Source organism: Oryzias latipes, chromosome 22 (assembly GCF_053564925.1).
Source record: "Oryzias latipes strain Hd-rR chromosome 22, Olatipes_Hd-rR_3.1".
NCBI lineage: Eukaryota > Metazoa > Chordata > Actinopteri > Beloniformes > Adrianichthyidae > Oryzias > Oryzias latipes.
The window spans coordinates 22,733,752-22,976,119 of NC_136258.1; the positions used below are offsets into that span (position 1 = coordinate 22,733,752).

Below are 242,368 nucleotides of genomic sequence, written 5' to 3' on the forward strand. Positions count from 1 at the left end.
TGACACTCTCCTGCCAACACTGGAGATTCTTATGTTTAATTTAGCTCTACCTGAAGGATGGCCTCTCCTGCATGACAGCTAGCATACCTGATGCTGTTGTACGAGTAAACACACTGAACCGGCATATTAAAAATAATATTTTTGGGCACAATGCATTTATCCTATTGGCAAGTAAGTGAAATATATTATTTATCACATGTCTGTCTCATGTCATGTCTCATTAGAGGCAATTAAAGATAAGACTTTCAGCCATTTTAGATAGCAAACAGGCCCCCACTGCTGCTGTCACATTGCCTAAATTCAAGGTCAGCCCCTCACAACCCAAACCTAACATTACCAGTGCAACAAAAATGGCGAGCAATATCGGAGCTATCCAGTCATACAGTTTTGAGCCAAATTTCAGCTCAGATGAGGAAAACAGATTCGTATTTGGATCTACGTATTTGTCTGCAAGTGGATGCCTCGGAATGGAGCAAAATTGTTGATTCACAACAATTTGAAGGAAGAAATGTTCGATTGGAATTCTAATCTTTATTTTCTTTAAATACATCAAGAGAAAAATTCCATAAAAACATGCTAAAAGCACAATTTGCATTGAAGTGGATCTATAAGGGATTGTGACTTTGTGGCTCTGTTAGCTCAGATAAAAAGAGTCAAGAGTGTCTCAAGGTGTGAGGCAGTTAAGACCAACGCACTTCCCAAAAACAGCTTCAAGCGCACACCCTCAAAGGAGATGGAGGTGGGTGTTTTTTCAAGGAAGGATGTTACAGTCCTCAGGAATGAAGGGAGCGCAGTGGGGGACAGCTTTGGGGAAAAGAGGGAAGCAGCAGGGGAAATGAGCTAAATGGGGTAAGCTGAGAGACTTTGAGAAAAACCGGGCATAGGTGGCAGAAAAATGGGGTGAGAGCAAGAGAGGACAAGCTACTACACAGGAAGGCAGAGCAAGGGGGAAAGGGGAGGGCCTTTTTGTGGATCATTGGCAGATAATGGGCTCATTAAGCCAAACGCAGCTTTAAAAGGCTTCGGCTCTCTAAACAAACAAAACAGGCGCTGAGGAGACGGACTTCAGGGCCCGACATGGAGAGAGATATAATGAGGCCCTCCGCCCTTGTCCTGCAGTGCAAAATAAAACTGGCTGCCTGCACAAATTCCAAAACGATCACCCAGCCTGCTTCAGCTCCAGTTGCCCTCACCCCCAAACAACTGAGCCTTTTCTAAATTGCTACTACACCATGTCTGCATGTTTGTTTCATCTTTCCTCTTGTTCGTGCACCACAGCACCTCTATATAGGTGCCACCTATGCTGAATCCTTATTACATACATCATTTTTCTAAATCCACGTAGAACATAAATGATTTCGAGTTACTCCTTCACTCACTATTATGTATGGACTGTAGCTAACTCAGTTGGAAATTAGAACTGCTAATAAAAAAGCAGATCTCAGATACAAACGATCTGATTGGATGCATGACTATGTATTGTGAGATTTGTAAAGGTAAACTTAATACATGTTATTTGGAGCATTTTACTGTCCCGAATATTATTTGGAAAATGTTCAAAGGGAGTTGCAATAGTACGGAAAAGTTGAGGGGATGCAGATACTAACGTTATTTATGCATAATGTTTTAAAGCAAATATTATAAAGATATGCAAAAGAGCCAGAACACCTCATGATCTCTAAGACTTCATTTAGAATTACCTTTGCAATAAAAATGACAACATTCACACACAAGGAATTTCACTTGTACATTTTTTTCTCAGCAAATCTGTGGAAATGAGCCTCAAACTTGATATCAACAAAGAGTGAAGCAAACTTTTTTAACATTTCCACCAATCAAAACAGCTCATGTACAGCTGGATGGCTCCATTGGCTGCATGTGGGCCTGCATGGGAAACCAGGGTTTGTTTTCCAGGCGGCACATTGAGCCTAATCCACTGGGAGGCCCAAATCTTTCTCCCTCTTTGCCAGTCCCCAGTCCGGATGAAATACAGGGTTGTGTCAGGAAGGGCATCTGGTGTAAAACTCTCTGCCAAATACCTGTGCAAATCAGTGAAAGCTGATTCGCTGTGGCGACACCTGAAAGGAAAGGTGAAGAACAACAAAACAGTTAATGTGCTTTCATGGAGCTGAACTATACAATTCTGTCTAAAGATCGGGGGCTTTAATACTTTATCTTTTGATTGACAAATAGATCCGTATGTGATTTGCCACACAAAAACCCTCAAGTTTTGCCATATCTTGGTTTGGACCCCAGTTGTTTGACAACTTCATATCTAAACGAAAGAACATGCACTCTGTTTTCTCTATTTTTTCCCGTTGTTAACCCAATCATCTCTTTTTTAAATGAAAGTATTGCCACACAAGAAAAGCAAGACAAAGTTGCTCCAAACTGCGCCGCACTGACCTCACTTTGTGCCTCTGTATTGAGACCGCCCGAATCAATAGCATTCCATTGTAAAAGAGATCAGGGGTTTAAGTTGAAGTAAATAAATTAATTTAAAAGCTTTGAAACTCTTTCGTGGCACAAAAAATACCATGTTGCAATGGTCTGGGCCAGTTCATAAAAATAAAGACTTTAAAGTAGTTGAAGGGTAATATGTTGCAGACCCAGTTTTGAGATCTCACAGGACAATCAGAAAAGGCAGCGACTTTCTGACATTGGGAAAATGTCGGGATGACCTCTGTTGTCGACTCTGTGTGACCACATCTGCTCTTTTACAGTGAGTGAGTGAATAATACTTAATTCTTATTTCAATGTTTTTAAAAGATGTTATTATTTGCTCGATTTTATTCATGATTTTTTGTATATTAAATGCTCGTCCTCCATGATGTTGTCATTTTCAGATGAAAAGATGGTTAAGAAAATGAGAAAAAAACAGTTTTACCTCTAAGAAGTTTGCTCGTCCTGTTAGTCTCAATGATCATGAATAAATGAGCAGCTTTGCACTGCAGCACAATCAAAATGGATTCCATGGTGCAAAAGTGCTCTGACTGTTCATAATCTGAAGTCCAACCCCTCTCAAGCTTTCAAGTCTGTGACCAGAGTCCAAACATGGTGGGCCTGGGACTCAACTCCTGGTATATATGGTTTCCAGCGTACTCAGAAGCCACTCTGTTGTATTTTTTAATATGTGGAGCAGAGAATGCAAAAGGTTTTCCATTATGCTGCATAAGCCTTAGTCACATGCACCTGTACAGGGGGTTGAGCCGTGCAGGTGCTACAGGTTTTTGGGTTGTACGGGCCTGTGAAGGATCATAGAGAGGAGCGGCTGCATCTACATAATTACTGGCCGCGTCGACTCGTGTTTAAGCAGCCACTTTCAATGTAAAGTCTATGCAAACGCACGTGCACCCTCATTTCAGGCTTTCGCGTTAAGAACTCTCGCATTCACGCGTCACTACGCAAGTTTTCATGTCCGGCCGTTTAACGTCTTGACTGCTAAATCATGGAAGTGCTGAACTTTGACCAATCAGGGACTTCATCTTCACTTCGCTCGCAAAATGCAGGACTGCTTGTGGTTCCTAGAATTAGTAAAAGTACGGTTGGAGGTAGAGCGTTTAGCCACCAAGCCCCTGTTTTATGGAATAAGCTCCCAGCTCATGTAAGAGAGGCCGATTCAGTTTCTACATTCAAAGTTAGACTGAAAACATTCCTCTTTGGACAGGCTTATTGCCAGACTAGTTAGTATTCAGAGATTATTTAACTTAATGTGAATGTGTTTAAATTAAACTTAATAACAATAACTATTTGTTTTAAAAGGCTGCTAGAAGTTGAAGCTGGGGTAACTATGGTGCTCTGGGGTTCTGTCCTCTTTTCTCATCTACTTCTACCCTTCCTCTCCTCTATTTTTGATCATTATCTATCATTTAGTTCTCCATGCCTCTGTTTGGTGCAGTGCAATTCATGTATTGTCCCTCTTTCCCTCTCCCCTCCTGGGGAGTGGGAGTGCTTCCAGACTCCAGTTGGCTCATCAGTGCTCCTGTTCTTGACCGTGTACCTCGCCTTTGCTCCCGCTCCGACGCCTGGCTGTGGATCCTGCCTCTGGCTCGTCTCTGCTCTGTTCCTGACCGAGTACCTCGCCTCTGCTCCCGCTCCTACACCTGGCTGTGGATCCTGCCTCTGGCTCGTCTCTGCTCTGTTCCTGACCGAGTACCTCGTCTCTGCTCCTGCTCCTACACCTGGCTGTGGTTCCTGTCTCAGGCTCGACTCGCGCCCCTGACTGTCCCCCCAACCACGGCTGGATGAAGCTTGTCTGCTGGACTTTATATATGTAGTCGTAGAATTAGATAAGTTAATTCTTCTCCCAGTTCTGGTAAATCGCCTGTCCGTCCTGGGGGAGGATCCCTCCTTCATGTGGGCACCCCTGAGGTTTCTTGGTTTTTTCCGGAATCCGTTTTTTTTGGGAGTTTTTCCTTACCGCGAAGGGGGGTCTAAGGGCAGGGATGCCAGTATAGCTTAGTCAGTTTGTTAGTTCATTTTAGTATTTTCCTATTGAACTCTTTGTATTCATGATCATTTTGAGTTTATGTTTTACTTCGAAGCCCATCGAGACGACTGTTGTTGTGATTTTGGGCTATACAAATAAAATTGAATTGAATTGAATTGAATTGAATTGGCTTGGATTTTGAATTGACGTGTGTGTTGCATCCTTTTCGGAACACTGAAGTACCAACCGTTGTAAACAGGATCATGAAGGAGAAATTAATTTAAACGGAATTCTACGACACCAAGTCTTTCATATATCGGAATAGAGCTGTGAAAGAAAAAATCTGGAGCAAGATTTGTGGGATTTGAACAGCTATATAAATTTTGCACTAATCTAAGTCTAATTTCCTCAGGATAGACTCAAGGAGTGAAGGGGAGTGATTGTGAACAGCACTAACACAGGGTTTGTGGGGCGGGGTAAAAAAAAAAAAGTCTCTACTACTTTACCCCAACTTACCCTAATGAGTTGTTAGGGTAAGTTGGGGGCTGTCACCCGCAGTATGCCCATAGAAAAAAACGTCCATGAACATTTTTAACCTCACCAAGTGATCTACGACCTTGATATTTCATGTGGGCCACCTGCATGACCTGCACAGGTTTGCCCATTTTTTACCCGCATACAGCCAGTTTCTACCAGTAAGGGCAGTTGTGACTAAGGCTTTATGCAACATTCTTCTTCCCAAAAACTAGTTCCAGACACATCCCCATCATTACTGGATCTCACACCCCACCTCCACAATCTGCCTTTCTTACTTACTGTAAAACTGCTTTGTTTGTTAACGAATGGCAAACATTTCGATTGACTCATGCATGAGTCTGATCCTTCTATGGAAAACACTTGGACTTGGTTCCCTTATAAAATGTGGTCTGCAATGTGACATTAGTTTTAGGGCCCAGCAGTGCAGCACTGACATCCTCCAATCCCACCACCGATAATGCAAAATAAAAGCCTCAAGTGATTAAAAAAAGGGCCTGGAGATATGTGAGCCGGAGTGTTTAATGCCTGTGGTAAAAGGGTGCTGCTCCAAAAATGAAGTCTGTGGGAAAACCTGAATTCCTATTAAGCAATTGGGATGCTTTTTTGCAGAAAGGAATGGACCTTTAGTTATGTTTACTCAGATGTAAAAAGGGAAAAAAACTGTTCTGGAATTACTTGAGGAAATAAAGTCCAACTAGGAAGTGTGGGACAACACATGGTTGCGGATAACTGCTAGATAACATGACTATAAGCTATGTCAGAGCAGCTGCCTTTAACTTCTTTGTAAACAACACGGGAAACATTAACAGAGGATGGTTATCCAGCCATTAAAGTTGCTTCAAGATTTACTGTGAGAAGATGTAGAAAAGCTGCTGTCTCGCTCCCCAGGAAACCCAAATATCTTCCTCTACCATTAAATAACATTAGCCTTTGTTTGCCTTTATTAATACCGATATATTACTCAGGGAAAAACAAGAGAGCATGACTTGGAGGTACAGAAGTGGGGATAAAATATGGAGGGATAGTAGGGGGCGCTGAGGTGATTTCTGTTCATCTCCAGCTGCTACACTGCTCATCATGCTGAGAACTAACATGAAACACACACGCTATGTTCTCCTCTCACACACATCTGACATCCATTAGGGATCCCGACAGAGGACCAAACCTCTGAAGGCCCTTGCGGTCCCTTCTCTCAGCTCCTCATAGAAAATAAAGGAACGGAGAAGATGAAAAAGATTCAAAGACAGAGATTTTGCTGATAACTAAAAACTGGTTCAAACTTGAACACTGTAGAGGTTTTTTTTTTTTCCTCTTCTGTGTGAGAACACAAACACTCCAACATGTGCGCATATTTTTTAAGTAAGCTCATACCACACAACGTCTTAAATATTCTTCATTTTCGGCAAACGGTATGACAAAAATGGGGGCGAAATTCTGTAACATGGAACAAAACATGATGAAATGGTTGAAGTTCTGAACATTTTTTGACTGAAAAAGAAAAGTTCGTATTTGCTTTAGCATATTTACATCTTCCTGAAGAATTGTTCACCATATAAAGTGGTATATTTGAACATTAGGAACATGCAAAACTGCACACGATTATTCAAAATGGCATGATTGGGTACCGTAGTGGCAGTTTTTAACATTCTGCAACATAACGGCACTTGAGAGTCACCAGGCCGGGCTGTAAAAACATTCCAAAGCTGTCTGTGGGATATGTCTATTCCCTGGGCAGTTTTTCCCACTCAGATAAGTCAACCTTGACAGTGTGAAGCATCATCTAAAAACACTGAGGACAGGCCAAACATGTGTAGGTCTCCATCCAGGCCTACTAAGGTCTTGGGGGCATAGTACTCACCTTGTAAATGAAAGCACAGAGAAATCTCACATATGGGTAATGTGTTAGGCACTATTATGTTTGTTTAATGGCTTTGAGGTAGCTAAAAAAAAAAGAGTACAAACTTTTTTAATACCAAGCTATTATAAATGGAGGATGATTTGTTTTTGCTCGTTTTCTTGAGGTAATGACTTAAAACTAACTTTTTTTTTCTGAAGAAAACATGGCTTTTCTCATCTTCTTTATTTGTATAAAATCTTAAAATAGGAAATGAAATGTGACACCTATATATAAGACAGCAATAGTTTCCCAGCTTCTTTAGCTCCTCCCACTTTTCTTTTGTTTACATACCGGACAGGATCCCATGTGGCCTGCCCCTGCCCACTTTTACTTAATAGCTGCATAGTTAAACAGAGGGATGAAGAAAAGGCTAATGCGAGGGAGAGGAAAAGCAAACCTCATCGATCTTCATGGCACTTTTCTTTCTTGCTATCTGTTTCAACAGCAAGTTCACTTTGTCCTGGAGGTGAAGCTGACAGGCTTTCCAACGGCTTAAATGCAAAATGTTGAAAGTCATCATCAGGAAGTCTGCCAGACGTTTGCAATGGGCTTGATGTCCAACGCTTGAAGAGTTGGATTCATCAAAAGTTTACTTTAGTGAAATAGTTCATGCAAACAGCCTTGTCTGTTATAGCAAAAATGATTAAAAATATAAAAATGTTGGGTGAACTTTTGACTGGTAGTTTCCCTAATCTTTTTGTGGATTTATAGAGTGACGGTAAAAGCAGCTTTAAGGCCGTTTCGAGCCTTTCCGAAGCTAAAGGACACACTGCAGACACACACTGACAGGGTGTGAAAATGGGAAAAATGAAAAATATGTTTCTTATTGGCATTTCTGCTAAGACCCTTCATGCTACGGTCCCCAACCCGGATAATATACAGGGTTGTGTCAGGAAGGGCATCCGGTGTAAAGGTCTCTGCCAAACCACCTGTGCGACTCACTGGAAGCTGATTCACTGTGGCGACACAACAACTTTTTAGCATTTCTACGGTTTTCTCACTGAGTGCATTTCCTGCAAATTAACTGGCTAAGTGATGAATCAGAGATCATTGATCTTTTTTTGTTGATAATTTGTTGGGCTTTTTTAAAATTTGCCCCCACAGTTTTCTATGTTGCAGCATAAATATTTGTAACGAATGCAGCCTGTAAAAAAAATGTTAAATGTGCAAAAAAGATTTCAAAAGCAAACAATACAGAAATGATCAGATCTAGCATATTTCAGTTAAATGTAATCTTGACAACCTGAAATGATTGGATGTCTAACAAAAATCCCTTTGGCGCGTTTGTCACCATTCCTGGTTCAGCAGCTGGTTGGATGCTGTGATGGACTCAGTGATGCTTTCCTTGTTTACTAATGGAATATGGCAAAAGCGTCTGCTGTGAACTATATGGGGTAGGGATGCAATAATTAACTTTCCCCGTGATTTGATTCAAACCTATATTTTCAGATCACAGTTTTGTTTCGGTTCAGTATATGATTTGTGAATTACCCAGCAACAACAAAAAAACTAAAAGTTGTGATAAACCTTTATTTCATTTGCCTATAAACAAGTTAAAATTAAGAAAAAAAATTATTATGTAATAAAACTACAAATCCTTCTTAAGTTTGGAAAAACACGTGTTTGAGTCTTTAAGCATAAACATACAGATATGCAGTAGGGATGCAACGATACACTTTCCAAGATTGGGTTTAATGGTTTAACATACGTTTCAGTTTTAAGCCGAGAACAGTGGCATCCCTGGTATGGAGCAACACCTTTTCCATCAAACTATGATTACAAGGAAACTTTAAAACATGTGAATAAGGAAAACCAATCAGAGTGTTAATTTTAGAAGCTGTGTCCCTGCTCTGTTTTTGGAAAAGGCATGTGGATTTTCCTTTAAGTAACATAATTGTGGATCTCATGCAGGTGAAAATATTTGTTGCGAATGGAGCCTTTGACGGGTTTTATGATGGTTGATTTGTGAGGAAAAGGCATGAACTGAATGTTTCATGACAAAGTTGTCTGTTTTGAACAAAATCATTTACATAGAAGGGAGTTTTAAACCTGAAACCATTTGTGGAAACACTTTTAAGGTTTTTACGAACTTATTTAAAATATAACAGTGAGACCTGATGGAAATTTCTTCTATTTACAGCAAAACTGTTGTTTTTTTTATGTATGTGGTATTAGAAGGTAACAAACTATATGTTTCTGTTCAAAAGTAAACAGAAGATTTGAAAATAGGCCTATAAAAACGTATAATTGAAATACCTGTCAGGACAAAAAGGTTTCATTCTTTGACACGCTCACATGTGATACAAACAGACAGGATGGCTGACACCAGGCAGCCCATCCCCAGGCAGACTCCAGTAAGGAGGGATCAGACTGGCGAACAGTAGGAGTCTGAATGACAATAGGTCTGGTAGCCCTGGAGGACATCGTTAAGGCAGTGGGATCCTTCAGCAACGGCCATGTGCCGGAGTCAACAGCTCCAATCACCCAACTGAAACCTGGAGCCCAGACATGTGGAGCCGCTGGCCTGATCTCAGCTGCAGCCAGCAGGGACTGGAGCTCCCCAGCCCAGACGCATAAGGGAGAGTCTTTTTTTTTTTCAGATTCCCCGTCAGATATGCCCCGAACCGTTCAGGTTACTTTTCTACACCTCGTCATCTGGGCTCTGCTGACCGTCCCCACCTAAAATCACCCCTGGGTGTGATTGGACGAGGACTTTTAGAAACAGGCAAAAACTACACATTACATCACGTGTTTACTTATCCAGGGTGGAGCTGGTGGTGAGTGGACAAGCATTCAGGTTTAAATGAGTTGTGACCAAAAGCAAAGGCCGGCATTTTGGCGACAAGGTTGCTTTAAACACCGAAAAGTGTAAAAGAGAAGAAAAGGGAAGGAGAACCAAAGCAAAGTCTTTTACCTAAGGTGCATGTGATTTGTTTCAGACAAACTTCTATGTTGATACTCAGAGAATTCCCAGATTTCTTGAGCATAATGCCGTAAAGTTTCCCAGTATACAATGTAAGCATGTTGAGATTATTTGCTATTAATGACAACAATTAGGGGCTCGCGCCTTTGGTGTGCTGCCAACTACTGTTTCAACCTTTTCCGTTCCTTGGAAGAGGAATTTCAGCTCCCTAAATTACTTCCTTGTTGTAACAAAGCAGTAAACACCCTCCAATCCTTTCTCAACTATCTGCGTATGATCAGCATCACTCCAGTAACTGCTAGTGACATGTGTCCCAGACTGCCCTTGTTGTGCATCCAACTACCCCACCTCTGCTAGGTGCTGAAGTTCACGGAGACCGAACAGAGAGGGCAATCCACAAATTGCTGCATTTACAGTGAGCGTGGGATTCTGGAGTTTCAACACAGGTTTGTTCGTTTTTCACTGAAATGGAGTAAAAAAAGAAAAGAAAAAAAAAACACACACACACAGAAGGCAAAGATAAAGGAACAGATGGGTGGATAGATTCTCACTAATTTATCCACCATCTCCCTGCAACCCTGGCCCGTCTGCTTTAGCAGCAATGGCCCGCGCGGAGACATCAAGCACATTCCAAGAGCCAGCCCAATTACGGGCAGATGAGGGGCAGTTCTCTTTGTTTAAGAACAAAGCCAGAAGTGTCACAACTGATCTTTGAAGAGAGCTCTCACGGCAGTCCCTCAGTGGAAGGGAGTGGAAGGGGGGAAGAGGTGACCAGCTGGTTATAAATATCTATATGGTTAGTTACTGTAAGGAAAAATTGCAGTTTGTTAGTCATTCACCCATCCAGGTGGTGGCTGCGAAACATCGAAGCACAGAGGCCAAGCTTCAAACCTGAATGCCAGAATAAAGCGATTTGGGGATTTGGAAAAGACACATTGATTTGGGACTTAAATGAAATATTTCGAACACTTTTATCTTCCTTTTCACTAAATGTCTTTGACATACAAATTCTACACATCTCCCCAAAAGGCTGTAGACAAAGTTAAAAAATGACTTTTGTTCCTTTTTGAGTCATTTCTAGATTTTTTTGACACTTTGACACAGTTAGACATCTTTCAAATTGATTACAGAGGTGCTTGTATACAATTTCACTGTTAAAAGTTAAAAACAATGTCTGTTTATTTTTCAACCTTTCCAAAAGGTAAGCAAAAAAACATTAAAACCCTCCGTTCCAGTTTGTGTGCTGCACGCATATTTTCTGTAAACACACATGTGCTAAAGTGATACAGCTTATAAAACCCAAAGTTCCTGCGGAAGACGCTGTTTTACCACCACATTGCAAGCCTGTAAGGGTTTCGAATTTGACACTAAAAAGACAGAGTTTGGGTGGGGTGACACTCTAATAATGCACATTGTACAAGTAGTTGTTGATGGGCAAAAGAATACAGCATGGGGCAACAAAGGGGTGGGACAAGCTTAAAGTTTAATTCCCCCTGTGCAGTAAATTAGGGCACTGCAGGATAATGTCTGTTTATTCCAAATACAGCTGCCTGGGCCTCTCTCCATCGCCTCTTCCCTCAGACAGCTCCCGAATCACCTGGTCCTCTGACATTCAGACAGGAATTGTTTCCTAGAATTGGAACTCCACTTGCTTCACAAATGCACAAACTCTCTACGTATGCATACAAAGAAACGAAATGTCAACTAACTTGAGACTGATGCTCCTTCAAACAGGTTCCAGAAAGCACTAAATTATTTTAAAAAAGACTCATTTACAGTGAATATTTACTCAAATGTTGATATCAAGGTGGACTGCTCCTGTTTTTGTGCACATTAGTGACTGAAAATTTCTACAACAATTTGATGTTGTCCATCCTGTTAAAGAGGAAAGCCAGTTGGCATATATGTGCGGTTCTAGAAATGGATAGGTATTTGCTGCTCTCTGGTGGTAATTTGGGATGTTGACTTCCCATCTAGATTATTGTAATTCCCTCCTCTTTAGTCTCCCTCAAAAAACCCTCAATAAGCTACAACTGGTCCAGAACTCAGCTGCCCGCATCATCTCCAGAACCCCCTCCTTCAGTCATATCACCCCGGTCCTCCATCAGCTGCACTGGCGTCCCATAATCTCTAGAATCAAATTCAAACTCCTCCTGTTTACCTTTAAGGCCCTCCATAACCTGGCTCCCCCTTATCTTTCTTGTTCTCTTCTGTCCTCCTCCTCTGTTCAGCTCTCTCTTCCTCCAGCCTGTCTCGTTAATGTGGGAAGCCAAACCTTCAGCTGCTCAGCTCCCGAACTCTGGAATTCCCTCCCTCCTGACCCCGTAACCTAGACTTTTCACAAACTTTCAAATCAAAACTCGAAACTCATCTGTTTATTTCTGCCTTTTCATCTTGATTCACTTTTGATTTTTTTGTCTATTTCTATTTATTGTGCTTTTAATGATTATTTTAGCCTTTGTTTTGTACATTGTCCTTGGGTTTCTTGAAAGGCACTTTTAAATAAAATTGGTTATTATTATTATTATTATTTGCATTTTTTATACAAACTTTAAATGGGGATTTTTAATGGGGATTTTTTTTAAAAACTCTCCATGAGATTTTTCATATTTTTATTCACAGCTGATTTTTGTAAATATAAGATCTGCAATATCAAAACATCCTGCTAAAGCTTACTTTTTGCATTGGTTGCAAGATATTTGGTGTAGTCAAATAAAACTAGATTAATAAAATACTATTCCAACTGTTATATATTGTGAATAGATACATAATCATGGTACAAAAATATTATTTCAACTGGGTAAAACAGGGAATTCACCAATTAACTGAATTTTCTATGTAGCTCACATAAACTATTTCTGTGGGTTTTTCTCCATCTAGCGTAAAAGATAAATACTGCAGTTTAGCTGAAGGATTTAACGTTCGTAAATTTTTGGACATGCGCGTTCACACATTTTTCACGTGATCTGTGCGTCAGCTGACACGCTGTATGTCTATGCGCTGGACATACGGATGCGAGGGGTTGCCAAGTTTGCAAATTTGAAGTAATTCTTTCTTATATTTTCTTGTGTAAAACCAAACTCCTTTTGAGTGAGTTTACAAAGTTTTATTTTGGCTACTTGTAAAATGTTTGTGTTCAAAACTATACGTTTTCTTTATTTTATCTTAAAAAGTTTGTGATTTAAAATGGAAACACTTATTCAGCTTTAAAAAGCTTTACTTACATTTAGGGTTAATAGTCATTTTAAGTAAATAAACATCAGTTAAAGCCTTAGATTTACACCAAAAAAACTCAACAGGAGGTAATTCATTTTTTTTCTATTTAAATGGTCTTATTATTGAAAGGGGAAAAAACTTAATGTACAGATTTTGTTTTCTTCTCCTATTTTTCTTGCCAGAATTGTTTAGTCCAGATTGACCAATATAGTACTTGGCATTATTTGGGTTATAAAAGTCAGATTAGTTGTATTTTGTGATGGATATGAATACTTTGTTCTATTTCAAGTTTGTTGGTTTTTTAAATAATAAACAAACAAGCTAAGTTTAAATTGTTGAATGGTTGTTTTCCTTGTCTTTTAAATTGTGTTTTAAGGCAGTCATGTTTTTAATCTCCTCGTTAGATTTTCTGGGATTTGTTCACATGACAACAAAAATCTGATTAACTTTTCAGCAGTGTTTGCATGCACTTCAAAGTTGTGCTAATTGAAAAACCCATGTTTTAGTTTTAGTAACTAAAAAGAAAAAGAAAACTGATCAGCAAGTGTGAACCGAGTCGCCGCTCGTAAAGCGTCGCATGTTTTAGAGGTGGTTTGTTTTCCCCGATTGCGCATGCTTGTTTCTGACACCAGATCTGGCAACACCTCAATACTACACGGTTGTCTCTATGCGAGATTTGTTTGTCAACGGACGGGCTGGAAATTCCACGGGGACCTGGGAGCCAATACAGTTTTGTGGTGACAGTTGTGCTACGTTTGTTAAACACGAGTAAAGGCAGTCGATAACTGTTGGGAATTTTGTCACGGGTTCATATTTACTATAGTAAACGAGAAGCGTTTCTTTTTTCCCCCTTAACGGCTTATGCTAGTGCGTTGTCCTTCGTCGTCCAGCCGGCTTCGTTAGCTTAGCTAGCTAGCTAGCTGCGTTGCGCCTATGGGGAGTGTTAAAAAGCGCGTCTACGCGAAGGTTGTTTGGTGCGTTTTACTGGAAAACACTGCTAATCATTACGCTAGGAATATGCATCGCAATCGAACCAGTGGCTACATTGAAGTAAAGTGACAGAAAGAGGCGATACTGTTTTACAAGTTATGAACAGTTTTAATATTAAGTACTCGTGTTTGAGGAAAGATAGCGAAAGTCCGGGAGTCAGTGCCGAGTCCAGCAACAACAACAAGAAGAAGTGGGCTCTGGGGGACGATGTCTTCTGTTGTCACGAGATGAGTTTTGTGGACGAATCGGTGCAGGCGGGGATGTCCTCGGTCCAGTCGGGGCTGGAGGGACACCTGCCGCTACTACACCGCGGCGCTCAGAGCGAGCTGCTGCTGGACCTAAACTCCCCGGAAGCCTACCTCGACGGCAGCCCTTTGGACTTCGCAGACCCCGACAGGAACAACGGCAGCCCCCAGTTCGAGAGAAGGAAGAGGTCCAGGTCCAACAGCTCCAGGCACAGGTTTAATGAAGTCGTCACCGAGCTAGTTCCCGAGGAGGTCCGGTGGTTCTACAAGGAGGACAAGAAGACGTGGAAGCCCTTTCTCGGACACGATTCTCTTAAAATGGAGCTTATGTTTCGGAAATACTGCGAACTGAACCCTTCTTGTTCTGCTGCTGTTCGTCGCAAAGTCAGCGGAGAGCGGCGGGAGAGCGGCAGCACAGGTCCGGAGAGTCCGGAACCGAACGGTGCCGCTGTCCCAGGAGAGACTGCGAGCTGCAGCGCACGTGAAGGCCGTGGTTCCTCTGATGAGAGGGACCCGGACGGCATTGAAATCAACGTAGAACCCGTCTGTGTTCGAGGAGGGCTGTATGAGGTTGACATCAAGGAGAAGGAATGTTTTCCTGTCTACTGGAAGCGTAAGTTTCGTCGCGGTCTATCCTGTCCCTCAGCATCCACCACAAATGCTCTCCTCATGCCATTCTTCCAATGATTGTGTTCATAAACTTTAGACATATTTCATGTTCTGCAGACAACATAAACAGAACTAATGAACAATCGGGTCAGGAAGTGCCCAGCACACATTTCCCCACCCAGCATCAATTCTAAAAACATGAACTAGTTACTTTTTTGATTGAGGAACCTGTTTTCATTTGCTTTCAGCAGCAGTTTTTTCTGTGTTTTTTTAGATTGACAGCTTAATTATTCATCCTGGTCTTGGGAGCAACACAAGAAGTTTGTGCATTGAACTCAGCTGATGTACTTTGAAGATAATTGAGTTTTTAGGTGTTTTTAACATGTTCTTGTTGCATTTTTCTCATGATGGAGGCCATATATTAAGAAAACTAACCCCAAATTTGCATTTCTGAGTACCTGTATTTCTTTTATCAAATTGTTGTGAATCAGGAGCAGACAAAAAAAAATGCTGTGATGAAGGCGCTACAATCGGCAGCCCACAAACTCCCTGCTCCGTTCCAGTCTGATGCATCCACATGCCGACAAATAGATCAATAGACGACTTTGTATTTGTATTTATTTATTTAAGGGACAATGCATACAACAAACGGTGTAGAGTGCTCTAAAAGTAGTGAGACACTCTGTAAATATGCAGGATTGTGGCCTAGGCTAATTTCCATCCTCTGTCCTGTTCTGACCATGGCCAGCCACCTAGAGACTATAGATAAAATAAAATGAGTAAAAGTATAAAAAAGTACATTAGTAACGTAAAATTGCATTAAATAAAATGACATAAAATTAACATAACTCAGATTACATTTAAAACAGTTTCAAATACATCGTTCCCCAAAGTATACATCAATAAAATCGCCAAAATCAGAACTATGACAACTGTGACCACTCCCCCCCCCCCCCCCCCAATGATCTATTTTAACAGTTTTCTGGCATTGTCCCTAAACTTAGCTGTGAGTGCAAGTTTGGTTCTCTCGCAGCCTTGATCTTAATTATTTTGAGAAAGATGGAAGTGTGGAGAGCTCTCGAATGATTTCTGGGATTGTGTTTCAGGATTGAGAGGCTAGAAAGGGGAAAACAGTCTGTCCAAAGCTACTTTTTCTGGAAGGAATAATGCAGTCCCCTCTTGAACTTGCTCTGGTGCCTCTGTTTTGTCTTTTTTTGACAAAGTCCTGAAGTGGGGGAGGAGGCAGACCGTGAAGGATTTTATAGACCAGAATGCAAATCTGCATGTTGAATCATTTTGTTGAAACTCAGTAGATTGTGTTTCCGAACTATTTTACAATTATGGTGGCTTTTAGGCTTTTTGTCCAAAGTTTTCCGAGCTTGTTTGTGAACAGTTTGTAGAGGATTCAGAATGGTTCTGCATGCTGATGCCCAGCTGGTCATACAGTAGGTCATTTATGATGCAATCATTGCATTATAGTACAGCTTAGCAGCTTCCAGAGGTAAGTTGTTTATTATGTGTCTAAAATTTGATCAATTTAATTTTTTCTCATCCAAGCGGACATCTGTAATAGCTCCAATACTGCTCGCCATTTTTTGTTGCCCTGCTAATGTTAGGTTGGGGTTGTAAGGGGCTGTAAGCTAGTGGTTGAGAGAAAGTTTAAACAAATGGATGATAGGATATGAAGGCATGCTTACTCTGCACCAACAGTCAAGTGCCCACAAGTCAGAGGCGGATTTCTAATGAACTCCTGCCACTCTGCAGAAACTATGTCCTAGAAAACAACAGTTTTTTTATTGTTGGTGCTGGCCAAAAACAGCTTATTCATAACTAAAAGACTGCTGAGAATGCTCATCAACATAGATCAAAAGATGATTGGAGTAGCTGCTTTACATTAAAAAAGTCATTTAGAGAATAAATACAACAGGAATGACTTAAAATTGCCTATAACAGTTTGAAAAAATGTATGTATTTTATAGGATGATGTTAATTTGTGTTGGCAAACAACATAAAACACAACTTTAAAAAAAAAGCCCAGTTCATCTTTTCCAAGCAGACATGAACCAGCGAGTTCTTATCACAGCTTCTCTACTGTCCCTGCCTAAACATTAAAGTGGGCCTCCTTATCTCTAGGGGAGTCTGCAGATGTTTTGGAGTGTTTTTTTCTTTCATATAGCTCATTCAGCAAAGTCAGAGCTCTGTCTTCAAAGTGTGACTAATTTAAGATTTAAAATTATACTCCTATTCAGTCCCATAGGAATGAAGTCAGAATGGTGTTAATGTAATTCTAGACTGTAATCAAACATGGCCCGGCACAGTTAAACACCAAAGTGTGATCCCCGTGGGTTGTCAGACTAATTTAGTCAGTTCATTGTATGTCACATGCAGCACACCCTGAAAATGAGTCAGTCTCTTCCAAGTCATTGTCTTGAAGTTGTTACTTACAATAAATCCCCCCAGAGTTGCATGCGGGTCTAAAAGGCACACACAGCTGTCCACAAGGTTTCCAGGAATATGTAGCTGACTGTAAAGTTCATCTTTAAACAGAACAAGACCATATTCCTGTGATGAGAGGCCAGTGGTTTATTGATGGGACGTGGCTCCCGCTGGAGGAGGAGGAGAGCGACCTGATTGAGGAAGAGCATCTGAACCATTTCCGAGGACAGCAGATGCAAGATACCATTGAGACGGATTTAGTGGTCAAAACAGTTGATAGCAAAGATGGTAAGTACCAAGTAAAGATGAGAGGAAAGTTGTTGAAATATTATGTTAACATAGAAAACTCCAAACTGTCCTTGGACAGCACATCTGTTTTCAAGGCAGAATTCTTGTTTTTATGGACTCTCTCCTTGCTTTAAGCTATGCACACACCAGCTATCTGATGCGCGTTTAAGAAACTCACCTTTAGCTCATTCTTGAATGCAACTGGACGAACAGGGAGGGACTTGCAAAACGATGCGTGAACGCAAGAGATTTGAACGCAGACGCCCCAAAACACACATGTACGCGTGTTTACCCAGACACTTCATTGGAAGTGGTCGCTTGATGGCATGTTGCTGAGCCCGGTGTGACCGTAGCTCAAGAGTTAAAACCCTTAATGATTCACTTGTGGCTGTTTATAAATGTCTCGATAAACAAACATAATAGTTTGGTAGAAAAAGCATCCAATACTGTTTTTTGTCAAAAATGTGTTTAAAACAAAAAAAAAACCCGCCTAAACAGTGACAGAAAAACTAAGCTATGAAACGAGCAGTGAGGGTCATAAAAGATGAATTCTGAGACCTTACTCCAGTTAGTGTCAGAACAGAGTAAGGAAAAATTGTCCGGTCCTTCCATTCATTTCTGTTCAGGGTTCACCGTGTCGTTCCTTCTGGGTAAAAAAGATGCATACCGTACATTCTGGCACGTCCCTTTCCTGACGGCTTTGCTTTAGGCCTCCTCTGATCTGCTGTCCTGTTAAAGCATCTTGTTCCACAAGAACCTCACAGGACAATAATGTGTGGGAGTTTCCCCAAGAAAATGCAGCACCTTTTAAATTCACTTACATTCAATTAGAATGATTGATGGCATTTGTTAAAACACTTTGTGTTGCAGGTAAATGTTTAGAACTGAAACAAAAAAGAAAAAAGAAATGATGTGCGTGTTCACACGGCGTACACAACTATCTAGGTCTTTGCACTTATGTTTCAGATCTCATCTGACACAATGCTTTTGAATTAAAAAAAGATGCTAAAACTACATTTTAAACTGTTATTCAAAAGACACCATAATGGAGCGAGCATACTAAAGTGGTCACAAGAGCTTCTCTTTATCAATATTTATATTTTATTTGTATCTTTTTGCTCTTTTTACTCAGATAAAACTAAACTCCTTCTGGAAATAATGCAGTGATTTGACATTCCAACATGACCAGTGAAAGATCTGAATGTAGCGAAAAGCACTCAGATTTTCATTAAGTGTCATGGAGTTGACAGATTTGCCTGCCCCTTTAATAGGCAAAACACAGACTGCTTCTGCTAAAGACAATGTACACTTTGCACTGAGAAAGTAAACCTCTTTTGAAGCATAATAATTGGACTCATTGTCATTTTATTCTGCTGTTGAAAAATTTAATCCTTTTTTAAGAAAAAAAAAAAATCTAACAAATAGAAGAAAAATATTGCTTCTTTCTATGCAGACTGTTTTCCACCTTTATATTTATCAGAGTCTTAGATTCCATTAATTCACTTTCTTTGGGCTGATGTTACAAACAGCCTCAACACAGGAGTACTTTATCTTGGAGCTAATAATAAGATGGTCTTAGAGTGGAGCTGAAGATAGCTTAAAGCACATTACTAAAGATAAATTGATTATAAAAAAGATATATGACAGCCTACATTACTCTGTGCATGCACTGTCTGGTTCTATTTTACCCTCTAATAGTCTTTTTTTCCCCCAGTGTTCCTCTGGGTGGAGCTGGCTATATAATAAGGAAGCACAGTGGTTCCATATTTTCTTAAAACCTGTTTTCCTAGTATGTTTGATTTAACGAACTGGGTTTGAAATTATGAAATGCTAAATGGAGTTTGCTACCTACTTAGAAGGTCCCAGGCACTTTACAGCCACCGTCCCATTCACCCACACACATTATATGCGGCTCCACTGTCTGACGCTGGCGCCAACCTATAACCACCAGGACCAGTGTGGGGTTCAGGGTTCAAGAACTTGCAATCTTCCAGGTCGAGGTCGGCCGCTCTTATTTCTGCACTACAGCCACCCCTAATAATGTATAATTAATATTAATACTTGAAATCCTCTCAGTGTCTATTGAATTTATTTAATAATCTTCTTTTAAAGCAACATTTTCAGGCAAAAAACTGCTTTTTTATGTCAATTTTAATGTAAGATTTCACAAATTAACTAATAAAGCTTGATAAAAGGGGGTAAAGCTTTGAATGTGTCAAGGAAGGTCCAGAAAGGAGTAAATGGGACTCATGTACTTCTAATTCAGCCACATTAATTGGAATACCACGTGACACTGTATGTAGGATGACTTGAAATAAAATGAAATAATCTGTAAATTGAATGTTATTGTCATCACTGGTTATTATGGTGTCATCTAATCCAGTTGCTGCAGCACCATGTGTTTTGATAAACGTTGGGTCTTTAAATCAGCTGTTTATTCTGATAAAGGGCTAATAATAACAGTTTTTCTTGTATTAGTGGAGAGCACAGGGTTTTGACCTTTTCACCTCAGTGAAGTGCACAAGAACCATAATCTACTCACCTGAAAGCACTTGTTTTATGGATCCATTAGCTTTATAATGTCCACATGAATATTATTAAAAGCTTTTTCCAGTAAACAGAATAGGAGTAAGCTGAGCGGCAGCATTTCCCCTCCTCCATCACCTTACTCTGCTTTTGCCTGGAAACACTGCTGACATTTGCAAGTCTGAACTCTGGTTATCAGAATCGCTGAGTTCAGTCTGACACCGGTAGATTTCTCTGTTTTGATGAACAAATCCCACTGATGTCAGCCTAGATTTATATACTTATATGTTGTTTATTTAATTTATATAGGCATTTTTTTAAAGTTACTTTTTTTATTAATTTTAGATAAAAAAATATATTAGTTTCAATTATTTCAATGCTAAAAAGCCATTATTGTATGAAGTTAATTTGCTTCAATAGATCTATTTGGTTCTTTCTAAGTGCTTTACATGAAAAACCAATGTAAAGTGTAGCCACCAGTCAGTATTCTCTCATTTCATTTTTTCATATATATTTTTATATTTTGAAGGCTCCATCAGCATAACGCAACACTGCTTTAGATATTTGTGGCTGTTTGGATGGGATCTGTCTTCGTATGTAGGCCACTCAGCAAAAATCGGTATCTGAAGGAAAACAGCAAAAGGTGCTGAACATTGGATCTAAAACATTTTTCATGTTTTCATTTCAAAACAATGTGTTATTTATAGTCTTAGAGGGCAATCCTGTTGAAATAGTTGAAGTCTTTGTGCAGTGCAGTCTTGTTGTTAACAGTAAGTTTTATCAATGATAATGTGACTCATGCCCATGGAGATTCTCATGATAGTGTGACTTTGTCATTGATAAGACACTCTTAATAATGAGAAGTTTATGTGATGTATTCAGATTTTTGGTCTTAACTTTAGATATATATATATATATTTTATCTCTGGGAGTGTCATGTTTTCCTTAAACATACATTTTTGGGTCAGTTGATTTTAAAATACCGGTATGTTAATATTTATTTTTATATTTGCCTAAACTGCTTTTTAAAAACTCTTGAAGGCTGAGGATATTTGACTGATTAACATTTTCTGTTTCAACAGCTCCAGGCAAGACCAAAATAATCTGCCGCCTACGTATTTCTTGACAAATCCAAATTTAAGATGTCTTAACTGTTTGCCAATGCAATGATAAACTGTCTATAATAAAAATATATAAATGTGAGCCATATCCAAACACAGTTTATAATGTGCTGTCCTTTTTAACAGTAACCTGGTAACAATGCTCCATGCTAGGCTAGCATGTTGTAGATCAATGTTTCCCAAACCCAGAGCTCAGGACTCTCTGACCTGCAGGTTTTTCTACGTTTCTCAGCACACACATGCTTGTGATCATGATCTGTTCCCTGCAGACTTTCCTTAAGACCTCAACAAGGCGTCTTTAAATACCCACTCCAATGAAAATGATGTTTTTAACATGTTCTTGTGGCTTTTTTCTGATAATGGAGGACATATATTAAGAATATTAACTCCAAATTTGCATTTCTGAGTATTTTGTTATTCAAATTGTTGTGAATCAGGAGCAGACAAAAATGTCGTTTGAAAAAGAGCTTATTTATGACGCAGAAAGGGGTCTGTCCCAAAACGGGGAGGGGAAGAGGAGATAGGGATGCTCAGTGCCAACACGGTCCCACCTAAAACTCAGAGACAAACTTCCAATAAACCACTACTTCTCTGAAGAAACTATGTACTAGAAAATGACAGTTTTATTCAATTTTGGCTATAAAATGCATAGTCATAATTGAAAGAGCACTGAAAAATGCTTTAAATAGATCAAAAGGTGATCTCTGAAACTAAGTAGGGTGACAAAACGACACGTACAAGCAGGCTGATGAGCCCTGAGGACGGGGTTTTGTAAACACTGTTCTAGATGATGTTTGTGTGAGTGACACTGGAATGATGGCCGTTACTCACTCTTTGTTGGTTGTTAGTTCTCTTCCACCTGCCCCCTTTCTACCTCCCTTTTCTGTTCAAATGGAGTGGATATCAGACGAGTGCTAAAACTAGATGTCACAAGCGCAAACGCTGCCAAGGTACTGTAAAATGCCAAGTTCCTGTTTACTTCTGCTTTAGTAGTTTTTCTAGATTTAACCCTCTCCTTTTAGATTATAGGTCTCTTGTGGTTCACATTTTTTATATCTTTTTTTACACTAGACCTAGGCTCAGTTAGAAATTCAGTGATTCAAATGGAAACCAAGCAGTTTTTTTTTCTTTTTCAGTTTTTCATTGTAGCTTTAACTGGGCCTAGTTGCTAGAACCCTCTTTTTGTGCTGTGATCCAGAATTTGGAACTGCTGTTGCTTGTTTCTGCTTCCTGGAATGGTGAGCACACAACATGGTTCCCCCCCAACAACAAGGACCATACCCCCCCCATAATGAAGCAGATTCTCAAGAAAAATCAAACCTGCTTTACTGCTTTTTTTTATTTTTCCATCCAGCTTGTTTATCAGCCACTATTTATCTCGTTTTTTTTGGAGTCAAAGTAACTTTAATGAACAGCAGCTCAACAGAGAGCTTTGAACATGGCTCTCCATTGAAAACCAGTTGATGAGCCCCACAGAAGAGTCTTTGTACTTTCACTATTACAGGCCTGAACATGTTGTGTGCATTCAATCCCTTTGGGTCTATTCTTTTATTTCTGGGGGTGTGAATAGAAAAGCTCCACAGCCTGTATGCTTATCCTCTAACATATCCAGGTGTCCATTAGGCTTCAATCCTTGGGCAGCAAGCAGACTTCAGAGACGATAAAGACCCTCAAACCTTTATTTTATCAAAGTACCTCATCCAGCAGCCTTGTAGGCTTTATTGCCAGAGACCGATGACAAAATCCTCATGGCGCGCCTTCAGTTGCCAAAACAGAAATTATCAGAAATTTTGCTCTCAAAATGAAACCACCGCAGCCCCAGGGTGCTGCCACAACCTGAAAGTCAATATTTAGCAAATTTTCCCAACAATAGAAAAACTAGTTAACTTAAATATGTGACCCATATACATGCAGACAATTATTACTCCAACCAATGAGAAGAAAATGTAAACACTAGTAGTGTCCATTGTGCTAATCTATGGTTGTTTTTTTAAAGTAAAAAGAGATGTTTTGCTGGTTTAAATAATCAAATTTGTGTTTTGTGAGGACAACGTTAAAGTTTCACCTCGTGGGAATTTCAAAAGACCCAGGAAATAATCTTTATGATTTAGGTTCTAAAAAGTCTGGACGAATTTGCAAAATTAAAACTCTACTATTCAGCCTTTATTGTTTAAGCTTTGAAACCCATAGATTGGTGCATTTTTCTAACAGCTTAGCTGTATTTTTAGGCTTTCATTACCAGTTTGAGTTCATTTCAAAGAGCTGTCACTGTCTGCAACACAAACCCCGTCATCTTAAAGCATTTCATCCAAATGATCTTGACTGAACAGGTTATTTTATGGGCAAGTGGCAGAGCAAAAAAAAAAAAAAAAGGCCAGTTCCTATTTATAACTCTTTGCTTTTTTGAGGTGTCCTATTGTTGTAAATCGGCTCTTACTTGGCTTAGTCATTAAGCAACATACTGAGGCAAAAACATTTACAAATGTTGGTCAGGAACTGCATTTATTTTTTATTTTTTATGCAGTCGTGCGAAATTCACTCAATCTGAGAGTTTTCCAAAAAGATGACGAGCAAGAGCTGAAATTTGCAATCTCACTGTTTTATGTTTAATTTCTGCAGATCAATGCCACAGTCTGCATTTGATTGAGCTATTTGAAGAAATGGGTCAAGATTAGCTATTTTTGTGCTCCTTTTTGCTATAGTAGCGATGTGTACTTATTATGTCTCCTTTTAATTTCTGCAGTGTCTCAGTGGATACAACTGATCTTTTCTCCTTGTCAGTGTCCCCTTGCCTTCCCTTCTCTCTGCCAAACTACCCTCCACTGAAACCATTTCACCTTTCATTTAGTTAAATACATTTCTCACTTCTCTTTCTCTGCCCTTCTGCAGCCATCCACAGTCTGAAGTTGAGCCGGACCCACGTGGATTGGCACAGCGTGGACGAAGTCTACCTCTACAGTGATGCTACCACCTCCAAAATTGCACGCACTGTCACCCAAAAACTGGGCTTCTCTAAAGGTCTAGAAATATATCTGTAGCTTTTTTTTTAAAGACTCGCACCACCATTCACACATTGTTTTTTTTTGTTTTACTACTTTCTAACTTTATTTAAAACATTTCTGAGACAGAAATTAAAGTTTTTAATGAGCATGTTTGAGTTTATAGTTATGTTTCTGTTTCTTGGTTACCCTTAACCCATTGTGCCCATCTACTGATTCAAAGTTAAATGAATATATCTGTAACTGCATTCAAAAAGTTTGATCATCTTCTTTTTATTACCCAGTGCTAGTTTCAAAAATCTTACATTTTTCTAAGCCTATGGATTTTTTGGGGTCACATAAAGTTCCCTTGTGTTGCCTCTATGCCATTCCTAGGTCTAAATTTGATAAAATAACCAAATTTTTTAATCAACAGATTGTTAGAAATATTATTACATAACAATAACGAATTTGATTAACAATAATATTCTAAATCTCTTGTCTAAGTATTGCTCTGTTAGAAAGTATAGCTCTGTTCTGCTCTGCGAGTTTGAGTCCTATTACTTGACATCCCCATGAACGGATTAAGTAAAGCTATGATTACAAGTGGTGCCAAACACTCTCAGGTCACAGTCTCAACGGGAGTCTCACCTGGCTTACCCACTGACCTGGTTAGACGGTACACTTTAGTAACCAAAAAGTTATTTTTAGTTTATTAAAGTTGTTTAGGGAAAGTTTGAGTTTTTTTAGCAGTTTGCATTAAAAAAAAACACCATAAAAAAGTTTCTTGGACTTTGTGTTTGTATTTCAGCATCAAGCAGCGGCACACGGCTCCATCGGGGTTACGTTGAAGAGGCCTCTCCAGAGGATAGACCCCCCCACACAACGCACATTGTCTTTGTGGTGCATGGGATTGGGCAAAAGATGGATCAGGGGCGCATTATTAAAAACACTGGAATGTGAGTTTCACTTCTTTAAAATGCTGTTTCATGTAAAATTTTGTTGTGTGTATAAACCTGGTGCTTAATCCCTATTGAATGCACAGGTCGGGTTTCAAGTTCAAAATGATCAAAATGAGCTTTCACCACTTTCTGTTTAAAATACATTATATTTAAATCCAGTGCAAAGATGTTCTTAACCAGCCAACAGAATAAATCTGTCATTTTCCTTTTGCTCCTGTGTTTTTCCTGCTTTTTCACTTCACAACTGTGTCCCAAGCAGAAATTCTTTTTACTGTCTTGTTCTCAGACCTGTTGGAAAAGTTTCTAATTAGGAAAACAATTTTCCTCCTTAAATAAGTTATTGTCATATATAGTATTTTCCCCTAATGGCAGGTATTCTGTATATATTATTCTGTGAAAGTGTTCTCCCATCTGCCCTTACTTGTATTTAAACTCAAGTGACAACCTATTGATAACCCATCAGGCGTAAAATGACATCGACCCACTTTTTCTTGTAATAACAAAAAGGGAAGCCTTTCCACGAGGAAAGGAGTTGTCTTTTAATTATGCCGTTTTCAGCCCAAACCAAAAAAACCTGTGTCGTTTTCTAGGACATAGTTTCTGCAGGGCAACAGTAGTTCATTAGAAATTCACCTGAGTTTTTGCAGGACCATTGACATGGAGTAAGCCTTCCCATCATCCCCTTGTTTATAAGCTCTCCCTCTAACTTACAGCCCCTCACACTCTCAACCTAACATTAGCAGTGCAACAAAAATGATAAGCAATATCAGAGCTATCCAGGCTTACAGTTTAGAGGAAAACAAGGTGTAGGTGGATCTATTTGACTACAAATGGATTCATTAGAATGGACAAGAGCAGGGAGTTTGTGGCCCTCCTATTGTAGTTTGTATGTAAACTAAAAGTGTTTTTCAACTGCATTTTTTCATCTCCTCCTGATTCACCACAATTGAAAAAAGAAATACTCAAAAATGCAATTTTACTCTTAATTTTCTTTATATATGTCCTCCATCACGAGAGAAAAAAGCTACAAGGACAAAGCTCCATTTCCTTGGAGTGGGTCTTGTTGTATTTCTAGACCCTGGTTTGTACACTGGAGTTAAGCTGGAAGTAGAACGGACCATTTCAAAACTGCTCCAAAGAGATGGTAGAATAAAATTCACCAGAATCTTTTAGAATTAAGAGTTCTTTTTACCTGACCCGGTGTCAGTTTTGCATAATGCTGTCAGACTTTGTCATTCGATAAAGAAACCTGATCCTTCACTCTAGAAAACGTCACCTCCGCTCTGGCGTCCGGTGGCACACCTTTACACCTTTGCGCCAACGCTTTGCATTGTTCTTGTATTTCATGGAAACTTCTTCCATGAAGATCTTTACCACTTATCCTGAGCTGATCTGAAGTTTAGAGCTCTGTAATGGTTGACTTTGGAAGAAGTTGGTGACTTTTGCGGTCTTCCACTTTATGACTGAGTTGTTGTCATTCTCAATCACTTCCCCTTGTTATAACACCACTGTGTACCATTGCAGTCAGTGCTGTTTACAGTAACTTAGCGATTCAGAACTATAAAAGCAAATGTTGTATAAGCCGTGACTAAAAACTGACCCTTGTTTGACGAAAGCTACCAAAAAGAAAGCCACATCAATGTGTTTCTGTCCCTCAAAGTGAGCACTTGGTTGTTGTAGCAGCTTTGACTGAGCAGGCAAAGTAGACCAAGTCAAACACATTAAGCTTGACTCTTCCTGTGGATTACACTCCACAAACTGAGCCAAGAGAAAAGATCAGCTTCACATGCCTGAGCTCTTCTATGTGATGTTAGAATTTGGTCCAGATAGTTTTTTGAGAGTCAATAAACGAAAATGGTTCAAGGTCTAGTTGCCTTGGAACCTACAATAATCAGAAGGTTTGGTTGCATTTACATGCCAAGGTTAATAGAACAAAACAAACATGACAGCTTTGAAAACCATATGATTACAACACTGAAAGCTTCCGCGTTGACGTTCTTCAGACAACATGAAACTGCTCTGTCTAAACATCCAGAGCAGGTGCCCCATACACAGAGCAGCTGAAAGCCTCCTTCTGTTTGCATTTACCCATCAATGTATACGCCTCCCTCTCTGTGCTTTTATTGTCCCTGCAAACTGGAAGAGCAACATTAAGCACTGCTAACACACACCCCTTTTTACGCACACGTAATAGGAGAAGCCGCATAGCTGAGCCGAATATGGATCGCTCTTTAATTGTTTTCGAAAAAGCACATACTGATCCAAAATGATATTTAAAAATATATGTATATTTTGGTGTAAAGTGGTGTGTATTTTATCCTTTCTTAAAGGTTGAGGGAAGGTGTAAGGAAGATGGAAGACAAGCACTTTTCAAAACACAAAGACGAGCATGTGGAATTCCTTCCTGTCGAGTGGCGTTCAAAACTCACTCTAGATGGAGGTTTGTTCATTTTATTTATTGTAATCAGATATGTATTGTATATACCTTTAGATATAATCAAAGGAACTAAACGATGTGGGTTGTCAGTGTTCTACATGTTTATTCTTTGACGTTGTTTTCATAGATACAGTAGAGTCGATCACACCAGACAAAGTCAGAGGACTGAGAGACCTCCTGAACAGCAGTGCCATGGATATTATGTACTACAACAGCCCTCTTTATCGGGACGAAGTGAGTTTACATTTTCCGAAGCTGTCATGAATCCGTCCGTCTCCATTTTCTGTTCAAAACCTCGTCGTGTTCTTCCCCCCAAGATCACCAAGGGCCTCACGCAGGAGCTGAACAGACTGTACTCACTCTTCTGCTCTCGGAACCCGGAGTTTGAGGAGAAGGGCGGCAAAGTGTCCATCGTGGCTCATTCCCTTGGCTGTGTCATCACCTATGACATCATCACAGGCTGGGATCCCGTGCGCTTCTGTCTGCAGGAGCATCGTGCAGTAGAGGAGGAGACGGATTTGCGGTGGATGTCCTACGAGGAGAAGCAGCTGTTGCAACAGCTGAAAAACACACGCAGTAGGTAGGAACTTGCTTGCATGCCGCGGGGACTTTCAGGTGTTACATTACTAGCTTGTTCAAGCCTTTTAACTTCAAAGGTATGCACATTTTTTTCACCCATAATTCAAAAGAATATTCCATTCTCAATTTGCAATTCAATATAAAAACTTAAAATTCAATCTTACATTTTAAAAATATTTTTTTAAATATAAGCTAATACACCGGTACAGTAATTGTATTTTAAGTTGTCATGGGTTTTTGGTACTGTAGTACCGTAGTTCTGTAGTTGCATGTCAATGTTGAATTTAGTCATGCACTTCAAAAATGCATTTAGCATTTTAACTTAAAATGTGTTGCATTGTAATTTGCCATGGTGTTTTGGTCAAAATTCAAGAGAAATTGTAAATTCAGAAGTAAAGGTCATTTATAGCCAGATTGTTTGACTGTGGATTTTGTTTTGCTTGATCTTTAAATGATCTATGATTTATCTTTACAGGTTATTAGACTTGGAGAATCAGCTTGTAGCTCTCGAGGCCTCGAGGCCTTCAGTCCCTCCAGCTCTCAAATTTAAGGTTAGATTATTCTTTTTGGTTTACGTTGCATGTAACTATCACAATGTTGTACTGCAAATAGTTAGCAAAAGTATTTTCCTGTTTGTAAAAAATGTTTGTCTTCTGTTGCCCAGTTCATTAACAAAGTGAAATCAATCTGACATGTGAATAAAAGAAGTTCTATGTACACAAAATTGTGACAATAAAGTTGAATGTGTTCTGTTTGTCTTCTGATTCTCTTCCTGAATAGGTGGAAAACTTTTTCTGTATGGGTTCTCCCTTGGCCGTGTTTTTGGCACTGAGAGGGATCCGTCCAGGCATCAGCTGCCATCAAGACCACATCTTACCCACCTCCATCTGCAGCCGGCTCTTCAATGTCTTCCACCCCACAGACCCTGTGGTCGGTGTCGCAGTTTTTCATTGACTTTGTTGGAAGGACAGTCATCATGTCTGTACTCATCATCAGCTTGCTCAAGTTTGAACTGTTGTGTTTAGGCATACAGGCTGGAGCCGCTCATCCTAAAGCATTACAGTAACATTGCACCTGTCCAGATACACTGGTAAAAACTTATTTTTTATAGTAATCTTGTTTTTTTTATCATGGTTTCATAGATATATTTATTTGGTTTGGGTTTTTTTAGGTCTAGTGCCACTAACCCTACACCCTATGATGAAATCCGGCCTTCATTCCTAAACCCTGTGAAGGATCCACCATCTGACACGGAGAGCATTCCCAGCCCAAGCACGTCTCCCGTCCTTCTCCGTAAGAACTATGGAGAGTCCATCACCAGCTTGGGAAAGGCGAGCATACTCGGTAAATTGTTATGACTAGAAAAACCTTGCTTTGTCTTTTTTGATGTGCCACAACAGATGATCTTGTACAAATCAGCTTGTACGTTGTAGGGACATCAAGTTCTTTTATTCTTTCATGTACATACACAAGATTTTTTTTTAAATTTTTGTCAGACAAATGATAAATGTTAAAGATATAGTTCACAATGACATGTTTTTAAAACCGAACATAAATCTGAGACAGATTTTTGGTTCACCAAAAGATATTTAAAGAATACAGAGTAAGCCTTGTGGAAATGCGTATGCTGGAGAAACTGGATTAACATTCAACTCAAGAAAAAGGTAGCAGAATGTGAGAATGAAACAACAAGAAGACACCAAATCAAAGCAGAAGAAGCAGAGCAATGGAAACCTCATGTTAGGGATATTAAATATTTGCAAAATAACCAATCACAACACGGACAGGGACTGAAGTAGAGGAGGTCAGAGGGCAAACGTGCCGTCTTTTCTCCATGGACCACAACCAGACGGATGGGCCGCGGTCACTCAGACTCGACAGTGTCTCAAGGGCCACGCCCAACAGTGACACGTTAACCAAAACTTTCTGAGGAAGACTGTAGAACAGTGTTCAAAACATGTCAAAGTAAACATCTTTTCCTCTCCATTTGGATGACAAGAAGAAAAAAAAATCTGCGTAAAGTACCTTGATTTGAAGAATAAATGCTGCTCTCTTCCTCTTATCCCCTAGTATTGAGTCAACAGTGCCATCAAGTGGCGTAAGGACTCCTCCCTATGAGCATGTTTTGAAAATACTTAAATATGATCTAACTTGCTATAAAGATTTAACTGTTTTCTGCTGTGACTCTGTTTTTAATTCACCTGCCTCTGATTTTTTCCCCCCTAATCTTCCCGTAATCTTCACGCGCAGGAGCTGCAAGTATAGGGAAGGGCATCGGCGGAATCCTCTTTTCCCGTTTTTCCCGCTCCAACAGCCAGCCTTCGGTGTCTTTAGGACTTGAGGGAGGGCCAAACTGTGAGGAAGAGGAGCAAAGTCGCACTGAAAGCCAATCAGCTTATGGCCTCTCCACTATGATTCGACCCATGTCCCCTACCGCTGACACATCATGTGAGTTTATTCGCTCATCCATCCGTACCTTATCACTTGAGTCTGAATCAAGTGTTGATCTTCCTTCTAGAGACCATCTGGATGATATTAATGTGCATGAATTGATCCTTCTGTCTTGCAGTGGAGCTGGAGAGACGGATTGATTTTGAACTCCGGGAGGGTTTGGTGGAGAGCCGCTACTGGTCAACAGTGACCTCACATACAGGCTACTGGTGCTCACACGATATTGCACTCTTTTTGTTGACCTTTATATATAAGCAGAAGTCAACAATCTCTGCCCCGTTAGAAGACACTCCAGAGTCGGACTGAGGCCGAACACACGAGTTCAACATGTTACAACCCACCACACATCTGAAGGGTGTTGTGTTACACCATAGGCATTTGGTTTCTCATGGAAAAACTCTGATTTCATCTAACAATTTTCCATCCTAAGACTTTTCCAAGACTGTTAGCATATTTTGTTGACCAGCTCTTTTAATATCTTTGAAATTAATATTCAGAAGATGACATAAGGCCTCATGTTTTTGCTGCTTTTGGTTCAGCTTGTGCGCATTTGCTAACCCATAAGGGGACAACATTAGGCCAGAAACATTGAACTGACTGCTTGTTAAATTTAGAAGAAGGGACTAATGATTCCAACGCATGGATGTTTTGCAATCAATGGAGGAAAAAAAAGACTTCATTCCCTGCCTCAAGTCAAACAGCTGCAGCCTGTTTTTTTGTTAATCAGTGCTTGAATCCAAACAGTCCGAAGCTTTGTGACGTCTTCGTCTGGTTCAGCCAATGAGGCTTCGAGCTGTGTGTCTAAATGTCTGTTACCCATTTATGAGAGAACAAATGTTTGTTGCAGAAATGTTTAGTTCTTGAAATATTTAGTTACTACTAGTGGGAAAATGTAATGCTAACAAAGAAAATGCAATGCCTTTTGAAATCTGCCAAAAAGAGCCAGTCATAAATATGTTGTTTTTTTTCCACAAAAAAAAAAGAAAAACAAGGCATTATCCCTTTAAAATTATGATTGCAATATAAGGAAATGAACACTTTTGAAGCTCATGTAACTTCTGAGATGCATTTAAAACTAATATAACCACAGTTGATTTTTATACAGAAAAAGAAAAAGGATCACTTTAAAGAACTGCACTCAACCACAATCCACGCTTCTGTAATGATTATAAATTATGAAGAGACTTTCTTTTTTATTGAATCTTTTTATCAATGTCCAGATGAAATCAGTGGTACTAGATGTATTTTTCTGGAACAAAAAAAGTATTTTTCATAGTGATTTGTGGAAATAAACTTGGAAAAAATCAGTTTGGACAAAGGATCTTGTGGCCAAATAAAAGTAGTGACTTAGCTGCCTTAGTAATATTTACCCTAATTAAGTCCAAATTGATTAATCATCGGAGGGGAGCTAAATTCATTTTATTTTATAGCATTAGTAATGCATTCCACACAAAAGTAAACTATGTTCTTTATTATTTTCCTTGTCACCAACTTGCACTTTCCCTTTTCAGAAAAGCTTGATGAAAAGACTTCATTCTTAATAATTTGCAACTTGCCTCTCATGTCAAGCAATTGCATTAGTTCAACATCTGAACAAGTCAAAGGGCAAATTCATTTTCGACTTTTCTTTTCATTCAGGTTTATCAAAGCAATACATTAAATGAACACAGCAGGAATTTATGCTAGGTGCAATCTCAAACATGGTAGCAAACCTTTAAAAAAGTAAGAAGTTGTTCTCCGTGCCAATGCTCATGTACTTCTGAACTACCTTTTTCTCATCTAAATGAACACTGAACTCCCCTTTGGTTTACATTCCACACATTAGATTTTTACTAGTGTCAAATTGAAGTCACCCTGTTAATGTTCTCATGGAGTTCATGTTAGTTTTGATTGTTAAAACTGCAGCTTTATTGTGCAGTAGTATTATTTGTTTCTAATCTAGTCCATTATTGTTTGATGTTTGAACCATGTTTGCTTCGGCATACTCACTAAAACCAGGCTGCCTTGGGAACCTAACCTGATCGGAAACCATGGAGGAGAACTGAAGCTCAAAAAAATCAGACAACGGTGCAAGACTTTCAACTATATCTGCTGGATCTCAGTCTTTGTGAATGAGTAGCAGAAATGTAATGGCGCTTTTTCGGCTCCAGTGTGTTGGTTTTTGTTGTTTGTTTGTTTTTACTTGTGTTGCATTGTGAGAAATGTAGAAGGTGACTTCAAGAGAGTTGATTTGTTGCATCTGCACCTTCCAAGTGTGCAGTCGGGGTTCTAACACACCACAGACGTACAGATCAGTGACGTGCGGTGAGGTTAATGGCTGGTGAGGCACTGACGTCATCAGTCAGATTTACAAACATGTGAACCATACTGAGTAACTTATTCACCATTTGATCGACAGCAGTTAACGTGTTTTGTTTAAAATATCATTTCAACATGTTTTTTCATATACAAACTGCAGCATAGAAAAAAGCACAAACCTTATTATCGTCTTACCTTTACTTGTAAATAAAGTCCATACGCCGCTCCTTCTGAAAAAAATGACTTGCCGCTTGCTATCATTTATTCTATTATTTTTCAGCTTCATTAGTTCAGGGCTCACCGGCGCCCCCTAACATGAGGCACGAGAACTGCTGGCCTCACCCAGCGGCTTTTTTGACGGGGTTTAGCACTCAGCACAAGAAACACGTCCCTCACATACAGTTATTTATAAAAACAAACACTGTACACCGTATACATCTGCTACATTATGTAAACTCAGCTCATATAGTACAAGTGATTGAACCGACGTACAGAGAGACAGCAGTACCGTCTGACTGCATAGGTATTGCGCAATCCAAGGTGAGGCTCAGCGGGCTGGTGCCTCATCGCACGTCACTTCTTAGTATCTGAACGGCAAATGCGGAAATTCAGCGATTTTAAAAAGAAAAAACACCCAAAAATTGTACATTTAAATGGAAAATGACGGCAAAGCACAAATTACTGATTAAATATAATAATTGAATTTATTTTTTCTCTTTTCTTCCCATAATGACAGGTGAGGCACAGCCTCACCTGCCTCTCCTGACTGCACGTCACTGGTACAGATAGAGCTGGGCTGTGACAAGAATGGCGATAGTCCTGTCACTGTTTGTGGTTTGACCACATTTTCTAAATCTTTGGGAACACATCTCATTCTTGCACCAGTTTTAAAATTGTGAAAGTGTTTTAAAAGTAGCACATTGAGTTGTTAAAGCATTGGGACTTTATGTGAGCCATTAACGAAGAGCAATTTGATTCATAACTATTTCTTTCTTGCATCTTAAAAATCAGGGAAAGCTGTTACTCATTTATTTTTCACTCAATTTATTCTGTCATATTCAAGCCATTATTAAAGAGACAAGTCAGCTTAGATGTGTTGTCATGTTAATGAAAGTCAAGTGCATCTCTGTTTATCGGCACACAGGTGAAAGTCTGTTTTAATAGCAAATATAAATGGCCTGAGAAGAAATTCTACCATTTGTTCTGATTTTTGAATCATGTGTTTCTGTCTGTCCTTAGAGCTGTGCAATAACCAATGCCTGGAATGGTTCCTGCCATTCAAATGACTGTATTTCTGTCCTTTTATTTAGCTATTTTGGTTGGGTCATTTTCAATCAGTCATGTTTCGCACATTAAAGTTGAGTAAAAAATTGTCGTGGATTCTTTAGTGTTTGAATCTCCAAAAGAGAACCGTTTCACTGCTTTTGTTCAGACCGGTGGGGGGAGAACAATGAATCTGTTCATCTGAAGCTCTCGGATTCTTTCCGTGATGCCCCCCTGGAGAGGGAAACAAAGCTGGCTTATAATTTATGAATGGACTGTATTGTAGTCCATATGCAGTCATGTCTTCCATATGGGTTCTTTGGGATTTGGGAGACTAACGACTACAAAGGCAAGGTTTTCAAATGGACTACATGGAGCTGAGGACGCATTAAAAAAAGTTTTTTTTTGCCACTAGAGGGCAGTCAAATCTATAAAACTTCCATACAGGCTCTTTTCTGGTGTTCCTCTTATCCTATCAGCAGTTTTTATTCAACTACTTAGGCTATTTTAGCAAGTTTTGATTTCATGAAGTCTACTTTGTATGATCTAACCTATAAAATCGTATAAAAGCATAAAGACAGACCAACCTAAAAGGAAACTAGTCCTTTTTGCTGCTTCTCCATCTTTCAGTCTCCTTTTTTTTCTTGTCCTACATCAGCAGGAGCTAAGCCAATTTTCTATTTGAATCTCCTGCTCTGCATCTGACTCAAATGTTTACTTTGCAATTAAAACACAGCCTTTAAAAGGTAATGGGGTCTGCTGCCAGACACTGACAAGGGGGTCTGAGCAGCAGGGAGAGCGGTTGTAAATAGCTTTGATGCTGACTGGGATCTGAAGGTCCAGATTCCTGAGCTGGATGATTGGAGCTGCGTGAGTTCACTAGCAGACCGGGCCAGAAATGCAGATGATTCATGGGACTTTGCTGCAGACAGTGCAGTGGAGTGTGTGCTGCTGTGTTGCTTTTGGAGAGATGGAAGACAGGTGCATATTTCTCTTCTATTTTCCACTCAACAGTTATGCTTTTTATGATCATTTGACTCATGCAGAGCACGCTCTCCGTCTTCTGCTGCAGTCACAGTCTAAGAAAAGTTTGCAGACAATATTAGCTTTAGTCTAATCTGATCAAGTTTGCAAAGGAAAAAAGTTCATAAGGGCCAAACCTGCAAAAGACTTTCTCGTTGCATTTTGCATTTGAATACTTCTTTAAATGATCTAATATCTCCTGTCTTTGTGAAAAAAGTTAATCAGGTTAATAAACATATTTTCACATAAAAAATAAGTAATAGAAAATGTTCAGTTGCTTTTCCTACAGTCTATATATTTTTTTTTACATTACTTTAGAAGAAGTGATAACTTTTGATGGTCTGAGGACTCAACAGTTGACATTAAACCAGTTAAAGGAAAAGGCAAGTTGCACAAAATTATTTAAAGGTTAATCTGAAAGGAACATGGAGGGAATATAAACCCATTTCAGAAGTATGGAAAATAAAATGCCCATGCCATTTCTGCAGCTTTTATTGCTGCGTAAGAGCAGCTTAGCTCACTCCTTGCTGATGCAAGCCTAAGCAGCGCTATTACCATAAAAGGCAGCATGAGATCCTACCTACGAGTCCAGAAACTCCTCCATGTGTTCAACTTTCTGCTGTTGATTTCACATAATTATTAAAGCACACCAGTCTTTCCACATGTGAGCAATTTCACATTAGATTTATTTTTGCCATTTTGATAAAAAAAAATATTATTTCAAAAGCAATAGAATTTTTTTGGTAGTATTTGTCACAAATATTAACTTTTTACCCCATTATGTTGCAAAAGTGAGACGATATCATTGTTTTCTCTTTTTTAGTCATAAAAGGCATGGCAGATTAATTACCTATTGTTAAATTACTGCATCCCAATTTAATATATAGTATTCACAAAGATTTCTTGCCTTTCACAGTTTTTGTATTTTAACTTTTTCTTCACCAACATTAAATTTTCTTTCTAATGTTTGTTTTATTTTCATTTTTCTTTAAGTGATCTATTTTTAAAAGTGTTTCCACTTTTAGGCAAAATCACAAAACCTGTGTTGTTGTCTGGTACATAGCTTCTGCAGAGCAGCAGTAGTTCATTAGAAAAGTACCTCTGAGTTTTGGGTGGGACATTTGGTGAGGAGTGAGCCTGCTTTCATTTCCCATAATCTGATCAACAGAAACAGTGACCAATGTTGAAGCCATGCAGACTCACAGTTTTAAGCCGGATGCCAGCTCAGATGAGGAAAACCAAGACGTACATAGATGCATCAGAATGGAGTGGAGCAAGGAGCTTGTGCCCTTCCTAGCATATATTCTACATCACAAATATGTTTTTTTTGTTTCATATTACATTTTTTTCTCTGCTACTGATTCACAACGATTTGAATAAAAATGCCCAGAATCACAGCTTTATTTTTTTCTTTATAAATGTCCTTTATAAATCCAACAAGAACATATTAAAAACAAGATTTTCATTGGAGTGCATCTTTAATATGATCAGTAAAATCTGAACACATTTACCCCAAATCCAGTCTAAAAATGTTAAAAGTATAATGGAGTGACTGGATGTCCATCATTTATATTAATATATGTTTAGGCCCGTGGATGGTTTGCTTAAAAAAGACGAATAACAAAAAACACCCTGTATTTCTTCTACTGTACAGATTTGATGAGACAAAAACTTCAGCTGCCCATCAGAGGCTGCGCAGTGCGCGCGTGCGAGGTGACAGAGTATGAAAGGAAAAGTGGGACTGGAGCAGTGACGTTATCCGCTGCTGGAGGGAAGGAGAGAGGGAGGGAGGGAGAAAGACGGAGGGCAGGACTCCATTAAACCGACGCTGGCTGGAAAACTGTTTGGGATACTTCACTTCTTCAGCGAGTTCTTCTGGGCTTTTGTTCCGATATTTTCTCCCAGAAAAAGACGTAATACATGATTTAAGGAGGGGACACGTCGCTTTGTGTCGTGTAGCTAACAACAGTTTGAGTGCTTTTCGTCTCGTTGAAGGTGAGTGTCCACATTTAAATCTTTCGTCCTCAAAGCTCGTTGCTGGACTGGACGCTATGATAATATACTTTGAAAAACGACTTTTCTTGTCGGTTTTGCTTTTGCTACTTTCGACTATTCCATTCAATGAAAAATTCTCGCTCGAAATCGGATTTTTGCTGCTTTTCCTCCTACTTTTCTCTTCGTCAACTTGCTTTAAGGACTCGGTAAAGCCAGGCTGCAGCTGGGGAGCAGTTGAACGGGCTGTTCTTACATAATGAACGTCCCTGCCTATTTGTGAGAGTTGCCTTTACCGTTACTTTTTTAGCAGGTGAAGCTGCGCGTTTTGCGACGTTAAATGTTTCGTAAATGTCCGATAGCCTTTTGTTCCGTTGGCTTTCTCGCCTGTTTTTTCACCGTCGAGCGTAGCCCTGACCAGCAGGCTTCTCTCAGAAACTGACACATGATGATGCAGCAACAGGGAAACTTTTTGGCGGTGACTTCCCACGACAAGAGGGCATTCTGGATTCAGGTCCACCCGTGGGCACTAAAAGGCCCAGATTGGGTTCACACCGGATTTAATAATCCTCTTTTTTTCCCTTTCCCCCCAAAAAATAATCATTTTCTCTACTAGATCTGCAAGTACATCATCTCTGTGGAGCGTTTTCCAAAATGTGTTGTTTTTGTTTAGTCACCCTAAAATTTCACTTATGGTGCCTTTAAGGCAAAAGACAAAACACTATTCTATTCTATCAATATAGTGACAAATACTCAAAGTATTCATATCTCAACTTTTCTGATAAACTGTATGTTATGTCAAATTCATGTCACACAGAACCCATGTCTGGAATAAACTCTGAGGGCCTCTTAAAGTCAAAATTATTTGATATATTAATTTACAATTGAATTATAATAAAGAAATATAGACTTAATTTTTTTTCCTTACCTTGTCCAGCAGCTGAGTAAACGGATAAGTGCTAAAGGCGTCTTGTGTTAGGCAGATTTTACTTTTACAATAAGGGTTTATGAATCTTCAGACACATATGGTGTTTATTTGTATAAACCCCTTTTGTAATTGAGGCTAAACTTTATTTTTAAGCATGTTTGTATACATTCCTTGTTGGACCGGACAGAAAAAAAGTACATTAATGTTTTCTTTTTAACCTTTTTTATATCAGTTTATTTTAGTTAGAAGGCTTGTTTGGCATTTTTTTCTCCAAGTGCTCGAAACTGTTGGCATTATTATTCTACATTACAAACTGGATTTATTTTTTAGAAGGGGATTAGAAAACAGAAGTTGTATTTGCTATAACTTAAATGTGAGTCCCAGTGTTTAAAAAAATATGATCTACCTTTATATAAAAACCCAATTTAATTCAATGTGATTTTCTCATGTAAAGAAAATCTTGTTTTTTGTTTTAAACATGTTCGTGTGGTGTTTTTCTGTTTATGGAGGACATACTACCTACAATTATTGATAATTGTGTTTTTGAGCTACTCCAAAAATCCAGTTTTCCTCATGGGATGAATAAAGTATCTATCCTATTCAAAATGTAAGCTCAAAGTTGTATTTCTGAGTATTTTTTTATTCAAACAATTGTGAATCCGGAACAGACAAGAAAATGCAAAAACAAACATTTGACAGAAAATACACTGGGCAGGGCACAAGCTCCATTCTGATGCATCCACTTGTAGACGACTAGATTCATGTACAACTTTGCTTTCCTTATCCAAGCTGACATCTGGCTCAAAACTGTACAGCTGGATAGCTCCAATATTGCTTGCCACTGATAATAATAGGTTGGGGTTGTGAGGGGCTCTAAGATATCTGAGGTGAATTTCTAATGAACTAATGCCACTCTGCAGAAAATATGTCCTAGAAAAAGACAGTTTTCTTTAGATTTTGGCTAAAACTGCATAATTATAATTAAAAGAACTCTGGGAATGTGTTTAAAATAGATCAAAAGATGATTGGAGTGGGACTTTAAGCTGATTATTTAGCCATTTAGTAAAATGTAAGAAACATAACTGGATATGAAATGAAGTGATTAAAATGACCTTAAAACAAGAAAACTTTTACTGATGATTGTTAATCATCATCAATATAGTCATTTTATTTTTCCCCTGCTGATCTTTTCTACACGTCAGATTTGAACTATTCACCATCTGATTTTGAGTTCTTTTTCTTTTAAGGATGGCTCTGGATGGGATCCGGATGCCCGATGGCTGCTATGCCGACGGCACATGGGAGCTGAAGATGCATGTCACCGATCTGCACAGGGACGTGTCGCTAAGGGTCACCGGGGAAATCCATATTGGTGGAGTTATGCTCAAACTGGTGGAAAAATTAGGTATGCATTCACAATACTGTCTGCAGATTGGTTTCAAGGCACGTCAATGGAATGAGCACATGAAGGCAGGACTTATTCAATGTGACTTGTGAAAGCAGTTTACCATGAGTTGTTTTTGCTGCAAATGAGTTCAATTGAAAAACATAATTCCTTGTTATGCTGTGCTGCCTGCACAGTTTCTGTGTTATCAAAGGCTGACTTGCGTTATCTTTTATTTGTTGGGTATAAATAGCATTTTTGGTCAAAACAAACACCATATTAAGAAACTGAATTCCACCAAAGGTAAACACTGAAAAGCACATATTCCGTCTGTAAACTTACCAATGAGAATAACTACATTGCACAATTAGTCATAATAATAAAAAAAAGAACTATAGTTGTTTTTCTCCCAAAATACCTAGAACAAATGTATGAAACCACAGTATAAGGATTAGTTTGGGAACACAAAAGAAAGTGTTTAAGAGTTTTCTGCAGTTACAAGGAAGTCTTTTGAAAATCTGGGCAGATCATTTATTTACCATGGAAGTTAATATTTGTTTCTTTCAATTTGTTGAAACCATGCTTCTGCTCCTTGTTAGTCAGCCGTTCATATGCATTAGCACACAAGTGAAAACTCAGACCCGTAGTGTCCATAGTGTAATTATATTTTGCCTGCGAGATCATATTAAATGTGCATTACAGCTGGCCTACGGTATACACTGTACCGCTAATACTACACATCCCACAATGCTTTTCTAGTATGTTGGCACACAGTCGAAATCGGCAAGCACTCCTTTTTTCTGTTGACAGTCATTGAGAGCCATGCTCCAGTCACATCGGACAAATTAATTTCCCCCCTCCGCAAAAATGACCAAACGAAAGATGAACAACAGGGGCTTTCAAGACAGGTGAGAGGCAGATTCACGAATATAAAGGACTGACCCATTTGTCTTGTGTGCGGAGCTAACGTGGCTGTAACGAAAGAACATAGCATAAGAAGACATTTTATAAAAAGGTCAAACATTACATATCAGTTGCGATTAATTTTTCAATAAATATTGAGTTTGGCCCGTGACTTTCCTCCACGCTTAATTTTGGCCCACTGTGAATTTGAGTTTGACACCCCTGCACGAGGAGCTCAAGGTATAAAGCAGCCACACATGGCTTCCCTCCCCCATCTCTCCCCTTCACTGTTCTGAAACGGCAGATATGCACTTGACAAATTCTGGGTCTCATAAGAGTCCTCTGTCCCAGCTACTTGAACACTGCCTTGTTTGATAGTCTGGAGAAAAGGTCAGCACAGTTTAGCAGTGACAGTTTTCTGCGTGGCGATGGTTCTCAGATGCACAGAATTCCTGCAGTGCTCCAAGGGTTTATTCCCTGCCGATGATCCTGTTTTTAGATCTCCTGTTAGACAGCCACATAAGTGAGGTCTTTGTTCTCTCCGATAGTCATTGCTTGCATCTATGCTTGACATGGGCAGTGTTGGTTGCATGTGTGGGATGACATGAATGCCTCTCAAACCGGGCTTGTTGTTGGAGTTTTATTTATGCCTTAGCTAGCTTGATTCCTCTCAATGAAACATTATCTCAGTGGAAAAACATTGGAGGAGACTTTTTTAAAATGGTCTTTTTCTTGTGTCCTAGTAGAAATGGTGAGGTAATGGTTTTATTTTTCTGTAGTTCCTTTTTTTTATTGGCATAGAGACTTTATTTGTTTGCTATGGGATTTGACTGTTTTGTCTCTTTGGTTACATCTGATTTCTGCTTTTCTTAATGGATGTTGCCATTGTTATGTTAATCTATTCAGCATTTTAGACTTTTATAGTTAATTTGTTGAGTAAAAATGTGCAGTTCATTCTTTCACCATTTATGCATCCAAGTCTCCATGTTTCTGATTAGGTTCTGCATTAATTAAGGTCTGTAAAGTGTTCAAGTTAATTTTTTTTTTTGTGTTAGTCTCTTGTTTTGTCCTGCAACACAACCGGTTGTTTTGTGTTGTGATCGTTCACCTATATACCAGTGTGGGTTTTCCACATGGCCTCACACAACTGGTCATGTTTCCAAACATTATGAGCCCTTCAGTGCTCTGAAGATTACTCTTTAACAGTCATTCACGTCAACTTAGAACAAAGTTTTGTACACTGTTCCAAGGCTAATATGCACAGCTCAACTGTACTTGACTCATCAGTCCAGTTAAAAACTCACTTGTAGTCACCAACCCTATCAGCAACTCATAACTAAATTGTTATTTTAAAAGTCCTCTATGTGCTTTAGTACTGCATTGCATGAATGTGGTGTAACGAAAAGGTTGTTTAAGCTCACTTTATTTTCACATATTAGAAAGGATACCTAAAGCTGTTTTAGTAAGCAGAGTAAGTCAATGAAATTGCATAATCATTCAAGTTTCATGACTAATCCGTATGGAGGATCTCTTTTTAAAATAAATTTACTTTTTAATGTCTTTGCTGCTCAAATTCCAGCTTTTCGTCCAGATGTGGTTCGTGCTCCCACATGTGAGACTGGTTGCGTGGGTCGGTGGGTGTGTTTCATCCACATGTATCCTGCTTCCATCCTCTACTCGTCTTGTGAGCTGCAGGTCTCTTATCCACACTGGAGGCTCAGATGGCCTTCGATAATGGATTAAATAGACAAATGCCAGGAAGGCACTTAGTATTGATCACCATAACGCACACAGCTTCCATTTTCCTGCAAACCTCCCACAGAGCAGTATTTAAAGCCAGATGATTAAGCACCTCCCAGTCTCTGGCATCTGTAATCCTTTCATCATTCCATGGCTTTCCATCACACTTCCTTTCTCTGACATTGTTGATGCTTTTCTTTAAGAGATGTTCCATTAGGCTCTGAAAACAAATATCTGGAAAAAAGCACCAACTTGCTGCAGTTTTATTGAATTCGAAGAGAGCTTTACTGAGAAAATAGCTTTTAGGTTTGATCGCCTCTGGGGTGTGGAGCTTGTATCACTTTTGCTCACACTAAAAGTACAATGTCCATTTATAATAGGAACAACAAATTTCAGATAATGATACAAACCACTTAAAAAGCAGGGTTCGCGAGCTGAAAACAGGCATTAGGGTCGAGAATGCTGTTGTACTGATGTTATGACTGGTTATTTTGGCTTTTGATTCAAGTGGAGTAGAGGAGGAAGGAAAACAGGAGAGGAGGAGGTTAAAGAGAGCCTCTTTTTGGTGTCTCTCCTGTTTGTGACTTTAGCCATGCTGCTAGAATTCCATAAAAGTCTTCAATGAAGCAGGAAATGACTTCCAGGGATTGGCATGTTGCTCTCTGGTGGCTGCTGTCATTGGAGGAACCTCTGCTGCCTGCCTCATCTGACTCCCACTCTCTTTAAAACCCTCCCTCTGCTTTTCCTCTACTCCCATTTTTGCTCTACTCTCTATATTTAACTTTGAAAAAAAATGTTTATATAAAAACATTAAAAAGAAAAAAAACTTTCAGTGTTTTGGCATTTAAGAATTGAAATAAACATATTCAAAACAGCAAAAAAGTTGCTAAATGTAATGGGAGTTCATTAATCGGGTAGAAAAACTGCAGAACAGTTTGTTCAATACAGATTCTGACCCAAGTTCATCTGCTCTGACTGTTCATTATTCCAAAAATAGAACCTTAGCAAAATAATTGGCCTTGTGTGACTCTCCTTGTACGAGTACTTGTTTCCATGCAGAGGTCTGCTAGTCTTGCGCACAGAACTAACAACCTTTTCCAGATGACTGGAAATGTGCATTTGAACCAAGATTATTGTATGTGATTCAGCTCTTTTACAAGTTTCAGTTAGAACTTGCTGTAAGCTTTTGTCAAATAACATTTCTTTGTAGAATAATAATGATTCAAAACGTTTTATGGATGTGGAGACCAGGAGGTGGCTTTGATTTGACAATAGAGTCCAGGCTTCATTAGGAAACAGGTGATGTTTAACAGGATGTTGAACTTCCCTTGTTTTGTATATATATCTTCTACATTTTGTGTGCTTTCCTGCCTTTTTGGTCATTGTAGCATATTTCTTAGATCCAGGTGAAATATAGTCTGACATTGCTGACCATAGTTTTCCCGACTCGGGGTGAAGGATGAGTGGGTTTTGAGTTTAAGTCTCTGTTCACTACAATTGAATTGATGTGCAGCTATAACACTACTTTTTATTTTTATACCATTTTGCCGTGACGCACACCCAGGAGATATAATGCGGTGTGTTATAAGATTCCTCGATTGTTACAGCAGAAACAGTCTAAAAGATCTGTCAGTATGAAGTAAAAAATGGCCTGGCAGACTGTCTGACCATCATGCTGTTTAATCTCTCTGACAGGAAGTAGTTAGTATAAGTGGTGGTCCTGCCCAGGCCATAGCTTTCCTGTTTCCCTACAAAGATGCTGCTGTGATTGTGCTCCTTGGGGCTCAAGACTGCAAATGTGATCTTTTTGCAGGCAACTGGTCTGTGCAGAAGCACACATACTCCTGGATTTTAGGCTGTTCTTTTTCTAAAAATGCTGAGAAGGTCCAAATAGATGTTACAGTAATTATAAATATATGTTGTGAAATGATTAAATTGGGCTGAGAATTCATCTGGATTTATAGAAAACAGCCACTTTGGGAAAGACTGTAACTGTTCGATTATTTTTCTGTTATTTTTGATGATGAAGTGGGTAAAGGAGAAAAAATTAAGAAAAGAAACCGGCTGTACATGCTTCTCCACCTGTGATCTGTTGGCTTGTTTGAACACTTGATTTGAATTTGAATCTTCCTTTTTGAACTGAAGGGTAAATTTGACACTTCACTGTAAATCTCTTGAATTGACTTGTGTACTAGAATCTGTACTCTTAAGTTTATATTTAGAGCCTTAATTAAAAAGGCTCAGTAATTGATTTTCACTGGATCATGTGGAGCATTTAAGCATGTCTCAGTTTGGTATCTGAAACATGCGATAAAACAAAATTCTGCTGGGTTCTTCTAGGAACCTGAAGCGAATAGCTTTTTTTGTCCCTTTTACCTTCCTATAGTCTTTAGAAAACAGTTTAAGGAGGGAAAGGAAATAGTAGACCTCCACATTGTTGCATTAACACCTAAAAGCTTTTTGTCACAGTGGTAAACTGATCTGGAGGGTTTTCTTTAGGTTTTCAGTTTGCATTTCATTTGTAACTCCCCCAGCTTTGCAGTATGTGTTGTCTTTTTGTGCAGCAAATATTTGTAAAGCCCTGATTGGTAGATCATGACTTTTTTTTCTCTAGATTTTCTGTCATCTGCTTTAACTCAGTCTATATTGATTTGTTACATAAATACTGAGTATCATAATGTGTTCAGAAACATATTTTTTACCATGATCGCCTCAGTTGTGTAACAGTGTCTTGCTGTCTAACTCAAGAGTAAGGTCCTGATGGTTTGGCAGGATGTAAACATGGATGGTAGATATGAATGCTGTAAATCTTCTGCATTGATCTTAGATTTCGAGTTTTCTAATGTCATTATTCCTCCTGGGCTCCGAACACTTAATTGTATAAAGCTGTGTCAGGGCGGAGTATCCCACTGCTTTACTGCCTCAGGATTGTGACACAAATGGATACAAACTGTGTCTCTAAGAAGGCTTCATGTAATAGTCCTTTAGTCTTTCCTGTTGTGCGAGGCTGGTTCCTCCTAAATTTCATGTTCAGATTTGGTTTGAACCCTGCTCTGACCAGCTTTTGTGGTTTTGTTTCTGGTTCAGTATCGAGTCTCATTTTTATCTACTCTTTTGTCCAAGTTCGTCATCTCGAGCAAAGCCATTTGATCTTCTGCTGAGCTGTCGGATGAACTGGGACTGGGATGAGGCATGATGGGAGGTTTTCAGTGGAAACCTGAAGGACCAGTTTATGCTGAAAAAAAGGATTTTAATTTCTCATTTGTGAGAAGAAAATTGTTATGTACTTGTTAATGAAATGTGGAATAAAAAAATAACCTTCTGAAATAAGACAAACGGAAACATTCAGTTAATTTAAAAGCGTTATATTATTATTTTCTTTTTTTAGAGCTGATGAAATTTGGTAGTTTTCCCTTTCAAGCATAAACGTATGAAAGAGTGACGAGGAAAAATACTTTCCAAGTGTTTATAAATAACAAGAACTAGGTAATTATGAAAGCTAACCTTCTAATTTTTTAGATGCTTGATTCCATTACTGGATGTAAAGTTCTGAAAAAAAGGTGCTTTGTATATTGTTGACATTTATTTTAAAAAAATGTTTTTCCTGTTGCAATTTTTGTAATGAATTACGGATCAAAAACAGCGGAAATAAGAGTTTAAAGCTTTTCAGTGCATATTAAAAGTATTTAAGGCTTTAAATATGATCATATTATTTCGCATTTATATTCATTTACTTGTTTTCCTGCTTGTTCGACTGAGAGGACAGAAATTTCATCTGTGCCAAATTCAAATATATATTAATATTGCACATATGACAGAGATCTTGCAAGTTTAGCCGTGTAATAAGAGGTCTGTGGAATAAGTTGTGGTAGAAAAGGACGATCTGTAATAATAAATGATCATTCGCTATTTTCCATTAACTTAAATGAGATTATTCTTCATTAATCGTAATGTTAAAATAAAATTTTTTACTTTATCATTCAAGTATTTAATGTCCTGGTTTTTTACCCACTGTGCATTTATATTGTTCTGAGTCTGTTGGCATGATGCTTTTTTTGCCATGTAGTAATCGTAAAAAGCGTTCTTATTTTATGCATCTGTTGAAGGAATCTGGCTACCCGATTTTAATGGATGAACACTTTCATCAATGTTGGAATTAGCTGGTTACTACACATTAAATATGCAACATGTATTCATTTATTTATTGGTAATGTATTAGGAGATAATTTTCCTCATTAAGTTGAGAATATGGGGTGTTATGTGCTTATGGTTTGGTAACAGTCAAGAATGATTCATTGGTGATCAGTAGAATTACATTTATAGCTTGTGTTACTTAAAACTGGAAAACAATTATTTGATAAATGCTATGTTCTTTAGGTATGTATTTCGTTTAGTATTTACAATGTTTTTATCTTTAATTTGTTTAGCTATAGGCATAAATTAAGTCCGTCTCACATCAGCAGTACAGTACTTTCTCTTGGTGATTCAGTAATGCTTTTATGACATTATAGCTATTCAGCAAAGCAGATACAACTATAAATTCTCCAGCTGGGTCCAACTCATTTATCTGACAGGAAGAACATTGCTGACCAACAGCTGAATGCTGCGTTGCCAATTTAGCTTTGTGTGACCGGAAAACTATGAGTTCAACAGGTTTGTGTCCAACGAGATGAGCCTCTTATCACTTCGTGACATTGTAAGGGTTCAGATTCAGAATGTTAACCATTCGTGTTCCCCACTCTCAAGGGTGTATCCTTTGCATCTTTGGTTTGAGCTAATGGCAGCAGGTATATTTTGGTCTGTCTGCTCTTTTTTGTGGCCAACCTGTAATGATAGGACCATAAAGATCTTAATAAAGTTTTCCAAGCACCATTTGACATTTTGATCTCTTAACACAGCTCGGATACTATCATCACCCAGCCTTTCAACCTTTAGAGAACATGCCGTGTGTTTTTGTTCTGGCACAACCATATGTCATGAGACCCTGTCAGCTACTAAGGGCCAGAAACAGTTGCTGTTACTGAACAGTTGGTTACTCATTGCAGACCTTCATCATTATTCTGATGAGAAATTTATTTAGAAATAGGCCTTTTTATCTATTTTTTTAAATCAGTTCAACAAACCTGTGCTTTGTGTTTTTGTTGTGGATGGAAACAAGCTGTCACCTCACACCGTTGCCCCTGCGGCGTCAGCCAGAGATCTCCTAGGAAACGACATGAGCAGTTTCACCCGCCTGTAATATTTTATCAGCTGATGTCTGAACTTGACAAAAAATGACTTTAATGCAGTTTTGATCTGAGGGTTTATAGATTATATCTCAACAATCACAGCTATATCGTTCATTTTAAAATAGAGTTGATATTTTCATTATTGCTACTGGTATTTGTTTATGAATTTGCCTGAAGGTAAAGGACATTTCTACTAGTTTTACATTTTCTTTTCTAAAATGTTCTTTTTTTTACTCTTTTAGTAAAATATTCACATGACAATTAACTAAGAAATGTCAAGCAGGTCCCTTTCGGGGCTAGGTTTAAAAAATCAATTCATACTGAATTTGATCTATCCTGAAAAAGAATCAATATTGATTCATCAAATCCATTAATCAATTTCTCATTCAAGTATTTTTTTAAAGGCAAAAATGCTGGTCTCAGTTAGTTTGAATTAAAAAAAAAATGAATCCATTGAGTTGTGCATTGAATTGATTCAGTTGTGTGGCGCTGACACCCATCCCTGTTGTCTGCGGTTAAGAGAGCTGTCACTACATCTGGTGATGCCATGATTTACCCTGCTCAACTTGTATAAATAAGAGTACCGGTATATTAGTAGTAGTGATATGGTCCTTTATATTATTTAAATAATAATTCATACTTAATTTTATAATTGACTTGCTTTTTTGACATTTGAAGAAATAAAATTAAAAGCAACTGTGTCTAAAGATAACAAAAAGGGATAACGTCAATAAAAACAGATTCTTCCCTATATACTGTTCTAACAGCCTTTTGTTCCTTGCTGCTCTGCAGCTTGTTGCAATGATGAGCTCCTCCCATGTCCTCTGCTTGTCCTCTTCATCTCTCCCTTCGTCTTTGCCCTTCCTTCATTCCAGTTTCCTCGTCCTCCCCAATGTTGTCCGGTCTCCTCCGCCTCATAGACGGGCCACCATAAACATAGCTGCCTTTTTATGTAAACAGCTCATATGCTCTGAGCAGAAGCGATTTGAAGGAGAAGCAAAGGGGGACTCTTTAGTCTTTAATATTGCCACAGAAAAAGCCTTTCCAACAGAGCGCTTCTGTACCAAATCACTTCATGCCTGATTCTGCTCATTGCTTTTTCAAAAAACTGCTTTGTGTTTAAAGATTTACTACTGGTACTTTTCAAAAGAGTGGCAGTGGTCCTAGTGGTGCATGAGCAACACTCAGTTTGTCTGAATCTATTCAGTAATTTTGCTCAAGTAAACACCTGTATGAAAAGCTGATGTGGTCATGGATGTATGAACCTTTTTCAACAGAAATGTATTTGCACAAAAATATTAAATCTATCATTTTTGACATCTCAGATATATTGGTTTTCTCATCTTATTTTTCCTCCCCCTTTTTCTTTCAAGCCCTTCCCATTATGCTACGCACACAGAATGTTGGTCCACATTTGATGAACCCAATTACTTAGCCCCCCCCCCCATTCCTGGCTGCTGCATTACGTCAGACTTGGCAGACTGTATTTTTAGCTGCTAGATGCTGTTGACCCTCTCTCCTTCTTTCTGTGGATTGGGTTACCACCTTATTACTGAAAGAGTCCAATGCAAGCCCCTCTGAGCTGATATTATCCAATCACAACACATAATGACTGAGTAAATGCACAAGCAGGGACTGGGGAGGCTCTGTCAAAGGAGGTTTTGGACCATCATGAAGAAGCAGAGGAGTGGGGACAACAGGGAGTTGTGTTGTAACTAAGATCAGCCTGTCCATGCATTCATGCTGCAGATTGTGTGGGAGAAATGTAGACTTGAGTGTGAGAGAGCTTCTATAGAGTATGGTCTGTGGTAGAGACACAAGTGCCAAATGTAAATGTTAGCCGTTTCAGCTCAGACACCAGAAATTACAAGGTTCACATAGGAAAAACTGCAGACAAAGTTATGAAAATATATTCAGGATTATTTTCTTTTTTCCCTTCATGCTCCCTCTCATTAGTTCTGCCTTTTAATAGCTTGTAGGAAACTTGAGGGTGTAGTTATGCTGATGATAGCAATGAAGCTGTGTTCTGCACAGCTGAGCCATCAGGAAGGAGCGATGACAGCTAGACCCCCTGCTGCTAAAGTATGTCGCACAGAGATCCGGAAAACTGGGAATGCTTGGCACCAAATATCCAAGTGTTTTCCCAGTTAATACAACAGCATAAACCCAACAGCTTGACAAACAGTGGTTCTCCAAACTCCTCTCTGCGTTGAATACTGGTTGTCAATCGTCTTCTTTAACTTAAACCTCTCTCTTAATTAGTGTTGGAATCTTTTCGGCATCTCTGTTTATGCTGAGTACATGTCAACTCTCTTTGCTTTCTTAAGTTTTTGAGATTTTACTCTCTTTCCCACTAATCCTGTTCTTTTTCTAACAAAGTTCTCAGGCCTTTGTTCATAGATAATCCAGATATGTCCTCTGTTGAAAATATGTCTTAAGTCTGTAACAGAAGGTTGGCACTGGCTGGGTTCTTTCTTTGTGGAGTTTGCATTTTCTCCCTATGCATGCCTGGGTTTTCTCTAGGACTTCCTCCCACAGTCAAAAAAACCTACATCATAGGTTGATTAAAGATTCCAAATTGTGTGCAGAACCCAGGAGTGGACCGGCAAGCTGTCCAGGTTGTACCCCACCTTTGCCTTGTTAGTAACTTCAATGGATTCCAGCAGCATCTGTGATTGTGCACAAGACTAAGAAATAGAAATTGGAAGATCTTTCATTTTTCCAAATAGTTTAAGGCAAAAAAAGTCTAGTTTATTTTTGTTTCCAGAGTAAAAGACTACAGGGATCAAAAGTAATGAACAGAAAAATAATGCAAATTGCATCAGAATGCTTCTTGGGGATATCGACTGATAAAAACACACAATGTACCGTTAAAGGAGATAGTGCTATGGCCTTTCTAAATATAAACACATGCACACAATTTAAAATACAAACTGATTAAATTTAAAGCATTTATAAAGTTTGGTTAACTTTTTTTTCTTCTAGACTTTAGAAAAACAAGGCTGGGATTAACACTAAACTCTTAATCCTGATACGATTGATTAATTCTTAAAATTCACTCAAATTCACTTTGTGTATTCCCAATTTGCTTACCGTATTGTATGTAACTATTTCTTTGGACTGTATTCAAGCATTAAACTTGTGAAGGTTAAATCTCCATCCAGTGAATCTATACTCTTATTTCTTTGCTATTTTTGTGTCAAAAATATCAGCTTCGTCATCCTATAATTTTTTTTTCCATATCTGTTTAAAACCTGCATTTCTGTATTACGTTATGTCCCTTTTAGACCCCAACACTGATGCTGCAGTTCTGGAGATAAAGCAGGTCTTAAAAAATGTTTGATTTATAGATAACAGAAATATTAGACCTCTGTGGCCATGGTGACTCAATGATGCTGTGGATAAGCGACTGCAGATGCAAAAACAAGCTTTGTTGGTTGAAACAATTGAAGTACTTTATTAAAAACTTTAACAAGAAAGATCTGACCTCGACATTCAAGTAAAAAACCTCAACTTCTGTTACTAGATTCAATTTTACTTTTATTTATTCCACAACCAAAGCAGCTATGACTTCTTAAAAATAAAACAAAACTTAAAAGAAACAAAAAAATGTAAGATGATCTTTATAAAGTCCTTTACTAATGAGTTATACCTCTTTATATATGAGTTATACCTCTTAAAATGTTATTTGACAATAAATAGATCATCACTCCAGGTGAGCTGCAAAGCAAAGGTTTTGTTCTTGCTTCTTGAGGCCTCACATATACACCATGAGATCACAGGTCTGTCTGTGTGGCGCTGAGCCTTTACAGAGCAAAAGCCTGGAAGGTATGTGAGGTCTGTGGGGGGGGGCTTTGTGTCTGCTTGAAAAGACTACAAAAAGACTTTCAAGAAGGTCGGGAAGTGTAAACCTGATATTCCCACAGTGTGACACAAATGGCCTCATCTTTCACACGCTCCTCTCATCACTCCCTTCGGCTTGACCAAGTCCATGCATGTGTCTGCTGCTCTGTGAAGGCGTTACTGAATCCTAAGCTTAGTATGTTATAATGCGATGGACACTGATTGCTACTCTTATACGCTTACTTTGTTTATGGCAGGATACTCATTTAGACAAATAACATGCTAGAATACTAAATGTTTTCATTCCTCTGCTGTTTTTTTCATGTTCCATATTTTTTCATGAAGAAATACCAAAACTCATCCATGCTAATCTGCTCACTATGTCGCAGATGTGAAGAAGGACTGGTCGGACCACGCCTTGTGGTGGGAGAAGAAGAAAACATGGTTGCTGAAAACCCACTGGACGTTGGACAAGTATGGCATCCAGGCTGATGCCAGGCTGCTCTTCACCCCCCAACACAAAGTGCTGCGTCTTCAGCTGCCCAACATGAAGCACATGAAGGTTAAGGTGAACTTCTCAGACCGAGTCTTCAAGGCTGTGTCCGACATCTGCAAAACATTCAGTGAGTGGAACCATTCATCTTTGGGTATTTAGAAGGGCATTTGATGGACTTGTGGAAAACGGTCATTTTAAGGTGAAGTGTGACTGAGCTGCAAAGAGATATTGATCTCAGGCCAAATCTGAATTCTTCCCCCACCCCTACGTGTAGCGATTTAACACACCCGAGATTCCCCACTTCCCATGAGTCTTAAAAGCTGAAGGCGGAGCAAACCCCCAGATCGCCACAAGATATTGATTTGCTCTATGAGCAGTGCTATTTTTGGAGCATTGCCTGCAGGCGCCACAAGGGGTGCTCGGGGGCGCATGGGCGCCTGCGGGCACAGGGTTGGTGACCCCTGCCTTAAACTATTTCGGACAACTCGTCCTCTCCAAATGCCCCCACGATTGGGGGGGGGGGGGGGGGGGGGGGGTAGGAAGAAGCTGTAGAGGTAGGGGAACAATTTGGATTCAGCCTCAAGCTTTGATTTTAGTCGCTGAATGGTGAGTCCAGACTGGACATGCTCCTGCTTAACACAAACATCCTTGTAACTGTATTCTTAGAAATGTTGTGAATGAGACCCTTGATGCATTTGCTAATCCTGTCCTCTTTTCTCTTTGTTTTTATGTGGCAATTTGTTCTGTTTATTAAACATAGTCTAGTGCATGCCATTGTCTGCTGCTCCAGTCTGAACTCGTCATCGAATTTAAAGAGATAACTGTCTCTCAGTAGTGTTTAGTAGACAGAGATTAGCTTTCCGTCTTTGTCTTACTATATTGGTGCAGTCTCTCCTTGGCTTGATGCAGTCAAGTTCCTGATTTAAATAAGTCTCGCATATACAGATGGGGGTTGTGGGCTGGCTCCATGCAATCCCACCACAGCTGGGTCTGAGGTCACATGCTGGACCCCATCAACCTCTGACCTGCTTTTTCCCTACTTTCCCACAGCACAAACCACACCCCTTACAGGTTTTTAAACCCCCCCCCCCCCCCCCCACACACACACACACACTCACTCACGTAAAGCCCTTCCCATCGGACAGAGTCACAGCACACCTGTTGTGTTTTTGTCACAGGACTTTGTGAAACCTCAAGTCACAGACTGGAGCAACGGTTTTCTTTTTTATGCATTTTTTTGGTTAACGTTTTGGGGGGCTATGCAAGCCCTTCTGTGACTAAACTAGCTGCTTGTTTTGTATTTACTTCAACAGTCTTGCTGTCAGCCTGCTTAAAAATGCCTTGTTGATTAGCTGATAAAACACTTTGAAGGTCCTCAAAAATTTCAGATTTTTTTTTTTTTTTTTTTTTAGCTTGTTAGAATTTTAACTATTTGTGTATGTTTGTGTGTGTGTGCATGTGTGCGCACAGCTGTTTTTAATTACAATCTCAGATGTTGGAGTGGTGGTTTTTCAATATTCAAGTTCCTGGTTTGATCCTTAAACGTATTACGGCCCTTTTTGGCTACATGTTGTCATCCCATTCCTAAACGCTGGTTTAAAAGACTGACTTTATGTGGGCCTACTGTATAGTTGAAAAGCATTTTCCTTATTTGTGGACTTTATTTTTTACAATTTACTGTGTGATGGGAGCAAAGTATAGAAGATTTGGAAGAGCAGGAAGGGATAGGTCCTGACCTAGTGGTGTCTGTTCAGGAAGGGAAGTGGAAATGAGGGAAAAGAAAGCTGGAGAAGAACCCCCTTCACTGCTTTTTTTTTTTTTTGAACAGGAAGTCCACATGTCTCTGTAAATCTCATTTTGTTTTTTGTTTTTCTTTTCAGGGTGGTTAGCTCTGTTGAGGTTTGGTCAGCTGTCACACAGACATAGCATTTTTTTGGTCTTTCAGTGCATTTTATAGTGTGAGGGATTATATGCTGTCAGCAGTCTTGTCTTTTATTTTGTAATGTGACCAAACATTATGTTATCCTTCCAATGTCTGTTATGTCTGGTTTCTACATTATACTATAATTCAATTATGATTGAGAGCATCAACTTCTAAAGCACAGTGGAATTAATGTAGCACTAAGGCTTAAGTATGAAACAAATGGTCTGTGCAACTTCTCCCACATTCAAGGCAGCTGCTCTTAGACTCAGACAAATTGCTTGTGGACTAGTGGGGTGAGAAATAAAGTCTGTTTAAGGTTGATGTACTGTAAAATATGAAAATCTCTTGGTTCCACCCCCGTTTTGACCTCTAAGTCTGTTTATCTGTTCTCGCATCCTTTGCTACTTTGCCTTGTGGAAATAGACATGGTTTATATCAGGGTTTTTCACATGTTGGTCATAAGAAAACATCATTTGACACTGGAATGTTTTAAACGCTCTTTAATGGGGAGTTATTACTTCTTCACACACTGAATATAATGCGAAATAATCGTTTCTTAAAGTGAAAAAAAAAGCATCTGAAAATGTTTAATTTTCAGTAACAAAAACTAAAACCGTTTTAAAATGAGGCATTTTTGCATGAAAGCATTCTTTCTCAGCATGGAGGAGCTTGTTAAACCAATCTTATAAGCCAACACACAAAACGCACTAATCACTAATAAGAGACCAAGGACCTAAGAGTCTGAGGGGTTGTAAAAATAAAGTTTCTTCCTGTAGTGAACCACCATTTAAAAGCAACAAAAGTCTGGCTGGTCCTTTCAGCTGTAATGTTTAAATGGACCTTTACTACTATGTAAATCAGACAAAGCATCATTTTCTGAGGCCTATCAGAGGCAGAACGCGTACTTTCTCTTCACTGTGAATCAATTAGATAACTGTGGAAATTAGAGAAGGAAATGAAGTAGACTGGAGTGAGCACAGGGGGATGAGTTGATACTCAGGAGAGCGTCTGGTACAAGCTCTTCATCCTCCAGTGACCTTTTTTAATACTCTGTCGTTTTGGTGGAGCAGATTTATGGCCCATCATCAGTAGGCTCCTTGACTGAGTGATCTCTTGTCAAAACATGGGAGGCCTTTGGTTTGGCTTTAGCCCTAGCTTCTAAATTAAGGTACATTATTGTCTTTCCTAAGTGGCATTTTAGACATTTTTAGCCCCGTCTGGTGGATGAAGGGAGGTAGCTTTGTCCTTTTAGCCAATGAAATTGTTTTCTTGCGTTCTCAAAACGAGGGGGAAAAAAGGCTCTGTCAGTGAGCTTTCATGACCTCAGGTTTTTTTTTGTTTTTTTTTTTAAACACACCGCTGTAGTTGTTGGTCATTTGTGTAAACTTGTGGTGAATTGGTCTACTATATAAGTCAGTTTCGCAGTCTTAAGTACACCTCTTCATTTTGGAGTGTTGAGGGTTCTGAAGTGTTTGTCTTTTTTTTTTATAGAAATACTTTTTCAGTGGTTCTAGGTTACATGTTAGTTTATAAATTTAGACTATGACTGTGTTAGATTCTTTGTGGATGGACTTTACTAACTCACTGCAATGAATCATCTGTTCCAAGGAGTAGATCTCCCAAATCCAGCTGGCTTCCAGTCAGCTCCTCTCCTTTGGCTACAGGCCTGGTAACTGCCACAAGTCTGAAAGATGGAGGATGAGGTCTTATTGTCTACGTGTCCTTTCTGCTAATGGAAATAAACCCAAGTGACCATCAGTCACACCTCCTCCTGACACTATTCCACAAAAACTTGTAGACTTAAAGATTTGGAAAAACAGCATTTTGCAGCAGAAAAGAATCTGACTACTAAACTTCTAACAATGAAATGAAGCTTTTGCTGTCTTAAAAAGTTGTTTTGCTTGATGTTTTTAACTGTGTCCCAGTTGGCTTTGGGTTTAATGTTCTGCCTTTAATTCTGCCCATTTCATCGTTTATGTATATTTTTACCTTCAACTGCTAAGTGTCAAAGTAAACTTCCTACTTCTAAAAATTACCCTCATGTAGCTGTCTGGATGAGATTAGATGCTGATTTTAGCCGACCAGTAAATGCCTATATTTCTGGGACCAGCTAAACTCACAAGTTTTTGTTTTGTTTCTGAAAATACTGAAGTCAGGTTATTTATGTATTTTTTTCATAGCATTTCTACCCACTTGTCAGAGGTGGTTAACATCAAACTTTAATAGATTGCTTTTGGTAGCACTTAAAGCATACATGTTAAACTATGTATGTATGTCTATGTATTATGTATTCATTTTAACACACCTTTTCTTTTTTTATTAGGTGGTAGAGCTGCTCTGAAGCTTTGATCATAAATCACAATGAAAAAATTAATATTCTGAACAGCTGATGTATTAAAATATCATTTTAGGGAGGGAGGTTTGTGCTTTTTCAAGATGCCTCATGAATCAACTCGCTTTGCACAGTAGATTTGTAATATTTTACACATGAGTCCACGTTGTGATTATCAGAGTTAAACAGATGCAGAGATGTTGTAGTAAAACACTACATGCGTCTGCAGTCTGTCACCAGGACTGGCAGTCACAGTCATATACACTTCACTGTGCCTGTTGGCCTCCTCACTTTGCTCAGTGCGACTGAAGATCAGCAGCAGGCCTAGAACTCACATGGCTGTATAAGGGCACGAGGACTGCGCTTCTCTGCTGCAGCACAGCAAGAATGAGGAAGGAGGGAGGCAAAGCGAGGCTCAGCTTCCATCTGGTAGTTCTTAAAATCCCTGGAATGCTTATGCTTTAGTTACTCAAACCAAACAAACTTTCTCACCAAGTCAAGATGTTCTCTTGACCCTCCTGTGTGTGCTCTTCTTAACACCTTCTGCCACCTCCACCAATAGCTGGTAACACCATTTTCAAACCACCAGCCACAAAAAGTGACGAGGTTGGATTTTTCTAAAAGGAAAAACATTTTTTGCAGCTAAAATATTATAAATTTGGTATCTGATATCGGTGGATATCTTTGGGTTTTTAGTTTAATCTTATATGAAAATCAAATCAGTTTACGTTTTCATATTCTGCTGCTTCTGAGCCATTTTGGCTGCTTCACCTCCTCCATCATAGCTGCTGGTGAGTGATGTCTCCCTGAGCTTTAAGGCCACAGGATGGAGAGAAAAGAACCTGAGAGAAGCGAGGGGGAGCGCTGCTGTTCAAGTCATTAGAATCTTTCTAGTGTCTGATGTTTACTCTGTGATTTTGCACACATACAGTCAAAGTATGTATTGTTTTTTTTGTACTTTAAAAGGAATTTGTGTAAAAACAAAAAAAACCCCACTGATACTCTGTCTGGGTTGCATCAGTTCAGGCTTACAGCTAAGGCGAGGTTTTTGGGGCCAGAAGAGAGGGATTTGCAATTTTCCACCCCTTGCATGCACAGAATGTGTTGCATGCACATAGAATGGCTCCACAGCTACCGTCTTTACTTTCTTCATTCTTTCTTTCCCCGTCATACATTTATACTGTTTTAGTTTTACCATTTTCAAAAGTGAACAGTTGAAATTCCAGTGGTTTAAGTGTAGCTTGTAGGGAAAAAAACACAAATGGTTTTTTGTTTTATTGGTTTGTGACATTTAAATGATTGTTTGGGTGATATACAAGTTGTTTAAATGACATCAAGCCAATGTTCTTGTTGTCTCATCCCTGTTAGATATCCGGCACCCAGAGGAGCTGTCTCTACTGCGCAAACCCCGGGATCCGAAGAAGAAAAAGAAAAAGTTAGAAGAGGCAGAGGAGGATGATCTGGAGCTTGAGGGTCCACTGCTGACTCCAGGATCAGGTAGATTGCTTGTTAAAAATAATTTAAGAACATGATGATTTAAGAAAATTCATTATTCTGGAATTTTAAGATCACATTTTCATTACATCATATAAACATTTTTAAACCTTTGGACAAAAAGAATGAGTTATATTTAGTGGGCTGAATTTTACCAAATCTATTCTGGAGAATTGCTTGAGTTTAGAAACAGCAGAAAAACCCAGCATGAGATCAGCATACAGAAATGGAGTCTGTTTCTAATATAAAGATATAAGACATCCGACAGGCACCAGATCAGATTTCCATCTTATCAAAATGCCCCCTTTAATCTTATATGTCTGTAGAATGACACTGCTTTCCATGTAAAATGTATACTACCAGTTACCTCCAGGACCACCGAACCTTTGAGCTCTTACAGTCTGAACCAGTCCTGTAAAAATGGTCCTGGAGATTTGTGTAAGAAAAAATGAAAACTAGAAATCTAAACTGAGGTGTAAAATAATTATTATTTTAGAAAAATGTCAATGCACCAAAGGCACAAATCAAAGCCATGCTAACATTTTATTTGGTTTAGTTTGGGAAACCACATCTAGTATAGATGGTTTTCTTCTGTCATGATTTCTCTTTTTGGATGAATTATCAACTGGATGCAAGTATTTTAAACTAGTTATGTCTGGAATGTTGCACACGTGACAAAAAAAAGCTGGAAAACGGTTTCTTCTCAGCAGCACCACTTTAAAGCTGTTACATCCAAACAGATTTATCTTTGAAATCGTTTTTTCAATATCTTTTATACTCTGCATGTGATGTTTTAAACAAAAACAGTGTGGCTCTCATGATGGATGAAAAACAGAAATGGAGAAAACGCAAAAGAGATGCAGAGAACAGACCACACTTTCTGATCTGATTATAGTTCTTCATATTTTGACCAAAATCGTCAAATTCACGAATTTAGCCTGGAATGTACTTAATGCATCATGTGCATTATGCATTCTGCTTATGTTCTCTTGTACTTTTTAAGTAGGTATGTTGCATTGAACTTCTTTAAAATTAGATTTTAAAATCAAAATCCTATTCAGATTTCCTCCCTTCGTCATTTCAGCATATTCCATGCTGTGTTGGGTTCACTCCTCTGGTGGTTGGGAAACCACCAAGTTAACTCAAGATTGTTGCACTCGGCTTCCAGTGACCAAATGAGAGTGTGTGAGGTTGAGGCCTGCATGGAGTCAACAACCATTGACTCCAGTCCTTTGGCAGAGAGACCTAGGAAGGAATCTTTGAAATTCCACACATAGCTGGTCACACTGCCATTTTAAAACTGAACCAGGCATCACAAGTGCAACACAAGTGCAGTTATCACGGCCTTCCTTAATGGCGTTAATACCGCATAAGGAGAGAAGAAGCTGAACAATACACGGTAAACCACCCAGGACTTATCATCAAACTGTATATATAAGACTTGGTGAATGGGGACCTGTGCATCAATAGTCTCCTTGAAATGCAGTTTTCTCAATGCTTAACTATGCTTGGCTGACAAATCTGTGTTTAATTTAAGGAGAATCGCTTTTGCAGTCAAGGAAGACATTTACTCCACACGCACATCATTTGTCTATTTAATTAGATGGAATAAGTACTAAATGTCGGAGAAAGCTATTCACTTCACAACAGCAATAATTACAAAGATAGTTACATCATTAAGGGTGTGCCACTTCGATTGATGTGGAAAAGCTGGGCTTCTCTAAATGTTGGTAAATGCGGTCATACCATTAGGTGGTGCTGAGAAACATTCCTATAACTGGAATGTGCAGAATCTGTTTACTGTTACCAATCTCCGTGTGTAATAAATGCGCCTTCATGTGTCCCCGATGTTCTTCTATCACATCACATGTTGCAGTCAGTGAGTCTGTTTCATGACCAAATTGTAAGAGGTTATTCTGTCCCTAGTGGGGAAGGGCTGGCCTCTTGGCCCATTGTCGCCTGATGGAAATCACAAGGTCCAACAGCGAGGAACAGATGCAATCAGACTAGTAGTATTTTTGTTTTGCCACTTTGAGTTCATCTTTAACCATATGCAGACAAGCAGATACTTATAAGACATACACTTAATACCTAATTAAAGTTTTGCATTTACTGTTGCACCTTAAAGTCAGACGAGGCTGAAATTGGTGTCCGATTCTGTAGCGTCCACTTTGACAGTTATGGATTAAGTGAACATCTATAATCACATTTTAGTGGTTCCTACGTAAAAAGCTAGTGATCAAATACGGTTAAAAGCAGCTGCTGATATTTTACAGAGAGATTAGTGGAAGCTACAAAAATAAATAAATAAAAACCAGACATCCACTTCAGCCTCGTACAGGTCGGTCTTTGAAAATATTGTGAAGCATCAAGCTGGTATGTGGGCTAAAAAAGGTTGCTGACCATGGTCCTAAAGTAACTTTTTCTTGTTTTCATCGGCCGGCTTATGATCACATAAATGAAAGTATAAACAGCACTGCACTCAAACAAAATTAATATACAACTGCAGGATTTTCCGAACAGCCTATTTCAAAAATGACTAATAACGGAAATTTGGATTAGGTTTAAAAAATGGTGCGTCTACCAAAAGAGTCATGACTATCCACGTGAGCATATACTATCTCATCATCACTGATCATGAAAAAGGGAATGTATAACTCCTATGTGAAATAACAAATAGTTTTGGTCTTTTCACATCCATAGTACTCAATTCTGTGGTAAGATTAAGGGAGTTCAGGGGCCTAAAAGCCAAAGCTAAAAACCACAACTTAATGCATGTGATTCTCCCTACACATTTTCAGGCAGAACGGCATGATAAACCACAAACTACTCGTTTCATGTGTCAATTTATACAAGGACCTCTATCAGCTGACTAAGGACCTCTATCAGCTGACTAAGGAAAACAAAAAACTTGAGCACGGAAGATGAAAGTTTCTTCTCAGTAGTGTCATCAGGTGTTAAAATTGAGACTAGCATCCATTATAAAGAATTTCAGATTCAGAGGTTGACATATTCTCCCTTGACAAAGATGGAGAAACGCTCCTTTTTCAAATAAAAAGACGATAGTCTTCAACTTTTTCGAATTAGACTTTCAAAACCAATGCATTTTTCTTTCACGTTATTTTATTTTTTTGTTGACTAATCCTTTGTTGGAACTGAAAACCTGGAAGTTCTGTCTGATGCTAGCTTTATTTGAAGAAAATAAGTATCTTGACATGTGAACAGCAAGGAAATGCTGAACAGAGATTTTGAGTGTATGTTGGTTGTTTAGAAGTGAATGGTTTATTAGAACATAATTGGTCATGCCAGAGGGATATCCTGCTGCAACACAGTAAAAAAAAAACGTTATCTACTCTGAAGCTCTTTCTGCCATCTTTGTGGATTCCCTAAAATGAATTCCCTAACTTTTATCTTTCTTATTTCTATCTGTCACAAGCTGCGGTTACATGTGCAAAATGTCTTTGATCGGATTATAATTGACCTGTTTACATGGGTCCAGAAAAACCTTATCTGATTATATCAAACATTTACATACGCCACACTTTTGATCGGAATCGGAATAAATCATTTTGTTATGTACAGTACTATCTAAATTACAGGAAACGACTGTAAAAGAAGAAACAGTGAGTTCCGTTATAAACAAACAAAGCTGCAGCATAGAGTGAGATGATCTTCTAAAAGTGCCATTATTATTATGCTTATTATTAATTTCCCGTTTGCTCATAATTTTCTATAAAATCCATGCGGTCAATGCTGCAATGTGCATCTTGGCTGCACATAAATATATGTGCAGCCAAGGAATAATGGGAATAATAATGGGAATAACATCAGCCTTTCTTTTGTCTGGACATGATTGGAAACACAAATTCACATAATTGTTGTCCCGGTTTCTCAGGACTCTGCGGAGCGGCGTTTCCACATTCAATAGCCCCCTCTGCCAGCTCACATACCGTCCCAAAGCCGCTACTCTGGTTGGAGACACAGTTCTCCTGAGTAGACTGCGGTCCGAAGCCTCCTCCGGAGCGCATGCCACAACAAAGCACCCTCCCCTGCTTGAGATACTCGAATCTTGGAGTCCGGCTGCTCTGCTCAGAGACACACTTCAATCATGTGAACCAGCCTGCCGGTCATGTTGCCGTCTACACATGACGTAAAAGCCAATGCAGGAGTGACCCACAATTGGAATTAATTGTTTACATGCACCACTATCAGATCAACAATCAGCATACACCAGCTATCTCAATCGAAAGGAAATTTTGATCCGAATAATTGGGTCAGAGTATTCCGAACGGTGTGTTTACATGACACATTTTTATCCTGATCAGGCGTTTATTCCGATTCATTTTGTCCATGTAAACGCAGCCACTGAGAGTTTTTGTGTCTCCAACCTCTTTGTCTGATGCTGTTTGTTATTCCCTCCATTTCTTTCCTGTCTTTTCCTTTCCAATTGTTTCTTTCTAGCCTCTGAAATAATTTACATCGGACCTGTCAAAGGTAAGCCGTCCTTTAACCTCTGTCCTCCTCTCTTAAGCTGTTCTTTCTCACCCTTGTCTCGTTACCCCCACCCCCTGATAGCTAATGTGCCAAAGTCACATGACATCCCTAATCTTTAGGCTGGCAGCAGAACCACCTGACTGCTTCTCAGAAAGTCAGCTGATGTTTGTGGTCGCATGATAAATGTGTACACATCCATTAGAAATGACCTTAAAGCACATTTTTTAAAAGCTACTCCAGGCCAGCTGATACCAAATCACTTTTTAGACTTTTCCTAAAATAGTAGAGTTATGTCAGAATGAAGTTGTGACTAATAGTTGATCTATTGTTTTCCTTTCTTTCAACAGTTGTTTATATAGAGATTACATGCATATCCTGAAATCTACAAGCTTCATCTAACAGGCCTACTTAGATTTGAATTCTAAAGGAATATTTCTTTCATTTTTATTTATTGACAACGTTTTGAATTTCTTTTTGTTATTGATAATATTTAATATTTTAATTATATTTAATATTTTAATTAATCGACTTAATATTTATTATTTCTGCAGTGGAGGTTTAATAAACATGACTGAGGAAGCCTAATGTTTTTTTGTTTTTCTCAATGGACTGTCAGCTTTCACCTTCTGTGTGGTTTCTTTGGATTTTTGAGATTCCTCTAAAGGCCTATGGGAGATGCAAGGAACTCTCCCTGACCTAATGAACTCGGTATGGGGAGAAAGATCCCTGAAGGAAACACTGGATAACACCCTCCCCCATGTGGAATGGGTGGCCATAGCCTGCACCCTGTTCTCATGACCCCAGCTCACAAACACAAACTTAAACTCTCACAGTCACTTCTACAAACCAGGCCCACTTCCTTATTTCAAAGGGGAATTAGTGGTTTATCCCAGAGTTGCTTCTTGACCTAGGTCTTCCAGAGGAGGGACAGGAATGGAGGAGGATGCAGTGAAAAATAGCCTTCAAGGCCAACCAACAGGAAATGCAAACTGAGTCACTCGTGTTTGGTGGGTCAAGGGCCAAAATCCAAAGTTGAATATGAATTCATGCCAACATCAAAAAATTTAATTTTGGTACTTGGACCCTTGAACGTTTATTGCGCTGTATCATTGCATTCATCCTCTCCTTTGGTTATGTGATGCCATACTTTGCTGTGTGCAGTGACTTCATGCAGGTTTTTTGAATGACCTTGATCATATTGTTTGTCATTTAAATGCTAATCCACACTAGCTTTGTTATCAACTGGAGGACAGACGGGAAGTTTGCAGAGCTTGTAGTTACTTCATGTTGATCACTGGCTAGTGTGGCTTGGATGCAAGTGTGTGTGCTTTTAGAAAACTTTTTATCTCTTGTTTTTACCTTGTTGCTTTGTTATATTGACATGTTTGTGAAAAAAACAACACTTTACTAGATTTTTGTAAAAAAAAAGTATTATAATTGTTTTAATGTGCGTTTTATTAACTTAGTTTTTTTCTTAAAAAATCAAGACTTAACGGGTGTTTCCTTTTCAGGGAGCATCTACTCAAGTCCAGGATTATATAGTAAGACCATGACCCCCACGTATGACTCCAGGGATGGAAGCCCACTATCTCCCACCTCAGCCTGGTTTGGGGACAGCCCACTATCTGAGGGCAATCCCAGCATCCTCGCTGTCAGCCAACCAATTTCCTCACCAGACATACTGGTCAAACTCTACAAGCCCCAGTCTCTGTTGGATAAAGCAAAAATCAATCAAGGGTGAGAGTTTTGACTACATTTTGTAGTACGGAGTTTCCATTTCTTCATAATCTAACTTCTGTCCGTACAGATGGATGGACTCATCCAGGTCTCTCATGGAGCAGGACGTAAAGGAGAATGAAGTGCTGCTGCTGAGGTTTAAATACCACAGTTTCTTTGACCTCAACCCAAAGGTATGTCCTTATAAACGCATAGCCCCCCCTGAGTTTTCCGTCAAAGCATATATTTGAAAGTTATTTTCTTGACACATTTAGAATAAGCTTCTGTGACTTTTGTCCTCAGTATGATGCCATTCGTGTAAACCAGCTGTATGAGCAGGCAAAGTGGGCCATCCTTCTGGAAGAAATTGAGTGCACAGAGGAGGAAATGATGATGTTTGCTGCCCTGCAGGTAGGTGGACTATGTGTTTGATAAGATTCTTCATTCTTCAGCCATTCTTATGTTAAATAATAAAAAATACTGTTTTTTTAGGCGTTTTGACGAGTCTCAATTGGTTTCCTACTACTTCTGCAAAGCCACAATTTCGTCTGTTGTAAGGAAAAATAAGTGGCTATTATTAAAAATCCTATATTTTTTTGAATAATGAATAATACGTTTATTCTTTGAATCTTAAGTGAATGAAAAAAAAAAAATCATTTTAAAGGCAGATCAGGAGAAGGGGTGTGAGGTCTTCATATCCGTTTTCATTAGAAAAAAACAGTTCAGAAGGACGGACACTGAAGTGTTTGTCAGTGGACATGATATACAGATGTTAACCCCTCAGCGACTTCACTTTGTTCCATCTACTGTTGGGGTAGGGTTCCTGCTATTTCTGAACCTCATAAATTGGGTGCCAAGACCTTAGGACGCCACGCTGTCCCCACGCTGTGGGTAATTATAGAGCATCTTGGGGTGTAGGACCCCAAGCTTCAGTCCAGACCACCCACAACATGAGAAACGGTCTTGGAGTCTCGGATTCCTTTAAAATCTATATCACTCTGAGTTTTCAGATACGTGTTACCACATCATTTATGTGTGTTTGAAGACATGCCCATCCTCGATCAGAGTGGTGACAGCGCTGTTGCTACCTCTCTGAGAGCAGGTCAGTAGTGTCTGGGGTTTTAGTGAGCAGGACGAGCTCAGATTTTGGCTAAGGTTTCAGTGTTGAGGTATAAAAGGGTCTAAATAAAGACAGACATCCACATCAAGTGCGCTGCTACAGGGTGTCACCTTGTGTTCACCAGGAAGTTTCACTTCGCAGGGTTGAAGTAATCAAGCAACAATAGTGGTTGACCTCATTGTATCTAATAAAAAAAACAGGAAGTCTATGTCCGTCCTTGTGGAAGTAACGTCAGAGTACAGCTATCCTCTCATAGGCTGCTCTGGTCCATTCACTCTCTCCACAGCTGTTCATTCATATGCTGGTGATGAGTTGGTGTTATAAATATCATTTGTCAACAAGCTCTATTTAGTGCGTGTGGCTCAGAGTACGGTGTTCTGTAATTACAGTATCCTGATGAATTAGTGTTTATATATTGACAGTAAAGTGTCTCTTATGCCCCGCCTTTAAACCAATCCTGATATCCAGGAAAAGTACATTTGTATAGTTTTTTTTTGTAGAATTCCCAGGTTGCAAAACTGTTTTTATCCTCGTTTTTTCTGTTCATAATATTTCTCCACAACTAAATAGTCGAACATAACAATAATAATTATAACAATGGATTGGATTTATCTGCGCTTTTCCAGACGCTCAAAGCGCTTACAGTGTGTCCATTATTCATTCACTCCTCATTCATACTTGGTGATGGTAAGCTACTAATGTGGCCACAGCTGCCCTGGGGCAGACTGACAGAGACATGGCTGCCAGTTCGCGCCTACGGCCCCTCTGACCATCACCGGGATCATTTATACACATTCACACACCAGTGGAGCTGCACTGGAGGCAGGGAGGTAAAGTGTCTTGCCCAAGGACACAACAACAGTTGGCTGGGGGGAGCAGGGATTGAACTGCCGACCGTTCTATTATTGGACGACCTGCTCAACCGCCTGAGCCACTGCCGCCCTCAAACATGTCAATATAAGCCCCATTTTACCTTAAAGTGGAGCACTTTTCCTTTATGAGGAGATGTTTTTTGTATCAGTGGTACACAGCAAACCTTTACAGATATCAGCAAACTTGTAAACTTCGATGTTTAGTTATCCAGAGTTTTCAGAAATCTCTATTCATCTAATGCGTCTCTAAACTTCCTTAAATGTTGTTTTGTTTGTTTTGTTTTATACTCTTTTCTCCCATATTAAGGATGGAATGAAATGCTGATTTATTGTTGTTCTTATTTAGGCATTAATGTCTTTGAGAGGAGTTTACCCCCTGTTTTTGTGGTGTTTTTTTTTTGTTTCTCAGTATCACATCAACAAGCTGTCAATCATGTCAACGGACAACCATATGAATAACAGTGAGAAGGAGGTGGATGAGGTTGACGCCGCTCTCTCTGATCTGGAGATCACTTTGGAAGGAGGGAAAACCTCCAACACACTGGTATGTCTGTTCTGATATCATCGCCAGGTTTCTTGTATTGTTTTAGGACACAAAACGGGTTTTCTCCATCTTTCTGTCAGAACTTGGAGTTCTTGTTTCATTTTTTTAAATAGTTGATATGCTTTTGTTTCATGTCTGTCTGAAGATTCTTGTATTTAGCTGGACCCTAAATGTCCACAGTCTTTCAGAGTCTTTGAAAGTAAAACATTTGAGAGTTTCTCATCTAATCTGATTAGGTTGGAAGAGATGGGTTTACAGTTTCTGCACTACTGACATGCTTTTTTGACTTGGTTGATCGTAGGAAAATGATTTTAGAAAACTACTTTGAAAAAATGTTAAGCAAATGCTGCAGGGCAACAATGAAACACAAAATAGCTGGATTTGAACTTTTCCTTTGCTCCTCAGGGGGACATCACCTCGATTCCTGAGCTCGCAGATTATGTCAAAGTTTTCAAGTAAGTAAACTTTCACAACTAATTTATCCCACATAACTTAATGAGAAATATAAACAGCTGGATGTGCGTGTTTACAAACGACTCAAATTTAAAAAAAAAAAAAAAAGGGTAGTGAAATTTAGAACCACAGTCATATTTCTTCATCTTTTTGTTTTGTGCCTGTTTACTTCTTTTTGGGAGGGAGGTTTGGCTTTGGCTCTTCAGAGCGTTGGACCAAACAGACTTTAAAACAATGTTTTTCTTTGCTGACTTTGCTGACAGATGGGTGACTCCTGGTGTGTTTGTCCCATAAAATGAATGTCATAAACTTTAATATCAAGAGGCCTTTTCTTTGTAACCATGTTGAACAATGCTGGCTCGTTTTTTTTTTTCCTCTTGCCGACTTTGCACTTCACAATTTCCCACTTTCTGCTTCTCTTCCTAAAGTCTCTCCTCCTGCTCTGTCCATGTTTCTCAGCATAAAAAACAGCAGAAGTGGATTTCCATCTGAATTCTGGCCTTATGTTTTTTTAATCTCCTCACTCCTCCAGGCCCAAAAAGTTGACACTAAAGGGCTACAAGCAGTACTGGTGCACATTCAAGGACATCACAATTTCCTGTTACAAGAGTAAAGAGGAGGCTCATGGGACACCTTCTTACCAGATGAACCTCAGAGGTGCTGGGACATCCACTTATGAACAAAATCCCCACAAAATGTCATGTCATGGTGGAATGTGACCCTTTATTTATTTGCTGAGTATATGTTATCTTTGGTGGTGTGTCTAAAGAGTCAGAGCGACCTTTTGACCTTCTCCTTCTGTGCCGTGGCCTGTTGTGTGTAGGTTGTGAGGTGACGCCAGATGTTAATATCTCAGGTCAGAAATTTAACATCAAGCTGCTGATCCCTGTGGCTGATGGGATGAATGAGATCTGGCTTCGGTGTGACACGGTAATCTTCAACCCGTTCTGGAGTTTTTCCTCTTTAGATGCTTTTACCATCTTTTGAATTTTTCACTTCAGGAGAAACAGTATGCTCACTGGATGGCTGCATGTCGGTTGGCGTCCAAAGGGAAGACCATGGCCGACAGCTCGTACAACCTGGAGGTCCAAAATATTCTGTCCTTCCTGAAAATGCAGCACATGAACCCCGACCCTCAGTTCATCGAGCCGATCACCACGGATATCAACCCAGAATGCCTGGTCTCGCCGCGTTACCTTAAGAAGTACAAGAACAAGCAGGTAAACTGTTCAAGCAACAAATGAAGAAACGCAGTTCAACAGACGTGTGGGGGTTTGTTTATCTTTTGGGGAAATTGAACTGAGAAGCATGTGATGCTCTCCAAACGGGCGCCTGCTGGCATCAGACTTGTTCCTCCTTGGAGTATAGCCTCCACTCCCCCTTTGTTACTTTCTTTCTACTTTTCCTGTCTTCTACCAACCCCCTCCATCGATGGGGAAGCCCCTACACCAGGCACCTAAAAGCACTAAGTGAATACAGCAGCTCTGCTTTTGTCAAACTGTGACCTCATTTTCACGGAGGCTCCAAATTCTTGGCTGCTTCCGCTAAATCTGCACTTATTCCCTGTATTTTTCGACAGTCGTAGTTAATGAGCAGATAAAATAGTTGACTGTTAACATTGAGAGAATTTCCTTGGAAATGTCAGATTTCACAGTGGGCATGGCAGATTTGCGTGCAAGCAAATCTGCGTTTGTGTGTTTGCATGTGTGTTTATGTGTTAGTGTGCACCTGTTTGCGTGTGTGTGTGTGTGTGTATACACACTAGAGCAGCTGAGTACACGGCACACACCGCTGTGTTAGGCTGCTGCTTCCCTCACCCATTTGTTCACGTTGCAGCAGCTTTGGGGGATTTTGCACGTGGGCCAGGGGCATGTCAGGAGGTGGCTGGTACCGAAAATGAGTCCGAAATTGTCCCAACCGCATCCTCACACACACGCATGTCAAAAGAGAGATCCGGACTCAGTTTGAGAACTGATTATAAAGGGCTGAACCATAAATGAATACCTGGAGGATGTTTACATCAGCTTTGCTGCCTGTAGCCAAACAGCGGCGCTCCCCAACCCCCGGGTTGTGGACCGTTATTGGTCTGTGGGACAGTTGGTACCAGGTCACAGAAAGAAAAAACAAAAAAAACGTTTTTTCTCATTATATTTATAATTTAATTCGGAAGGAAGTTTTATTTTGGGAAACTACTGGATTCTTTCCACCACATCCAACTCATTCTTGACGCATGTCCGGCCGCTTGGTCGTGTGTTGTCTGTACTTTCTTAAAGCGCTGACTGCTAAACTGAAACCCCAGAGGTAGCAAAGTTAACAAATACAAATGTATTTGAAATGATTTCTCCGCAGAAAAGAGCCAGGGAGGAAACGGAAGAACGGCCATAGACTATAAAGAAAAAAAAGCTTCATTTAACAGACAAAAACAGAGTTTTTACTTTATGAAAATTGTAACACCGTAATTATATCTCATAATATTCAGCAACCTACTGCTGAATAAAGTTGTTCAGATGGGGAATTCACATTTACTATCATATTTATAAAATACCAGTTTTAGTGACTGTTTTTCTTTTTTCTTTTTATTTATCCATCGCACTTTAAAAGTCGTATGAGGCTGAAGTTTTTGACAGTCACAGGGTTAAGGAAAATCTATATCACATTTTAATGGTTCCTAGTTACAAACAAAGTTTAACTAGTTGCAGATATTTTACAGAGGATGCAGATAAAAAAATCCGACACCTACTTTAACCTCGTCTAGGCGGTCTGGGAAAATATTGTGACATTAAACCGGTCTTTGGTCTGAAAAGGTTTGGGGACCATCGATGTACAGAACATGCTGAACCTTTCAGTCAGTTAAAGATTCAATTACTAAGACTGTGGTTTTATTTTGCTTTTACAAATTTTTTAACGTATTTCATGAAATTGTACAGTTTTGGCTAAAAGGATGCCAATTCCATGTCATTTGTTCCCAAAAAAACAAAAAAACTTTTATGGCAATGAAAGAAAGAGACACACTGTATGGCAACTGACTATTTCCAGAACTGATACTAAAAGATTGAATTACCTAGAAGCTCAGACTCATTGTAAACCCTTCCTGTGTAGCGGGCGTGGGGACATCCGGATATGAGCCTTACTCGGGAATGCTGCGCGGGAAAGCTGTCTGGGAAAAGCCCCTCAACTCTAGTCAGTCACAACCCCTCCCCATCTTCCCTCAAACTGGACTTCCTGTTGTAAGATTTGTCCGAGTAAACTTCCGCTCCGCAGCTCCAGGCAGAAGCAGACTCAGGGATTTTTTGTAGATGACGTGGAACAGAGCCTTTCTGGTCCAGTGTACATATTTACTGAAAGGAGAGCTGTTGGAAACACTCCGTCTGTTACAAAGGATGTATGCTGCCACCTTGTGTATGAAGGGTGTCTTACATTATTCAGGACATCCCTTTAAGAAATCTAATACATTTAAGCAGAAATAATCAATACCCCAGATTTTCTACTTACATTGACATATTGTGAAGTGTTGTAGCTGTTGTGTACTCCTGTCTTTTGTTGCTTTTGCCCTCTCCAAATGCTGCTCTACTCTCCTCCTTGTTGCTAAAAGTTGCATGACACCTTTAGCCCAAACTGTTCTTTTTGTATTGCAGCAACAGTTGCTTGTATTGATTTCTATTTTATTATTCTTTCTCCCTCCACTGTGAGATCTTGCTGGCTTGCTCTCCAACATTCCTTTTTTTTTTCTTCTCTTTTTGTCAAACCTGTACATCTTTCCATCCCTACCTCTCCTCTTCAGCCAGGCTATATCAGGGACTTGGTGAGTTCAAATGTCCACTGGGTGCCCTCACCTCCCAGATAAGTGCATGGAAGTGTGAACCTCTTCTGTCTCTTTTAGCTCGACTTCCCAGCATCAAAGCCGTAACCTTAGAGTGGAAGTGTTTTGTAGTTTGCCTGCTGCTTTAGTACGCTTCCAGCATCTAAGAAACAAAAGATGCAACACAAAAAAAAAAGACAAAAGGAGATCGATTTCAGTTTTAAACACGCTTAAACTGTCAGTTTTGTTTTGATGCAGCTGATACTCTGCTTAAATCTATTCATAGACCTCTAGTGATAGATGTGTTGCATCTTTTTACTTCATTATTTAAAACTGCATTCTAGAAATTGATTGTGCTAATTCTCTTCACATTTATTGTATCAGTGATGTCCAAAGTTCTGCTCACATGCTCCTAAACTCGCGCTTGAATCTGTCCGTTTAACCCCACTCTGATGTATGATGCAAACAAACACAGCGGTGGTGTTCTGGTTATTTGCATCCTGGTGGAATCGGTGAACTAAAACGGTTCCTTTTCACATCGGGTTTGTGTGGATTTGAGTGCTGTTTGGATTGAAGGCTTGGTGATGGGGTATTTTTGGTAATGTGGTTAGAATACTTGAGGTGAGCTTGTCGTAAACTTGCTACGTTTTCTGGATTTTCCAGATTTCAGCCCGGATCCTTGAAGCCCACCAGAACGTGGCTCAGATGAGTCTCATTGAGGCAAAGATGCGCTTCATCCAGGCGTGGCAATCTCTGCCAGAGTTTGGCATCACTCATTTTCTTGCAAAGTACGGTTTTCATGTTTGCTTTTTAAAGTTTGTTTTTTATTAGTTATTCAAGTCCCTTTTTTGACATTTAATTCTATTTTTTTTTCAGGTTCCAAGGTGGAAAGAAGGAAGAGCTGATCGGAATCACCTACAATCGGTTGATTCGGATGGACGCTCATACTGGAGATGCAATCAAGACCTGGCGCTTCAGCAACATGAAACAGTGGAATGTCAACTGGGAGATCAAGATGGTACTGGACTGCACCATCTTCCTATGATACACGAAAAGATTCTAAAACGGATTTAAAACAATGTCTTCCAATGATGCACATTCATTTTTGCCAACCGCAGCTCAGTGGACCTTGATGCCTATATTTAATATACATTGTTGCGTTGGGACTCGATGGTAGCAACAGACATCATCAGCTGTTCAAGCATTAGGATAAACAAAATTAGACCGTTAAGACGTTTTTTCTTTAGAATCACTGCATTTTTGACTCTCATATGAATTGTTGGGATGATGGTGGTTATGTCCACATTCCCTCACTACTGCTAACCACCAATAGACCATATAGAACAGGACTGGGCAGGGCCCTGGATTTGAATGCAATTCAGACACATGCTGGTTGTATAGCTATTTTTTACAATCATCTTTTCATTTGTTGTGTAAGCGTTCCCAACTTTTAATCGATGATGCTGTTTTTAGATTAAATAAAAAAACATAAATTTCTAGGACATAGTTTCTGCAGAGCAACAAGAGTTCATTAAAAATAAAAACTGGTGACGCGGAGTAAGCCTACCCCCATTTCCCATTATCCCTTTGTTTACACTTCCTCCCACTAGTTTACAGCCCCTCACAACCCAAACCAACCATTATCTGTAAAAGAAAACAATGTTGAGCAATACTGGAGCTATCCAGCCTTACAGTTCTGAGGCAGATTCCAGCTCAGACGTGGAAAAACAATAACGGACATGGATCTATTTGTCTACAAATGGATGCATCGGAATGGAGCAGAAAGCTTGTACCTGCTGGTTGTTACATCACAACTACAAACCTTTTCCAACAGCATTATTTCATCTGCTTCTGATTCACAACAATTAAAAAAAAAAAAGAAATACTCAGTAATGCAGTTTTTTTAAGCTTCATTTTCGCTACATATGTTCTCCATTATGAGAAAAATGCTGCAAGGACATGTTAAAAAACCAAAAACATGATTTTTATTTAGGATTGAAAACCAAACAAAAAGAAACATTTTGTGAAAATGATTGATGGATTCACTGTGTTCTGATGATGATAACCTAGAGGATTTATAAAAAATACTTTAATGCATAGTCTCAAACAACAAATTGTTCAAATGCAATGCATTGTGGTCTATATTCGCCAGTCTAGTGAGCATCAATGCACACTGGTTTTTCACAGAGACCTCTGGAAAAGTTTCAGGAGATAGTGAGTACATTTGGACAGAGCTAGTACGTTTGGCCAAACCTTTGACATTCTGACGATACTTGGTTTGCTATTTATGTATAAACGTAACTTTGATTTTAACATTGATTCTGCAAATTTGTCTTTTCTGACATTTCTCTTCACATAGATTAAAGTTGCACATATTTTTTCTTTTTGTTTCAGGGCAGTGGTTGAAATCTGTCATCAGTAGATAATTTTTTTAATGTGAGAATATTTTTTACAGAAAGCTGCTTGAGTTTATTGGAAGTGGATGTTTCCTGTTCCGTTGGGTTTGGTGCTGGACACCAGGTTCTGTTGCTGTCGGCGTGACGGACCCATGTGCCTTTGTGTGCTCAGGTGACGGTGGAGTTTGCAGATGAGCCCAGTCTCGCTTTCATCTGCGCTGAAGTGGACTGCAAAGTGGTGCACGAGTTCATCGGTGGATACATCTTCCTGTCGACGCGCGCCAAGGACCAGAACGAATCATTAGACGAGGAAATGTTCTACAAACTGACCAGCGGCTGGGTCTGACCTGTCATGGCGGCAGAGGTCAGTGGAAGCTGCAAGCAGGAGGGCAGTGGCTTTAGGTGGAAGGTGGAGGCCTATGGGTTTATTTTTATTCAATTTCTTTGTATTTTCAGTGTTTTGAGGCTTCTCTGGAGACTTCAGAGGAGCATGAAATCTGCCATGAATGAACCAGTTTTTATTGTTACAGGTTTCCTGGTCAAAATAAGTTTAAACTGACCAGGTTGGTTGTTGCTGCTCTAATCCTTTGGTGGAAACATCTAAAATGAAGTTCTGGGATTAAGCAGAAGCTTTTACACTACATGTTTTCTCTACTCTTAAGTTAAAGGTCTCTAGCTTACATTTATGGCCACCTCTTTGACCCAAATTTTAGAAAAGTTTCTTTCCTTTTTCTTCTTTTCATCTTGCAGTCCCATTTTAAGAAAATGAGCTCAACAAGTGTTTCCTAAAACTTGTTAATACATCGCTAGACATAAATGAAGTTATCTATTTATCATGAAAGGTCTTTATAATGTTGTTTGATTTTATTGCAGCTCTGCATTTCCATCCACTTTGAGTTTTACTCTGAAGTTATGTTTCAGCACTTCCGCCATATAAACTTTTGTTTTCTAAATGAAATAAGCTGTTGTGTTATTTTTCTTCTGATGTTTGTTCTCTTTTTTTTTTCTTGAATATTTGTCTTTTTCTGGTAAATGACCCCAATGAACACGTATGGACTGATAGATAACATATTGTTAGCTTTGTTGAGAAATAACTGAGCATGTCTGAAAATGCTACCGTTTCATTGCACCAGGATTCACATCGTGTGGGTTTGAGAGTCTGGTTTCCAGCTTCCTTAATGCCAAATTTACCAAGAAAGCTCCAAGCAATCAGGCCAAGCATGACTTATTTAATGACACGGGGCTACATGCTCTTAAATAAGGATTTTTTTAAGTGGTACCCAAAGATCTGAAACCACACGTGTGTTATTGATGAGGTGCTTTTATACTAGGTGAATGGAGGGACGCCATCCGTCCTTCTGAGCACCGCCGACGTTCATGGGAATCTGTTCCTCACGCCGTATAGTATTATTTTGTTGTCGTTACACACCAGCAGAAGGTCACACTTTGAAGAATGAATATGCAAACATTTTTCCCTGAGGATGAAGGATTAAGAAATGAAGTGTTATTTTTTTTTTTGTAACTAATGTAAAAAAACACAAACATTTTATAGAATTGTATTGTTTTTTTTTTTCTGAATTGGAAGTTGTTTCAGTGAAAAGGGGCGAAGCCATTTGTCATCATGTGTAGTTTTCAGAATGTTGTGGTCTAACTGAGCTTTCAGATATATATATATATATATATATATATATATATATATATATATATATATATATATATATGACACTAGTCTCAACTCCAGGTTTAAGATTCTTATCCATTATTTTCTTTTTCTAATTTCATATTTAGCATGTCCTGTTTTTCTTTTTTTGTTGTTGAAAGCAGGTTGGTTTCTTACATTTTGGCGATAAATGTGAGCATTTCAGCATTTTAAAAAACAAAATCATGTTTTTTTTTCCTCCTATAAAGGACAGTGTGTTGTTTTAATGTTTGCATTAGAGCCTGGGGTTTGAGAAAAATCTACATTTAAAAAAAAATGTTTTTCCTTTCTTCTGCTTCCTCTTAATATTGTTTTTTCGTGCGTCTTCAGTGTCTGGAGCAGTGATGCATGTCATGATGCTCTTTCTTTCCTGACTGTAAAAATGCATTTATTTAAAAAAAATAAAGTAATTTTTATTTAAATTGTCCTCTAACCGTTTTATCTCATAGTTCAAATAAATGCTAGCAGCAAATTAGCATTTTGTCACTGTGGTGTCAAATGGTTTAATAATATTTTACCGCTGTTTCAGTTATTCTACCTGAAATTTCAAAACATTATTTGATAAAGTATTTACAGAGGAAAATTCCTAACTTCATGTTTATTTTTTTCCACATTTTTTTTTCAAATTTGTTTCAAACAAAAGTAATTATAATACAATCAGTAAGATGCATTTAATAAATAATTATTGTGTAATAACAAGCGTTTTGAAGCCTGCCCCTTAAGAAAAATTCTAATGATAGTATCAAAATGTCTATGGTTCCCAAATAACAGTTAGATTTCATCTGTTTAAATGCTCAGGAGAACATGCTTCCTCTTCTTTTGCAGTTTTAGTCTTTATCTGGAATTGATGCTTCAGTTTAACAAATTTGCCCCCTGGCTCAACACATAAGGCAAGGCAAGTTCTTCTGTATTGCACACAGTAATTCAAAGTGCTTCACAAAGCAGGAACATGCATTAAAATCACAATACATAACATTGCAAAGATTAAAAACAATCATAAAATTTACGTTTAAAGAAAGGAAAGAAAAAAAATATAAATTCCTTTTGATTACGTAAATGTAAAAGCAAATCTTCATTTAACAGAATATAAATCTTTTTCTTTGAGACATTTAGTGGTACTATGGTGTATGTTTGCAATTGCATTATCTGTTGTCATGGAAACCAATAAATTACAACCTCAACTTTTTAAGAACAGCCCAAGACTGCCGTAGTGCCATTTAGGTGTTTTTTTCTTTTGTTTTTTTTTCTTGAATGCACAGCTGCAAAACTATAGTCGGTGTAAGACGTAAAGATGAGTCATTTGATGTTTGTCATATTGAATTTATGTGTCTTGGTGACAACCACACAAAAAAAGCTTTTGGTGTCACTGTTCCCTACTGTAGTTGTTGTTATTCTATCTTTATTTACCTTTCATTGTTCCAAAATACCATGCTAAATTTGACTATTTGCAGGCATAAATGCCATTGTAACTGGCTTGGTTTTAAATTATGTCTAGAATACTAACACTCAAGTTATGAACTGTTGTTAGGCTCCTTGCCTTTCCCACTAGATGGCAGTGTAGAGCCATCGCACTGCCTGAATCAGAAACATTCAATCCCAGTAGAGTGGCAGGCTGAGGAGGGTATCAGATCGGGAAACACCTTCTCACAGGGTCTTTTCACCTGCGTTTGTCCGTTCTCCTGCAGTGGAAGCGCCCTTCTGAGCAGCAGGAGAATGATGGTGGCAGTGGGTTCACATGATGCAAGACCACACGCATGAAAAATAAGGGATGCTCCTACAGAAAATGTCCCTCAACTGCTTTGGCCATGTTTCTGTAATATAGGTACATGAAAACCTCACTTGAGTTTACAGGCGTCCACTGAAGGATCAGCTGTGGAGCAAAACAATCTTGAGACACTCATCCTAAGAAAAATCTCTTTAAAGCAGTGTAGATGTGTAGGAGCCTTAATGCAGCTGACATGCTGTTTAGCCTTTGTCTGATGTTCACTAAATATAGCCCATTACAGCAGTGGGATCTGGTCTATTGTGCACAGTCTGCATGGGAAGTAAAGACATGATGACTCCACCCATTGATGTGGAGTCCTGGAACCCCTCGGGAGGACGCCGGGGGGATGAGAGCCGTTAAAGATGAGAAGAAAATGTGGAAAGGAACTCACGGAGGACCTTTTAAAGGACAAACAATGCCTGCTTACTGCAGGAAGTTAAAAAAAAAACTATGCAAAGAGCATCGTCGCACCTGTTGCCATCCAGACACAAAGGCTTCCCGGATACATGGAGGACGTAGTTCAGCAGCAATAAAAGCTGCTGTGCTTTCTTTTCGCTCACAGACCGTTAACGTCACTCGTCATGGAGCCTTCTGCCTGACAGAGTGCGAGGGAGTGTTTCTGACATTCATCCCGTTCGCCTGCAGTGAGCAGAGCTTTGGATAATGTCAGCCATGACAGCAGATGTGCTGATAAGTTGGTCTCCTTGAAGAAAACGCTCCTCCCTTCACTTCTCTTCTTTAAAGGGTTTTGACCTTTTCCCAACACCTGTTGGATTTTAGCTACTTTTTTAATTTAAAGTACTGTCACCAACTCTGAAAATGTCAGTCATTCTGAAAGTTGAAACCAAATTTAAATATAAAAAGGAAGTAATCCACCTCCTAAATCCCCACTTAGATATATGGAAGCCTCTCCATCTACAACTAAAACACTGATGGTCCTGAGAGAAAGCAGCATTATTTTTAACTTACTTCTTCCCCTGAATTGGAATTTGTTTTTCATCCTGTCTTCAGACTCCATGTTGCCAAATTAAGTTATTTATCTTGCAGATCCCGCTCAGATCATCTTTTCATCTATTTTAAAAGCGTTCCCAGTGCTTTTTCTATTTATGATTATGCAGTTTTTAGCCAAAATCCAAAAGATAGTTTCTGCAGAGCTGCAGTAGCTTTGTAGAAATGTGGTGCAGAGTAAGCCTGTCCTCATACCACATCATACCTTTGTTTACACTTTTCTTCCCGCTATTTTACAGCCCCTTACAACCCCAAGCTAGAATTGCCGGTGCAAGAAAAGTGGTGAGCAATATTAAAGTTGTCCAGCCGTACAGTTTAGAGGTAGAGACCAGCTCAGACGAGGGAAACAAAGACGTTGATAGATCCAGTTGTCTGCAAGTGGTTCCATCGGAATTGAGCACAGCAGGAAGCTTGTGGCCCTGATTTACGATGATTTGAGGTAAGAAATACTCAGATATGCAATTTTAATCTTGATGTTCTTTATATGTGTCCTCCATCAAGAGAAAAATACTACAAGAACACGTTAAAATCACCTAAAAGACCATTTTTAATTGGAGTGGGTCTGTTTAGTTTATTAATTTGGAAACTGCTTTTTAAGGTTTTCCCCTAGTTCTCCACTAGACACCATTTTCTGTTTTTGATTTAAAAGGTGAAAAGTTTAGTCATTCATAAAAATATGAGGGAAACCACATCCATCCATCTGGTAAACTCCTTCTCATTCCAGCAGTGGAAGCTAATGTTCTCCACCTTGTCGGTCCTGCTTCAAGTCCAGCACATCAAACATGTTCTTGCACAAAAAAACTTGTCGTTAAAGTCTCCCGGCTGGTCCTCAGGGCGTCCTCCAAGCTGCTGAGGTCATGTCACATGGTGTTTATTGGGATGAGATGAGCTGCATGGTGAGCCAAGATGCTAGCTTCGTTGCTTTTATCCATCGTGAAAGCACAGCGCGCTCATGCATGCACAAAAGGGCTGCAGTGAGATGGTCTTGTTGAGTAACTTTACAGACAAACACAACCCCCCAAAATGCAGCATTAGGTCATTTGCATCTCTGTGTGCAAAACAACTTTTTTTTTTTTACTTTGCAACATCTGCATTGGTTGCATTTTGAGGTGAACCTGTTCCTGAGGGGCTGCAGATGCATCTTTGAACATCTTACCTCTCTGACTTGGCATCCTATTACAGCCTGACACAACAGAAGGGATGTCACCCTCCATGTTCTGCCAGTGTCCCTCGAGAGTCTCGAACGTGACATATGTTTATTAAGTGTGGCCGTTAACCTGTCTGCAATCCAGAACAAACTGAATGTGTGCAATAAAAGCGGAATCTTTCTCCACCCCCAGGGGATTTGATCATCCATTTCCTAAATTGTCTGCTTTTGATTGCTGGCAATAAAGTGACAGAGATATGGAAAAATAGACAACTGAGAGTGTGGCAGACAAAACAGCCTAATTCGATGTGCTGTTATAAAACACTAATGGAGTACAAGCAGTTCCTACAATGGTTCCTACAAGTTAAAAGCTTCACCTATAAAATTCCATCAAATGTAAAATAGATTAACAAGCTTTTTTTAGGAGGCTTTTGCTCCTTCTGTTGAATGAATCCATCCTTCATCTTTGTTGCTGCCGTGACGGAGATGAATCCAGTTTGAGGTGTTTAATGGCGCGTGGCTCCATTACAAAGCCCTTTGCCTGGAAAGTTGTTCTAAAATCTGACTTTAGCCCCCCCCTCTCCAGAGTACATTCATTTTGATTTAGAATGGATTTTTCTCTTCCCCCTCCTACATTAAGCTGCTGCCTGTGGGCAAAATAAATATATATATATATATATATATATATATATATATATATATATATATATATATATATATATATATATATATATATATATATATATATATATATATATATATATATATATATATATATATATATATATATGTATTTTCCAAATTCTCGACATAATGCATGACGGCAGGAGAGGCAAAACAGAAAACCCTCACACATTACCCCCGGTTAGGAAGTGTGTGTTTTCTGCATGGATCACTGTTTTTCATCTTTAGTGAAGCAAAACATGTTTTTGAATAAATTGCATTAAATTGATACATTGCAACACAATGCAAACGTACATTTTGAACGAAGAGATTACCTTCCGTGACACCGAAGCGTCTTTGGAGCGACCAGGACACGGAATACGTCAGCTTGCTGCTCTTCAGATGTGTCGTCCTTAAATTTGATGCAGCATCAGTCCATCAATGCATCCATTAATTAAGATTTACTGATGGGAAAGATAATGTACTTTGCAGAAAAACAGTTTAGTCTTATAATTTAGCTTTTGAATTTAAGGAAAGTGGTGTGTCTCCAAAAAAAACATTAATCCAAAGTCTGAATTGGATTAAATATTGAACTTCCTGGGATTTTAATCGACTGAAATAACCAAATTTTATGAAGGATGGGCTACAGCAGACAGAAATTCAAAGCAAACATGTTTACCATAATAAATAAAGACTAAACTCCTTTGAAAAATCTAACTGTTGGCCCAGGATTCACAAGACGGATCCTTATTTCTGCTTCCAATCTCGTTAAAGATGCTGTCTTTTCTTCTGGCTTTTGTCAAAATTCATCTAAGCCAGATAAGTCGTTTGGAAATCTAATGAAATGACTTTAAAGAAGTGACGAGTGTTTTTTTGAAAGCACAGGCTGGAAGGTCAAACAGATAGTTCTCCTAATCTGACAGCTCATTGGGATGATGTTCTCAGACAGGCATTGAACTCACTGAAGAATGGGCAGCTTCAGAGAAAATACACGATATGCAAAACAGATTGGCTTGTAGACCCCCCCCCCCTATATCTGTGTGGATTCAAACTAATGAAAGATGCCACAAGATTCCAAATGTGACAAACAAAACACTGACAATGTAAAATATTTTCACTAGTGCACATAATATGGCATGGACCGAAAATGAGTTGACAAACGTATAAGGTCTGTGGCACATTTTAAACCCAAAATAGGAACTAACTAATAATAGATTTAAAATAATTTATGTCACAAATAAATTTCATGCCAGAAAATAAAAAAAAGCCAAAAGTTATGTTTAAAAAAATCCTTATTTTATACAAATATGTACAAAAACTCAGATAAAACAGCTTTTTTGTTGTTGTTGTGTGACCTTTGATGCAGCTCTGTGAGGAACACAAGAGCTTGATCGGCTTTGGTTTTTACAATGTGCGCCATTAGCAGCAAAAACCACATCAACTCCGTGTTTGTTAGTACAGCAGAGACAGGGAGGAAAACAGAAAAAGGTAAAATGAGAACATGCAAGAGAGAAGAGAGCACTGCTGCCATCTGATCCTATCGGGACAGGAGAGGAAGCCAGTGGTTGGATGGACGAGCTTTGTCACACCTCTCCGTTCCTCTACCATCAGTTTACCCTTCCTTCACTTTTTCCTGCCAGTTGGACCAGCTTGCTAAAGTCTCAACTCAGACAGGACAGATTTTTATATATTTATAATTTTGCGTGTTGTATTTGTGGCAAAATGGAGCCCACTGCAATCAAAAAACATATTTTGGTGTTTTTAATTTGTTCTTGTGGGATTTTTCTGATGAGGGAGGACATAAATAAAGAATATTAAGCCCAAAATTGTATTTCTGAGTATTTCTTTATTTGGATCGGTAAGATTTAAGAGCAAACAAATAAATGCCTTTGGAAAAAGCTTGCAGTTTCTGCAGAAACTGTCCTAGAAAATTACCCGTTTTTTTTACTTTTTAGATTAAAATAGCATCATCATAATTAAAAGGCCATTGGGCACACGTTTACCATAAAAGATGATTGGAACTAGATTTTAAAGACTTGGCTGCTAGAGGAACATATCTATGTTAGCTTTAAAACAGTGATTCGAACCTAAATTAAACAGCCAATTTAACTGGAACAGGAAAAAATGAACAGATAACTCACATTTTTTGTAAGCTTCCATTTACAATAGAAGGAGGCACATATTTATGTTACAAGAACATTAGAGTTTGCATAAAAAGATGCATTATACATCTAGTTTTCAAATATATGTATTGATGTTTCTGCAAAGTGGACGTTTGTTTAACAGTCCTTGAAATTCACAAGGATCTAGATGTACTAGAACCAGCTCCATCGGGCACTGTTTGTCCTTTACTATAAAACAATATCTGTACAAAAGTAGTCTGGCACTGACTTATCGTTGAAATGTGTTTCCAGCAGCCAGCACATCACAAACAGTCCTCTGAACCTAAAAGAGTTCACCACAATGTCTCTGGTTTTGTTGGTTCTTCACCTTTTCTTCCCTCCCCAGAGATTCCGGTCCAACAGTAACTCTTCAAACCACACCAATGAGGAAAAACACAAACTTCAGGGTGTTTCAGTCTCTGAGGTGTGTCATGATTTCTTGGGTAATCATGTAATTGAGACTGGTGTTGGCATTGGATGCATCCACTTCTGCTCCAATTTCATGACAAAACTCTGCCTCTGAATCACAAAAAGTCCCCAGCAGGAAGCAGTATGTGCCCCTCTGACCCCTTCAGCTGGTTTTTCACATGTGCACAGTCCCCTCCTTCTTTATGGCCACTGTTTTGCTTTCCGAGCACCTGGAAAAAGTGAATCATCCCGGAGAGCACTGAGGTGCAGTTCAGCTATGTTACAAAAATCTGCTTGTTGATTTTTTTTCCCTCCCCCCTTTAGATCCAGTATTTATCATAGTGAAATGTTCGAAGCTGAGCAGGGGCTCAGGTGCTCGGTGAAAAATGGTTTTCAACTCTGAATTCCTGGAATGAAACATTTCCACATGCTGCAGCAGATGGTTGAACAACTCAGCCCGCCATGGGAACACACAACAAGACATAGCGTGGAGTAACACGATCCAGACGAAGTTTAAGGAACGGCCATACGTGATTCAGAAAATGAATTTCATCTGTATATGAGCTTTTGGTCATGTTTCAGTGAATAGTAAATACACATATTTTATCGGTGGAAGAGAGTCTGATGGTAATAAATAACGTTACCAGAGCTGTTGGAATAGATTGGCTTCAAAAAGCAATAAAAAACGTGTACATTGTTTTTTAAGGAAAAGATGGAGTCCAAAAAAGATGTGTGTTGCAGCTTCAATTCTGTTTCAGTGTGTTTTTTATTTCTACTCTTGAGAGTTAGGATGATTCTATCTTAAACTCTGAACAGATATCTGGACTGTATCAGCTCACATAAAACACAAAGTGATGTGGGTGTTAAAGTCCGTCCGGAAGCAAGACACGGTGCATAAAGTCAGTCTGATCTGTCAGAGGAGGAATTTTTCTCCTGCAAAATATTTCATGGTTAAATAACTCACACTTAAACCCTTTTGTTTTATGTTCCTGTGAATTTCATAGGAGCAGAGTGCTGTTGGCTCGGCTTTAGAACCAAAAATGACAGCTGACAACTTAGTATTATTCCTCAAATTGATAAGGAATGTAAACTGTAGCATTTTGTGTGCAGAAGTTAATATTTAGTGTGTAGAAGTTAGTATTTAGTGTGCAGAAGTTAGTATTTTGTGTGCAGAAATTAGTATTTAGTGTGTAGAAGTTAGTATTTTGTGTGCAGAAATTAGTATTTAGTGTGTAGAAGTTAGTATTTAGTGTGCAGAAATTAGTATTTAGTGTGCAGAAGTTAGTATTTTGTGTGCAGAAATTAGTATTTAGTGTGTAGAAGTTAGTATTTTGTGTGCAGAAGTTAGTATTTAGTGTGCAGAAGTTAGTATTTTGTGTGCAGAAATTAGTATTTAGTGTGTAGAAGTTAGTATTTTGTGTGCAGAAATTAGTATTTAGTGTGTAGAAGTTAGTATTTAGTGTGCAGAAATTAGTATTTAGTGTGCAGAAGTTAGTATTTTGTGTGCAGAAATTAGTATTTAGTGTGTAGAAGTTAGTATTTTGTGTGCAGAAGTTAGTATTTTGTGTGCAGAAGTTAGTATTTTGTGTAAAGAAGTAAAGTATTTTGTGGCACAAAATAGTCTACTATCTTTCGCACAAAATGCTGACTTGAAAGAACAATCTTTTTGTTTTTAATGTCATGTCTGGGGCTGCGTAGCTTATCAATATGATGACAATATGATATGATGACAATGATATTGTTTGTGCATCCTAAAATAAATGGTAAAAATATTTTTTTAAGTAACTTAACAACTGCAGTCCACTGTGCAGGGCAAGAATACTGTGTTCTATCAAATTACTCAAAGGTGAACAGCATAATCCAGTTGAAATAAATGAAATGTTGTTTTAAAAAATAATACTTAAGTAAATGTTATTGGTTTCCACTCACATATAGCAATAGTTTTGCAAAGCGATTATTTTCGCAAAGATTAGAGAAATCCTCCACTGAAGGCCGAGTTTCCCTCTGCGCCTCCCGCCGTGAAGGCACCGTGGGGGTGTGACAGTGTGCGTGGATGGAGGGCGGGTTTGTGTGTCTGAGGGGAGGGGAGGGGGGTACCTGCTACTGGGCTCCTACTCACTCATACTCAGACAGACGGACCTCTCCACGGGAGAAACAAACATATCCCAAAATACAGCTGCTTAGAAACCCACCAGTCTCCCACGCGTGAAGACAGACTCCAGTGAAGAAGGAGCTGCGGAAAGAGAAGTGGGAGCAGAGACAGACAGCTGGACAAATAACACCAAGGATTTGTGGCTTCGCACGTGGACCAAAAGCTCGTCTAAACACGCCGGTGGGTAGCGTCATTCTTCACGCCTGTTTTTAAAGCTCATAAATGCACCACAGCAGCTGGGTTGATGCATTTGACCGACGCTGCTGTTGGGGACGGGCTGCGTCAACAAGCTTTCTGCCACTTTGCAGCGGAATCGGCGCGCGCTCCTGTCCCGCGTGCGGCTGCTTCACGCTGAACCCAAATGAATGCCATTTTTAGAGTTGTTTGACACAACGTTTTCTTTTCTAAAGTATTATTTAAAAAGCAAGTGCGAATTATTTTCAAACAATATTTTTTGTTCCAAAAGTGTCCGTACTAGTTACAGCTTATTTTGTGACGTCACTGTCTTCTAAAAGTAAACAAAAGGAGGGAAAAACCGCTGGGTGGACCACAAGATCCCTATTTCTAAACCGTGTGGCTGGATAGCTCCAATATTGCTCACCATTTTTGTTGCATCCCTAATGTTAGTTTGTGGGGGGGCTGTAAGTTAGTGGGAGAGCGTGTGCACAGAAGGATGATGGGAAATGGGCCATCGGTCCTGCCCATAACTCAGGGGAATTTCTAATCACAATTGAAATACCAATTTTAAAATGGAAGAAAAGATGATTGGAGTGGGAGTTGACATACAATTGTTTTGATTTAAACTATAATAAAGGCTTGTATCAATCTAAGTATTTGACCAGATTGAAGAGGTTTATGTACCAAAATTCAAAGCTTTGTTGTCATGAAGAGGATAGTTTTTCTTTATCTCCAGCTGTATTTGATCATGAATTTTCCAAAAAAGCATGTGTTTCTCTTCACTGACACCTGCATGACAGAAGTTCATATTACTTCTGAGTCTCCCTAACGACATTAATTAACCCACTCACATTGAAATATGTGTCTTCTTATGTTAGCATCAAGAGCCTAATTTGGTCTGGCAAGCCATCAAAGACCGGCTCATACTTTTCCTCATACTCGTGTGTGCAGAGGCCAACTGCTGAGCGGCGGCAGCCTCCCTCTCAACCTCGGCTCTCTCTGCCCTGAGACTAAACACATTCTTAAGTACAGACATAAAGCAGTACTTTGCTTTATTGGGTCAAATGGTGGAACAAAAGCAAAAAGCGGCTTGTCAGAACAACTGAAAAACTCAGACTAATATTTGGAGTCCCTGAAGAATCGAAAAATCCAAGGCTGTCATCACCCTGCCTGTATTACAGGAGTAATGTACCAGTACTTTATTATCCTGTTTGGGATCTATTTAGAGGCTGATTTTGTGGGGATCTGCTCTCTTTTTCTGCTTGTGTGTTCCACATATCATGCAGTTGTTCATCTTTAGCGGCTGATTTATAAAGCCCATTCACTTTACGCATTGTTTTATGTCTACAAATCCCTGCTGGGTTGATTTCTGCAGCTTTTGAGACATTTGTTTGTGAGTGCGGCGTTTTCTTTCAGCCCTTGTCACAGTTTTCTTGTCATCAATTGCTGGTCTATAGAAACAAAATCTCATTTGCAGGCAGGTCATGCCCGTGTATTGATTCATGCTTTGCCCATGGCTCCCTGCCACCCTGTATCCTTCACCATCAGCAGGGTCACTCAGAAATGAACTGCGTCCGTGTCTCTTCGTTTTCTAGGAAAACATGAAGGTCCTGCTCACTCTGCTCTTTTATTATTATATGATCTAATGCGTCTCGTCTCCATAACAGAAACTGACCTTAGAGGAGGAGCACTGTGTGTTTATCTTCTCTTGAAGGGAAGAAGCTTGCAGACAGATGAAAAACAACTGAATTAAAAGAAAGTTGCTGTCAGAATAATGAACCTATGAATGGAATGAGCCTTTCCTGTATCATGTATGTATTCTTTACATTTAAATGTTATCATTTTGCACTGAAGAAATCTATAAAAACTAATGATTTCTGTTTTTATTAGTAAGAGCTGGGTGGTGCATTGGTTATTCACACATCTGACATTTAACATGTTTGAGTTCAACCTGCCACTTAACTTTGTGCATCACCTCCATTTGCACCCCGAAAGCTGCTGCACAGATAGTACAATCTTTTAATATTTAATGAAAGCTAACTTCTGCCGTCTGCGTGTGTGTTGATGTTGAATGTGTCTCATTCAAAGTGACACTGATGAATGAGATCACTCCTGAAGATTTGCGCGCAGTGGGAGGTGTCTTCTCAAGGTCTTGAGCAGAGCAATGAGTCAACATGAAAGGCATGCACGAGAGGCTGTCCTTCCTCCATCGATGAGAGTGCTGCGCGGAGCCACATGCCTGTTTCGGCTTTAAAAATGTCTCAGAGCCCATCAAAGGCCAGCGGGAAGAGTTCGTATCAACTAGAGAGAGATTTATGTCTGATTATTATTTTTACTTCCTGAAGAAAAAATTGAAATTCCTTATATATTCAAATATTTATCAAGGAAAAAAAGGAAAACACTGAATTGGAATCTGCAATCCAGCAAAGCAATGTAAGAGGGAATCAAGTTTTATGCATACATGTGGATCTGCTAAACACTAATTTAGTATTAAAAGAAAAAGGTTAACAGTGACGACAATAGATCCATATGAACTGCTTTTTAAAGTCACACTCTGATCATTTTTTTAAAATCTATTTTTAAAGCGTTCCTAGTGTTTTTTTTATTTGGATTATGCCGTTTTTAGCCAGAATTAATGTTATATTGTAGGACATAATTTCTGCAGAGCGGCTATAGTTCGTTAAAAATAACCTTTGAGTTTTGGGAGGGACTTTTGACGTGGAGCAAACCGGCCCATTCTGTCCACCATTCACCGGTCCCAACCTAACATAACCGGTGCACAAGAATGGCAAACAATGTTGGAGCTACCCGGCCGTACAGTTTAGAGCAAGATGGCAGCTCGGACGAGGAAAGAAAAGATGTTTGTTGATCTAGTCGGGAGCTTCTGGCCCGCCCAGTGTATCTGCGATAAATAGGTTTTTTTTTTCAACCGGCAGATTTTGTCTGCTCGTGATTCACAATAATTTAAATAAAGAAATACTCAGAAATGCAATTGTATGCTTCATTTTATTTCTCCAGAGGACAAAAAAAATGTTAAAAATGTCACAAGAAAATGTTCAAAACACGATTTTCACCTAAGATGATCTTTAAATCGCAATCTAAAATTCAAAACATCCCCCACGGAGCTTCATGAAAGAAAGACATTAAATGATTTCAGAGGTGTTAGTTTTAAGGGAAAACTCAAGTTTATCTTAAAAACTACTGGGCCAGAGACTGTATAATTTAAAATGTTGATCATATTTTTGGCTAATTCCTTATTTTACAGTCGTTATTAATGTGACTCTTTCAATCTACCTAAACATCATGGCAGAAATCACTTGAGTTAACTTGGATTTTTAGTTTAGATCACATACAGAATATTGTTTCTGTGGGTCATGTTCACATATTGCATGCGCTTGTGCACCTCACGAGTGGTGAGTAGAGGAGGAGCCTTAAAGAAAATCACCAATAGAAGAGCTAACAGACCATCTAATTTGGGGCTAAATGAAACTTTTTTTTGCTATCAAAAAGCTTCCGGCAACTGCTTCAATCACAGGTGTCGAATTTTCGCCAGATGCCGGCTACTTTTGAGGCCCCTGAAGTGGGAGTATTGATTCTGGTTCATCCAGGTGATTTTTGAAGTTGACTTATGGCGTTCACCTGGACACACCTCTTGAGAGAAAACCATGACTCGAATTCAAGAAAACAAACATGTTTGGGTCATCAGAAGGTAAATGTTAAATTAGGCATTGGCACATTTTTAAATTTATAATATAAGAAAATGTAATTTTCAAGTGGATTGATATGTAGCAGTTTAGATCATTACTCAGATGGGAAAAAAATAAATCTGCTATCTGTTATATTTTAGAGAATAACTTTCTAAACTGTGGCCATACTTCAAAAATGATTAACTCCATTAAGGAAAATATAGCTGGCTATAATTTTTATACATTAAAATGTACTTTTTATCGTTTGTTTTGCAGTTTGATGAAAACAATTCATGGCGTTGCTTCATAATGAAACAAAAAAAGGTGCTCCTCCTGTCATTCCTTCATTTCATCTTTTTCTGTGGCTCAGTGGGAGCAGGAATGTGTGGCTTCTTTATAAAAAGGCTTTTTCCACTCAGCTCTCTGGAGAGCAGTAAGCACCAACTGAACATCTCACTGCACAAGCGAGAACAAAGAAAAGGAAGGAGCAGAAACACAACTCCAGCTTGAACTTTTTGCGCGTTACACAGTCCTGATTAATGGGGTGCTTTAAAAAGGGCCTTTAGTGTGAAAATGGAGTGATAAGCAGCTGTTTAATGGATGTGCATTGCTGTGGTTGTCCAAGTAGCTCCTTGGCTACAACAGTGGAACAAAGCCTTCACGCTACAAGAAGAAACCTTGTGTACGATATGGCCACTGAGTGGGATTGCCCCAGTCTCTGGTATTTCTGTGGATCACATGAGCCATGTCATGCATAGGAGATTAGTCCAGTCTGTCTTTTTAACCACACTCAACCTTTGGTTCTTGTTTATTCAGTACACAAACCACCTACAGAGGAGATGATAAAAGCAATTGTAATCATCTAATTTTAAAAAGAGTTTTCTATAATTGTTTCATTTTTTAAAGTTCTACTACAAAGACCAACTCCAATGAAATTGTATGTTTGTTTGTTTTTTTAACATGTTCTTGTGGCCCCTTCTTGATGTTGGAGGGACAAAATTAAGCTCAAAGTTGCTTTTCTGAGAATTTCTTTTTTCAAATTGTTGTGACAAAAACAAAATCACAAAATAGTGTATTTGTGATGTAAAAAATAAACTGGGTGGGCCAGAAGCTCCCTGCTCTAAACTATCAGCAACGGGGAGGGGAAGGGGGGGCGGTGTGCTCAGAGGCGAATTTCTACGACAAGGTTTTTTTATTTTATCTTAAAAGAACAAAATCACAATTAAACGCCCACCGGAAACGCTTTTTAAAACAGTTCAGTGAGAAAAGGTTTGCGGTTCGAGAAGGACAGAAAATCATTGAGGTGCAGCACTTGGAAATAACCCTGCTGTAGAAAATGTCTACCAAAACTCAGTAGGACATGCACGCACAGCTCAAAAATGGCTTCTGTGTGGTCACAGTGACTTTGTTCAAAGGCAAAAATTGAACAATCTATCCAGTTAGATTGGAGTGAAAAACAGCTCCGTTATTTGTTTTGAGGAACTTTAGATGTTTTGTTTTTTTTAATGAAGACTTAATATAAAAATTGTTAAACTGCTGACAACTGACAGAAAATGACCTGTTATACATTTTTTATGATGTCCAATAATCTTAACAGTGATCTGGCAATACGAGTGTTCCTTGATCACGGTTTTGTTGTATCCTCACTCCTCTTTTTTATTGTTTATTTTTTGAAGCTGTTCCACTAAATCAGCTATGCTTTCCTTAATGGAGAAAAAGGTACACTTTCTTTGAATTTAAAGCGCCACCAAAAGTCCACATTTTATTTGTTTTTCTCAAAATCAAAATGCCTCCAAGTCTTGAAATGAGCCTTTTTCAGTTTTGGTTTGTATGTTTCTGCATCTAAGCAGTCTAAATGCAGCGAACCTTTAAGGTTTGTGAAATCACTTCTGCAGGGAGCTTTTCAAATGAAATAGTGGGATGTGTTTGGGGACATTTTAAAGCCTCTTCAATGTAGTATAGAAATGTATTCCTTGTAAAACTTTTCCCCCTTTTTCAACCTAACACCTATAATTTCATGAAACTTCTCCAAGATTTATTGAGGCTGAACCGTGAATTGGAACAATAAGAGCTTAATGTAATCTCTGCTTTCTGTGGGGACTCTTAATTAAAATTCATAACATTTTTGGACTGCAATTATTTTCAAATCTATCACTGCTTTTAAATGTCCTGTCTGTCCCCAGCTGCAGATATATTGCAACAGTATGACAGTGAGGTTGGACTGCACAGTCATGTTTTTGTACATATTGAATGTTAATGAATGTGTGCAGTTAAGACAGTGATTAAGTTCCATAGACCATAAGGGGGTTTGAGTGTAAAAAAGCCACTGATTAGTGGTTGGATTCTGTGTTTGTGCAAAACAGCAGCGCTTTCCAGTCTCTCAGAAATGCATTTTATAATAAAGGATATCTTGCAGTAAAAGAAACATGAATGTTATGTGTACATTATTCTTTCCAGATTTCCTAAGGTTATTTATGTGACCAGCAGAACTCAGGACAATGTTTGGGCGGAAAAACAACTGTAAAGCATAGTAATGTTTTGGGGATTTGTAAAATATTTTTTTTCTATTTTATGAAGACCCCTATTCAGCTGTACAGTTCTGAGCCAGATGTGAGCTCAGACAAGGAAAACAAAAGACGTACATGGATCTATTCGTCTACAAGTGGATGCATCACTTTTTGTATCAACCAACATGATTAGATATTTTAGAGAAAACTCGAAAAATAAAAAATACAGGATTTAGATTCTGTCCTATTAAATGTGCTATAGATATATAGAAATATAATTCCTTTAACCAATGAAGGTCCTGAAGGGGTTTTATGGTTTGGTAAGTCACACAACCTGAACCTGCAATGTTCCGATCAGAGGGACTGGCACATGGATAACCAGGGTTTGCAGTGTGGGCTTTAGGCAAAGCCCTTGATGCTACCTTCTTTTTTTTTGTTTGTTTTGTTTGTTTTTTAACTTGTCCAACAGCTAAGCAGACAGATTGGAGCTGAAGGCATCTTGTGTTGGATATATATTTTATTGTTACTACACAGGGTTGTGGATTTTCTGACTCACAAGGTGTGCATTTTAATAAACCCCCTTCTGCAATTCAGGCTAAATTTTATATTAATTACATTTGTATCCTTTTTTTGTTTGACCGGATGGAAAAGAAGTGGGGATGTTTGAGACAAGGGGTAAGGGCACTGAAGAATTGGGGGGGGGGGGGAGTTAAGGAAATCTAGAGGCAAAGCGGTAGCGCTAGTGGACCCCATTGGAGTTGGTGCATGCATGCATGCAACATGCTCTCTCCAGTACAGTGTAGTAAATTCTGTGAAGAGTTTTGAATTGGATTAGTTGCTTGGATATTTTTGTCAGTTTAAATTTCTGCCCAAAAGCTTTGATCTGTGCTGCTGCTCAAGTGTGCATCCCAATTTGTTATTGGAATTGAAATATTATTATCTAGGTTGCATAACAGTTTGTATACTTTGGAGAGAGTTGTATTAAATGAGAAGTTGACTACTGGTAGTTTTAGGTAATTGTCTTTGTATTTAAACTTTTTAATAATTATAGATTTAAGTTATTGGTATTCCAAGACTTTGTTTATTCCATGTTTTGTTGAGGTTCCTGGGGTGTTATGAATCTTCTATTAATAATTAAGTGATCTAGTAGGCTGTTACTATTACTACTTTGGAAGCAGGCCTGTTTTTTAATGTTTGGCTTATAAATGGTAGATCTGACAGGTTAATCTTTCCACATAACGCCTGTTTCAAGTCCATCTATTAGTCTGTTTCTGTTTTTTTTAAACTATTTTAAGATGTATTGTAATCTATTCGCAAGAAAGTAGTTGTGCTTGATACGGATGAGTCTAATGCTTTGAGAGATTGAGAGATAATTAACTTTTGCAGAATTTTAATTTTAACCATGGCTACCTTGCCCATGAGGGACAGAGGCAGGATGGCTTAGCGGGTGAGATCGTCCTGTATGTTTTTCCAGTAATAGGGTGTAGTTTAGCTGCACCTAGATGTTTGATTTTGCCTGATTTGACTGGTATTGAGAGTGTTTGCTCTACATCAGGGGTTGGAAACAAGTTTGACACCAAGAGCTGAAATATTTAACTGTCAAAGAGCCACACCACACACTGACCTGCCAAGACGCACACACAAACACGCAATTAAAGCCATATTATTTTCCATAACACACTCCTCTCCCTACAATACAACAGCAAGTATTGTACTTGTGTTTATTTAAAGGAAAGTGTCCACCCTCAATACACACATCTAATGCAGCATAGCCAGAGTTAACACAGCGACTACCCTGGAGGTCAGATACCCCCTCCACACACACAGGCACCTCTCTCCCTATCTCACTCTTTTCTCTGCCTCTCTCTAACAAACACAACTACTCAGTGACGTGCGGTAAAGTTAATGGCTGGTGAGGCACTGACTCCTCTGAAGTCAGATTTACGATTATAAAACTGAATATTTCACTATTTATCCTACAGTAATTAACAGGTAATTATTTATAACTCATCAATATTCCTCTTTCAATGACACACCAACAAATACACAAACATCTGGACAGAGGATCCTGTCTGAGTAAATCATATTCACATAAACACATTAAATACAGGGCTGCACGGTGGCGCAGTGGTTAGCGCTCTTGCCTCACAGCAAGAAGGCCCCCGGTTCAAGTCCCGGCTGGGGGACATTAAAAACAGAACATCAATGGGGGACCTTTCTGTGAGGAGTTTGCATGTTCTCCCCGTGCATGCGTGGGTTTTCTCCGGGGTCTCCGGCTTCCTCCCACCATCCAAAAACATGCTTCATAGGTTAATTGGCAACTCTAAATTGACCATAGGTGTGAGTGCGGGAGTGAATGGGTGTGTGAGTGAGGACATTCTATCCTGCAACAAACTGGCGACTTGTTCAGGGTGTCCCCCCTGCCTTCGCCCACAAGTGGCCGGGATAGGCTCCGGCAGCCCCGTGACCCCGAAAGGGATAAAACGGTTAAGAAAATGAATGAATGAATGAATGATGAACATTAAATACATTACATTTCAGATGTGTGTAGCATACATTAAATTTTGACCTTCAGTAAAAATGTTTTACTTTTATAACTTTTCTTTTTCATTTAAAAACTAATGACTGACTTTTGCATGAAAAACTGATAATTGATGGAATATTAAAATATTCACACAAGCATGCTCAGTCAGGTGTGTTTTCCAAACTACATCCAAGAATGTTTTACCTTGCTGCAGTGATGGGATGATGATCTCAGTGGGATTACTGGCATCTCTTTTTTCTAGTAATCCTCTGCAGATCAGGTTTATCTTCAGTTGTAGCCTCTCTGAGCAGTTCCTTTACGTGAGTGTCGCTCAGAACAGACCGATGCCTTGATTTTACGTGTTTCAAGGTAATAAAAAGCGACTCGCAGACATATATTGAGCAGAACATCAACAGCAGATTGAGAGCGGTTCTTTTTACACACGGTTATTTTTCCCTTGGCACATTCCTCCAAAACGTAACAGGGCCAGCTCAGCTCAATCATCTCCGGTTTGCTCGCAGCCTCATCAGTGACAAGCGGGGATCTCAGGCAGTCAGTCTCTGCATTAGAAGGGTCGATGAGAAAAGTGATCTGCGGCCATTTCTGCTGCAGGTCCTCAAACCGCAAAGTAAAGTTTCCGTCCAGTTGCCAAAGCAGTGCCACGTTCTGCACTTTATTCATTTGGATTGCAGCCTTCTGCTGTGAGCTCCGCAAAGAAGGAAAGTGGGATGATTGCCGTTTTGTATGTGCACTTTGAAAAGCTTCAACTTGTTAATAAAGGAGACAATTTATGTCAGATCAGGAAATGACTTGCCATTCCGTTCAGTGAAAAAGTAAGAATCTTCCTATTCTTCCAGAAACGTCCTGTGTTTATCTTTATACTCTGTATTAAGCCATTTTGACCATGAGGGTAACAGTCTGCACGCACATGAAATCTTTATTTATTTTTTCCGGCATTGGGCATAACCCGCGCAAATGATTGGCGGTCACCTATGTGTCGGGGGCAGCATCAAAACACACACACTGCCAAGTTACTTTTATTATTGTTTATTATTTATTTTTAATACCCTCTGATGGATTTGAGTGTGGTTTCAGAGGGAAATAACTATAAAATGAAGCTCAACATAGAAAAACATAGTAACGACCCAGCTGGTTCGTCAGCGGGAAGAAGAGAGCCAAGCTGCGAATTAACTGGCTGTATTGGAGATCTGTCCATGCCCTATATACAGCACGACTGCAAACAGTCTGAGAGAGGGAGGAGTAAACAAAGGGGCAAATAGCATATTCTCCTCTCCGGCATCCCAAACAGCCAAACAGCATGAACTTTACATCTGCTCACAGCCCCCTCACTCATGGTGAGGAATTTTACACCCAAGATTCCCCACTTCCCATGAGTCTTAGATGCTGAAGGCAGGACTAACCCCCAGGTTGCCACAATGTAATGAGACGCAAAGAGCCGCATGCTCATTGGCCAAGAGCCGCGTGTTCGCCACCCCTGCTCTACATTATTGTTCAGTGATAATCCATCAGATTTATTTCAATTATTTGAGTAGTCTGAGATGGAGGAGAATTCATTAATAGTTGTTATTGTTTCACTGACAGTACATGAATCATTTAAATAAAGTAATATGTCATCTGCATAGATGAATTTTATGATGGCTGTATTTTGTTTTAATTCCTTTAATGCTTTTATGCTGTCTTATTGCTTCAGCCAGAGGTTCAAAAATATAGCAAAAAGAAAGGGGGTGAGTGGACAACCCTGTCTGGTTTCTCCTCCAAGAAAAAAACCTGTCAGTACCTTCTAACTATGTAGCCACGAGAGAGCCCGAGTCTGGGTCTCCCTGTGCCGGTCCCCTGCCCGGATATAATACAAGACTTTGCCAAACCAACTGTGCGAATTAGTGGAGCCTGGTTTGCTGGTGCAACCCCTGAAGGGATTTGCCAAGAGTTGAACAACAACATTGCAAAAGAACTTACTATCGCAGTCTGATCTATACATGAAACTGCAATATCATCTTTTGTTTCTGCTCACCGTAACTTTCTGTGTGCCCTGGTTTGCTCTCTCTTCTTCTCTAGGAAAGATTGTACCCCTTCATCCAAGTTGACAGCTTTTCACTCCTGCCTATACCAAAAATGAATACCAAGATAATCATCAACAAGGACCTCTTTTCTCCTCACAATGAAAGGTTGCTTGCTGTGGTACAAGTCAAGCGGAGAACGAAGAAAAAGATTCCTTTCTTGGCAACTGGTGGTCAGGGAAATTACTTGACGTATATCTGCCTCTCAGGTAAGAACACCTGAAGACTTGATTTCTTCATCTTTCAGTTGTTTTAATGTAGTCTGTCATTTCTTTTTCGTATGCTTCACAAAAGTTATCTGATCTGAATTACCAGCTTTTACATTTGGATTAAAACCTCTGTCCCCAGTGTGTTTATTCCACAGTTAGACTGCATTGTTTGTTTGGCACTCTTAAAATGCAACTAAAATTTGTTAGGAGTAAAATTTAACTGCACTTTGAAATGGACTGAATATAGACTGATTCTCTAAAATTAACATTGAGCAATAGAAATCTGTATCTGGTTAGCACACAGACAGTCTGGGTGACCACCTTTGACCCCCAATGTTTGCTGGACTAGTCAAATCTTTTGGGGAGGTTTCAGTGTTTTATCGAAGCTGGCTTGAAGAGCATCAAGGGAGCTGCAATGCGCACTCTTTAAGATGTGGCCGCTCCTGTCTACAACCCTTCATGGGCCCAGACAACTCAAAAAAAAAAACAGTACGTGTATGGGTCAAGCCCCCCCCAACCAAGCTTTATGTACTTTTATCTGGTATTTCTTTACAGATCTGTAAACAAATCCTAAACAGAATCTTTATTTTTATACTGTATGAAAGTGACATCCTGGAATCTTAAGCGTGAAAGCTCTTCTTATCAATTAATGCTGCATGGTTCCCCTTGGAAATGAGGACAAACCAGCACCTGCTGTGTTTGTGAGTGTATGCCTGAGCATGGTTCCAAAAAGGCTGCAAATGTGTTTATACCTACACATTCTGCTTTCTGTCACTTTTGAAATATGAAATGTGGTGTGCTCATCTTTTTTTTTGTGTTGAGCCACTCTATTTTTATCGTGTATGTTTTAAATTCACTCTGTTCCTACATCTCCCAGTCATATTTTAGCACGCCTATCTTCATTCTCCAGCTAATGCTGACGCTGATTAGATGCTGATGCTTTCGTCTCCTTTGCCAGTGGAATGCCATGCTGTATAAATTTACTGCTGGGCCTCAAGTCAGTCCTTATTAACTCTGTTAGATTTATGGGGAATTGAGTCATTTTCTCTCCAGAAACTGAAGTTGCATTCATTTATTTTACTTCTATTAGAACAGTAGCTGATATATTTTCATTTTAACTGATTTTGCCATAGCTATAAGATTTTGGCTCCAAAGGGGATGATTAGAAAGACCAACAGAGTTTCAGAATCCCAACTTTTTGAAGATTGAATAAACTACTAAAAGCAACTTTTAGTAGTTTAGAAATGACCTTAAGACAAGTGAGTATTTTACTGTAAACCTGATTCAAACCGAATCCTTAGTCAAGCTGCTCCACCACAAGCTTCTGTTTGTCTTCTCCCAGGTGCACACATAAGAGCTGAGCACACGTTACAAATTAACCCCAGTCTTTAGACAACAGACCTTCCAAAGGGTTCCATTTTTTTTTCTCTTTTCATGTGTAAATGAACATTACTTGATATTCACTTCTTGCAATGCCAGTCTCATTTCACTTGCAGCCTCACTCTTCTTCCCCTTTGTCCTACCATTCATTTTAAGTGACGAGACACTCTCCCTGCATGGTATCATCAAAGGAATTACTTTTCTTATATTCATTTTTTACGTTTTACATAAAAAGTAAGGAAATAATAAATACAAATACCAGAAAACAGATCGAAATAATTCCTTTTTCAGTTTAAACGTGTCCAAAAGGCTGTCGTTATTGTAGAAGTCTTCTAACAAGGCCAGATATAGGAATGGGCAAAGGACAGTGCACCCCCAAATGCTATGAATGCCCACCCTAAAACATAAACAAAAAACACGATGGCCTACAAATATCTTATAATAAAAATAAAAAACACAATAAATCCACCAAAAAAATAAAACAAATTTAAGGTGGACGTGCAGACAGGACATAAAAAGAAAAAAAGTAAAAAAAGAGAAATACTGCTCCAGAGCACAAACCAGTGTCCTGCTCGTGCTGGTCCCAAATGCAGTAATTGCAGAGGGTAGGAAGAGCATTCCTAATAAAACTTATAAGCAGGGGTGAAAGATTTTTTTCTTTTATGCTGGTGCAATAACAAAGTACATCAGCGTAAATCTTTTAAATAGCAGTAAATTCATATTAGGGGTCTAACAATTAATCGATGAATTGATTAATTCCAACCAAATTAATCTGTCTGATGCAAGTTGTTAATTGGGTGAAATCAAACTATACCATTCTAAAATCATTTCAAAATGATATAAATCAATTATATTGATATTGAAATATACCATTTGGAGTGAGGCGGTAGGTTTGTTTTACTGTAATATAAAAACGTCAAAGTACATCACAGAGACAACACACATTCTAGCAAAGAATGATCAAACCATCATAATTGTCCAATGTGTGGAAACACTTTAAATTGTGCAAAGACATGTGACCATACAGTGTGGTTCTAATAATGTTTCCTTTGGATTATTTTGATGTGGAAAAACAACAGTCGGTTAAACTTTATGAAACTAAAACGTGAATGGATTTGCTATTAATTCTTGTTTACTTGTTTGTTTGTAAACATATTTAATTTACATTTGATTATCTTGCAAGAAATATAAGGAATCTGGAAAACTCCACCTGCACTGTTCAGTACTCAGGTATTTATCTCTGAAGGCCCGTACACACCGGGACGAATTTCGCACGCGATTTTCGCCGACGGTTAACGCCTCGTGACTAAACAAAGGGCACCAATGAGAGTGTGCACACCGACGCGAAAAAACGCCACGCGTCAAAGCGTAAAAAAAAACAAACGCCTCGGGTTCATTTTTTTTTTTGCCGCGTCGCGTCAAAATCTATTCGACCAATGAGAATGGCGCTTTTGCTCACGTGTCTAGAGCTTCTGAAGTTACAGTAAAACACAACTTGGGGGCGCTCAAACACAAAACTGCCTTGCTGAGCACACATACCAGCGAAGAAGATAGACGCCGAGTTGCATCTACACAGCCGCGAAGAAATAATGACGGACATTCTAAAATATCCCCGAACCAAGCACCAGTTGGAGCAACTGGTGCTTGAAATATTCATGTTTTCTTTGTATTATTCTGACAAGCGCGTAAATACTTGCTGTCTTCTTCTGAGGGAAAAGCGAGTTTAAGAAGCGTAAAGTTGCGCAGCGCCACCTTGTGTACAGGAGTATTCTGTTTACATTAAGCGCCATCTAATGTCAGGGAATGAAATTGCATGTTCGCTCGGCTCATCGTCAGCGAAAATCGCCTGGGTGTGAACACAAAAAACGTGGCGAAAAACACTGGCGAATAACGCCTGGCGAATATTCGTCCCGGTGTGTACGGGCCTTGAGTCACACTGGTTGAAGTTTTGACCTCGATTTATTTTATGTCAGTGAATCAGATCATTCAAAATGAACAAACATCGACTATGAATTGGATGAATTATGATCTGAATCGTTGTTAAAATGAATAGTTACAACACTGAGAATAAATCTTGATCATACATGCAACCGTTGACGGGGCTTTGTGGAAAAAAATATTTCAATTGATTTAAGGATGAAAGAACTTAATAAATACAGGAAATGCACCTCCTTCTTTAACATTTTCTTCTTGTCTTCTACTAATTTCAGCTTGTACATAAATATGCTTCTTTGATTGTAAATGAATTGAGTGTCCCCACACAACAAATCAAAAGGTATTCTGTAAGTCACACATGCTTAATGTGTTTGTTTAGGGAAGTGAGAAAATTAGCAGGCAATGTGAAAAGAGAGAGGGATGGAAATCACATTTTGTAGTGATAAGACACTTGAACACCAAAGAAAGGCTGAAATGATGGGATAAAGTACTGACTGGTTCACAGTTTTAGAGGCATCAGCCAGCAGCTGCTTCTTTCTTGCATTGACACTGCTATTCTGTTGGTGCATTTTGAGAGTAGAGCCAAATAACCTTCATTAGGAAGGATTATAAAGAAGTTTCTCTTCCTGTATTATGAGAGATGTTACACAATGTCCTAACCGTCTTCTTCAGTCACGTCCCGTCTGACTGGTCATCTACTGATCTGTTTTCTAGCATTTTTAAGATTAACAGAAGAGTGGAAAACTGTTTTTGCTCACTTTTTTTGATTTTCTAAGACATGAAATTATTGTCTGACTGTTTAAAGCTTCCTGTCTCTGTACTAAAAAATCATTAGCGTGAAACCAGCCAGCACAAGCTCTTGCATGTGCCTTTTTAGATACAGAGCTACTTGTGTGTCTTTGCGTGTGCAGCATGTGTGTGACAGTCTGTACGGGGACTGTTTGTATTCAGGGGTGGGGGAAGGGCCTCTCTGACAGTCTTATGGTTACAGTAGCAGATCCTGAAGGCCCGAAGGCCTGCAGTGGCAGAGTTATGTAATTTTCCACATGTCATGGCAAGACTAAGCACACAGTTTGTGGAATTTATTAGTAAATACAACAGCTGGTTTACAAGCGGTATAAAGGTACTTGGATGAATTGTTACTGGACAGCGACAGGAATGCTTTACATGTGGTCTTTTAATTATGATTATACTATTTTTAGCCAAAAACAAAAAACAAAACTGTCGTTTTCCATGACAGTTTCTGCAGGAGTTCATTAGAAATTTGCCTCCTAGTTGCGTGCGGGACCGTTGGGGAAGAGCAACCCCACCTCTCCTTTTCGTCACCCATCCTCCTGCTAGCTTACAACCTCAACCTAACATTTCTGGTGCAACAAAAATGGCGAGCAATATTGCAGCAGTACAGTTTTGATCAGACGAGGAAAACGTACATGGATCTATTTGTTTGCAAGTGGATGTATCAGAAATGAGCAGAGCCAGCTTCTATGTCACAACTATAAGCTTTTTCCAACTGCATTTCTTTTGTCTTCTCCTGATTCAGAAGGAATTTAATAAAGAAATACTCTGAAACTTAATTTTTATCTTAACTTTCCTTGTATAATTTTCTTGTATAGTTACAGTCATGTTGTTGCGCCTGTATACAATGTGTGCGGGGTCATGGGTTGTATGTGTCTATGGAGAATAGGGGGTAGAACACAGGGGTGAGTTGGTTTTAATTAAAACATTTTCCTTTTTTTTCTTTTTTTGTTTTCTGTTTTTAATTGTAAAGCGCTTTGAGCTGCATTGCATAAATAGCGCTTTTAAAAAAATAAATAATATTGATTAATTGAGATAGATTCACAATGTCCTCCATCATCAGAAAAATGCAACAAGAACTGTTTTTTTTTTAACTAATGTTATTTTTCATTTATGAGAGGTTTGCGAAAGGATTTGGAAAATAAAATATGTGAACATATGGATGTTTTTTGCAGATGACTTTGTTACCACGGCATTCGGCGAGAGTGAATGTGAGACTTTGAATTGACTCTGTTGAATGCGTGACTGTTTGTCTTTGGCAGAGAGCTGCATTTATCATTGGGAAAGAAACAAAAAGCCTGGACGAATGCCACTTGCAGAGCAGAGCTCGTGTCAAAATAACATGTGGCTCCATAAAAACAAGGCGGCTTTGCTGACTTGGCTCTCTATTGTATGGCTTTAGGCAAAAGCTTGAAAATCAATCCTATAGTGGGAAATCAGGTTAAGAAAGGTATTATACTTGTCTTCCATCAGAAGTTCTAGCAGCAACAAATCCAAGTGATCACATTTTATTTGAAAAATATTTTTTGGTACATATTTATGATTTAATTCCGTTCGATGCGGTTAAATCAAAATGATGCTCTTTCTTAAATTGTTTTTCCTGAAAGATTTAGAGTCTGTTAACGTCTGGACTAAGTATTTAGAATTTCATTGAAAAATATGTTAAATATTTCACAATGCATGAATTTGATGTCATTAAAAAGAAAATTATAAAGATTATGTTGCTAATGTTTTGAGGAATAGTTGGATCTTTCCTGTTCATTTGTTTTTAAACTTTTACTTTATCATAATGATAAAAACACTTTACAAACAAAATTACTGGAAGTACTTTAACACTTGATTTTTGCAAGACACTTCATGCTACTACCTACCTATGTAATTACAAGGGGGCCTGATCTGGGTCGCCCTGTGGAGGTCCCCAGCCTGGAAAAATACAAGGTTGTGTAAGGAAGGGCATCCGGTGTAAAATTCTCTGCCAAACCGAATCACGGCGAATCAGTAAAAGACAAAAGGGATATGCCAAAAGATGAACAAATTCAATGGCTATTGGTTACAAACTAAAATCAAATTTTATTTGATATTTCTAGCAGAAATATTGGACTATTTTTATTTAGTTTCAAAGAAGTTCCTCATTTCATGATGGTTTTCGGATGATTTTCTTTGTTCCCACTACAGCACAGAGACATATGTTAACACTTTCACAAGAGCATCAGGGGTCTGGAGAACATAGAAGCGTGCTGGAGCTGTGCCAGAACCTCAGCTTAGGCCACGCCGGCCACTGAATTTCCTCTTTGATCACTGAGTTTCATGCGGTGCCTTTATGACTGGACCTTGGGGCGCAAACACTGGACCGCCTACAAGCGGTTTGGCAGAGAAAATGTGAGGCCAGTTTACTGAGATAAGATGCTGTGAAAGTTCACTGGTGGTAGCCCATTAGTTCAACCAGTTCTATTTTGTTTTCTGATCTTTGCAGAAAAAACAATTTTCTGCTGCCATGCTTTTGCTATTTATCTTTGGAGTAAAGTTTCTTTACTTTAGTGTTTTTACAGTTTGAAAATAAAGAAGAAATCCCCTCTTGGCCTTCTGAATCCATTCAGGGAACACGTTTTTTTTTTGCATGTGGCAACCCTGTTCATCTATGACGTTCAATGCTTACACTGTGTGGGCATTAGTGGTTGTGTTTATGCATGATGTGTTTATGCAAGCATGTTGCATTGTGGGCTGGTGCACATGTTTAATGTTTTGAGTGGGCTGCTTCATGCCTGTTGTGCACTCTGAACCCTGCTGGTGTCTCTGCTTGAAGTACATCTCTATCTTGTCAGATGAAAAGCACAAAAACGATTCGCTTCATCTGGCTAGAGTTGGTGGGAGTGATTTATGATGAAAGAATAAGATATTCTCACTCCCATTGGACTCTCTCACACACACACATACACACAATGGTGCTTAGCCTTCAGTTTAAGGGCAAGGATCTCTTTCTTACAGTAACAGAGTCCAACCTCCTTTAAAGACTCACTTTATGAAAATTGTGTTTTTGTGTCACTTTGGTATTTTTCTGATGGTAGAAGACATTTATAAAGAAATTTAAGATTAAAATTAGATTTCTGAGTATTATTTTTGTCAAACTATTGTGAATCAGGAGCAGATGAAAAAATGCAGAGTGAAAAAGATTGAATTTGTCATGCCAAAATTGCGCTGGGTGGCCTACAAGCTTCCTGCTTCGCTCTATTCCTCTCGTAGACGACTAGATCCATGTGCGTCTTCATTTTTCTCGCCCGAGCTGCATCTGGCTCATAACTTTACGGCTGGTTAGCTCCAATATTGCTCACCATTTTTGTTGCACAGCTAATGTTAGGTTGGGGAATGAGCGGCTGTAAACTAGCAGGAGAGCGCATAATCCATTGACTGTATAAAGAAAACTGGATTGAGCAGCTGTGATTTATAGAAAGGAAGCCAATTCACGTCACCATGTTGGAGCCAGAAGACAGGGTTTGGTCCGAGTCGGTCTGAGTCATTTTTTCTATGGTAATTATTGTTGCCAATCATGAATTGGCTTGTTCGATGTTTACACCTCTACCACTGAAAGTGGCCTTGGGAGAATCAAACGTTCGAGGTGGGGGCCAGCTGCAACTACATGCTTTTACTGAGGCATCTGATTGGTCAGGTTATGATACGTTGTGATAATGAAAAATATCATTAAAAAATAGGATTAACAAGAAGAAGGAATCAGAGCAAGAATTGGTTATTTATGATTGAGCAATAACTGTTTATTTCTCTGTAGATGTCTGTGGGATTTTGGCTTCTTGGAGCCAGTGGGTACTTCCTATTTGAAACGCAAGGGGGAGAGATCACTCAGTCCAGTTCTCCATATAAAGTCTATGGTGTAATCGTAAAGATCATTTATGGCTGACGGGAAGGGGGGGGGGGGGGGGGGGGTAGGGTTGTTCTGCGCCAATGCACAGCAACCTTACAATTCCGAGTTGAATTTCTAATAATATACTGCCACTCTGTAGAGACTATGTCATAGTCGACCCAGGTTTTTTGATGTTGGCTAAAAATGGCATAATTGGTTGAATGCTGTATAGCATTCAACCCTTTGTTTTCCTCTTACGCAATCGTCCGCCGTTTTTCGGCACTTAACTCCTTCTACAATTTTCAACCTATTTTAACCATTCAACTATTAAACTGTTCAGCTCTTTCAGCTTATTACTGCTATGACTTTTGGTTTTTCAAATCCTTGAACTTTTTAAGATATTCCAGGATTTTCCATGATTTTTTCTCCATTGAAATACATGGAGAATTTTTCGTGCAGAAGTTCACAGTTAAACTTCTTCTACAATTTTTCACCTATTTTAACCATTCAACTATTAAAATGTTCAGCTCTTTCATCTTATTCCAGCTATGACATATTGTCCTTCAAATCCTTGAACTTTTCCAGATAGTCCCGGTTATTCCCGGATTTTCCAATATTTTTGCTCCATTGGCCACACCTTTGCTTCTTTAAACAATTGTAACTTTAACATTCTTTTGGCTAGAGACACCGTTCAAACATTGAAATGTTCACAAGGTTTTGGACTTCAATATAAGGCTCAAAATTATTATGGGATGGCAACACCACCTACAGTTTGGCGGCCATTTTTTGCCAAAATGTGAGGCAATTTTAAACTTCTTCAAACTTTCACCTATTTCAATCATTCTACTATTTCAATGTTCAACTCCTTCAGCTTATTCCTTTCAGCTATTACTTTTGGTCCTTCAAATCTTTGAACTTTTCAAGATTTTCCAGGATTTTCCAAGATTTTCGCTCCATTTAAATACATTGAGAATCCTTGAAAACCTTTGGTTCTTTCAACCATTGTAACTTCAACATGCCTTTAGCTAGAGATACCGTTCAAACGTTAAATTGATCACAAGGCTTTGGACTATAAAATAGGTTTAGAAATCATTATGGGATGTCGACACAACCTACTGTTTGGTGGCCATTTTTTGACCAAATCTGAAGCAAATATTGCATTTAACTTCATCCATGGCTGGAACTGAACATATTGAAATTCACTGGATCTGGACATATAAGGAATGTGGGCGTGGTTAGCAAACAAACTTCGTTGCTATGGACGTCCAAAGGTTTACTTTTTCTGATTTGTCTGAAACTGACGTCGATTGGTTCGTCATCCCCAGGCGACCCAAACATAAAATGGTTGCTATGGAGATAGAATTAATAGAAAAGCCGCCATTTTGAAAAAAGTGGATTTTCTATCAACTTAGACAAGTAGCTTTTACCAATATGATACTCTCAAACAATGTGTTTTTTTGAGTCGGTTGATGATGCTGATGCCAATGCTAGCACTTTTAGCCATTTTAGCAACATCTTCAAATTTTCAACAGTTCAGCCATTTTATCAACAATTTAAGCTTTAATGCTTAACTCCTTCTACAAATTTTGACCTATTTTAGACATGCTACTATTACAATGTTCACCTTTTTCAGCTTATTCCTACTAGGACTTTTGATCATTTAACTTTTCAAGGGTTTTTCCAGTACAGTTCAGACATTTCTTCAGCAAATTTAGCTTTCATTCAGCAGTACAGCATTCAACCCTGCATTTTCTTCTGGAAATGCAGCTCCTTCTAGTCATAATTAAAAGACCACTGAAAACACTTTTAAAATGGATCAATAGATCAGTGTTTTTCAACCTTTTGAACACTTTAACACTTTAACCTTGACAAAAATCCCGTGGCACAACAGCATCGAAAAATTTTAAAAAAAGGAGAAACTCATAGTGTGTATTGATCTACAGCCCCTCCGCAGTCTCGCATGCATTTTTGAGATAATTGTGGCAGAAAAAGCTGGAAGCTGCAGTTGTTTTTTCTAAAAGATGTAATAAAAGTTGAGTTAGAAGATTTAAAAACTGTTTGATGTGTGTTCATTGTGGTTTCAAGACGTTTAACAAGGAAGACTCATTGTGCGCTGAGACGCTGTCACTTTAACCCAATGCATCATGGGAGATGTAGTGCAAACAGCCGCCGAACGGAGACAGACTCGCTTCGCTTCATTGTTTTGTTCTCGTTCCACGGTCTGACACCGGATTCTGTGTAAAGCTACACCGCTAAAGACGAGCTTTAGCCGGTCTTTTTGTTAGAACTAAGTGATTATATGAGCATAATCAGAACAAGGAAGTGAAGACTTTAACCACTTCTGATTGGTCAGACTGATGATGTGTGATTAAGCCTCCAAGAATGATTGGTAGAGACAGTTAAAGGGACGGGACTTTTCTGAAAACAGAGCTTAAGCTACGGCTAAATTGCGTTACCGTCATTCTTATCAAAATGTCTTTAATAGAATCAAATAAACACAAAAAGTATTTTATGATCTTTCATATTCCTAACTACTCAGTGTCTTATCAGGGCCTGTTTGGATGAACACAGAGCTGATATCCTGGGGATGGTAAATGTTTTTAGATCAGTTAATGAGGGCAATTTCCCACGGCACACCTGACCATCTCCCACGGCACACCGGTTGAAAAACACTGCAATGGATGATTTGAAGTGGGAGTTCAATTTCAACTCCATTAGTCATCATTGTCTTGGGCTTATTTATTATTAGAGTCTCCAAAAGCTTTTATTCTTCCCCGTAGTGGTCAAATGCTAATTAAGTCTGTAGCTAACATGCCATTAAACAGCTGTGAACATCTACAGTGGAACTGAGCTCTGACTTGTAGTTAAATAATACTAAACAAGGACACAGCAAACTTTAAGTCTTGATAAGGGAGGGGGGTGAGTAACTCTGTAGCAGTGACCTTCTGTGGTTGTTCATTATAAAAGTTACAGACAAGAAAGTGCTGCAGAAGATGACAGGTGGTTCAGCTGAGAAGCATTCTAATTCAGAGCGTTTCTCACTGGCCCCTGTTTTTTTAGCTGATAACACTGTAGAAAAATGTAAGGGGAGTGTGGGAAAATGCTTGGTAATGAGGTTTAGTTGACATGGGGATGTGGGTGTTCTGCTGTGGAGACCTTGGTGATGCTTTGTGCTGCCCACAGGCACAGGACCTCGCACACAGTAAACTGTGTTCCCTCATTGTCTGTGCATCTGCTTTTTTGATGCATGCAGAATGTAACCTGCATACACAGAAGTTTGCCATTGCATCTTTCATTAGGAGTAATTGGCTTCTTCTAGTTCAGCTCATTTTTATTGATTAATCAAGGACTTCCCTCACACCTTTCTGCGATCTGCCTTACACAGTTAGCCTTCATGTCTCTCTGTTGCCTGTAGTCAGAAAGCTTTCTGTAAAGATTTTGAACCTGTAGGTTGAACAGTTGAGAAAAAGCTTAAAGAAGGTGTAGCTGGATTAACGCTTTTACACCAGAGCTCCAGCCCCAGTGTTTACATTCTTTGAAATATCGTAACTTTTTAACCGTTTACACAATTAACGTAATCTTAGCGGGTTCTGAAGCGCGGAAAAGCAGCCTTGCACTAAAAGACAACACTTTACAGAAGTGACGTGCTTACGCAATCGTTGAATGAGGTGACTCTGTTGTGAAGAAAAGAGAAAAGTTTCGCACTTTGGTCCAAAGTCAAAATGAAAAGCTGTTTTTCTCCACGTCAGAATCTGCTAATTCGCATCAATCGCGTGAACTGTCAAGGAGTTACTATATGTCAAAGAGCGTTAGTTATTTTGATGTCACAAGAAAAAATGTACCGGTATGTAATGGACAAAATAATTATCTTTTGGAATTTGTCTGATAAAAATTAAGTGTACACCAAAAAAAATCTAAATTTATCTTTAAAAAAAAGTTAAAATTCTATTTTTAATCATTTTTTTGTTGGGTAGAAATGAAGATAGCTAAAAATATCATTAAACCTAACTCTTACATTTGATTGGGAGCCACTTACAGACTCTCTTAGTGTTTTCAATATGTTCTTGTAGCATTCTTCTGATAATGGAGGGCAAATATAAAGAAAATTAATATTAAAATTACTTTTATGAGTGTTTCTTTACTCAAATTGTTGTGAATCAAGAGCAGATGAAAAATGCAGTTTGAAAAAGCTTGTAGCTGTGATATAAAACTACATTCCAGGCCACGAGCTCTCAGCTCCACTCCCTTCTGATGCGTCTGCGTGTAGACAAATAGATCCATGAATTTCTTTGTTTTCCTCGTCCGAGCTGGCATCTGGCTCAAAACTGTATAGCTGGATAGTTTCAATATTTCCCGCTATTTTTGTTATAACAGTAGTGTTTGGTTGGGGTTGTAAGGGGGAAGCTTGCGGGAGGGAATGTAAACAGATGGGTGATGGGAAGTAGGGGCAGGCTTACTTTCAGTTTTTATTTATAAAGCCCAATATTACAACTCAGTTGTCTCAACAGGCTTCACACCGGTAATTGCACAAAACATAAAATCACTTAAAAAATTTAATAGTTGATTGCTAAAATAAACTAAACAGACTAAGCTAAACTGGGCATCCATGCCCTCAGACCTTCTCGGTAAGGTAAACCTCCTAAAAAAAAGAAAAAAAAAATGAAAAACAGATTCCAAGAAAAAAAAAAGTTCAGTGAACTCAAATATTTGATTTGTTTGGGGTTTTTTGTTCAGGGCAGACTGTCACCTGTCTGATATTCTGAAAATGTAGTATATGGTGACACAGTTTTTGTTTAAATCTGAGTTTCCAGGTTGTTCTTTTTTAAAGTTTTTTATTTTTTTTTTTAAAGTTGGACAAAGAAAATAATTCCAAAAACAAAGTCAGGAAATTGGAAGGTGTGGTGTGCTCAGTCTCTGCTAGTTTTTTGTTCTCTAACAGCAGGTGGGACCCAGCAGATGAAAAGCTCAGGTGTTTTGAAAGTGGTCAGCGTTGTGTGTCTGTGCCTCCTTATGAAGAAATAACCAGCCTGTATGTGTGGCCTGTGTGTGTGGGCATACACACATATATGCCGGGAAGTCACTGCATTCCTCAGCAGATTTTCTCCTTACAGTATCATAGACTTTCCTGACTTTTTACAACTCATGCTGCTTGTTGTTTTTATTGATAAGCACTTCAGGCCTTTTGATATCTCCAGAATTTACATACCACCTCGTTAAACCTGTGTTATTATTGCTTTTTATTTATGTGTCATATTTTGTGGCTGAAAATTGTGAGTATGGGTGTTTTTTGTTTTTTTTATGTGTACCATCACAATTCTTGTTCCACTTGTGTAGATCTGATCCTTCTGAGTAGGAAGTGTCAGATTTTCTGTTTGCTCTCATATATTTGCTTGAAGCTGCAGACAAACAACAGAGAACACAACATAATAATCTGAAGAAGAAATACTTCCTGTAAGATTCATAGTCTGGCCAAGAAAGAAAAGCTTTCAAAGGAAAAAAGTAATCTCAATGTTGCTTTCAAGGTTTTTTTGTGCAAATAAATTTCGAAGCCTGTCTTCCTTCTAATCCAGAATTTTTCAAAGAAGGGGGACAAAAGTAAAAAGGGCACAGATAGAAGTCGTTTGAAAGTTAGCCAAGTGGATAATTAACAAATGCATGTTTTGTGTCAATCTGAGAGCTTGTTTAACTGTTTCATATCTGACTTTACTCAATCAAATCAGGTCTTTTTGGTTCTTTTGCACATTAAAACTGTCTGTAAAGAAGGCTGGAATGACTCAAATGAGTGGGCCAAGCCATAAAGGATCTAACAGAATTCATTTTTACTAGCATTCTTTCATTACATAGCCAGTGCACAGCAATACCAGATGTTCCACAACATTATGTTTCTCAATTTGTCACAGCTGTTTGGAGGTAATAACAGTCCTCATGTAGGGCCAGCTAATATTAGTGAGAGTTTGTCAGTTTTATGAGGAATAAACTAAAATGTTTTACTTTTATATTATGATTTCAGTTTTTTTTTCTGTATCTTTTTCTTCAGCTTTATCCCTAATGCTCTTCTTCAGCCTCTTATTCATCACTTATTTTTTCCCTTCTCTTTCTTTTGTGAGCCTCATCTGCTCTGTCTTGCAAATTTTTAATAAACAAAGAACTTTTTAGATGAGATTTTAGTCATTTTACTTTTGGCTACTTTGGCATTATCTAATTGATTACAATTACTTACAATTAATTGATTACTTCACACTAATTCACTTTTTAGCGTCTCTCATTCTCTGCTCTGCTACAAATCAATCAGCTGTCAAAACGTTGATTATTTTAAACCCACACCAGGTGTTCACAAATTAATGTAGTTATTTTCTCCTAAGTCAAACTTTTAAAACAGGCACATCATCCACTGGATCACAATGTGCTTAACTTCAGCAAATCACAGCTTGATCCCAATAAAAATGGTTGCAATAAACTTACTGGGTGAATGTGGCCTTTGAAGCAGTGCCGTAACAAAATATTTAAGGGCCCTATAAACAAGGACAAAATTATTTTTTAAAATAAAAGTTATTTGTTATATTTATTTAAGAACCTTATTGATTTAGTACGAAATTGGTATTTGCAAGTGAAGTTGTATCTACAGGGGGGTAGACGCTCCCCTGTAGATTTGCCTTTGCAGGGCTCCAGACTAACTTTTTTCACTAGGAGCACAGTGGCCCCTAACTGAAAATTTTAGGGGCACAACCAGAAAATTTAGGGGCGCACACCGTAAATCAACATTCTAACCAAATCTACTAATTTCCACTGTATTACTAATAAATACTTTAATAATAGATGCAGAAATTACAATGTGCTGTTTCAAATTCAGTGTCACATTTTTTTCTGCACTTTTGAAGATGCAACAAGAAGGTAAACTGACAGCACCATCGCTGTCATGACAGTACAAATAGTAAAGAAAACGGATGGAAATTTATCTTGGTGACACCAAATAGGTGCAGCCAAGATGCACAATAAGCGTGTTTGAGATCACCCAGGTGAACTCAACGCTGCGCAGATCACCTGGTGTGTGACATATATTTTTGTTTTTGCTCCAACATCACCTGTCAATCATCACAAAAATATCGCGAGAAAGGGGTGGGAGCAAGGGGCAAACCTACCCGGACACAGCTGAAAACTGAACTGACTGAAAGCTGCCCTACAGACTACAAAACAATGCATTATGGGACATGTGTCCTGATGGTTTTTGTAGTGGAGTAATTAATTAAAATAATTTAAAATACCAATTCATTAAAAAAGGCTACATCCATCACAAAACATTAAAATAATCATAACATATATAATAACACAGATAATACTAAGGGGAAAAGAATATTAAAACTAAATTGAATGTTAAGGACAACTCCAATTTCCTGTTCTCCTTCAGTCTTGCTGCAGATTTGCTTTCATCTCACAGCCCCCCCCCCCCCCGCCTGGTCTCCCCAACGATCCAGGCGAGGTGCTGGTTCATCTCAAACACGTCTATCGTTGCATTTTCCCCAAGTATTTTCAGTGAGTCTAAAACTGATGTTGGTTTTGCTCGAGCGTGTTTAAAGTTCAAGCCCCGTTAGCTGTCACGCATGTAGGTGTGGGACATTTATTCTCCTCAGCTGACCCGACTCCCGCGGGAGCGGTGTGCTGCCGTAACGGCCGTGCATAAACCGTTTGATGCGCCGCCGTAACCAAAACCTAAACCTTCCTCCGGTTCTGTGCGGCCCAGAGAAAAGTTCAGCACGGACTGCATGTATTTAGAAAATTACGAGCGAATAAATACGTTCTAAAGGAAAGTAAGGAACTCCTTAATGTGGTCCGGGGAGGGGGCTGTCAGATGTCCTGCTTTCAGGCCCTGTCATTGTCACGCCCCCAAGAGTCATATACCCCACTGTGATTGGTTGCTTTGTCAGCTCCGCGCACGACAATGAAAAAGTGTCATTCGTACAAACTGGCGAGCTGCAGTAACATTAAACATTCATATTAAGGCGGGGACTGCAAAATATCATCTTGGGGGCCGCAAATAGCCCGCGGGCCGCGAGTTTGAGACCCCTGCTGTACACTCTGGCACTGGTACACCAGCCGCAGGTCGGAAGAACGAATCAATAGTTCGCTTACCCATAGTTCAGACGCACATATCAGGTTGTGATATTTGTCTCCGTTTCCTTCCCACAGATGTTTACGCGCACTCGATTATCTCTAGGCCCCTCCCCCTACACGCATTTTAGCCACTCACAGTGGCTTTCCCTATTCTTCTCACACGCAGTGGCCGCCTCACAGACAGGTATCACGCGAGAGTGTACGTGCTCGCGTTTCATGAGTATGCGCGAGTGTGTGTGCCTGCCTGCGTCCGTGTGCGCTTGCGTCTCATTGATTATTTCATTGATCATTGACGTGCCCCTTCCACGTTTAATGTATAAAAAATACGGAGGGTGGGGGAGGCAAATTTACTGGTCGCGCATGTGCGACTGGATGTAAAATTCAGTCGCACACTCTCAAATTTTGGTCGCAAAATGCGACCAATTGCTCGCAGTCTGGAGCCCTGCTTTGACATGGAGTGTTAATAATGGAGGGTATTGTTCTCTAAATCATTTAAATCAATGCAGAATGTGACCTTTTTCTTTGACGTCTGCATTTTATGTGGCAAAGACATTTTAATAGCTGATAGGACTCTGTATCCTTACACCAAGCAAAAGGAACGCTTCCTGTTTATTCTCATAGGACTTCAAATTGATTCAGAAAACTATTTATCCATTCACATGAGCAAAGTGAATACCAAAACTGAAAATCATACAAATGGAATTAAGATGACCCTAAAGATCCACTTTGATCATTTTTTTAAATCTATAATAAAATCATTCGTAGTGGTTTTTAATTATAATGATCCTGTTTTTCGATTAAAAAATAACTGTTTTTTTCTAGGACATAGTTTCTGTAGAGCAGCAGGAGTTCATGAGAAATTTGCCTCTGCAATGTGGGCGGGGCAGTTTGCATAAAGGAAGCCCAACCCCCCTTTCCCTCTCTTTTGAGTAGGAAGCTTGATGTCTTCCCATCATATTTTTTACGTTGCAAATAAGCTCTTTCTAAAACTGCATTTTTTTTTATTGAGGTTAATTTTCCTCATGTGTGTCCTCCATCATTAGAAAAATGCATGTTAAAAACACTAAAAGAAGATTTTTTTTGGTGGGTCTTTAAATGTTGAACAAAAACTGATTCCAGAAAAAAAATACTTGCAATTTTGTGTAATTTATAAATGTATGTCTTGCTGGCCACATTTGGAAGCAAGAAGAAGATATTTTCAGAGCTCTTTTTTTTTTTTTAACAATTTCTTTAAGCTGCAACTTTTGCTTGTTCCAAGTGTTGGAGGAGTGTGTAGAGTCAGCAAAGTAAAAATGTAACCTTTTTCTCCTATAAAATGTAAGGTTAGTAAGAAAACTAATTATCTTTGAAGTATTTTTGTAAAATATCTTCATATTATTCTTATATATATTCTCTTTTTTTCATCTTTTCCCAACTCTTAGAGCTCTTCTTGGCTGTGTGACTTAAAGCTAAAAGTTGGAATTGTGTGTGTGACAAAAAGCTGTGAAACTGAACTTGGTTTCCTTCTCTCAAAAAGGAGCATCTTATTTGTCTTCACCAGCAGCTTCTGTTCAGACTTTTTCAGGAAAGTAGCTTTGAATGCCTTAACTATTTTTAATAAAGATTTTGTTAGAAAGGGACAAAACCACTTTTATTATCAGAGTTAACTGTGATGTACTTTAGAAGGTAGTGAGCCTTTTTCAATTTCCTGTTGGAAACCTCTGGTTTGCTGCCAACTCCAAAAAAAAAAATAACATTGCCCATAGTTTAAATTTATTCTTCCACTTGAATGTGTAAAATTTGCAGTTAGATGTTTTCGTGGCTTTGGCAGCAGATGTGGCTGTATGTTTTTTTTTAAGAGAGAAAGCTGAGAGCATTGATCAGGCAGTTTTTCCTTTTTTCATCTTGGTTTTGGCAGAAAAGCGCCTTTCGCTCTCACACTAAAGATTTGCTAAGCTGTCCTGCCGGTATTGGTGCAGAGAGCATGTGCGGATTTACACTTTCAGACAGTAATGAATGTCAACTCCCCTCCATCTTGCATTCGAAAGGAAAACAGTGAAATTTAAAAATTATCTTTACTACATGAGTCATATTTGGTAGAAAAATTGATAAATTATGGAGTAGGGCTGTGAGAAACTTGGTTAAAGTACTTAATATAAATAAAAATATTCAATCTGATACAATAATAACTAACACTTCTGATTCACATGCACATTTGAGCAAAACCTGAGGATACTTATGTCATTTTAATGCTGCTACTATTGATTTTAGAGTGAGGGGCTGGGATTTGCTGAGCCAGTGCATCTGGAGTTAACTCTGTCAGTTTCTTTAAGTGGAGAGTGGATTTATCTCTGGCCTCAAACCCAAGAAGAATTCTGCCTTCAAAGCAAATCTGAGTCCAGCTGCAGTCTGTAGAAAGATGCAGGGAGCTGAAACGGATACTGTGCATTATCTCACCATTTCCCTTTTTTTGATTTGAAATAAGGAACCATGTGAGCAGCATTGTTGGCTGTAATGGGTAAAGTAAAAGTATATCCATCAGCAGATCCTTAACAAATCACTTCAAGTTTGCACGGTGAATGGTTGCTGCTCCCGGAGCTATGCGAGCTTAAAGCCTTTTTTACTTACTGGTTTTAATAGAGGCTGGTCCTAATGCTGGAAGACTGAAGTATGCAGTTTAAAAGAAACCCCTGAGTTTGTCTTTCTCTAATTGAATTTACTTTGAAAAATTAGAAAATGTCAAATATCGCAGGTTCTGTCATTGGCTGCAAACGGGAAACGTTTGAGGCAGTGCTGGAGAGGAAGTCACTGAACAAGCTTTTATCTCTAGGAGGCTCAGACAGCTCTGCTCCAAAACCGCCCGATACCGGAAATCCTTCATACCCAATACAAAAACCCTGTACAATAACTCACAATCCAGCAGATAACCGTTGCACATTTTTTCTTTTTTGCATTTATTTTGCACATCTCTTTACCTGCACTTTCTGTAAAAAGCTTTTTAAATTATAAACTTTACCACCTTATTGTTTACATTTATGTTACATGTTTTTGTTCTTATATTACTCTTATTCTTTTTGTTCTCTTATGTTTAAAATGCTGTCATTTGCTATGGTAACGAACAAATTTGGGATCAATAAAGTAATTCTGATTCTGATATTAAAATCAAAGAGATGGAGCATTAACATCATGCTTTCTTGGTGTAGGTTTAGGGGTAGGCGGGACTTTCCTTTAGATATTTGGTGACCACTCCTACAGTGTTTTTTTTAAAGCATGGTGAGTTTTTAAATTTTTCTCTCTGAATGTAAAATCATGCCTTTTAGGGACGCTGAATATGTTTAGAGCAAAAAGACAGAACTGAAATACAAAGTTGAAGTAATTAGACCTACATAAATGTACATAAATGGTGCAAATTGCCCTAAAATGGGATTAAAAGCCTCATATTTTTTGAGTACATTGTTAAAATAACTACGGCCCGCAGGTTGGATCAGCTCCACCTCCACGTTTGGTCTGGCCCGCTTAACAATATCAGAGATGTATGATTTTTTTTTCCTTCAGTCTGGCAACGTGATGGAGGCCCCCCATAGAACGTGACATTTTATACCACCCTCCTGCAGTCTCTGCCCCTTTCTGAACCCCTCTAAAAATCCCTGTCAAATAAACCCCAATACGGTGTTCCCTCTCTACATTGCAGTTCACCTATTGTGGTCTCACGTAGTATTTTAGTCCCATTATGCTGCTGGTCTTTTTTTTAAAACATTGTACCCTGCTCTGTGTCCTGATTGGCTGGAGACCTTGTCAATTAATCTCCTCTGTGCCGTGTCTCCTGTGCAGAAAGATTTATAAAAGTATTTGATCGCGATCAGATCTTTGTTTTCATTCTAACATCCTTGAGTATTTTATATGAAGGTTTGAACTTTGGGAGTCTAAACAAGACAGAAAAGTCTGAAAATGTGTAGAAGAGTGTATAGTGAGGAGTTCATCTTCATTGGCTATTTTTTTAAAACATTACTCCGGCAAAAAACGAGGGACCACTGTACTGATGAAATAATTCATATAAATGCCCAGCTGCAGCAGAGGACAAAAGAAATGGACTCAACAGACATGCTGGACACAGCGCAGCTGCTCAGTTTTATTTGTGAAGTTTAGCACAAATTGTGAGATGAGCGAGAAGCTGCAGCCCTCCAAAATCTCAAAGGGACTACGATGGGAGAAGACAGCCTATCTATTGGTTTTATTTTTGAAATGTAGCCTTTTAGTATCATTTTTCCTGAATGTTTATTTTGAAGATCACAAAGAGTTATTTGGTATTTTTGATTTCATAAATATTGTTTTTATTTTATGGGATGGATGGATGAAATGAAACTTTATTCATTGTACATTGTACAACTCCTTCAGGGAACCAAAGGGCTTTACAATAAAACAAAGACAGAAGTTTAAAATTAGACACATCAGAGAAGAAAAAAGCAATGTTGCCCTTGACAAGAAGTTCTGGGACCCGTGCGTTAGGGCAGGGGTGGGGAAACTACGGCCAAGCCCCATTATGCTAAACTACTTCCATGTTAAACTACTTGATCTGACCCGCCAAACTGGAATAAATTGTATTTATAATCCTTATTCATGTTTTATTTTTCCTGTAATTCTGAAGCCTTCCCATTGATGGTGCACTCTAAATAAATTGACCGTCGGGTGCAGAAAGTTATTGTGCATCCATGTGGTAATGGATTGTGATGTAAGATTGGTTGTTTTTCATCTTTCCGATCATTTACACGACACATGAATGCTGCATTTCTCTAAGTTTGCGTTTTACGCAAGGTACATAAATGTTGCAAATGGATCTAAAATGAGATTAAAAGTCATAGTTATGAAATAAAAACTCAAAAATGTTCTGTTATACATTATTACTCAATCAAAATTAAAGCATGTTTTCGTCCTGATTCCATCTTATTTCCTTCTCTTATAAGGTCGATTACCAAAGAATCTGCTCCTGGTTCAGCCGAAACCAAACGTTTGCCCACCCCTTCTGTAGATGACAATCCTGGAAAGTTTTAGTCCTAATTTAAATGTTCTGGGCCCAGTTTAGCAGATGCAGGTTCTCATTAGCTTTCTTTCCGCTGTTTGAACAACTGAGGAGGGAGATCAATGAATGTAGGAAGTCTACATAACAAATCCCTGTAGTATTTGTGTTTTTCTGTCTTTACAAACCTGGCCCTTTAACTGACCAATTAGGCTGTTTTGTGTTTGCCAGCCCAACAAAATACACACCAGAGATGTTAAGTAATGAATCGCTGGATGTAATAATCTTAGATAATATTTACATAGATTGGTTGATCTTTAGAAAAGCACACACAAAGCTTAATATGGCCCACATGAGCTATTTTTATATTGATTTCTTTATATTAAAGAGTCTTGTTGGCTTTTTTATTTAAAGACTTAAGTTAATCTTTAGAATTGTCTTTAGACTTTATCCCATAGAGAACAGATATATGGACTCATGTCACTTAAGTTAGGTGAAGTATACTGCGTTTACAGCTCTTGTAATTCACTTTTAATTGCATTGGTAGTTGCTGCACAGAATGAAGAAGCCACATAACTTACCCAAGTGAATATTTATGAGCAATATGTACATGTCCTATGTGGTAAACCATGGTGGTACCAAGAGCCATGCAGCAGTATAATGATGGAAAACAAGACAGAGTTCAATCAGCTGTAACCTTTATAGCCAGATGTGCAACAATTATCTGTGTCTTGTAGAGATACTTGTTGTATAGACCCTGGGGTTACCAATCCATGTTAAGAATTAAGTTGATAAAAGGAACAACACATTGTATTCATTTTAACAACGGTGCTCCTTCACCTCCACCTCCTGCACTGTGCTGAACTTTCAAAAGGCAAGACTGGCTGGTGACCAGAAGGCTTCTTGATGGCCCTGCAGTGCTAGACTCTGGGCACTGCAGGGGGACAGGTCCCAGCCTTCTCTCAGGTGGGAGATGGACCCTCCCGCTCTGTTCTTGGGCGGCTGGTGTTGGTTGTTCAGAGGCAAATGTCCTATCTGCTTCTCTGTACTGGTAGGGGGTTGACTGCCACTACTACTCTTCTGTCTGCTGTGGGCTTTCTGTGAGGGGTTCTGTTCTGAGTCCAAGTGTCTGCTCACTCATGCTCCAACACAAAAAAATATATTAGTGGAATTTGTATTATGGTGCCGTACTATGGGAATGTTTCTGTGACTTCCTTTAATTCTGAAATTACCTTTTTCTTTTTTGCCTCACATCAAGTTCCTTGATAAACCAATCCGTGTTTTGTCTTTCCCATTTAACTGCCTGTTGGGCTTTATGACACAACAGTTGCAGGCGAACCAGCCTTGTGCAGCTATTGATTTGTATTGTTGACCTTTAGGATGTGTAAACCGTAGAAATTAATTTGCAATAACAATGAAAAGACAGCACAGTCCGGCCATGTTGGTAATGTAAGTCCAGGTTTTTATACTCACTGGGAGGAGACTCACTCAGTTTAGATATGTAAGCAATAAATGAAGCTTTGGAACGACAAATGAATAAGAACAGTTAGATTTTTTTTTTCTATGGCTTCCACAACTCACTCTGGTCTTTATCTGTTGAAACTCTATTCCTTTGGCAGTGTTAAAGTCTCACTCTGATCATCTTTTGTATTATTATGCCATTATTAGGCTAAAAAAAAAGGCTAATTTTTTAGGACATATTTTCTGCAGAGCGACGCTAATTCATCAGAAATTTGCTTCTGAGTTGTGGACACGACTGTTGGCAGGGAGTAAGCCCCCAGTTCCCATCATACCTTTGTTTTCTCCTGGTAGCTTAAAGCCCATCTCAACCCTTAATAACTCTTAATAAACTACACCTCTACAGTAGAATATAAACGCGTTAAACGGTACTGAATGTTAAAATTATTATATTTTTAAACATATTTATTTAATTTCCATCAATTTTTAATTATATGTATAATCTTATATTTATAATGTAATAATCTAATGTATAACCTATTATAATAAATAAATAATAAAAATAAATAAATAATAATATATATTCAAAACATCTTACTGAATGAACTTCATTTTCTCTGTCCACATTTACAGTGGATCTGCATCACTCTGTCTCTGAGTGGCATGCATATTAATTGTGATAATGAAGGTCACCCCCAAAAGCAGCTGGAGTCCTTCTCTGTGTTTTCAACAGTCCCTGTAAGGAAGTGGCCGCCTGGTGTATTTCTCACCAGAACGTCTATAAACACCATATGCTGCCCACCTACACCCTCACACCTCTCTCAGGCCTGCCGCTGTGAGAATTCAACCCTAGAGCTCACAGCCTTTCAGACATGGGAGATACTCTGTGCTCTGCTGTGTAAACACAATGAAATGTGACACAGCTATTTTAACACCTGATAAAAAAAAAGACTTCTCCTTGTTTGTGTTTCAGCAATGAAATTCAATTTTGTGGTTTGATATTTATAGACTTCCTTAAATATTAATGCTGATTAAAGAAAGCCAATTACAATTGGAGGCATGCATAGGATGCATGGATAAACAAGGAATGATGTTGAAGTAAATTGAAGCATTGATTATGTTTTTACTATATTGCAAGTGGTTTGTGTTGAGCACAGAAGACAAAATTGAAACGTTTTTAGGACTTGGAATCCCTTCTATCCCTTTCGTCTACGAGTTCATGGTTCATTTGTTTGTTAGTCAACTAAATACCAATTCATATTTTATTTTTTCATTTCAAAATCTTCAGAAACTTTGTTTTGTTATAACTTTTTCTCCTGTACTGATTTAAACTAAATAAGTGCTAACCCCTTACTGAATCATGAATTTTGAAAAGTTAAAGGGACCTTAGTGAAAATCTGTATATTTTAATTAAAATCATTTTTCAAACCCAGCTCCAAAATGTTGATAGAATCTATTGCAGCATCTTATTTATCTTAGGGATGGGGATATATAAGTTTTTCCTTATTCCAACTCCTTTTCAAGCAATGAAATAATCTCCTCTTGACAAACTTATTATTTAATGGTTTAATTGTGTCATGTACTGTATATATAACTGCTAACAAGTCTATTTATGATGAAGAGTAATGTTAATTAAATGATTTACATGTGTATGTGTGAATTTTATTATTAATTTGTGAGTACCGTAATTGTTCTTAGTTTGGTTTAGAGATGAATCTCTGCTCTTTGTCTTATTTGGTTTTATTTTTGTTTTGATTGCTTTATATTAACAAATTTTTTATCTTTACTATTGATATAAATCCCTCATTTTCTATCATATTTCCTCTCTCCTCATTTTAATATTGTTTGAATGTTTTTTTTTTTTTGTGTATGCTAAAAAACTGGAATTTGATTATCTGACCTTCCACAGGCACCGTTACTAAAAAGATAAACTACCACATGAACACTCCTTACAAAAAATACTTATAGCATAGCACTTTTGCATCAATTTTTGGAAACCGCATCCATTATTTATACAATATTTAGATTTTCTGTTTTATAAGAGTGGTTGTAAACTTTACAGATTGTAATATAAAATTAGAGAAATTCCCTTCCATGAATTTGACGTGACAGGTGTTGAAACCAACACCAGGCAGTCGGAGGGCTTAAAGTTTAGTGTCAAGATTTAAAGGTTAGACAGGATACGCTCTGGCATGTTGGCATCTCACTCTCTACAGGCAACTGTATGGCTGAATAAGCCGGATGACAGCAGACTCCAGGGACTCTTCTGGTTGCAGTTGAGACTTCCCCCGTCTGGCTCTGGGTGGGCTGTGCTCTGATATTTCACATGAAGGCCATGGCTTAGGAAACCCACAGGCTCCCTGACAAGTGATTCATCGATACATGTTGTGTTCTAGTGGGTTGTCAACCACACACATGAAGAAAATTTGATATTAAGGCGTTATTGGCCATTCATCTTTGCTTATTCAATGAAGGAGGTGAGATTAGTCTTAGTTTTGGTGTTGCTTAATAACTGCAAACAAGTGATTTAGGTCCTAACTAAATGTAGAAGAGAAAGGGAGGACAAAAGGAAAGGAACAATGAAGTCACTGTATAACATCACTCATCACCATCTGCTTTCCTGCTACATGGAACATCATTCATGGAAAGATCGGATGGAAACCTACGGGCTGTGGCTGCAAGTCTGTGAATCCATCTGGCAGACCAGCAAATATGCTCTTTAAAGACATAAACTTGGTATAAAAGCTGTGTTTGAAATATTTTTATTTGCTTTTAAAAGGATTTCCAGTAAAACATTTTTCAACATAAGAATATTTTTATGCTATTTATATGGGGACCATTGACTGTAAATGACAACTGGACTGAGTGACGCCGCCACCCTAGTGTTCCAAACAGGAAGTGACCGCTGGCTCCAAGGAGCCAAAATCCCATAGTATTTTTAAACGGTTCTAACTCAGTCATTCTGTTTGTCAGAATATCCATTCTTGCTCTGCTTGCTTTTTTTTAAACATGCTGGTAAGATGCTATCTAGCAGTAATGTTTGATGAGGCCAGTGACCTCCCAAATAGGAGTCGCAAGTCAGCTTCATTTTTTATTACACTTTTATGTTATCAGGCCAGCCAAATCATTAGACTGTAATATGACTACCTAGTTCTTGTTTGTTATGTCTAAGACAATCCCAGACCGTGCTAAAGTGTTGTGGAACCTTTTTTTTAATAATAGAACTCTCTAAAATAACATTTAAAGATGGGACTTGGACTGGAAACTGGGACTTGAGTCTCACTTAAGTCTTATTTGCAGAATCTAGACACAACAGTCAAACTCAAAGACTTCAGACTTTTCTTGAACTTGAGCTTCTAAACAATGTCTAACTTTCGTTCTTACGTTTACCTCGAAGACATCACAGTCAGATGAAGGAAAAAAAATGATATTTGTACCAACATCCTGTTGATTTTTTTGTCATTGTAGAAAAAAACATCTACATCTTGTTATTATATTACAATGCTGTTGTTTTTAAGATACTTTCATGGTAATTTGTTAGACTAGAAGATTAATTTTAACAGTGGATTTTAGGATTTAAGACTTGAGTTGAACTTATCGAGTGAAGAATTCAAAAATGATCAGTACTTAGCTTATTTTTTGACAGATGTCAAAGATTTATCTGCTTTACCATCATCTGAAGGCTGTAGCAACCTAAGTCGAAGTTCTACCATTAAAATAGGACTGCCACAATAAATACTGTCATTTACCTTTTTTTATTTAAGTCCTATAAATAGGAAATAAAGAATCTGAAACGCTTTGGATTGTGATGACTACCTTTCAAACATGACAACAACTTTGGTCTTAAGCCAAAGTTGGGTGACTTCAGGAACTTTTGGCAGATCAGGCAACCAACAAACTGCTTCACAAAACTGCAGACATATCCCAAAACTCAAGCTGCAACTAATACTTCTGAATGTTAAATAACAAAAACAGAGTCAAAATAAGGAAAAAAAAAATCCTGCTGATGCACACAAGCTCTTGACAGAAGAAGTAAACATTCCTTTATTAGCTGTTTGCCAGCATGGACGATAAAATGAGTTTTCTAGCAGAGACAGGGACAGTGAGCAATCAAAACCCCCCTGTTGTGTTATCAACACAGCAGGAACAAATGTTTTGCTGTGATTAGGAACTCAAAAAGTAACAAAAAAAAAAAAAACAGCACCTCATGTGGTGTAGAAAGCTGAAATCATAAAATCTGCATCTTTCTTTAGAATAACCATAAACCGCATATTAAAATGAAAGTTTCCCTTGTTTATCACGGGGGTTACGTTCTAAAAAATATCCCGCTATAGGTGAAATCCGCGAAAGTAGGATCAGACCTTTTAAGATAGTAAATCCCCTCCAACATAAATGTTTTTTTTTCCAGACAGACAGACATGAACATTTTCAGACTTTCTTCTCTTGTTTAAAATCTCAAAGTTCAACCTTTCACAGAAAAATAAGTCCTTTATTATTGAATGAAATCAAAGATTTATGTAGATTTGGCAAACTGCACGTATTTGTACAGGGGACACAGCATAAGATTGATTGATAAAGTCTCCAGCCAATCAGGATGCAGATCACTTTTTGCTTTACAAAAATCGCTAAGGTCATTCCAACATCCCACCCTGCAGCTCTAGGACAATACTATGGGGTCAAATCAGGATCCGCTTCAAGTGAATGGAAAACAAGATTGTATATTTGAAAAATACAGACATGATAAAGGAAAATAGTTTTTAATTTGCTTTAAGCTGATTCTGATTTGACCCCAAACAATTCTACTTGTAATTCATTGCTCAAAGATATCCACGTTGTCCTCTGTGATGCCCTAACACGTTCCCGGCTTGGGTCATTCACCTTAAACCAGATGATTTTAGGAAATTACAAGTAGTATGATATAAAAAAATACCTGATTGGCTTGATTGCAAAATCTTGCACATAACACTGCAGAGGTGTATACACGTGTGCAGATGGAAGTCTGCTGTGTAAATGTTTTACGTAGGTTTGACGCAGAATTATAATCCAGGTCTTGGGGAGTCATATTTTCCCCTGGACCTCTCTTTTAGCTCTTGGCTCCTGCTGTTTCAGTGAAGGAAGCAGAGATAAGCATGAACTAAAAACCTTCAGTTCCTGGAAAAGGCTTCTCCAGCCAAAGTGGAATTTAGAATGAGCAGCAGTGGAGTCTTTCTTTAACTGAAACAAAATTTCTCCTGACCAGTTTTAGACCCAGCCTCCTTTTATCTATTGGTCTTGCTGCTCTACCCAGAGATATCACTATAGGAGTGAGTGTCACTGCAGCCTCCTCTGTCAATGTTTAAACAAAACAATGCGCTAAGGCTTTGGCATGAGCTTCCACATCTTACTGGAGATCAGCACACGCTGTCCTCATAATGCTGACAGAGCAGGGCTGGTGGAGGAGACTCACACTATACACACTGTGAATAAAAACTCCACCATGGCTTACAAAAGAAACAAACACATTTAAATTAAACTGTAAGATGTCCTACAAAATGAATTTTTTTATCGGACAAAAGTCCTCATTCATCTTTTGAAAAAATTACACTCAAAAATATATTTTGCTATCTTTATGTGGAGCCCCAAATCTCTTTGACTTGACACTGAAACATATCTAAGGTTTTCAGGATTTTGATTCAATGAAAACAAAAATAATCAGTCTTCCCTTTAGAGTTGCACACAGACGCGCTGCACCTCCGCTAAGCTCTGTCTGGAGGAGAACAGATGGGACAGGAAATGAAATTTGGCAACAAGCCTGAAATGCGATGCTTTGATTTTACTTTCTGGAGTCAAGGATAAAATTCAGTGAGAAAAGCGTCTCACTCCACTCCTCACGAGTTTAAAAAAAAAAAAAGCAGTAATTTAATTTCATATTAAACGGGGATTCTCAAATTGCCAGATGGCTCTTTTTAGAGTTCAGTTAGACCTTTTAAAAGGAAAATATTTCTCTGTCTTAGATTATTCAGGGAATTCAAATAAAGACAGATTTGAATTAAAATCAAATCATAAACAGTGCAATAAAGTTTATAGTGTCTGTATTATTAACTGACTTTTTGGTTCTTCTATCAGACACAGGTTATGTTTTTCACATACCTGACATGTTTCGACGGACGGCTTCCGTCTTCATCAGAATCGTCATCAGATGGTAGTGTGACGTAAATAAAAACAGTGCTTGTGACTATTGGGGACTCCACCCCATCTGATGACGACTCTGATGAAGATGGAAGCCGTCCGTCCAAATATGTCAGGTATGTAAAAAATAAAACCCATGTCTGATAACAGAAGAACCAAGAAGTCAGAAATCATAAACAGTTTTTAACATTATCTCAAGTTGCAAGTATATGTCCTTCAGTAATCAACAGCGCATTTTCTTACCATTGGCCCACAAACAGATCAATACCTGTTAAGCTACATTCACTCCGGGCATGGAAACGTGCGTTTGAGTGACAGCTTTCAATAAAAAAGTGTATTTCAGCCTTTTATGTTCAAAACCCTCGTTCTTAAGTTTTTAAGTCCATTTTTGGGCTTTACGTACAAGACGCGGGAATTGAGTTAAACCAGTTGTAACTTTGACCAATCATGGACTCAGATTTGGTTGTCGGGTATGAGTAGCGCCCTTTTTAAAACAAGGACTTGCCAACTGGTTGAAAATTGCTCTTGTAGGAGACGTTAATAATTGTAGTTTGTCCCCAACTGGAATGATATGACACCAAGTCTTTCATTAATAGAGCTATGAAAGAAAAAGCCTGGAGCAAGAGTCGTGAGATTCACACCGCTTTGACATGTCACACCAAGACTCCTCCAACTGTGAGTACAAGTGCTAGTATCTGGAAACGATGGACCTGTACAAACATTATATGCTAAGAGCGTGTTCAAAGCCCCACGTTCAGCACATTCTTTATGAAGGTAAAAATGTGTCTAAATGGACGAGCTTGTAGATTTGATGTGAGTTCTCAAATCTGATTTGACTGTTTAACATTTTAGAACGTGTATTGATTAACAGAAAGTTGCATCTATGGGCTTTTTTTGGGTTTATGTTGCCAACACAATAAATGTAAAATCTATCGTCCTCGTGATACCAGCCTGTGCGATATCACAGAAGATGGCGTAAATTGCAATAAATGGTTATCTTAAATGTTTACACACATGCAAAAACATTCTAATGGCTGCTTTAAGTATTCAATGAATCATATAAAGCTCTTTACGCATTTGACCAATCGGATGAACCACTTTAAGACCATCTGATGGAGTCAGATACATGCCTACTGTGTTGACGAGGGTCATCTATGTTATTTAAGATATGGTAACCCTTATTTAAAGAAAATTGTTGTAGTGAAATGGAAATTATTTATTAGTTGTTGTTTTTTGCTATTGGTTTATGTATCTCACATAATATCGCAATGGCGACATTCATCACAAATATCGAACATCGCAGGTTTTGTCAGATCTCCTGCTTTTTTAGCAGCAAGGTGCTAAAAATAGAATAAGTGATAGCTAATGTCTTAGCCACCTCTAACCTTTAATTCACCTCAGAGACCTCGGATATTAAATTTAAGATGTAAAACTGGAAAGCATGCACTTCTCTTCCTTTTGGTCCCATGGCTTCGCTTGCTCAGGATTTACACACGATGAGAAGAAAAACCAAATAAATAGTAACAACTCCATCCTGTATTATCTTAAAAAAATGTCAGAAAGGGGGTTAAATTTAATATTTTCTCATATAACTAGTCTTAAGAGGACTGTCTGTTATGAGAGGTGGGGTTCATGTGTTGAGTTATGAATTGCCTTTCCTTCAGCCTGCCCTTGAAGGAGCTTAAGAAGATGGCTGCTGCTAGAGGGAGGGCTGTGGATCTCTGCTCATTTTCTATGCATCCACTTCGCTGGTCCCAGATGGGAGCAAGAAAAGAAAACAATAATAGAAAAGTAGTTAAAAAAATGGATATGAAGTGTTGAAGCATAAAGTGTTGTATAGTTGTGGTGTGTTTGGGGTTTAAATATCTTCTGCTTTCTCTGTCTAGACAGGAACAGGAAGAAAGATCACAAGATGCTAGTAAACATAAAAAAATGAGAAACACCATTACAAAAAACTCAGTGTTATAATTTTTGGTTTGTTTTATTTTGTTTTTTTACATAATTTTTAAGCTTTCTAATGTCACAATTCAAATGAAGTTGCATGTTACTTTTTGTTATTTGTACAAAAATAAACACTTGTTGTTGAGCTAGGGTTTTAAGTCGTTACATATCGTAGTATTACTAATTCTTCACATTATAAATTCCGTAAAACAGCCATGTCATTTAAATACTGCACATGCACAGTTTACTGTTGTCTGTCTTTGAAAGATGCTTAAAAATGAATTTAAATAACATTTGTTACCATCTTTAATAAAAGTTTAACTTGTGTATTGGCTTTTATTAGAGTTAAGCTAAAGGACAATTTGGTGCTTTAAATGATTTCTTGAACTATCTAAACCACATTTATCAAGCTTTCAACAACTTTTCTAAGTGTTGTCTCTTGTTTAGTGTTATCACTGCATTGAAACCAGATGTGAATGAAGTAGAGCTTTTTTTGCAGATAGTTTTAAGGAGGTCATAGCTAAACAACTACTTGGCTTTTATAGTGACAATTTTTATAATTAGTACGTGAAAAATATTTAAAACAGGAAATTTTAAGACATTTTACAAATGATAACCAGTATAAAAGGACAATTAAAGAGGTGGTGCAGGCTTTTTTGTAGTAGTCGTTAGTACTTTGCATTTTTTAATTAGGTTTATCGTTTTTAGAGACTTAATGAAACGTCTTCTCAGATGGTTGTAAAATTGTAGTTAAAATGCAAGGACCACCTTATTTACATACATTTATAGTGTTTTTATAGATCATAAAATGTTTTTCTTAACTATGCTCACCAGAGAAAGGATTCGAAGTGAAATCAACATCGGCCAAATCTGGACCTTGTGGAGTGCCCTGATTAAATCCAGTATGCAAAAAGGTTGTATTAACATGCATGAAGTGACATATACACTATATGACCAGAATTATTTGCTTTCCTGCCATGACTCACATATGATCTGAAATGTCATCCCATTCCTGATCCGTAGAGTTCAATATGATGTCGGTCCACCTTTTGCAGCTATTGCATTTTCAACTCTTCTGAGAAGGCTATCCTCAAGGTTGAGGAGTGTGTTTGTAGGAATTTTGGACCATTCTTCCGAAAGTGCATTGGTGAGGTCACACAATGATGGTGGTGGAGAAGGTCTGGCTCTCAGTCTCTGCTCTAATTCATCCCAAAGGTGTTCTATAGGGTTCAGGTCAGGACTCCGTACAGGTCAGTCAAGTTCATCCACACCAAACTCTGTCAGCCATGTCCTTATGGACCTTGCTTTGTGCACTGGTGCACAGTCATGCTGGAAGAGGAGGGGGCCCAGCTTAAAGAACATGTTCTTTTAGCAGTTTTTGTACAAGATTTAATTTGCATGGCAATTTCTTTTTTTTTTAGTTATGTCTATCGATGTCAATTTAGGGAGTTCAAGAGATTAAAAACAAACAACGTACATATAAATTTAAGTTTAAGGGAGGAGGGGAGTTGAGATGAAGAGCAAACCGGCTCGTTGGCTTCCTTGCCGGTTGCTGAGAAATATTTTACAGCTGGTTCCACCGGTTCCCGAATTATTGCTATAACCAAAGTTTGTGCCTCTGCATAGAGACATGGCATCAGCTGACTCAGAAGCAGGCGGAAAATATCCTGATACGTTGAGGAAGATTGTAAAAGACCCATTTTACTTGTTTTCTTATTATTGTTTAACATTTCCTTTGATTGAAGATGCCCTTAATTTCAAAAGAATTATTTTTAAGATGTAAAAGAACATTATGAAAAACAGTGTTAATATTTGTAATGTGTTTTGAAGACTTTTATTGTGAAGGTCCCACCTATTTCTGTGAAATCCCTGTGTCAGTTTAACAGAAACAAAAAAACGGTTAACAGCTGACGCTACGGCAACAAAGGAAACAGACAAAAAACGGACGGATAACTGTGTAAAGCTGTAATGTGTTTTTGGCATCTAGCTGCAAGGCGAACAGTAGGCCTGCACAATATACCGCAAATTTATCGTTATCGCAATATCAAGCTGTGCAATATGCATATCGCAAAAGACAGCAAATTTGCAATAAATGGTTACCTTAGATGTGGCCAAACAATCTTATGGCAGCTTGAAGTGTTTAATGGATTGAAAGAATCCCTTTCTGCATTTGACCAATCAGATGGACCCCTTCACGTTGTTAACTAATCGGATGGCGCCCTATTATGTTGTATGTTCGCCTCCTACGTCAACAAGGGTCATTTGTAGTATAATTTTTAAGCTGTTGTAATGGAATGGGAATAATATTTTTGGTTGTTTTGCTAATTGTTTATATACCGCAAATTATATCGTTATCGCAATATTACCGTAAATTCCGGACTACAAAGCGCACCCGATTACAAGCCGCACCCACCCATTTTCATGTGTTTAATTAGTTTTATACATACACAAGCCGCGTCAGAGTACAAGCCGCGCATGTGTTAGGCCAGACGTGGGCACTGAGGGCCGCATTCCTGCATGTTTTCCAGCATACCCTGCTCTGGCATGTTCTAATTGGCTGGACACACCTGAAGTAGGTAATCAGCCATGAGTAGGACAAGATTATTGGCTGGACACACCTGAAGCAGGTAATCAGCCATGAGTAGGGCAAGACTATCTGGAAATCATGCAGACACACCGGCCCTCGAGGCCTGGAATTGCCCACCCCTGTGTTAGGCGATATTGTCATCCTGACAGATCACGGCCAGCATCCCAGAGTGAGTGCAAATCATTAGCACATTGTGGGTGGTGCCAGCATTGCCTCTGGCTCATGTATTTGAGTGTATCGACATCTGACAAACAGCATGGACCTCTATTCTGTTCACAAGTTCCTCAGTTATGGTGTTTTTATTTCATTTTTTTTTACTTATTGACAATCTAGGTATCATACATAAAATTACAAACAGTAACCATATAATCAACATTACATCCCTCAGTTACGATGAGGAAATTTACATCCGCGATTCCACATTTCCCATGAGTCTTAGGGGCTAAAGGCGGGGCCAATGCCCGGCTCGCCATTCTGTTGTACGTGTTTAAGAATGAGCAAGTATCAGCAGTGCATGGAGGGGTGAACGGGTACAGCTCTCCTTCCGCTTGTGTCGCGGCAGCGTTATGGGAGTAACAGGGCTGGTTAAAAAACACACCGGTAAAATACAGCAGCGGCGACTGAAAAGCGCGCGCCTCAGCGTGATACGCGCGCCTCAGTGCGGCGCGTGCGTCAGAATTCAGAAGCCTCTGCACTCCGCGGATGCCTCTGCGCTCCGCTCCCGCCCCGCGCGCTCCTTGTCTCCCCTTCCTATCTACTCCGACACCTCTGGCCAGGGCAGCTTCAAGGAGGAGCACTTCGTCCCCGCTGCGCCGGTGGAAGAAGCAAATCGTGTCTGTGCAAAGCAATCGGACTTAATACTGTACATTTTATGTATGAGGGGCGGGTGCGTTGTTACGTGTGGGAGCCTTCAGACTGCCATCGGCCCCGCAGCTCAATCAGCAGGAGGAGAAGATGTCTCCAGCTCACACGGAGGCTGTGAGTTTTTCAAAGCAAAATTCCGCTTTTACGGTTTCGTTAGAAACCGTAAATGGAGTGTAAATTCACTCCATGCGCTGTTCTCTCAGTCACGCAGCAAACCGGCTTTTCCAAATCCGTTGGTGACGGTGGACTTTTTTACGCTGCTTTTAACGATTGCTTTTAACTTGAAAGCTTCATCATATTGTAGCGGCGATCTGGTGCACGTTGGGTCTAATGGCACCAAAGGATTCTGGGATGCGGCCGGGCATGCGTGTTTCATTTTGTCGAACCATGACTGAAGTGTCTAAGACCTGAAGTCAAGTCCCTGCTGTTTGGCTGCTTAGAGGTGTGTTGAATATAAATGCCTTGTGCTTGGTGTTAGATAAAGAATTCAAACTATTCACTGAGTTCGAAAGTACGTACATGGCGGCCGCCAATTAAATCCATAAATTAGCCGCGTCACTGAATAAACCACAGGGTTGTAATCGCAGGAAAAAAGTAGCGGCTTGTAGTCCGGAAATTACGGTAATTACTAATATCGCATATCGCGAGTTTTCTTCATATCGTGCAGCCCTAGCGAACAGGTATGATTTTTAGTTATGTTTAATGTACACATTTTGTGATTATTTTCAATTTGTTTTGTGTAAAATAACAAAAGATGTTTCTGTTTGAAGTTATCCAATAATCTAACGCTGCTAGCTGAGGTAAAGAATGATTATTTATCAAAAAGGAATTATTGTAAGTTTGTTGTTATGCTTTTCTTCAGCTCTTACGGTGTGACTATGACTGTGAAGTAAATAAATGGGTTGGAATACCCCATCATAGTCCATCAGTTACTATCATTGAGTCCATCGTCTGAAACAAGTCCGGCTGGAATGCTACAAAGATGATCGAGGAGACTAATTATCATCCGGAGCAGGTGTTTAATATTAATGAAACCACCCTGTTCTGGAAGAAGATGCCATCTCACCCTTAACTGATGAAGGAGGAAGCATGGGCTCCTAGTTTTAAGGCACAAAGAGACAGAGTGAGACTCCTAATGTTCATTATACAGCACACTACAGTCTGTTGCTCTGAATAACAAAAACTGTTGAGCGATATCCCAGTGTTCTTTCAATGTTTTACAAAGTATCAGAAATATTTCAGAAAGATTTTTGATAAATAAGGATCGGTGACAAACTTTCTTCGGCCACAGGGTCGGGAAAGAAGAACATCAGTGTGTGAGCTCTCTGATTTGGTGTGTTGGCGGGTGTTTCTGGTCCCTAACCCCTGAGAATACTTTACTGGTTTTAAAGAAAATGAGTTGTTTGGCCTCATCAGTAATGGGGTTCTTATCAATTCTTCTGTAGTGCTAAAAAAAAAGCATATTCTCTTTGTGACATTGAGTACTTGTCCAGTTTTTTGTTTTGTTTTTATAAGATATTGAGCTCAATTTAGTCAAGAAAAGAGACACATCTGTGTGTTGGTGTTATAAATCAACAAAAATTATAATCATTTGTATGTCAGTGCTGGTCTGAGAGCTTCTATGGCTGAGTACACCTGCCATAATATACTGAAAAAAATTGTGATTTTAAGTTTATATGTTGACATTTCTTTTTGATTTTGATTAAATATGGATTTCTTTTTGTCAGACTCTTATTTTAAAACCATTTTAGTTTAGTTTTAGTTTAGTTTAAATATGCAAGCTGATCTAAAGACTTGAATTGAACCAAAACCACACGATTTCTAGCAAATAAAAACTAACTGAAACCCCCCCAATGTGAGCCTTTTTTAATGTGCAACTGCTGTTTAAATTAAAATCAATTATAGATTTGGTGAATCAATATCATGTTTCTTGGTAAAGATTTCAGTTAATCCATTTATGAACCCTCTACCAGACATTTAAAATATGCAAAGTTACATTTTATGTTGATTTTCAGTCTATTAGAATAGTTCATTAGACTATAATTACAGCATTACTTACTTGTGCCAGGATCGAAGCACTGTAACAATGGTAATAAGTGGGAGAAATGGATTCATTTACTGCTGCAAAGTCTGCAAAAGCCTGGTGGAGCCAAGTTTTTGTCATTGTTGTTAGGCTCCTGGTATCTGCACCACAAATAGTGTGTAACTCTCAACAGCTGCTGTATATCATGTGAAACGCATACCCTTTTTACCACTGGTGCCTTGTCACTGCATTGGCAGTATGCTGCATGAGACGACTGCAAACAGAAGCCACTATGTTTCCAAGTGATGAATAGACTGTAGATGATTGTTTCAGAGTAGCATTGCAGGCCAGAATGCGGTTCAGTGCAGTGGGAGCTTTTTTCTGAAGATTGGCACGCTAAGGCTTTTGTACAGAAGGGACAATTTTCATATAATTACAGATTTGGATGCAGTTCAGTAAACAAACAAATAAAAACATGTTTGACTTTTATCTTAAAACTGTTTTTGTCTTTCAAATGAATGTGCTTACACTCTGCTTAGCAGAAAATCATTTTGCTCATAAACTTTAAATAAGCTGGAAACCAATTATAGGTAATTACAAAGAGCTGAGTAGTCAAAAGTAAATGTTTTAGCTTTTTTTCTGCTTTAGTTTTTCCTCTTTTAAGTTTATTTGAAGTGAACATAATAGGTTTTCTGGGAACATTGCTTTGGTACAAATGGAGAATATACAGTATGTGAATATAAGGCTTGCAGCTCGTCCAACAACATTTTTGTCTTTAACCTTTTCTTTCTTTTTTTTTTTACTTCCAGGCATTATAATGGATGTGATTGATAACATAAGACAAAATAAAATAAAAAAAATAATATAAAAATAAAAGATAAAAAGATCATTTATGAATAACACGATGGCCGTGTCACAAAGCCACTAAGTACATTTTGCAGATTTCCCATGAATGAAATTTTCGTCTGTTGTGATAAACGTCATTCATAAGTGTTTCTTGCATTCATCAATGGGCAGAGATGTCCGTTGAGGGTTTCGGCCAACGGGTCTTTTTGTGAATTCGATATTGAGTTGTTCAAAATCTTTGGGCTATTGAGAATTACGCAGTGTTTGCGTATTTTATGCAATTTATACGCATATAATTCTTACGCAATTGCGCAGGATGCATAAGGAAATTTATGGCTTTCCACGAACTTTCCACAGATGTCCACGTATGTGTAATGGACTTTTCCACGCATGTACCACCGATGTATGACCTTTATATTGCGTAGACAATATGAAAGAACTTAATGTTATATGCAAATATCCCATTAAAATGACTTAATTGGTGCACGAATAACTAATGAATTGCATATAAAGAGCGCAATAATCTCACATGGTTCATGGTCTACGTTGATTTACTTGCTCTGTGTGGTTTATTCATACTTCTTCCGTGCTTATAACATGGTTCATTCGTGATAAATTTCTCGCTTTTTCCTTGTTTATTTACATGTGATCAATTTTCATCCGTGCAATATGCACAAAATATGCGTAATGTCTGTGTGATATGGCCTTAATATTAATACTGAAGTTGGAATTTGTGTCCTTTTTCTCTGAGTTAGAATGGTTACGCTTTTTGCAGTTTTGGTTTAATTTCTGATAAAGATCTGTTTCAGTTGCGATCTTCCTGTTTTCTTAAAGGGTTTAACATTATTACGTTGTGCACATGTGGGTGGTCTCCTTCATACTTGTTTCAAACAAGAATAGTTTCATTCCCCACAACTGTCATAATATTTCCTTGAGGGTAAAAGCCTCCTGTGGGAGGGGTCTCTGGTGATGTTTTACCTTCTGTGAAGTTTCCAGACTGAGCTTTTCTTCAAACTGCAGTTCTGAAATATGGCCAAGCCCAACATGGGATTTATAGATTATAAGGTGAGCGTGTCACCATCAGAGCATGAGAAACCAAGTAGAAAAATGTGTGTTAAGACCGATCAATCCTTGATCTATTTTAAAAGCGTTCCCAGTGGTCTTTTTGTTTAAAAAATATACTGTTTTTAGCCAAAATTAAAAACAAAATCTGTTGTTTTCTAGGGCATAGTTTCTGCAGAGCGGCTATCCAGCTGTACAATTTTGAGCCAAATGTCAGTTGAGGAAAACGAAGACAAACATGGATCTGTTTGTCTGCAAGTGGATGCATCCGAATGGAGCAGAGCAGGGAGCCAGCACATTTTCTACATAACAAATACCAGCTTTTTACTCAGAAATGCAATTTTCAGCTTTACTTCTTTTACCTCTTAAGACCCGAGCTAATGTTTGAGCTGAGCCTCTACACATGCAGTCACAGGGCCTCAGTTAAGCAGAATTAACTACTGTGGTAATTTAACCCAAATCATGATGTTAGGTCTTAAGACATCCATTATCAGAAAAATGCCAAAAACACCCCCTTCATGTGAGTGGGTCTTTAAGCAGCCTTTTTATGGATCAAACCAATCACTGGCATCAGATACTTAGAAAAGGCCTTCCATTTCTTTTTTCTTTTTTGCCTTGGCTATGTTTGTTATGTAAATAATTTCCTTTTGTTTTTATGTTTTCTAAAAAAAAAAAAAGATACATTTTGTCGCTTTGCTTTGTTAAAATACGTTAGGCTCAATACTTCAATTAATCACAGGAGTTTTGTTCAAAAAATGATGCAAAATTGATGAAGTCCATGAATCCCCTCAATTCAAGATTCAAAGGGTTTTTATCATATGCACAGTAAAGAAACGGGTTTCCCTGCACAATTAAATTCTTTCTTTGCTGTCTGCTCCAAATGCCAAAAGTATAGAGGAAACAAAACAATTCACTCACATCATACACACAAAAACACAAGATGTCGAGTGGCAGTTCTAAAAGTGCAAATGTGCAAAAGTGACAATGACAATAGCAACAATTAGGACAAGCAAAGGTGCAGTTTGTTTTTCCAGACTCTAGTCAGCTGTTAAGGAGTCTGATGGCAGAGGGAAAGAAAGAGTTCCTAAATCTGGTACACAATCTGGTATACACACTTTATTCAATTTTCTCTGACATAAACCAACATTTTTGCACTTTTCTTTCTTGTTTAAACTCTCAAAGCTTTAAATCTTGACAGAGAAAGAAGGGTCAGTATTACAGAATGACAACAAAGATCCTCTCCTAATTTAAGATTTATGTAAATGTGTCCAGCTGAATGTATTTTACAGGAAGGAGGGGAAGGATTGATAATGGTCTACAGCCAATAAGGACGCAGAACACAGTTCACTGTAAAACTAATAAAGCATGTGAAACTGAACAAAAAAAACCACGAAAATGTGAGACAGCAAAGGATGAACCGTGGTATGGCGAGGGATCACAGTAGAGGCTGGTTTCTTTCGTCTTGTGATACCATGGCAAAAGCTTTTCCTCTGTTAATTTGACTACAACAGCAAAATGAAGATAGCCACAAAAAGTCGCAAATGCATCAATGAACAATATGGGTTTAAGTAAATTGCCATTTGTATTCTAACATTCTATTAGAAATATTTCTGAATACTGAGAGAAGTGCCAGCTTTCCACATCATTCATACTCCTGTACTAATGAAAACCTCTGCTTGTATTTTACAATAAACACAAATATGAAATTGAATTCATGGCTTGGAGCAGCTGGATTATACCTTTTTTATGAATTTAGATTTATGACCTTGAGGTGTCTCTCACATACTCAATAATCCATTTTTGTGACTCGTTATGAGGTTTCTTTTATTAAAATTGACAAAATTGTAAAACGGCTCAATGCTTATTGTATGCGACGTAAATTAAAACTGAGCGGTATCTGTTCAATATCTGCAATTTAATAAACCATGCAAAATAGACTGTCATTTATTAATAATCAACTGCTAGAAGTAATCAATCTCCACTGATTTTTGTGGATTGGATTTATAGAAGTTTCATTACAGGGACTTTGTCAGCAATTTTATTTTTTTTATTTTATTTTTAAGAATTACTTTTTACTACAACAATACAAGGGAAATATTCAGCTGCTGTTGTAACTATTATGATCATGTTGTTTCCTTTCAGGCTGGTTTGGTGTATTTACTTCTTAGTATTTTCTATGATGTTCTTTGTTGCTGTTGGTAACAGGTGAAGTGTTTGTTGTTGATGGTCTCTTTGTTTCTGCTGCCTGAGGAACAAAGCTTCAAAGCTTGTGACTTTTGCTCGTCATATCTCCCTTTTAATGAAGTGTGTGTTATTAGACAACAGTACGAATATCATTTGAATAACTAATCAGACTTCATGATTTGTAGTTGCTTCATCAAAATCTCAAAAACAATCTGTTTCGTTTGATATTTTTTTCCACAGTGACCGAAAAGAAACCGTTCCGCGTATCCATCACTAAAGTAAAGCAGTTCTACGGACAATCTGATTTTGTAAAAAGGTCACAGTGGACGATTGATCAGCTACAGCAGGTCAATGGCATGGACTCTAGCAAAGTAGGTTGACTTTAAAACATTTTGACAGCTTTTAATTGGTTTCCTCTTACTTCTATTTGTATTGTGTATTTCTTTATTCTCCCTAAGGACTGTCCAGAGTTTGACCTCAGCTTTGATAACACTGTGGACCAGTGGGTCGCCTCTTCAGCAGGAGATAAGTGCACCTTTATTCAGGTTCTCCACTACTCCTGCCAACGTTACTGCTCAGAGAAGAAACCCGAGTTTGTCAACTGTCAAGCTAAACTGCTTGGAGGTAAGGCGCCATGAAAATGTAAAGCAATCATCTGAGCATTGTTTCTTCTGAAATCTGGTGAGAATGCAGTAACTCTGCAGTAACTCTAAAGGCTCACTGCTGTCGCACTGTGCCGTGAGCCTGTCTGAATGCAATTATGCATGATGACAAGCAGCACCTGGCGCGTATGAATATGTATGCTCAATTCTGGTACACAGCATATTGTCCCTGCTCTGCTGAAGTGATGTCAAAGAGGCTGTTCACCATAATTTATCCATTTTGACCTATATTACATGACAAAGATGATCTGCCTTTACAGCACATAAAAACACTGTTAAATCATAAGTTTCTCTAAAATTTGATGTGAGCCTTTTTCAATGTGTAGCTGATGTTTGATGGTTTTCCTTCATTTGAAATAACTAAACCACTACTTTATTTATCCTACTCATATCCAGTAAAACTGAAAAGAAAAAAAAACTTTTGTCCGTTTTTTTTTAAATTCAGCTAAACATCTACATATACTGATCTATAAGCTAGCACAGGGGTCTGCAACCTGAGGCTCTGGGGCCTCTTTTACCCATTTTAAAAGTAGGGTATTTTAGTAAGTCCTGATTTAAAATTAGTTTGAAAGATTTATGGATTTATGGCTGAGATTCTCCCAACAACAAAGTTTTTTGTTTAATATGCCGTTGACATTGAATCACGAGACCTTGTGTGATTTACTATTCCTCTAGAATATACTAGTTTAAAATACTCAGCAAAATATTGGTTAAAAGTTTCATTTTTAAGTTATGTCAGGAGTGTAAACGAGAAAAACATGTACTTACATACTTATTTAATGCATCGTAAACCAATGATGTCATATTAGTAAGTTGGAAAAAGGATGACAATTCACTAAAGTAAACTTACATGTAACAAAAGAAAATACCTTTTTTTACTTTGACAGTTTTTATTGAAGAACATTTGCTGCAGCAGATGCAGCACAGGATGTCTTATTGGTGAGGGAGTTCATATTTGCTCCTGTCAAGAGAAATTTCTTTTAAAAATTAGAATAAAACACTATCTTCCCCTTATATTTTCATGAATTTTAATACTCAAGAAGCAAAGAATCAGTTATTTAAATCATATGAGAAAGTTACAAAGACACAGAGGAGAATTTAACTTTTCTAAAGGGTGAAACAAGACTGTGGCATCTGCTAGTTTTTGATCTAGGACAGACATGTCCAAAGTCTGGTTCGTGGGCCAAGTGCTACCCGTGTTTTAAATTTCTACCGGCCTGCAGGCTTCTGACATCAAATCAACAGCCAAACAAAAGGTACAGGTTTATTTGTATTTGTTATCGGAACTAGAGGGGCTTGTACTTCTAAAAAAAAAAACAGTAACTATTAATGTTATTTTCTTGTTCACATAAGAAAAAAAGCGAAATCATTAAATACTTGATTTTAATTTAATGCCATAATAAGGGTTCCAAGAATTCAGGGTTGGCCTTTCATCTGACCAAACCGGCTTTTTTAGCATTGAAGGTTGTGACGGCTGTGTTGGCAGCATTATCAGCTACCAAAAGGTTGATTAAAGAGAAAGGCAAAGGTTTTTCTGTCCTAGGGGGTGATTATGATTATGGGTTTGCAGCAGAATCCTCTGTGAGTTAATCGGCTATTGATCTGTTGAGTCCCGGGTGTCCAAGCATTATCCAGCTTGCTGTATAGTTTATGTAATTATGGATGGATTTAAACTCCCCCCTGCTTGGTTCCTATCTGTTACATTTGTGCTACATCTAAACCACTTATTGAAACAAAAATACCACTACAACCTTTAGTGCTGTGGTTACTTTTACGTCTATTTTTCGCTGCATATGTGGGAACCCTCGATCTGTTCGTTGATGCTAAAGCTGCCACTTTTTCTCAACCTTGCATGACGTTGACTTGACCTCCCTCCTACGTCGAGGAACTTGGCCCATATTTAACAATCTTCAGCTGACCCTGTTGCATTTTATAGTCTTAATGTGTGGGAAGGTAGCCGTTTCCCAGAAGAGCGCCCTAACTGGGGCTTTTAAAAGTAGAATGGGTTATTAACGCAAATACTGCACATTAACTGACCGCCTGCAGCAAAAACAATCATCAGTTATTACACCCTGTAGCATTCTTTTAACTGACTAAAATGACTCCTATTAGATTTGTGTTGCAGACATGCCTGCAATATAAAAGAGTAGGTCTCTATCTGATTTTCAAGAACTAAAGGAGGGAGAGAAAATGAGGAGGCCGAACCGCCGCGACTACTGTCCCCTTCAGTTTAAGTCTCACACCAGTGCAAAACAAAAATCATGACGCTGCTCAGGTGTGGGACAATAACTGTGGGAGACTCTTTCTGCAAATCTTCTTACTTGGCCAGCCAGAATTGAACCACTCAATAGCAGCTGAGGGAGTAGAAGGATTTCTGCACATTGTCCAAACACAAAAGACTAAAAATTGATTCCCGCCTTTCTGCATTCAAGCCTTTATTAGATCAACTCAAGTTTATTTTTTGCAGTGCAAGTTTGAAGGGTGTCTTTATGAAATTCTGAATTTGAAATGAACTACCTGTCACTTGCACTTCTCCACTGACCGATTAGTAGAGAAACTAGCAATTTATGCTGTAGGTTAATGAAACGAGCTGGCTGTTGGCTGCATATTAGATATACATTTACTAAAATTACAATAATATAGAATATCTCAAACACTTTTATACCTCCTTTAAAAAACAAAAGTAAAAAGAAATCCAAAAGAAGACATAACAACTGGTGCTGCAGCGGTATAATGCTGTACTTCAAATCAGCATATTCCTTTAAACATTTTTAAGGAGAATCTATATTTGGATTTTGGACAATCCTTTTTTTAAATTCTTAATAAGACACCTTATTAAGTTGCATACATTTTGGACCGTCTATATTGTGACAAGGTGGCGCTGCAGATCCTGAAAAGTCTTAAATGTAATTTTTAAAAAAAATTAAGAGAAAAAATGTAATTGTAACTAAAATAAGGCCTTATAAAGCATTAAAGTGTTATTTTTTTTTTTCATCATCGTGATGTAAAATCCTATCCCTTAAAATAACAAAAAACATTTCTGGGGTGCGTTGTGTAATAAGGTCGTGAACTGGTCATATATTTGTTTAACCTTGTGCTTGTTGATGCAGGAAAATGGGAAAGTGCAAATTCATGGAAAAATGGCTTGAAAATAGAGTTTACTTTAATGCTATGCTCACACCGGGCTCCAAAACGTGCGTTCAAGCGACCGCTCCCAATGCAGAGTCTATGTAGACGCTTGCCTATGCGCGTTTTGGCCTTTTGCATTCCAAGCTCTAATGTTTATGTGTTGCTACTCTAGTTTTAAAGTCTGTTTTCGGGCGCTTTGACCAATCAGGGACTCGGATTTAGTAGTGATGTGTAGGGTCCTTTAACCTAGTGTTCCCCTTTTGATTGTTTTACTCAACAACTAAAAAAATATACAATAACTACTTGAACAGTTGCATGTTTTTAATGAAATCCTCCTATTTGAGTGATTAATCAAAAATGTGATCCCAAAGCTAATAATTTGAAAATCCAATTGTGTGACAGCCTAAATCTTAAAGTGACTTCTGATATTCTTTCATCACAGAAAGCCAAGCAGTAGATTCAGTCTTTTTCCGTTGCAAGGTGTATTTGAACAGAATGAAGAAAGAATTTATGTCACATCACGGTCATCTTCTAAGACAAGGTAAGCACGGAAACAAATCAGTGAAATACTTTGAGCTTCTCACACATCAGATTTCAAAAAGACCTTCTTGTGAATTTTACGAGTTTCAGATTCTTGTGGTTCTCCTAAATGACAGTCAGGTAAAGATTAGGAGTTCCTCGCTGCTCCCATGAGCACAACGATACATTTCCCTCATGGCTTGAAGGCTGAGCACATGCTGATGGAGGTTTTAAGTGTCTATCTAAAGGTTACGTGAGTCATGCTCTCTGACCTGGCCCCTTCACTGATAAACACTGTTCAGATAAATCTCTCTTAGGCATCCCAAGGCATTACACTGATAACGTGCTACTTCTCTTATGGTATCTTTAGAATATCTTGCTTGCTGGAAGTTAACATGTAACCTTAGTGAGGATGAAAATGATGGAAATTGTGGAACCTAATTTATTGTGTGATGCTGACTTTTATCTGCTAATTAAAGCCACAGAGAAGTGGCTGTTCCTGAATATTTAGTAGTTTATGGTACATTTAGGACGTAATGTTCAAATTTAACCCTCCAGTTTTTGAAGAACCTCTTTCAACAGCAAAGAATGAGCTAACTGATCACACTTCTAAATGATAGCTGATGGAGCAACTCTAGCTAAAAGCATATGCTGAATAAAAAATGTATTTCACTTCTGATGAACATATCCATCCATATATTTTCTAAATCTGCTTTAATCCCATTTGGGGTTACAGGGATGCTGAAACCTATCCAGCTACGGTTTGGTGAGGTTCTCTCTAGACCAGGGAGAGGTAACTCTAGGCTTCGAGGGCCAGCCTAATGCTGGTTTTCCAGAAGTCCTGCCTTATCTGCTGCTGATGACACCTGGAGTAGGTGTGTTTAGCCAATAACGAAAAAACCATGTTGGACACCGGCCCTTGAGGCCAGGATTCTGACAACCTTGCCCTAAACAGCCTGCCAGTCCACTGTAGGCCACAGAGACAAAAAACTGAACACACTCACACCTAAGAGACTTTAGAGTCACCAATTAACCTACAAGACATGTTTTTGGACTGTTGGAGGAAGCTGAAGCGCCCAGAGAAAACCTTTACATCCACAGGGAGAACATGCAACAACCAGCATTCACAGCAAGGTCATCTGGCTGTGAGGCAAAACTGCTAACCACTACACCACCGTGCAGCCCACTTATGATGAACTAATAGTGAAAAGATCGATTTCCAGTAACTGCTGAAAGAGTTTTTGTTATAAACACAGGCAGCAAATAGAAAATATTTCCCCAAAGTGAGACAGAAAGTCAGTTCATTCCATTTTAATTGTCTGGGGCTGCACGGTGGTACTCTTACCTTACAGTGGGAAGGACCTGGTTCGAGTCCCAGCTGGGACCTTTGTTTGTGGAGTTTGTATGTTCTCTCTGTAAATGTGTGGATTTTCTCCGGGCTCTCTGGCTTCCTCCCATAGTCCAAGAACATGTTTCATAGGTAAATTGGTGACTATAAATTGCTCCAAGAAGTTCTTGTGAGTGTGTGAGTGTTGCCCTGCCACAGACTGGCAATCTGTTTGGGGGGGTACCCCGTCTTTGCCCAACAGTAGCTGGGTTTGCTCCAGCAGCCTTATGATCCTGAAAGGGATTCATAGGGTTCTGAAAATGGTTGAAGCATGGATGAATTCAGTCTGTGAATCATATGCAAGTTGTATTTGTGGATTATAAGAATGATTGTGAAGAAAAAAAAATAAAAACAATGTTTTACACAATGTTATCAGCTTAACATGCATTGCTGTTTTTCCACAATTCCTGATTCAAGATGATGGGAAACCTTTGGTAAAGTTGATCAACTTAAGGATGCTGCTGTTTACCAGTGTGATTAATAAAAGGGCAAAGAAATTAAACTGCAGCTCTTTCATGATCTGAAAATTGGATTTGACAACTAAACGAGCAACGCATATTTTTGCAGTGAACCCCAGTTGCCATCTTTGACCATCTGGGAGTTTTCATCATCTTGTCCCTCTAGATCAGGGGTCACCAACCCTGTTCCTTGTGGGGTATCGCCCTGCTTATTTTGCAGCTAACTCTGCTGATCAGCTGGATTTAATCAGGCCAGTTTCTGATTGACTGAGCACACCTAAACCAGGTGGGCGTTTTCCATTCACAAACTGGGACATTTACTTCAGCTCATTCATGTATGAGCATTGTTTCTTGTTGCTAAGGAAGTTGGTCGGTTTTATACATTCCTTATAATTCTGACATCAAGTCAAGGTTGTGAATGGATGCAAAGAAAGAACTGAATTTTTAACTAAAGTCAAGCAGAGTTGAGCTGCTTGATGCAGTACATTTCCTGGTGAAGTGATGTCCCAGGAATAAAGGGAGATGGAAAACTAAATGAACTGTAATGGAAAAACACTGCAGGAAGAATGAGGAGGACAGTGATTGGATTTTTTTTTAAGTAGCTGTGTAGCTGGCTGCAGAAGGAATGAACTGTGTGTGTGTGTGTGTGTGTGAGGGAAGCCTCCACTCACTTATTCAGCTACTGGTAATGTCAAGATTTCCATTAATTAAATTGTAGGAGCGTCTTAAGTTGCAGCTGCAACATCACAACTCTGCCTGCAGGCTTCTGTCATATCTGTTAAACATCTTTTGATCTATTTTATCTACATTTAGATTACATTTTTATAAATGATCTATTTCAAATGAGTTCCACTGTTACTTGAAACATTAATAGTTTTCTAATGAAGGAAAAGAGTAAAGTTGTTGAATTTGCTCATTTTAGAGACTTAAACCAAGTTGAACTTCTGCTTCTTTATTATGTGTGGAGGACTCTTTCTTTAAAACAAAAATATATATATTTATAATATGATAAAATACAAAATGTCACTCTAATTTGTTGTCAGATTATTAGGTTAGCTTGAATGGCGAACAATATTGGAGCCATCCAGCCATACAGTTTAGAGCCCAATGCCAGCTCGGACGAGAAAAATCAAGAAGTACGTGTATAGAATAGAACAGAATATCTTTATTTATATAGCACTTTTCCCAGAAAGAATCACAAAGTGCTTTATGAAAGGAGAATACAATCAAAATAAAACACAGAGGTAATAAAATAGAATAATAATAATATAACAAAACACAGTAAGCGTAGTAAAGCAAGGACTAAAATCAACTAAAAGATCAACTGAATAAAAGGGTCTTTTTCTGAGAATTAAAACACTCAATGGAGTTGATCTGACTGGATGCATCAGAATGGAGCAGAGCAGGTAGCTTGTGGCCCGGCCTGCGTTTTCTTTTACATCACAAATGCAATCTTTTTTAAAACAGCATTTTTTCTTACTGCTCCTGATTCGCAACGATTTCAAGAAATACGCAGAAATACAGTTTTAAGCCTAATTTTCTTCCTAAATGTTTTCTATCATCAGAAAGAAGCCTCAAGAACATGTTAAAAACACTCCATTTTCATTAAGTGCGTCTTTAAGATAATCATTTATGCCTATTTAGATTCTCTTTGATCAGTAAATGTATTTTGACAAAAATACTTTAAGTATAACTGCTTTGGCCATCAGACCACCAAAAATACAAGAAAAGATATTAATAACTCAACAAATTCCTTTAAAGATTTTCTAAACAACAAAACAGAATAGTATTGCCATAAACAAAAATACTCCTGGTTGACTCTCAGAGCTAAAACATCATAAATCTATTTTAAAATGTGAATTAGTCTAATTTTTTTTAAGTGTTTTTGCTTTGAAATTCAAAAACAGAAGTTTCTTTTTGGGATACAAAACAGCCTGGTTTAAACAGTTTTATGCAGATGCCTTTATTAAAACATGGATAATGTTGAATAAATGAAGTTAATCTCCTGCATAAACAGCCCACAGCATTATCCTTACAAACTGATGCTGACACACAGCCAGGATGAAAATATGAAAAACATCATGTTTGTTACTCGGCTCTTTTGTGTTGGTGTGCTTGTTTCTGAAGTCATCCACTCGTTCTCAAAAATTCCATGTAGTCTGATGTGGTACAGCTGTCATCGTCACGCTGCTTCGATTGACAACCATTAGGATAGTTTCTCCGAAGCAGTTCAGACTGTTTAAAATCTACAGCATAGAGGGAGGGGGTCTCACATCCTGGTTGTGTTTTCTTTCATTTTCTGGAACATTTTTCTTCCAGCAAAAACATCTCTACTCTGCTCGGATTCCATTGTTGTCGAACACGTAGAGTACGATAACAAAATTCTTGTACATTGTTGGATTTAGTCACTTCAATAACTGGATTTGGTGGGGGGGGGGACACATTTATCCTGATGAAAAAACATTTTTTGTGCAAAAAGTTTAAGAAGTCCTTCGATTTTTTTTTTCTTTTATTAAAATCAATTATCCCCTAAAGTAGGCTTTTGTTGTTCTGCTTCCTTTTCACGTTGAGGCACTAAAGCACGGGGATCAAATCACTGGGATGGCTCCATATATCACTCCTACCTGTTTCTTCCAGCTTGTAATGAGAAAACGGTCAAAAACTCCACAAATCTCCACCCTGCACCGCTCTAATAAATTTCTACAGTACTTACACTCGGGGGAGTCCACATTACAGCCTGCCACTGATTTCTGAGAACAGACGGGAGAGGCTGGAAGGAAAGGAAAGGAGTGGGTGGACAAATAAATGGAGATGTTCTTGTTCTGAGTATAAGGTGTGGAGGGGAGGGGAGTTGGGGGTTTGCTGTGGATGATGGGAGTGCTACTCCGGGGCTTTTTTTTGTTTTTATTTTTTTTTTTGAGAAGCAAAAGTTTAAGGGAAATCTGTGAGAAGGGGAAAAAAGAGAATATATTTGTGCAAAACGGCTTTGTCTGTGTTTGAACTCTATTTCATTGTTAATAGATGATCGTGGCATTTCTCCCTGAAGGTCAAAAGTTGATCTCCTCATTCGTCCAGATGTGTTTGACTTCAGCTGTGGGATTCATGGACTCACTGATCCACTTGTCTTGACGAATTTCCTTCTTTTCATGTGTAGGTGTGAAGATGAGCGCTTAGCTCGGGTGTGTCTGAATGGCTTTGACTTTTTCTTGTGTCAGATCATCTAAAGAACAAGCAGCTGGCGGCTTTTTTGTCTGTCACTTATTCTAATGCAGTTGAATCCTCCCAACCACCTGCCACTCAACACATGACCTTCATTGCTCAGGAACATACATGTATTTTATTGCAGTTTCCTGTGGGGAATGACAGAGTCTGCCTTGTCAGGTCTTAATATGCTCAGTACCTTTACCCTGTCCGCTGTGCTTCATCTCTTCAAAGTCAATACATGACTGAAAGTCCCCCTCTGGAGAAACACAATGTGTGTGTAGGCAAAGGCATAAAAAAGGCCTTCCTTTCAGTAAAATTAGAACAGGGTCATGCAGACTGAAGCAAAGCAGTAGTTGTTAGGAGGCTCTTCAGCAGTGCTCTCCACATGTGGCAGATTAATGGCTTGTCGGAGAAAACATCCGGCAGGCTGCCACAGCTATCTGAAGATGTCTTCTATCCACCATTGGGTCTTCAGGGTGTCACAAGGACCCCCTTTTATCAGAAGGTGCTTTTAAAGGAGAGTGATAAAAGGGCCGACTTCAAAGCTGCACAATGGCTGCGCCGAATGGTTCCTTCTCTGAAAGGTCTTCTGAAAGGAGGCATTAAATGTTCCTCTAATTGTGTTGTTTTCACCTTTTTTCAAGTTTGGAAAAGGTTAATTTTACTCGATCTTTTCTTGAATTAAATTAGCTTTGAGTTAAAGTCATTAATCATCCTCCCACTGTTTACCAGGTGGCAACTATTTCGTGTTTCAAGGAGTTTGTTGTCTGTCAGTTAAACTAATGGGCAGTGGCACTCATTGCACTTAAACCCTGTTATGTCAGACGCCCCACTGTGAAATCAGGTCTTAGCATCTACCATTTCCTCAGAGAAATTCCAACTTCTTCCTCTCTTTTGTCACTTCCTCTTTTGTCTTTCCTTCGCCTTTCTTGGCTCCACTTATCTCCAGGTAACAGCATCCTGCACTCGGCTGCAGACAGCGTGACGAGCGCGGTGCAGAAGGCCAGCCAAGCTCTGAACGAGCGCGGCGAGCGATTAGGTCGGGCTGAGGAGCGGACTGCTGACATGATGAACAGCGCCGAACAGTTTGCTGTCACAGCACACAAGGTAAGGCAAAATGTAAACAAGCGGCGCAACAGTGAGATCAATACCGGTACATCCATTCTGACGTTTTGCTGTGACTCGCCATCTAGAATACGCCTCCTGTAATGCAGAAAAAGTTACTTTTATTAGAATTCTAGCAAAACTAACAATAAACATTACAGCAAACATTCTGTTTTCTTCATTCTCAAATGGGGTTTCATTTTGCATTCCTGAATTTAAAAAAAGTAAATATTTTGGAAATGTACGTAAATTGTACATAAATTGTGGTCCATATTAAATACGATAACTTGAAGTCTTACTCTGATCATCTTTTGATCAATTGTAAAAGTATTTCCAGTGGTCTTTTAATTATGATTATACTCTTTGTAGCCAAAAATGTAAAATAAAAAAAATAAAAACTGTTTTCTAGGTTTCTAGGTCATAGTTTCTGCAGAGTTGCAGTAGTTTATAAGAAATTTTCCCATGAGTTGTGGTCGGAACTGTTGCCCGCCCCCACTTCCCGTCGGCCATTTGTTTACACTCCTTCCTGCTAGCTTAGCTGCCCCTCATAACCCTGATGCAACAAAAATGCCGAGCATTAATAGAGCTTTTCAGATAACACATGGATCTAGTCGTCTACAAGTGGATGCATCAGCTCCAGCCGAATGTAGTTTCTACGTTACAGCTACAAGCTTTTTCCAGCTGCATCTTTTTCTCTGCTCCTAATTCACAATTTCAATAAAGAATTCAATTTTATGTTCCTTCATCATCAGAAAAACACCACAACAACTTGTTAAAAACATAATTTTGATCTGAGTGGGTCTTTAAAGAAAATGATGTAAAGTAATATAAACTGACACAATTTCCCTGCTTCTCTTAAATGTTTTAACCTTAAGGCAATGAGAAAGACTTTTGAAAGACATGGTTTTTATTTTTCTCAAGGCAAAATGCCTTGAAAATGACTCCGAAACCCCCACCAAGAAGAATTATTTTCCAGATTTTCCTATTTCACTAACAACCATTAGCTTTTTTTTTAAACTACATGCTAAAGAAGTTTTCGTTTTTCTTGCACAATATTATGAAGAAAGGCTTTTTTGTTGGAGGCATGGAAAAAGCCCTCCTACCTCTGTTGATCTCAGTGGACTAGTGAAGGTGCTGATTTTTTTTAGATTCCTGAAACAGGACTGTTGGTTTGTTTTTTTAAATAATGTTATTTAACTACCTATATATCATAGCACAGCAGCAACAAAAAAATGTAATCAGATTTTTGCCTTCACGTTTTCATCTTTGACTGATTATTGTGACCAAAAATTCAGCAGTTTACTTTAGTGCGTCACTAGTTACTTGGTGTAAGTGGGCATGAATGCTCTGCTGGTCTGCACTGTACAGCAGTCAGCATCTGCAGTACATTAAAAGGGGTCACCTTGAGTCTTTGTCTCTGCAATCTAATTTATGCACCTCACTTTGTAACAGCAGACAGTTTAACTGCACTGCTCAGTTTGAATGAAAGCGTTGAAGTCCTCCGCGCTGCTCTGCTGCCCCCTCCTGGTTGACACGTGGACTTCAGTTCTACGGAGCGTGCTTACAGTGTGCCGTGTGTTCTGCTATCCGACAAGAGCGGTGGTCCCAGCCCCTTCCTTAATGAATTTCATGTAGAGCCCATTAGAGCTTTAAAATGATGTTTGTTTATGGAATAAAGCTCTTCTAGAAGCTTTTCTTTTCTGCCTACGAAGTGTTCTTATTGTGCTTTCCTTTTATCTTTTCCCCACCCTAAATTTTCCCTGCAGCTCGCTATGAAGCACAAGTGTTAAACCACTGCCAAAACCAACCGGTCCTGGTGAGGGGTGGGTTCGGGGTAGTTGTCAGTCGCCTGTCGATGCACAGGAGGATTCCAGAGGTTCTTTTATTTCATTTTATGAGAGATATGATTAATATTTGTTAACATGTTAATATTTTTGGGCTGTTGCACTACTGCAATTCATTCCTAATGATGGTGATGCATCACGCACAATGGTGGAAGAGGGGTAAGCAATGCTCCTACAAACTAGCAGCAACATGTCCCATGTTTCTATTTGCCAAAACAAATTCAGATGTTGTTTTAACCCTCAGTGTACTTAGTTTTTTCATGTGGTCAGAGAGAAATGTTACTAGACTGATTTTAAGACGAGAAACAACTCGTTTCTGATTATAAAGTATTATTTTTGTGTACTTTGCTGATTATTCTTTAGTTTTTCTGGGCCTGCCATTAATGCATTTATTAAGCCAAAGTTTTAACTGCAAAAACATTCCTTTATCAAATTAAACTCTATTTCTTCTTCATTGCGCTCAGATTTTAGCTTGTTTATATTTGGTACAAGATTTGAAGTTACCTAAACATTATTAGTAATAAAAAAAGCATTTTTATTTAGTTTGTCTCACTTCGTGGGCTGCAGGATATAAAGATGATGAATATTTTTGTTTTATGTCATTAAGAAATATGTGCCAACTTTTTTGACGTATACTTGAAACCCTTAAACCTGATTTATGATTACATTGAGTACACAGAATATTGCATAATGTTATGGGGAGAGGAAGCAGCTCAGTAAACTGCACTGAAAAAAGCAAACTTGTAATGGTATAATCCAAATGTCTGTTGAGCTAATGGGGCGTTTTGAAATGGATTCTTCCTGTTCAGTCGTCTCACTTTGTGCTTTCTTGTATTAACGGAGGTGGTTGGTATCAAACGTGTTTGCTGACACAGTGCTAAAAGTCTGCAGCAGAAGCTTGTGATAGTTCTTCCTTTTCCTCTCCTCACTGATATTCCATCTTTGGCTTCCTCACCGATAGAACCCCATTCTCACACTTCAAATGTATTTGATCCTCTTTTTTTGTATATATATATATATTTTAATTTTCTAAGTCATAATGTGACAATTCACAGAGAACCTTTTATCACTGAACAGTTTACAATGAAATGTTCCAGTTGCCTAATTCTTTGTGTGCTTTCATTTTTTTCCTGTAACACTGAGGATGTTTGTTGTTTTAATTCAAACAAATAATGGTGTTTTTTTCTTTTTTTTACCATTATTATTCTTAATGTAATTTTTGCAGCGTGCTTTAACAGTCCCACCAAACAAAGTTGTGCTTTTGTTATGGTACACATCTGTTTCAGATGTTCCGCATCCAGAAGCAAGAGGTGCCATCGGCTTTAAACGTCGCAAGGGTCAAAATGTCACGTTCTGTATTTGATATGTTCAATATCAATCACTCATCACTGATCTCTGCTCCACACAGCTGTTCAATAAAGTCTATTTCACTACCAATATTGTTGTTGATGTGTATTATTACATGTGACGTACAATTATATATTAAACATGTGTACACACTGATGCTGGTTGGACTACAAAGAGATAACAAATGGCTTTAGAAATGCAATTTCTAATCTATTTTAAAATTAGGATTTGGAAATGAGGTATTTGAAGCAATCAAAACAAAAATAAAACTAACAGACAACAGATATCTAAGCAGAGATATAGTAGACTTAGGATAATTATTTATTAATTGATTGGATTTATGTTTGAAACAATGAAACATGAAACCATTGGTTGATTGATTATGTTTGGTCATTAGCTCATACATATACAGTACATGGCACATTGAAACCCGTAACCCTTGTGCTATCCTGGGCACTTTAACATTGGGAGTTGGGTCATCTAGACCCACTATGGATTACATGAAATCTTTCCACCTTTATCCAGCTTTGTCATGGTAGGGAGAACACATCAATGTAAGGGTGGGGGTCATCTAAGATAGCACAATTAAATATTAATTTTGTCCAAAATAATAGAAACATTGCAGTTTTGATTATTTGTGTTGAAAACTATATTGTCTGACATGATTTATTTATTTTGTTCATCATCGGGTCTCTGCTGAGCTGATGAGCTGAGTCAGGTGTTAGAAGGGGGAAAAAGGTAAAACATCCAGCAGGACCTTACGGCTAAACCTGGGAAAGGGCAGAAAAAATGTTTTGTGAAAGGAACACTGCCCCCATGTGGTACATCATGAAATGAATTCCCAAAATTGAAACGTTTTCAAAGGTAGAATTGTTTGGGTTTTATCATTCAAAAAAGACCCATTAGACAATCTTTGTACTCTGGTGGTGTACAGCTCACATGTAAACATAAACAAAAACAACAAAAACTTGATTAAAAATGTTAGATTTTAAGTTAAAAATGGTTGGATTAAGGTATTTTTTTCTACAACTAAACATGGCAGTGCATCACTTTTTTTTTACCTGCAAGAGAGCAGAAGGGTTAAAAAAAAACATTCTCACATTGTGAGAATATTTTTGTAAGGCTTTGTAGACACTGATTTAAAAAAAAAAAGTTTTAATTTGAGCCTAGTCCACAATAAAAGAGCCATTTGGACAAGTTTCTCATTGAGAGACGCACTTCACCTTTTAGAAAAAACATGTCTGTAGTGTTTTTGAGGCACCATTTATAAAATCTAGCTTTAAATATGTTCAACAATTGAATTATAACAGTTACATTTTTCTGTATTTAAGAATTGTAACTTATTTTATTGTTGATAGCAGCATGTCTGAGTTCCTTTCAAAATAAAACACACCTTGTGTCAAATTAGATCCTTCTGCTGCAGTAGATTAACTTTAATTAAAAATGCAAGAAAATGTAACGCAACTTTTTCTATCATAACTTTTGTGTGCATTCTTTTTTTTTCTCTTTTTGCCATCAAATAAGCATTACAACAATCTAAATACAATTGTATACTTTAAGAAATGTGCCTCTAAACAGCACTGTTGCACAGCAGATAGTGAGAATATGAGCTTTAAGTTTATTCTAATAATCAACGACTCTGACAGTCGGTTGAACGTTTTACCTTAATTTATCTAACGTTAAAAATCTAAAAAAAGGTAAAACCTAGAGAAAGCTTAGAATTAATCAACCAAAACTGCAAACCATCATATATTCATTGGCTCATACATATATGAACCAAATATATTATTTGGTTCAATAATAATACATTGAACCAAATAATATACCAAATATATTATTTGGTTCAATGCAGAGAAGGGAGTTGAAAACTTTAATTTGGAGGGTTATTAACTCAGCTATAATTGCAATAGACTAAACAAAGGTGGTGGAGGAGTTGCTCTATATGTGGATAGAACTCTGCATTTCAGAGTAGTGCATAGCAGGACAGCTGTTGTTGACAATATGCTTGAATGTTTAACAATTGAAATCTCTCAAGAAAATAAAAAAAATATATAGCTTCTAAAATATTAACATTGACATGTACATAAATGAGGTGAAACTTGAAAGAATTTATGAAAATAAATTTCCTGGGGTCTTAATTGATGAAAAGCTGACCTGCAAACCACATACTTACAAACTAAATTATCCAGAAGTATTTCTGTGTTGAATAAAGCAAAACTAGTTCTGGACCACAAATCACTGGTCTTACCATATTTTTCTTATTGTGTAGAGGTTTGGGGAAACAACTATCAAACAATGTTACATTCACTTTAAATACTTCAAAGGAGAGCAATGCGAATCATACACAAAGTCAGTTACCTTGAACACACAAACAAATTATTCATACAATCAAAATTAATACAAACTTTATGATCTAGTAGATTATTGTACCGCTCAAATAATATTAAAGGCACAAAACAATTTATTACCGACAAATATCCAAAGGTTTTTTATTAAAATAGAGGAAAAATACAATTTTAGGGATAAAAGAAAAATCTCTCACACATAAAGCACGTACAAATAAAAAAGCTTTTGTGTTTCAATTTGTGGAGTGAAGTTGTGGAACAGAACCAGTAAATGTTTGAAACAATGTCCAAACATAAAAGAATTTAAGTATAAATACATAAATATGATCATTGATAAACATGTACAAATACAAAACAATAAATCTGTAAATCTGCATACTTATAAAATAAGATTTTGTTATTCATTCGTATGTTTTTGGAAATAAGAATTACATGTGCAGCTGTAACCGAATATACACTTGGGTAGGGGACTGGACTTTGATGGTGGGTGTACTGGGTTTAGTTAGGAAAGCAAGGACTTCGTCTCATGGAGAGAAACTTTATGGTAAGCATGGACACTTTTCTGGGGTCCATGAAATTAATTGTGGTGTGCCTCAAGGTTCCATCCTTGGCCCCTTGCTTTTTAAGATTTACATGCTTCCTCTGGGGAATGTCATCAGAAGCCACAACATCAGCTTTCATAGCTATGCTGATGATACCCAGCTGTACATAGCAATGTCTCCTGATGACACGAGACCAATAGAAGCACTTTTTAACTGTATTTTAGATGTGAAATTATGGATGTCAAATAATTTTCTGCAGCTCAACCAGGAAAAAACTGAAATTTTAGTTATCGGTCCTGAAGCTAAGAGAGAGAAACAGTTTCTGAAGGTAAAAGAACTTTCATTAAGCCATTCAGAAACAGTCAGAAACCTGGGCATTATTTTCGACTCTAAGCTAACTTTTATCCCACATATAAAACAGGTGGTTAAAACTGTTTTTTATCATCTCAGAAATCTGGCTAGGGTCCGCCCACTAATCTCTTTTGCTAATATGGAGATGCTAATGCACGCTTTCATCATGAGTAAAATTGGTTTTTGTAACGCCCTGCCTGCTGGTCTTCCAAAAACCAACATTAGGAACCTTCAGCTTCTCCAAAATTTTGTTGCAAGAGTTCTCACCAAGAACAGGAGGCGAGCTCACATCACCCCAATTTTAAAATCCCTGTATTGGCTCCCCATATGCTTCAGGGTTGATTTTAAGATACTTTTAACCGTTTTTAAATGTCTTAACGGTCTTGTGACCTTCTTATTTATCAGATCTTTTAGTAAGGAGTGAACCCTCGCAGACCCTGAGATTCTCTGCCACTGGTCTGTTAACCATTCCGACTGTAAAAGCCAAAACCTATGGAGAGGCATCTTTTCAACACTATGGCCCCCGTTTATAGAACAGCCTGCCAGAGGACCTGAGAAGTTTTTAAGAAAAGGCTAAAGACCCATCTTTTTAACCTGGCTTTCAGCAAATTTTTTACTACCACTATTTATTTATTTATTTGTTTTATTTATTTATTTTTATTTATCCATTTTATCTTGTTTTATGAACTTATGCTAGATTTTAATGTATTTTAACTTTAATTTACCTTATTTCAGAGTTTTATTATTTATTGCTTTTAACAATATTTACTTTTTCAGTCTCTTTTTTATTTTAATTTTATTATTTATTTATTTATTTTCCAGTCTTCCTCAGTTGGGACCTCTCCCTTTGGGTTGGCTGCTGTTCAGCCACTGCGGTTCTGGATGGGGACTTGCATCACCTCTTTGCTGTGGTGGAGTGGTCCCCGCCTGTGATGCTGCATTTGGCTGGTTATGCGGCTGTTCACAGAGAGGGAGGTTCCAATTACCAGCGTTTCCAACATCTTTTTTTCGTGCTCAGCCTATTCCTTATTTGTTATTTGTCATTGTCTTTCCCCATTAGTTAGGGGGTGGGAGATGTGAAAGAAGTGGGGGGTTGTGTAGGTACAGGGAGGGGGGCCCTATTTTCATTGTTATTTATTTGTTTTTGTGCTTGTTTATTTTAATTTTCATGCTTGTTTTTATATTATTTATTTTGTTTTGTTTTAATGTAAAGCACTTTGTGTTGTACTTTTATATTAAAAGTGCTTTATAAATGAAGTTTGGTTGATTGACTTAAGGTAAAGGTGGTGAGAATTTATACGTTTTTTCTTCCTCTCACTACCTTTTGGACTTGTGTTTATATAATTTTGTCTTGTCTGGTTTTACATAATTTTCTTGTTTTACATAATTTGTCTTATTTTGTTATTCTACACCTGTTTTCACTTGTCCAAAATCTACTACTACTACTACTACTACTACTACTACTACTACTACTACTACTACTACTACCACTACTACTACTACTACTACTACTACTACAACCTGTTAGCATTTTTCTATAAAGCCAAAGAGAGGAATGGAAGAAGTGGATGTGTAATGTATATCATATGTATTGTCATTCCAGGAGATGCGACTTGGGATGAGATTAGATTTAAATATTTGATATATTCTTGCTGAAGACTTACTCTGAGTAAATTACTCCACTGGGTTTATACTGTTTTTCAATGTTTTAAACATAAATCCAATATCGTTGCTTGACTTTAATACCAAAAAATCTTATTTCATGAACACATATCCTGCATGTCAACCCTGAGTTCAAAGGAAAGTCTCTGATTTCATCTGTTTACTAAAGGAGGACTAAGAACATTTAAGAAAATGCTTAAGGCAGCAGAAAGGAATCCAGCCCATTTAGATTTGTGCTTCAATTCTCAGCTCTGCCTCCACTTTAACAGTATTTTAATTTTCCTATTAATGATTCAGATCAGCAGAGGAGCAACTGAAATACATGATTTATAACTTCTAACACTGCAGAGGGAGGAAATAAGCACCTCATTTAAGCTCCTGCTCAGGGCTCTGCTACCATTATTCACCTTACAGCTTGCTCAGAGTTCTGCAGCTTTTAAAATCTTCTTTTCCTGAACGACTAAAACACTTTTAAGTTCACAATATCTAATTTTAGTTGAGTTTTGCATCAGGGTATACATTTCATCAGAGAAGATGCTTATTTTTCTTTTTTTTCTTTTAGATCCACAAACAGATGTGTATTAAAAAGATATACTGCATATTTGTAGTTACAATAAGTCACCACTAGGGTGTGCGCAAGATTTTTACAAGCACCCATCTACATTTTATCCTGTTACTTCCTAGCAGTGCATTGATTTTTTATTTTTTTAGGGTGTGATTTTATTTTGAAGTTCACACTGATCACATGGGGGGTGGGCACATGTATTATTTGCATTTATTATCAGTTATTGTTACTGTGAATGGCAGAACAAAGTATACAAGATGAACAATAACCACCAGAAAGCATCTGATTTCAGAGTATCGAGCATCATCGTGTCAACAATATTGTATTCAATTTCCACAGATTACTATCTTAATTTAGAACATAAAATTCATAAATCTAATTTTAAGATAAAATTATGTTATTTGAACCAATAAAAGACAAAAATGTATATAATTAATGAGGTTTATATAAAAGAAATGTTTTTTCTAAAAGGAGAAGTTTTTTACTACTTTTTTTTTTAACTATATACACTAAACTTACAAGATGATGCTTAAACTGAGTCACACTGTTTCGACATGCAGTGCAAGTCCCTCCAGATGTGACGCACTGCAGCAACGTATTCACTGAGGCATCAAGAAGGTTGGAGAGCTCTTTGGGCTTGGCATCACCTTGAGAAAAGCATTGGCATTCCTGTCAGCCGGAGAGTGTCAGTCGCACTGCCCTCCATAATAAGTGGCTGGCCACCTGGCTGTAGGGCAACCCCATTTTAATCTGCCAACATCTCCAAAGCTTTACCAGAGTAATTACAGACTTCACTCTGAGGCTGAGAGCATCTGTGAAAAGAGTCTCTACTTCTATTTGATATTTCCCCTGTACCTCTAGCAATGGTGATTTCATATAAATTCTATTACTTAACGACTTCTTTTACATTAAATCCTGGAGCTACAACAGGATATTGCTTCTATAACAGAGAAATTGAATGGGTGTTCACAGCTGCACTCATGCATAACACATAAAAGCTGTAGATAATAACAAAAGACACCGAAATGCAACACTAATGTATAGAATAAGCTTTTCATCAAATCTTCAACCTAAACTCGTCATGAAATATTTTCGGTGTTTCATAATCAGTAAAAGATGACACTACCTCATGAACTTCAACGTACACTTTTCTGATAAATTAGTTCAAGTGTAAGACATTTCTGTTAGGGTTTTGCTGTTTTTTTATTAGCAATTTAATTAAAAAAAATGTATGTAGTTTAAAGTTTAAAATTCACATCCAGGATGGTTTCAACCATTTTGAAAAAATCTAAAAAGTGTCCTCTGGATTTAGTATTTTAGGTTGTGTGTCCTTCAGACATTGGGTGAAGTTCTGCACATAAATGCCAATATTTGCATAGTTTATATTATAACATACATTATTGGTCATTTTTGAATATCACATTTACATTTTGAAAAAAAAAAAGCTGACATCAATTTTTTAAATCACCTTAGATGTCGGAAAACTGTAAAACATTTCTTTTATATTAAAAGCTAACCTGCTTTCAGTTGCAACAGCAAACCTGCAACTTTTAAAAAACAAGATAAAAAACCCCATAAATCTACACACCAAACAATTTCATTTAATTCATCTGAAATAGGACCTGCTGCACTTTCAAATCAGCAACCAGAATTCATTCATTCAGCTTTTATCATCTGAGCAATTGTGTCAAAGTAAAGGTTTAGGGTTTAGAGAGATTTTTGTGAGAGATGGGAGGAGCTGAGTCCACCGTGGGTCGGTCACTTCACAGATGTGTGCCTCCTCTTTACCTTTGAGTTCCTGTGGAGTGCAATGTCAGACATCCTGTTGGGATCATTTATTCAGCTCTTGTTTTCTAAACGTTTTTGTGTAAACTTTCAAAAAAAACAGACATATTTTATCTGCGATAACCCACCAATATATGCAGAAGAAAACAAAGGCCGATTCAGCTTGTAATTAAAAAAATGCAGCCCAGAACATTTTTCTCATTTACACAATAATTCTGTGAGCATTGGCGCCTTCGTCTTTATCCACAGGGGGGGAAAAAACCCAGTGGAGGTTCGGTGGCACCATCCTTGAACACACGGCTCACTCCTGTACTTCATCCAGCAGTCACAGTATTGACTTGAGCAGCAAAAACAGATTGGCTTCAAACAAGCAGCAACATGCAATCTTTTGCTCCTTCAGCGTAGGTCATAGAGGTTTCACTGTATGGCCCTTTTATTCATGTTTTTAAATCATTTTAAACTGCGAGGACACATAGGAATAAATCTTTTTTTGCATGTATTTTAGATTTTATGTTGGATTGCTGTGTCACGTATCTAAAAACCATATATTCTTGCTTGATTCATGAATAAAAGAGAGGTCTTGGGGGGGCGGGGTCCAATCAGTGGTGTGTTTTAAAAGTAGGTGGTCTTGCATCAACTCTGTTGTGAGCTGCTGGCCTTCAGACTTGCCTTTGATATTTCTGTTTCCTCCCGTCCTGAGAGCAAAGACATCAGTATGCAGACAGCCCCCCACAGTTTTGCTGTGCAGGCTGCATTAAGCCTCTAAATTACACTGGAATATGCAGAGGGGGAGAATTCATAACAAAACCTGTCACCTCCAACTTGTCTATGATCCATCACCACTGCCTTGTTAATATTCTCCATGTTCCAGTGGAGCGGTGGAGACACAAGTCCCAGGTATTTTATTATTATTTTTTTTTAACGTTTCTTTGCCAGAGGTAACTGCAGTGAGAAACTGACTTAGTATCTGTCTCTCTAACGACTTGAGAGATTTATCTTCTGGACAAAAGGGCGGTGCAGAAAACCGTCCGTATCAGCAAAGTAACGACAAGTGTGGCACTAACACCAGAGGGCAGCAATTAACACAAATTAATCACATTGATTTAGGCTCCAGCTCCTCTGCTTGGAGCCCTGCATTTGCCTGCTGTGGATTCTCACACTCACTAGCGCCTGCTTTTACACATGACATTAGATTTGCACAAGATAGCAGACCGAAAGCTTCTTTTAATCCTATTAGGCTCCATGAATTATGGAGGGTTTAAAGTCAGTTGTGTAAGGGTGGCTGTAGGTCAAATTTTAATCCAATTGAGTGTAGACTCACCCTTTAGGATCTATTATAATAGGTGTTCGTTATGTTCCAAAAGCAATGTGTTTGGCAGTTTTATCAACATCCTGTCAAAGCTCAAAGGCTTTTCTGATAATTGATCTTTAAGGTTTTAGCATTTGGGGACTGTTTTCTCACCCTTGTCGTGTCCTTGTGTCTCCCTTGTATGCTCAGAAGCTCAGCATGTCCTTATGTTACCACTGGGGGGCGCTCTAGCTCAAGCTGAGTCAGGTGGTGGTGGAGAACCCAAATGAACCTTCTGAGGTAGCTGCTTAGCCAGCCCCTAAAAGTTACCCAGGATACCTAAATGTGCTGAGCTGTCTCCCCCCTCTGCTCCTCTCTGAACCGCAATATGACTTTTTTTTTTTCCTCATCCAACTCCAGAACAAACTTTCTGCTCTCTCCTCCTCTGGTCATCCTCCTTTCCTTGTTTCTGCTCCCTCTCATCCTTTTTTCTTACCAGCATTAGTTCAAATCCAGCTGCATTCCATCTAATCCTTCTAATTCATTTAATCTAATTTTCTGGATGTGGTCACACTGCTGCTTTTCTGCGCTCTCTTTTGCTTTCCGCACTCCGATATGAAGCCCAAATCCCCCGGAGCCTGCCATTCCGCACTTTTCTTTCACAAGAAAACGGCTGATTGACATTCATGCGATCTGCTGAGAGTTTCAAAAAGTCATATCACCAATGGCTGGGTTTAAGATCAACTGAGTAATTTTAGCAAAGAAATACAAGCAAGAGGTGATTGATCTTTAAATGAATAATGAAATCACCGCCTTGACAGTCCATTGACCTTTTTTGGCTGTCACGTGTAACGTAGAGGTGATGATTTAATTGTTAGGATCTTAAAGCATCAGTCATTTGTGTCAGATTCATTAAAAGCAAGCATTTCTGGATGATCGATGGCCTCTGATGGTTTTGCTGCACATTCTGGACACCTGTAAGAAGCTAACAAACAACCTGGTTATTGGCTTAAAGGCCGAGCGTCACCTTTCCACCACGGCTTGTCATTTACTATTCAGTATTCATTAAAAGCTGCTGGTCTGCAGCAAATGCGTGTTGAAGGGATTACCAAGGTCCATTAGCAGATAAGAGGGACTTTCTCAGTGGAAATCACTGGAGATAGGCTATGTAGGTTAAACTTTGTGACCCTGCACTTGCTTTTTAATTACATTCACAGTTCAAGTTTGGTGTTATTCACATCCTTCCAACCAATGCATTACCTGATGGGTGCATCAAAACACCGCTGTTCTCCTCTGACACCATTCCTCTTCGTTTCCTTCATTTCTGTCTTGGGCTTCCAGAAGAATTTGTGAAAAGCAGGTGAGCGCATTTTCATGTCCTTCATGAAGCTGTGCTCTTCTTAGAGTGCAAAAGTAACAGAATGGGGGAAAGAACTATTACAGTTTGGATTGAGGGGCGGTAATGCAGGGATTAGGGCCAGGAGAACTAGACGTTAGGATGTGAAAGTGGACTGAACAGGACATGCCTTTGTGTCTCACCGCGTGGGCATGTTACCTGACAGCTGTGAAAAAAGAAAAGATAAAATAAAAGACGTAATATTTCTAAATGTGTCCGACTCTTTCAGTTTACCCCTCTGACCTGATTTGACTTCTCTTTTGATTACTCCTTTTGTCTCACTTTCCAGTTGCCCACCTGTGTCCCACTTTGTATTTATAGGTCAACTGTCTGGTGATTTCAGGCTTTATCCTATTTGATCATCTCCCACAGAGCATCCGGAGACTGAAATACCTGATGAAAAGAAGTTCTCACGGATTATAATGAGTAAGTAGCAGATTTTGTGTCGGTTTATTGTAGGATTGGGGTGTCAGAATGACTCGAACCAGACAAGGGACCGAATGACTGAGAGCAAAAAAAAAAAAGATGAAGATGTTTAATTTGGGATTCAAACTGTTATAACGTTTGGTCCTTTATTCATTTTCAGGATTTGTTTTCTCAGCTCAGGCTCTGACCCAAGTTGCCTTTTGTTCTTCATCCTAACTTCCTCTCCCCAGTGTAAAGTGGTTGTGTTCAGGATCACTGCAATGCAGCTAAAGCAGCAGCAATGGTCTCATTTTCAGATCAGACAAAAAAATAAATAAAAGAAGGAGGATGTAGGCCTGTGATCCAGGCCTTAAAGGTTCCTGTACTTTCAAGATCTGGACGGAGGAATCAAACAGACCCTTAAAAAGAAAAAGTAAAACATATGTGTGTGTGTGTGTCAGGATGAGTTTCAGGATCTAAGGATAGCTTTGCTGAGGGATCAAAAGTTTATTAAAAATATAGGAAAATGGAATATACATTAAAGAGGCTCTCTCTGCAGCCATAATCACAGAGAAAAATGCACGACACTGAATAAATACATTACATTCTTTACATCTGAAAGGTCTGCATGTTTGGTTTATTTTAAGCCTGAGTAAAAAATGTAAAAAAAAAAAAAAAAAAAAAATCTGCATTGTCTTTTCCTCAGTATGGTTTTCACATTCAGCATAGCCTAACATCAACATAGCAGGTGAGGCTGTCATTCATTCCCAGCATCCCTGCATCAGCTTAATTTAAAGTTTAGGGGGTAGACAGGAAAATTGTTAATGATTGCAAAAAGATTATAAAAATAAAAGACACATTTGAGCACAGAAATGTAAAACAAAATGTCTGCCGTTGTCACAACACCAACCAGGCATCCAGATGAGTTGATCCAGCCTCTTTTGCTGGGATCTTTCAACATTTTCTCAGCAGTTTTTTGTGGGGGACACTTCTGCCCCGCTGAGGAGGCTCCTGTCAAAGTGTCAGAGAAATAACAGGACGCTGATTTTACTCAGCAGAAATTTGTGAGGAGGAGGGAAAAGCAGGGCGTGTCACTCAACTGTGATCATTACTTTAATGCAATCAATGTAAACACAATCAAATTTTATACATCAACTATTTATTTTCACAAATTCGTCCAGAAAGTAAATAAAAGGAGGAGGATTCAATAGTTTACTTTTAGTAATTCAAAATGTTACTTTTTGTTTTTCATCCTAAAGAATCTGAGCAGTTTCATGTCTGTTTGCTTCAACAAACAAGCATAAAAGAAAATTTTGGTTGGCAATTAGTAAAAAAAACTTTTTAAATCTTTCCCTGGGAGAAGCATTGCAGAAAAGAAACACTAAAGGTAAAGTTTTGAAAAACATTCCTTTAAACACTTTTGTACAATTATCTGGTAGGTGTAGGTTCCCAAATGTAAGCTTCTATTTCTTTAACAAACATAAATCTGCCTGACTAATTTATTTTTACTTTTTACAGGTTAATAATAATAACAATAATGGATTTTATTTAAAAGCGGGTTTCCCAACATTTAAGGTTACTGTATATATATTCAAAAGTAAAACACAATAAAATCACTTTAAGAGATTATTAAAAACACAATAAATACATTGACATCTTAATAAAATTAAGTGACAGATGAAGGAAAATTGTGATTTGGAAAAGCAGATTAAACAGGTAGGTTTTGAGTCTGGATTAAGTTAAATTTGAATTAAATTGGATTAAAAGCATTTACATGGTTTCAAAACACTGTTTCAAAAAATAAATTAATAAAAAATTTAAATTTTACAAATTGAAAATCTTTTTCTTTTCTGCTCTAAAGAAAAGGAACTTTCCTTTAAAATGAGCCTTTAAACATATATATTCAGAAATTATTTGTTTGAATAACCAAAATTACACTTCTAGTCAGTGTTATAAACATGGCAGGTTTTGTGATAAAATGACACTGGACACTAACTGACTGACTAAAATAAAGTTTATTTTAATGTAGAAAGTTTTTCTTAAAGTCTACATTTGACATGACTTTACTTTAGAAAATGAGTTGTCTGTCATGCTAAGGAGACTGACATTTGGTGGCATGTAGAAGTGGGTACTAAAGCCAGCCCTTTGTCCCTGAATTCCCCTGTCACAGCTCGTCATCTTAAGACAGCAACTGCAGAGGCACTTCAATTGGGATAGAAGAGCATGTACATCATGCATTCATATTTTAGCAGCCTCTTGGGCTGAGGTTAATTTGCAGAGGCGCACACAAGCTCACGCACACATGCATAAATACTAACCACTGCACTTTGAACACAGATCCCACAGCATCAAACATCAGATTTCACTCCAGAGTCTGACTGTGAGTTTGTCTTTGTGTGCTGAGCAGTGACTGTCTTCAAATCAAATGTTTTTGCCCACTCAGGAAGGAAAAAAAGAATGAGTGTGATGTTCAGGTTTGAGCTGCTTGCTGCCACAGCTCTGCTTAAAAACTGCTAACTTATTCAGTGCACTAAAGCAATTAGGAGAAAATGAATTCTCCTCATTTGCAAACAGAGATGCTGTTTATTCCACTGCATGCTGAGTTGATTATTTTAGAGAAGTTTTGTGCATGAAGTACTGCCAGGGGGGCCCATAAAAAAAATAAAACAATCTGGCAATGCATCTCATGTGAAACTTGACCTTATTTTTCTCAGCCTTAACCATCACAGCGTTAAGCTCAGAGTACAATTGACATAAAACACCTTTAAAGTGGATTAATCGTAAATCTCATGGACTTTATTTTGTTCACATCTAGACTTATTATCAAATAATAAGCTACTTAAATAGCATATTTTTACCTGATGATGTCTCCTTATCTCAGTTCCTTTGTGCCTTCGCTGCAACCTCCAGCAAAGTGTAAATTGCACAACATTTCCAGTGAATGGTGATAGCTGAGAAAGATAAAGTCCAGGATGCTTTTGAATTAATATTTAATGTAAAACCAATGCACTCAATAGGAAACCAGTTCTGCTGAGAAAGCTGGTGTCGTGGAAATACCAGGAGGTCACAGAGTTAAAGCTGACCTTTGCCTCCTGATGCTCGGCATCTCTGAGTCTGCAAATTCAATAGTGTGCGCTCAGCAGCCTCAGCCAGACGCTGCAAGTGTGGGAGGAGCTGCAACTGTTCTGAGCTCTGGAGGTCGGTGGGTCAAAGGTCGGCTCTTAGGCGCATTTTGTAAGGTGGACCTACAGACTTTTATTTTCTTATAAGGTGATGTAGAAATAAAGTTAATGGAAGACTAAGTTAAAAGCTAAGAAAACGAGAAAATGTAAAAACAAAATCCTACATGCAAAGTTGTTACTTCATAATAAATTACATCCAATATAAAATAAACAAAAGATAATAGTAAAAAAATACAAATAAACAAAGATTGATTAATGTGCATTTTTACTTTAATTTTTTATGTTGTTTTTTATCCAATAAATAAGCTTGTTTGTCTTTTGCTTTTAAATAAAATATTTGTCCCAGTGATTTTCTGGTTAAATGCAGTGTTTTTGTACTTCCTTTACTGCATGTCAGTGTGAATGCAGTGGCCTTTATTGTTTTTTTTTCGACCTCATATTGAATGCATTACTCTTCGGTCACTGAGGCGGAACTGTGTTTGTTGCTCTGTTTATCTCCATGTCGGCTCCCTGATGAAGCTGTCGGCTTTTAGAGCTGGTGGCTCCAGCGTTGACCCTGACCTGGGCCGAGCGCGGCAGAACTGTCAGCAACACGAAAAACCAGGACAGGTTTCCTCTTGTCCAATCTTGACGTTAGTGGTGTCTCCAGAGAAGAAGGACTCGCGCTCTTGCCCCTTCCGTCCATCAAAACTAAAAAATCTTTTTATTTTATTTTACTATTGTGTCTCAGATGCAGTTACAAGCATTGTTTATTTGGAAGGAACAATTGCGTGAGGATTGGATGGATGGATTCCTTTTCCGTGTTCTTCCCCATTACCAGTCTGGGTTTTTCCACCGCTCCACAGCTTCGGTGAAGCATCTGTCCCATCTGTGTTTCTATTAGACTTAGCTCTCCATCATTGCCCCTCCCCTTTTTCATTCCTCCATGCCACCCCCACACCTCCACCCCCCTGGGAGGAGTGATACTGCTGATGCATCACCACCCAAGATAATTTGTTTAAATGACAGATTAGGAGGGTAACTTGATTTGTGACTGATACAGTATGTAGTGTTTGTTACCAATCTAATATAGCCAGCCCCCTCCGCCCCCTTTGCGTCTTTCGTTCAACCCCATCACTCCTCTGCAACCCCCCCCACCGCAGCCAGTATCTGCTGCATTGAGCTCCCATTCCAACAGTGGAGAGGTGGAGAGAGAAGCTCGTCTCCAGTGTCTGCGACGTGATTGCTGGCTGAGGGCCGCTACCCCCCCCCCCCCCCCCCCACCCCACCGCACTGCCTTCCACCCCACATAATTGAATTGTGAGGCTGGGAAGTTGTGAGCTTTGGCGAGGCGCTCATTGAATCATTGATCGGTGCAGTGGGGCTTCAGGAATATGCCTCGCAGTTGTGGCCAATCAATCAAACAATTAAGCCTAGTTGCTTTCACTGCTCCGTTTATGTCTGAGCTCTGAGCTCCAAATGCTGCACGATTCAAATGAATTGCGGCTCCCCACCATCTCTTTTCTGCTCTGGCCTCCTTTGTACCTGTGAAATAGGTATCTGTGAGTCTGCGTTTTGCATCGTTGCTGTTTCTGTAAAGCCTTTGTGTCAGCGGTGACAATCCAGAATCCCAGTGCTGCGGTCTCTATGCACAGGGGATCCTCGGCGGCACTCTCCTGTCTTTGTTGTAAAATCCAAGCATGTTTTATCAGACTTTAATGGCACACACAATTGTTATGTCCGCTCTTGTGTAACAATCTTGGAGGCTGACACACATGTGGGAAAAAGAGAGGATGCTCACAGCAAAATAGAGGGAGGGAGGTGTCATTTCTGTGGCCTTTCCTTTGGCCTACCCTTCTAATCTCCTCTACCTTTATTCCTTCTCACTTTTCCTCTCACCTCCCTGCACACGTAGGACAGAAAACGTACAACAGCAGCAGGAGGATTATTCCTTGTTCCTTGCTGCGTGACTGGAATCCACAGCTGCCCCCTTCTAGCCATATGGCATTATCAATTTTGCTCTCTATGGCAGAGCCTGTCACCTTAAGACTGTGCCTTCCTGGCATGCCGCCCCAGCTAGAAACTGTCAAAAGGTTCCAGTGAGGGTTTAATATCTCTGTCTCGCTCACAGTCTGCCTCTTACTTTCCTCCTTCATCCTCCTCTTTACCTCCTGTTCTATTTCACTGCTGTCATTTGGGGATGTAACACTTAGACGGGTTTTAGAGAGATTGACAGTCTAGCCTAAAAGCTCAGGGGTGTCTGCTGAAATCCCAGCCCCATACTGTAACCTCTCTCTGCTGCCCTTCTGGAACACAGATATGATATGATAAATCAAACGTGTCTCCTCTGTAGGAATGTGTCTTTAATCTTTCAGACTGGCCTGATTTCTGACCTTGAAGATGTGTCTCTGATGCGCGGAGGAGCAGCAGGATGTCACAAATCCATAAAAAGCTACACAAACTCACACTTTTGCAAATGACACTCACAAATTCATGCTTACGGTCTGTACAGGAACATGACAGGAGGTGTTTTGTTGTGCGGGTACCTTAGACTGTAAATATGTAAAGCTAAAGGTCACTACATAAAGAGGGATGCTCTCACGGTTGGATATTTATTTATTTTTTCTCTTGATCATCCTTGTGAACTTTGTGGTTTAGCTTTCAGATAAATAAGACTGAATACATTTTTGGTGATGGAAGATGAGGCATTAAAAAATTTCGTTGGTATGAAGCTGCAAATAAAATAAGAAAATAAGAATTTTGCTCTTTAAATGTCAACCTTGACAGTTTTATTGGAGCTGCTTTGATTTGACTGTTTTGATGCTTTGACATGTTCCTCAGTCTAACTAATCTTTCTGTTTTAAAGTGCTTCTGTTCAGGTTCAGTTAGCTGTTCATTTGTTAGCCTTTGTCTGAGAACAACCGATAGTTCTGTAGATGTCTCCCTGTTTAATTACCCCATCGACACATAACTCTTTCCATTGTTTCGCCTGACAGCTCTCTTTCTGGTTCATGTTTCCTGTCAGGAAACCAGGTTCTACTGCTTGTTAGAGGTCCAAATGATTTGTCTTTGAACTGCAGACTAATTAGCATATCTTACCTTACCAAAGGCATCTCTTATGGTATGGTAAAAGTGGACTGAAGCGCAAGAAAAACTTTTATCTTCTCTGTCTTCCACCCAACGCCCATCTATTTATCCATCCGTCCATCCATCCATCCATCCATTCTTCCATCCATCCATCCATCCATCCATTAATCCATCCATCCATCTATCTATCTATCTATCTATCTATCTATCTATCTATCTATCTATCTATCTATCTATCTATCTATCTATCTATCTATCTATCTATCTATCTATCTATCTATCTATCTATCTATCTATCCATCTATCCATCTATCCATCTATCCATCTATCCATCCATCCATCCATCCATCCATCCATCCATCCATCCATCCATCCATCCATCCATCCATCCCACACACACACCTATGAAGGCAGAATGCCTGAAAAAAAACTCACACACATACAAACATACATAGGGAGAACATGCAAACTCCACATAGAAAGGACCAAAAAATGTCTTTGGTTTTAAAACATTCACTTAACAATACTTTTAGGTAAATTCTTTGGACATTTTGCCTCATTTTTAAGACCAGAAACCAGCTTCATGTTATGCCTCATGTGTTGCTCAGCATGATGAAGCATCATATACCAGAGAAAAAAAAAACGGTTTAAAGGCCATCCTCTGACATGGTAATATAATTCTTTCTTTTCAATCATATGCTGAGCTTCTTGACTAAATCAGATGATCAATGAAGACGGAACAAAAATGGAAGGGAGTCACCCCTGAAGGCTAGGTAAAGCTGACATTCAAGCTGCATCTACATCCTGACTTGAATTGCACAAAGGCTCCCTCATTAATGTGCTGTGCGGCAATGACAAGAAAATGTTAGCCGTTTAATGAGTATCACATTTCCAATCATCAATTAACTTAAAAGAGAAGCTGCTTAATTACTTTATGTAACATTCACCATCCACTTCTTCAGGCTGTGAGATATATATTACCCAAGGAGGGAGGATTCGCTCAACTAATGGATCTACTTTCTTTTTAAATCCCCCATTTGGTTTATAGTCACTCTTCATTTCTAATAAGCAGATGCTAATGAGCAAAAATATAAATAAGGAGCAAGTTCAGATGCATAAATGTGTTTCTTAACATAGGTTGAAAAAAAATTATCTACCGATATCATTAAAAGGAACATGAATAAAGGTTTTTAATTGTGCTGTTTTTTTAATTATGTCAAATTATTAGGAAAATGAACAACATAGATCAAATCACTTAAAAAAGGGAGAAAGGTAATGAGCTCTTCTAAAAGGCTGACAAAGACCAGTAAAAACAACCATATCAATGTTGCAAAGTAAACCCTTAATGTCTTATTGTATAGATTTACTTCTTTGTAACATTGGAAAAAAAGAAGAATTGTCTGTTGGAAACGTACATCTGTTTTTATTGTAAGAGTGATTCTATAAGTCACTTCATCTGATAGAATAACTAATGCTGAAGATGAATACACATCAAGGCACGTGATGCGCATTCAAGAACATGCTAAATGTGCTATTCTTGAACACGCTGTTACCATACAGTGTTCACACTCCAATGGCCTTACGCAATGGCTGTACTCGAAGTTCTGAGTCCCTGTTTGGTCAAAGATCAACTAATTTAACTTTCAGTGCGGGTTCAATAGCCATGTGTTTTGTATGTAGAGCCCAAAAATGGACTGAGAAAGTAGTATAGCGACACATTCACGCCAGAGTTTTGAACGCAGAAGCCCGAAACGCACATGAGTCTATACAGTAAATTATATAACTGTTTAAAAACTGACTTTGACTATACCTTAAATCATCCAAACTTTATTCATCAATCCATTTTACAAACCAGCTTATTCCATTCTGGGGTTACAGGGTTGCCAAAGCCAATTCCAGCCACTGTGGGCAAAGGCGGGATGGATGTTCGCCAGCTTAGGGGAACAGAGACTCACAGTCATACATCTAAGGGCCAATATTATCTAAGCCTAATTTTCTTTTTATTCTACAGGTTTAAACAGTAAAAGGGGAGAAAAAAATACTTATCAACATTCTCGTTGATGTTTTCAGAAACCCTTTGCTTTATCTGCATTTAAGTACATTCAGAAAGTTTTATACATTTAGAAATCTAAATGTATAAAATGTTTGTTCTGCTTCAAATATACTTGTTATGTTTAATGGGAAAACTTGGGTGGAAATCAGTGGTAGTAGTTTTTAAATATTATTTATTTTTCATTGGTAGGAGTTGTGTAACTGTGATTTCTTTTTTAAAAAGTGCAGGTTTTACATTTTCAGACATTTATCGGAAACTGGAGCGCCTCAAACGCGTCTTTGACTGCCTAAACCAATATTAACTTGTTTAGTTTCTTATTTGGTGCAGTAACTAAAATAGACTGGTGGAGGAGGCTAAGGCTGTGAACTATTGACCTGTCTAAAGGGTGCAGATTGATTTTGGCTGTGACCCATCGATAAATGACCCTCATGATATTCAAAGACTGATCCATATTTGACCCTGCTGTCAATATGCTCATCAATGCATAACCTTGTTATCATCATTTAGAGAGGCGATCCATCCTCAAAAACACAGAATTTCCGCTGCTCTGAGAAAAGTGAAGAGAAAAAGTCTTGATGTGTTTTTGCTTGGTGGCTTTAATTAGGTGCAAGAAAAAAAATGTCTTATGCAATGTTTAGCTGTGATTTCCTTTTATTTTGCATAAACAACTTGATGTGCTATCTGAGGTTGGTTAATTAGTGAGGAAACCACAGTGGAAAGAAGTGACATGTTTGCCCTAGACGTTTAATAATTATTCTAAGCTACAGAACATCCTGTAAACATAGGCATTGTGGGATACTTTGTGAAAAATATAAGCGAGATTGTTGACAGTGAACAAATACTTCTTTAAAACAGTCCCTCTAGTACCATTGTAGAGGATTTCATGGAAGAGAGGGTGAAAACGGTCTGGTTAACTGATTGAAATCTCATATTCTTTATTAGTCGACTCAAACCCATGAAAATTGATTTGTCCCATTAATTTATATATTTTTTTCCCCATCACGCGAAGCAAATTTGTCCAGCAGGATCCCTGGAAAGTGAGCACAGAGACATAAGAAACGATGTAATGCATAGAAATAAAGAAATTATTGATTAAAAAAGGCTTATTTTTGCAGCTTTTGCTCACTCCCTGCACACTCTGGATTTAACATTTTTTAGATCAATAAAAGAATAGTCCTGTAATGTAGTGCAACCAGTAATTTTTTTTTAACCCCCCTAGTTTCAGCTTTGCAGCAATTTTCTTTACACTCATATTACAAACAGACATGAATTTTTGCACGTCTGTGCCTAATCCTTAACCTCATGTCTTAGTAACGTGCCCTCGCATCTGTACGGAAATAGAAAAAAATGCATTTACATTTCTGATGTGATTTGGGGGTTACGGGATGACCTTCACTCTCATGTGAACTTGCAGAGGTGCTTGTGAATTGGAGAGGCGGTCAGGGTGGAGGATGGGATGGTGGTGTTTCAGTTCACCAGCTGCATCGCTCTGCGATCCTGTCTGTGAAACAGATACCCTCGTAAACAGGAAGACGGGGACAGGATGCTTCAAGGTGAACAAGCCTCATTGATTCATTCAAGGAAAAAGACCAAAACAGATAAATTGGAGCATTAAAACAGGGAGGAAGGGGACATTATTATACTTATACATTTTAAAACCAAATGTATAAGAATCATGTATGTGTGTACCAAACTCTAACCTTATTATTTCAGAAGTTCAATGCATAACTAATTGTAAAGTATTTTTATACAAGAAGTATAGAAATATCTACCCAGGGGTTATTCAAGATATTCGGAAAAATTCTATCCACACATCTCTTTTTTGGACATTGATCCAACCCTTTCTTTGCCTTAAAGTAACTATAAATGTGACTTATACGTTATATACTAAATTCACTTTTAAGTGGAAAAAAAGTTTAAATTTCAACTGCAACAACAAATAGACAGAAGAAAAAGGATAATGTTGGCATTCATCACTCTCCTTGTATTTGTAAGTTGCACAATTTAGTGCAGATTAATTTTCACATCATTAGAAGCTGTAAACAACATAAAAAATGTAATTATTATTATTATATTAAAGATTGGCTAAATCTATATTGTTGTTTTTTTTGATGGCATTAGTCAGTGCTTGACCACTATAACTGTAGTTATCATGGAAAACCAGCTTTTCTCCTGGAGTGTCTTCATGCTCTCATCCAACCCCCCCACCCCCCAACCATCAAAACATTTTTTTTACATATTTCCTCACTTAAAATAACAAATCAGTTCAAGGACTTGTTGACTCCTCCACCGACTTGTTCATGTAAAAGTTTGCTGTCTTAACAGTTGGCGGGTTCAGTCGCCTGCTGACCAGCTTCCCTCCCACACCTGTCTTGATGTGTTTGTAAGGATCAGCAAACAATGAAGTCCCAGCTCAACTATAAAGTAATGCACTTGTAGTAGAAAAGTGACTTTTGGACATTTGTCGTGAATTTTCACAGCAAAATGTTAAAAGATAATACGATTAAAAATTATTCTTATGTCAATAGAGTCTGTAAATTATTTACCTTTAGATTATTTGAGAAAAAAAGGAAGGCCTGTGTTTTCTTAGAGGTACATACATAAAACTATTTTCTTTTAACTTGCTCCTAAAGCAGCTGAGCAAACAGATAGACACTCAGAGGCTTAAGCGTTAAACACATTTTCCTGCAACAATTGGAATTATGGGATTTTTGGACACACAATATGGGTAAACATCTTTTTTAGGCTAAACTACTTTTAGTGGATTATCTGTTTATATGGCATATTGTTTTTAAGCTTTGGATCAAATGACAGGGGAAGTAGAGAGAAGGTAGGGAATAAAAAAAAGGGGGGGGGGGGTTGGGGTCAGAAAAAAAGATAAGAAACAAAGGATTAGAGATGGGAAAATAAACTACAGGCAAACAATTTTAATAACACCCGCTTAAACTTAACTTATACACAAACTATACCTTGTATTTTGAAAATAAAAATGTATGAAATTTAATTTATATATAAGGTTGGGTGCCCCCACGATGACACAGGTTAACACCATGAATAACAAAGTCGTCCATTTTCGTCATGGATGACGAACATTTAATTTTGGAAGTACAAAAACATAACATATTTTTTAATGCATAACATGCATTTTGAGAAAGGAGAGGACATGGGGCCCGATTGCCAAAGTTTTGGGGGATGACAGACCGGAGACGCAATGCAGATAATGTAAACTCACAACAGAAGGGAAACACACAACAGACAGAATAGTGTAAATAAGGTGTTAGTCGGAATCTGTAAAACAGATTCTATGAGACTTTAAAGGGCAGTTTTGTGTTTTATTTTGGTTTGCTGTAGCTCTGTTTTGAGGTTGGTTCCATTTCAAACCCTGCCACCTAGCTGCAAAACATCAGACTCTGAAGGTCTGTAGCAGAAACCGATTGCTATTACAACACACCTATTACTTAAATACTGCAAAATATAAAGTGAAGAAGGGTTAACTCACAGATTAAAGTAAATAAAAGATGTGCCTACACAGCTTGTCCTCTGACAGGTTTACAAGGATGAAAGTGGAGGCATAAGTCAAAGCAAACATTTATCCAGTCATTTGTTACTGTAGTGGGGCTTAATTACTCACTGAATCATACTCTTGACAGATTTGAGGCTTGCTCTCAAATACTGTGACTCTGAAGAGCTTTAGATGTGTCACTTTGTTGGGGGTGCAACAAAAATCTTTCTCGCCCTCCACTAAGCAACATAACTTGGTAATTATGCACTAGAATGGATTTTTTCAAAATATGAGGAGTTTAGGGTTTACTGTTGAGAAACCACAAAAGCAGCAGATAATTTTTCAAGCTTCTGGTTAACCTGTAACTAAGTTGTTACACATTTGACTGTACAACCAGCAACACATTTCCACCTTGTAGGGGTTCTACTAGTTATCTGAAAGACAACTACACCTGTACAAATTACTTTCTAATCCTAACTGATGTTTATGAATAGAATTTACTTCTTAAAAAAGAGTCAGCAAAAAGTTTGCCAGTGTCTTTCATCAGAGGTTTGATGATGACTTTGAAAGTAAGCTACAAAAGGATCTGCAGGTATTTGAAATCAGCATAGTCCAGTGCAGCTAAAGGTTTGAAAGGAGTGCCTCAATTTCGACAAAGGCTGAGATCAGTATGACTAAGGAGGGCGGTAGCCAAGCGTTGTTGCATGCACAGAATTTCTGGATTCCATAGGAGAATGCAGGTGAGATCTTGCACATTTATCTAAGCACCTCCTGAGGAATTCCTACTTGCAAATATCAGTGCAGAAGGGTGTAGTCCCAGGTGTGCCAAGTTGTTTATAGCACATCTGAGTGGTCACCCAGCTGATCCATGAGACAGAGAAATAAAGGAGTGACCTTGCTGTTTCTTGGCTGGACATTGTCAGTCCCTATAGATCCATGCCACACAAATGTCCATGTTCCAAAAAAGATAAATGTAACCATTTGGGATTATTGCAGCTGTTTTAGCCAAGGTTCACTTGGTAAATAGTGTGGATCAAGCGGGTGGTCGCATGGACTCAAACAGGGTTCTGATCACCCTCACTCGCAGTCATTCCCAATTTTGTTTTTATAGTCTTGATCATAATATCAGCTTTGAAAATATATTTACTCACTGTTTAGACAAATATCTGCCTTCTTTAAAATAGGCGGGCCAAAATTCTGCCTGCTCCGCTCCGTTCTGATGCATGCACTTGCTAAGAAATATTTCCATTAACGTTTTCATTTTCCTCGTCAGAACTGGCATCTGGCTCAAATGTTTGGCTGAATAGCATCGATGTTGCTCGCCAGCAGCAGGAAGTCATCATAAATTCATCTCTGAGTTGTGGGTGGGACTGTTGGTGTGGAAGTAAGCCTCCACTGATATCCCATCACCCCTCTGTTTACACTCTTTACCACTAGCTTACAACCTATCACAACCCCTACCTAACATTAGCGGTTCAACAAGAGTCCAAGAGTCCTGCCCACAACCACAAGAGGTGAATTTATGATGCCTTCCTGCTGCTCTGCAGAAACTGTCCTAGAAAATTATCCAAGTTTATTTTTATTTTGGCAAAAAACAGCATAATCATAATTAAAGACCATTGGGAACACTTTTTAAATAGTTTAAATTATCATTGGAGTGGGACTTTTTTTAATTAAAGTATTTCTTAAAAATTCACTTATTTGTTGGTATACTCAAACCTAACTAGGACTGGAAAACTGTGATTAAAGATAGTTTGTGTCAGGAAAAAAGCAAAGGCTTGGAGTCTCTGTACTGGCGGCACATAATAATAATAATAATGTAATAATGGTTTTCATGCATTTGCAGTGTCTACAGTGTTACAAGAGGTAATAAAACTGCTTGTTGTGCATTCATGCATTGATTTTTTTTCTTCTTCAATTCAGGTTTAGTCAATATGTATAGGGCAGATCATCTAAATCCATAGATAAAATATAGGGAACCCGAAATGTGTTGCCTGTCCTGGAAAAACACAAAAATAGAGAGGATTGCGTTGCCCTACAACTGCATTTATTAATATGTTTTGATTTCTCCTTCATATATACAAATACTTACTTTTTCTGCTGCAGCCATAATGTTTTTGCTTTTATTAAATTTTCATGCTGCAGCGGTCTGCACGTTGCATTAACTATTACCACACTTTTCAAAACAAATAAAACAAAACAATATTGAACACAATATGCTTTTCTCTTACTATGAATAAAAACACCTTCCAATGAAACTACGGTAGTAGAATTTGACGTTGTAAGATTTACTCTGTCTTGCTCTTTTACGACAAAATTCAATCTTAGGATTAGCAATTAACACTCATATTTAGGCATATTGGTCTGTTCTAAATCGAACTATTAGGTCTTATAATAAGAAAGTATTGCTCAAAAAAAAGTTTATATCTTTAAAGTACCAGTAGGTATGTTTATATACTTTTGGGCTACAACAGTCCAGCTATCCTTTGAGTTTCTGAAACATCAGTAATTAATTTTGATAGTTTGCAGCCATCAGGGGGAACTAAAAGCTCAGTATTGCAGGTGAATCCCTCTTTGAAGTATGACAAAGTTTTCCCTTTTGCTCTCTTTTATCCTGCCGTCAGAGTAAAGTACAAACACTAGTGAACTTGGAATCGGCATAACTCTATTTCTGATGCTCCCTGATATTTCTGGTAGATCTCAAGAATCCCTTTTGATTCCAGCAGCCTTCAACTTAAAAGACATTCATGTAGCCTGCTGTTGTATTGAGCAGTAGTCCTTGATAGAACAAGTCGCTTTCTCCGAAAGAGCTTCAGTTAAAACTCTGCTTGGCGATTAGTATGGAGACATGAGAAAGTTGATGTTTAGAACACTGTGATAAAAAGGAAAACAATATTTTTTATCACAAGTAAAATGAAATAATAATGAGCTAAAATTATATTGTGTGCATTTTAAGTAAAATCTGAAGCATCTTGTTCTCAAACATGCTTTGCGCTACAGATTTCTGGAGACTTCCTGTATTAGAGAGGAAGCACCTGACTGTAATCCTTTTGATCATGTGACCTTAACATGTTGTTGCTAAGCAGACACGACACGATGCTTATTAGCAAGAATTTTCCATAACTGTTGTGTCTGTTCAACTTTCTAAAAGTAAAATCTTTAAGTCGTGAATTGTTTCTGTATTTTATTCAACAAAAACTTTATTCTATGAGATTTTAGGTTATATTTGAATATTTCACAATACAGTATTTACATTAATAAACTGAGTTCCCAGAATTCAAATACCAACAATGGCAGAACACAAAGAAATAGTTAAGTATGGGGAACAGTACAGTGGAAAAGGAAGAAGCGGAGAGAGGAAATACAATAGGCTGATAGCACCTGCAGGAGGCTGAAGGGATGCTGTCGGCACTCATATCCCATAACCCCCCTCTCCCTGTCAACACCAGAGGTAAGCAGCCATATGCAGTGACAGGTGATACTGCCAGCGCTCATCTCGGTGCTGCACATATGCACACACGTTAACATCTCCAATTTTAAATGTGTGCTTTCCTCCACGCATTTGCAACAAAACTAAAGTAAATAACATTTTCTCCTGATTTCTGAGATCCTTCTGATGCTTTGACAAACAGGAAATTCTCTATGCTGTTCAGCAAAATGACAGCATTTTTCACCCCAGACGTCTTATTGGAGAAATATGCCTTTAAATTCCCTAAATCTGTGCCTTACTGAAGGAACACACTTAATTTCTGACGAATCACTGCTTTGATGTGATTATACAATATGAAAGAAGTACCTCCTGACTCTAAGCATAGACCTTTGTTGCCCTATTGCCTTAATTTTTGTTCATTAGAGATGTTGCATGCATCTGGAGTATGTAGGCTCAAAACAGTAGTATTTATACCAACATGCAAACTTTAAATGTATTTCTACAGGCAGCTAAACCCCTCCAAACACTCCCATTCGTTTGCTTTACAGAGTAAGTGTGGGTGTGCTGACATTTGCAATTTGCAATTTTTAAAGAACCTTCAATATAAAAGTTACGTCATAGTGTTTTTCTTAAAAATATCTCCACATGCAACGCATTTTGCTGTTATTTCTGGCAGTTATACTTCTTTCCCTGCTCAATATTACAGCACAAAGCAATTTTTTTATTTGCTACCAAATTGACGGGAATAATCGGATCAGTGTTCTTTTGTTTGGGGATACACAGAAATGCTATTGTGTCCCCAAAAAGGGTTGACGCTCAAGAGTGCACTGCTCTAACTGGGCCGTGACTAGCCATCTTGTAAGCTTTGCATCCACACACAAGCATGCACACAAAGCTGTCCAAACCTGACAAGCTCAGCAGGACACAGCCTACTTCCTCTTAATCATTTATTCACTAGCACAGCACACTTTGGCCGGCACATCCTATAGAGCAAACATTTATTCTCAGCATTCTTCAATTTCCCTCACAAAGCTCTTTTCAAGCTCTGTACTCTGCCTTTTCACCACACCATGTTCCGGCCATATTGGATCCATAAGCCAGTTCTGGTGCTGCTTTTTTGTGAACAGCTCAAATACTGCTGAGGGGAGAAATTTGTGTCACTGAAGACATGAGTGCATGGGCAGTTTTATTTATGAGCGGACAGAACAGAGCCATGTTTGTCTTTGTATCATTTTGTAGGTTTTAATTTGTCAGTTTCTGGTAAGCAACATTTTTAAAGATTCAGATTGGCAGTTTGCAGTTGTACAAAATGCTGTTGTTGTCTTCTCAAAGTCTCCCTTTGGATACATTTCTTCTGCAAGTGGAACGCTAATGGTATTCATGGTTGGTGCTTGGTAAATAGTTTTTCTGATGCAAATGAATTTCAAGCACGAGAAACATCATCAACGCATGGCCATTAGCGCTCCGGCATACAGAAAATAAGATGGAGGCATCGGGGCTGATGATTTCTCTTACATGCTTTTATTATTCTCATCTCATTGGCTTCATACATCGTAAAGTAAAACAATATTGCAAATCTAGAAATGATTTAAATTAGCTACATTCATGCCAGGTTACTATGGCAACCATAAAAAGGAAAGCAAACATTTTAAGAGCTTATCCTACATCGTTTTGATAATGTGAAGGGAAAACATATTTAAAAAAAACAATTTGCCAATCATTTATTAAACCGTCAATTTGGACTTTCTATTCATGTCAAAAGATGTTTCCAGAACCAAATGCAATCTATTGTCAAACTTTTTCCAGTTCTTTTAATGTAAGAGAAGTAAAAACATATCCTCTTTGTGGCCAAGTATCTTTTTGAAAAATTAAATTTAAGATGTTTTTTTTCCTATTTAATTTTTCTGTTTCTTGCAGGTGCAGATTCATAGAGTCAGAAAGTTATACAGCTGGCCAAAGGAGCAGGGGAGTTTATATGAAGACAGAGAATTTAATGTAAGTTAAGTCCACCCATCTTCTTCCTACTGAGTTCTATGAAGGGTCACAGGGGTTATTGGAGCCAATCCCATCATCTTTATAGTCTTACTTCATTATTTTTTAATCTGTTTTCAAATTAATAATGATCATTATGCCGTTTTCAGCCAAAACAACGTGTCGTTTTCTAGGACATAGTTTCTGCAGAGCGGCATTAGTTCATTAGAAATTTGCCTCTGAGTTGTGGGAGGGACCATTGGAATAGAGCTCAGAGCAGGGAGCTTCTGGCCAGCCCAGTGTATTTTCTGTGGCACAAAAAGTATGTTTTTTTCCAACTGCATCCTGGTATACACCAATTTGTATAAATACTCAGAAATGCAATATTAATCTTAATTTTCCATGCATGTTTTTCCCCATGAGGGAAGCGGACAGGCCCTTCCATCAGTAAAAAATTGCCACAAAATCATGTTAAAACTCCAAATACGGGATTTTCCTCAGAGTGGATCTCAACAAGGGTTTAAAGTTAAGTGTTAAAGCTAAAAGTAAATAAATAAATAAACACAATTAAACAAGTCATTTATTAAGAAAAGTCATTATAATACAAATATAGAAGCCAAGACCAACTTTTTTCCTTTGGGAGAAAAAGAAGAGTTTCTCATTTTTTATTATTGTCCTCTTGTGCTTTTAAAGGCCAAATATCAGGCTATATTATCTGTTGTTACAGCTGCTTGCTTAGCAACCCCAAACAATCTTACTGTCAAATGTGTCAAAAGCAGTTTGTAAGCAGGATCACACCACCGCGCCTTTCTGAAAGTCAAAGTCAGAAGCAGAGGGAAACAGCAGGTCTGACTCACGCATTGACAGCCACTGGAAAAACTCCAGAGCAGCATGAGTAAGACCATGAAGTGAAGAACTGCGGTCTGCAGGGGGTTTATGAAGTCTGCGTCAGTCCTCTGCCCCAATGCCTGTCCGTTTCCCTCTTGTGGGAGAACAGGAAGTCCCATCCCTCAAGCTTGGATCTCTGTGCCTTGGTGGAGGGACGACATTGTCCCCAGAATTGAAATCCCACTGTTCTCGCTCCTAACCTCTGACCTCAGACATGCACAAACGTCAAAAAGCTATATTTGAGGGGTGATGACACTGCAGAGTTTTGCTTACAGCTCCACTCAAAACGTTGCTGGCTTTGCATTTGCTACGTAACAGGCAGACATGTCAGGCAAAAATGTGAGAAACCAACATTTTGATAGATGTCACTGAAGTTGCAGGCTTGAGCTGCACATTTTGGATGGAATAATTTCATTTTGAACACCCTGAGGCAAGATCCATGTCCCAGGTCTCTTATCAAAGTTGAGATGAAGCAGCTCAAGCCTTTGATACCTATTCTAGTGTCAGCCTCAGAGTTCTATTCGGTTCATGCACCGGAATATACCAAGACCAATCACTGATAATGCAAGTGAAATCAAATACTTTCTTATCATGCCCCCATTTTCTAACCATTTATATTAAATCTTTTACCATGTACCTCATTTTTCTAGAAGGAAAGCTTGTCCTGATGTGGCTCTGCAGCCAGATTACTGCCCCTTTGCTGCATGGCTGCTCAATGGTATGCCCCTTCCTGACAGGACACACAGAAATCGTGTCAGAAGTCGTTGCAGTTCCTGCACACACTAACGTTTCCTCTTACACAGTAAGATGCTCATGCATGCAGCTCACCAGCAGCAGCAGCTGCGCTTCCTTGTCGACCTTGAGGGATCGATGCAGGGGTGACATGGCAGAGCTGAGTGGCCATGTGGAAGCTCATAAATAAGAATGAAGGATGGCCTCAGGGGCCCAGAATGAGGAGGATGTGGGGGCCTTCACCAAACACCCTGATATGAAGAGGCACGACAGACACTTGGCTGTCCAACCCCCCCCCTACTTACCTGAAGATTAATGTCACCTGTTTTTCCATTATCATACGGCCCTCCCTCTAGAGAACCTTGACTCCTTCAACCCTAAAAGCTCTCCTCTGCCTTCGGCCAAACCTTCACCCATCCTCTGCAAATCTGACCAGTGCTGACCCCTACATCTTTCACAGCTTCATCAGGAAAGAAAAATAATCAGATTGTAGCTTTTATGATCGGAAACAACTGCTTAGAGCTAAACAATTTTTGGAAGTTTTGTCATTAACTGCAAGTCACCAATTATTTGTGATGATATGTGCGATGCTGCTGTTGGTGCAGGTCTGTTTTTTAAAGTCGCCTTCCCTTCTTGATGACAGTGCCGTGCTTATCACTCACCACTCAGCACTCTGCCCCCAGAACTTATCTGACCACTAGATATTGATAGGTCCTTGAAAAATCACCCTCACAGAAAGCTTTCTGCCAAGCAAGACCCATAAAGTCAGCCGTGGAGCCACATAATAGAGGGTAAATGGGGCTTAAAACCTGCCAGACTGCAGACCCTAATATATCACCAACCAATTATGCGGTCCTGGAGGGTTTTTGAGACATGGCACTGTCGGTTAGAAAAATTCTTGGAATTGAAAAGTATTAAGTTTTCTTCTGGAAAGAATTCAATAAACTTGTATTAAGGTAAAAGTATTTGTCCAATTTCTGCAGCTCTTGCCAAAATTTCTTTGCTTTTTATATTTATAACATTAAATTTCCCAGCATATTCAAATATTTAGCTAGTTGTTATTTCTTTTAATGAAATGAAAACACAATTCTATTGTTTTTGTTCTCTATTCTGCAGTCCATATTTACTTTTTTATAAGAACTGGATGATAATATATCTACAGAGCTAAATGCCACAGCAGCAGCAGCAGCAGCAGCAGACATTCAGCTAACCTTGTAATAAAGTAGGATCCATTGAAAGTGCTGACAAAGTATCCATCATTCTTTTTACAACAGGGTAATATGAGAATTGTGTGTTCTGGTGGCATTCCTTAAATAACAAAGCATTTAGCTGCCCGGCCTTTCTGGTCATCTGGTTAGAGGTCACTTTTGTTCCACCTTAAATCCCCAGTGTCTCCATTCTATGATGAAGATTGAAAATGACTTTAGAGGTGTTCCCATAACCCAAGTTGAAGTCCTCCTGCATGTGCATCCTTGAATTACAGTGATGCTAGCTTTCTTGAACAAGGCTGACTCTTCAAAGAGGAAAAATGAAATCCAAACATCAACATTTGACATTATTAGATATAAATTTAACAGAAAAGCAAACACAAAGGTTCTAAATACTAAAGAAATCCCCATTTCACTGAATAAAATCCTGAAGCCATGCTTTTGGAAAGTTTCTGGGCTTTGCTTGTATTAAAAAGGTAATATTTCCTGTGTTAGAGACTAATATATTTAAGCCTTTAAGTGTTTTTGTTGGACATTTTTTTTCAGCAACAAAAACATACTCCATGTGCGACCTATGTGTATATGCAAGAATACAGAAGGAGACCAAAGACCTTCATTTACCTGAACAGCTATCCAGAGACAAAAACTAAAGAGGTAGAAATGAGCACTAATCTTAAGAACATCTCTAGAAAGTAAAGATCTTTCCATGCATACTTAACAAGAAATCTTATAATAGGACAAAAAAATCCCAGATTTGGTTCCAATTGTAGAAGGGTTTATCAGCTCAGCTAAAAGTTCACAAAGCTAAATTAGGGTAAGGCAGACAGGGGTATCAATAACGAGCATGAGAGCCTCAGAGAAGTAACAAGAGTAGTCAGGATCCAGGTGAGATTTGGGGCAGGCGACAGGCAAAAAGAGTCAGAGGGAAAACAGGGTCAGTAGACAGAAGATCAGGTCCAACTATAACACTCAGCAAGGCAGGCAGAGTGGGACCAACTATACTTTGCACTGAGTGATGCTCAGTGCAGTGCTTAAGTATACTGTGAGTGATTGTACATGAGTCAGGTGTGTGGCATCCAGGAAGTGTGCGCTGGGGTAGCTGGGAGATGTAGTGGGTTTAGAACTCTGGAGACGGTTCCCGCCAGTGACCAGAGGGGGAGAGTTCAGACTTCTGATAAATAAGTGGAAATGACTCATTTTAAAACAAAATGTGAACAAAATGAAAATTATCTTAGTTCAAGTTAATAAAATATCATAATATCTGAAAGGCGCACTTATTCTTAGAACATAAATCTAATTTTTTTTTTCCAAATTGATAAAAAAAAATTATCATTCTAACTTGCAAACATTTATTGAACTTTAAAATAACAGCCTCAAAATTAAACCAACAATTACAGTGCAATTTGGGTTTTTTTGAGTTTTAAATCAAGTTTTTCTATTGTCAAGAGCATCATTGTAATAATAATGTCATTTGTAGATTCTGGGCTCTTAATGAGACAGAAAAATCTTAACATGAGGCGGATTTTGAGAAAAGCTTGGAAATTTCTAGAGAAAATGTGAGTTAAAACAACTTAAAACCTGGTCAAATATCTTGAACGCCAGAGAACAAGGTTTTAAACTTTTACAAGTATCAAATAGTTTGCAGCGCATTAAAAGAACCTCACCCTCATGGAGCGAGGGGGCGCGGGTGCATGGAGCCCAAGCTCCTGGTCCAGCCCAAGACCCCACATCCTACCACTGTCCAAGAGTATGGAGAAATGCAACGACCAACACATTTACATTTACTCAAACCCACAAAACCTAAAAATGTTTGCGAGCTATTTCCTTTGGCCCAAAGAGATAACACTGCATTAAACATTAAACTGCTGCAACCTAAAATTGTAACTTTGTACTTGTGCTGATGCCTGAACATTTTCTGTCTATATTACACTCTTGACATTTTTTCTTCCAGTATTATATTTATTTTTTATTATCTGCACAGCCCCTCTGGTGATTTTGCCTATAAATCTCAGTTTTTATCTGTGTTTTCCCCTTTTGTCTGCTTCTTTAGCTCTGTTTCTCTTTAAGACTCTAAACCTCAAAGTCTGCTACAGGGAGCAGAACTGACAGGGCCTCATGCCTCTCACTAAGAGCGTGACATCCCCTATCCTCTCACTCACATACATATCCAAGTTATTACAGAGCCGGCAGTGTAGTAGAGAACTTGTTGTGAAGGCTAAAGCAGAAAGTTATCCCTCATCTTTTTTTATTTTCTTCCTGCAGGAAACGTACCACTCTATTTGCACTGACGGAGTAAGGGCTAGGAGGGACGGATAGAAATGTCTTATTCTGTTTGATTAACATAAAGCTCCTACCTGATTTAGCCTTCTCTCTGCTTCAGGGCCCAGTTTTGAACAGCATGTCCTAGGACACTGTGGAGTTTAAACACCTTTCAGCCTCCTTCGGTTGGAAGCAAGGTTATATGCTCAATATGGACTGTTTGTTTAGAATGCGTATTGATCCATAGGCATACTGCGATTGAAAATAGCATCAGAAGAGACGCACCGAGACATCAGAGGCACACATCTCTCAGGGTAGGGAGTGAAAAACAGCAGGATGTTTCTGTGTGCCATTCCCCTTCCCTCTCTGTGTGTTTTGGCGCATCTGCCAACATCCACAGAGGAGAGGCCCTCACTTTAGAAAAAAAAAAAAAACCTTGAACCTGTGCAGCAGGGAGTTTGGTTTACTCACCGCTGGTCGGAACTGTGTTGAGGAACTCCTGATCCGCTCTTGGGTGCAGAGGACTCTGCCATAAATCAACCATAGTGTAACTGTTGTTCTTCTCCCCTCCTTTATGAGATTATTAATGATGTGTGCTGAGAGAGCTGAGCTGGACAAAGGCAAAAAGCCTGCTGCTGCTGCTGCAGGGATCTGCCTTTCAAATCCCAGAGCGGGGCCTTGCATTTTACTTAAAACCTCTAATTCTGTGCAGCCACAAGCTGGAGGCTACACAGCATGAAAATGTGCTTAGTAAAGTTGGCATTAGGTAGGAATGAATGACACTAAAGGTTTAAATAAAATTTGCAAAAAACTATCAGAGTGTGTAGATTTTCCTACAAACACAACTGTACCTGGGAGTAATCTGCAAATGTGTACAAGTTCAATATTTTAGACCAAAGATACAATAGTTTTAGGTCATTTAGCCCTGTATGGTGAACTGAGAATATAAAATATATTAATTGTGGAAAAAAAATATAGTTTACTGTGTATAATAGCATAATAATGACCCTAATTTTCTGGCATAAGAAGGTAGCTGGCTCTTGAATAACTGTCTGCTGCCAGAACTATTAAGATAAAGTCCATGGTGATCCATCTGTACGTGTGTCTGCCTCCATCCAAATCTAGACCACCACATTTAAAATTTGGTTTTTGGTCATTGTACAACATGAAAATTACTCACAAGAGGAGACGATTCTCAACAATGTTTACCAATCTAAAAGAGGGTCTTCCTGAGTAACGTCTGCTGAGTGATTAGTACAAAAACATCTTCAGCTGCAAAGGGTGGGTGGTGGAGAATTGCAGCAGCTGATTACATTGAGCATAATCCTTAAGGACTTACTCCGATCATCTTTTGGTTTGTTTGAAAAGCAGTGGTCTTTTAACTACAATTGTGCCATTTTACACCGAAATCCCAAAACATGTGTTGTTATCTAGGACATAGTTTCTACAGAGCTGCAGTGGTTCATTAGAAATTCAACTCTGAGTTGTGGGCGGGACTGCATGCAGAGCAACCCCGTCCCCGCTATTCTTTCTGTTGTGGAGCGGAGCAGGGAGCTTGTGGCCTGTCCAGAATATGCGCAGTGTTATCTGCTCCTGATTCACAACGATTTGAAGAAATACTCAGAAATGCAATTTTGAGTGTCATATTCCTAATATATGTCCTTCATCATCAGATGTAGGTCTTTGAATCATGATTGATGATTCTAAGCATGCCACCAAATATGGTTATGCAAGAAAACTCTTGCTTTTAAGGCATTTCAATTTTTTTTCTTTCATGGCTTTTATTGAAGAATATTTTTTGCCTGTCAGATTTTGAGGAAAACTGTTACATTCTGCAGAAATAATAACATTTCTACAATTTTGACAACTGTGAAAGCACTTAAAATAACTATAGAAGAACTTATTTTTATTAGTGGGCTGGGTTTAAAGGCTACTTCTCTCCTAATGAGGAAGAAAGATGAGAACTCACATTAATTTACCCTACACTCTCTGAACTCTGGCAGTGATGCTTCATGTCCAGACTCAGCATTACTTTGAACATAAAATTTGACAGGAAGGAATTGCCACACGAATCAAGTCACTTGATAACAATGTGAGGTAAATTTGGAAGTACAGCAAACAAAACAAGGGACAGTAAGAGAATATCCAGTGAAAATCACTCCTCTGATGTCTGCTCTCTAACAAAAGTTGGCGTTTGCATGTGTCAGCAGAACTTCTTACGGAAAGCTCCCCTCCCTCAACAGACTGTCAGAGCAGATATTTCATGTCAAAGTAGGATGCAGAGAATCCTTGCAGTGCTGTCATTCTCTAACCCCTAGAAAAGGCAAATATCAGCACTGTATCCTGTCAGGAACAGACACTGACCTGGCTTGTGCTTTTTGAAACATGAAGAAGTCACCAAATAACACAGGATCAATTTGAAGTTGATTTCTTACCTGCTCCAATTTATGTTTATGTTCAGCTTTTACTAGATAAAAGTTCAAGACTTGTATGAACAGGATGGAATATGATGAATTAAGAGAAAGGGAATGACCTACAGGGGTGAATGAAGGGTCCTTTTCATAATGAAACAGCACTCCCTCCCAACCTTCAGCTCAGTGCAGAACATGCTCACTCACAAGGTAAGTTTATTTTTATCCAGGCCTGATATGACACTGGACTGAGGTAGCCAGATGAACTCTGAAGTGTGTTCATACTGTCTGCTCAGATCTGTCCACATGCACTCAAGTAACAAGATAGAGTTTCACTATAGGTTGGTCGGTAACAACAAGAAAAACTGATCAGCCCTTAGGTTTGTGAAGACCCATATCTGTTTTATTACAACTAAAAATAAAGAAACAGTTGTGCAGAAAATAATATAATTAAGGTTTGAGGATGACAGCAGATGATAAACAGCATGTAAATGCTGAGCTGGAGGTCCTTGTCCAATCAGGTGCTCCAGAAAATTTAGCCACTGATCTGCAAACAAAGATAGTGGAAAAAAAGAAATACAGAAAACCTCCCACTCCTGCAGAAAACATAACAGGAAGCAGAGACAGAAAAAACCTTCCAAATGGACAAACAAACAAAACTACGGCCTAAGCCGTAACAAATGTAAAATATTGCAGTATTTCACAGAGTCAATATTTTATCTACATTTGTGTGTGTTTGTGTGTGTGGGGGGGGACTTTTTACCCTTCTGTGACATGCAATGCTACCTAGATGTGGTTTTCACCTGCTTGTTCTTTTCTTTTTGTTTCTTTCCCGTCTTTGACTCCAGATAAGAACAATTTCTTAAAGAAGAAGCTGAGCTTCAAAGCTAGACTTGGGGATAAACTTAAGGACTTTTCAAACATTTTCCAGCTTTTTAAGGGGTTCAGAATGAAATCTTAAGGAGGACAGACTGCACTGTGGTGGTGAACAATGAGGAGTAATAGTGGAAAGAGAATTAAAAATGATTAAGACATAAAAATTGAGAGAGGCAGCGCTGCACATAAGGGGACTTGTATTTCATCAAATCCATGTCTCAGTCTCAGTGTGCAGTGCAGTTTTGTGAAGTTTTATCTGTCCCTTCTTTTCCCCTCTCACAGACAAAAGCTATAAAAAAACATTTACTCCTTTTCTTTAATGCAAAAAACTGAACATGATAGCTCAAGTCTTTTATCTCCACATTAAAATAGTGGTTCTTGAGCTTTCGAACACCCTTGAGAACAGCAGAACACTCACTGAGAAGGCAGTGAGTGAGCGAGCGCAGAAAATACTTTGCTGCTTTAAAAATGAACTTTAGGGCACTGTGTGTTATTAATGTCCTCGAGGGTGCTAAAACGTAAGAGCAACCACATGAAAACACCTTTGTCCTTGAGGAAACAGACAAAGAATGAGAGATTAATTTTCTTAACCATATTTACAACAATCTTGTGAAGCAGTTAATAATTTAAAAGTGCAAAAAGCAGAAAGTTAAGAAGCAGGAACTCCCCTTTTACTTTGAGGTCTAGAGATTGGGGGATTTCATCTGGACTGGATTAACTTAATCTGTAATTAATTTCAAACTGTTCAAAGAAGTGGAAGATTTTTTGATACAGCTTCAAATATACACTTTTAAAAATGCTTTGAATATTCTTTTTATTTTTAGATTATAATTGAGATTTATGAATTTAGTCTCTCAGACTGTGGTGTGTTTGTGTACCTAAAACAGACTTTAATGGATTATGTGTATAAACCATCTATTTTGAACTTAATTTGTAATTTCACAGCTATGGATTAAAAATAAAGAACTATTTTATGATAAAATAAAAACACACATGACAGACTTTTCTAATGATAGGCTTTACAGGCCAGGATGCTGATTGTGGACATCAAACAGACATTTGATCAAACACGGCATATCAAAGTGCAGTGGGTGATATTTTGACTGAGTGTGTCACTATTCTTCTGTAAAGAAAAAAACGTCAACTAGAATTATATACTTTTGTCACACACTCCTATGTATGAAGGTAGGAAAACGATTTTTGTCACCTCCATTCAAGTGCCAATATATTTTTTTTAGCCTGAAGCGGCGTTACTGAATAACTGAAAGGGCTCTGCATGCCAAAATGGAGCTTTTCCAACACGTAAAATAAAATAAATAAATAAATATAGAGGGTTCTGCAGGCAGATTGTGTGACTCCCTGTGGGTGCTCCGGCAGAACTCGCTCTAAATGTATTCATCCTTTTTCTGTAGCCACCTCAGTTTTTTCGAAGAGCTAAAATATAAATCAGGTGAAAGTAAGTTTTGGAGCTTGCTGGCCTTTTCCTAGACAATAAAGATGAAGGCCAAGCAGCCATGAATGCTACGTTCACACTGCCCTCAGCACCAAGCATTAATTCGTCAAATTCCAATAAAAATTCTGTGTAATTGTGCTCTTGCGCCTCCGTGTTCATGCATACAGTAACTATGTATGTTTTTACGTCTGTTTTTGGGCTCTATGTACAAAACTCACAGCCAATGAACGCACATTGCAAGTCAAACTGAGTCAAACTTTGACCAATCAGGGACTCAGATTTGGTAATGACATACGGATGCCGTCCCATTTAATACACGGAAGAGCCAACCGTTTGAAAAGTGATCATGGAGGAGAAATTAACAATAGTGGTTTGTGTGAACTGTATGACACCAACATTTGCTTTGACATTTCTCACATGAGCCAGTAAACTGTAGAAAAAGAAGAAGCACCTCCTTGCTTGTCAAGTGTAAACACAACAGACTAAATGCATGTTCAAGAACCTGTATTTAGCACATTATCGAATGTGTGTCACTTGCCTTGTGTGTCCGTAGCCAGTAGACACTCACAGTTAGGTGGTGTGAGCCATGCAAGCCAAATGTTTTAGACTGTAAGAGAAGGCTTTCGTGACAAGAAATTGTTATTGCTCAAAAACAAATGAATAAACTGAGAAAAAACCAAAAGTAGTCAAAAGCAGTTAAAAGTTAATGTGGTTTGAAAACAATAATATTTTGACTTTTAAATAAATGAGTACCAATACCCTATCCAGTGGTCCCTCACTACATTATGGTTAGCCGTTTGTGGTCTCACAGTTTCCTGTGGAATTTTGTTTGTTTGTTCTTTTTCGTAACAGTACACAGTGTTCTGCATCCTGATTGGCTGTAGAACTTGTCAATCAATCTCCTCCTTGTCGTGTCACCTGCACAGAATTTGTTCAGCTTGCCAGGGTTACATGCAATCTTTAATCACTGTGAGATCTTTGTTTTTATTCTATCATTCTAGAATGTTTTTTGTAAGTAGGATTCTACATCATGGATTTCACCTAATGCGAGTTATTGTTTGAATGTAAACCTCGCGATTAACGAGGGGACACTGTCCCACAATTTAACACAGAACATTTTTTTCATTTGACTGACCAGTCAAAAGGTCATCTTAGTGAATACTTTAGTTTATGTTGAAATGTTTTCACTGTTTTGGTAGACATTGATAGTTAGATGGTAGAATGTTTGCTGTGGAGATCCCCGAAGGGAGCAGCTAAGACACAAAGAAGAAGATTTTAGGAGAAATGATAAAACCCACAAACCAATTGACACTCCTAATTTGTGTCTTTCCCATGACCTTTTACACAATTATCAGGTGTGGAATTTTTAGTGTCCAGAATGTCAAGGATTAGGATTTCATCAAGTTTATGAATCTTTAGGAGTCCTGATTTAGTGTCCATAACTCCTGCGGTGCTGCGACAGCTGTGATTTGTTGATTTAATCAATCTTCTGCTCCCAGTCTAACAGGCACAACTGCTTGATATTCAGCATCCCTGTGCAGGAGGAGGAGCAGCTTCTCCATGTGAGTCAGTTGTTCTGCTTTGAAACCATTAGTGGTTTCCATAGGGTTATAAATATTAAATCAGTGACTTTTCCTTAAGTTTGGGGTGTCAAGGACTGTGAGAGATTGTCATGTTTTTCTATTAATTAACATATATATATTATTTGCAATATACATATATATATATATATATATATATATATATATATATATATATATATATATATATATATATATATATATATATCATAAACATGATTGACATCTCAGAACGTTGCTCTTATTGAATTTATCAAATGTGTGATCTTTTAATTGAGTCAAGTGACTGTTTTCTGTTAGTGCCCTTGGTGTCTGCCTTAATGACTGCTTCATTCACACTGATTTTGGTCTCGGGCCTGGTGGTTTCTAAAAGGCAGGCATGATAAACAGTGAATGTGTATTTATGACCTTCCACATGCTGCTTTTCAGTGAGATGCGAGCAAGTCGGCTGGTGTCCAAGCACAGGATTGATGGAACACCACAGTCCCATCCACCGTGCCTCTTCCAATTGTTACAAACCCATGAATTAAGATTGTGATTGCCCTTTCATTTCCTATTTGCTTATTGATCACAGATTTTCATCAGTCTTAAGTATTGAGTTATAGCTGAGAAGAGTGTCATGAATCTTCCTCCAAATAGCACCACTCACTGTGAGTTATAAGCAAAATCAGGGGCTTCCTGTCTTCTCGCAGCTCAGCCTTAACCTGTCAGACTGAGGTTAGTGTAGTAAATCTGAGCCTGTGATGAATATGTGGGGATTGAACTGAAGGCCTGAAAACAAACGCTGATCAAATACTCTGCTGGTTCATGTGATAATTAAACAAAGAAATACACTTGTTTTTCCAGTATGAAAACTTGACATGTGAATATATATAGAAAATATTCATTGTACAATTTTTTATTCTATTTCACTGTACAATATAGACAGCACACTGTAAATATAAGACTATTTGTTTGATCAAACAGTATGTTGCTCTCTGATCACTATGATGACCTTTAATTCTTTAACTTTAGCCATTTTTTATGTAATGTTTGAGAAGGTATATTACCTGCGCTGAAAATCATGGGGAATGCCAGTTTGGCATAACACTGATTGTAATTAATCTTTCATTTCATGCTTTTAACATATTTTCTCAAGGATGAAATTTCTGATGATCAAAATTAGAAAATAAAAAAAAACTGTTGTTTTGAAGGACATACTTTCTGCAGAGCGGCAGGAGTTCGTTAGAAATGTGCCTCTGAGTTTGGGACAGGATCGCTGACTTAGAGCAACCCCGCCCTCCCTTCCCCTCCCCGTTATAGACCAGAGCAGAGAGATAGAACATTTTTGTTCTTCGGTTCCTGATTCACAACAATTTGAATAAAGAAATTCTCAGAAATTACATTTTAAGTTTAATTTTTCTTTATATATGTCCTCCATCATGAAAAAAATGCCACAAGAATATGTTAAAAACACAAAAATCATAATTTTGGTCTTTATATTTACATATTATTACATATTATAAGTCTTGGAAAGAGTTTATTTCCCTCTTTGCAAAATGTTTTTTTTTTGTTCAATGTTGTTACAGGAAAGAGCATAAAAATGTTTGTACGTGCATAATTTAGCATGTGTTCATGCTAATACAAAACTTAATTCAGTTCCCTGCATATAAACACAGTTATGTATCAAAGCATGGGGGAATTATTAACAATTTCTAAAGCATGAAAATATTTTATTTAATTAAAAAACAGTCAAATATTCCACTAGATGAAATTGTGAAGGAGTAGTTTTTTTCCAACGTTTAGAAAGCAAAAGTCCGGTTTTAGTTTTTGAAAAACACAGTCTTAATACATTTCTGTAATTTAATAGTTAATTATGTTCCAATGTGTTTGATAATTTCATCTAATTAACAGAATAGGAATTCTTTCATCCTAATGTCATTTGCTATTATGTGCTTCTGCGGCATCATTTGCATCTGAGGTCTAAGATAATGAATAAATGGCACACAGATTTGTTTTAGTTTGATGCTTCATATCGTTACTTGATCCAGCAAAGTGCATTGACTGCGCATGCTTTCCATTGGAGCTGGCTTTTGCTGCATTCCCATTATGTGGAATGAATATGCTGACTGGACATGCATAATACATGAGGAATGGCGTGCAATTGGAATGCGCCTTTCTCGGGGGCAGTCCCCTTCTGTCTGATGGGGAGTCATAATAGACACTGAAAAAGACATTGCTGCACTGTACTTGCAGAACTCTTGATGCAGTACTGCGGAGAAGGGAGGGGAAACAAAACTGAGTATAAATTCACTAGAGATGCTGCTTATTATTGATCCCATTTCTTGGCTGCTCCGTTTCTTTCCCCGCATCTCCCATCCCTTCCTTTGTCAGTCGGCTTTTGGCCCTTTAGCTAGATAGCGTCCTCCTCTGTCCCACTAGGCAGTGGATGCTGGCACAAAGTACTAATTATGCTTTCTGTATCACCACACTGGCAGCCACTGCCAAGAACATCTCTCCTCCCTATTTTACTACAATTCACAGCTCAAGAATAAAACACAAGTGAAATCTTGCTGAGGTTAAAATGACATTAAATCAGAAGGAAAGCTGCTAAATTCAGCTGAATTGCATGACATCAAGGAAATTGTTTTCAGGCTTTGAAAAAGTCTGATGTCTTGTGTATTTTGTGACCCCAACAGTTTGTTTCTTATGTCGTTTATCTGGTTATCAATTTCTGTGGAAAGCAGCACTTGTACAACTACTGGTAAAAAGATCTGGAATCATTGAGATTGTAATCCACTTTGCTGTCCCTTCTTCAGATGGTAAACACCTGCAATCCTGTTACTTTAAGCCGTCTTTTCCAGCCTCAGCTGCAGGTTGCCGGGCTTATTCCAGTTAGACTTGCAGTCACACCATGAGGAACAAATAAAAGCGTTTCTCCTTCTGTTGATTGTGATCTTGATCTTATCATCATTAAAAAAGGGGAAAAAAACTTAGTTGCATGGAAGAGAACCGTGCAAATTATTTTCTGATTCAGATTAAACATATTTTCTGCAAAACAGTTGTGCCCAAACTCTTCTGCACAATAGGATTTGATCAGGTTCACTTTGCTGACACAAACTGGCCACCCTGCATTTCCATTTGTCATTTGTTTTCAGTTTACTTTTTGTCCTTCATCAACTCTTAGGAGATTACCGGCCTCCTTTGTGTTTGAATCCTACAGAGCACGTGCCAGTAAGCTTTGCATGTAACTCTCATGCTCAGAACCTTCAGGCTTGTTTGGTGCTTTTATTGCTGCAGCTTCTATAACCCTTGTATCTTAGATGACCCCACCCTTACATTGACGTATTATTCCTACCATGAAAAAGGTGGATAAAGGTGGAAAGATTTCATGTAATCCATGGACACCAGTGAGGTTCACAAATCATTGAAGAAAAAAGGTTCAGAGCACTGTCTAGTGGGTCTAGATGACCCAACTCCCAATGTTAAAGTCCCTAGGATAGTACAAGGGATAAACAATACTCCTCTATATTTTAAGTGACTTGTTCCAAATTTAACACAGATGAGAATGGTGTTTTTGGTATTTTTAATATGTATTTGTGGCAATTTTCTGATGATGAAGAAAAGACAATTAAGCTTAAAATTCCAATTTCTTAGTATTTCTTTATTCATATCGTTGTGAATCAGGAACAGACAGGAAAGTGACGTTGGAAAAAGCTTGAAGCTGTCAAGTCAAAGTTATAATCAATAAGCCACAAGCTCCACAAGGGTGTGTAAACAGATGAAAAATTTCTGATAAACTTCTGCCGCTCTGCAGACACTAGAAAATGAGACAGTTTTTTTTTTCATTTTGGCTAAAAACAGCATAATCATTATTAAAAGATCTCTAGAACGCTTTTACAATAGATCGAAAGACGATTGGAGCAGGAATTTAAACTTTGCTTTGCTGAGGCACTTGGAGTAGCTGAGAGCAGTGTGTTTGTTTGCCACACTATCTGAATTTTGCGATGCATACAGAGAAAATATGCAGTTTGTACTGTAGCATTGGTTTGTTCTTATGGTTTTTGTGTATTTTTCTTTCACTCGCATGTGAGATTCCTTTTGATTTGCCTCACAATGAACAATATACCATCATATTGATAACAACACCAAAAACAAAAAAGCAAAGAGATAAATGCAGAGTCATGTACTTCTGCACAAAATTCCTTCCTTCAGGCCGCTGGAAATAACCAACATTTGGGTTATGGCTGAATAGTTTACAGTTCAGTCAGATTGGGGTCATTGAAAGCAGCTCCTGAAAAGAGCCGTTGACCTTTACTCTAAATTACTGTGGGTCGACTCCATCTCCTAAGTCAAGGTGATGTAAAATGATCCAAGTCTCTGAGTGAAGCCCTGCTGGCTGCTGACCTCAGTGTCTTTTCCATCTATCATGCTGAGCAGAGTGTGTGAGCGTGTCGGCGGTGAAGGGTGCTTGTTTGTGTTCTAGTTGTTGCACTTGTGCGAGCGGGGAACTTTGAAAGATTTGTCTTTGTCACTGAATTGCATGAATGAGCATTTTGTCTTGCTCGTATGCAGCCAAGCATATCCAGTTCTGGCCCCAGCCCTGCCTGTGGTGACAAGAAAGCTGTGGAAGATTAAATCAGCTGACATTCTTCTGGCAGTCGGAAGTGCTTCGGCTGAAACGATATCTGCTTTTTTTCCTTCTGCAGCAATAAAACAGTAGTATATTTGACTGACTGACAGTGCAGGGCATTACAGCAACATGGCTGATGATCAAAAATTTTAAATAACTGCTCTCGGGGTTAGATTGTCTCTTACCTGATGACAGCTAGAAATGGCCTTGATGGATGGTAGTAGGTGAAACATGAATAGATAAATAGGTCTTATAAAAGTTCTAACCAGAAATAACTCAAGAATTAAATACATAAATACATCAAGTATGATCATCTCTAAAAAACCTGAGTTTGCTCGTCTGAGGCGTGCGTGCATTTTAACCCAAACCAGGGAGTACCAAGTGTTGCAGTTCCTCCAAAGACCACTGGAGGCAGGTTCCAGAGGGGAGCATTTCTCTCTTAACGTCTTTTTTTAGCCCCTTAACACCAGAGCAGTCGCCAGCGACACCTTGACATACCGGAACTCCTCGACTGTTTATGCAACAACATGAATCAGTGGATTCTAATTTTCAGAATCCAATGTGTGATGTCAGAGATCTGTCCAATGGTCTGAAGCTTTCAGATGTGGATGAGGGAAAAAAAAGTAAGATTTGTAGGAGACAAATCAACCTTTTGGGTTTTAGGACCCAGAATAACAGTCTGGATCGCTGTCAGTCATATCAGTAGTGGATATTCTATATAGTTTGTTTAGAAAGATTGAAAAAATAGAACCAAATGAAATATAAAAACTACTTTTCTCTGATTTCTTGATTGTACGATTTGACCAAATAGGTATATCTGGTGTAAAAAGTTTATTGTAAGAAAAACCCCTGAAGGAAAAGAAAGAAAGAAAGAAATTGATAGGACTACTTGAGGTGAAATATTTTCTGTGGAACAAACAAAAAAACGTCTTGAGTTATGTTCTTTAAACAGGCAAACTTACACATAAAACTGCTGGAGCAAATGCACTTTAATGTAAGAGATCTGAGTTAACTTTGTTTGGTTTCACAGAAGTGGTGTGATTTGCAGTTTGTGCATTGATGTGTTTCAGAGCCAAAAAGGAGTACATCAGTTTTAAAAGCAAAAACTGCACAGAACTGCAGAGATCTGCTAAAACAAGAGCAAGAAAAGAATAAAACAGTCACAGTTTCCAAGTCAAGTTGAGATTGTTTTTGCTAACTTTAATAATCATTAATCGTTAAAATGATGATGGTGATAAAAAAGGTCATTGATTCCATTGTTGACCCGCTAACCTATATTTGCAATTTATCCTTTCAAACAGGAACATTTCCACAAAAAATGAAAATAACAAAAATAATTCCACTACACAAATCAGGGGACAAACACCAACTAACAAATTACAGACCAGTGTCTTTACTCTGCCAATTCTCAAAAATACTCGAAAAAGTATTCCTCATAAGGCTGGAAAGTTTTATAGAAAAACACAAACTAATATCTGACGACCAATATGGTTTCAGAAAAAACAGATCAACGTCCATGGCGATTACACAACTAACCGAAGAAATTATAAATGGCACTGACAATAAAGAGTTCACAGTAGGAGTGTTCATCGATCTGAAAAAGGCTTTTGACACTATTGACTATAACATTTTAGTAAACAAGCTGGAAAAGTATGGAATACGAGGACCAGCATTAAAATGGTTAAACAGTTACATTAATAACAGGCAGCAGTTTGTCCAAGTGGATGACTGTAAATCATCCTTGCTAAATTTAAGCTGTGGAGTTCCACAAGGTCCCATTAGGTCCCATTAGTCCCATTAGGTCCCATTAGTCCCATTCCCCTATTAGGTCCCATACTGTTCATCCTTTACATCAATGACACACACTTGGTATCAAATACACTCAAATACTTTTTATATGCAGACGACACAAGTATAGTCTGTACAGGGGAGAGCCTCAGGGAAATTGTAAAAACAGTAAATACAGAATTAGGGAAACTAAAACAATGGTTTGACAAAAATAAACTGTCACTCAGTGTTAACAAAACTAAATTCATGATTTTCAGAAATCGCCACATTCCTGAAGATTTAGATATAAAAGTTGCCATTGATAACCATGTTCTGGAAAGTGTGACTGAAATCAAGTTCCTTGGAGTAATTCTGGACGACAAAATAAACTGGAAACCACAAAGAAAGCAGGTCAGAGCTAAACTTGCTAAAAGCATAGCAGTGTTGGGAAAAACTCATTAAACTCAATTTATCCTAACTTTAAAATAGCTAAATACCTTTTTTTGTTGCTTGATTTCTTATTCTCATTGATCCTCTCAAAGACACAGCCAGTAAGAACAGAACCTTTATCAGTAGTGGCTGTTCAGAAGTAAAGGGTTGCAAAAACATAAATCATGTTTCAATGTGTAAAGATCCTGTCTCCTTTCTAAACATGCATTAAAAAAGAAACTAGATAGTGAATATCAGTCTTTTAACGTCTGGAGAGAGCAGAGTTGTCACCTCAGGGGCAGATTAGTGATGTCCCTGTCTCCCACTGAGATAACAATGGTTGAGTGCAGCTGATAACAGAGCACAGACAGACAGTAGGATGTGTTTATCAGTACCTGAGGCATTTCCCAAGGCCACACATTAATGGCAGCCTTACTCTGCATCATTACATTGCAGCTTTTGGAAAAAGGCCAACATGTTTCTTGTTTCCTCTCCAGTGTATTTGTTCCATTGTCTCTTTTCTTGTGTTTCTTTTCACACATCTGTCATGATGTTCTACTATTTTTCACTCACGCAGCTTTAGGTTACTTAATTGTCCCCGATGTACCACCGTCTACCAATCCCACTATGTAAAGTATTAGTCCGGGTCACTCTGCTCCAATTTTCTGTGCTTTTGTAAAGGCAAAGGTGGAGGAAATGAAGGCCAGATCTCATTGTTGGTGGTCAATGAATTCTTAATTAGGACAACAAATGGTGCAGTGCTCAGTGTGGCTGAAGCACTCCCAAAGCACCAGAAATTGGAGGCATGTCGCCTACATCCATTATGTCAGTTGATTATGTGCAGTGCTGCAACAATCTTTGTAATTTTCTTTTTTTCCTCCATGGAATCTTTTCTTACTCAAGAGCTGTGGTTTTATCTGAATTGGATTTAGAGTAAAAACATGAGTAGAGTGCTTCGTGTCTAAATATTTGGAGCGATTGGTTTCAAAGTACGGAACCCCTGAATGGTATAGAACAGAAGAACAATCACAAAGAGGCACTCAGCAAGGCTTCGCTGTGATATTTGTGTGCAGCGAGTGATAATGGGGACTGCTGCAGTGTGAGTCTGACTGTTGATGGGTATTTAATGAGGACTTCATGAATGCAGCCATTTTGACTTTCCAGGAGACCATAAAGTATTGCTTTAATTGACTTAAACACACAAATGTCCTTTCCGAGACGGCATGAGTCGAGGACAACAAACATCAACCTCCGGCGCTTGTGCATGTTTATTTTCTTCACAGCGTGGTTTAAAATGCAATAAAAATGGCTGACATTCAGACAATTTTAAGGAAGAAGAAAATGTTGCACTTATGCTTTTATATTGATGCTCAGTAAACCATGGAAAAAACAAGGTTTCCTCTGTCTATTTGTTTTGGATCCTCATTGTGGAACATAACTCTTTTTTACAGTGTTCTAGCTTGTAAGCTTTTCTGAGGTCAATACTTGTCTCATTAGTAACTCCACTCTTGCCTGCTTGTCCTGCCAAATGCTGTAAAGGTACCACACTGTCTGGTCACTCTATTTCTCATCTCATTGATGGAACTGCTGCTCTTAAAATTTGTCATCTGTAAAATAGAAGAATTAATAGCAAGCATTACAGGGTGGTGTCTCCATTTCCTTTCCTTTTGTTCGTGCTATCACCACCTGGTTTTATCCGTCCCTTTCTTTCTACTTACTTTTGTCTGTCCCTTCCTCCCATCTGTCCTCTCATCTTCATGCGGTACATCAAACGTCCCCGGCTGAGCTGTGTGCTGACAGGCAGCCCACTGACAAGCTCCCAGGCCATTCTGAGGGGAACCCAGCATCCCTTCATGAGACCCTCGAAGAGACAGTGTCACAGCAAATCCACTCTGGAGCTCAGCCAGGACAGACTTATGCAAAGAACTCTTCGAGTCCTCTTTGAGGCATCTGTGAAGCACGAAAAAACACTATTTACTGAGCACTGAACCGCAGAAAACAGCAGACAAAAATCAAAGTGGATTTATTAAGAAAATTAAAAAAGAAAAAAAAGAATTTACATTTTTTTAACTTTTACAGTTCCACTCCGATCATCTTTTAATCTACTGTAAAAATTGTTCCCAGTACTCTTTTCATTATGAGTATGTCATTTTCTAGCCAAAATCCAAAACCAATTCTTTCCTAGGACTGGTTTCTGCAGAGCTGCAGTAGCTCTTTAGAATTTTGCCTCCGAGGTATGGGCGGAACTGTTGGTGCGGAGTAAGTCCTTCCCCATTTCCCATCATCCATTTGTTTATGCAGCCTCCCGCTAGCTTACAGACCCTCACACCGCCAACCTAACCTTACTGTTGCAACAAAAAGGGAGAGTAATCTTGGAGCTATCCAGCTGTACAGCGTAGAGCCAGATATCAGATCGTAAGAGGAAAACAGACACGTACATGGATCTAGTTGTCTACAAGGGGATGCATAAGAATGGTATTTTCTAAGTAACAATACTCTGTTTTTCAAACAATAAACAACTAGAAAGTTTTGAGCTTAGTTTTCCTTAAGTATATCCTTGATCATTAGAAAAGTGTCACAAGAACCTGTTAAAATCACCAAAAACATTTTTTCATTTGAGTGGGACTTTAAATATTGCTCACATATGGTTGTCTTAAACCACACCAGGACACAAATGCCTGCCTCCTCAGTTCACGTAGTTTGTACCCCAACAGCTGTTAATACACATACATTAGCTTGCTCTGTGTCTCGTTTTCGTTGTCCATCCACCAGTAGATGAAAAATAAACGGGCTTTTGTCTCTGTTTGTGGGTAGGATTTAACTTTTGCATTAAAAAGGAGCCTGCTTCAAAGAGCAAAACAATCTCAGCAAACCTTCAGTCAATCAAATAATGTTAGTTTGTCAGAACATTTTTCATCAAATCCTTGTCAGAAATCAGCCAGTCACTTTTTGAGATCACAGTCAACTGTATTTGACCCGCTCAGTTTAAATGGGTCTTCCTCAGAGTTGTGCAGCAGGCTCCTTCACTCCACAGATGGTTCATCTAAAGTCATCTTCATCCCCATCAGTGTGGCTTTCAAGGGAGTTTCCTGCAGGCTCCCCTGAAGCGACCTTCAGGCATGTTTCATGCAGTTATTCCTCCCCAAATTTTTATGTGTCAAAATATTGTCATCCTGGTTTACCTCACTTCATGGGTCTAGTGTTGTGATTAAAGTATTTACGTTGATAGCCTTTTCCACTGAACACGTTTGTTGGCATTCTGTTAGTCATTTTGAACAAAATTACACTTGACGTGAGATGTTGGATAATTCAACTTACAGCTTTGAAGTACCACACATGTCTGTTGGTCAGTCAGACCTGAAGCATGAATCAAATCAAACTAAACTTCGCCCGTTCTAGGGTTATGGTTAGGGTTTGGGTTAAACGAATTCTTTGCTAAATAATTATGGGTGAGGGACAGATGGAATAAGATTAGGTCATATAAACTAGTCTAGACTGCCTATACTTAATGGGATTTAATTTCTATGAAAAAAATAAGAAGAACAATAAAAAACATATCTATAAAAATTAGATTGCAGACATTAATAAATCATCATTAAACATAATCATACAAAAGTAAAATGGCATACGTGACTCTCAATAAAACCAATTTCTATCTGATTAATCTGTTAGGATTAAAGCCCAGTGTTTGAGAAACTGGCTGACCAAAGATCAAGAAAATAAATCAAATGTTAGTGAATCTCATGGAATAACATGCCTGTTTAGGCACGAACTCTCATTCATCTAATTTGTTTTCAATAAATATTTGTCACCATGAGGATTGTGCTGTCACAGCTGCTCTTTGAGAATCCTGAATATGATCTAAACCAATAAGTCCTGCTGGAATTTCCTCTGAGTTCTTTCTTTTTGTGGCTTGTTGGGCTTCATTGGGTGTTATATTCATGAGAAACAGGATGGTAGTGGATGATAATTTTGAGGTGAACCTTCCTCTGGTCATTTCTCAGCTTGTTTTGGAGCTAGAACCAAAACCACATCACTGTCCCACTGGATTAGATTCTTTGTGATTTTCTTCACACACTTCTTCTGAACTCGTACACGCAAGCTCACCGACATACACAATCACACGAACATGCAACACACATCCAAACACAGTGTCATCTTCAAAGACACCCAGGGGCAACGTGGCCAACGTGACAACAGCCCTAATGAGCTCGCCTGAGTGGGTGACCCTGGCGCCTGGTAAGAGGAGTGGTGTCGCCATGGAGATGTGGAGGCGAAGGCTCTGAGTCATGGTGTCATGCAGGTGTTTTGGGGAACGGAGAGAACATCAATTGTGATTATCAGTCATAAGATATTAGGAAAAAATGCTGCACACTACATCCATGATGGATTTGCTCCAGAAACTACCTTCCATTCACGCACAGAAGATGTGAATAAAAAATCCCCACATTTTTTTCATTGCAGCTTCAGTTCATGCCATGGTAACAAAGCATGACTTTTGCAGTGTAAGAAAGTGGTTCTTATTCTACATCACAAGCCCAGCCATGACACTTTCAGGAGTTTAAGGTGTATAATGACATCTCTGTGCCCCCGAGTCGCATATTATTCCACAGTAAAAGGCAAAAAATAGGAGGAGACTACAGAAACCTCTGGGGTCCTCAGTGTGTACAGTGATGATATGCGGGGTAATGAACTTCCAGAATTCATACATCAGAAGTGTGATGCTCCTCATTGCCAAGACTGTCAGCAATTTTTTCCCTGTATCGTTGAGATGAGGCCATAATCTTCTTCCATCCACTCCATACCAGCTTTTGAGGCTTGCTTTGCCGACTTAAAACCTGCTTTTCATTTGTCAGCCTAATGGTGGAATTTGCAAGGAGTTTAAATTCAGCTTCTGCTGGATGTATTCTGTATATTTGTCAGGGATAAGAGGCAAGTTTGCTGTGTGGCATGAAAAATAATCTTGTCAAACTTGAAAAGTTAGAATATTTCACAGAGGTGTAACAATCAACCAGGTGATATTAATGATACTTCTTACGACACATTTTGCAAAACTGATTAGATTTGTTATTTCATAATAAAAATTAGTCCAATCAATGTTTCCCAGTCACAGACATTGTCCTATTTCTTTTTCTTTACAAAAACATTGAAAGTAAAATCTGTTTGTAGTAACAGATAATTGTCATTTTAGTTTTGTGGTGCAGGGGAGCTAAAGTTTCGCATCACATGTGAATAAATAAAAGTGGAATAATGCCTTTGATTTTTGGGGTTTTTCTTTTTTTCAGGGTCAGCACACAATCAGTGGGAAAGGTCAAACATGTGGACAGTGTTTTGAAGGGGTCATGAAAACAAGCCTGTACTGCAGCACACAAATGAAAGTGAGGGGTGTTGCTGAGATTGGACAGCAGGTGGGAGGAGGTGGGGGCCTCCAGACGCAGGTTAGAATCAGATTACTGTAGCTGGATTTAAGAAGATCTGTAATTGCTAACAAACTTAATTTGAGTTTTTTAGCAGAGAAATTAATCAGAACTGCAGTGATCCTAACAGATTGATGTGTTTTTGCTATATTTCCATTACCATGATTTTGGTAAGCCTCTAAGCCTTTTGGAATTTTGTCTAATTGTCTTTCCTCTTTTAACAACATTATTTGTCCCTTCTGCTATCCTGGGCACTTTAACATTGGGAGTTGGGTCATCTAGACCCACTAGACAGTGCGCTGAACCTTTCTTCTTCAGTGATTTGTGAACCTCACTGGTGTCTTTTGACCTTTATCCACCTTTGTCATGGTAGGGAGAACACGTCAATGCAAGGGTGGGGTCGGGTCATCTAAGGTAGCACAAGGGTTAATTGACATTCACATTATTTTACGTACTCATATACCTTTTTTGTCTTATTTGTTTTTATTTATTTTGAGGGGTTCACTGGTAGTGTGGACAGGTCCCCAAAAAAACGGCTAGGGTTTAACTTTTTACTTGGCCGAAAGGACCCAAAGGAAAAGTTTTGGATTATGGTGTCAACACAAAAACTGTTCTGCAAATGGAAGGATTTCAATGTGCTTAATGTGTGAGCATGCAAGTGAGGGGGGATGGAGATGTTTCTTTTTTGCCTGTGTGTATGCTTCCCCAGGATTCATTTCTGGCTTAAGTGATTGCATTTGAAGTCTAAGGCAGCTTGTGCTTTCTCTGGGATGTGGCCTTGCAGAAAAAAAAGAAAACAAAACATCACTATGCATCATTCACAGCCAAAGAATCAAAGACCCCCACACAAACAAACATACACACCCACACACTTGCACGCTGGCTGCCATGTGTAAATTAGCTTTTCTCCTTCCCTCACTAGCTTAGGCCAAAAAAAAAACATTTTTGTTTTCCATGAAGGAAATGATTTACTGTACACATGCATACACAAAAAACGTCTTTAAATTCAAGTGTGGATGTTCTTTCTCTTATAAATACAGCAATTTCTTTGCTGTGTTTGATGTAAAAAAAAAATCAAATTACATTAGAACATTTCATTAAAATGTCTAAAAATAGATTAAAAAATAGATAAAAAGTCCTAAAGGAACTTTGTAAATCAAATCTCTAGAAACATCAGTAGAATCAGTAAAACAACTTTGCTTCATTACTGAGAGATGTTATGGTCTATGTTAGTAAAAACATATACATACAGTGTATATATATTTCCCGTTAGCATGGAGGAAACCAATAGAATAGAATAGAATAGTACATGATTGATCCTGCAAAGGGAAAATCACTAATCTTCAGTTTAGGCATGCCTTAGTGCACGAATGTTTAGGCATTGAGATAAGGAATGAGGCATTTTCATTAGTTTTTTTTTTTTATTGTCTTTTGCTGAAAGCTTCGGAGAATAAGAAGGGAATTCTGTCAGGAAATTAATTTAAGGGCTTGATAAATATAAAAGGTAAAATGGATTTGGTTAAAAAAATCACTTAGAATACTGTTAAAAGCAAATGTGATGCCGATCAAGCTTCTTATGATCATTAATTTTATTTTCTTGATGCTACTGATTTGTATTGATGTTGTTCTATGGGTATAGGTAGTTGTCAACCCCCCCCCCCCCCCCCCCCCCTGGATTTTCAGAATAAAAGAGCTGGTACTGCTATTGGAGGGTATAACAAAATCTATTAAAGTTCTTGAAACACCTAGTGGGATTTAACTAATGTTAGAAATGCAACACACTTCTCACAAGAAAAGATACTTGTGCTTTAGCGGTAAGTTAATAGGTGTTTATGCATTAGTGTACTTCACTTTTATGGTCAGGGTCAGGATCAGGAGAATGTGTCTTTTAAGATTGCCATAAACTGAAAGGGAGTTTTGTATCAGTAAAAATTAATGACAGTGTAAGCAAAAACGGGACGATGATGTGTTTTACTAGGACACCACTGGCTGGATGATAAAGCACAAATCCCCAAGACAATGTAACGAAAATGGATTTTATTAACTATTTATTTTTCTTAATAACCTTTAAAATCTTAAGTAGACAGTGTTTTGAAATAAGTGCTGGCTAACTAACATGAGAGCGTGTGGAGCTAAAGTCTAATTTCACTGGCACGATTACAATAATATTAATTTAGGCCACCCTTCTCATCAATCGGCAGCGTGGTCCACCAGCTGCTGGCACCTGTCAGGATGAAAGACGGGGATTAGAGACAGAGCGAGAACGGGAAAAGGTTGGGCATACAGTACTAGCGTCACGTGTCTCGTTGCTAGGGAGGTTGTGTGTGTTTCTGTGTGCATGTGATTTATGTCCAACACTACTGTCAGGCCCAGCTTCAGGCGCAACAGGACAATATCCAGATTTGTTTGTGTAAGTGTGTTTCTCCAAGACTCATGCGTAGCTTGTATGATTGTGTGTGAAGGAAAAGACAGCTTTTGCCTTTCCTGCAATGCTGTCTTGGAAAGAAAAAAACATCCCTGTGCATCATTTTCACCTATTGAGTTGTAGATCCTAACACACATGCATGCATCCAAGTGCACGACTCCCCTGTTTCACGTCTAAAAATAGATCTTTTTCTCAATGATCTCTCTGCTCCTCAAAGTAGGAGGCTGCGAAACAGGCATGTGCACTGGGTTAAATACAGCCAGTGCTTTCTGAGAGTTCTTGCTTCTTTCTCCCTACCCGCCACCTCCACTCTGGCGTACATGCACACACACACAGACAAAAAGCGTTAGAACAACCCATTCAGGGTGCAGATGGCAGCCAATGTGTGTGAGACAAGAGACCCTGCGCGCTCAGTTGCTTAACAGGGAATCTAGCTCATTGACATGCAGGCAATGCTTCGACTCCCGTCCTGGAGAGTAACCATCGCTGTGGAGCAAGCTAAGAGGCTCACATGACCATGTTCATTACAACCTAACTTGCTCTCCCCCTTTCTGTCCTTGTAGAGGTTAACATCTAGCTTTTGCGCTTCCTCAAATGTACTAATCTTTGATAGGATGGGAAAAAATATAGCTGTTTGCCTACATGTTATTGTTAAAACCAATTTATATTTCGTCAGTTCAGACTGTTTTTTTATTGAATTACCACCATCTCAAGTGATTATGACTCAGATATTTTATACCTGCCTTTAAAGACCCACTATGATCCTCTTTTGATATATTTTTAAAGCGTTCCCAGTGGTCTTTAATTATGATTATGCTATTTTTAGTCAAAATCAAAACACCTGTCAATTTTTAGGACATAGTTTCTGCAGAGCAGCAGCTGTTTTTGGTGATATGCCTTTGAGTTGTGTGTGGGATTGTTGGCGCAAAATAAGCCCACCTCTACTTCAAGTAATCCATCACTCTCTCCCTCACATCCCCAACCCAACAATCAATATTGCAGCCATCCAACTGTTCAGTTTTGAGTTAGATCCCAGCTTGGATGAGGAAAACGAAGAAGTACATGAATCTATTTGTCTGCAAGCAGATGCATCAGAATGGAGCAGAGCAGAGAGCTTGTGGCTTGCTGTAGTAGCGTCTAAGTCACACCTATAAGGTTTTTTTAAACAGTATTTTTGTGTTTGGTTTTGATTCACAATTATTTTAATATAGAAATACTCAGAAATGTAATTTTAATCTTAACCTTTTTCCTATATACCGCATGTCCTCCATTATGAGGAGAATTCTGCAAGAACAATTTTCTTTGAAGAGGATCTTAAATATGTTTATATTCTATTATTGAATGTTAGAATTCTTTTTTTTTTTAAACTGGCTTTTTAAAAACAACAATGCATCTCACTGAATTGATGGGTAACAGGTAGAAGCAAACATTCATACAATTATAATAAAAGTCCCAAAAAAAAAAAGAAATTCCGAAATTACTTAATCAAAAATGATAAAATAATGAAGTCACCACTAGTGTAGACTTATACATTTATGACATCTGAAACCTATCCTCAGCTGTTTTTTAACAGAAAACTGTATATATTTTACACAGTCTTAAAACGGTATTGTTCCTTTATAACCTTTGAACACTTTCCAGCACATGGACACTATACTTTGTGACTTTAACACTGTCCCTGCTGTTTCTATGGTATAGTGCTGGTCTTAGGCCTTGTACTTTAATCAAATATTTTTAATAATACTAGACAACTTCAAAATCTAAACTATTTCATCAAAACGTTCAGGGTTTTTCTAATCTGTAATCGCATTTATTTAGAGATGATTAACTGTCACTCCTCCGATGTGTTTATGTGTGATTCCTGTTTTTGGTTTGACCAGCAGCTGCCAGAATTAACCTTATAAATGGTTTTAAAACTTGTCAGCTTTAAGACTGAGCTACTATTTTTACTGTTTATACAATAGAAAGGAAGAAGGGGCCCCCACAAGAATGTGCTCCAAAGCACACTAGAATATTTAGTGGACGAGCAGGAAAATCAATTTCATTTTATCATATTTCATTGAAATACAAATAATAGCCAAATGTGAAATTACAGACGACACATAAAATATCTTCTAAAGATTTAGAAGTTAATTAATTTGAAAAAGTGTTAATTTGATTCAGTAAAAAGAGTCCTAAATGAAGCAGGTTGTTTGTAGATCAGCATGTACAGCATTTCATGTGTTTATTGTGGTACAGTATGTCCTGAGCTGCAAAAATACCACAAAACAGCGATACACGTGCACATAGCTCATGCCCTCATTAGGTGGTGGTGGTGGGGGGGGGCATTTGCTGTGGCAGGTAAGGAGAAGGTCATCGTGTTGTGATTCCAGTCGGTTTGAATCTAACAAGCAGGCTGGATCATCCAGTGGGATTAGCACAGTAGAGCAATCTCCTAAACATGTACAGTGTGAGCCCCTCAGTCAAATCTGCTGATTAAAGGTACCTTTCAGAGGTTGGACTCAATGTGCTGGACATTTTACCCTCACATACATGTCACAGCATTTTCTGCTTTATGCTCTGTTCACATAAATTCTCTGCTGATACTCCTTCTTTTAGTTGCGAGCCGTGTCAAACTGACGGGCTCACGATAAAACACAAGCCTTTCCTCACACTCACTTCTCAATTAGTCACGCCGTTCATGTTCCAATCTCTTTTACAACCTCACACGGTCATGTTAATTACTGGAAATGTCACCCGTCATAAATTTGAGCCAATCTGGATGGCAGGGGTGTGTAGGTACATATGTGCCTAATCAGTGTCTGTAATGCTTGACCGGTAGGAGCAGTGTGTGTCAGCAATAGCCCCACTCTAACAAAGTGCCATCTATCACTCTGTTCAGCCGGGCTTCAATAATAATTGTGTTAGAATAAATGAGCCATGATTTTAGAGCGAGCAGAAAGGAGAGGCAGTGGAAAAAAAAAAAAGAAGAGGTTCCGAGCTAAAACAAAGCAGACAGTTCAATAATCAAGCCCCACCCTGTGAGAGGCAAGGCGCAGAGCGTGGCAGCACAGCTAAGCAGAGGCTGCAAACACAAAGCAGATTGATGTTTTGCCCCTGGACAGGGATGCCTCTGAATAAAGATGTGTCTGTTGCTAAGGCAGGGAGGAGTTGGCAGCTCTTTGAAAGTGAGAAAGAGTGACACAGCAGAAGTCTGCAGTTGTTGTATCAGAGGATTTATTTTAAGGAATTTCAGAAGTGTAACATTGAGGTATTGAAACCATGGAACACTGCATTCTTTGATTTATGTTAGATTAAGCAAAATCCCTTAGTTTCTATGCAATGTAAAAAGGAGAAAAAGTTGTCATTCTTTTTATTATTAAGGTAACAAAAAAGATATTTCCAATAATTTGCATGGAACTTCAGTAAAGATTGTTTTCATTTTTACACAGAACAGCACACCTTATATTCTGAAGTGCCTCATTTAGGAATAATTCTGTTTTACTAATATCAAAGCAAGTACATGAGAAGTACATGGTGCTCTGTCAAAATGTCACTCTGGTTGTGTCTGTATTCCTTCACTAGTGCAATATATAGTGCGTTTGCCATTTTGTTGAGAATCTACAATTCCAAAAATCAAGTGACCTCAGAAATTTCCCAGAAGTTGATGTCATGAAAAGGAGTGAAGCTGGTGCTTTAGAGATCGAGCCGTCTTACTTCTGGATGGGAAAATTAGCTGCGGAAATGACACTAAAGAACTACAATCATTCTTTAGTGTGCCAAAGGTAATATATTATTGTATATATGGATATAGTGTACTCTGAAAGGCTAAAGAATAGCAGGATATCGACCCTTTAATGTGCATTCAAGTTCAGTGCACCTTATATATGACAAAAGTAAAAAAAAATATGCTATTCATCAACAGTGCGCCTTGTAATAAGATTCGCCCTACAGTGGAGTATATCCATAAATAATGACTCAAGACAACTGAACTCAGTTTAGTTCAAAAAAATTGACAACAACAAATAAAACAATATAGACTTTGGACAAAAAGATTCAGATAGACATTTGGCAAAAACTTAAAAAATATATGGTTTTCAATCATAAAATGGCTTAAACCTGAACAACAAATGACAGAAGACTGGCTTGATGTTGTACAAAGAATTTATACAATGGAAAGAATTTTTTTTTCATTTTGTTTTTTTTTATTTCATTTTACCAGGAAATTCCATTGAGACTGCATCTCTTTTTCAAGGAAGACCTGGGCCAAAGGGCATCAATACAAAATAAATACAGTTAAAAAACAACTGAAATAAAATACATTACAAAATATAGATGCAATAAAAATTGAAATGAACAGTAGGACAATGACTAATAGGTTAATTAAAAGTGGTACAGATAGGTCAAGGGTAACATGTGCATGTTTCTTTTTAAAGCTCAGAAAGTTTTGCTTTAAAACAATTCAATGGCATAAGGTCACTTAAATTTTTCAATAAAATTTTTCACTCACTACAAATACAACTGGATATTTTTTTACACTTCTTGGTCTAAATGGACAGAATATGTAAAGCCTGTAAGATCAGACTTAATGTGAAGTGTCTCTGAAATTTTGTTATACCATTTATGTTTTGAAAAATCCCTGCTCTCTCACATGTTTGTTCTATTTTCTTTTAACACTGAGAAAGCAAGAACATTGTAGTCTATCACTGCAATTTACAATTTAATTGTACATAAATGCAGAAAGGTGTTTTTTCAATAAAAAACAATTTGAAAAAAAACATGGTTTTCTATTTTGTGAGACATATCTTATTGTCCCCCCTGGAACAGACCAAATAAGGAAAGCAATGTAACTGTCTGGAGTCTTTGGTGTGTATATGCAGAATTGCTTGTGTAGTTTATGAAAAAAAATATAGAGAGAATCTGATACTGAAGACTTTCCTCTAAAACAAACAAAATAACATTTAAAAGAGAGAAAAAAGGCAGATTCTGGCTTCCTCCAGTGGGCTTGGATCAGAGAACAGATTTACACTTGTCTTCTTTCAGAATCTTTCATGGCGAGAAACAGATCAGTGACTTGGATACAGATAAGCTATGTGTTTCATTGCCTGGAGTTAAGGGTTTGAAGTCACAGATAATGTGCGTTGGAAATGAAGATAAAGTCTTGCTATTCACTTGACTCAGTTAAGCCATGATCCAAATGAGGAGAGGGGAGGAGAGATCTAACAAATTTGTGCAGGATTGTAAAAATGTATAGCTCTTAAAAATCTCAGCAGTTGCAGATTGTGTTAGATTTTTTGGGGGATGTAACTGAACAGACCATACTGGGAGAAAATGATCAATTTAGTGAAAGTAGAGAGCTTCAACTTTCGCTTTCAGTAAAATCCTGGATTTGAAGGTCCTGTCACACGGTCTCGAACATTTTGCCCATATTGCACGGGTGAAATTTGTTAAACATCAATGCACTTGGAATTGAATCATGAATCAACCACGTTAAAACCATGGAAGAAGTACAAATAAACCACGCAAACAAAACATGAACCCGATGTGTATATTGCACTGTTTATCTGCAATTCATTAGTGAATCGTGCATCAATTGCGTAATGTTAACGTGATAAGTATGCCGTATATGCAATATCAAAGTTAAACATTGGTGGTACATGCAATAAACATGCAACGGTCGTGGAAACCATAAATTTGGATATGCATCTCACAAAAATCATGCGCAATTGCGTAAGATTTACATAATAATTGCAAATATACTAGGTAAAATACCCACTAACAGCGTAATTCTCAACCAAACAAAAATGCTGAACAGCTCAAAACTGAATTTACGTCAGCCGAAACCCTTGGCAGACATCTGCGCACATCGACAAATGACGAATGCGAACACTTATGAATGTCGCATATCATGCATGTATCACGAAAGACCAAAATTTCATATTTGAAAAATGCGCAAAATGTATGTCGTGGCTTTGTGACATGGCCTTTAGCAGCTGTCTTCTCTACTACAGACATATAAATAATTTAAGCTTATTAAGTTACACTTCCATAGTTTAATAAAAGGAGAACGAATTTCTGCCAGACGCTGTGTAGTAAATCAAAAAAATGCTTGAACCAGAATTGTAAGCAAGCAGAAAGGTAGTTTTCAGTATGTATATTTTATTCCATTCCTGAGTGTGGTTATCCCAGTGAAAGAGAATAATTTATTAGAGCCGTTTAGTCCAATACATATCTTGTATTTTAGTAATGGAAAGCATTTTATTACTTTGAGAATATTTTATGGGCTCTTGAGGCTTGATGCTCTAACCAGCTGTGATTTAGACTCATGCTGAACATCAGCTCTGATCCTTCTGTTCTTGTGCCTTTATTTGCATGATAATTTCACAAAATGAGCAATGAAGTCAAATGACATTTCTGCATCACCCTGAACATAAGCTATGCCGTGCTGAATACTAACAAGGACATTTGGATTCAAGGGCAGAAAAGTACATTTGCAGAAAAGAAAAGTTATTTACTACATTTGCTTTTCTTATAAAATGTTCAATTTTCAAAGCTTTTTTGGCGTTTAAAGCAAACACTATGTTATATTGTGAGTCCACTGCCTGACTCTAGCCCAGCAGAGGGGTCGGAGGCTAACCGGTGATGATAAACGAAAAGAGACAGCGAACACAGAGTCCTGGGCACGCATATCCATGTTTGCTAATGGAAAGGGGCTGCTTTCCGGCAATGCCACTTTGAAAACAGTCCAGACAATCAACCTGGCTTTAATCTTTAGCAGGTGCACAAACACAGGCTTACAGGGAAAATGGACAAGAAGAAAAGGGAATCAAAGGTGAAATGGAAAAAAAGCCTTTATAATAGAAACCATGGCAACTTGTTCAGTGTATGAATGACTGCTTCTTACATTATCCAGAGAAGTTGGCAACCATATGGTCCCATTACTTTAACTTTATCAGAGAAACTTTGTTGGGCTATTAATATTTATTTAGTTTAGTGTTTTTGATATGCTTTAAATGTTTCTTCTTATAAAACAATACTTTTCAAAGTGATTTTTTTTCACACACCCCTGGAAAGATCAGACATTATTCTCAGGGGTTGATTTGAAAATTATATAAATTATAAACTGAGAGTTAAGCAGTTAGATTCTAAACATAATGAAAGAAAATGCTTCAGTTGTTCCTGTACAGATGGTTTTACAATACTGTTCAATTTTGTTTAAACTTGCTTAAATTATTTTCAAATAGATGAAAACGATCTTAGGTAACTTGGACACTGTATTCTATTTGATACTTGCAAAGATTTAAAACCTTGGGGTTTTTGTAGAGATTAAGATAATTTGATTGAAAGTTGTTTTAACTTATCTTTGCTCCAACTTTGCTTGAAATCAGCACATTAGAGCATTTTCTGTCTCATTAAGAGGATCTTAATAAGGATTTGTAGATAAAGAAATGTAATTAAAATTACTGAAAACCATTTGGCTCCATGCTAATGACAATAGAAAAACTTGATTTAGGAAAATAATAAAACTCAAAATTCCTTGTAATTTTTGGTTTAATTTTAAGTATAATATTTTAAACTTCAACAAATATTGACAAGTTAGACTAGCATTCATTATCACTTTGGAAGCAAAATTTTAGACAAAGGTTCTAAAGAAAGTTCTAGTTTTATATTTTATAAGATTTAAATAGATGGACCACCTTGGCCTAAGATTGTATTCTCACTTTGTTCATGTTTTCTTCAAAAATGGGTAATTTCCACTTATTAATCTAGTTATTTGTCACTGTAATCCAAATAAACTACATTTAGGTACATAAAAACTCAAATATAGAAATAATTTGCTTAGAACTACCCAAAAAAACGTATTATTTGGCTGTTTGACATTCTATTTGAAGTCATTACCTGACAGTTATATTTTTAGCTTATGTTTCACTTTTTGAATGCTTGTGTGGAACTCCTTGTTTCTAGAGTTGTTGTTTAGCAAAAATTAATTGGTGCAGATCATTTTATTACTTTCTAGTAATTTTCTTGTTAATATTATCGTTCTATTTCCAGGTTTCAGGCCACCTATGTTTGCAGTGTAAATGTCTATGGTTACAATTATGTATTTGCTGAATGCTGAATAATCTTGGCGTGGTTGATCTGCAGGTTGGGAGCTTGAGGGGCTTCACAGTCAGGGATGGGAGGTGAAGACAGACACCAGCCCCAGCTGAGCTCAGATGCTGATGAGAAAACAAATAATCAAAGAGACACAGAGAAGCACACGAGAAAGGATGAAAACAGGAAAAGTGGTCTGAAATCTCCTCACAGGACTGCATTCATCAGTCTATTCCACCATGAATATCGTGAAAGAAAAACATTTATTGTTACCAAGAAGATTCTCAGGGGGGGGGGTTATCTAATGGGGCGTGGAAAAGTCTCAGAGGAGCACTCATTTCCTCCTCATATCTGGCAGCCTGGTTACTGTGTGGCACCTTCACCTCATGACACAAACGTGAAAAAGCTGAGTCAGTGCACATGGATCCCATCATGCACTTGTTAGGCTGTGAGTAATGGAGTGGGGGAGGGAGGGCGTAAAAGCCTTTAGAGGATTTTTTGGAAACTGCTTATTCTCCTAGGATCCCATCATCTCTTGGCTCTTTTTCTGTATGATTACATTTGTTTTCAAACAGAAGTTAAATGTCTGCTTTTTAAAAATGTTAATGTCTAAGCATAACTTTTGTGAGGAAAATATTAGTGAACTCAAATTTTTATTTATTTAGAAAGCCAACGGTTGTTTTACTTTTATGCATACAGTTGCATGACAACTCCTTGGTAAGAACCTAAAAGCTAATCATGTGGCTTAACTCAAAAATAACTTCTGTTTTTTTCGAACCACAGTTAGATGAATGTTATCATGTGCCAAACTGCTTTATAATATGTGAGAAACAGATTAACAAAATAAATAAAATTGAAATGTTTGTCTCATCTAAATGATTCATTCATGATGAAATAATTCAATTCAGTTCAATTTTATTTATATAGCCCAAATTCACAACAACAGTCGTCTCGATGGGCTTCGTATAGGTAATTGAAAAGGTTAAACATAAAATCAAAAAGATCATGAATACATAGAATTCAATAGGAAAATACAAAATTGAAATAACAAACTGACTAAGCTAAACTGGACATCCCTGCCCTTAGACCCCCCCTTCACGGTAAGGAAAAACTCCTAAAAAAAAACTGATTCCGGAAAAAATGAAGAAACCTCAGGGGTGCCCACATGAAGGAGGGATCCTGCCCCAGGACGGACAGGCGATTTACCAGAACTCATAGAGAAGAATTAACTTATATAAATCTACAACTACATATTTAAAGTCCAGCAGACTTATTTGTTAGTACAAAAAGTACTAACAAATTAGTAATTTACTAAGTAGGGAACTATTCTGGAAATAGACTTATAATCTGAAGTTCTCACCACTTTTTTGGTTAGTATTGCTTTATTAATACATTCATTCTTTTTTTAAATCAAACAACTGTTAATGTAAAAATAACTAACCATAAATAAAAAAGTTAGTCATAATTAACCAGAGAGGTTTTATCTATTTGATCCACACTATTAAAGCAACATACTGTGTGTCATGATCATCATTTTCTTTAAACACTCATTTTTGAGTAAATAAATAGGCAGAAGCTTAAAATGTTTGCCTGTTGCCTAAGCAAACTTTTAAACTTCTAAGTGGTTTAACTCCTACAATTTAACAGCTATCTTTACTATTCAACTATCAAAATGTTCAGGTCTTTCAGCTTTTTCCAGCTACGACTTTGTCTTCCAAATCCTTGAACCTTTCAAGATATTCCAGCGTTTCCAGGATTTGTACCTCCATTGAAATACATGTGGAATCCTTGGTGCAGAAGCCTGCTGGTTCGATACTCGGTGCTGGCATTTTTCACAATAATATACCGGTATTTTGTTGTAATTGTGCTGTTTTCACGTTACATATGATCAACTCTAATGATTTCTTAATTTTTGTTTAGTCAGCAATATAGCATTCAACCCTGCATTTTCTTCTGGAAATGGATCTACTTCTAGTTGTAAATTTTTATCAAAACAAAACAAAACTGCAGAGTTGCTGTGTTTACAACATAAAAAACAAGGAATCTGTGGACAAAATACCTTCCAGACAATTTCTTTCTTTGTTACAGGGAAAACTTGTCTGACAACGTCCAAAGAATTGCCTTAGACAGTAATGATATGTCTTTCAATATAACTTGTCTTGTATATATTCATGATGTGGGTGTAGAGGAATCCTCCCAGGCTGTCTGAAGGAGAATTTCACTCTTACCTGACGCTGCCTCTGTGGGGACAAACCTGGAGACGTCACCAGTTGTCTGTCCTCATCAGCAAACTTGCTGAGTTTTTTAATCACAAACTTCTTTTCTTTTGTGCCCTGTCACTTGAGAGACCAATGTGGGACACGAGCGATGGGACACTGGGCAAGAGAGAAAGGAAACTGGTTGGCTGATTTGAGATGTCAGTCCTGGGGGAGCACTCTTAGCCTTTTGACAGAAAAATGACTGACAGTGAGTGTTTCCTCTGCTGGCAGACATGGGCACCCAGAGGTGGGAGAGTGGAAAAAGCCAGACTGGCAAAAGACGAGCCAGAATGAGGCTAACAAACAAGGTCATGCAAACTGTGCCACTATCAAAACTCAAAAGGGCTTTTTAGGTGATGCATTTCAGGGTGAAGCAAAGCATCTGTGTCTGGAGGCACAAATAGAACAGATATGTCACATTTTTGCAAGGGTCTGTTTTGGGTTCTCTGTAATTCATTTTATATCTTTTGCCTTTGCAGCATATTTTAAGCTCTTTTAAGGATATTTCTGATCATTGTTATGCTGATGATATTCAGCTATATGTGTCATTTAAACATCAGGATGTTTTCAAAATTCAGATTTTACACAGGTGTCTGTGTTTGGTCAAGAGCTGGATGAATGATACTTTTCTCCAAACTAAATGAAGCTAAAACTGAGGTCCTCATCTGTGCTCCTGACAATTGCCTCCCTTTGGTAGTCCAGGGGCTAAGTCCACTCGCTTCCTATATTATTCCCTCTGTGAGGAACCTCGAGGTAACTCTAGACCCAGTTTTTTTTTTTGACCCTCACATTGGGTCACTTGTCCGTTCTTGTTTTGATCATTTAAAAAACGTTGCCAAACTCAGTCCACTCCAATCATCACTTATTTTATTTTCAAAGTGTCACCAATGCTCGTGTTAATATGATTATTTTTAGCCCAAATCAAAAAACCTGGGTCGTTTTCTAGGACAGCAGGAGTTCATTAGAAATTCACCTCTAAATTGTGGGCAGAACTGTTGGTTCGGAGTAAGCCCGGCCCCATTTCCCATCATTCATCTTTTTACACGCTCGCCTTACAACCCCAACATAACATTGGTGGTGCAACAAAAATGGCAAGCAGCATTGGAGCTATCCAGCTGTACAGTTATGAGCCAGATGCCAGCTCAGATGAGGAAAACAAAGATGTACTTGGATCTCTTGTGTCTGATTTGAATAAAAAAAATGATATGAATTAAGACATACTCAGAATCACAATTTTAAGCTCAATTTTCTTCATATATATGTCCTCCATCGGGAGAAAAATGCTCCAAGGATAAGTTAAAAACACCAAAAACACAGTTTTCATTGGAATGGGTCTTTGAGATTTTCCCTTACAATTTGTGGTTGCCAGAGTAAAGATTAAAAATATCTTTTCTTCCCCAGCTTTGCCCAGCACACAAGGCAGGTATGGAACATGAATTAAAGATATGGCCCCCTGAATATTGCATGTGGAGCATTTCTTTTTACCGAACCAACTGTGTAAAACTACGAATTCAAGGTTTAGCTCTGAAATTGAAATGTTTAGCCGTACATCTCCATCCTGAGGCACAGTTGCACCTCGATGATGAATTATACAGTTGAAGGATCATCCCACGTGTTTTAGGGGGATTTGGGTTTTTCTTGTGTTTCCTGCGTAGTAAACACTGCATGATTTATCAAAGGCTGCAAAACAGTTTGTAGGAATCCTGCAGGTTCTGGCAGAGAAGCGCATGGGAGTGTTTTGATTCTTCAAACGAGTGCTAGGAGGCTCAGGCTCTGGGTGCACAAGTAAAGCGATGTGTAGAAACATTGCATGTGTGTTTAAGTAATATTTGGCTTGCTGGAAAAGACTAAAACTGTGGAATAGACAAGGATTAAAACACCTTCGTCTTTGTTTTCCAGTCCGATGTTGTTCCTTCTTCTGCTCCTCACATTATTGGTCTCTTGGGTGCAGGTTTTTTCTTCCACTTATCTTTCTTTCCAGACTCTCACCTTTGTCCTGGCCTCTATTTGATTGGTGGTTTGTAAGAAAAGCTACAGAAGTGATGTAATTCAGGTCCATTGTGTTGTAAAGCAGTAAATTGGGTTTACAGAGCAGACAAGAAGAAAAACTACTTTAAAAAACAGTACCAGCATTGACTATGAATGGATAGAGAGTGTTTCTTTGTGCATGAGTGCATACAAGAGCTCCACTAACCCAGAGAGAGCGATAACACCACAGTCTGCCAGATGTGAAAGGTCTCCCAAGGGGGAGCCCTGGTCCACTGCGCTGCAGGATTAATCGTTTGAATAAAAGAAAACATAATTAAAACCCCTCCCTCATGCCCAGGCAATCAAACAGATAGAGTGGATGAAGAGGCAACTTTGATGGATAACCAATTCCAGCCTCCTCCTCTCACCACACACGCATGCTTTTAGCTCAGATGACATACAGTACAGAGAATCAGCTCAGAGCATGACTGATAACTCTTGTCGCTCAAAAACAGACAATGTCAGTTTTTCATCTGAGCCGCCATGAGCCAGCTCCGCTTGAAGCTTTTATTGGCACATGGATCAGCCGGGCAGAAGTCACTGGGAGGGGAACAGACACAGTATTCAAAACCTGCTGGTATGTTGGGGGGATTAACCGTTGAACACCAGCGATGTCACCGGAAACCGACGCTCCCTGACATACCGCAACACTTCGACCGTTTATGCGATTAACGTAAATCAGCTAATTCTTTGTCAGATTCAGCTGATTTACGTTTATCGTGAAAGCACTTCACTCATGTAAAGTAATGCGTAAATGGTTGAATAGTTACAGTAGATGAAAAAATTCAATTCAATTCAATTCAATTCAGTTCAATTCAATTTATTTGTATAGCCCAAAATCACAACAACAGTCGTCTCGATGGGCTTCGAAGTAAAACATGAACTCAAAAGGATCACGAATACAAAGAGTTCAATAGGAAAATACTAAAATGAACTAACAAACTGACTAAGCTATACTGGCATCCCTGCCCTTAGACCCCTAAGGAAAAACTCCAAAAATAAACGGATTCCGGAAAAAACGAAGAAACCTCAGGGGTGCCCACATGAAGGACGGATCCTCCCCCAGGACGGACAGGCGATTTACCAGAACTCTTAGAGAAGAATTAACTTATCTAAATCTACAACTACATATATAAAAGTCCATCAGACGAGCTTCATCCAGCCGTGGTTGTGGGGACAGTCAAAGGCGCGAGTCGAGCCGGAGACTTGAACCACAGCCAGGTGTAGGAGCAGGAGCAGAGACGAGGTACTCGGTCAGGTACAGAGCAGAGATGAGCCAGAGATGAGCCAGAGGCAGGATCCACAGCCAGGTGTAGGAGCGGGAGCAGAGGCGAGGTACTCGGTCAGGAACAGAGCAGAGACGAGCCAGAGGCAGGATCCACAGCCAGGTGCCGGAGCGGGAGCAAAGGCGAGGTAAACGGTCAGGAACTGGAGCACGGATGAGCCAACTGGAGTCTGGAAGCACTCCCACTCCCCAGGAGGGGAGAGGAAAAGAGGGACAATACATGAATCGCACTGTACCAAACAGAGGCATGGAGAACTAAATGATAAATTATGACCAAGAATAGAGGAGAGGAAGGGTAGAAGTAGAAAAGAATAGAGGACAGAACCCCAGAGCACCATAGTTACCCTAGGTTCAACTTCTAGCAGCCTTTTAAAACAAATAGTTATTAAGTTTAATTTAAACAAATTAACATTAAGTTAAATAATCTCTAAATACTAACTAGTCTGACAATAAGTCTGTCCAAAGAGGAATGTTTTCAGTCTAACTTTAAATGTAGAAACTGAGTCGGCCTCTCTTACATGAGCTGGGAGTTTATTCCATAAAACAGGGGCTTGGTGGCTAAACGCTCTACCTCCAACCGTACTTTTACTAATTCTAGGAACCACAAGCAGTCCTGCATTTTGCGAGCGAAGTGTTCTCATTGGATGGTAAGGGACTATGAGGTCCTTAATATAGGACGGGGCCATTCCATGTAAGGCCTTATAGGTTAACAGGAGGATCTTGAACTTGATTCTGGAATCAATTCAACTCTGGATCTAAAGCTCCGGTTTTAAAGGGTTATAGAGGTGAGATTTTCATAAATAGATCTGCATGGTCAGACGACACTTTTGTATTCAAGCACAGCCTCTCCCTCCTAAAACCAACCTGACAATTTATTTTTTTTAAAGACCACCATTGTGTGTTAGTGTTCTAGTGTAATTCTATATTATTCATATGGCTTTGAAAATGAGAACAAGAAACCTTGATGTTAAACTACAAAAATGTTTTGTATGAAGATTTAAGCTTCTACTGATATTTAAAGTCCCACTCTGACCATCTTTCTACACATAGATGGGTCAGATAAGGAGCAGAGCAGGGAGCTTGTGGCTTGCCGATTGTATCTTCAATGTCACAGCTACAAGCTTTTCCAAATGGCATTTTTGTATCTGCTCCTGATTTACAACGACTTGAACAAATACTCAGAAATGCAGTTTTAAGCTTAATTTTCTTTATTTTTGTCCTCAATAATGAGAAAAATGCCACATGAACATGTTAAAAACACAACAAATAACATTTATATTGGGACAGGTCTGTAACCCTTGTGCTATCCTAGGCCCTTTAGCATTGGGAGTTGGGTCATCTAGACCCACTAGACAGTGATCTGAACCTTTTTTATTCAATGATTTGTGATCTTCACTGGTGTCCATGGATTACATGAAATCTTTCCACCTTTATCCACCTTTGTCATGGTAGGAATAACACGTCAATGTAATGGTGGGGTCATCTAAGAAAGCACAAGGGTTAAAATGTCTCTCCACCAATGATTTAAAAGCAGAAATTCAACATTCAACCTTCATAGGAAGAGTCCACATCTACACATTACCTCATCATAGCATAAAGAAGAATGGTTGTCCATATCATGGCATTTATGTCAATGTAAAAAGCTTAACTTTACAAACAAAAAAAGAAATGAAATGATGTGAGTGAGCAGCACCTTTGAACAGAGGACATTTCCACTGGTCTGCATGGATTGTGCTGCAGGGAAAGATGGGGGGGACAGCTGCTCGCTCAGGTCATGTGAACCCAAATCTCTATTTGGAGGGAAACCAGCTTGTCTCCAGTTGTGTCTCCTTAGGCCGTTGGAAAGCTCCCAGACCAGCCTGAGCCTGGCCAGCTTGAACTGGACAGACTCAGAATCAAAGCTCTGCCGTGAAAAGGACATCACAAAGAGTCAGTCAGTTTTTCATGACAAATAAAATACAGAGCCCGAATGAAATATGTAATGACCACCATAAATATGTTTTCAATCTATTAAAAGTTAGGAATAACTCGTCTATTTTAAATAATATCTTTTTTCAAGTCTGGGTCAACATACATTGCCTGAATCAACTGTCACTGGGAGAGATGGCACTCCCTGACCTCTTTCAAATGACAAAGTGAAAATTGTTTATCTGAGCACTTATCTCTGTTAAAAGCTACTTTGTCTCTTTCAGTGACATGTTTGGTCCTTTTTGGTCAGTTCATCCTTTGGCTTCTATTGGTGGAATTTTGTGGAGATTATATAAATATTGTAAGGTTACTTCACACCTCTGAAGACAAATGTTGCCTTCAGACTGATGGGATTTGATTTCTCTTTTCAGATTATTTCTATTTTAAATCACGTCAACATTTTTTCTGTTTTGAAAGCGTTTTCCTGAATTTCTGTGGTTGTAAATCATTTTTTTCATTAAAAGGATGCTACTGATACATGAGGAATTCTGTCAAAGTGGTGATCATAATTCAATACAGACTGGATGTATCCATGTTAAATAATTATTCAAATGTAATCTAAGTGGCTGCAGTGAGCTTCAAAGTGGTCATTCATCATCAATGGCTGACGGCTCCTCTGGAAGTATAACCTCCAAACTCAGATGTTCAGTTTGTGGAAAAGTTGAACTGTTTGACCCAAACTCATTTCCAAAATATATTTTACTCGTTTGTGTTGAATTTTTTTTTAAAAACACATAATACAAATCCAATTAAATTATCCTAAATACACTGTATTCCATTCTATTTCTAAAATAAAACATTTCCTTTCAAATAACAGGATATGAAGTTTAACTAAATAAATGAGCAAAACATGTAGAAATCATGAACTTACGTGAAAAGGAAGAAATCTCTTAGTTTGTTTAAAGATCTTTGAGAGAAAGAAGTAATTTTGAATTTATCAGCTGGAGCAGATTGAGACCACCAAACAAACAGGACAAAAACTTTGAAGAAAAAAAGAAAACAGTTAGTGACAGGAGACTGGAAATGAGGTCAACAGAAGTGATTATTCTGTGATATTCTATACTTTTAAATATTTTTCTCCAGCTTTAATGGTCAGGTTCTCCCATTTCTTTCCACGTTAAGCATCCACCGCTTCCACTTTGCTACACATTCAACATGGGTGCCCATATCAGTCTGAAAATTAAAAGATTTGAAGCCAATCAGTTTTATACAAGAAGCCCTGAAGCCAATGCTTACAGTCTAAGAGCAAAGTGTTCCTCAGGGAAAAGATCGAACTTTTAAGATGAATTGGAGTTGGGTCATTAAAAGTTTAAGCAGCAAAAGAAAGACATTCAAATTATTTTCTTCATTTCACAGGCTATCTTTGTGATTTGCTCATTGGGGTAGTGTGATATCTGAGTTTCCAGACTGACTGCAATATTTTCTAACAGCTGGAGGGGTTGAAAATATTCATGAGATAATTTAGCATCAGGGAGAAGTAAAGATCTAATAAAACAATGCAAGACATGGACTGGACTCCTGTTTTAACTCACTTTGGGACAGGATGTTCCTGGTTTTAGCAATATGAATATTTCAAAATAAAACTGTTTATTTTTTCTCTATTTCTAAAGTAACTCAAAGTTCCTTGAGGACCAAGGAACAGATCCTTTGTCATCGCCTACTTTTATATACTAAGATCTTAAACTTGAACCTTCTTCCATTTTGCCTTGGCTTTAATAAATATTTTTCATCAAAACATTGGGTTTTAATTAGTCATTTAGTAATAATAACTGTCACATGTCACTTTACTTCATTTAAATTGTTTTTTCTAAAACAAACACTTGATGATTTCCATGTGGCAAACCTGATGATCTATCCATATTTTCTTGTTTCACTTTCAGGCAGGAGTTAACTTTCTTCTATGATTTATTTTCTTGGTTTGTTTTGTTTTACGACAATAGAAAAGTGTGATGTTTGGGTTTAGCTACTGTTTGGATGCATTTTGGTTCCTCAGAACTGGAAAAGCTCTGGAAGAAAGTTTCTGTGTTGCTTTATTGTGGTTTTATGTTTCAGTCCAAACAAATTTTCTAATAATTTATTAGAAATAGGGATATTAAAAGAAATGTAAATGGTTTTGCATCAGGTTGTTCCACGTAGTAATTGTTCTGCTGATCTGACAAAAAAATGTTGCATAAACACGAAACACGTCTTTTCTATAACTTAGTCCTTTAAAGTTTAATTTTGCAAACATGATAGTTTTTTTCAGTTGTTTTGTCTCCAGATACCAAGAAAGATGTTTTATTTATTTATTTATTTATTTATTTATTTATTTATTGATTGATTGATCAGTTAGTCAGTTAAGACTTGATCCTGTTTGTTCATTTGTTACCACATTAAAATATTGGTATTATTTTTTAGTTTAGTTTAATTTATCATCAAGATTGTTCTGCGCTGACCTTTAACAAGTTCTCCATTTTTCACACTAATGGAGTTCTTCCAAGCAAACATTGCTGCAAAAGTCAGAAGAAATGATTTTGCAATCAGAGTGAAAATAAGGTTTTAAGACTTGTCAAGATATATTTTTAACACAGCAATTGCATAGATCAGTTGAAGTCATTGGAAACACACCCTAAGGTAGACCCTGAGGAGGTTGCTGATGGTGTATTGATTCCAGATTACCATTCAGCTATTTTTCTTAAATGTTCCACTGCGTCAGCAGCTTGAGGCTACAATCTGAAGCTTTACCACTGCTGTCAATACTGGGGTTTAAATCTGACATTAACTGAATATTCTATGCAATTGTTGCACTTTTTAGTACATTTATTGAATTAAAATTTATTTCAATTTGGATTTTAAAACTAGTTTGCTTGTAGTTTCCAAATGTGGCGCGTAAAAAGGCAGAAAACAACGCTTAACACATAATCTCTAGCAGCAGTGATTCAAAGAAATAACAAAACTGCAGATTAAGATTGATCTTTAATGATCCGGTGGGATGTTATGCACACATTTCTGTTGGCTTGCAGCTGAAATGTTTCTGGCTCGCGGGCTTAGATTTCTGCTGTTTGGGGGAGGTGTTATGTGGGTGTGTGACTGGCCAGCTTGGAAGGCGGGTAGAAGGCAGGATTTCTCAGTCTAATTACCGCCTCAGCAACAACAGCAGCATACGTTTCTGCTGAAATTTCCCAGCAGCCCTGTTGTCTTTTGAAAACAGTTGGAGGGGAACAGCACAACATATGTGGTGGGAAGTTTTTTCAAGAAGAAAAGGGACAAACATGCATGTCTTTTAGACTGAAGATGTTTGGATGAAAACTGTATAATGACATGCCAGAGAATGGATTTGTGCTGCCTTCAGTGTGTTGCCAAAATTTATGAAAACCACACAATTGAAAGTAAAAATCCTAAGAAAAGAGGCTGGGGGTTAGTTTGTTTGCTAGAATGGTAAAAATGTGACTCACCTTAACCCTTGTGCTATCCTATGGGGTCAAGATGACCGATGATGTGTTATCCCTGCCACAATAAAGGTGGATAAAGGTGGAGAGGATTTCATGTAATCCATGGAAACCAGTGAAGAATTGAAGAAAAAAGTTCAGCGCACTGTCTTGTGGGGTCCAGATGACCTCACTCCCAATGTAAAAGTGCCTAGGACAAAGGTTAAAAGAAAAAACTGTGCTGTAAAGATCTGATGGTGCTGTTGACTTTAAAAAATAACTGGTCTGATTGACCCCTCCCAAACAGGAAGTACTTGCTGGCTCCAAAGCAATTACTCAGTCATTATTTTTGTCAGAGTGACGATTCTTGCTCTGCTACTTTTTTTTAAAACATGTTCTTGCTAATACAATTTTTTTCTTTGTTGCGAGTTATTTAATGACCAATCAGATGCCTTGATAAAAGTATGTGGTCTCACGTCGAACAGTCAAAACGTTTGATTGACAGGTTCTTCCAAGCCTGCTTTCAGTGGTAGGGGTGTGGATTTCCAACAAGCTCACCCCTGATTGACAAGAGCGGTTGCCATAGAAATGAAAACTAAAAAATAAAAATAAAGTGACTGAATTGACCTTATGTGGTTGGATCCAGAAATAAGGCATTTTCTATAGGTGACACTTGCTCAGTCCAGTTCTCTTATACAGTCACTGGGTAGTACAGAGTTTGGTACATCTTAATTCAAGTGTATAAACTGTTTTTGTTTATATACGTAATTGCAAAAAGATTGTATCTTTGATGGCATATTTCTAGGCTAAATGGTTTGCATTGCCAAAAGACAAAGTTTACTGAAACCAAACATTGACTATCCCTATTGTTTGTTGCTTCCAACTTAGTCTTTTATTCTCTTTTGTTTTATAGTATTAATATTATTATTATAACTGAAACATACATTCATTGTATTACTTCTTCACTTTTTTTACCAATGCTTCCATTGTTAACATAAACAGTAACTCCAATTTTTATGCTTTTTTTCTGTCAAAACTCAGTTGCAAACATGGATCTTTTTCAGTGTACTTTTCATGATGGAATCAGAACAAAAATCTTTTTTTTTTTTTCATTTGTTAAATTCCTGCTTTTCAGATTTGACAATATTCATATTTCATACTTGACCTTACATAAAAGTGGTCTGAATAGATTTGGAACGATTTAGCTTAAACCATCCCTATTTTTCCTCTCACTATTGTTGCTTTTCAAAAAATATTTTACAAGTTACACTGCAAAATGCCATCCCAATACATTTAAATGGCCTATTCCATGCTGTTCTTAAGCTTTATAAACAATATACATACATTATATATGATAATATATTACCTTTGGAACACAAAAGAAAGTTTTTTAACCCTTGTGCTATCTTAGATGACCCCACCCTCACATTGATGTGTTCTCCCTACTATGAAAAAGGTGAATAAAGGGGGAAAGATTTCATGTAATCCATGGACACCAGTAAAAATCACAAATCATTGAAGAAAAAAGGTTCAGCTCACTGTTCTAGTGGGTCTAGATGACCCAACTCCCAACGTTAAAGTGCCTATAGCACAAGGGTTACATAAAATATGAGTTATTTTCATGAGCTATTTCCCTTCTAAGACGACTCGATCTTTGAGGCACCGTTTGGGTGTCGCCCATTTCATGACATCGTTCTAGAGTCGGCCACAGCAGCGTATCTGTGTCTTGCCAACGAAAACAACCAACATTCAAAGTTTTGCAAAGACTTATGTGCATATTGTGCATATATAAGGAAAGCATTTTAGCCAAACACACCGCTAGCTGAGCGGTGAAAGTGGGCATGTGTGTTAGTCAGGGGAAGGTGCTGGCAGCACAGACTCTTCCTGGAAGGGGTGGTTTTCACTGGTTTACCTCACAATGTGAGAACCTGCTTGTTTTTGTGGGTTTGGGAGGGGCTGATGCTCAGAGGTTTTTTAGAGGAAAGCTCAGAAATGCATGAACGGATGAAAATACCACTTTGGGTTTCCTTTGCGTGAGGAGTGAACATTATTATTACACTTTAAAGCTTAAAAATTTGATTTTGCATGGTATAGGCCACTTAAGGAGTGAGGGTTCACAGCATAGACTTATCAACTTAAAGGACAAACAGGTGGGAGAACATGAAATAGGAAGGTCAGAAACTGCAAAAGGATGATGGATGCAAATAAAGCAAAACAAGGAGCAGTTGAAAATGAAATTTTACCAGGATAGAAACAATAAAAGAGAAGAGTGTGAGGGTAGTCTCAGATTTAATTCTTATCACCAAAGTAAAGATGTTAATGCATGTGTTCATTTCTTTCTGTTTTTCTTTAATTTCATGGCAGCCTCTGTTTTTTATCTTCAGCCTCCCCACACATCTGGCTGCTAAGTCGACAAGTTAAAAGGTGCTCCTTTTATTCTGCTCCCACAAACGTTTCCAGATGCTTTCTCATCCTACATCCCTTTGTGCCTGTTTATTGCTCATAAGCTTTGTCGTGTGTGACAGCATCTCGTGTGGGGAACTGATATTTCTATACTATACCTCCACTGTTGCTTTAATCTTGCCTTCTGCTGTACCTATTCAGTGCAAGCCCAATTGCCCGGCAAACAGCTCTATGTCCAACTAAGACTTGCCAGCCACTGATTTTTATTGGCTGTGTAATGGTGCAGAACTTAAACATTTATCAGGGTCGATGGGCTTTGTGTAGCAGCTACAAGCTATTAGGAAATGCTTGGGGGGGAGGTTGTAAGTGGGAGTAGGATGTTTGAGCAAACAATGGATGTCACAATGAACTGTCTCCTCTTTAGGAAAATAAAATATGCTACAAACACGACTTTGGGGTTGTTTTTTTGCCGCAGTGGAATGAAAACCCACTTTTGCCAGTGTCACCTACTCTAATGCAGATGTAATCAATATTCCATGTTTATATGGAATACATATGAATGTGCATAAGGAAAATTTTGTTTTATTGTCTCGGTAGGTGAATTTGTTTTACCTAAAGTCACTTTATTCAAAAAAAGAAACGACAGAATGTGTCCGTTTTTTGGGTTTGGGTGCATTGTGTCCTACCTGGCTGTCCTACTGTGAACCTCTGCTTGACAAATCTCAGTATAATCCGCTAATGTTCTTAATCCCGGGGTCACATTAAAAAAATGGATGAGAAATTAATCTGCTGTCAGGTCTGTCAGGTATATTTTGTGAGCACTGGTGCTTCTTTTTCTTTTTTTTTTCAAACAAATCCATCTGCATGGGCCGATGCGAACAAAACACCAGGCAAATCAGACACCCAAATCCCTCAGTCCAGACTTTATCAAACGCTCTCGGTCTTTTTGTCCTTGTATTCGGAAGATTATTTTACAATGGTGAATAAAGCATTCAAATTGGTTACAGTATGGAAAGTTAACTTTTCTGTCGTTTTTGGGTAATGTGGTGAGTAGGAAGACAGACTAGTGTGGCTGAGGATCTATTTTAAAGCCAGAATTGAGAAAAAACATTTACTTTTTTGACAGAGGGAGAAACTTTCTTGCACTCTGCACTCTTATTTCTGCTTCCTCCCCCACAAGGACTTAAACATCAGTCTGTTTTGTTTTAGTGGGGTTGCCATATCTGCCTGTGCCATGCTAGACCATACACGTGTGATGTCATAACCTGGCTAATTGATTTTTTTCTGGCTGAACTGATCAAAAAGACCCCCCTTTTCACTGCTTTGCTTCTGTTTACTTTACCCTTTCATGCTGTAATCTGTGTGAAAAGGCAGACTTTAAGCAGCAGCCCTCTAAAGCCAGCCTTCTCTTCCGATTACAGAGGAGGCAAACAGGGAGAAATCGTGAGGACGTGCTTGTTTGGGGGCAGAGGGATTGCTGGGGACACTCTCAGGTGAAAGTCCTGGATTAATTTGTCACAATTTTTAAAGGCCAAACATGCGAGCAGGTCAGTCCAAGGCGAAAACGGTTTGGATAGAGCTGGATTTCTGAAATTTATAAAATAAATTTGATGTAGTGTTGGGTTCATTTAGAACAATCACACAAATCATTTAAACCACTGATTAGTGAGTCATTATTGTAAAACCTTTCCATTTTTAGAATTGCTTCTATGTGATTGTGGCCACAGGAGTGTGCTGGAGTTAAGGTGTCTTTGAGCCAAGGCAGGATTCCCCCCAGCAACTTAAATCAGAGCAGCACCAAACATCTCTTCGCATTTTAATAACTTTGTGATGTCTTCTGAAAGCACCTTCTAAAAACATCTGGCCACAAACATGTTGGAACATTAATTTCTAATCAAATGTCCTCAGGATGAGTTGCTTCCACTGAGGCCTTATCAGTTGAAGCCACAGAGCCCGGTGATTTGCTGCAGTGTTTGTGTGTCAGACGGCAGGTTGTAGATGTTTTTAGACTTATGTTACACCATTATGTTTTCTCAATTGGGTAGTGTGCTCTGCAATAACTATCCTGCCGGTCCGGACGGCCGAGAACGCTTTCATCAGTGTCTTCACCAATAACTAAAGAGGATTCTTTGCCAAAAAACGTGTTCAGCAGCACATCCGTGCTGACAGAAGCCAGAGTGAACGACATGACTGCATCTCAGTCACGCTGAGCTCTGGACTTTGTTTGAACCCACACTGGGTGTACACGACTCCATAAGTCCTAGAGCTTCTGTGGGACAGCAAGCCTTAACAAGTCCTGTTTGAACAACTCTAAAAATTAAGCTGTGATAAATCTGCGCAGGCCTTGAAGCAGCCGAACTGCTGTAAATCAATGCTCAACCGCCACCGGTCGACACCAGCAGGAAGATATTTCATTCTCTTCTTTTAATCAGTCCACAGGCATTTCACTGCAAGCTCCACAAAGATTTAGGGCAGCTAACTTCTGGTTCCATGTTTAAAAGGAAAATTTGAATCATTTACCTGTTCTCATTAGAATAATATACATTTTTTGACTTTGTTTTTTTTTTAAACCTCACCTAATCGGCACATTATTACATAGAAAACCATTAAAAAAATTCAAGAATAGTTGTTCAATTGTCGATTCTTTTGTTTTTTCAGACGTGGTTTTAAAGCAAATATTTTAATTACATGTTAAAGTCAAGCTCTTTAACATGGCATTAATGCAGGAGGTTTGCATGCTATGTTGTTGCTATTAACATCACAATGATACAGTATTTTTTTCTTTTTTTGCTAATCACTTCCTTTTCTTTTGTCAGCTACTTTAAAACTAAACTGATCTTTTTTTTTATTTGCACAGTGCAGTAAAGTACACAGCTGCAAAGTTTTTAATCGAAAAATTCAAATTACATCACATATCCAACTTCTGACAATTAAAAATACTTTATTACCTTCCTGTGCCACTAATGAAGACATAAAGTGTTCATTCAGTCGATTTATTGCACAGATTTGGCTCCAAAGTCCTTCTATTAAAACTGAAGTTTTGATGACAGAAATGATAAAAATGTACGTTTTTTTATTTCCTCTCATGTAAGCTTTACTATCAGGAACATTTGTGCTGCATCAGCAACAATAAACCCAGCCCAGATGGTTTTTATTCTACGTATCATGCCACGAAATCTGCATCCAGTGTTCAGATAAACTAAAAATTTCTTTGATGTAAATTAAAATAACATTTTAGAGGATACTTTTTTTTATTTTTAAATACATTTTTAATAGAATGGCATTCATGCTCATTTTGATGTGTGCTTCAAACATAATTTAAGATCTCCATCATGAAGGTCAGTCCACTTTCAGGGAGAAGACTGTGATGTAACTCCTGTTTCTTATTGACTCTGATCTAAAGCCCCAACAGCCCAGTTTTGCCAGGAATGACTCAAACTGAGATAACCGCAGGAACACCCTTTTCTTCTGAGACCTATTACTGCACAACAAAAGAGCTGGAAATTTTTAGTTTCCAAAACAGTCTGAACATCTCAGAAAAGAATAACAAATAACCACATAAAATAAGAAATTCTTAAAGTGTGAAGCACTATTTTGTCAAACAAAATCCTTTAAATTAACATTTTTTTAAATTTTTTTTTTTTAAATAGAAAAAGGAGAATACTGCTTTAAACATTACTGCATAGAAGTATGGTTCATAAATGGCGTGTCTTTCTACACCCACTTTTTTTTTTTCTAAGACAGTCCCTGCTGATCTGCAGGTGGATGTGCAGGTGCTGCTAATTTCTCCTGCTTTTGCAGAGTCATCTCTGCCAAAGATTCAGGAAAAGTCTTCTCCCAAATCATCTACAACAGAGGGTTTCATTTTTTCTGTCTATTTTTGTCTCATTGTCTCCCTCATTTGTTTTGTGTATTTTCTCTTTTCTTAAATTTTTGTTTTTTTTATCTTAACCTTGAAAAGAGAACACAGTGTTCCCCTGAGTGCACTCTGCTTTTTTCTTAAATAAAAAAGTCCAAAAAGAGATCCCCCTAAGAATTACGGCCAGTTTTGTGTCCTTATTTTATATCAAAAATACACTTTTGAGACCACACTAAATTCAAGCCATTTGATCCCAAAATAGGCTAAAAGGCCTCCTGTGTCGTGGGGAAGAAGTGAAAGCGTTGCTCATGGCAGCATCTTTGCAGCATGCATTGCAGAGAGGTGAAATCCTGCACAAGGTGTGTCCTGCAGTGGTGGGTGTGGCTAACATCTTCACTGCAGCAACTTCCACTGGATATCTGTGTGATAAAACAGGCTACGGGGCGGGGGGAGCGCACAAAGCATGGCACCTCACACATTTCGGGTGTACATGAATTCCACGTTTATTTTCCACAGAAGAAAATGGTGTTTTACGCTTTTCTCTCTGATCTGTTATAGGTTACATTTAAAACCGTTTCAATGAAAAATTGTAGCACCAGAACAGATGTCTATTGCCCATTCTTTGATAAAAATATCAATTTTGTGCTGTATTTTTCAGTGTTGATCAGCTTCGATTGCAGTTTTTTGTTTTGTTTTTGTTTTTCATATATAAAAAGACTAGCACTCCATTTCTTTTTCCAGTCATTTGCAAAATAAATTAGACATTTGTATATCTTGATTTTCTTGATTTGATTCACAACAAATACATTTAGAGCAAAATAAAAAATTGGTCAGTAGTAGGCATAATCCGAGCAGGGAATCAGCTTTCAGGATGATTATTGTTATAATAGATTTATATATATATATATATTTATATGTATACATATAAATATTTATACTATGTTTATATACAAGTATGGCACTTGATTACACAAAAGCAAAAAAGCAACAAAAAAAAAGAAAAAGAACACATCACAAATAAAAGCAGTGGGCGCTTTGGTGTGTCATAAATTAAGGAAGTCACAGACGTTTGCTTGCAGCAAATTCACCACATATTGTTTTGCAAGTAAGCGAATAAGCAATGGAATGGTTACATATGTTAAGGTTAGTGGTGCAACACAGGCAACAAAAAAATAACACGAATTAGGCTGATTTCAATCTAACCATATACAGAGGATTTATATATGGATATATAAATCTGGATGGTAGATTTTTCTCCTTAGAATGGTGCCATTTAGTTAGAATAAACGGGTGGAAAGGAAATGAAAAAGAAGTCTTACAACACTGTTAGGGCAGAAGCACATTTGGGTAAAAGATCAGGCTCTAGAGTGTGTTCACCTCTTAGTGCAATTTTTGCATTTTCTCTCTTCAAGTACAGCAGATCAGCCCACAAAGAGACACTCTGAACACATGGCCTCGATTTTTACAGAGTAGAAACTTTACCAAAAAAGTTGCATCAGTGCAATAATAAATGAGAGAACAAACGTGTCATCCACGCTTGCCACGAAAGTTCTTCAAAGGTCAACAAATCGCAAACAAGACTGATAATCAGACAAAGAAAATCTGCCCACTCATGACAAGAACTAGGCGTGCGAAGCAGTCCTTCATGTCCATCCTGGTGTGCTTCCATGCGTTACACATACGCAGAGTCACTGGACTGCGTGCGCCCGAAATTGGGCACACTCATCCGGGGCAAGTCTTTATTTCTGATCTCATAAATTGACTTTCTTCGGGCTTGCACACCCCGCACGGCCGTTTTGATTTTCCTCCAGCCCAAGTGATTGAGTTCTGCCAGGTTCAGCACCACGCAAAAGCCGCTGACCGCGAACATGAAGACCAGGAAGACCGTCTTCTCCGTGGGTCTGGAGACGTAGCACTCGACGTCTTTGATGCAGGGGTAGCGGTCACATTCGTACACGGAGGGGACGTTGAATCCATACAGGAAATACTGGCCCACTAAAAAGCCTATTTCCAGCGCGTTTCTGAAAACCACCTGGATGATGTAAAACCTGGAGATGCCCTCCTGACGCCTCATTTTGGACTTTGTAGTTCTCATGGCCAAATTGGGGATCTCTTTCACTTCCAAACAGTCCGGTTCCGCTTCTTTGGTGGAGTTCTCGGTGTTCTGAAGTACTCCATTGACTATGGTGTTCTTGATCTTTTTGCTCTCGTCTCGCTTTAGTGAATCTTGATCCTTATCTAATGTAAGATAGACTGTGGAGTAGCGCCGCTCCTTCTGCTTGGCAGACTGATGCACTGAGTATGTGATAAAACAAAGGCTCGGCGTGCACACCATGATGATCTGAAAAACCCAATATCTAATGTGTGAAATGGGAAAAGCCTTGTCGTAACATGCTTGGTTGCAGCCCGGCTGTAAGGTGTTACAAACAAACATGGTCTGCTCGTCATCATAGACAGTCTCTCCAACTATTGCTACGATTAGAATCCGGAAGATGACCACCACTGTTAGCAGGATCCTAAAAAGCAAGCAAACAAACAAAGAATGTGAAAATATGTGGAAGGATATCTGGAGATGACGTGGTGCGGCTGTGCGCTCCCCCGCTGCTCAATTTGGGGAGCTGTCCAGTGCTGAAACAGGGTGCTTCTTTCTTACCGTTCAGTCTTCACGTGTCTGTTTGTCAGTGTGTGATTGAATGATTATGACACGTGAACAGTCGATTGTACCTGTGTGAACATGTTCGTGGAATGAGGTGAGAACTCTCTTTCGGTCTCTTTCTGAGCGCACAACCACCACCAAACTCACCAACAAACACCCAATGAATAAATGAACACATGGGTTTTTCTTTTTGATGGATTTTTTTTGCAGCACCATCCCAGGCTCCTACAAGACAGCTGTCATCTGATGCACTTTGCTGTCTCGTATGGGAAGACGACAAAAAAGGAAAGCTACGAGACAGAAAAAATCCACAACACAGACACGAAGGACTTGGCACCATGCTACGAGAAGATCCTGGAGTCACAACACAGAAACGGGGGACTGGGAACCATGCTAAAGACGGTCCTGGAGGCTGCTGGGTTTCTTCGTTTGCTCTTGGTTTTTGCTGATCATCTTACCTTCCGATCATAGTAGAGTGCTGCTGGACAGCAGCCTCCAGGAGCCTCTCTAGTATAGTCCATTCCCCCATTTCTGAGCATCCGGAGAAGACGAATGATCAACGGTACTGTGTTCAAATTCCTCAAAAAGGGCTTTATTTCCTTTCAGAGTTCTCTTTGTTTTTGGTCGTTGTCAGGCTCCAAAGAGTCCGAAAGGAACTAAAAAAGGCACCCGTTACGGGATGCTCCTACTGCCTTCCTCCTGTCTCTGTGCGCTATCTGGTTGGATGTGTGCTGAGAGCGCAGCGCCAGGAAGAGTCCAGCTGTGCGTGCTGAGCGCTCCCACAACGTGGCCACGCCGTTCCTTGTCATCAGAGTGTGAGGGCTGATTACTGTAAGCCCTCCTATTTTCGATCTTCAGATCAGGTTGATAGGCTGGGCGCTGCGTCTGAATGGAGGCAGGTTGGATTTAATGTCTTGCCAGCGTTAATCCGCCCTTAAGTAGTCTCCCCCCTCCCATGCGTCACGTACGCACAGACAGGTCGGTGGAGCGCAAGCGGGAGTGGCAAGGCTTCTGATTTTTTTGAATTTTGGGTGTAGCATTTGGAGGATTCCGCTATGGGATGTTCAGCCCAAGATTTTTTCTTTGTTTTTGATGTGCATTGAACCTTTGTTTCTAACGCTTTCTACCAAAATTGTCACATTTACTTCTCCAATCGCATCCAGATACGCACGGTGTCTGCCCAATTTCCACAAAGCCTGTTTTTCCTCCTCTTTGTTCTACTTTGGGAACCCTGGAGATGGCTGTATAACAGAGCCAATCTTCTTTCCTGGAAGAGGCCAGCTTTGCGTGCCTTGGGGTTTCCCCCCTTCCCGACCCCGCATCCCCCCGCCCCCTTCCCATGTCACAAGCATGGATGGTAGCGCCGCTGCTTCCAGCTCGGGGAGAGATGACGCTGTTGTTTCAGTGACAGAGTGAAAGTACCATCCCAGTTGCTAATCGCTTTACAAAGCAGCCCTGCCTGCCTGCTTGCTTCTCCCTCTGAAGTTTAAAAATAGAAATGTTTCCCCGCCCTGCATATCTCCTGGAGGTTTCAACGTATCCAGTGTGAACATTTGAGATGGACTTTCGAGAATGCAAGGCTCCCAGATCCTCCACCCACATTTTTGCTCCAAAATAATCAATAATTTAATATTAGTTAAGATTTTCCCCCATTATCATCTCATTCCTTGGAACCCGAGTTTCCGTGTCACGTGATAGTGGTGTCGCCTTTAAATTGAAACTTGTTGGCGGGGTTAATTTCTCATGAGGTGGATCAGATGATCCTCTTGACTCGCTGTAATCTTTTCTAATTCAAATCTTCAATAACCTTTACGCATCCATCACGTGACGAAAGGGCAGAGCTATGCTGCTTCACGGAAAGAAAGCCGATGACAGAGTTAGCCAATTCTTTATAAACATATACATCCACAACCAAAAGTGAATTGTGTAAAGATGAGGATTGAGGACAAGCAAAAAGTGCTGAATTTGACAGAAAAAAAGGGGATGAGAACGAAGAGGATGCACACTATTGTGTCTAGAAGCACTTCCAGTGGATAATGGGGTCCAGATTCATTACATTCCGGTTTGCTGATCCACATCTGTTTAAATGTTGATGATGCAATAAAAGAGGAGTTTCCTCTTAGGGTGATGGGGGCAAAAATCTGAGAAAAAAAACATGCAGTTCAGTTGGCTCTTTGGTGTAGAACACAGAGGATCTCCTACTGAATATTGTTGTGCCACCGGAAATGACTTTGTCAGTCAGCACAGTTATATTGCACTTCATGGTGCTCTTATAGGTTGTTTCGGGAATTCCAGCAGACTCCTCGTGCCAACGGGGGAGGGGGGGGGGTTGGAGTGGGGGGAAGGAAGAGCTGAGTGAGGTTTGGCCCCCGCAACAGAGCGCACTTCTGGCGGTGTCTTTAGCTGCAGGGACAGGAGGTGCTGAAACGGACAGCTCCGCCAACAACCCAACATTACTGCGGAGTAAATTTAAATCCGCTGCTTCAGATTACACATGATTGTCTTTAGGTGATAAATCCGAGGTGGACAAACAGTCACCTTCAGCTGATGGTCACTAAGCACGTCGGGAAAAATATCACGTTTCAGTGTCCGTGAGAAAAGCTGACTTAGGAACTCACAAGGGAAACAGTGAGAAAAACGACCAATGATCACATTCTAATGTTTTGAGTTAAAAACATAAAAAAACCATGTAACGGTCTGATTTAAACTATAACAGAGAAAATAAAGGTGGCATTTATCTGATTATATTTGATATGGTTTCAAAGTGTGTAACTTGGTGAACAACGTGCGCAACAACTCATGCTGCTCAAAAACTAATGTTGATAATAGTATGATAACAGTAATATAAAAATATTTGAAAATAAAAATCATCATCGTAACAATCAGAGTGAAGCTTTTCTTTTTTTTATCTGTTTAGAATTGCCTTTATTTCTGGTAAGAAAACTACATTTCTTTGTCTTTATACGCACCAATGAATGGAAGCAGCAGTGACCCCAACGGAAACGCTGGTTACCGAAGGTGATGACCAGACCCTCAGGTAGCTCGTACCTTTTCTCACGAGTGGAGGAGGAGGCAGCTGTGGTCATCTCATTTTTAAAGTCTGGAGCTGACAAGCAAGGCCATCTTAACCCTTGTGCTATCTTAGATGACCCCACCCTTACATTGACGTGTTCTCCCTACCATGACAAAGGTGGAAAGATTTCATGTAATCCATGGACACCAGTGAAGATCAAAAATCATTCAGAGCACTGTCTAGTGGGTCTAGATGACCCAACTCCCAATGTTAAAGTGCCTATGATAGCACAAGGGTTACATGTGCTTCTTCTTGATGTCACAGAAAATTTCGTGTTCAACTAATCATAAAATTCGGATGTAATTTTCTTTTCCCTGTTTTTATGCTAATAACTAATATTTCCGCATTTAGAAAGCTAATCCAAGAGTTCACATTTAAGTCGTTTACAATTTAAACAATGAGACTGTTGTGACGAAGGATGTCTTGTGCTTCGTTCCAAACTTCATCGGAGGTGACTGCAGTTGATGGATCGGAGGGCAAAATCTTCATGGACTGGCAAACTGTGGGTCACACCATCACGGGGTCCAAAGTGAAGTGTTTATCCATATACTCACAACATGTTAAAATATCAAATTTTCTTCTCTACAGGCAGGGAAACCCAGACAGGAATGAAGACAACAGCCATGGCTGTTCCCACTTTAAAAGTTTACAACATGATTTGAGTCACTGAGTGGGGCTTCTGTCAGCACAGTGATCTTCAATGATTTGTGAGCTTCACTGGTATCCATGGATTACATGAAATCTTTCCACCTTTATCCACCTTTGTCATGGTAGGAAAAACACGTCAATGTAAGGGTGGGGTCTTCTAAATAAAGCACAAGGGTTAACTGCATTTACAGGTATTAAATCTGCAAACAAACAGACAAAAAAAGAAAGAAAAAATACAAACAAATATACAAACCAGAACTAAACAGTCTATTTTGATGGTTTAGTTTGTGACAAAAGTCATTCCAATGTGGCTCTTACTCCTAAGGGGATATGAAACGATCCATTTCAGCATTAGCAGAGCTGGTCAATCAGAAGTGGAAACTGTCAGATTTTCCTTAAAATCTTTATATTCACCATCCAGCACAAGTGCAAACTGGTGGAGTCAAATTTTCCCCTACATCACTTTTAATAGCTTCACCTCCCCTACTCTGAGGGCACCATGACAAGAGAGGGGAACTCCCAAGCAGACATCTGTGCTGGCACCGCCCATGTATATAACCCAGTAGATAAAGACAATGTTCTCTTTGATCATTTGCAGATGAGTCTCTGTAAAATCACATTAATACACCCTGTTCCAGGAATAACATCCGAAGGACAAAGACTGCAACAACATGGAGCAACACATGACAGCATGATGCACTTGTGTCAGAGGACATGTCAGAACATAGTCATAATTTATTCACTCTTAACAGTAGCAAACAAGCAGCGGTTGTCTTGTCGTTTTGTCCGATTGGCAGGATCTCTGCAGGCTGACAAAAGGAGAGATAACTTGTTCCTCACAGCTGCTGCTGTAGCTGCTGGACTCGTCTTCCTATTTTAACTTAGTCTCAGCAGAAAAGGTAGGGTATATAGTTAATAAGTCATACAGCAGGAGATGACACCGTCTCTGAAAACTGATTCTCAATAATCCAGTAGTAATTTGTGAAGACTGAATAATTCCTTTGAAAAAAATGTGTCATTTCATTTTGTTTTCTCCAACTTTTTTTCTCACGAATCTGCAATTGAGAAGGAAAAATGTCTATTTTCAAACCTCTTTGCATCAAAAATCTTAAAATAATAAAATTTGAATCCCTGGGATCAAAATGTTGGAGAAAAATAAATAAAATCTGTTGTTTTGTGACTAGTCAGATACTTTTCTTACTCTGCACAGAGTAAATCAAGACACAGCAAAGGGCAGGACTGTTTTACTTGAAGCAGACACTCTTCAAGCTCCAATTATTGTAAAAAAAAAAAAAAAAAAAAACTACTGGCTGAGAGCAGTGGATTGTCCCACCACAAGGAGGACAAGACAAAAGGGCACAGCCAGCCATGAATCATATGTTGCTGTCACCCGACCCCAAGCCATAACCCTTCACTATGACTCTTTTTTTTGGTTCTTATGTAATGAATTGTGGGTTGTGGTCTGCTTTAAGCATCATTTTGTCCCAGTATTCAAACAATGTTAACATTTTTTGATCAGAGCCCAGTTAATTCTTTGGAGAAAAGCCCCTAAAAGAATAGGGGGGAAAGGTGGAGTCGATTTCGCCTGTGCCTGCCATCAAAACTGTGTCAAAAATACATTTATAGTGTAATTGTTCTTTCAAAGCAAAAGGATTTCCACAGTTGTGCAGTGGCATTGTGCCTGCAAAGTATTTTTCTGAAATGTTTTGTGAAGTCTTTTTTTTCTGTGAAAGGTGCAGGTTGGTGGCTGGGTTTCATCTGAATCTTCACATTTCCATTTTGGTCTTTGCTACTGAGACTAAATCTTTTTGGCACAATGATGATAATTCTACTACTCACAGCCCCTCTGGAGATTGGCTTCATGCTCATCTGTAGAGATGAGATAATAAGGAAAAATTCTCCTTAACTAAAAGCACATTGATTTTCTAAAGGAATTCCACATCGTAAACGGAGAAGAAGCTCCTTTCAAAGAGCTCTGAGGGGAAGTGATTTGCCTCTTTCTGCATCCCAGTCAATAATGTGCACACAAATTGAAACACATATGCACAGAATTGCAGTTTGGTCATGCTCAGAAAATATATAGATTTAAAAGGGAAATATTTACCGCTATGCGCACAGTGCGCTGAACTTTTCTCTTCAATGATTTGTGATCTTCACTGGTGTCCATGGATTACATGGAATCCTCTCCACCTTTATCCACCTTTGTCATGGTAGGGAGAACACGTCAATGTAAGGGTGGGGTCATCTATAGATAGCACAAGGGCTACTTTAGCGTCACCTTGAACAAAAACAAAAAATTTGAAGAATATGTTTTTCATAACATTGGAAATAAAGGGGTTAAAGTGGAATGAACTGGACTTAGTTAAAGTAATTTTTTGAAAATCAAAATAAAACAGTTTTAAGTTTCAGTTTGAAACTCCACAATGTGGTTAGTTAGGCACTGCCATGTGCATTTTGTCAACACCTGAAACCAGGAAGTTACCTGGAACCTGAACAAAAACTGGTTCAAACGGCTGATAGAGCCATTTGCAATACTCAATTAAATAAACTTTAACCAACACAGCTTCCAGAGCATTTTTCTGCTATTAGTGTTAAAATCAACATAAACAAGTTCCTAATTCCTCAGTTGGAAATTGGAAACCTAGAGACTTTGCAGCTCCGGTGGATTTGAAAAATCTTCCATTTTAGAAGAGAATCTATTATTTCCTGTCTTCCTCTAGTTTGTTTGTGTGCCTGCATTAATGTGTATATTAATGATTGACATTACAGAACCGGATGTGGTTAATTGAACAGGAAGCGCCAGGCTTCTCCCTCTGTCTCCCAGGTATCCTTGCAGCTAGTACAGGATCAGACTTTTTCCACAACTTGCTCCAGACCCCAGTAAAAAATTCACCAGCTTGCCTCTCTCTAAGTCTCTCGGTACAAGGCCTGTCAGCTTGGCATTCAAGCCTGCTGCCTTCTGCCGGCTCTGCCAAGGCTTCTAGGGGGAAAAACAGTCTTAAAATTGGGCTAGCGGCTTCTCTCCTTAGGATATTTAGGAGGAGAACTGGGCAGAAAAAAAGCAATCAAAGTAGGTCTCATATGGCACTTGCATGAATGTTGCAGAATGTTTCCTGACAAGTTTTTTTTTTTTTTGGTCTCAGATTATTACTTTCATGTCAGAGAACGACTCCTGTCCTTATAGTCAACAGTGAAGGGAAAGAAATTAGGATAATAAGAGACAGGAAATAAAATATTTATGAGTTAAATTTGAATAAGCTGCAACAAAGATAGATTTGTCTGTCCACTGCTCGGCGAGATTATTGGAGGAATTATTTACAGGAGGGTTCCCGAGGATTATATGTTGAGCTATTTTGGTGTTGGTTGGGAGATTACGATGCCATTCAAAACTGAAAGGGCGTTTTCTGAGTTTTCCAGCAGAGAGCATGTTAAACTATGAAGGAAGGAAGTAGGGAACTTGACACTTTAACCCTAGAACACTTTCGCTATAAAAAGTTACACCATCATTTTTGCCGGGTAATTTTTACCCGGTATAATATACCCAACAAAAACTACTTGTCATATAAAATAGATCAAAACATGACAACACATGACAAATTGGAGTGGTTTTCTCTTATTTTAAACTGTGGGATGTGTGACAAAACGAAAAGAAAAACAATTTCCTAAAAACATGCTCAAAAATGACTGAAAAATTAGGAATTTGTGAATCAAAAATCCCTAAAAAATAATAAAATGATACTAGAAACTTGGTCTTTGGTCCACCCATTCCTGGGACATGGGAGACTGTCCTGGCGAAGGCACAGACTCCTTGACACGTGACATATTGAAGTTCATGTAAATAGTTTTGATCGGGTGCAAATCATCTGGCTGTGGTGCTCCAGGGTTAAAATAATTTCTGGTCACATCCTCAACGACACGAGCAATAAATGATTGAAGTGTTGGATGTATAAACTTTATTCATTTATTATCATTCTAACTGCTGTTTTTAAGACTGCTTTTGAACTCTGTTGACCTGCACATCATTGGAATGGAGACTGATATGAAACTGTGAACCAAGACTTCACATCTGCAGTGGGAAGAACGAGTATACTGATAACTACTGAGCTTGTGACCTTTAGGTATTTCACTCCCCATGTAACCAGCGCAACCCAATTCCGAATAAAGATGTGAGGTGGAACAGACATCCTCAGAGCTGCTTGGAGCAGAGGTGTTGAACGGTTTTGTTTCCAGCTCTCCTCGCGAGAAATCGTACTGAGTTCTTGGCGTCTGTTTTTTAATACTGTCTTGTGTTTTCAGAAATAACCTTGACCAGAGGAAGGTTAACTGGGCAACGTACACTGTTTAGAGATTTTAATTATCTTCCCATACTTTCAGTTGTTAGAGTTTTTTACAGTCATGGTAATGGTGGTAAACCAACACAAATCAATGTGATCTTTTTCTCAAATTTTTGCCATTTATGTTTAAACTTTTTCGTAAAAATAGTGATATGTAATACATTTTTACCTCATCTAGAACACTAGAAAAGATTTAAAAAGAGCAAACTCCTTACTTTATTGGATCTTATTTTTCTCACATGAACAATAGGTTTCTTCCTTCTTCACATGGCCAATGACAAGAGAGCAAACTAATCCATTTAATTTGCCTTATTATATTCCAAAGAATTTCCTTCTAAGTGCCCTTCTGGGTGTTGCAATTTATTCTTTTTTTTAAATAGACAATAACAGGAGAATGTTTGCAACTTCTATGTAAATGATAGATTTAAGAATGAGTAATGCTCCTGTCTGTCTTAAAGCTCTGCTAAAGCAAACCCTGCATGCCCCTAAGAGCCCAATCGCAAAGAGGGTGAGGCAAGGTCGCTGAATTAGTAAGTGGGAGATAAAATGGTAATTTTTTATGATACTCCTCTGAAACGTCAGGTCATGCACAAGTACCCCCCACCCCCTACCCCCTTATTCATTAGGAAAGCTCAGTGCACTCAGGAGAGTCATGGGAGTTCAAACCAACAATTACGCTTTAAAAAATGCAATTAAACAAAGTCTAATGTCCCTCTGAGTCAACACATGTGGGAAAAGCACAGATCCAACTTGACTTAAGGTCATAGTTAGTTTTATGCCAGTCAACGTGTGGAAAAGGCAAACACGAAGGACATTACAACCTGCAGCCACTCCCACACCACTCCAATAATTGGCTCAACTGTCTGAGCAGCTGTCATTTAAGCTTTCCTTTAAAGGTGGAAACACAAAGAAAGCTTCAGTGGTTCTGCTCAACACAGACCTGCATGCTACAAACTCACACTAAAATGAATACATTAAATTCATGAACAAGATTTAGGTTTTGAGAACTATTTTATTATTTTATTTTTATTTTTTTAGATTAATTACTTTTAGATTAATTACTTTTATCATGGAAGCGCATGCGCATGCATGCTTTCCAAAACACGAACAGAAATATAAGATGGAGGAAGCAAGATATTTGATTCCAAAATGACTAAAAATTAAGTCTAAAGAACTTCTCAAAACCTCTAAATATATTTATGTCTAACACATATTTTGGAAATAATTTAGACAAAAATATAAATAAATATCCTCCTAACTACCAGACAAAAGCAAAACAAAAAATTCACCATAAATTCACCATAAACTACAGATCGCAGAACCTTCACATTTGGTGTCCTTGAAAGGCCCCAAATGCCATCTATAGAAACCAAAAGGAAATAATTCCGTAGTCTGCAGTGGTTAGGAAATATTCAGGTTTCCTCTACACATTTTTGCGATGCTGGTTGTCAGACTTTGGTAAACCCTTCTATGAATTAATGTCAAAGTTGTAGATTAAAGCATAATCAGCTTCTATTTTTACAATTGATCCATGATTTATCATTTCATTTATACATTAATTCATTTTGGGCCTTTTTGTGCTGTAGTGGTTAGAACTCTTGCCTCTCAATGAGATGACCTTGGTTCAAATCCTGGTTGTGTATCTTTTTCATGTTTTGTCTTGAAATTCCAGCTTCCTCCCAAAGCCCCAAAAACATTCTTCATAGGTTAATTGGTGATTTTAAATAATCTTTTAGGTGCGAAGGTGTGTTCTGTCTGTGTTCAGTCCTGCCCAGGTCCTTCCCCACCTCTGCCCAGTAGCTGGCCAAGCTCCAGCATCACTCTGAACTGGAATACGTTGGTTTATTGGTTTATTATTGTATTTATTTATTTTAAAACATTTGAAGAGTTGCACAAAACACAGCTTTTAAATGGAGGTTTCCCAACTCAGTTTTTGGAGTACATGACCTTCACCTTTTAAAAAACTATTCATTTGTTTATAGCTGGTGTGGCAGTAAGTTTTCCAAACTGTTTGTTTGATCCAAAATCATGGCTGCCCAATCCTGCTTCTTGGGCTCCATCACCCTGCTTGCTTTCCAGCTCTTCATGTACTTTTTACTGCTGATTACCTGGATTAGGTGTGCTCAGCCAAGCAGGACGAAGAGACACCTGAGCACGCTAATCAACAGAAAGCAGGGTAGAGGGGTCTGTAAAACAGGCAGGGTGGTGGGTCTCAAGGACCAGGGCAGCACTGGTCTACACAGAGTTCATGGAAATGAATTATGAAAGAAACACTTGAGATACAAAGCAAAATCTTCATCAGGCAGGTAGGTTGGAAATCCTTGTCATATTATTTGATGTGAGATGAAAGTGACAGAGGGCTCAACTGAGAAAAACAAGCCTGTTAATGTTTTTGTCTGTTTCTGCTTCAGTACAGAAAAGCGCATGGATTTTTCAAGAGCCAGGCTGATGGTATTTCCGCAGCTTGGATTCCAGACAGCAACAAGCTCAGTCACATACAAGATCAATGAAATCTGCACGGTGAACGTGCTCTGCTACTTTGGATTTGAGAAAATCAGATGAACTAAGGCCATCAGAGAAACAGAAGTTTCTGAATTCAGATAAGCAATTCAATCTATTCTTTGAATGTTAGTTTTCAAAAAAACCAAAAACCTTTCAAGTAAACATAAAGTGAAAATACCAGTGGAGCAGTTGTAAAGAAAGCTTTTATATTTGTAAGTTTTCAAAAGATTTTCTGAATTGTACACCTAAAGGTTCAAGAAGATCCTCAAACCGTAAAAGTTCACTTGTTCTTTTCGAAGCGAACCACAGGCCTGGTCTAATCAATAAGAGCCCCTTTATCATGAGCAACAATCTGAGATGCTTTGAAGATTTTGATCCGAGCTCCTAAAGCTTTATCTCAGTTTCTTCTGCAAAAGTTTGTAGTTTGTTTTCCAATTTTGCTATCCAGCATCTTAAGCCAGAGAGTAATTTAGTATGTTTTCACTTTCTTGGGAAGAAACTGAAAAGCCTCTGACAGCTTAATAGATATTTTTGCATCATTAATGCATAGTCAGATCTGTGTTTATGCCTTCAATAGGTAATGATCAAGATTTGGAGTTCCAGTAGGAAATTAAATGTTCTTTAAAGGATTTTACAGTAAATTAAAAAAAACATATTTGTGCAAATTAGACTATGTAAATCCAAAACTCTTTCTCTTTCGGCTTTTCCCATCAGGGGTCGCCACAGCGAACGAGTCGCATGGTAAACTTGGCAATGTTTTTATGCCGGATGCCCTTCCTGACGCAACCCTCTCAAAGCAACCGGGCTTGGGACCGGCACAGAAGTAGAGAAGGGAACAGGGAGCAGCCCGGATTCGAACCCTGGTTTCACGGACGGAAGGCACCGCAAACCAGCACGAGCTAAACCGGCTCCCACTATGTAAATCCAAAACTAAAAATGAAATTTTCTTTTTGCTTTCTAAAGTTTCCTTGAGCAAAAGAGGTGAACTGTTCTACATGAAACATTACTTTTAATTAAGCAAGCTGTGACAGATCATAGCAACTGGGTTTAATTTAGATAGTTTAATTTGCTTGGTTTGAGCTCCTAAACCAGGGGTCTTCAACCTGACATGGTTAAAGAAAATGCTTATAATTTGAAATTTGAATTTTATATACGGTCCATAAAATAAAACATTCAGATACGTCAAACTTTAAATAACTATTTCAAAATAGATGACGCACTGTGCATATACTCGACCACGCTTCTGACCACAGTACTCATAATGCTTCAACAATCGATCTCAGCGTGTGGATTTGTAGCTTTGTACTGTAGTTTCCTAAAGTCAGATTTTTGAGCACCGTGTACCGCAGAAAAAAAATTGGGGTCGGTAAG

General features: G+C 38.5%; 4 protein-coding genes across 12 annotated transcripts; 3 read left to right on the plus strand and 1 right to left on the minus strand.

Annotated features, from left to right (window-relative positions):
• Nucleotides 1-13,610: 13,610 nt before the first annotated feature.
• On the plus strand, nt 13,611-31,931 carry ddhd1a (DDHD domain containing 1a). 2 transcript variants are annotated; one of them, XM_020713426.3, is made up of 14 exons: nt 13,612-14,850; nt 17,394-17,570; nt 22,066-22,167; nt 24,107-24,235; nt 25,007-25,154; nt 27,488-27,597; nt 27,722-27,828; nt 27,912-28,174; nt 28,649-28,724; nt 28,954-29,103; nt 29,199-29,263; nt 29,345-29,517; nt 30,424-30,621; nt 30,743-31,931. In XM_020713426.3, the coding sequence occupies exons 1-14, from the start codon at nt 14,091-14,093 to the stop codon at nt 30,928-30,930; spliced, it is 2,646 nt and encodes an 881-aa protein (XP_020569085.1). In that variant the 5' UTR covers nt 13,612-14,090; the 3' UTR covers nt 30,931-31,931. The 2 variants fall into 2 exon arrangements, with proteins under 2 accessions (XP_004082530.1, XP_020569085.1); XM_004082482.5 differs by lacking the exon at nt 22,066-22,167 and having other exon boundaries at nt 13,611-14,850.
• Nucleotides 31,932-36,950: 5,019 nt separating this feature from the next.
• On the plus strand, nt 36,951-74,987 carry fermt2 (FERM domain containing kindlin 2). 8 transcript variants are annotated; one of them, XM_011490247.4, is made up of 18 exons: nt 36,960-37,203; nt 39,376-39,533; nt 51,616-51,849; nt 57,347-57,475; nt 61,934-61,966; nt 63,478-63,703; nt 63,774-63,876; nt 63,986-64,093; nt 66,084-66,218; nt 66,624-66,673; nt 67,204-67,328; nt 67,495-67,601; nt 67,673-67,891; nt 70,453-70,473; nt 71,134-71,258; nt 71,347-71,488; nt 73,039-73,230; nt 73,323-74,987. In XM_011490247.4, exons 2-17 carry the CDS (start codon nt 39,377-39,379, stop codon nt 73,210-73,212), a joined length of 2,088 nt encoding a protein of 695 aa, XP_011488549.1. In that variant the 5' UTR covers nt 36,960-37,203; nt 39,376; the 3' UTR covers nt 73,213-73,230; nt 73,323-74,987. The 8 variants fall into 8 exon arrangements, with proteins under 8 accessions (XP_011488551.1, XP_078797205.1, XP_004082246.1 ...); XM_078941079.1 differs by lacking the exon at nt 61,934-61,966 and having other exon boundaries at nt 36,957-37,203; XM_011490246.4 differs by having other exon boundaries at nt 73,039-74,987.
• An 8,799-nt stretch (nt 74,988-83,786) lies between these two features.
• On the plus strand, nt 83,787-148,993 carry stxbp6 (syntaxin binding protein 6 (amisyn)). Its single transcript, XM_004082197.5, has 6 exons — nt 83,787-84,050; nt 94,841-95,051; nt 135,490-135,620; nt 135,708-135,873; nt 145,558-145,715; nt 147,479-148,993. Exons 2-6 carry the CDS (start codon nt 94,898-94,900, stop codon nt 147,500-147,502), a joined length of 633 nt encoding a protein of 210 aa, XP_004082245.1. The 5' UTR covers nt 83,787-84,050; nt 94,841-94,897; the 3' UTR covers nt 147,503-148,993.
• A 79,269-nt stretch (nt 148,994-228,262) lies between these two features.
• gjd2b (gap junction protein delta 2b) lies at nt 228,263-231,398 on the minus strand. The gene is made up of 2 exons (XM_004082196.5): nt 230,899-231,398; nt 228,263-230,300 (listed from the first exon to the last, which is right to left on the minus strand). Exons 1-2 carry the CDS (start codon nt 230,967-230,969, stop codon nt 229,457-229,459), a joined length of 915 nt encoding a protein of 304 aa, XP_004082244.1. The 5' UTR covers nt 230,970-231,398; the 3' UTR covers nt 228,263-229,456.
• Nucleotides 231,399-242,368: the final 10,970 nt, after the last annotated feature.

Bases quoted from the DNA above. Each gene is read 5' to 3' on its own strand.
- stxbp6 (XM_004082197.5), top strand. From the start codon at position 94,898: ATGAATACCAAGATAATCATCAACAAGGACCTCTTTTCTCCTCACAAT. The intron at 135,621-135,707 runs GTAGGTTGACTT...ATTCTCCCTAAG, and splicing joins ATGGCATGGACTCTAGCAAA to GACTGTCCAGAGTTTGACCT. The intron at 145,716-147,478 runs GTAAGGCAAAAT...TTTTCCCTGCAG, and splicing joins TTGCTGTCACAGCACACAAG to CTCGCTATGAAGCACAAGTG.
- ddhd1a (XM_020713426.3), top strand. From the start codon at position 14,091: ATGAACAGTTTTAATATTAAGTACTCGTGTTTGAGGAAAGATAGCGAA. The intron at 27,598-27,721 runs GTTTGTTCATTT...TTGTTTTCATAG, and splicing joins AAAACTCACTCTAGATGGAG to ATACAGTAGAGTCGATCACA. The intron at 28,175-28,648 runs GTAGGAACTTGC...TTATCTTTACAG, and splicing joins CTGAAAAACACACGCAGTAG to GTTATTAGACTTGGAGAATC.
- fermt2 (XM_011490246.4), top strand. From the start codon at position 39,377: ATGGCTCTGGATGGGATCCGGATGCCCGATGGCTGCTATGCCGACGGC. The intron at 64,094-66,083 runs GTAGGTGGACTA...TTTGTTTCTCAG, and splicing joins TGATGTTTGCTGCCCTGCAG to TATCACATCAACAAGCTGTC. The intron at 66,219-66,623 runs GTATGTCTGTTC...TTTGCTCCTCAG, and splicing joins GGAAAACCTCCAACACACTG to GGGGACATCACCTCGATTCC.
- gjd2b (XM_004082196.5), bottom strand. From the start codon at position 230,969: ATGGGGGAATGGACTATACTAGAGAGGCTCCTGGAGGCTGCTGTCCAG. The intron at 230,301-230,898 runs GTAAGATGATCA...CTTGCTTTTTAG, and splicing joins CACTCTACTATGATCGGAAG to GATCCTGCTAACAGTGGTGG.